General features: G+C 35.9%; 6 protein-coding genes across 8 annotated transcripts; 1 reads left to right on the forward strand and 5 right to left on the reverse strand.

Annotated features, from left to right (window-relative positions):
• Positions 1-3,773: 3,773 nt before the first annotated feature.
• Positions 3,774-36,732, reverse strand: LOC120626933. The gene is made up of 6 exons (XM_039894744.1): positions 36,645-36,732; positions 10,724-10,833; positions 9,157-9,263; positions 8,729-8,868; positions 7,446-8,149; positions 3,774-3,935 (listed from the first exon to the last, which is right to left on the reverse strand). The coding sequence occupies exons 1-6, from the start codon at positions 36,730-36,732 to the stop codon at positions 3,774-3,776; spliced, it is 1,311 nt and encodes a 436-aa protein (XP_039750678.1).
• A 5,162-nt stretch (positions 36,733-41,894) lies between these two features.
• On the forward strand, positions 41,895-116,731 carry LOC120626701 (cadherin-87A). 3 transcript variants are annotated; one of them, XM_039894331.1, is made up of 37 exons: positions 41,895-42,201; positions 74,529-74,594; positions 75,892-76,010; positions 77,805-77,891; positions 85,472-85,603; positions 86,349-86,474; positions 86,864-86,998; positions 87,934-88,126; positions 88,737-88,849; positions 89,278-89,475; positions 90,005-90,157; positions 90,810-90,997; positions 93,265-93,427; positions 95,558-95,707; positions 96,562-96,723; positions 97,427-97,550; positions 97,914-98,105; positions 98,434-98,669; positions 98,944-99,097; positions 99,478-99,675; positions 100,197-100,436; positions 100,731-100,921; positions 101,287-101,473; positions 102,195-102,409; positions 102,859-103,041; positions 103,666-103,825; positions 104,706-104,841; positions 105,523-105,713; positions 106,780-106,956; positions 109,906-110,018; positions 110,451-110,614; positions 111,185-111,342; positions 112,124-112,229; positions 112,595-112,802; positions 113,188-113,301; positions 115,229-115,305; positions 116,325-116,731. In XM_039894331.1, coding segments are annotated over exons 2-37 (5,502 nt in total). In that variant the 5' UTR covers positions 41,895-42,201; positions 74,529-74,536; the 3' UTR covers positions 116,326-116,731. The 3 variants fall into 3 exon arrangements, with proteins under 3 accessions (XP_039750265.1, XP_039750264.1, XP_039750266.1); XM_039894330.1 differs by lacking the exon at positions 116,325-116,731 and having other exon boundaries at positions 115,229-115,309; XM_039894332.1 differs by lacking the exon at positions 116,325-116,731 and having other exon boundaries at positions 112,610-112,802; positions 115,229-115,309.
• Positions 116,732-119,197: 2,466 nt separating this feature from the next.
• Positions 119,198-124,295, reverse strand: LOC120626809. Its single transcript, XM_039894558.1, has 5 exons — positions 124,191-124,295; positions 123,145-123,351; positions 122,205-122,345; positions 120,696-120,794; positions 119,198-120,164 (listed from the first exon to the last, which is right to left on the reverse strand). Exons 1-5 carry the CDS (start codon positions 124,254-124,256, stop codon positions 119,958-119,960), a joined length of 720 nt encoding a protein of 239 aa, XP_039750492.1. The 5' UTR covers positions 124,257-124,295; the 3' UTR covers positions 119,198-119,957.
• Positions 124,296-129,150: 4,855 nt separating this feature from the next.
• LOC120626914 lies at positions 129,151-168,162 on the reverse strand. Its single transcript, XM_039894708.1, has 5 exons — positions 168,080-168,162; positions 152,975-153,226; positions 133,600-133,740; positions 132,454-132,513; positions 129,151-131,178 (listed from the first exon to the last, which is right to left on the reverse strand). The coding sequence occupies exons 1-5, from the start codon at positions 168,146-168,148 to the stop codon at positions 130,972-130,974; spliced, it is 729 nt and encodes a 242-aa protein (XP_039750642.1). The 5' UTR covers positions 168,149-168,162; the 3' UTR covers positions 129,151-130,971.
• An 11,519-nt stretch (positions 168,163-179,681) lies between these two features.
• Positions 179,682-184,562, reverse strand: LOC120627084. Its single transcript, XM_039894930.1, has 5 exons — positions 184,497-184,562; positions 183,443-183,607; positions 182,530-182,651; positions 180,826-180,969; positions 179,682-179,878 (listed from the first exon to the last, which is right to left on the reverse strand). Exons 2-5 carry the CDS (start codon positions 183,560-183,562, stop codon positions 179,683-179,685), a joined length of 582 nt encoding a protein of 193 aa, XP_039750864.1. The 5' UTR covers positions 183,563-183,607; positions 184,497-184,562; the 3' UTR covers position 179,682.
• Positions 184,563-259,523: 74,961 nt separating this feature from the next.
• Positions 259,524-260,000, reverse strand: LOC120627102 (protein atonal-like). The gene has a single exon (XM_039894951.1). The coding sequence runs from the start codon at positions 259,998-260,000 to the stop codon at positions 259,524-259,526; it is 477 nt and encodes a 158-aa protein (XP_039750885.1).
• Positions 260,001-288,358: the final 28,358 nt, after the last annotated feature.

Here is a 288,358-nt window from a genome sequence, read left to right on the forward strand (position 1 = left end):
AGTCACCTATGTATACCTATCTACTTATGATTGTAAGAAAATAAATAAATAAAAAATTAAGAATATACAGAAACCGTGTACACGAATAATATTGAAGCATCAAAAGCCACTCCAGTTTTTTAGTGTATTTAAAACTGGCGGTTAATCACATAAAGCAAAAAGTCAACACAATTTGAATATATATAAATAAATAAATATACTACGAAAATGCACACATCGCCATCTAGCCCCAAAGTAAGCGTAGCGTATTATGGGTACTAAAATGACTGATGAATATTTTTATGAATAATATAAATAAATACTTTTAAAATACATATAAACACCCAAACACTGAAAAACATTAATGCTCATCACGCAAACAGTTCTGGGAATCGAACCCACGACCTTGGACTCAGAAAGCAGGGTCGCTGCCCACTGCGCCACTCGGCCGTCAACAATATTATGCACCCACTATACTACACTAGGCATACATAGTGTGAGTACCAGCGCAATTTTATTTATTTTTAAATTGTTTATTCAACTTTTTTTTTTTTATTAGTTATTTTGTCACTAGGTGGCCATTGACTCTGTAAGAGCAGACTTCGGACTCCGAATGCGTGACCGGGTTTGCCTGGGTTTCGATTGAGTCTGAATTTAGTCTTTAGCCGTCCTTCCCGCCCATTACCAACCACTAACTCCTGGTTATTAGTATCTTGACCTCCGTGGCGTAGTGGGTGAATCTTAGAAGATACACGAAACAACTCCAACACGAAAAACCTTTCATATACCTTTCGCATCTTTGAAAACAAGCTCCGATAGCCCGCATATGTGCTGAATACAACGTAATATCACGATTATTACCTGGCATCGACATATTTCATAATTCTTACCCGGTATTTAAAAAAAAAGCTTATCGGTGAGCCCTCCCTTAAGATAGATATTACATACAAAACACCTATTCCTTCCTATCTTTATGATTATCTTTATTTTTGCTGTGTTTACATGTCATTCTTATTATTACTAATTTTTGTAAATGTCATGGTCACTTGTTATAGAAGTACATACAGGATGTTTGGTGCATCGTGTGCCAAATCGAATCTGATGATTGGAGGGGTCTTTGGCTATCTCTTCAGCCCTCGTAAAAAAATCTTGCTCAAACGGTTTTTTTTATACTGATTTTAAATTGTTTTTTTAAAAATTGTAAAAATTCTACATTTAAATTTTAATAAAAAATAAAGTTGTTAAGTATTAATTAATTTTCTTTTTAATCTTTAATTTGTAACGTTTTACGCTTCTTTTGAAACTAGAATTACACGCCAGCAACATCTAGTTTTTGTTTTACAGCCCCGCAAAGTTTTTTTTACGTAAAAAAATAAGCTTGAACGTCAACTTTCGGTTTTAATAAAAAAAAAACTAAAAGTGATCATGTTCTTCCAATTTTTTTAAAACATCTCTGGACTGTCCCCTTTCTAATGGTGTGCAATATGCCATGAAAAGTAATTAGTAACATCACTAATTTTCAAATTTTCTAAACTTGGTCGCAATTTTCTAATATTCAACAGGTGAAAGAAAAACAAGGGTTTGCGTAAATAAAACTCACAAGCAGGTAAAATTTTTAAATTTCGTAGGTTTTACTTGAAATAAAAATAATACATTGCATTTGAAACATTTATTTCATAATTTTTACAAATTCTGCTCAAATTGTTCACCCCTGTTTCGAATGCAGGCCCGACATCTTTGACGTATTGTTACAGTTGTAGTCCGAAGCCGTATTTCGTTCTTAATTGTACCGAAGGCCGCTTCTATGCGTTGTATTAGTACCTCCCTCGTTGGGACTTCTGTGGCGTATACTAGCTCTTTGGCACGTCCCCAGACATAAAAATCTAACGGAGTTAAGTCTGGGGAACGTGGAGGCCATGCAATAGGCCCATCGCGCCCAATCCACGAATTGGGGAACACATTATCGAGGTATTCCCTCACAGTTAAACGCCAATGCGCGGGACAGCCGTCATTTTGAAATACTATGGGCACATCTTCATTAAACACGGGCACCTCGGCCAATAATTCCGGCAGATCATTTTGCAGGAACTCTAAATAATTATCGCCATTTAAGTTATCAGGCAGGTAGTGCGGTCCAATTACCTTAGAAAATTTGAAAATTAGTGATGTTACTAATTACTTTTCATGGCATATTGCACACCATTAGAAAGGGGACAGTCCAGAGATGTTTTAAAAAAATTGGAAGAACATGATCACTTTTAGTTTTTTTTTTATTAAAACCGAAAGTTGACGTTCAAGCTTATTTTTTTACGTAAAAAAAACTTTGCGGGGCTGTAAAACAAAAACTAGATGTTGCTGGCGTGTAATTCTAGTTTCAAAAGAAGCGTAAAACGTTACAAATTAAAGATTAAAAAGAAAATTAATTAATACTTAACAACTTTATTTTTTATTAAAATTTAAATGTAGAATTTTTACAATTTTTAAAAAAACAATTTAAAATCAGTATAAAAAAAACCGTTTGAGCAAGATTTTTTTACGAGGGCTGAAGAGATAGCCAAAGACCCCTCCAATCATCAGATTCGATTTGGCACACGATGCACCAAACATCCGGTATAAGGGAATGTGTTAAATATTGTACAAGTTTGTTACTGTATATGGTAAATATGTATATTGTTAGTGTCCTTAATAAATAAATAAATAAAGATACTAGTAAATATTTATGATACCCTGGTTTAGAATTGAGGGCTTAGAAATGAGCTTTTGCCAATTCTCTCTTTTCTAGTGTTAGATTCACATATCACATTCCAATTGTCTTTCCTTTCCACCGCTTCGAAAGTTAAATCTTGGTTGCGGTGAGAAAATTAAAGTTGCAGGCAGAATTAAGTAGTAAAACTACTACTGGTTTAACAAAGCTGGTTTTAATAGACACATCAGTGTTGCTAGAATATTATATTTTTGAGATCATGTCATGCTTCTATTCGTTTTCTTTTTAGTTTTTCTAATCCTAAGATTGCCTGGCAGAGATCGCTACTGAGCGATAAGGCCGCCTTTTGTATCCTGCTTCATTCTTCATGTGTTTGTTCTTTTTTTTGTCTCGTTTTTCTAAGTGGTGTACAAATAAAGAGTAAGAATAAAAAATAAATGCTTCGTTTTGTTAAAAATTATGCAGACATAATTTTCGGTCCAAGGTCACGTTTGAGTTCATTTAGTTAAATGCGAGGTAAGAAAGGTAAATATAGAGACTATGAGAGAGCTATCCGTTGTAGCCAAAAATATCAATGAAAATAAATCTCTAAACTACAGTACATTCACTGTATATTTGGCGGGGCACTGGGTTCGATTCCCACAACTTATCTGTATATTATTTGTATTTATGCGTACATTCTTAAAAATATTCAACAGCAGTCTTAGTACCCATAACACAAGCTATGCTTACTTTGGGGCTAGATGGCGATTTATTTATTTTATAACTTTTCCGATATTTTACATAGTTCCGTATATTATATAAAAACAAGTTATAGGCAATGGACTGTAACTAAATTGAGAAGTGTAAAAAAGTGCTATTTTTTCTACTTTTAGACTAATCTTAATTTAGTAACAATAATGCTTAGAGATTATTCTACAGCAGTAGCAGCTTCCGTAAACAGTTATTTTGTTAGCACCCAATAGACAGTTCTTTCACTGTTTCTTTCTAAAACAAAATATAGCGTAAACATGCGTTGAAACAGTTCTTTGTGAATAGCCAAACGATAGTTTTTTCATTATTACTTTCTACAACAAAATAAACACAAATCTCAGCTGGCATAAACATGCGCGTAAATCCACGACACGTAATGCGCCACATTGGTGTACACGTCTGGAACACCCATTCTTGCACAGCCCGAGCCGAAGGACGTCAATCCACGCAGCTCCCAGCGGCCACCGGACCTGCATTGAAGTGGTCCCCCACTATCGCCCTGGAAATACAAAAGTAGGTCAAAAATCTATATATATATATATATATATATATATATATATATCTTTATATATATATTTCTTGTGTGCGTGTGTATGTCACTGAACTCCTCCTAAACGGCTGGACCGATTTGAATGAATCTTTTGGAATGCCTTTAGGGGACACCCTGGATTGGTTTAGATTCACAAATCAGCCCGACAGATGGCGCTGGGGTCCGCTAGTATATATATAAAAGGCAAAGTTAACTGACTGACTGATCTATTAACGCACAGCTCTAACCACTTGACGGATCGGGCTGAAGTTTTGCACACAGATAGTTGTTACAACGAAGGCTTCCGCTAAGAAAAGGATTTTTGAAAATTCCAACCCTAAGAGCGTTAAATAAGGGATGAAAGTTTGTATAAGATCCCTCATTTATCAATTTATTTTTCAAGTTACATTTATGAAACTTTCATTTTAGGTGCTCGATTACAAAAATAAGTATGTTTCACAAATTTAAAAAATTCCAACTACAAAGGCATCAAATAGGGGATGAAAATTTATAGGAAAGTTTCTGATTTTTAAGTACTTTTTTTTCATATTTTTCTTTTAGCAGCAAGACATTTTTTTTAAACCATTGTAGTTAAATTTACCAAATCAAAAATTGAACTTAACGTGAGTGAAGCCGCGGGCAAAAGAATTATATTATATTAGAATATAGAACCTATATTAGAATCGCTATGATTAGAATGAAACGAAAATGCGTTACGATAATAATAATAAAGTACATAAATTTTAAACTCAGTTACTACATACAGTAAATTTTAATAAAAAAAAATCTTTAACTATGTCTAAAACATGCAATGTCTTATTTTTCAGATTAATATTCTATGTTTTGTTTGTTTAGTTGTACTATTATTTTATTTTCTGATGATAATCTAGGTCTCATTGATTTTATTAAACGGCCGATTGGCGCAGTAGCGACCCTGCTTTCTGAGTAAAGGCTTTGGGTTCGATTTCCACCATTGGAAAATGTTTTTGCGATGAACATGCAAATTTTTAGTGTCTGGTTTATCTGTATATTATAGGTATTTATGCATATTATTCTTTAAAATATTCATCAGTAATCTTAGTACCCACAAGTTACGTTTATTTTGGGGCTAGATGTTTGTATTGTCGTATGGTATTTATTTATTTTATTAATCGTAAGTCGTAAGTGGCAATAAGCGTAAGCGTACGCTCAATATTTCGTCATCCTGAAAAAAAGAAACATTTCTTCGTCGCTTTGTACATATTCTAGCTGTCTCAAACGGGATATCACTTTCGGTTACACTTAGTATTACGTAGCCGTTTATCATCCATCACTTTTATTTGTACAATCAAATACTGAGTAACGTTTAATTGACATTTACTATTCGATTCTTTTACCGTGACACCTTGATCTATTGAATCTAAAGGCCAACGCCCATTTGTCAACACCGCAAGTACCGCACGCACCAAATATTCTATTTTCGTTTCACATTTTATTGGATAGAAGCACTTTGCGGAATTCTTTTATATACAATGAAAGTTAAGCTTAATTAGCTATGCTACTGTACTGATGACATTACAATGAATACTTAATTGTTGAGTCTCTTAACATTATTCATCACCTGAGTATGCTCTGGTGTGGGTGCGTAGAGATTACAACGCCGAAGGTCTGTTTGGTTTGGAGTATGAAAATCGAAGAAATTTTAAATTACATTAAACCGATTCTCCTGCTTTTGTTGGAGCATAGCAAATTAAGCTAAATTTGCAATGTCGTATATTTTTCAAGACTACACGCGAGGTACAAATTTTTGATTTAATACACAGATCCTTAATAATCTTAAGAGCAATGACATAAAGTGTAAATTTTGAGTCACAAATTAAAGTTAAGAGTATATAAAAATGTAGGAAAGACAATTACGACCATGTCTAATTGAATCACATTTTGGTCTGGCCTCCAGAACCAAGCTTACACTTTTTTATTTATTATGAACTGGCGGTTGTGCGACTTCTACTCTTGATTCGTTTACTAAAATTTCCGGTACATATTTATCCTTATAGTGTTAGGTATCTGATGCTTTATAATCCCGCGCGACATCGTCCTCTTATGAGTCAACCTTAAAAGATATACATATGCTGTCGTGGACTTTTTTTTGAACTTTTGAAGGGAAATAACTTCGTCTTACATTATATTATCGAAAGTTTAACCGTTTAAGCAGCGCACGCAGTGAAAACTCTCAAAAGAAAAAAAATACGCCCGATTTTTAAACATTCTTACTTCGGTGCGGTCTGGATGGTGCAGGTAAGTATGTATTCATCTTAAAATAATATACTTCAATAATTTAAATGTAGTCGGTTGTTTATCCTAATATTACAAGTATGATTACAGATAAGATAATATATTGATTTGTTTAATTATTTCATTTTAAATATCTTAATTCGAAAGTTACAGATGTGGCAATCAATGTTTTTTAGATATCTGTCGATATAAACATTTCTAGGAAAACGATCGCGTAAGAATCAAAATTATATTATACTGCTTTTATTTCATAATGTATCTTTAACTTTTGATTGTTTAAGTAACTGAAAGAGTAAATACAACATAGCTTCTTCTTTTGGGTTGAGGCGAAATTTCCTGCACAAACACACAACACTACACAAACTGAAAGATCCTTTATAAAAAGTACCCTAAAGACAAGCTGCAGAGGAAGAGTTCTTAAAATGTCTGCTTTCCTTAGATACATTTTGCGCGACTGGTAGAATCTATCCCACAGATAGCACACGACCCCGATGTAAATTTTCGAGTTTTTTTTGTATACAAAATATTTTCATTAGATGAACTTGTAACTATTAAAGTAATTAAATTAACTATGAACCTAAAACAGTGAGGTAAACACCTCACTTTAATATTAAGTTATTAGAGTACAAAATATTGTCATTAGATGAACTTGTAACTATTAAAGTAATTAAATTAACTATGAACCTAAAACAGTGAGGTAAACACCTCACTTTAATATTAAGTTTTCAGTTGTGAAAGCACATATTAATTGCGTTAGTTTAACGTTGAACCAAGTCGGTAACTGGATGTATGTATGACTGTACGGTTTTTTTTCTATATCTTTTCACTGTGAGAATTTTCACAAAATTATAATCAGGGTCTTAGAGATATCCAAGACCCTGATTATAATTTTGAACTGGAATAGTCTGTATGTTACATCAAATCACCAACACGCATTTTTATGCGCCTGTGTTTTTACTCTGATAGTAATATTAGATTTTAATTTTATACCGTCTTTATTTTTTCGTATTTCGTTCTCAATTTATTTATTTTTGTTACAATTGCAATTTTTTAATTTTAGATTTGTAATACCGTCTGATATAATTCTACTGTATTTCAATGTGTTGTGTGTGCCTGTCATATAAATTGTTAAATTTCCTCCGAATTTCGTATAGCTTCATTTAAGGAATAAACCTAAAATATAGATTATTATTATATTAAACTTACCACACATGCGCCAGTACTGCCATCCGTACTCCCAGCACACAAATGCCCATCATTTAGTGGAAGCGTTAACGAATATCTATCCCTGCAAAGTTGCAAAGGTAGTACTGGTACTTCCGCTTCTAATAACACATCTGTTAAAGTCCCATTCGTCTGCTCCCTTCCCCATCCTGTTGCATAACACTCATCTTTGAAATCTATACTGTTATTATCTTCTATAAAAGGATCTATCTCTTCACCAAACATTAGCTTTTTATCACTTCTTTTATTACTTTCTATTTGTTTGTCTCTAGAAAATTTAGTTTTGATAAGTTTAACTACGCTATCCAACGAAGCACTATCGTATACAGCATCTCCATTTTTCTTTTCACTATCTTCCCTACTTGACTCTTCATCGTTTTTTCTTTCTGTCGGTCTGTTAACAGTTGACACTCTAACATTATATCTTGTGTTCTTATGTTTCTTATTTCCCATTCCTGAGAATACAGTTTGGGTTAAATTATTAAGCTTTTCCAAATATTTTGTTGCGCTATTTGGGTTGGGTCTGGGTGGCCTTGGTTTCCTTTTTATTTCGCTTTCTGGTTTCATATAGAATGAAGTGCTTCTCTCTGTATTGTGAATGATGGGTGGTTCATAAGGAGGTAAGCAGATAGCACGGATACGGCTACCGGCACTGAAATCAGCAGCTTTTATCATCTTCATCAGAGCTGTAATATTCAAAGGATCAGTATTCATAATCTATGTATTGAAATATGCGTACTACAACACAGTAGAAGATGTTTATTGCAATACAGTGGACGCACACACTACACATAACGTAAATAATTTTTGGCAATTGTCAAGTTTGCACATGTTTGCACATTTGGTTTAATGAATTAATGAATACACTTTTATAGTGCACCACATAAACATGAAGGGAAAATGTTAATAAAAATGTAGGTCTCTCTCACATAGCGATCTATCGCAGGCAACCAATGACGTAAAACACAGCTCAAGAAGGTGGTGCAGATAAATATACTTATCTCCTTATATACCTATATATAGATACTGATAATTAATAAATACCTAAACAAAAATTAATCTTATATTTAGAGCAATATTTTGCGCTAGACCTCTTTTGCTGCGACTTTCTTTTGATAGCTTGTTGCTGGAGGACGTAAATGTTATTGATCGAGCTATTGAACGAACATCATGATCATGTAGAGGATAGAAGACTGGTTTAAGTTTGTTGAGAACAAGATGTTGAACCAACTTAGTTAGTAAATAATAAGTTGTACGATAATCACCTATATCATGCTGATAATTATGGAAGCGATGATGAAGGACAATCCTCTCTATGGGCACATAAGCCCCGCGCTGTTCAGCTCGATCCCACTCGCCCAGAACTGCTGTCCATAGAGCCGGAACAGGCAAGTTGAACAGCTCACTGAAATGTAACATTTTCGTTTATTAAAATGCTTAGTATTTCAAATTGAGTGTCTAACAACATATTGTTTTAATAAATCCACGTAGTTTTTCTTAATCTTGACGATTCAGTAAAATTTTTTTGTCAGAAAAAAAAAATTGAGTACTTTTAACCGCTTCTCTTTTGAGTATCCCGTGATTTGCCAATTATGGCTACACGCCAACTGAAGATTATACTTAGGTATATAGAGTCAGCAGAAAAACTAATAGAATTAAAAAAATATAATAATAAGAAAAGCTTTGACTTTACTTGTGTATGCAATGTGCAGTCGTCAAAAGCCATTGAGGGTGGACGAGCACTCCACCGCACCAATGACCGATCAGTCCATAGTTGGGGTGGAGCAGCTGAAGAGATACCTGGAACATGGGAATAGAGTAGATTATATTCAGATTCTCAGTTGGTCCAGTAAATTTAATCTTTGAAATATTTCATGTGTACATCCTACTATCCTACAATTTTTTTTTTTTTTAAATATAAATACAAGTGCTTGACTGCAATCGCACCTGATAGTAAGTGATGCAGCCTAAGATGGAGCGCGCTTGCCTAGAAGATGCCTATTCACTCTTGATTTAAAGGTACCCAGATTATATCTGTATCTGCGAAGACGGAAGATGGGAGGGCATTCCAGGCCTTTGCGGTGCGCATCAGAAAGGAAGAAGCAAAACGCTTCGTACGTGTTGATGATATTTCAACAACGTAACTGTGCATATACTTTCGGTACCTGGCAGTTCGATGGTAGAAAGGAGATGGTTTAACCAAATCGAATAGCTCCTTAGCACACTCTTAATATTATAAATGTGAAAGTGTGGATGTTTGTTACTCAATCACGTCACAAGGATTGAACTGATTTGGCTGAAATTTGTTACAGAGATAGATTGTTATCTGGAATAGCTTATAGGCTACTTTTTGTCCCGGGAAATAAGAGAGTTCCCGCGAGAATAAAAAACCTTAATCCACGCGAACTTAGTCGTGGGTAGTCGCTAGTAATGTTATAAAAGACTACAGACGGAGGCCATACCGAGGCCCGACGAAGCCATCTATATACAGTACACAGAGTAACCGTGCAGTGAATGCTGAGTTTAAAAAGGACTTGACGCAATAGCAAGGGATCTACGATTATAATATAACCTCTGTACACCGTCGTGACATCGTGCTGCGCTGTCGGCATTAACGACGAGATCAAAGGTGCAAAGCTACCTACGTCTTTTAAAACTTTTCAGTGTGTTATAATACACACACAATACACACAAACACACACAAACACACACAGACACACTTACACATACATGCACGTTCACATAACATACTCGTACTCCAACTGCATGTTTATTTGCATGTAAGAAAAAAAAATGTATTATATAAAAAAATATAATTTACGACATTTTATCTTTTGATTAACTACGTTCTAAGATGTAATGAAATTATAAAAACTTTTGTGATTTACTCAAACAACCTTACGTTTACTAAAAATCCTACAAAACCCTGCACTCATTAATCACGAGGTTTTACGATCCCTTCAGTTTTATAGCATAATTTACGTGATTTACAATACAGTACCTTCAAATAAATAATAAAATTAATTGCAAAATTACACAATTAGGCCCTAAAAATAAAAGTATAAGTGAAAGTTTTATCTCCAGACATGGGTACTGACAAAGTGCAATTCGAATCAGTTATTCGATTAACTCTCGGCCTTTTTCATCGTTTTCGTATATTACCGATAATCATCCTTTTCTCTCGTAGAACAGAGTTTTAAATAGTGGAATTTTGACTATGAGAAGGTAACACTAGCTTCAGTAGAATTATATGAACTAACCTGCCACGGCCAGGCACCCCTTTTCGACTCCCGTCCCTTTATAATGCGAAGTTGTCCCACCGATCTCTCACGGGGCTGCCTCGTGTGTCTCCGTAATGGAACTCCACATTCTATAACAAGAAATTATATAAATTGATTTCAAGTAGCTTATGGCAAACCAAAACCATATGTGCAATAATTACTCAAATATACTGTATACTCATTGAGAGTCAACGCGCAAGCAAATTCTTGCCGACCTATCGCAGGCGTCGCAGAACCCGGACTCCTCCATACCACGAAGAGGAGGCTTAAAAGAGTGTCATGCCGATTCTCGTGACGGCATACGATTTGTTTTCACTTCCGAGTTTTCCAAAAGTTACTTGTTTTAAACCAAAAAGTGTAATGTCATAAGAGACATCTTACAGCACTGACGTAATGTTCCCTGTTTATCGATTTTGCTATAAGACATACTTTTGCGAGTGTGCTCAGGAAAATAACAATCTTTTCCCTCCGGCACCATTCTACCACAGCAAAGGATCTATCTCTTCACCAGTATACGTAGACTGCTAATGTTTATAACGCTCTTCCGACATCGGTGTTAACAATAGAAAAAAAGTATTTAATAAATTGAAAGTTTTATTATAACGTATTATCTAGTTACCTATCTCATTATCGGATAACCAAGATTTACTCAACATTAACATTTTTGTATTGAATCACCAAAATTAGCCCGCTGACTTTAACATTGTAAGACTTGTAAGAGTATACTGTCAAACCTTTTTTTGAAGAACTATAATGTTTACTATAGCTAACTTATGGGTGTCGGTTTTACGTGACGGTGTGCGTGCGCATCGTTAAAAATTTAGCCGCAGCATTGTTCCCTAACGCGCCAAAAGAAGTATAACTTCAAAAAATTATTAAAAAAATAACCCGACCGAAGTTACCAAATTTGGCTCGCTTTTAGATTTATTTTTATGTTCGTTCCCATTCAATTTCTGTTTGCCACTGCGATAATAAATAGGAAGAATAAACACATGTTAATCACTGTGATATAACTTACACCTTAATCAGTCACAATTACTATAAATAGTATTCATCGTATTACTTACGGAACCGGGCATACACGCAAAGTCACGCTCTGCGGTTGTTATGTTGTATTAATGGCCTCCGTTTAGTATAATTTATTTCCTAATCCACAAATTTTTACGTTTAATAATGAAATATTAAATCGTAGCCAAACCTATACACGACCAGACTTTCAAGAAAGACATTTCCAGGAAATTTCCGGTTTGGATGATATTCTTTAACTGATTTCCAAAAAGCGGATGTTATTAATTAATCGCAAATATATAACATATTCGCATAAGCATATAAATTACTTTTTATACATACTACGGTACCTATACGCGGATGCAGCTGTGGGTACAACTAGTGAGTATTAATGTAACGGAAAAATTATATCAAACACAGAGAAAGTCGTAAGGCATTACTTAGCTAATAAAGTATATAAACTAAACTACATTATATGATGCAGGACTTTAAACTCAGGGCATCTATACACATTTCCGAAAATCAATTAAAAACTTGACTAAGCATCTATGTCTGGCACATTGTCTACGGAAATTTTATGGCCAAGCTAAGTGAGGCCTGAGTTTTTACTTTTTCGATATCTTTATTTGTATGTCTGTCAATCTGTCGAATACCTCCCAGGCGCAACGGTTTTATTAGTATTATGGACGGACGGATGACATCAAGCGAGTCGCAGTAAGCCGCTGCACCCTATATAGCTATATTAATTAGTCTATGTAATTTGATGTAATAGGTATAACTATATCAAGGTACCATTTAAAAGTCCTTTTTTATATATATCTTTTTCGCTTTAGAATACTGTTTTTACGAGCTATTTGTGAACTCGCTATCCTTACATAAACTGTTTCGTTTCTAAGGATGGCGTAGTGTATAAGTTTTGTGGTAAACTATTATTTTGGTCAATATAAGGAAAAAAAATCCAAGCGGCACCATACCACGCACCACCTATGTCCAGCAGTGAACGTAAATTCTTTGGCATGACGATGATTCGTATTATGAATAAAGTTATGAAAACGACTGTACGTTTTGACTCGATTATGTGTGAAGTTACCCTAACACGCTAAGCTTCCCGTGTTCGCGTTATACACACGGGAAGTAACGCCGTGTGGTGACGTCAAAACTAATATGTCGCTGTCATCGGATAGGTTTCACTTTCTTCGCGAAATATTTACTAATGCCGGTAAGGCTACTGGCAGTTTGAATTTAGTTACTTGTTTAGCTTTTATAAATTATATTTTTCATGATATAAGAACCTAGTTTGGTTTCCTCTCGTGGGGACGGAGTTAAATCTCGGTTCGCACGCACCTCTAAACTTTACGACTAATGCTTGTTTTACATATCACGTTGATGGAATATATACTGCCTTCCGAACCGGTGGTAGAGTCACTAAAACCAGACTGACTTGACGTTTCAAAAGTGCTTATAAACTGGGCCTACTTAAAATAAATTCATTTTGAATTTGATTACACACACCGCCATCTTGCCCCAAAGTAAGCGCAGCTTGTGTTATGGGTACTAAGATAACTGATGAATATTTTTATGAATAATATGTCCATAAATATTTAGGTATATTATACAGATAAATATCCATACACTGCAAAACATTCATGTTCATATGTGTCAAATACTTTCCAGTGAAAAGAAACCCACGGTCTGGACTCAGAAAGCATGGTCGCTGCCCTCTGCGCCAGTCGCCGTACAAAAGACCTATCCAGCAGACTTCAATCGTTTTAAGTGATGACGAATTACTTGTTTATAAGAACTTTTAAGACGTCAGTTCTGACGGCAAAGGAGCAATGCTGTCGCCATGTTCTTTTTTTTTTTTATTTGGTTTACCAACAGTTTTACATTTCAAAAAAACCATTTAAACTAGCATATACTGTTTGAAGACAAAATGTAAATCTACTTACAGGTAAATACCGCATGCAATAAATAGCGTTAAACTAGCTTACAACTACACAAACAAGATGAAAGTGTATAAGGGTAGGAAGGAAAAAAAAAATTAAATTATTATACTTTGCTTAAAGCTAATTCCATTGATCTCCGGAATTCGGCCAGAGAACCACAATGTATGGTTCTGTAATGTGTTAAGAGGGTTTTAATAGGGTACCTCGGATATTTCATGGGAACTTTGTAACTAAAGCTCTGTAATAGAGAAGAACAATGAATTTTATTATGAAGAATCTTGAATAAAAAAACGAGATCTAGTTTACTTCTACGTATATCCAATGATTCCATATTAAAAAACTTTAGACGATCTTTGTAACTTTTCAGTCTTCGGGCCTTGCCAGTCCCAAAAGTAACATGCCAAAGAAAGCGCTTTTGAACCCGCTCAATCCTAAGCATATGCGTCGAATAATGTGGTCGCCAAACGGTACTGCAATACTCCAAGATACTAAGTACTAGTGATTTATACAACAATATTTTTGTATTGGTTAAAACAACTTAACACTTGAGCCTCAGAATTATGGACACAGGGCAACTCTGCAGGATGTGCTCCTAGCATACCCGGCTAATATGATCATGTATCTGAATTTAGACTAAAGCTTAAGTGGCTCCCTATTCGTCGTCGCCGGGATCTGCACGTTCTGTCGCTTCTGTACTGTGTGTTATTTAACCCAAAAACTCCCTCTTACCTAATGGAGAAATTTAATCTTCTTGGAGTGCAGTCAGATTTACGTTCTTGTCGTACGCTGACTTTGAGTATGCCGTTTCATAAAACTAAGTTTTATAAGCATTCATTCATTGTTCAAGCTACTGAATGCACTCCCAATAAGCATACGACAGCCAAGGTCACTAGACATATTCAAAAATGCCGTTAAAGCCCATTATCTTGAGCAATAAAGACGACAGTGATTAACTCTTACTCATATTTAAGTATGTTTTAGTATATATTAGTTTATTATTTTTAATTTTTATTATTATTAGTATTTTATGTTTGTAATCTTGATAAGTATTAGTGTGTAATTGTTCGTAAGTATGTATATAATAATAATACACCCCACCAATCGGTTTACCTTGGTTTTCCTAATCCTAAGGTTGCCTGGAAGAGATCGCTACTAAGCAATAAGGCCGCCCTTTGTATCCTACTTTATAAGTTTATTTTTTTTGTGTCCATTGTTTTTTTTCCTAAGTGTTACCCGTTTATAGGTAAGACTTCCACTCACTTATGGGTAGACTGTCTGCTTGCTTCCATTATTATTAAGTGTAAAAAAATTAAGCAGTGATAGCCTGTGTGTGGGACTTCACTTTCGGGGGGACGAGTTCGAATCCCAGTACGCACCTCTAACTTTTCTAGGTTATCTTCGTTTTAATTAATTAAAATATCACTTGCTTCAACGGTGAAGGAAAACATCTTGAGGAAACCTGTATGCCTGAGAGTTCTCCATAATGTTTTCAAAGGTGTGAAGTCCACCAATTCGCACTGGGCCAGCGTTGTGGAATACGGCCTTAACCCCTTCTCACTGTGGGAGGAGACCCGTGCCCTGTAGTGGGCCTGTAATGGGTCTATATGATGATGATGATGATGATAAAAAAAAAATTTAAAAATGTGGTTTAAGAATGCTCCAACATTTCGCGCGCTCTCGTTTTTTAATAATATGATTGCTCACCACCAACAAATTGACATATTTAATATAAGTTTAGCTAAGCTCCTAAATTATATTCAGACAAATGAACTAATAGTTTTGTAATGTACATCTGTAACTGACTTAGTATACGTTTTGGCTAGCTGTAAGTATACTAAGGATATTCATAAATAAATAAATAAATAAGCAAAAAGTAAGTCCGTAGTTTTAGTACACCTCGTTATACGGTAATTGGGTAATTGCGAGGCATGAATAATTTATGACGCGTTACGTCATCAGCGTAACGAGTGTCACTGTGGCATAATGCGCGTGCGCAGCGCCATACTTGATGTTTGCCTTTGTTTTACGCATATGCTAAGACGTGCCACTAAGTTGTATCTATGTATATGTTAGCTACATTTTAATGTCGTGTAATATGCCAGAGATGGCAGCACTTGGGGAATCACATGTTGCTGTTGTTTTAGTATTAAAATAAAAGTTAGCTCTTGACAGCAATCTCTATTAGTGGTAAGCAGTGGCGTGCACCGGGTTTCTTACCAGGGTATGCATACACTAGGAAAATTCCATAAAACGTCACAAATTCTCCTTCTATACGAGTTATATATCAATGTTTATCAATGTTAGGGTATGCAGTGCTTTTGTGCTTGTATGGAGTGCACGCCACTGGTGGTAAGTGACAATGCAGCCTAAGATGGTAACGGGCTAATGTGTTAGGGGACATAGCAGCTATACTCCTAATCGATTTCTAAGCGGCATTGTACCGGTACGCTAAGTCACCAGGCGGCTCGACCTTGGCTGTTTGGAAATAGTGTGAAGGGTTAGGTCACTTCGGCGACATATGTTTAGTGACCGTTTCCGTTTCACACGAGAATCGTCTTGAATTTAGAAAGTTAGTCTCGTATTTTTTAGTTATAATTTCTACAGTATTTCTGTTAACTAACGACTTAACTAACTGACAGCCTTAACCGAGAGCATGTTTTTAGTAATATTTAAATTTGTATACTTTAATACTTTTTTGCTATTTAAACAGATGTCCTTGTATAAGAAATATTTATTTAATTCTACCTACATTCCCTACATCAATAATGCTGAATAAGTCCGATAGGAATTAAAATAATAAAATATGACAGGTATCTAAGACAAAACCAGCATTGTCATGTGTTGATTTTGCAAACGCAGTTGCTGAGCGTTTTCAAGAGTACTCTGCGCCGTGGTACTTCGAATAGTCTGTAGCTATATTAGCAACGTGCAGTGGCATGCACTTCATATATGCACAAAGGCACTGCCTACAAAAAAAGTTATAAAACTCGTTGCGATGTAGGATTTTGTAGTGGAATAATAAAAACGTAAAGAGAAAAAAGTAAAAAAAATTCAATAATAGTTTGACGATAATAAATCATTTGTTTTTGTAATTCTTTTCTACATAAACATAATAATTAGTCAATAATGTACCTACTATATAATGATTTAACAATTAATCAGTTCTAATAATTTATAATTATAGATATTTCGACGGCCGATTGGCGCAGTGGGCAAGGCTTGCCTGCTATATGAGTCCAAGGCCGTCGGTTCGATTTCCACAACTGGAAAATGTTTGTGTGATGAACATGAATGTTTTTCAGGTTCTGGGTGTTTATCTGTATCCTAAAAGTACCCATTACACAAGCTACGCTTATTTTGGGACTAGATGGCGATGTGTGCATTGTCGTAGTATATTTATTATATTTATTTTAATATGTATTATAGAAATCGCAGTTTAAAAAATGCATATTATTTACTAAATAAACTTTTTGACTGCTCAACATTAACCTTACTGCTATGACAGAAAGTTGGTGACGCGAAATTACAAGATTATAACCATCCAAAAAAGTAATCGACGCATATTATAAATATGAATATATTAAACAATGTATTTTTGACTATAAGAGACTACATGTACACAGGCCGCTATACTAAATGCGTAGCTAGCGCAATACGTTACGAGCATGTCGAGGGCATCCGTGACGCGAGTTTTTCCCGCAACAAAAACGGTCCAATTTTCACTTCGAAAAAAATATAACTACAAGACCGTAGCGTATAGTATTCCATAATAAAACCCAGTTGGTGTAGTTGTCATGATGACGCAATCTAAGTTAGAACACTCCAATGTAAAACAATCGAAAAAAGAGAAGACCCCATAATACCCCGATAGTTAATGGTGTTTGACCACGGTGTCACGATTTATGGTTTTTGTCGAAGAAAGTTTAGCGCAATAATAGCTTTTACAAAAAAGTAGAAATGACAAAAAGGTAAAGTGCCTTGTTTTTATATTCTTATGCAGTTTCTCTGTTTGTTGGTATCTAAGGTTACCGCGTATTTGACCCGAGCCCTTATTCAGTACTACCTGTTCATCCGCGTTTTGTTCGTTTTTTCTTAATTCCATGGGATCCGCTACCCGGGCTACAATGCTTTTTCTATTAAAAATTCGCCAAAATGTAAAACCGTACCAAAGGGTACAAAGCAATATATTAAAATAGTGTTATGACAACAAAAAGCTGGTGAAAATGCTTGCTGCAAAAAGTTGCAAATAAGTCCTTAATCTGATTCAGAATTAGCGGTAATCCGGAACCGGATGTAATAGTTCACGTTTACGCTGATTACAGTTTCGGCTGTAATAATAAAGTTACGTAATTTTGACCGCGAAATGATAAGTTAACCAGATCATTTGCAGTGACGAATGATAATGGCTTGCACTCATTGTAAGCGGTTACAAATCTACTTAAAAAGTGTCGGAATAATGAACTAAGTTGTAATAACTTAGTTCATTAATCCGACACTTTTTTGGTCGTGGTTTATATTAGCAGTATAGTAGAATATGGTTTTTTATAGGATATTTATACGTATGGTTTAGTCGTATACGGACAAAGAAGCGGGGAACCGCTAGTATATCAATGAAAAGCTTTTAAAAATATCTATTTTGTGGTATTACGGTAATTTCTTGACAAATTCTAAGTATAATTACGGCCACCGTGATTGCATAAGGCAAAGAATGGTGCAGTGAAAGTAAACATTACCGTTGATGGGAGGCTGATGAGGTGATAATGCTTTGAATCTTGCCGACTAACTGTCGAGGAAGTCTATACCTTTGGAAAAAAGTATACTAAGGATGGCGTGAAGCGGTAATAGCCTATTGGTTAGGACTTCGGCTTTACTTTCGGAGGCCGAGTTCGAATCCCAAAATCTCTAACTTTTCTCAGTTATGTGTGTTTCAAGTAATTAAAGTATAAATTGCTTCAACGGTCAAGGAAAACATCGCGAGGAAACCTGCATGCCTGAGAGTTCTCCATAATGTTCTCGATGGCGTGGAAAGTCCACCAATCCGCCTTGAGCTAGCGTGGTGGACTACGGCTTAAACCATTTTCATTTTGGGAGGAGATCCGTGCCTTGGCTGGTAAAGAGTTGATATATATTTGAAATTATAAATAAATAAATACATATACTACGACAATATCGACATCTAGCCTCAAAGTAATCGTAGCTTGTGTTATGGGTGCTAAGATGAGTGTTCAATACTTTATTAATAACTTACATAAATACTTATAAAATACACATTAGCGCCCGGACACTGAAAAACATTCATGGTCATAGACATTTTCAAGTTGTGTGGGAATCGAATCCACGGCCTTGGACTCAGAAAGCTGCGTCGCTGCCTACTGCGCCAATCGGCAGTCAAAATTGAATACTTAGTTGATAAAGTAACAGGACAAATTAAATAACATGATAGTAATTACAGTAAATTGTTTACTTTATTTACTATCTTACATTTCGTATTTACGACCTAAGAAAATAACTATATCTACTTTTCAATTAATTGACGAAACGAAATGAGATTTTATTTTCCTCGGGTGAAATTGCAGTTTGAATTTCTGAATATCAGACCGTCTTTCACCAAGCTTGTAGGTTACAAAAATAACCAAAAACATTATAATGATTGTTCTTTACAGGGCCGTCTTCTGCACGTAAGCTTTTCGCTTGTGTATGTCAAACTTACATAATATAAAGCGTAGGTATGATTGAATACCCTGATAAATAATTATTAAAATAAATAACCAAAACTACGACAATACACACCTCGTCAATCACGGAACAAATTCTGGACATAGATCTTTTGTAAGGAGTTTCGAATTCCATATTACTTACTTTCAGAGCATTATGTCATATGGAATTTTACTTTGGGGTAATGCTGCTGATATTGGCACTATTTTCGTGCTGCAGAAGAGGGCTCTTCGTGCGATCTATAAAATGGGTCCGAAAGAGTCATAGAGAGAAAAATTTAAAAATGTTAAGATAATGACAGATTTAACAAATAAATATTGAAAATTTTAATGTATGTTCACAAAAATATATTTAAATTTAAGATTTCTTTAATAGTTTTATGTCAATGTGAGATGGTGATAACAAAAAATAAAAACAGCCGGCTAAGTTTGTTGTTGGCTTCTTCTTAGACCAGGGGCGTTTGGAACCCTCGTAGCTTTAGTTTTAAGTAGAATAATTTAGTTATCGCCATCAACTAACTTCTATGTCATATTTCACATGTAATGTACGCATCAAAAGTGCCATCTATCCGTCAGCCTATTTGAATAAAGAAATATTTGACTTTGAGATAATCCTGGACCGCCTGGCCGATCTTTCCATCTCGTTGGTGGCCGTCCAACGCTGCTTTTACACCGGCCGGTTTGCCATTCCAGCACCTTGAGGCTCCAACATCCATCGGTTTTCCGAGCAATATGCCCTGCCCATTACAACTTTAGCTACGCCACTCGTTGTGCTACGAGTATGTCGGTAACTCTAGTTCTTTTACTGATCTCCTCGTTTCGGATTTTGGTGGTGGTGGTGGCTGAATTTTATCACCATCACCCGCTGGTGATGGTGATAAAATCAGTCAGAAGTCGCTCGGCGGAGCGACTTCCCTTCTTATGCGGCCCATAGTAAGCGGCCACGTTTCAGATCCTTAAGTCAGTGATACTTGAACTGACTATTCTATAAGTATTAATATTATATGCCAAGTCTATATCCGAAATCAAGACTACTCAACATTCTCAGGTTTAAATGAAAATATAGAATAACACCAATTTGAAATTGTCCATTTGTCTGCATTAATTTCGATTGCTCAACGAATTCCGTCTTGACGGATAAACGGACAGACGGATTGGACGGCCAATTAAGATGTCGCCGATAACAATTACTTATAACTGATTGACGCATCGATAAATCATTTTCGGTGGTATTGAGAATTGCCGATGCGGTTGTATATTTTTTTCCTTATTAATTACCATTTATTATTTTTCAATCTTGGTTGCTAACTATGGGCGTCATAAAAAGGCTTAGAGTCACTCAGCGGGCGATGGAGAGAGCTATGCTGTGAGTATCTCTACGTGATCAAATCAGAAATGTGGAGAACCGTAGAAGAACCGACATAGCTCAACGAGTCGCGAAGCTGAAGTTGCAATGGGCGGGGCACATAGTTCGGAGAAGGTATGGACGTTGGGGTCTCAAGGTGCTGGAATGGCAGCCCCGCACTGGTAAGCGCAGCGTTGGTCGACCGCGAAGAGGTGTACGGACGACATTTTAATTACTTAAAAAAAAAAATAACATAATCCTATCAAGAACATAATTTATTTAAATTTGAGAGCCAAGTTATAAAGAGAAAAAATAATTTAGATCTAAACGGGTGCCAAGTTCTGTAGATAATCCTGATTTATTGATAAGAACATAACACATTCTTAAAAATTTTAATTCAAAACCTAATATTTTGTTCTCTCTGCTACAACAATGTTTTTCCTTTTTTGATATAGGTTTTCGTCATATAACTTGGCTATTTATTTAAACGCCATATGTACCGAGGTTGACGACTGAAATTAATTTAAATTTAAGTCTGGTCTGGTTTTGGGGCTTTGGCCGTGGCTAGTTTCCACCCTACCGACAAAGACGTGCCGCTAAGCGATTTAGCGTTCCAGTACTATGTTGCGCAGAAACCGATTAGGTGTATGGGTCAAATATAACTGCCATACTTTTCAACAGGTTACTACCATCTTAGACTGTACCAGCTTACCACCAGGTGTGATTGCAGTAAAGGCCTTACTTGAATGAATGAATGAATATACTTTTATTGCACACCACAAAAAATACATAAAAAAGAAAAGTATAACGAAACAGCGTATACAATTCAGCGCCATAGCGGTGATAGCGCAGCGGGTAGGAGATCGACTTCGCTTTCGGGTGGCCGAGTTCGAATCCCAGCACGCACCTTTAACTTTTCTAAGCTACGTTTTAACTAATTAAAAATATTCGCTTCAACGGTGAAGGAAAACATCTTGAGGAAACCTGCATGCTTGAGAGTTCTAATTAACGTTCTGAAAGGTATGTGGAGTCCACCAATCCGCACTGGGCCATCGTGTTTGACTACGGCCTTAACCCCTTCTCATTGTGGGAGCAGACCCGTGCCCTGTAGTGAGGCTGGTGATGGGTCGAATATGATGATGATGATCGCTTCATAGCAACCAATGGGGAACAAAACACATACACAAAACAAGTAGCTTGTATAATAATTAAAAAAAAAAAAATTGTGTGTACTTATGTACACGCGTTAGAAGTTATACTACTTTGGCGTAACAAGATAAAAATCTTTTCAAAAATGTTATCTTTCGCTTTATTCTACGTTTGTATAAAAAACGATACACTAACAATAGAAAAAGGTATTGTTCAAGAATCATTGATAGTCAAACTGTCAAACTTTTTTTTGGAAAAACTAAAATGTTGAGCATAGCTAACTTCATGGTGTCGGTTTTTTCTGACGGTGTGCGCATCGTAAAAATGTACTCTTACCATTTTTCCCTAACGCGCCAAAAGAAGTATAACTTCAAAATAAAAGCAGAAATTAAATATTCCCAAATCGCCCGTACTAACAGGGCTGGCTACTACGCCAGGGACAAACACGTATCGGAATCCCAGCTATCTCGTCCACATTCCACACAAATTCCTCGAGTGGTCAAGATACGATGACTTTATTATTTCGTAGATTCATATCGCAACAGTAGCGCGTACTTCCGTTCGCCTAATTGAGCTCCTGATACGATTGTCGATACCATCTCGATATGCCGCGAGAAAGTTTCTAGTTCTTCACTAATACGTAGGTATAACTAGAAGCATTTTTGAAGCTATACTTCTTTTGGCACGTTAAGAAAAAATTATGAGAGTAAATTTTCACAATGCACATCGTCACAAAAAACCGACACCCTGAAGTCCAGAGTGGTGATTATGGGGAATCCCCCCGTTGGCAGAGGCCTTTAGTCCAGAAGAAGAAGAAGAAACACTTTATTACACTTAAACATACATATAGGAAAATAAACATTAATGAAACAATGTAGACATGCAAAGGCGGCCTTATTGCTGCAAGCAATCTCTTACAGGCAACCTTTGTAGAGAGGACTTAGAGCAAGAGAACGGGATAGTGCCCAGAGTGTTGTAATATATACATAAATACCAAAATGTATCTAGATATTAAAACATAGATAATTTAAATAAATATACGTTATATATAAATATTAAATATACATAATATATATAAATAGTAGTCCAGGGGTGGACTGTAGGTTTTTGTCTCTCAATAAATTCAAAGTTTATATAAAATGTAAACTTAGAGAAAAATCCTATTATAATATTAAGGATTACTTAAACGATAAAAAAGCTTAGGCGTGAATTGCTCTAGCTTCATAGCTTAATCTAAATTTACTGTGAGATGGTAATAACAAAAAAAAAATGTACCCGGCCAAGTCTGTTGTGGGCTCTTCTTAGACCAGGGCGCGTTTGGAACCCTCGTAGCTTCAGGTTTAAGTTGGCTAACGAAGTTATCACCATCCCCTTACATTTATGTAAACATATATGTATGAACGCTTCATAAGTGCCTGTGATAGGCCTACATGAGTAAAGATATAGTCTAAATCATTTCCTATCATTAAGTACACGATTCACAATAACGTTAAATTCATTCAAAGCTAACATCAATAGGCAGGCAATCAAGTATTCTATCCATGGAATGTGACGCAACCCTGTAAGTACCATAGGCAACATAATAAGTCCACCACAAACTGCTGACGATGTGATGCAATTACCGTTTGGTGCAAAATATAAGTGACAGACAGTATGGTCAAAATATCATCAAATTCAAATTCAAATAGTTGGAATATCTAAAAATGCACGCCTCATAACCTCATTCATTACAATAAAATTGAGATTATTTGTAAATAATAATTAAACTACATCTTTTTATACCGTGAAAAGTAAAAGTTCTATTCGTCAAAATACTGAAGCCTATAAAAAAAACCAACCCGATAAGATCCCCGCTCTATAATCGCCCCGGTCTAAGAAGAGCCCACAACAAACTGAGCCAGGTTTGTTTTTTAACACCATCTCACAGTGAATTAATATTAAGCTATGAAGTTAGAGCAATTTACACCCAAGCTTTTTTATCGTTTAAATAATCCTAAATATTATAATAGGACTTTTCTATAAGCTTACGTTTTATATAAACTTTGAACTTATTGCGAGACATTTCAAGGATTTCATCTGGTAATTTGTTATAAAATGATATACTGTAAAAACTTAAATGAATTACTTATACGCAGCCTATTAAACTGCACTACAAGTTTATTTTCACTTCTAATACTAACATTGTTACAGTCCATTTGCTTTAAATTTTGCTAAATTTTTAGCTAATTGATCCGAATTTGTACTCGTATGGCTTGAAAAACGCCTTGTAAGTTTTGTTGGTAATACCGTAGTTATTTATTATGATTTTCTAATTTGTTTTATTTTTGATGAACTATTCGTAGTTCCCGCTTTTTACGATATAGTGTAAGAGTGTGCACTTAAAGTTGACTGCCTCCATTAAACTTAAGTTTACTTTACAAAACTTACAACTTTATACAAAAGCTATTAAGAAAACGGTCAATTAATAAATAAGCAATAAATAAAGCTGAATCAATCAATAAATAAAGCCAAATATTTATTTATTCAAATCGGCCCATAAGTGACACTTTCATGCTTGCGTTTCATTATTATTTATTATTTAACTCTTTATTTGAAAACCACTGTGAAGTAAGGGAAATAAAAGCAAAATAAATAAATAAATGATTGATATATTAAGACAACATATCGCCATCTAGCCCCAAAGTAAGCGTAGCTTGTGTTATGGGTACTGAGATGACTGATGAATATTTTTTATGAATAATAAACATAAATACTTATTATATACATATAAACACCAAGACACTGAAAAACATTCAAGCTCAACACACAAACATTTTCCAGTTGTGGGAATCGAACCCACGGCCTTGGATTCAGAAAGCAGGGTCGCTGCTAACTGCGCCATTCGGCTGTCAGAATAGAAAAACAAAGACGGAAGCACAATACAAAACGCGGCCTTATCGCTTAAGAAAGCTTTAAGCGTGTGTACATGGTGGTGAGGTTATAACTACATTCGTAAACTCCTTACTAAAAAAATAATAACAGAGTCCTAAAAACGCTACCACCTATGGGTTAACCCGCATAATTAAGGCAGTGAAATGCATTCCGCGCTACTCCACGTGTACGGAACCTGTGCTTTCCTATAATGTTTACGTAACCCGCTCTCGGTAGGAATACACATCAAACCTCAAGCTCACGTAGTTATATTATGGCTGTTGAAATGTCATTGTACAAGCAAAGCCTTCATTGTGAACGGAAACCCTATAACGGATTACTCTCACGACCCATTAGACGACACGGGTCTCTTCACAGAATGAGAAGGGTGTAGACCATAGTCCATCACGCAGGCTTTGCATACAGAAATAGAAAAAAAAAGAAACTGTATATGTCCTTAAATGTGGAAAATCGACCATTTGACGGCCGACTGGCGCAGTGGGCAACGACTTTGCTTTCTGAGGTCTAGGCCGTGGGTTCGATTTCCACAACTGGAAAATGTTTTTAAGTGGGTGTCTATCTGTATATTATAAGTGTTTATGCATATTATTCATGAAAATATTCATCAGTCATCTTCGTACCCATAACACAAGCTACACTTACTTTGGGGCCAGATGGCGATGTGTTTATTATCGTAGTATATTTATTTATTTTTTAACTTACAAGAAATCAGGCTAAGTAGTATCACAAAAGAGGAGTTTTACGATTTTACGGTTATTATAAATGATAACAACCACTGCTTATATGCTTATATTGCACTCCTTGTCATAGTAATAGAACACTTATTTCCTTACTCCGGTCTGGTACTAAGAAATTCTTGACCGAACAACCCTTGTCTAAAATATCTGGTCCCTAGGGTACGGGACAGCCAATACATCGAACGAATGGTTGCAGTCCCATCTCTCATATTATAACACACAATCTGATATTGGCGAATGTTTTGGCTTTATGTAGTGTGGGGCTCGACTTCACTTTTAACGGCCGATCTTGAATCCCAGCACCTTTAACTTTTCTAAGTTATGTGCGTTTTTAAGTAATTAAAATATCACTTGCTTTAACGGTGAAGTAAAACATCGTGAAGAAATGCATGCCTGAGAGTTAACATAATGTTCTCAAAGGTGTGTGGACTCCACCAATCCGCACTGGGTCAGCGTGGTGGACTACGGTCTTAACCCCTGCTCATTGTAGGAGGAGACCCGTGCTCTGTAATGGGCCGATAATGGGTTGATGGTGACAATATACATATAATAGTTATGCATATAAAAAACTTTTAATCCTTGTGTTTGTATTATTTTTATGATTTCGGCGTGTATTTCTTTTTAGATTAAGTCACTTAAAAGTTAAAAATGGGTGGAAGGAATGGCCAACGTATCGAACAGTCCATCCCTTTATAATACAGCGTGTAACCGGATTACGGAATACTGTTGAGGGAAAAATATTAAATCAAAATAAGCATATTTATTTTTCCATACAAACTAAATGAAATATTCCAAGTGTTTACTTATGCCAACCCTATTGATGATAAAAGACCAACACGCGCATAGCATCTACGCTACGCGATGCGTAGCTAATAAATTATAATAATAATAATAATTTTTGATTGTTCAATAAAACATAGGTAAAAGTTACATTACATCTGCCCAATAGGTATAACTTATATTATTGTTATATTTACACGGATATACAGAAATCAACTGTCCCTGAGCTAGGTATAAAACTGTGTTATAGGCGACAGTGCTTTCCTTATAAAAATGGCTCGTATAAAACAAAAAAAATGGAAGATATGAATTCGCATTTATACATATCAGTGTGTGTGTGCTTGCGTGCGTGCGTCCGTGTGTGTTTGTGTGTGTGTGCGCGCGTACGTGGTTTTGTGTGTATATTACCGAACTAAACTAAAACTTCAAGCAACTTTTCAGTTTCTGCATATGTTTGTGTGAGCAACCACTCTTTGACACGATTTTTACATTTATTTCCAAATTGACAGGAGTCACTTCATTTTAATTTTGCATGTGATGTTAGGGCTGTATCTGATATCTTTCATTAAAAACAATGGCAGTGGTTTACTCAAAAACTATTAGCATTTCGATTTCGCAGATAATTCTTAGAGACAGTAAATAATGTACCTCTAAAGCCTGTAAAGTAATATTTCGGTTTTCATTTACACGTATTGGATTGAATTATATTATAAAAATAAAACTGTTCTAAAAGTTAATAAAAAACGAACAAACATGTCAGGCCCAACCTGAGAATCGAACCCTAATTAACTAGAATATGCTAACCACTTGAAAACAAGACATTTATCACTAAAACCTGATTAAATTCCTTAAGAAACTATTTCTTAACTACTAAACCGCGATAAAACCGCTCGCGATAATTCTGATTTTGTACAAGTGAATTAAATTGAAACTGAATGATCTACTTTAGAAAGTGAATATGTGAATTATTATTGCATTTGCAAATGTCTATATTAATCCGGTTCCGATAGGGCTTGAGTTAATGTTTAATAGGGCGAGTCAGGACATCCGGTTTACTGTACCGAACTAAAATTATCGATATTAGCACGACATTAGTACAGTAACATTAGTATCGATATTAGTACAGTAACAGTATTAGTAGCAGTGGCGTGCATAGAGGTTATGCACAGGGTATGCAGATGATATTAAATGAAGAAAATCTACAGTATGAGTCATAAATACTTAAGGGTAGACTTTTAATAACTCTTACAATGTCTATCCTTAAGTTTTTTATGACTCTGACAGGAGATATTCTTCATTTTTTTTATTTTTTTTTATTGGTCAACTTAAGAGTAAAACAATTTACGACAACTATCACTCACTCTAGTCACTCACCTCATCTCAAACCACACAGAGTTTATGTGACAAGGTATAAAAGGTATATATTATCTGCATACCCTCTATGCACGCCACTGAGTAGTAGTACACATTTTTGGGACAGATCTCGTCCGGGGACGTACCACACTGCTTATTTCTGCTGCTTAGCAGCATTGTCGCAATGCAGTGTTGCAGTCTGAAGCGTGTGGTTGGCGGTTTAGTTACAGCCACATGAGGCTTAACACCTACACCTTAAATCGATGGACACATGGCAACACTTTGCTGGATGTGTTTCTTGCATGCCCTGAGAAGTGTTGCACAACTGGAAAATGTTTGTGTGATGAACATGAATGTTTTTCAGTGTCTGGGTGTTTAAATAATAAATAAATAAATAAATAAATATACTACGACAATACACACATCGCCATCTAGCCCCAAAGTAAGCGTAGCTTGTGTTATGGGTACTGAGATAGCTTATATGTTTAATGTTTACTAAAGTACCGCATACGTTTATATAATTTACTCGTATAAAGATATGATTCATTCGAACGAAAGAAACCGCAGAATAAATTGTTATTTGTTACTCAAAGATATAGAAACAACGAATGGTCTAAGGGTGTATTTACACTTGATTTAGACCGCCTTTTATTAATTCTTAATCTGAGTAATTTCGACCATTTACCATTATTATTATTTAGACCATTTTTATCTAAGTATTTTCTTTATCCTCAAAACAGATATTGCAAAATATACTCTTTACGCTCGTTTCACTCCGACACTGGGGCATGTTTACTTTGCATGTCAAAATATGTACGCTGATTCTGAAAATCATTCATTTGTTTGCTTATAGCAGAAAAAGGGTAATGTAAAAAAAAATGAATATTAGGAACACCCGTGTAATCTAAAATATAGGAATTATGAAGTTGTACGAAATTCACCGGGCAATTTAGTAATAAATAATAACTGAGTACTGGTAGTAAGAATTTCTTGGCAAATAAATGAAAACCTACCCAACAAACATAAATCGTACCATTTCTAAGCTGTACTAAATATACTTATTATTAATATACCTAATCCAAAAAATCGAACATTTTATGATGCCTTCTATATGCAAGAGAATGTTTTGTTTTTCATAAAATTTTCTAGGCCATTGGCAACCTTTCAACTAGCAAATGTAAATGGCACCTTATTTGCCGGATTGGATTGGATTGAACAGTCACCGCTATCGCTTCATCTTGGCAGGCATCGAACCCGCGACCCTAGAGAGTGAAAGCCATCTAGAGTTACCGGGTGAGCGGACGGCATTAAATTGATATCTTGTCTTCCGTAACATCAATCTTGTGATATAAACAGTTTTCCTTCCTGGACTATGACGTGAGAGGTGCTTCCCTAACTGTCGTACGCAAATCGTAGGCGTTACGGTTTGAACGCACATATCCGCGCTATAGTTATAAAGTGGCAAATTTGACATATATTGCGAAGCTTGTATTTGCAATGATTTGTGGGGTTTATCGGTAATTGTGATGAGAGCTTCAGCCTCTCTTCAGGGGGGACAAGCGCTTCAAACTTTTAGTTTTGTAGGTATTTTTTTATTTAAATTACCCAGGCATTACTTATAAGGCATAAAATAATTCTGCACGTACCTTTAACTAAAACTAAGAACAGATTTAATTATTGTGTAGTTTGTGTTTCTAATTCTGTTTATAATGGCCACGAAATTTATGGATTTTTTTTTATGGTAATATGAATAGTGTACGTCGCCACCTATTAGATAAACTGTTGCATGTTAGGTAAACTTAATTTTTAGGTATAGTTTACAGCGTTTTTGGTGGGTTCTACCAGCTAGCCTTGTTTATATAGAACTTATCTGTGAAAACTTGTTATTAGTTTTAAGGAAACAAATTTTTTAACAATTTCCAATTAAAGATAAATAAATAAATAAATATCCCTTGCTTTAACAATGAAGAAAAACATCTTGACGAAACCAGCAGAAAGCGTAGTGGATAAACTATGGCCCAAACTCTTCTCATTCAGAGAGTGAGAAAATGATGAAAAAAATAAAAATGGTAATGATCATTGCAGCTGAATTACATATCAGTTATCCTCAACCAATTTCGATGAAATTTAGAATACACGTTTAGCTTGGTTGAGTATTAACAATTATGCTAAACTAAACTAAATTGACGGATCTAAAAATAGTGCCTCACTTATCAGTAAGTATACGGTTGCGCAGAATCTATGTAATACGTAATATTTCGGTTGAAAAATTAAACAAAAAAAGGGGCTAGCTCGATATTTATATTATGTTTTGATTTTTAAATTAAAACTGTTTTCTAAAGTGTAAATTTGTGCGCCACAAATTGTTGCGAATGTTTCAATTGTTGCAATTACAGACAAAGTAAAGAATGTGTTTTATACAATAAATCATAGCTATTATCACATAACTTTCAATAGCTTCGTTATCAATGCAATGAATATTCAGTTACGCGCATCTTTACGGAAATCGTTAACAATTGATTCACATACATTTTCACTGCACGCGTTATTTCAGCTGATTGCGGCGACAAAAAAGATTATAGTCGCAGAGGCAGTCGAAAGATTTTAAAAGACAAATGTAAAAAAAAAATGCCAGTAATTATTATTAGTATAGTAATGGTGACGATTAAAATTAATTTAAAGGTCTGATGTAGTAGTATTTTTTTTACACTGTGACTTCTGTAAAACGAAAGCACTATTTTTAGACAAGTCAATTAAGGGTTTATTTACATTTTAGCACTACCTAATTTTCACTAGAAAATTACATAAAATATCTGAACATAATACATAAGATCTAAATATTTACGTGAAGAACATTGTACAAGTTTCTTTCTGGCAGCATATCAAGCCCATAAGTAGAAAGAGTACCAAATATTTTTTGCATTTCATTGATATTTTAATGCTGTTTCTATGTATATTAGAAACAGTGGTGCCAAATTAACGGCCGAATTACGTTCCAATACACACCAAGTAAAACTTCTTGTTAATGCAATATGAGTAGGTTTTTTTTTTTCGCAATAAGTAAGTCCTTGCCTGTAATCTCATCTCAGTAACTGATGATGCAGTCTAATAAGGTTGCGGGCTAACCTGTTAGGGAGTATGGTAGTGATACCCCTAATCTGTTTCTACGCGTGCGCACCGGAACACTAAATCGCTTAGCGGCATGTCTTTGTCGGTAGGGTGGTATCTGGCCACGGCCAAAGCCTCCCAGACCAGACCAGAGAAAATTCTAAAATTTTTAATTCCCAAATTACCCCTGCCGGAAATCTAGTTAACTACTAACGGTACGATAATGCTTTTCCAGGTGATGAAATCAACAACCCATTACCTTTTATCTACCAATATAAAAAATGCGAGTCTTTGTGGGCCATGTAAGCTGTATGCTGTATCGTACAGCCTTTTAGTTCATAGACGATAACTTGCAGAACGAAAGTTTGACAGAAAAAAAATGTGAAAAAAATATCTGAGATCTAACAGTCTGTTACGCATTAAATTGATTGAAATCACGACACCTGTCCCTCACACTACAAGAGAAAGGTGTTATTGTAGCATAGTATGTAATAATATTACGAACAATAATCAGATAAATCAACGAAATTGGTTATTGAATTCATGTACATCCATTTGTTATAGGCCATTGTTGAAGATTACTGGCATTGTCTTGCCAATAATCTTCAGCGGCTCCGAGTAAGAGCGGCTACAGACGTTAGACCTACGCTACTTCGTTGACGACGCGACGGTGCAACCCGGGTGAATAGTGTGCGATTTTCCACCTCCGTTTAATTATTCGTATTCTATTATAGAGTAAAAAACGTCATATAGTAGTACTGCAACAGTAATGTCACTAGGTGGCGCTCTTTATATTTCATACAAATACTTGCTACTTCGATGATGACGCGACGTTGCAACCCGGGTGCCAAGTGGGCGATTTCCTACCTCCGTTTAACTATCCGATAGAGTAACAAACGTCATATAGTAGTACCGACAATAGTGATGTCACTAGGCTATTTAGATTTCATACAAATAGTAGTTTAGGTACTTCCGCGCGATCGATTTAGTATACTTAGGTAGGTACAGTGGCGTGCATAGAGGGTATGTAAGAGTTATAAAAAACTTAAAGATAGGCATTGTAAGAGTTATAAAAGGCCTACCCTTAAGAATTCATAACTCGTACTGGAGATTTTCTTCACTTTATATCATCTGCATACCCTGTGCATGCCCTCTAAACACGCCAATGGGTAGGTAGAAGTAATGTTGTGGGCGACAGAAACATACCTTAACAATCTTTAAACTGACGACCGACGAGTACCTAAAACTTATTGTAAATACATACGATAAAAAATCTATAGCATAATTATTATCATGTTATAGTTTAACGTTTAACATGTGATCTAGATAATACATACTACAACATTTCACTACAAAATGGAAGCCTAGAGGGTTAGGCTTCAGATTCCCGTAGTCTTTTTGTGACAGAGCTCGTGCGGGGAAGTACTACCGTCATGTTTATTTCTGCAGCAAACAGTATTGCTGTGTTCTGATCTGAAGAGCGTGATTTATGGCTTTGTGAATGGACGATAGTTTTTCAAATACCTTAGCTTGGTCTGTCAAATTATTATTATAGAACAATACCGTGGTCCTATCATCACAGTATCGTAAACGCGACGCCACGCATTCGACGCGACGCAACGTGGCGTACAGTTCGCTCTGATAACAACGCCTGCCGTAGCGTCTGTAAGCGCCTTTATCGTCTGTATGTTCAATACTGTAATCAATAACAATTATAGTCGTTTTTAATAGTAAGGTTAATCCGATGTCAGAGTACGTTTAATGTGTTAATTAAGATTTCTACGTCTACTGTACTGAGCCCGGCATCATAGATTTTTTGCTTTAACAGGCTCAGTAAAAAGGTTTTCGTTTTATTTCATTTCAATTTTCAATCTATCCGTAATTTATAGATTTGATTGAATGAATGAATGAATACACTTTTATTGTACACCAAAGAAAAAAGGTAGTTACAGAGATATAAATACACAGCAAGAGAATACAATTTGGTGGCCTTATCGCTATATAGCGATTTCTACCAGGCAACCAAAGGCGTAAAAGGAAAAAACATAGAAAAGAGGTACGTTACAGATAGATTGAATATAGAAAACGGACGTTAGGATAGTGCGGAATACCTTTGTGACACTGAGTATATGCTTTTATAACATGATACCGAAAGTAATATTAGATTAACCATTACATAAGTTAAATAATAATGTACAAAAACAAATTTAATACATCGAGGTTACTATACTATTGATGAATTTCTTAATAACAAGGATGCCTAGAAGCAAGCCGTTCCGCTTTTATCTAACACAAGATGTTAAATTGATTGTTAAAATGTAAAATAATGTTGGAAAAGAGCAACTGCTGAGTTTCTTGCCGGCTTCTTCTCGGTAGAATCTGCTTTCCGAACCGGTGGTAGAGTCACAAACAAACATTCTTGACGTTTCAAAAGTGCTTATATAGGCCTACTTGAAATAAATTAATTTTGAGAGAAGCAAGTGTCATTTTATTCCTTGAAATGCACTTAACTCCGAAGTTCGTGCTGGGGTAGGCCCAAGTCTCACTAGACTATATTAAGGCTATAATCGCTTTTTATACTCTCTATACTTCCAAACTAATATCATAAAATTGGATGTGTCTATCTTTGCTACCTACGTACAGATCAACCGCTACTGGCCTTCTTCTTGAAATTTCGTACATATTTTACATTATATATTTTTAAAGAAATAGATAAGATGAGATAGATAGAAGAAAACGTAGATAAATTAATTATTTATACCTTTATATTTAGGTAAGATTATGCTTAGATAAAACTATTTAGAAAAATTCATAGTAGAATTATATTCTATCGATTACTTTAGTTTGGAGATACAGCCGGTTAGAGGTATAACTTGCATTTTGAAAACGGACATAGAATATTTTTTATCCCGGAACTGTCACAAGGAGCTATTTACGCTGGATACAAAAAAAAACAAAACATTGATTCCTATAGGTACACAATTTAAAAGTGCTGTACCTAATTAAAAGTCTCCTTATTTATTGTTAAATATGGCAACATTTGTACAGATGTGTAGTCTTTTTTGACAGCATTTTTCTATAGATTTAAAATACAAAGATAATTTATATTTTTAATTACTAAAAAAAATTTATGGAAAACAGAAATAGAACACTTCTACGTCAGGAAAAACCAACAGTCCTGGTGTTTTTGAAAACCGAAATAAAAGGGGTCCAGTATTAAGTCTACCTAATGTGTGTTCGTTTTTATGGTAACCATACTATACATTTTTTTATCGAATTTAGAAAATGTGACGTCATTGATCATTGTGGTTTTTGCAGCAAGCTTTCATCGGCGCTCGGTAGTGATCTCTCGTAATAGACGTAATGCAACCATAACTCTTACGGATCATTATTTAGATACTTACTTTACTTTTTTTGATCTCATTGGCGGTCAGTTATGCAGATAATCTAACGAAAACATACAAAAAACGGATTTAACGCTAGCTACCTACTTCGCGGCTTAGTCGGTTTTTTGCGCATTGCATCACGTTTTTCTTAGTTCTTAACATTTTGGTTTTTAGTGTGTTTTTAACTCACTTATTTAAATCAGTTTATCTTGTATTTCCGGAGCACTATTTGGCACAAATTAATTTATAATTTCGCTGCTTGCGTTCTTGACGACGTATAAACATAAATTATTATTTATTTATTTCTTGAAACAAAATTATAACATATTTTGTAGGTTCTTCAATAAAATTTTGACAAAACTATTTAGAACGGTATGAATAAAAAAAAATGATTTTACATTCCTTTAGCATTAAATTTAGCGAAAAATTAAAAAAGACATTCTATGATAATATGTATATTTCTTGTGTGTGTATGTCACTGAACTCCTCCTAAACGGCTGGACCGATTTGAATGAATTTTTTGGTATGCGTTTGGGTGGCACCCTGGATGGTTTAGATTCACAAATCAGCCCGACAGATGGCGGTCTGCTAGTGATAATACAAAAACATGGATTACAATGAATGTTTGTAGTCTCATCATCTTACTACCATGTACACATGTTTTATGTAACGTCGCGTACGCCCAACAAGCGCCATCTATGGGCCTTCATTTGAATGAAGAAATATTTGACTTTGAAGAATATTGAAGCATCAATAACCACTCCACTGTAGTAGTGTTTGTCCAAAATGCGTCGCTTCATTCCATTTAGCAGCTGACAGTAATTATTTTACCTCTAATGTTCTAAACGTTTATCATATTATAACGGGGAAAATGGGAAAAGTTTGTGAGCTAGCAACAAACCGCGGATGTGAAGTGAGGTGTGCTCGGGGCTTTTTACTAATTTTTAGACACAATGCACTGCATGCAGTAATGGCTGAATGAGGGTTCTGTGTGTTACTAATTCTGTGATTGACTTCATTCATGTAGGCCTATCACAGACATCTATGCAGTGCCCTTAACTATAAAATTCGGTAATTTAAACTAAAGGGTTCCAAGCACAACCTGGTCTAAGATGAAGACCACAGCATACTTAGTTTAAAAAATTAACCTATCTATACCTGCATTCGAGAGTTTTATATTTTTCTGTTATATAGTCTTGTATAAAAACACAGGATTAAACACGAAAATGACTTTATCTTATAATACTTCCAATGGTTATAAAAAAATTATCAATTTAGTATTCTATTATCGAAGAATATAATCACCATCAGCATGTCAACCCATTAACCGGCCCATTACATGGCCCGGGTCTCCTCGCACACCGACAAGGGTTTAAAGCCGTAGTTCACGCTGGCCCAGTGAGGATTGGTGGACTCCACTCACCTTTGAGAACATTATGGAGAACTCTCAGGCATGCAGGTTACCTCACGATATTTTCCTTCACCATAGAAGCAAGTGATATTTTAATTACTTAATATACGACGAATAATAATATTATATATTTTGAAACCTTTTTAAAGTGGTGCCTATTGCTAAGCTAAGTATATAAGTTTTGAACTGTGGAAAGCAGCTTGGCCGATAGTCAACATTATCTACAATAAATCCGCCACTGCAGGTGTTGAACTTGATGTAATAACGGGATTTCACTCGCTTTATAACAATGTTAAGTAGGTACGCCAATTTCTAAATATTATTTGCTTTATGCCAGACTAACCTTTAGTTCACAAAATCAAAGTTATTTCAAACTCATTCTCACAGATTATACCTCTGAGGAGAATCACCCAGCTCTGAAGAAATAGCTCTTACAAAATTCATTTTATTTAGTCAAGGAACTTTTAGTGCACAAATATATTTGACTAGATATATATACCTAATTACCTATAGGTACTGACATTATACTTTTTAATTTACCTCAATATTTGGACGTCGATGAGAACGACAAAATATGCGTGAATCACTAAATGATAACATCAGATATAAGTGTTTAGTAATTGCCATATTTTTTTCCAAATAAAGAATTTGAATTTGAATTTGGATGATAGCTATACTAAATTAAATTAAATTAGGAAGATTGATTATTTTCGGGCGTAAATCAATTACGAATTTTCAACAGGAAGAACATCATTCTACACGGTTAAAAGAATCGTTAAAGGACGTCAATCATATAGAAAAATGAACTTTTTGAAAAAATATTGCGTTATTTTAAAACTATTGGAAGGTGGAGTACAAAAAATTAAATTCGGCTGATTCAGTATTGTTTTTTTTTCGGAAAATTATTTTCTTAGCGTTCCTGGAAAACAAGCAACACCTTGGTATCAAAAATCAGTACTCTCGCAGTAATTAACAATGTGAGTTGCGTGGTAAATAAATTAAAGGGTAAATAAATAAAATAAGTAACCTTACCTCTGGGACTGTAAGCTTCACAAATAGCAGCATACAACAAGAAAATAAAGACACTGTTCCATAAAACAGAATTCCACAACACTGCCATGGTTTCGGAGCACCAGCAATAATTGTTTTTTATAACATATCACACAGTTTTTAGAATGAAATTAATAAAGTTCTCAAACGCTTCGTTCTTAATACTATACCGTAGTCAATTTTGTAGCGTTGAATATTTTTTGCGGACTTTTTTTTATACACTCGTGTTTCTTAAACTACAATATTTACTTTTCTCATCGGATGATTATGCAATAGTTCTCCCAAAAAATGTCTATTTCGCGTATTGAAGTTCGTTATATTTATTTAAAATCTTGGTATAAAAAATTCTTGTTTAGCGGTAAAGGACACTTTACACTTGCTTATTTCCTTAAAATATATTAATATTTGTAATGTCACATTACATAAATTGTTACTGGATTTGTATACTCTGTTGTTTCTTTTATAGCGCTATTTTAATTTGATGTTAATGTTTTTTTTAATTCGACTGCTTTTATTATTTTAACGCGTTTTTTTTACTAGTGACGCCCGCAATGTCCGGTGTCCGAATGAGAAATGGCAGGAAAAAAGGCGCGCGCGCACCATTGTTGTTATTGGCTAACGAGTTTGTTTTTACTTTTTTCCGCGACGCCGGCGCCTGTATCCCCACTGGGAAATCTGGTCGCGCTCGGAGGCAGATGGTGATGGCAACCTTCGGCACTGAAAACAATATCAATTTACGAGTATCTCTGTCTCTACTAGTCTGTTTCGTTGCTTGATATCACGTAAGTAACAATCAATCGAAATCAATTGAAATAAAATCTTTTTCAGTATCATTAACATTTACAGCAAAAAAAACTGATAACTTTACTTATAGACGTCTACTGCTATATATATGCCTGATGCATATATGCCGAAGTTGACGTCGAGCAGGTAAGTAATTATAAGGATTTCCACACTACGTTTTTGTAACGCGGCAGGTTGCTCTTTTTGATTCCCTATGTCCATCAAGTCCAACTTCCAGCGATATGACAAAGACAACCTGTTTACACACAACTTTGTGACATCTGGTGACACACACACAGTTTTTACAGCTGTACACAGGTAAAGCTGTAAAAACTGTGTGTGTTAATTAGGAGATAGTTAATTTGTCCAGGTTCACATCCAGTCTTGTTATATGTAGAACCATTGAAATTTTACAGCTTGCTGGTTTTAAAACCCTGGTTAAAATATATTAAACAGTCGCTATATGAATGCTAAAAGAACAAACGACAGAAGATGTCTGAGCTGACTGACATAATCGTATCAAATTTAATTTAAAAAGAAATATTTCGTAACCGTAAATGTATGCGAAAATAAAATTAGATTTAAATTTGGTTCGTCTCAAAACTTTATCAGCATCACAAAAAAAACTGATAACAATATATATGTTATGATTTTATTCAAACAAATATTCCATCAATGAATTAGTAAAACCAAATAATGCGATAAGGTAAGCAGTTTGCTATTTCATAATTATGAAAATGTTGCCAACGCCTGCCCAAAGAGAGTGAAATGATTACGGGCGCGTGGCGAGTGTATAATGTATTGCAGTTGTTACGAGGCTGCGTTCTGGTAAACATCTCAAGGTCGTTAGTCATAATTATAATCTTTTACTAATATTGCCCTAAACCAGGTTGATTTATATAAAGTAGTTTTTTTCATCTTTCCGCCACTCACGTTTATAAACCCTTATGATAAACTACAAGACACATAACCACAATATATATACATTTCTCTTTTGATCTTTCTTTACCAAATACTTAATTATAATATGAATAGTTTTTATCAGAAGGCATATAAGACCCCTGACCCATACACACCTTGATAATTTCAGACAGAAATATGAAATTATAAAATTAATATATATATATATAAACTAGCTGTTGCCCGCGACTTCGTCTGCGTTTCATTTTGTTTTTTATGTGGCATTAAATTTAGTTAAAGTATTCAGTATCGCTAAGCCTTAAATGAGGGGTTTGCTGATGTCCGCTGAGGAGTTCTGTCCTCTATCTCCAAACACAGTATGGGCAAAATTAAACACATATTATAACCTCTATAGTACAAAAATAATCATTTAAATCGGTTTTAATTGGTCGGAGTTATGGTGTAAAATCGTCAAAAATTCATCCCCTCTCCCAAAGGAACCGAGCTTAATGTCGGAATAAAAAGTAACCTATATTACTTCTAACACTTCCAAAAATATGAATACAAAGTTTCATGAAGATGGGTTTAGTAGTTTTTGCGTGAAACCGTACAAACAAACTTACATTCACATTTATAATATAAGCAGGGATGTAACAATATAAATGGTATATATACTATACTATATACTTATAGAAACAAACATACATTTTACTGTTTACAGATAACTGAAATGTTTAAATAAAAACATTCAAGATATCTTTGTACTCATAATGTTAAAAATATTTTTTTACTCTTATAGAACAGCATCGCAAAAATTGACAACGATAAAAACAAAATAAATACGTTGATTACAAGTCGTTATATGCTAGATGTTGCCCGTAACTTTGTCTACGTTAGTACAGTTCTTTGCCAAACCTCTATAAATATCTAAGTGACTCTATAAATATTTAGGACTCTATCAATATTGAGGACGTTGATATTTAGGAAGGTAGAAGTTTTTACGTGCATCTCTGTTGATCGGATACATTACTTCACACTAGCAGTAAGTGCTCCAGCCTTATCCCTACTAAAATTATAAATGTCAATGTAAGTTTGTCTGTTACACTTTCACGCAAAAACTACTTAACCGATCCTCATGAAACTTTGTACACATATTCTTAAAAGTGTCAGAAGTAATAATCAGCGGACAGCAGCAGCAGCAAACCTCTCATTTAAGGCTTAGCGATACTGAATACTTTAATTTTTTTTAGGTCTACAACAAAATTTAATGCCACATCAAAAAACAAAATCAAACGCAGACGAACGACGTAGTCTAAAATAAAATAAGTAAAAGATCAAAAAGAACACCCGGCTAAGTTTGTGGTGGGCTTCTTCTTAGACCAGGGCGCGTTTGGAACCCTCGTAGCTTTAGTTTTAAGTTTACGATTGTAGTTATCGCCATCACTACTCACTGCTATGTACACATTTTGTATATAATCAACGCATCAAAAGTGCCATCTATGTGCCTATTTGAATAAAGAAATATTTGACTTGACTTGACTAAATATCACTTGCTATAAACGGTGAAGGAAAACATTGTGGGGAAACCTGCATGCCTAGGAGTTTTCCATAATGTTCTCAACAATTTAGAAGAAGAAGAAGAAAAACTTTATTGCACGTATAACATACAGGAAAAGACACATTAAGGAGTAAACAGTAAACAATTTAGACAGGCAAAGGCGGCCTTATTGCTGCAAGCAATCTCTTACAGGCAACCTTTGTACAAAGGACTTGTAATTTATAAGTTGGCTTTTTGTATTCTTTACGTTTTCAGGGAGTGTGCTCAGGAACTGTTGGATCTCGTTCCCATTTCACCATTTAGCCATCGCACCGCAAGATACCGGGTGGATATTCGTATGTTGTAAATATCCCGAAAACTCGCAGTAAGCGATTTGCGTCTTCTTTTCTTATACGCGTGGCTAGGATTTGGAACGCCCTCCCAGTTGTGTTTCCTAACTCTTACAATCATGTTAAATATATAACAAGAGTGAATAGACATCTTTTAGACAACCATGTCTCATTGTATGCCATACTTGCACTTTCTATTAGGTAAGATTGTGGTCAAACGCTGGTCTATTAACAATAAAAATATTACAAAATACAAAAAAAAGGATAAATGAAAGGGACTCTGGGATAAAGGTTTGCAACACCTGTTTATAGAGAGTGAATCGATTTAACAGCTGTGTACTTATGTTAAGGTCTAACGGGGACGCACTTAAGTAAATATCTATCAAATTGTCTCGATCCAGCGAGGTCTTCTAAGCTTTTTAACAAAAGAAAGTTTGCCTTCTGGGGATAAAAGGGAAACGAATTCAATCCTGAATATATAATATACTATACCTAAATAAAGTAGCTTATAAAGGTACCAAAAACTACTTACCTAAATTTACCTTACAATAATACAAACAATTATTAAGTAAATAAATAAATAAATATACTACGACAATACACACATCGCCATCTAGCTCCAAAGTAAGCGTAGCTTGTGTTTTGGGAACTAAATGACTAATGAATATTTTTATGAATAATACACATAAATACTTTGAATGTAAATATAAACACCCAGACACTGAAAAACATTGCAACATTGTGTGATGAGCATTAAACATTTTCCAGTAGTGGTGTTCGATTACCACTACTGGAAAATGTTTGGCACGGCTTTGTGCTCAGAAAGCAGGGTCGCTGCAAACTGCGCCAATCGGCCGTCAACTGCAATAATGAATTTTTTCTAGTCCGGTATGGTGGGTGACTTCGGTGGTGGCTAGTTACAACCCTAACGACAAATACGTGTCGTTAAGTTATTTAGCGTTTTGGTACGGTTCCGCTTAGAAACGGAATAGGGGTATGTGTTTAATACAACTGCCATACTTAACAGGTTTGGCTAATACCATCTTAGACTGCATCGTCACTTACTAGGTGAGTTCGCATTCAAAGGCTAACTTATAGTGGAATAAAAGAAAACATAATACTTTTTTGCTTGTATACGTCTATACTACAGTAGTACTACAGTAACTCAAAATACCTTTCTAAGTTGTATTTTCAAGTCCGTGAAATAAATTTTAATAGAGCTAGTTTTTATCCAGCTTGCATTATACAGCCTCTTAAGTGCTATATAGCCTCTTTTTATAAAAAGTATTCACTTTATTAAATTTCGTAATTTATAGACGGATAATATTTTTATGGTCATACACAATTGTTCTACAATTGACTCTACATATACTAGCGACATCTGTAGGACTCAAGTACACCGCAACAACGCCATCTAGCGTGTACTCGGCTTACTTTATCATGGCTAACGGATGGGTCAATACTTAACTGTCATGTTAGTTCCTCTTACCACCGCTAGTACTCGTACACCCCTATTGTTGCACTTACATACAATTGTCTATCTCTTTCTAGCGCTTATTAATAATCGACGAGTGAGTGCGATGGAGCATATCGATGGGCTCAATGCAACTTGAGGTGAACTTGTTATGATGTCAGATATCTCACGTCAGTTGCAAACGAAATAGCACCGTGGCGAGTTATTTAAGTCGAATATTTCGCAATTTTACAAAGTTTACGCGTGTTACATTCACGTAAAATAGTTTTAAAAGTGTCAATATTGTTCTAGTAGTGATGTGGGTGATAGTTTTAGTTGCTTTCCGATAGTTGTTGAAGTGTTTTGTAGTGATGTTGTGATCCTATAGTTAACGGTATTCCGGTTCTGAACTTTTGTCTGAATTTTGAGTCGAGACACACCTAGATGTAGGCTGTAACGCGGAAGGAGCCGGATGTCAAGCCATGCGTAAATTTTGATTATTTACTTTACTTAACGGTAAGTTATATTGACTTTTACACTTTACTTTTTTACTTAGCCCATTTATTATACATACTTATATGTCTTACAGCTTTTATAAATAGGTATATAGCTATTAGCTAGGCTTATGTGGAACAGTAGTTTCAGTTGTATTGTAAATAATTATAATAAATTTATAGATCTTAATTTAAATAGCATGTAGGGTAAAGTTGCATAGGTATTTATTTTCTTTACTTCGTATAAAATATCAAGGTTAGTTTTAAGCTTTTTTGTTTGAGACTACTAACTATAACTTTATAATTACTGGAGTTTTTTGAACTTTTATACCAAACTTTATTAGTAAGTATATATAAATAAAATGTATAAAAAAAGCAGACTTTTACTCGAAGTTATACCTAGTTGCTCCTGCCTACATTCAGGTAAATACCTATGTAATGAGTAAGTGAGCGAATAGGTATTTAAAATACCGCAGCATTTATGTAAGGCTTAGAATACTAGAAGACTTCGTGATCTGACTTTTATAGTTATCACGGTAAGTTACTTTTTTATAGTTACGTCGTGTTATGTAAAAATAACACTTAAGGCCTTATTGTGGTGTTATACATTTTTTTTATTTTAGGTAGTTAGTTCCATAAGATCATATGACCCTTATTGTTTAACTTTGTGGTAATTTTTTTTTTTTGGCTTGGTCGTAAAGCTTTATAGCTTCCTCCGACGGAGGGGACGTGGGACTCCGTCCTAGGGAGTATACCCAATCTAAAAACCACCACGGCATATTCTTCTTTGCTTTTTAGACGCCCGGTGAACCCGTTATATAATTCCCGGACGTCCATCAAATATCCCAAACCTGACCTAAAACCTGACGAGGAGACGATCAGGTCAGCTCGAACCCCCCCTGTATAGTGTTAGCTATACGTGCTAGTGAAGGTTAGCTAACCCAAAAAAGCCCAAGAAGCTGGTGAGCGGCAATTTGCCGAGGTCTCCTCCCCGACTACACCGGAGCGGATGTGTGTCTGAAGTCTCTTCACACATCCACTCCGCAATCTTGAATCTCACTTACTTAAAATGGCAAAATCAAGAGAGTCAAATGGAGTCGCTGCAATTTAGTTTAGGCACAGGACGGTGGAGTGTGGAAGTTCATACAAAAGACCTACCTACCTATATGCAGCAGTGGACGTCCATCGGTAGAAATTATTACGATAATGAGAAACTTGTGTTTATTGCACTAAATATTTATTTGCTAGTGCCATTTCTGTTTCAAGTCTCTGAACTTAACTAAGCTGACAGTTCGAAATAAGATGCAGTCCGTCTCACAATGTATTCCGTGGGACAAGCAATCACTAGATATTCTTGGAACAATCAGATTAGTTCAAGAGATTATAGATTCAGAACAAAGTTTTTTGATATAGGTAATTAAAGTTGTAATTTGAAATGCAGATTTTAATTTTACAAAATTCATCAGTGTCACGAGCTGCGTGATATTTTAATTAAAATTACATACCTATTCGTTTTTTAACTAGTATGTAAGGTCCAATGTTTAATCTTACGAATTCGTAATACAACAAAACAATTCCTAAATAGTAAGTAACGCACTGATCTAATGCGATTCCCCGTCCACCAATAGTTTAACTAAGAGATGTTGTAACGTTTTTTGTTATAGACATCGCCTTAATCGATTACGGCCTAGGTTTAGTGTAATCGGAAATAAGTTCTTGTAATCTTAAGATTACTTTAGCACTATACTTTTTACTACACTATAACTCCTTATAAGTCTTCTTTTACCAATATCCGTATTGTCCAGGAGCTGGCTGACCTCGATGTTTACGTGACTATGTTCAAGGGCGGCAAATTTTAACAGCTTTACTTACGAAGTCCATTCGCAGATAAATGCAGACTGACTTGAAAACGTGTCATAACGTCAAATCGATGCGAGGTCGATTGGGCAAAACAAGCGAACCGATATAAACATAAAGAGCTGTTTAAGCATCAAGACACATTCGTTCTCACGCGGCAAGGCTTTAGCGGTGGCTATGACATGTAGCAACAAATGTTTCTTGACATAATGTTTGGGCAAGTAGGTACCTACGTTTAGTGTTTGACGACCTTCCTGGCGCAACGGTGTGCGCCGTGAATTTAAGCAGGAGGTCGCGGGTCCGATTCCCGGCAGGGGATTTTGGGAATTTATAATTTCTCAATTTTCTCTGGTCTGGTCTGGTGGGAGGCTCTGGCCGTGGCTAGTTACCACAGTTACCACCCTACCGATAAAGGAATACTCAACAGGTTAACCCGCTACTATTTAGACTGCATTATCACTTAACTTTTAGTGGAATTAAAAAAAAAACCTGCGTTTAGTTTTATTATATTTCGATGTTCGATTGGCGCAGTGGGCAGCGACCCTACTTTCTGACTGCAAGAAACACATCCTGCAAAGTGTTATGTGTCCATCAACCTTCTCTCACAATCCGATGGAATTGGGCTGTTGTCTACCACGCTGGCCACACGCATTTTGAGAACTTTGTAGAGAACGCTCAGGCATGCAGATTTCCTGACAATGTTTTCCTTAAATTAAAAATACTTTAAATAAATAGCTTTGAAATGTTAGGGGTGCGTGCTTGAACTCAGTCCCCTCGAAGGGGGTAGTAGTTTCAATTGTTGTCATATATGACGAATCTTTTATCCGTGTATGCTGCAGAACTAAGTATTTTCGTTTTAGGTCTGCAGCATGTGGGGCGTGTGCCCTATTGAAGTTTAGCATCTAACGTTATTCCTAAAACGATTATAGTACCCAACAAATTCATTCCCTCATTATTGTACAATGGTTTTTACTTGTTTGTCATTCGTTAACGGGAATTTAATACTCTTCTTCTTTAAGACCTAAGTTATTAGCCTCAAACCATTGAAGTACTTTAGTGAGACATGTTTACATAGTCAAGATTTGTTTCACGTCGTTTAATTTCGAAAATCAATGATGTTGTTATCAGCAAACAATACTATCCCGTGCTTGTCGCTAGCAAGGTAAGGAAGGTCATTCATGTAAATGAGGAACCGAAAAGGCCCTGATATAGATCCCTGGGGGACACCTTTTTTCACAAAAGTGGTACAGTTATAGGCTGATGATGAGGCTTGATGATGATTACTTAGAATTACTAAAGATAGAATATTTATATATATATGATAGCTTTTTAATTGAAAGATTCGCTTAGCGGATGAGATTTGAATCTAAAGTCTTTAGATAGCAGTCAGTACTAATATTCTTCAACTTTTACCTGTAATTATGGATATCACTACTGAATCCATACAACTTGTTTGATTACATTAACTTTGGGTGTATGTTGCTTTTAGGTAAATATGGATTCGCCGATTGAGACCTTCACGGAATAATCAGGGGCCAGTGATGAGTCATTTTGTTCTCCTAATTTCTGAATTAAATTCTTCAAATTACTACACGCTAACAACGTCATTATGCCTTTAATTAGTACAGGTAGTATTGCGGTTGAAATAACTTAAACTATTAATAATCTACGTAATTTTTCACAGCGATACGTTATTCTTGACCAGATTTCAGACTAAATGGTCGTCCGCTTTAGGTACCCCAGTAGAACTACCATGCGCTACGAGATAATTATCTTTACCCGTTGCTCGATTTTTTTCTATGGAAATAGATGAGATAATGGGTAAAGATAAAACTCTCGTGGCGCGCAGGATAGCACTACATATGGGTACAATTTTCACAATAAAAAATAATTACAAAGTTACCGGTAACGTACATTTGAAGTAGGTACTTCCTTTTCTATTAATATTTTGGGATAAAATAAAAATAACAATAGTCGTGGGTCGATTACCGAGTATTTTGATTGTTCAAACTTGTATTTATTTCATTTTAACATGTCACATTGAACTTGTAGATATGCTTAAAATTTAGGACTACAATAATTTCATTATTTTAACAATATATTAATGTTTATGTACAATATTGAACAATTATATAAAATAATATTATATATTCTGAGATTATTGTTACATCTAATAGTAGTAATTTTTATGGGAATTTAAACTATTTCTTTTATTATATATTAGCCTTAGTTGTGTTCAAATGTACTCGTGAAAATTACATGTGTAAAATTGTACGCCAGAAATGGCTGAATGCATTTATTATTTTTTGTGTACGGAACAAATATATAACAACATAAATAATCCGGGATCGACGACTCCTCGCAACCCATCTTATATTTGGTTAAGAAAAACGTTTCCTAGCCAACACAAACGGTAAACATGCGCGTTTACAACAAAGACGCACTACGTTAACCTAAAGAGTTATTTAAAACCAATATGCAAGACACCACGCGCTGGTAACTGTTTAACGACCAATGCGCAGTAAGATCTTCGGTGTTCTTTTTACGTGACATGACTTATACTTTAAACTTGGGTGAAAAATGTCCATGCCCGATGAATTTGGAATTATTTGAATTGCTAACGATAGCGGTACTAAGAGTAGCGAGCGATCAGTTTCTGAAAGGCTGAATTTGATCTGATTAGTGAACCCCCGTTTTAATCGTTGATCTTTCAAATTAGATATAACAGGTTATTTGATTAAATTAAGATTAAAGTCGTCTAATGGGTAAAAGAAAAATCTCTTCAAATCACTAATTATATATAATAATAAATAACTTAATAAATTAAAAAAAATCGTTACAAAATTACCACGAAAATAAGAAGGAAACAATGATTTTATTGCATAGTTTTCTAAAGTAAAACTTAATAGTAATCACTTATAAAAAAAATCATAAACATAGTTATAAATCTAAGGCAATAAATAAACCATCGTAACTCGTACTCAGGGCGTAGAAGGAATTAATGGAAAATAATTTAGTAATGTTTTAATTATTTGCTTAATGACATACCTTGCTATATTGATATTATGATGCTATTTTTTACATCTCTAACTAAATTATTACTTGTCAACTTTGACAGCAGTAAACATAATTATGATAATAGATCGTCGATTTGATCAGTCTTTCAAAAGCTGGGTTAAGTAACCTACTTCGCTAAGGCTATTTATTAGTCATATACAGCCTTCCGCTTGCAAACGTGATCATTGAAATTCTTTCGTCGTTGACGTCCTATAAGCTAAAATACATAAATCTACTGACCTAGTTTCCTCGAAAGCTCAAAATCTGTCACTATAACATTTCAAAAACCGCACTCCCACACATATAGTTTCGAAAGTCACAACCAAAAACACTCGACACAAATTTAAAAAAAAATAAAAAACGATTATTATTTTTTTATAACTATTATTTTTTTTGAACTATTTTTTACTTACAATCTAAACAATATTATTATAATTTTTTTGTGTAAAATATATTCAAAACCAAAAACAAATTCAGAAAGTAAACTTTTTTAATGTATTAATAATTAATACGATTTATTTAAATAAATAATAGGGTAAAAAAACTAAATTTTAAATTACACAATTACACTTATAAAAACTTTATAAGTGTAATTTAATTGTTGTAATTTGCTTACAGATAAAATACACAATTTTTACCTAGCCTATGAAAAGTGGCGTGCATAGAGGGTATGAAGAATATCTCCAGTACGAGTTATAATTACTTAAGGGTAATGAAATGAAATGAAATGAAATGAAATTTATTCGCTGAATATGAGCTTACATAGGGTCTTATTATAATATAACATTCCTCCATATTCTACTATTAAGCATGCGAAATGTAAAATGCACAACAAGAACAATCATTACACATGTCTGCATAATCTTGTTGAGCAAGCATTGAAAAGTTATTTATTTATATCAATGTTATCATAATAATGTCAAAATAATATCATTTTTAATTCGAAGTCAGAAGTTCGGTAGTTCGAAGTTCGGTAGAATTTTAATAACTCTTACAATGTCTATCCTTAAGTTTTTTATAACTCGTACCGGAGATGTTCTTAATTTTATATCATCTGCATAATAATAATAAATAATAAAAATAATTTATTAAATAGTGGCTGAAATCATAGCTTAGTACTGTTTGGTTGAATCTATGATACCTAAACTGAGTAAAAACTCGTACAATAGATATCAGTGGTCTCCCCTATATAATTATTTTTGATACAAAAACATAAGACTATGACAAGTATATTTTATTTTGAGTATGGATTCCTGAGCATGCCCTGTGCATGCCCTCTATGCACGCCACCGCCTATGAATGAATCACTACTTATTTCGAGAATAGTTTCTAATAGCCTTTATACTCTTCAAGGATTATGAAGGCAGGTATAATAGTGGTGAAAGCAGACGACCTTGTGACTCGCGCGGAGGTCTGCGTTGACATTCAAAGACTGACTAGCTATGCCGGCTTGTATTACCATTCTCTGCATGAGTGTAATGAGATTCGATCATCACTGCAAAAAAAAAACCATAAAAGAACCTACTTTATAAAACAACTAAAAACCAAGAATCATATATTTTCTACATTAATTCGGTGCCAAGAAAAATTTCATGCCTAGGCCTATGCATATAGGAAGGAAATTCTGAAAACGAATCTGCAAATAAACGATTTGAATTTGAATTTAAAAAGAAAAAGGAACATTCTGACGTTTGAAAAGTGCTTCAGACTACAATCTCACCAGGTGGTAAATGATGATGTAGTCTAAGATGGTAGCGGGCTAACCTGTTAGGGAGTATGGCAGTTAATATAAGTCCATACCCATAATCAGTTTCTATGCGACATAGTTCCGAAACGCTAAATCGTTTAGCGGCACGTCTTTGTTGGAAGGGTGGTAACTAGAAGCCTACCGCAGGACCAGACCAGGGAAAATTGGCCCTGCCAGGAATCGGAATTGGAAGAAAGAAATTTTTTGTAGTGTGACATAACACATGAGCATGTTTTTTCCGAGGTTTTGCCACATTTATTAATAAGATACATATATTTAAGAATAGAATTTGATAGGGACTTCGCAATCAATAATCATTAAATAATCTTAAAAGTTGGGAATTGCAATAGTCACTGTGATGATGACTCATCATTAGAAATTAAAACATAAATCTGTCTGGTAAAGCATTTTTGCAACTATAGTATATTAGTCAGACATCGTTACAATACACAAATCCAAGCGTTTCAAATGTCTAATCCAGAACGTTGATTTGTTCTTGAACTTTTATTGGTAGTCATAATAAAATCTTTAATTCACTTACGACCAAAGCTATAAACGTTGATAGCTATGCAGCCAGAAATTACTTTATCGTAAAATATGTTGTATAAGGAAAAAACAACAAAACATCGCATTGTGAATTGCATTCCAATGAACGATATATTATTTTTTTGTTGATAACCAGACAGTAAAGCTTAAGAAATTATAAATAGAACATGTCAACTGATACATTCCTTGTTTATTTACAAGTACAATTTTATGTGGAACGGGTATTCAATCAGTGTTTCACAAGGCGTTGTTTTAGGTCCTATTCTTCTAATTATGTATATTGAGGATGTTATCTGAAATATAGTATTAAGTTACCACGGAAATGATATAAGATTAAATTCTGATACCAATTACTGTGTCACTAAAACAGTTAAAGTAATTAAAATACAATAGATATTATACAAAAATGTAATCTTTAATAAACCTACTCTTAATAATCAATATGTAGAGTTTGAAATACGGTAAAATAATATTAAAATTTCTAAGAAACCTGTTGTAATGTTAAGTCTCTTTGGAGATAATGACTGTAAGTCTTATATATAAAGTTTGTCATTCATTGTAAAATAACGTTGAAAAGATAAGTATTCAAATAACAGGTAAAGATTACGTAGATTGAAAAAAAACATGTTCCGATTTCCAATATTCGAATAACAAAAGGAGAGCCATAATTATTATGATTAGAATAACAAAAAGACAAGTAACCAACAATGCGAGTCCAGATTTCTATTACCTACTCTCTTCAGTTGAAACTCGTCATACGACACCTCACTGTCCGTTCATTAAAAACAATACGAGTTTCACTTTCATTTTAAATGTCAAACGGAAAACAATATGAGAAATGTACACCTCACCCTTCCACTAATAATAAATACACAAAAGGATTAGCTACCTTACCGCGAAAGCAATAAAGACTCAATTTGTTAAATTTAAAGGAATAATTGGTATTGTGTTGCTAACTGTTAATAACAAAGCCGTAGTGTATCCGAAAAGCAGTTACGCATTACCAAAGTGTCTTACGGCTCATTAAAATGCCTATTAGTACTCAAAGACTTGAATTATAATTAATATTACGTCGGAGAAGCCATTTAATGTCAGCGTCATTATTATCCTCAGTTTATTTAATGTCTCACTGCTGCACCAAAGCTTCCTCTTTCTTATGGGAGGGAGTGATTGATTATCCAATTCCCTCATCATTTAGGTAATTTGGTTTACGTATCCATACCTTTGCACTTCCAGTATGTAAATATCAATCCAAGCAGTGTTTATAGCGCAAGGGCTCTGAGGTCTTAAAAGTGGTCGGTTCCGGACTCGATCCCTGGTACAGCAATTTCAGATAGTCTGGTCTGGTGGCTTCAGCTGTGGCTAGTTCCCACCTTACAGACAAAAACATGTGGCCAAGCGGTTACGCGTTTGAGTAAGATGCCGCTTAGTAGCCGATAAGGAATAGGTAATATAACTGTCAAACCTTTAACAGGTAAGCCCGCTATCATCTCAGACTACCTCATAAACTACACTAGGTAAGATGATAAACAAGGGCTAATTTGAAGAAATAAAAATAAAATTTTAAAAAGAGTTGTACCTTGACGTTCTTAAAATAAAGATTAGAATTCTGAAACAATAGAGACAATAATATTAAAATAATACTGCTCCAAGGGATGATATATAAAGGGCCCAGACTGGTTACGCTGTTTATGTGGGAACACGATCAGTAAATAAATATACCACGACAAAACACTCATCGCCGTCTAGCCCCAAAGTAAGCGTAGCTTTTGTTATGGGTACTTAGATGGCTGATGATAATTTTTATTAATAATTTTATATATCCATACCCAATATATGGGCCTCATGAGAAGGTTCAGAATTACTCGGCAGGCGTTGGAGAAAGCTATGCTCGGAGTATCTCTACGTAATCAAATGAGGAGATCCGTAAAAGAACCAGTGTTAACGACTTAGCATAAAGAGTAGAGAACCTGAAGTGGCAATGGGCACATAGCTCAGAGAATGGATGGACGTAGGGGACCCAAGGTACTGGAATGGCAGCCCCGCACTGGTAAGCGCAGCGCGTTTGTCGACCCCCACCGAGGTGGACAGACGACATCAAGCGCATCGCAGGGAGCCGGTGGACGCAAGCGGAATAGCTATTTCCAGCAGTAGACGTCTATCGGTTGATATGATTATGATGACAGACATTTTCCAACTATAGGAATCCAACCTACAGGAGTCAGAAAGCGGGGTCGCTGCCACTGCGCCAATCGACCGTCCAAAACAAGTACGATGAAAGCACACAAGTTGTCACAGTACTTGTGTACAGCAATGGACACCAAAGACATTGAAGTATTCTCACGCATCGCAAGATATCCGTGCACTCTTTTAAATCGGATCTGGTATCAATCCTAACAAATTACTTCTAAGAATTTCTGTGACGTAACTAACTAGAAAGGCATACATTTTCTTAAATAATATCCTAGTGCGGTAGTGCCTCAGTAATTTATGTTTATAAATTTGAATTGAATTTGAATTAAATTTTTGATAAAGGTAGATAAAGATAGAAAAATATCATAAAAATATGTAGAGAGGTACGTAATATTCCATCTACATTTAAGTTTTTACCTATTCTGATACCGGGTGATAAATTATTGGATAAGTACACTCATATTTTGTTAAATAGTAAATATTAATGTTGAAAGAAGCACTTTTTGATTTTCATGCCGGCTTCTTCTGGGTACGAACTGCCTTCTCAAACGGCGGTAGAGCCAGTACAAACAAACATAATACATTTTCAAAAGTGCTTATTTATATATATAAAAAGTAAAAAAGGTTAGGAAATATGAAATCAACTGTCAAACCTTTTTTAGAAAAACTAAAATATTGAATGTAGCTAACTTCATAGTGTCAGTTTTTAGTGACTGTGTGCGAGCGCATCGTAAGAATTTACTCTCACCTTTTTTCGTTAAAGCGCCAAAAGAAGTAAAACTTCAATAAGGCTTATTTCTGCTGTGTTCCGGTCTGAAAGGCGTGGTTGCCGGTGTAATTACAGTCACTTGAGGCTTAACAATTACGCCTCAAATTGAGTGACACAGGGCGGCTTCTTGCAGGACGTGATCCTTGCATGCCCTTTGTTTATAGGCCATGATTTTTTACTTACCATCAGGTGGGCCATAGGCTTGGTCAGTCAATTATTACTAGAAAAAAATGAATTAACTTAGATTTTTTATTTTATTTTATTGAAAACTCTCCAACTCAATGAGATATTTAAGAATCTAGGCTACCTAATGATAAATCGTGGGTTGCGACGAGAAAGTAATGTGAACTCTAAGTTTAATTAGCATAGGTACGTAACTATTATAATAGTTTAAATTTGCATTAAGAGGTGATTTTAAATATGATTTTATCTAAATCTATACGTATACATAACTTCCTCTTTCATAGCTGTATGGCAATGATGAGTATTCTGAAATGAGGATCAAACAACATGTGTATTATGAAAGAATTATTAAATCTATGAAGTTCTTTAGCCACAGCGAAAAAAGATATGTTTTTCTGGACCATAATATTAGTGACTACATTTTTATTCTCTGTAGACGTCAGAAACTATTATTAACGTTTTTTAATTGTTAAATTTCTACACAAATAGTATCATTACTATGTAAGCATGAACAATCTACTAAATTTTACATTTTATATATTTATATATAAATGTGTGTTTTTTTCTTCTCTATAATTAATAGCTTATGTCAATATATATTTAATGTTTTTATTTTTATTTCATATATATATTTTTTTGAATTTGTGTAAATTTGTTTATGTATTCGTATGTAGTTATTTGAATGTAGGTTTATAATAATTTTACACCACCTATTTGCCTGGCAGAGATCGCTTCTAAGCGATAAGGTCGGTTTTTGTATTCCACTCCAGTCTTTATGTTTCTCTCTATTCGTCTCTTATATTCCTAACTGTGTAGTGGTGTACAAATAAAGAGTTTAAAGAAATAAATATATTGTATTGTACTATATTGTATGAACAAGGTCATGGGTTCGTTTCCCACAGCTGCAAAATGTGTCTGTGATGAAAATGAATGTAGTTCAGTGTCTGTCTATTTTATAAGTTATGTATATTATTCATAAAATTATTAATCAGTCATTTTAGTACCCAAAACACAAGCTACGCTCACTGTGGGGTTAGATGGCGATGTGTGTATGGTCGCAGTACCTATATTTATTTATTAATTTACAATCACTACATATAATAGTATTCCTAAGGGGCAGAAACCTTGACTATTAATTTTGCAAGCACATTGTTTTTAGTAGCCAGCATTTTTTTACGTTTCAATTCGTTTTCCGTTTTTTTTTACGAACCCATTCGTCCATCTGTCACAATATTAAAATATTAAGATTGTTAACGCCAATGACAGCCGATTAAGCTGATAGTGTGGACTTACTATGTTTGTTAATATAGATACTGTACTATAGATAGTGTGTAAATGCCTAATTCTATAATTTTATATTGTTAACTAGATGTACCCTGCCACACTTCGCTGTGGCACATTGTGATTGAATGGATGAAATGAGAAACCAAATTAAGAAAACATTTCATATAAGTTTAATTTTGCAATACTTCTTCCACTGTCTGCTATGTGACTGATGCAAAAAAAGGATAAAAACAATGCTTGATGCATATTATATATCATGCTAAAATTTCAGCTCGATCGGTGCAGTACTTTTTGAGTTCTAGAAGCGTACACAAACCAACATAACATTTTTATATATATAAATGATCGAGAGTTTAAATACCAACATTTGAATTAAATTCGTTTACTCCGCTGCAAGATTTGGTCGTCTATTCTTCTTCCTAGTACCTGTTATTTTTGAGGACCTGCCGATTGGGTTCTCGTGTGCTGGTTGAAATAACCAACAAAGATAATTGGAAGCGATTGGAATGAAGACAGATAGAAAATAATAACATTACAAAAAAGAGTCCATACTTGAAAATAAGTTGTAATATTGTTGTGTGTTTGTTATTATATTAATTCAGCTATAACTGGTACGTGAGCAGTGATAGCGTAATGGTACGACTTCGGCCTTACTCTCAGTGGGACTATGTTCGATACCACACACTGAGAGCTGTCAAAGGCGTTTGAATCCAACCAATACGCGGTCAGCGTGGTTGACGGTGTGAGGCCTAAACCATTCTCATTCTGAGAAGGGTTTAGGCCTATATCTGCACTGTAGTGGGCAGGTAATTTTTTTTTTTTTTTTTAATGTTTATAGACGAGCGCTTGACTGCAATCACACCTGATGGTAAGCGATGATGCAGCCTAAGGTGGAGCGCGCTTGCCTAGAAGATGCCTATCCACTCATATTGTAGAAACTGGGGAAAATGGAAGCTGGAAGAGCATTCCAGATCCTAGCGGTGCGGATCAGAAACGAAGATGCGAATCCGCGGTATATCGACCAAGTAGGGATGCAGATAATTACGGTGCCTCGCGGTTCTATGGTAAAAAGGCGAGAGGGGAACTAGATCAAATAGTTCTTGAGCCCACTCTCCGAAATATATCCTATTACCGAAAGGCAGGCAACCTTGCGACGAGTTTCCAAACTCTTAAGTTTTTAATGAAGTAATGACGTACCAACAATGAAATATTAAACATTGCATTGAAGTATTTACCAGTAAAACTTCAAAATCGAAGTATTAGGTACCTACACTATGAAATATAATGAAAGTCACGTAACCGCCAGATGGTAGGCAGGTATAAGGAACAATGTAATCCATTTCTAAATCGATCGCGCAACAAATCGCTCTCAGTTTTGCTTCTATTGCTTAACGCGTACTGTTGAATGTTGATGTAATTAGATTACATGCATTTCAACTGAAGCGATAAGTGTGAGACTACCTCTAGTAAGCTGTACGTTTTGTAAGCTGTATTGTCGAACTATTTGTTTGATAACGACCAAAGACTAAGAATTTAGTTGTGCTCTAAGTTGCCACATTTACACGTATAGTAATAGCCTCGTGGCAAGGACTGCGGCAACTTTGGAAAGTTTTTCATTCATTTATTTTCCGTCCAGCACGGCTAGCATGAGCAGAAGACAATTATAAAAATTTAGCTTCTCCCACAGCTTTATCAACTTTCAGATCTCTGGCGCACAAGTGGAAATAATATCCAAATAATATGTGTGTAATAATAAACAGGGGTAAACTTCTCCCATTCCATGTTCCCGTTTTTTGGCAGGTGAAACTAGTACGTTAATTAGTCAGATATATAAACTTGACAGCATATATCATCATCATCATGTCAACCAATCGAAGTCCACTGCTGGACATAGGTCTTTTGTAGGGAGTTTCACAATACACGGTCCTGGGCCGCTTGCCTCCAGCGGCTGCCAACGACTCGCCTGATGTCATTCGTCCACCACGTTGGGGGCCGACCCACGCTGCGTTTACCGGTGCGGGGTCGCCACTCCAGCACCTTAAGACCCCAACGAACGATGGGTTCTCCGAGCTATGTCCCTGCCCTGCCCATTGCCACTTCAGCTTCGCGACTCGCTGAGCTATGTCTGTAACTCTAGTTCTTCTACGGATCTCCTCATTTCTGACTTGATCACGTAGATACATATATAATCGTGGGTTATAATTTTTATCTCCTACCCGTGGTAGCCCTGCAGAGGCTAACGTTCCAAAACGTATATTATCTCAGGTGAAGTATTATTTTAAAATAAGTATGATATGGTCACAGAAATCGGATGACATACATACCTACTTCAGTTCATCGATTAGTTGCAAATTAAAAAAAAATTAGAGATATATATATGAGATTTTTTCATATGGAGATCACGTCATTCTTTGAAAACTTTGCTGTACTCCGCGAAAAGCAGTAGAATCTGTAAGGTGTATTCTATAATTTCTTCTTTACAATTAATAATTCTAACAATTATTTATTGTAAAGTTACCATCTCTGGAGGATGGTCCGGTTTCGGAGCGAAACTTGCGTAGAGGGTATATTGCCAAAGATCTGTTTGGTGTGGAGTATAAGAATTGAAGGATTAAGGATTGAGTATAAGGATTATAAATTTCACCATACAGATTCTACGGAGCAATAATTATAGCAAATTAAGCTTAATTTTCATAGTATATCATGGAATTCCGCAAAGTAACGCCTGCTTCTATACAATAATCATTCTTTGAAACTCCGCTTAAACAAACAAACACAAGAGAGTATTCTATATGTTTATAATTTCCTTACTTATGTTACAATATTGGTTAGAATATAATATCCGAAGCTTACGTAGATTCGGTATTTATCTGTAGTTTGCTTTTTAAAGACGGGTGTGGAAACTGCGGAAAAATTTCTTAAATTCGCAATAATTGGAAATGATTCACAGAAAATGCGCAACTAGCGGTAGCCTTATCTTTATAAAATTTAAAGACACTAGTTCTTTTAAATTTGATTTGTTTGTAAATTTCTATTAATTCATACTCTTTATTTGCACAGTATTAGACGCAAACATATTATTTATGTTAGGTTTTAATCTACATGTAGGATCGGGCGGATTTTAACTTGATCTGTCCGACATCGTGTGGGCAATTTTCAGGTATCGTGCTATAAGAACACTTTTAAATTTGACTCGCTTTGTTCGAACACTGAATTTAACTTCTTACACTGAATTTAACTAATATCGTAATAGCAAACTTTAAAAATAATAACCACTTAGAGAAACGTAGGTCGAAGTATACTGTCGAAGCGCGCCAAAACTGTTGATGCGTGCTAGCCGCTAGCTGGCGCGTTTGCGTTTCGTTTTAGTGTCCGTACTCATTTCCGGCTGCGACATACATATCTTATGGAGATGTGGCGTTTGTCTGTAGCTTTCTTTCTAAAGACTGGCGTAGAAATATGGCTGAAACATTTCTTAATTGCGCAGGGAATAGGATTATGAAAAATTAAGCTTAATTTGAGAATGAAGAAATGAGAATCTGTATGGTGTAATTTATAATTTCTTCAATCCTTATACTCCACACCAAACTGATCTACATACCATAAAGGGTCTCCTGCTTTTCGCGGAGTAGGTATAGCAAATTAAGTTTAATTTTCGTGATATATCATGGATTTCCGCAAAGTAACGCTTGCTTCCATCCAATATTAGGAAATAGGAATTGATACGCGGATAAAAGATGCGCAACTAGTGTGTTTTAAGATTCAACAAGAAGGTAAGTAGGCAGTATTTCAATACGTACGTATCAAGTAATTACCAACGCGTAAGATTAGTACGCGACAGCAGCATGTTTACAAATGGGTAGCCCGCTTCTCAGCATTGTTCGCATTGCTAGGAATTAAGATGCGTAATAGAATCTAGATTTTGATGTTAAGAGCCATACAAGCTGTAACTAGGGCCCTGATATTATATTAACTAAACTCTAAAGATACACTAACTTTGTACATTGGGTAAATAATTAAACTTTCAATAACTAATTTGATAAGTGCCAGATCTATTTTATGGTTTTAGTTGTTATTGATATTCTTGTCATATAATTTTTCATTTCAGCAATGATGTCACCGATGACGTCATGTCAGCGCTAAGCCTGAAGATATTTCATCAAATTAATTATTTTAACGAATATGCAAATAATTCAATTATAGTTATAAATTAAATTAATTAATATTATCAAGAATTAAATAAAATTACGAATTCTGAAGCGGTGATAGCGCCTTCCTTTTCGGGGGGCCGAGTTCGAATCCCAGCACGCACCTCTAACTTTTCTAAGTTATGTGCGTTTTAAGTAATTAAAAAATTAATTGGTGAATGAAAACATCTTTAGGAAACCTGCATGCCTGAGAGTTCTACATAATGTTCTCAAGGGCTGGTGGACTCCACACGAGTCCACCAATCCGCACTAGGCCAGCGTGGTGGACTACAGCCTTAACTCCTCTCTCATTCATAATCACCCGGTGAGATTGCAGACAGGAAATAAAAAAAATGCGAAGCAATCTTTGAGGAATTGAAAAAATAATACATGAGGCTATGAAGCGATAAGGCCGCCAAATTGTATACGTTGTTTTGTTATACTTTTCTTTTTTTAATGAATGAATGAATGAATGAATGAATGAATACACTTTTATTGTACACCACAGAGAAAATTTACAGAGATACAAATACAACAGCACAATAAGGTAGAACGTACAATTTGGCGGCCTTATCGCTAAATAGCGATCTCTTCCAGGCAACCAAAGGCATACAAGAAAATGTTATAAGAAATAAGTAGGTGGTACAACAAACAAAATTAAATATTAGGACTTAAAACTAAATTAACATAAAAAAATAAATAATAAAAAAAAAAAAACATAAAACATAGTATTATTTTTTAAGTACTTTTTGTGGTGTGAAATAGAAGTATATCCATTCATTCATACATGTACATTGTACATATATAAATGAATAAATATAATAATGCGAGGGCCGATTGGGGCAGTTTGCAGCGACCCTGCTTTCTGAGTCCGAGGCCGTGAGTTCGATTCCCACTACTGGAGAATATTTTTGTGATGAGCATGAATGTTTTTCAGTGTCTGGGTACTTATATGTATATTCTAAGTATTTATGTATATTATTTATAAAAAATATTCATCAGTCATCTTAGTACCCATAACACAAGTTACGCTTAAATTAGGGCTAGATGGCGATGTGTGTATTGTCGTAGTATATATAAAAAAAAATACACATATCGCAATCTAGACAAGCTTCGCTTAATTTGGGGCTGTTTACATGGCTGATAAATTTTTATGAATAAATATACATAAATACTTATTATGTACTTTTAAACGCCCATGGAAAACATTCATGTTCATCACACAAATATTTTGCTGTATATAGCTAGTAAGGAGTGGATGACACGAGCTTCACGCTTTTTCTTCACCCAAATAGTACTTACATACTTATAAACATTATAATTAATATAACTCATGGAAAGCGTTCGGTGACGATGACGCGAGTTCTATGATTTTTGTTTAATCAAAAAGTGCCGAACGCTTCTAATAAAGTTTTCACCTCAAAAACTTCAGTAGTTTTTCCTACATCTAATGAATTTTGAAATTAGAATCTAACATAGCAGGTACAAGACAGGCATAGTGATTCCTCACATAAATACCATAGCGTGCAGAACTGGATCCGTTACGCAATGCTGCCACGGTTGTACGGGCGGTGGACGGCGAGGCAAGTTTTTACGCTTCAATCATGGGTTTATGAGTAAACGTGACATTACTGTGGCTAAAGCTGCTCGCAGACTGTCTTGCGTAACATAAGCGCTGCCGCACACTGCGATGGCGGCAGTGACTAGTTAATGCCACAAGTTGGCTTTGCACCGTTGCGTTGTAGAGAAAATGCCTCCGGTATTGCAGAAAAAGTACGCACCCTTTGCTGCAATACCGGAGAGCGTATTTTCGGGGATATATCGAGCCCTTACCGCCGACGTAGCGTAATCCACAAAAAACCTAATATCTCGATACTGCATGTGAAATCGGTGCGTAATTAGGTATATTTATCGTATCGCACATATTAATTAAGTTAAGTTAAATCACATCATTAAAATGAATATTGCAAATTTCTTATTTAGGATTTAAGAGGATAGTTAGGAATCGATAAAGCCAGTTAAGGTACAATGCTTTATCCGCCTTCATATTATAAATAATCCATGCCTGTGAAGACTAAGACTAGAAGCGGTAGTGGGTACGGCTTCGACTTCACTTTCGGGGGGGCTGAGTTCGAATCCCAGCATGCACTTTATGTGCGTTCTAAGTAATTAAAATATATTAAACGCCACAAACCTTCGAGAATATAATGGAGAACTCTCAGGTATGCAGGTTTCCTCACGATGTTTTCCCTAACCGTTGAAGCAGTGGCGTGCACTTCATACATGCACAAAAGCACTGCCTACCCTCAAATTTTTATATAACTCGTATAAGAGGAGGATTTTTGCCGTTTTATGCAATTTTCCTGCTGTATCCATACCCTGGTTAAAAAACCAGTGCACGCCACTGCGTTGAGCAAGTGAAGTTTTAATTGCTTAAAACGCACATTAACTCAAAAAAGTCAATGGGTTTCGTACTCGACCCCCTAAAAGTAAAGGCGGAAGTCCGACCAAAATAATGATAGGTGTATAGTAATAGCTTAAATAAATTAAATGTTAAATAAATAGTTAAAATGTGTTTTGCTTTTTTTTAAGGTATCTGTATCTCACAACTAGTAGGTAGGTAATTTATTTAAAACAGAATTACTCAATCAGACGCTACGTAGATTACAGTTAAGTCATTTAAGTAGATAATAATGACAATTTAAGTACAAACTACTTACCTATTACTTAATGAGCTTCGCCTATAAGCCTAGTGGTCAAGACTCGGCCACCCCTTCGGGGTACCCGGTTAGCATCTCTAACTTTCGGAGTTATATTGTTTCTCTAAGGGTTTTAGGGTCAAGGAAAACGTCGTAAGAATCTGTATACCTGAAATTCTTCATAAAATTATCAAAGTACCAACTCATAATTACAAGTTTCATAATTTGTGACGAAGTTTATTCATCATAATCATCACCTCAACCGATTGAAGTCCAGTGCTGGACATAGGTCTTTTGCGGGAGTTCCAAAATCCACGGTCCGCTTGTTTCCAGCGGCTCCCAGCGACTCGTTCGATGTCGTCTGTCACCCCAACGAGGTGGTCGTTGGGGGCCGACCAACGTTTCACATGAACGCACATTACTTAGAAAAATTTGAGGCGCGTGCCGGGATTCGAACTCGGCCCCCGGAAGTGAAGTGGAGCTTTCAGTCGCGTCATAAATTGACTATTTCTAGCTAAAAAGAAGCTAAAAATATCTTTAATGGGGTACCGTACATTTGGATGGCAGGTGCACTGGCAGGCAGTGCTTTTCTTTATGGGTAATTTAGAAACCCTCGACTTCTGATATAGAATAATGTAAACACGTTGAAAAAAAGTAACTCATAATTTTGTTGCAGCGGCCATCTTGGTTTTCAAATATATCATAGTGTTGTATTGTGTGTATTGTATTCTACTACTCAAGTCCTTTTCATTTGACACCAATATTGAGGAGTTGTGCCTGGTATACTCATAGCCAGGACTCCCGACTTAAAAGTGAATTCACTTTTAAAACCAAAAAAATAAAACAAAATGAAAATCGGTTTACCCGTTCGGAAACTACTACGCCACAGACAGACACACCGACACGTCAAACTTATAACACTCCGTCGTTTTTGCGTCGGAGTTTAAAAAAAAAACATAATTTGTCAGTGCTATACTTTACCACAGCTTTAGACAGTCGCAGTAACATTGCTACTATGTAATTAGAGCAATTGCTAATGGTAGGCATAGATTCGCGATTCTGAACTAGAGTGACCGTGGTTTTGTAGGTCATTAGTGGGACAGTCCTGTTTATACTATGAACAAAAACGTGTTCTACCGGTTACTTTATTTGTATGGTGATGATTGATAAAAGCAAATGGCTGATTTGATGTTGAGTAGAAAAACAACGCATATAAACAAAGCAACACTACTCAGGGCAGAAAACAAAAAGTGTGTGCGTGAAACCTTTACACGCGATTGAAGTAAATCTTTTATTATTATTTATTGATGAAAGAGTAAAATGCTCCTGGGACTCCGCTATTTCATTTAATATTCACTATGTCATTTTATATTCTATTTAAAATTCAATAATATCACTTTCATATTTTATAAATATTTTCATTTCTAAATAGAATAATTGAGAGTAGAAAATTGAAGGTTAGATCAGCACATGTCAATATAACCTTTTCATTGAATATTATAGAATGTAGCAATCGTCAGAAATTTATTAATAATTTATTTATTACTTTTGTAATTAATCATATTTAGATATTTAGATTTTCGAAAAAAAATTGCAATTTAATTTTTTTTTAAACTGTTGAATTTTTATTTACTTCGATCCGTTTTAAAATATTGGAAATAAATAATCTTTAATAATTTATTATGATATTTGCCACTAGCTCGCGTATAAGTCAAGAAGCGTGGAGTATATGACATATACTTACGACCAATCCAAATTATTATTTTTAAATAGCGGAAACTGCACAGTAGCCTGATGTAAGCGTTATTTTCGTCAGAAAAAAATCTGAGTTACTCCCTAGGCACGCCTAAAGAAGTTTTAGTTCAAAAACGTGTTCTAACGGTTACTTACGGGTATGGTGATAATAATTGATGGAAGCAATGGCCGATTTGATGTTGAGTGAAAATCATCGCATATAAACAAAGCAACACTTCTGAGGGCAGAAAAAATACACGTAATACAAAAACGTAGTGCTGCTTTGTTATTAACAACATTAGGGGAAGGTTTAAAGTCTCAAGTGCATGTAATAAAACATGCAACCACGCCCTTTAGACCGGAACGCAGCTATGTTGCTTTGCAGCAGAAATAACCTAATCAAATTTTGAATTTTATCAACCTCCCTAATGCAACGGTGAGCGATGAGAACGATTCCCAGCGAGGCCACTGTGGGAATCAATAATTTCTAAATTTTCTCTGGTCTTGTCTGGTGGGAGGATTTGGTCGTGGCTAGTTACCACCCTATCGACAAAGACGTGCCGCTTAGCGATTTAGTTTTCCGGTGCGACGTCGGGTAGATACCGATTAGGGGTATGACTACCATACTCCCTAACAGGTTAGCCCCCTTTAGTGGAATAAACTATTAAAAAATCGTGGCGGTTGTACTTCCCCGGACTAGCTCTGTCACAAAAAGCTCTATTACTGTTAGGCTGTGAAACAGTTAAACCTTAATTCCTTAACTGTGACACCGTTAACATTTTCGCATTGTATTGTTATACTCTTTATTACAACGTGCATTGTTGGGATTTTGAATGAAAAAAATAAATTGTAAATAAACTGGAAAATTAATATTTTCACACGCTGGTCACCCCAGTGTGAACACTGAGCTCAGGAGGTCATTTGCGCGTAACTGTAAGATAATGGCGGACTCTAACGGTGTGGGGTCAGCGACAATAATGCACGCTGGCAGGTATCGTCGGCGTCACCAATTTGCTACTCTACACCGTGATACCCTTCGGAGGATAGATAGATAAGATAGAGGGTGATAGCCCAGAGCTTCGGCTTCGCTTTCGGGAGGACTTAGTTCGATTCCCGGCACGCACCTCAAAATTTATAGAGTTACCACCATAGCTCCCATAGCCTAATTTGCTATATGTCTGGGTTTAATGTAACTTCTATACTTCATCATCACTTACCACCAGATGAGAATGCAGTCAAGGGCTAGCTTGTAGTGGAATCTAAGAAAAAAGACAGGGTTTTCAACGAAGCGGCAATAACCTCTGTTATGATATTGACCCTAAAAGATAAATGAATCATAATGTGAAATTAATAATGGAGCTACATAAAACGACATCGAAACCTCAATAGTGCAGTGGTTAAAGCTGTGAATTGATAAGTTAGAGGTCCTGGCCTCAATTTCCAGCTGGACCAACTTGGGTGTTAGTGATTTCGGAAAACTGTGATAGCTTAGTGGCTAATGCTTCGGCTTTACTTGTGGGAAGACAGAGTTCGAGCCCCGGAACGGCACCTTTAACTTTAAAAATATTTGTAAATAAATATAACTTGCTTTCATCGTAAGGTAACGTACATACCCGAGAGTTCTCCATAATGTTCTCAAGGTCGTGTGAAGTGTACCAATCCGTACTTGACCAGCATCATGGACTAAGTCTAAAAAAATGGCTAATAAATGGCTGGCTTTTTTTTTTCTAAGCATCTTCCAGCAACAAATTAGCAACAAATTGACCCTTATTTGCTCGACTGATCAATCAGTCGACATTCAGTGATTCCCACGCTATCTTAATGTAAAGTTAGCGTTATTGCCGATTTTATGCGATCGGTTAGAGCAACAAAATTAATATTTTAGCAACTAATAAGTAACAAAAAAGCAACAAATATCGGTGTTTTTTTTTCAATTTCGCTAATTTTACGTCGCCATTTTGTTAGACGTTCATGGACTACGGCCTAAACCCTTCTCATTCTGAGCGGAGACCCGTGCCCTGTAGTGGGCCAGTAATAAGTTAGGACTTTTATTTTTAAAGTCAAATATTTCTTTATTTGAATACTAGCGTACCCAGCCCGCTTCGCCGGGCTAGATTTTGCTTTATTATATATAAACAATAAACTTACATCATTAAATATTTAATTCGAGTCCCATAATATATTAAATCATTTATTTCTCTACGTATTCATTCTCTTCTATTCTATTCTCGAGCGGGTGAAGATCATTATCTACACCCATGTACACACAGCAATAGAATATCATCAGAGTAAATAAAAGCTGTATTTGACAGTTTGACAGTTCAATAATAGGAGTGCGCCGATCGTCACCAAACTTTACAGGATTACTCGCCAGGTCAATTCGGAGTTTCCCTGAAAGTTTCATTGAAATCGGTCCAGCCGTTTCGGAGCCTATACGGAACATATCCACACACTTTCTTTTTAATATATATAGATAGATACATAGATAGATGGCACATAGATGGCACATAGATGGCACATAGATGGCACATAGATGCACTTTTGATGCGTACATAACATGCAAAATATGACACAGAACGATGAAACGATAGAAATATAATGATGATAGTTTCGGAATTTAATATCCGAATCTAAATATAATCTTGTCTGCCTGGACAGAGACGTGTACAAGCCGAGGATGGGTTTACGTCAGTGGCGTGCACTTCATACATGCACAAAAGCACTGCCTACCCTAAAATGAGGATTTTTGCCGTTTTATGCAATATTATTGCTGTATGCATACCCTGGTAAGAAAACCAGTGCACGTCACTGGTGTACGTTAAATGTTTTACCCCCAACAGTTTAGCCCGCTATTATCTTAGACTGCATTATGACTTACCGTCAGGCCAAATTCCGGTCCCCGGCCAACTTGCATAACATCGCTATAGTTATGTGAAGTACTTAGACAAAAAAAAAGCAATTAAACACGCATATAATTCAGAGCGTCCTCCTTTTTAAAATAAATAGGTATATTGCGTAACACATTATAATGAACAATATGATTTAAAAAATTTAACTTACTTTTATCTGTTACGTGAATATACAGAATTAAGAATGTAGAGAACCCTCATAAAGCCATTATTACATGCAGAACATAGCAATGCGGTTGGCGGCAGAAATAAGAAATAAGAGTACTTCCCCAGACGAGCCATCAAAAAAACCTTAACTACTAGTAAAAACCGATATTAAAAACCTAACCCTTTTTAATTTTTAGTCCACTACAAGTTAGACCTTAACTGCTATCTCACCGTGATGATGCAGGATGGTAGCGGTATTGGATATTGGATAGAAGCAGGCGTTACTTTGCGGAAATCCATGATAATATATGAAAATTAAGCCTAATTTGCAGAAAACAAATCCTGAAGATGCTCTGGTTTCGGAGCGAAACGTGCGTAGAGGGTACATTGCCGAAGATCTGAGTATAAGGATTGAAGAAATTATAAATTACACCATACAGATTCTCCTGCTTTTCGCGGAGTATAGCAAATTAGGCTTAATTTTCATGGGATGGTAGCGGGCTAAACTGTAAGGGACTATGGCAGTTATATTAAACCATTCGGTTTCTATGCAACATTGTACCGAAACGCAAAATCGCTTAGCGGCACGTCTTTGTCAGCAGGATGGTAACTAGCCAATGCCGAAGCCTCCCACTTGACCTGACTAGAAATATTTTCTATGTTCATGTAACTACATGTCCCAATGTTCCCAAATTGCCCCCAAAACACTTGGTATTCTTAATAAAGTCAAGCGATACTTCACGACCCAACAAATGATTACTCTATATCAGGCTCAAGTTCGGTCGTGCATGGAGTACTGCAGTTCCGTTTAGTACCAGTTGGCCACTTTGGATGCTGTGGATCGCCGAGTCAGGAGACTTATAGGCGAGGATTCACCACTTTTGGCTAAACTCCAAAGTCTTGATCATCGCCGTAAGGTAGCAAGTATGTCGGTGTTTTATAGGATATACTTTGGAGAGTGTGCTCAGGAACTATTCGATCTCGTCCACTCCTCACCATTCTACCATCGCACTGCAAGGCACCGGGTGGATTTTACCCCTATGTTGTTAATATCCCAAAAACCCGCACGAAGCGATTTGCATCTTCTTTTCTTATACGCATGGCTATGGTTTGGAACACCCTTCCGAGTTCAGTGTTCCCTAATTCTTACAATCTGGGTATCTTTAAAGCAAGAGTGAATAGGCATCTTCTAGGCAAACGCATCCCATCTTATGCCACATCTACACTTTCCTTTAGGTGAGATTGTGGTCAAGCGCTAGTCTATTACAGTTAAAAAAAAAAAAATTAGGTGGCTTTTGCGCACGGGCCTCTGGAAAACGCAAATAAATATAGTGTGGATTTTCTCAGGCGACCGCTGGCCTCACAGTATTCAATGGTTGCGTTTAGATCCAAATCTAATAGACGTGGTTGCACAACGTAACTTATTGTTCGCGGTTGATCTGGTTTCGGAGCTGCAAGGTTTTTTTGCTGGCAGCGATATTACACTTCTGTAAGCAAATGAGATGGTGTGGCGTTATTGCGAAAAGGCGAAACAAAAACGTTGATTCCAGACAGTAAATAGGTACATATAAATCAAAAATTTAAGGAAAACTACCGTTTTGTGTGCAGACGAAAGCGGAGCTGCTTGCCTGCTTGCAGTTTTATACATTTTGTACCAAAGCAATTTACTTGAATGAATGAATGAATGAAATTTATTTATTTGCCCACAAAATCGCTTACAATTATAATACAAAAATATATCTTACAAAAAGCATGTGGACAAATAGGGTTCCACCTCAGCACGAAGCCGCAGCGAGCTGCAGCGCTGGTTTTCAGGGGGACCCTGTGTGCTCACAGACGTGTTTGCGACCGCATCATCCATGCCACAGTCTATACATAATAAAAATAAAATTAAAAATAAAACATGGTGCTTCATTCTTTAACCGCTGAACGTTTTAAAAGTAGTCTTCACATTGACCACTTTTAACACGTTAGCACACATGAAAGGTCACAACATTAACATCAACACGTTTTATTTTAAGTTAAGTAATTCTGCATATGGCCAATACTATTGCCTATTTGCGGGGAAGTATTGAAGAGTTAAATCTATATATATAAAAGAGAAAGTGTGTGGGTATGTTCCATATAGGCTTCGAAACGGCTGGACCGATTTTAATGAAACTTTCAGGGAATCTCCGGATTGACCTGGCGAGTAATCATGTAAAGTTTGGTGACGATCGGAGCACTCCTATTTTTGAACTGTCAAATACAGCTTTTATTAAAAATTTAATGATGTAATTTTATTGTTTAAATAAAATAAAGCAAAATCTAGCCCGGCGAAGCGGGCTGGGTACGACAGTCAAATATAATTTTAACTGTTTCTTGAAAACTATCTATTAATCTATTTAATAAAATATCTGGCAAATATGAACTTACAAAAAGTAAACTTATAAAAAGTTTAATTATTTACCCACTTTATAAATTAACTGTAACACTTACTATCGGAGCTTTGTGCGTATTTAATTTAAGCAATTACAATATCCCTTGCTTTCAACGGCGAAGGAAAACATCGTGTGGAAACCTGCATGCTTGAGAGTTCTCCATAACGTTCTCAAAGGCGTGTAAAGTCTACCAACCCCACTTGGCCAGCGTGGTGGACTACGGCCTCAACCCTTCTCATTCTGCGAGGGGACCCTTGCCCTGTAGTGGGCCAGTAATGGTTGGATGATGATGCGTGCAGAAAAATGAGATAAACAAACCCGCCCGGAGCCCGGAAGCGTTATTAGGGTATAAAGTCTAGTCTCATTTATATACTTTAATACTAAGTGATAATAATCTTAAAGCGTTGAATATGAATACCTAATATGACGCTAAACATGCAAATAATATCACAATTTTAACGCTTTGTTCACGCAACAGCCGAACTGTGTCGTGGGATAATGTTTTGAAACCGATTAAATGCTGCCATCAGACGTACCGACTCGAATGCATCTGCTGATGCTACTATGATTAGTTAGGTTAGGTAATTTAGGTGAAACAAATACTATAAATCATCGACTTTCATTATATAATAACAACTATTAACGTAAACCATTAGTTATTATTATTTAACTAATTAAAATCACCAATCATTATCAACATGCTCATTATATTAATATTTTAATTCTGGGCTTCATCCCTATGCCTACTAATATTACAAATGTGAATGTAAGTTTGTTTGTCGCTTTCACGCGAAAGCTACTGAACCGATCTTCATGAAACTTTTTATGCATATTCTTGGAGGTATTAGAAATAATATAGTATACTTTTTATTCAAAAAAAATAATTACGTAAAATAAAAAAATGTTGGTGAAGAAATCTCAAAATCTCATATACTATAGGTGTAGACTATGTAGCAGTATGCTGCCTCCCAAAATTACACGGACGAAGCCGAAGGCCACATCTATTCTCTCATAAATTGTAGTGATCAGGGCGTCTGCGATCCGATGTAATGCAGCCTTTGCGCGTATTGCACTAACGAGGAAATTAACATCAAAGTATTTGTAATAATCACTACTAACATAATAAGTAAATCTGCTTGTTTGTTTGCTGCCTATGTTCGGTTAAACCGCTGCAACGTTCTTGATGAAATTTAGTACAAAGATAACTTGCATCTTTGCGACGGAGGTCTCGTGGAAAAAATAGGGTCCTTGCGCGATTTAAAAAAACATAAAGTTTGTTACTTATGTACGGCACAGCAGCAAAACCGATTGGACAAAACTACACGAAGATAGTGCCTATCCTGGATAAAGATACGGAAAAAGATAGTTTCTAGAGCGGGACAATAAACGTACCCCGCAGGATTAAAAAAAAAACGAATCTGCATGTTAAATGATTATAGAAAGTCATGACATTTTAGAACGTTTATAATCTTGATAGAATGGTTGGCAGCAATTAAGTTGGCCCGTCTGTTGCAGCGTTAAGCCGGTTTGGTGTAAATTACCGTTTCCAACGCCACTTTAGCTTACTTCGTTGAAATTTTTTTTTAATTTTAAATAATTTTATTACTTTTATATTTACGATTCGCTAGCACGACGCGGAGATAAACTGTGTTGCAATTTACGAATTATGCAAAATTGTATGTATACCTCCTAATAAACCTCTGAATTACGTGACGTAGAGGCAAGCGCTTCAGTTTTTTTAATCTTCTGCCAACGCTCCTTCCGGTAAAGCTGTCCAACTATAAATCCATAAAATGATTAAAATAGAGAATAATGCGTGTATGTGCGAAATACATGGTAGTTTGTGTTATGTTTTTTTTATTGATCAAATGAATCTTTAAAAATTTTTTGCTTCACATATTAATATTTAAATAAATATAAACGACATTCCTACATTTACGCTATCTAGCCCAAGTAAGCGAAGATGACTGATGGATATTTTCATGAATACTACACAGAAATACTTATAATATACATAAACCACCCAGACACTGAAAAACATTCATGTTCATCGCAAAAACATTTTCCAGTTGTGGGAATCGAACCCACGGCTTTGACTCAGAAAGCAGGGTCGCTGCCCACTGCGCCAATCGGCCGTCTAATATCCCTATCCCTACCCCTATCCCTACTAATATTATAAATGTGAATGTATGTTTGTTTGTTACGCTTTCACGCGATAACTACTTAACCGATCCTCATGAAACTTTGTACACATATTCTTGGAAGTGTTAGAAGTATTATAGGATACTTTTTATTCTGACATTAAGCTCGGTTCCTTTGGTAGAGGGGATGAAAGTGTTTGACGATTTTACACTATAACTCCGACAAATTATAACTGATTGAAATAATTATTTTTGTACTATAGAGTTTATAATATGTGTTTAATTTTGCCCAAACTTTGAGTAGATCTGATGAATGTGGTTGGAGATAGAGATAGAGGACAGAACTCCTCAGCGAACAGTAGAAAACCCCTCCTTTAAGGCTTAGCTGTACTGAATACTTAGCGGTATCGAATGCAACATCAAAAAACAAAATCAAACGCAGACGAAGTCGCGGGCAATAGCTATATATATACAAACATAAATAAATTACTGGCGTTGTTAATAAATTAAAATTTATACATTAAATTAGCATGTATAAATTTGCTAACCAATAAACTAATTAATCAAGACATAACCCATTATATTGTAATTAGAGGCAAAATCTAATGTTACCGGACCTTGCGTTAATTGAACCCAGCAATTGAAAGGTCTGGCTCGGGTCACATTATCTCATTACCTTCCGTGCTGATGCCGGACTAAGATTTGCTAAAAACGTTCTTTATTTAAAGTTTTATCGTTTATTTTTTTAGTATTTGCATAACCTATGACCTTTGTGTACAATTATCTGAGTCGAGTTCATAGACACTTTATGTTCGTCAGTACAATTGGCGTTAGTGTCCCGAACAGTTAAAAATATAGTAAACGACATATTAAATGTGAGTACGACTACATTATTTTCAATTGCATTGTTCTATTTTTAAATGTATTTATAATAAACGTTAACCATAATTTATAGGTAATACTTTGTGCTACGAATATAAATCACACTGGCAGGCTTTATAAAGTTATGAAAATTGCGGCAAAGTGCGGGTTTAATGCGAAGACTTTACACACCTTTTATTATGGAAAACTCTGAGGCATGGATGTTGGTGGATGTTTTCCTTTCACCGTTAAATTTAATTATATTTAATATTATCATCGCTTCAAAAACACTACCTACATATTTTATGTGTACGTATCTAGAGTTAACCATTTATCCATTCTTGAGGAAATGTTTTGGTACCTTTTAAAAAACTATGTTACCCAGTAGAATTAAGAATGCTTCGTCAAAATGCATATTATAATATGCAGTGAGGTAAAAACTGAAATTAATCGGGATATCTATCTATCATAAAACACAAGTATGGTAAACACGCGTGTTTTGTATCTTGGATTATATCAGTCTTTAAGCGATGTAATAAGGTCCAAGTCCAAGCAAGAGTGATGAAAAAATATATTTTTAAAGCTAATCCTGGCTTCGAATGGGCCCGCGTATATCGTAGTATGAAGCCGGATTTTATAACCGGTACGGTTATAAAATTTAATATTGAAATTCTTCATCCATCTCCAGGATGGAATCGTGTACAAAACAAATGTTATATCTATGCTATGATGAGAGTTTGAATTCATGAATAGCTATCTCTCTGCCTAATTTCAGTGCTGCGGTTGTGCCAAACGAACAAAGAGGCACTTTCTCATTAGGTTAGATACAAGATACAAGCATATGTTACTTTTTAAATTCATAAATTCCTAAGATTGTTCTGGTGTCGAAGCGAATCGTGCGTAGAGAATAGAGACTATATTGCCGAATATCTGTTTGGCGTGGAGTATAAGATCTAAGAAGTTATAAATTACACCGTACCCTGCTTTTCGTAGTGTAGCAAATTAGGCTTCATGTTTATTGAAGTTTTAACTCGTTTACGTGTATACACTTACGGATTCGCATATTTTTACTATATCAGTAACCGAATGCAGTTAAATTGAATTTCCGGGTTCGTAAATTGTAGTTGGTCCCTATCTACGATCTGCACGCCCTTGAAGCAATTGAGAACTGAATTGACGCCCGTATCTTTCGTTGTTTACAATCATCAGGCAATCTTTGTGTAGGTAGATACCGTAGAATAATGTCCAGAACTGGGACATTATTATTTATTTAGCACCATATATAATTTAACATTTATAATATTTGAAAGATTATGCATTTAAATTACGATTAAAAATAAAAAGCTGTAATTCATAAAGTCAGTACATTTCGAATTATATTAGTTACTAGCTGACCCGTGCAACTTCGTCTGCACCAAATCGGTTATTACCGGAAAACACGAATAAAATGACATTTTCTAAAAATGAATCCTAGCTAGATCGATTTATCGCCCCCGAAACCCCCTGTATACTAAATTTCATGAAAATCGTTGGAGCCGATTCCGAGATTCCAATTATAAATATACAAGAATTGCTCGTTTAAAGATATAAGATTAGATATTAAAGGAATGTGCAACGTACAAACAAATACAGTTAAGTGAGCCAGGATACAAAGAATCCTAAATTTTAGTTTTAAGTATAATAAAATAAATAAATCAGTAGAATATTGACCCTTTTGATTGTACTGACTTTATATATGTTCACTTACTAGCTCGACGACGATGCCCGTGTCGTTGGTCCGCGGTTATTACGGTTTCTTACAAATCCCTTGGGAATCGTAAGATTTTCTGGCGAACAAAGTAACCTAACTTAGGTTATTACTGTTCGTTCTTTCAACTAACTCTACGTCAAAAATCTAGTAGATTGGTTGCTTAGTTAGGGTGGGAAGGAAAGGACAAATAAACAAACAAACACGCATAATTTATAATATTGGATAGAAGCGGGCGTTACTTAGCGGAAATCCATAATATATTATGAAAATTAAGCTTAATTTAACTAAAATTTTCGGGGTTATTAACATTTCTTAATTATAGTCGAACGGGTACTATACCACGATAATATTTTGGATTTGTCGATATTTCGACCCAGTTGCATGGATACTATCACACATACGATATAATCGTGGTATGTACCCGTTGAACTATACTTAAGCTTCATTTGCTATACATCGCGAACAGAACACTCTACTCTGTTGGCGAAGTACAGCAAATTAAGCTTAATTTTCATAATAATTTATAAAATAATAATAATCTTTAAAATCTGCCAAATGCTAACGATGCTTTAAAATTCCCTTTCCTATGAGAGATAATGTGGCCAGCTGTGGGTCAATAATAGGATGATGATAAACATGGTGATAAAAAAAGAAATATATAAATATATATATATAGCATTCTTAGAACTTTATTAAAATCGACATATAAATAACTGCCTCGTTCGTCTAGTAGTTAGCATGTTTAAGTACGGATCACGAGGTCTTAGGTTTTTGTATAAAATAATTCTCAGTACGTACCAGCCGGAGTAAGAAAATCGGCGGTGTTAACCCCCGTGTCTCGCAGAGCACGTGAAGCGGCATAATTTTATTACAAATCACGGTTTATTACAAATCCCCTGGGAACCGTCAGTTTTCCCGGAGATAATTGGAGGTACTAAAGCTATTACGAAAAGTGTGTTATGTGACATCAATAGTTTTCTTAGCGCACATTGGATTTTATAGGCAAATTTTGACACTTTAGGTTACATATTCATAAGAAAAAAAATTAAAAAAAAAATTATAGTGTATGTCACCTCTTAATAATTTATCTTTCTGTTAGTAAATAATTAAATAGTTCAAACAAACTAAAAAAACACGCTTGGTATAAAAAACTAAACTAATTTCTTTCTTTTAGTTTATTCATAATAGCGATTTTTTTTAGTTTTTCTTGATCTATTATTTTTATTAGAGCAAAATTAATCGGTAACCCATCCACCATTAAAGAGATAAAATATTTTTTTTTTATTCAGTGCCCGTCTCTCGAAATGCAAGTTATAATTATTATTTAAAACAGGCCATTAAAAAGTAATAGCTAACGCCCTCTACCATCTAGTAGCTTAATGTTTTCTGTGGAATTTGTTAAGTACGCGAACGCTATAGGTTTTTTACATTTGGGTCTAGATGGCGCTGTAGTAATTAGTAAAAAATCTTATTTTTTATAGTGAAAATTGGAATAATCTTTTCAGATTAATGTATTGTCATCGGTCCTCGATATGTCTACAAAGTTTGAAAGAAATCTGACCGTTTAAAGTGGGTCAAAATCGCGCCCAAAGAAGTCGGTTACAAACAAACATACAAGTGAAGCTAATATAAAGCGTGTAAAAATAGTTAAAATCGGTCCAGTAGTCCAGAGCCTATATTAAATACAAAAAAAACTTTCCTCTCCATATTATGTATAAAAGTATTCGTATAAGCTTTAGGTATTCCAGAGTAACTTTTGATCGCAAGACTCGACGCACCTAATTTTTTCGCTACACGTTAGGTATCCTAGGTAATATATATATTTTTGAATATTTTATTTCAAAATTATTTTTTCTTTTTTCCAGGACGCATCATGGCGTCAAGATGGCTCCTATTGGCGGTCTGTTGCACAGTCTCCAGTTTTCAACATGGTGAGTTGTATTGAATTTGAACAATTAAATTATAGAGGAAAACTAAAAACACTATTAAAAATGTAAACAAACTTCCGCCTGCGATGCTTTTGAGTACCCAAGCAACCAAGCAAGAGTGAGGTACTCCCTCACAATACATGCCGTTTCAAAAATTAAGGCCTTCTGTATATGACCCTTGATCCAATTACCAAGCGGAAGCTTCTTAAAATGTTGGTCGAAGCTTTTCGCGAAAAGACCATTCTCCTTTACTATCTTTCTAAAAATAAAAACAGAGTTGTGTTTTTTTTTTAATTTAAACGCTCGGCTGCAATCACAGCTGATGAGTGATGACATGGGGCGCGCTTGCCTAGAATGAACTTATATACCTAGATATCTATTCTTTTGGCTATTGATTTGACGGTATCCAGATTATAGGTATCGGGGAAGACGGAAGATGGAAAGGCGTTCCAGACCTTTGCGGTGCGTATTAGAAAGTAAGAAACAAAGTGCTTCGCACGTGTTGATGGTATCGCAGTTCACTGGAAGAGATGGTTTAACCAAATCGAATAGCTCTTTAGCACACTCTACGAAAAATTAATATTGTTATTTTTTTTAGAAGAGTTTTAGATTATTTTCTGAGAACGTTGGCAACAATTAGCAGTTATACTAACGGGATGAGATACTTAAAAGTAAAAGGTGCTAAATTGTGATTCATGAGATAGAACAAAGAGCTTATTGAACAGTAAACTCACACAGTAAGCTAGTACTTTACTTGCACAGACCCAAAGCCCAAAGCAATAAATGAAGACGCACAGTGGTCTACGCTATCATTCGTCTTTTGAAAAGATTCATTTATTTCAAGTAGGCTTAATATAAGCACTTTTGAAACGACAAGTATGGCTGTTTGTAGTGACCAACTTGTAAAATGATTTCGAATTTGAACCACTGGTTCGAAAGATTCTAACAAGAAGAAGCCGGCAAGAAACTCAGTAGTTGCTCTTTTCCAACATCATTTTACAATTTAACAATCATTGTTCTATCTTGTGTGTGATGAAAGCGGAGCGGCTTGCTACCAGACAACCTTGTCATTATGAAATTCATCAATATTATAGTAACCTCGATGTATTAAATGTGTTTTTATATATTCTTTAAACTTATGTTACGGTAAATCTAATATTACCTTCTAAACTATAACTGGGTACAGCATTGAGAACTGGGGAAAAACACCTGTTAAATATTTTTATATTGCTTTAAAATGTTTCCTAACCATCTGCCAATCACTTGCTAGCATTTCGTTTCATTAGTTATATTTTTTCAGGTTCAGCCAACCAGTTGCCAGTGTTCACTCAGGACATGGATAACCTGCCACTGTCGGAGAGCAAGCCAGTTGGTCAGATCGTGTACACCCTACAAGGCACGGACCCAGAGGGATTGCCAGTTAGTACAAATTCTATACAATTTTAGTAGTAAATAAAAATATATATATATACTAAGACAATACACACATCGCCATCTAGCCCCAAAGTAAGCGTAGCTTGTGTTATGGGTACTAAACTAAGATAGCTGATAAATATTTTTTTATGAATATAATACATACGAATACTTAGAAGATACAGATAAACACAGTCACTGAAAAACATTCATGCTCATCACACAAACATTTTCCAGTTGTGGGAATCGAACCCACGACCTTGGCTCAGAAAGCAGGGCCGCTGCCCACTGCGCATGTATTCATGTATTCATTAATATATTTAGTATTTGATAAATTACATAGAACTAATTATTATTACACTTATTATAATTATTAATTATTATTACAGTTCATTATTATTAATTAAGTGTTCGACGGCCGATTGGCGCAGTTTGCAGCGATCCTGCTTTCTGAGTCCAAGGCCGTGGGTTCGATTTCCACAACTGGAAAATGTGCATGAATGTTTTTCAGTGTCTGGGTGTTTATATGTATATTCTGAGTATTTATGTATATTATTTATAAAAAATATTCAACAGTTATCTTAGTACCCATAACATAAGCTACGCTTACTTTGGGGCTAGATAGCGATGTGTGTATTGTCGTAATATATTTATTTATTTTATTTATAATTATTAATTTATACTAATGCATCCAATGAAACTATATCTCATAAACTATCTAGATATAAAGGTTAAGCAAAAGGCTTGCTTATGTATATTTAATTTTGTTACACCATGCATGAATGAATAAAATTTCATTGTTCACAAAACATTTGTTTATTTTTATTGGTATACATACAAATACAGTAAAACTGTACATAGAACTGTGATACTAACGTGTAATTAGAGTACTCGGTTTCCCCCTCTCACCCCTATTCAGGATATTTGAGATTTGTCAACAACACAAGACTCGAGTCTACTCATTTACTATCTTTCTTTAAAATAATAACAGAGTTGTTACTTTTTTTTTTTCTTTTAATTTTAAGAGATGATTCGCTGGGCGGATATGTATTTTTGTAGTGTTATATTACGTATAAATACATACAGTACTAATACTTCATACAGCAGTAGCCAGGACAGAGAGGAATTGTTATTGTCTCTTTTCGATACCAATCCCAACCAATCGCAACAGTTTTCTCGCTGTCATTGAATGTGGGTAGGCCAGCACACTGTTAAAATATCCAAAGTATATTTTAGAATTAGCTTATAAAAGTGCTGTCGTCGGTAATCTTCGTTCCGGGCACATTCCATTAGAATACGGACAACGTCTTCGACCACATTGCAGACACTACAATTGGGTGTATTAACTTTTTTCATCATGTAAGCAAATTTATTTAATGGAACATGCCCGGAGCGAAGGCGCATCATAAGTGTTACGTATGGTCTATTAAAGGAGCTATTGTAAATCCACGGCTGTGAGAGGGTTCTGGTTGGATGGTTTTATACCTTATACCCTTCTCTTTTGATCTTTTATCAAAATACTCCTTCCGGAAGTCATAGCACATTTTTTTTGATAAAATAAATGTTGTCAGTATAGAATGGGCGTAAAAATACACTAATTCCATCTGAGTTTTAGTATATTTTTTGAGAACGTTGGCAACAATGAATAAACATTCAGAAAAGATAGCAAAACACAGTAAATACATTTGGTATACACAAAATACGGTGTTATAAGGTAAAACGTCAAAGAAAAACTAATTGCACGACATTTCAGACGAATTACTTAAGTCTAATTAAACATATATATGTATTCTGTTTCAGTTAAGGTACGGATTGGTGGGAACAGACAAGTTTTCTGTCAATCCGACAACCGGAGAAGTTACCCTAGTGCAGCCTTTAGATAGAGAGGTGTGTTTTATATTATTTAACTCCTAAGTATACTATAAGGCCTAGATAGACTATAGACCATTAAATTGTTAAGATAAATGACCAAGATATACCTATGTTAATTAACCAATAGGCAATCTTTAAGCACAAAAAAAGGTGCGCTTAATTAAATAATAACAAGTAAAATGTAATTATTTTCTATTTGAACATTTTTGAAACGCGCTATAATGTAAAGTTCAGTGGCGGGCACTTCATACATGCACAAAAGCACTGCATATCCTAAAATTGAAATATAGCCCGTATAAGAGGAGGATTTTTTCCATTTTATGCAATTTTCCTGGTGCATACCCTGGTAAGAAACCCAGTGCACGCCACTGGTAAAGTTCATAAGGTTACATAATCAGACAGAAAAATTTGTATATTATATATGTCGGAGATTAAAATTAAAGTGATTATTATTTAGAACGCCATCTGTTATAAAATAATTGTACTACACAAAATTGTGAAGCGCCGTCTATGTGCGAACTCAGGTATTGTTTGTTCTAGTTTATTTAATCACTCAATTGACTTCAATCGTTCGGTTGAGTTTGACATTCAAACCTGGGTGGGGTTGGTGTGGCGGGGGTTGACGATTTGTTTAGAGTAGGGCTGGTGCCCGGTGGACAGTGGTTGTTGAGAGCTTAGTGGAGCATGGTCTCTAGTCACACCGCCGCGCCAAACCCATCGTTCGCTACATAGTGCTATTTACCTAGTTATTTACAAAGTGTTTAAAAGTGATATCTGTGTGAACTACAGTGTGTTAATTATTATTCGAAGTGGAAATATTGTGTGCAATAAATCATGTGATTAGCTTCTCGCGTTTATTTGCCCGAGTACCCACAATTATGCAATCGGATCAAGAAGAAGAACTCGCCCACGATAATGAGGTGCCTCCGCGGCCTCCGTTATCAGAAGTGGGATCGGCTCGGGCTCCGGAGAAGCCTGATGACTTATTGAGTGCATTACTGGACTTACAAAACCAAAATATGAAGCAGTTAATCGAGGCAATTAAACTACCCTCATCGCCGAAATTATCGCTGCCTGATTTCAACCCTGAACATCACGATACGGATCCACGGGCATGGTGCTCCACTGTAGACCTCTGTTTGTCTGAGAAGCCTCTCCAGGGTGGTGCGCTTGTGATTGCTTTGAGTAAGGCATTGAAAGGAACTGCATCTACGTGGCTTTCGCAAGTTTCTTACGCCGGTATTACTTGGGACCAGTTTAAGGACATTTTTCTAGCGAGATTCGACAGTAATGAAACCAAAGCTGCAACCTTAATTAATTTGAATAATAGTCGTCCGAAAGAAAACGAGTGTCTAGCTGCGTACGGAAGTCGTCTTATGTCTACGATTATGACAGCGTGGAAAGATCTTAAGACTGAGGAGATAGCGGTGTCTTACGTGCACGCACATTTAGCACAATTTGATAATCGCTTGCAGAGACTAGCCTACACTACCGATATTACCAGTCGTAACAAGTTGCAACAGGAATTAAAGGCGTTTTCTATTCTAAAACGAAAACAAAACAACGATAATGAACTACCCTCATGTTCTGAGAATAAGCGATTCAAACCTACAGGGTCGAATGATTTCCGCTGCAAATTTTGTGGAATCCGGGGCCACAAGGCAACATTTTGTAGAAAAAGGAAATATCAAGAAAATCTTACAAAGAAATTTCAACCCAACTCTGACAAGACTTCCCAATCAAGCAAATCGGTGGTTTGTTTCCGATGTGGTGAAAGAGGCCATATTTCCACTCAGTGTGCTTCATCGAGCGGCAGCGGTGGCGCTGGCAAAGCCGGCAGCAGCGCGCGTAGCGCCGCGGGCGGCGGCAGCGCTCTTGTAGCGTCTGAGCGGCGACGCGTGGATACATGTGAGATTCGTCCAGTCACCGGTCGATTAAATCAATCAGGTCAGTCGTTTTCATTTTGTTATGATTCTGGTGCCGAATGCTCTCTTATTAAAGAAAGTTTTGCAAATAGGTTATCAGGTGTGCGTTATAATAAACTCGTTAATATTACCGGTGTTGGAAATTCAAGTGTTGATAGTAAATCGCAAATTTTAAGTACAGTTACGATTGACGGTCACAGTTTAGAAATTTTGTTTCACGTTATATCTGATGAGTTTTTACATTACGAAATTATGATAGGTCGTGATATTTTAAAGCTTGGTTTTTCAATTACGATAACTGCGGATACTTTTTCTATTTCAAAGTGTAAGATTGTTCATGAATGTAGTATTTCTAATTCGGATGTTGATTTTACGAATATTGATACGGATATACCAGCTAAGGATAAACCGCGGCTATTGACATTGCTTAAAGAATATTCAGATGCTTTTATTAACGGTTTACCACGTTCAAGGGTCACAACCGGAGAACTAAAGATTCGTTTAGTAGATCCTAATAAAACGGTTCAACGTCGTCCTTACCGTCTTTCGCCTGATGAACGACAGTTAGTTCGTGATAAAATTAATGAAATGTTAGATGCGGGTATTATCCAACCTAGTTGTTCACCTTTTTCGAGTCCCATAATATTAGTTAAAAAACGAGACGGTACAGAGCGATTATGTGTGGATTATAGAGAACTAAACAGCAACACGGTTCCTGATCGCTTTCCTTTACCTATTATTTCGGATCAAATTGCGCGTTTATGTGGGGCTAATTATTATACGTGTCTAGACTGTGCCAGTGGGTTTAACCAAATTAAAGTACATCCGGATAGCGTTGAGCTTACTGCATTTGTAACCCCGGACGGTCAATTTGAATATCTTACAATGCCGTTTGGATTACGCAATGCACCTAGCGTTTTTCAACGTTCAGTCACTCAAGCTCTTGGCGACTTAGTACATTCGTATGTTATTATTTACATCGACGATGTTATGATACCATCACAAGACATCGATCAGGGTCTCGAAGGACTACGTGTGGTTCTTGACACTTTAACCAAATGTGGATTTTCTCTAAAACTTTCAAAGTGTTCTTTTCTCAAACGTAAAGTCGAGTATCTTGGTTATGAAATATCTGCAGGACAAGTAAAGCCCAATCCTGCTAAAATTAAAGCGCTTACACAGCTACCTCCCCCTGAAACTATCCAACAATTAAAGCAATTTATTGGACTTGCCTCTTATTTCCGTGAATTTATTCCAAACTTTTCTAAAGTAATGAAACCACTTTTCTCTTTGACTACTGATAACGGTAAGCTTAACTGGAAACCAGAACATGAAAATATTCGGCAACAAATTATCGCGATTTTAAGTGACAAACCGGTACTGATGATTTTCAACCCTGACTATCCCATAGAGTTGCACACGGACGCCAGCGCTGATGGCTACGGTGCTATTCTCTTTCAAAAAGTGGACTGTGTGTTACGCGTAGTAGAGTACTTTAGTAAACGTACCACTAGTCCAGAGTCTAGATACCACTCCTATGAGCTGGAGACCCTAGCAGTGGTTAATGCTATAAAACATTTTAGACATTATTTGCAAGGTCGTAAATTCACCGTACTCACAGATTGTCAATCCTTAAAAATGTCTCGTAACAAGATAGATTTAACCCCCGAGTCCACAGGTGGTGGGCTTTCTTATAGGCTTTTGAGTTCTCTATTATTTATAGAGAAGGTAAAAGGATGAATCACGTAGATTTTCTGTCTAGAAATCACCTTCACGAGCCTTCTGCTCCAGTTAGGCCAGTTACAGTAAATAATGTAGAACAGAAACGTGTAGACATAGCAACTCTATCCGATAATTGGTTACTTGCAGAGCAGGAACGCGATTCCGAAATTCTAGAGCTCGTTAATAAGATTAAAGCTGAAGAACTACCTACAGAGATAGCTAAAACTTACGAATTACGTTCAGGTGTTTTGTTTCGTAAAGTACAAAGAAATGGTCGTACTCGTTGTTTGCCGATAGTACCTAGGGCGTTCCGCTGGTCTGTTGTTAATCAGGTACACGAGTCTATCGTACACTTAGGTTGGGAGAAGACCCTTGAGAAAGTCTTTGAACACTATTGGTTTGAAAAGATGTCTAAATTTGTCCGTAAATTTGTTGAAAATTGTATGACGTGTACTTTCCAAAACTAGTTCTGGAAAAGTACAGGCAGAGTTACACCCTATACCAAAAATAAGTGTTCCGTGGCACACAGTCCACGTGGACATCACAGGTAAATTAAGCGGTAAAAGTGATCGAAAGGAGTATGTGATAGTGCACATTGATGCGTTTACTAAATTCGTTCTTTTAAACCATACCACGCGTATAGATGCTAAAAATGCTATCGAAGCTCTTAAAGCAAGTGTTTCTTTGTTTGGGACGCCGGTTCGTGTCATTGCGGACCAAGGTCGTTGTTTTTCTAGTAAAGAGTACAGAGAGTTTTTCGATTCTCACAATATTAAATTACACCTCATAGCAACTGGCTCCAGTAGAGCCAATGGCCAAGTAGAGCGTGTGATGAGTACATTGAAAGGGATGCTTACTGCGGTAGAGACAAGCGAGCGTTCATGGCAAGACGCACTTGGTGAAGTACAACTTGCTATCAATTGTACGATCAGTCGCGTGACAAAATCGAGTCCTTTAGAACTTTTAATAGGGCGTGTAGCGAGACCGTTATCATTATTGAGTCCTGATAATAACGAGGTCGAAATCGATCTTTCTGATGTAAGAGAGCAGGCAGTCCAGAACATAACTAAAAACTCTAATTATGATAAAGCTAGGTTTGATGCAACTAAGGCTAAAATCTTAAAATTTAATGTTAATGATTATGTTTTGTTAAAAAATGAAGAACGCAACCAGACTAAACTTGATCCTAAGTTTAAGGGACCTTTTAAGGTCATTGAAATTCTTGATGGTGACAGATACCTTCTGAAATCTTTAACTGGTAATCGTACTTACAAGTACGCTCACGACAGGCTCCGAAGGTTGCCTGAATGTGAAGTTCCCTTAGAATTGGATGACGATAGTGACGAACATGTTGATGAGGATGCTTAAACGTACACATTGGCTAGGCGTAGCTACAGACATCGGACGTGTCGCTTCCAAACTATGTATTGGTGTAATGAGCGTCCGACTATGCGGTGAAACCTGGGTCTCAGTGGAGACTACGTTTGGCAACTTGGAGTTGCTTTGGGTCTCAGTGGAGACTACGTTTGGCAACTTGGTGTTGCTTTGGGTCTCAGTGGAGACTACGTTTGGCAACTTGGTGTTGCTTTGGGTCTCAGTGGAGACTACGTTTGGCAACTTGGTGTTGCTTTGGGTCTCAGTGGAGACTACGATCGGCAACTTGGTGTTGCTTGGGTCTCGTGGAGACTACTGTGTTGGCCTATGTGGCAGTTGGGCTAAATGTTGTACGATTAAGCAATTATTGTTTCTTTGATGTATGGCTATGTGGCTGTTATTTTGATCAACTTTGATTTGTGGAACTTTTCATTCAGACAAATGATTTTGATTACAATTAATTGTGTACAGATGAATTACGTTGCCTCATTTTGATTAACATGTCAGGTAGGCCGAACCTTGTAACTAAGGTGCCTCAAATGTTTCTTTTTTTTGTCGACAGATACACTGCCACACGAGGACGTGTGATTGTCAGTTCTGGCCGTGTCGGAGATTAAAATTAAAGTGATTATTATTTAGAACGCCATCTGTTATAAAATAATTGTACTACACAAAATTGTGAAGCGCCGTCTATGTGCGAACTCAGGTATTGTTTGTTCTAGTTTATTTAATCACTCAATTGACTTCAATCGTTCGGTTGAGTTTGACATTCAAACCTGGGTGGGGTTGGTGTGGCGGGGGTTGACGATTTGTTTAGAGTAGGGCTGGTGCCCGGTGGACAGTGGTTGTTGAGAGCTTAGTGGAGCATGGTCTCTAGTCACACCGCCGCGCCAAACCCATCGTTCGCTACATAGTGCTATTTACCTAGTTATTTACAAAGTGTTTAAAAGTGATATCTGTGTGAACTACAGTGTGTTAATTATTATTCGAAGTGGAAATATTGTGTGCAATAAATCATGTGATTAGCTTCTCGCGTTTATTTGCCCGAGTACCCACAATTATGCAATCGGATCAAGAAGAAGAACTCGCCCACGATAATGAGGTGCCTCCGCGGCCTCCGTTATATATATTATTAATTATATATTTATAAATCATCCTTACCATTTAGGTGAAGCGGTGATAGCCCAGTGGGTAGGTTCTCGACTAATCTATCGGGGGGCTGAGTTCGAATCCCAGCCTGTAACTTTTCTAAGTTGCTTTTTAAGTAATTAAATTTTACTTGCTTCAACGGTGAAGGAAAACATCGTGAGGAAACCTACATGCCTGAGAGTTCTGCATAATATTCTCAAAAGTGTGCGGAGTCCACCAAACCGCACTAAGCCAGCCTGGTGGACCACGGCCTTAACCCCTTATCATTGTGGTAGGAGACCCGTGCTCTGCTGTGGGCCTGTAATGGGTTCATGCAGTGGCGTGCGTACAGGGTATGCACAGGGTATGCACAGGGTATGCACAGGGTATGCACAGGGTATGCAGATGATATAGAATGAAGAAAATCACCTGTACGAGTTATAATAAACACAAGGATAGGCATTGTGAGAGTTATAAAAATACTACCCTCAAGTATTTATAACTCGTACTGGATATTTCATTCAATTTTATATCATCTGCATACCCTGTGCATACCCTCTATGCACGCCACTGGGTTCATGTGATGATTGTAATGATGATAAAGTATCACAGCTGGGCTGGATTAAATACCTCTCCCAACAGATGTTTTTTTTTTTATTACACTACACGTTAGCCCTTGATTGCAATCTCACCTGGTGGTAAGTGATGGCTCAGTCTAAGATGTTAGCAAACAGTGGCGTGCACAGGGTTTTTGAACAGGGTATGCATAATTAAGGAAATTGGCATAAAGTGGAAAAATCCTTTCTCTTTATGAGTAATACAAAATTTTTAGGGTATGCAGTGCTTTTCTGCATGTATGAAGTGCACGCCACTAGTAGCAAGCCAACCTGATAGGCAGTATGGAAGTTATATTTAACCAATACAATTAATCGGTTTCTAAGTGACATCGTACCGGAACGCTCAATCGCTTAGTGGCACGTCTTTGTCGGTAGGGTGGTAACTAGCCACGGCTGAATTTGCCAGTAATGACCATGCTGGGTAGAAAGGTTGGTCACATTAGATGTTAGTGGGACCACAGGTGGATCACAATAGATGGTAGTAGGACCACATGTATATAATGTTCTTTAAAGATCATTGGCGGCGATAGCTCAGTGGTTAGGACTTCCGCTTCACCTTAAGAGCACGTCTAACTTTTTAAAGTTATGTGCGTTTTAAGCAATTAAAATTGCACTTGCTTCACCGGTGAAATGACATTGTGAGAAAACCTCAAGCCTGAGAGTTTTGAAGTCCACCACACAGCACCGGGGCAGCGCGGTGGACTACCTAATCTTTTCTCATTGTGATAGACACGTGTAGTCGCCCAGTAATAGGTTGATAGTGATGATGAAAGATCATGTACCCTAAAATGTCGGGTCACATATGAAAAAAAAAATTATTATTTTACAGAAAGAAGACACCATAAAATTTCTAGTCTCAATAGAAAGCGTCCACGCAGACGAGTCGAATAATTTGCTACAAACTCAACCTGTCACGGTCATCGTTTTAGATGAAAATGACAACCCGCCTATTTTTAAGAATGTAAGTAACATAATGGACGTTGGACGTTGGAGTCTTAAGTGCTGGAATGGCTATCCCGTACCGGTAAACGCAGCGTAGGTCGGCCCCCAACGAGGTGGACAGATGACATCAGACGAGTAGCTGGGAGCCGCCGGAGGCACGCGGCCCAGGACCGTGCATTGTGGAACTCCCTACAAAAGACCTATGTCCAGCAGTGGACGTCAATTGGTCGAGATGATGACGATGATGATGATGAAGTAACATAATATAAGCACTTTTGAAGCGTCAAGTATGTATATTTGTAGTGACTCTACCACCGTTTCGGAAGTTGCTCTTTTCCAACATCATTTTACAATTTCACAGTCATCTTCTGTGAGCTTAAAACGGAGAGTCTTTCTTCAAAGCAACCTCGTCATTAGAAAAATCATCAATAGTATAAGTAACCTCAATATATTAGATGTGTTTTTATTCATTCTTTTAAACTTATGTAAATGGAAATTAAATATAACCTTTCGTATCTATCATGTTACGCGTATAAAGGCTCAGGTACTCAGTCCCACAAAGGTTTCCTTCACTTTTCTAATGATATCACCAATTTATTTCCGTGTCTAGACGCAATGTAACAACTCCTTTTATGCCTTAAATTAAGGAGAATATATTATTCGAAAGGAGAAATCACACTTCTGAGAACTTTGTTCCATATATTACTAGCGCCAACTCCAGTGAATGCCGTAAATAAATATGTGTTCAAAATGATTTATTTCAGAGTCCTTACGAAGTAGATGTACCAGAAGACGAGGAGATTGGCAAAACAATTTTGAGCACCATTGAAGTTGAAGACAAAGACTCTGTCGGAGATAGCTTAGAAGTTGGATGCGTTCCTAACGACCAAGTAATTACAAAAAAATTAAATAAATTTCTTTATTTAAGAAGTTCAGGCAAAATGAAGCAACCATAGACATTTTTTCCATAATTGATCGGTATATTCATGAACTTAAAACTAGTGTTATAAGGTTTTTTGGGAGTTAATTACTATTTAATTAGTATGTATATAAAAGTATTCAAGGTATGTTTTGGACTAATATTTTTTTAGATAAAACCATGTTCGGCAGAGAGTCTTGCGACAGGCGTACCTAAATCTTGCAATATTTGCTGTCAAAGGTCACTTTATATTTTTTCGTATGCAAAAGTAACGTAAGATCGCGAGATTTACCACTGTCGGAAGCCTCTTGTAGGATATGTAATCACCCAGCTGATTATTGTTTTTATTTTTATTTGCAGTGGCCAGAAGCATGTGATATCTTTGAGGTGGTGAGCCTGCAGTCTACCGCTAACCAATATAGCGGTGCACTGGTACTCAGAAAGAAGCTTGATTACAACGACAAACAGTTCTACCAATTTCAAGTTTATGCCACGGTAATTTTGTATTAATAATGTACTTGCATAATTAGTTTAAGTCCTAAATTGGGTAAAACGATGACACACCTGAAGGTATAAGACTAGAATGCAAAAAAGCGTTAGACCTTCTCATTGTAATGAGTCTGATATGAAGAGGAACTTCTCTGAAATGTTTCGCAATAATTATATCACGTGGGTGCCCGGGAGACAGACTGACTTTGCGACTTAATGGGGATTACATCCTTATGGGGACCGATGGGCGTTAGGGTCCCAAGCCGCTCCATAGGGGACACCACAAAAGCAAAACACTAGATTCCGAGAAGGTTGTAACGAATCTACCCTACTTGCTAAATAAACAATATTTTGGGGGGACTCACAATCGACTTGTTTCTAGTCCGAGATCAGGTAGGAGTCCACCGTTGCGATGCGTGAGTTGGGGCTCGCAACTACCATTAATTCAATATGATAGATATTGATGGTACCATAAAGACTTCTTCATGTACTAAGAGGAAGGAGTGATTCATAGTGAATCCACTATGCCGTTTAACGGAGATATGAATGCCTGGAGTAGGGAGATGAAGTTCAATATGCTATGAAGTTTAAATTATGAGGAGATGGAGACATTATGTTGATAACGGGATCTAGTGGTTATCTAGGTCCTATTTTTATGCCATTTAAGGTGATCTAGTTTTGTGAACTCGTTGCTTCTGACGCTCTAAAAGTCTTGAGGTATTATGGGACAACAAGGTTGGGGTCCTAGCCTCTGGATGATCATGTGCCAGTATTATTTAAGAAATTATGAAACCTTACGGAGAGATCTTTGTTAGGAACGACTTGGTTTAGTTACAAGGTGGACAAACGTCATCCAGCGAATCAAAGGTTACAATGATGCTAATGATGACCAAGTCTTATACAAGAACTACCCATGTTCTATCAACATTTTCTGTTTCCAGGATGGTAAGCTGAACTCTACAGCCCACGTAGAAGTCAAAGTAGTGGATGTACAGAATACACCGCCTGTATTTAGCGGGTCGCTAAGTGGCTCTCTGTCGGAAGACGCACCGGTTGGTACCGTGGCCCTCATCATAAAAGCCCGTGACGCCGACCGCGCCCAACCCAGAGACGTGAAACTGGAACTCATCACTAGTATGTATTATTTTACACTCGCTAGAGCCCGCAACTTTGCCCGCCTTTGGCCTATGTCTCCAGCAGAGCTACCATAGGCAGGAGACAACAATTATATCCCCCGATTATATCCCCTGGCAGGGGATTATTAACGTGTCCTTCTACTAAAGCACGCGTACATAGAATAGGAGAAGTTTATTATAACATATAAATTATTTGGATATTATTTCACTTGCTCTTGCTATTAATGCTCAGAGAGTTGATAAAGTTGTGGGGGAAGATACATTTTTATCCCTTCCACGGGTGATAATTGTCTCCTGCCCATGCTAGCCATGCTGGATTCAACTATTATATAATATAAAACACAAATTGACACTTGTAAGCAATTTTTTATATTTTGTAGATACCGTTCCAAGTATTCTAAAATTTTTCTGTTTTGCTGCCTGTTTTACCGCGGCGATAAAAAATGGAATTCCAAGCTTATAATATCTGAGACGTCAAGGTCAAAGCATTTTCTGAACTAGGCTAGTATAGACTTGTTTTCCAGAAAATTATGGAGCCACCCAATTTTTAGCCAGGACTTTGGAATTGACACCGAAACCATTGTATTGACTTATACTTTCGTACACAGATCCCCTCGACTTTTTCTGGTTGGACAGTAACTCGGGTGAACTGAAAACTGCAAAGCCCTTGGACAGGGAAGCTCTTGCCGACCCATCATCACCCCTTAACCTCACAGTTAGGGTAAGTTGTTCTGCTTATAATTTTAATCTCTTTCAAAAAGCACTATATTTAAGAAATTAATTTTTTTTTTTTTGGAAAAAAGCGCTTCTCTCAAATTTCAATAAAATATATCACTTAAAAAAGATCGCCTCAACTATAAGATGAAATATTTTTTTATATAATTTACGTGTTATTTAGTAACCAATAATCTAAGTGCATGAAATTCGCGTATTTCTGTAACCGCAACCATCCATAGTCCTTTTTTGTCATGCAAAAAATGCGATTATACAATACATACGAACGTACGCAATTAACATGCTGCAAGATTAGGTTTGTGTGCGCGCTGGTCCTTCCAATGAGTATAGTACTTAAAATCACATATGCTAGATTTTTCGATTTTAATTATAGTGATTGGTAGATTTTAAATTAAGTCTCTTTTATGTTTAAAGGCGAGTGAAATCGTAAACGGTGTACCAGTAATCTCCAACCTTACATCAACACTAGCTACTGTCACAATCACCATAAAGGACGTGAATGATGAGCCACCTCGATTCAACAGACGCGAGTATAGTGTAGAGCTACCAGAGAGTCTGCCTTTTGGCACGCCACTACCCAACCTGGATATGGTCGTGACTGATACTGATGTGGTTCGTTTAAATTTTATTTCCTCGCATTTTTTCAGCTACAGCTTCTGATTAGTGTAGTGTTTCTTTGTCTCGTTGACTTGGGTGATACGTTGTATATATTTACTTAACAATATACCACGTCAATGTTGTGCCAACTAAATCTGGGGCCCTGATTTTAAGTGGGTTTAATGAACATCCTTTTACAGTAAGTTTCAACGCAATAGCATTTCTGCCATCAGCTGCTCTCATCGGAGCAATATCGGATCAAATTCGAATTAGGTATCTATCGAACGAGTAATATGGTTGATAACGTCTAAAATACTCTTTAAACTTTTATGTTACTGTAGCATCAATCAGTGATGCGAATTCGTACTCTACGAACTCTATTGGTAATAGAGAAAAGGTCGGACTAACGAGCGTTGTTTGCTTTATGTCGAGTTACTACGAATATATATATTTTTGGGCATATAATTCATGAAGCTTTATTATTCAAATTCACAAGTCATCTTAAAGTTTGCAATTTCTTAATGTAGTATAATGTCGATTTCAGGGCCTAAACTCCGTATTCTCTCTTCGTTTATCGGATGAGATGGGTGCGTTCATTGTTGAACCTTCTACAGCAACAGGTAGTGCTACTGTTACTCTGCGACTTAATTCAAGCTTGGATTATGAAGATCCGAACCAGAGGAAATTTATTTTAGAGGTAAAGTAAACTAAAAATATTTTGTTAGGCTAATATAACTTATCAATCATAACATTAACATTAAAATATCAATTAAAGAAATATGGTGCCAAAGCCCCTTGTCGTATACCAGTTCGAATAAAATGATTAAAAATACCTAAACTGAATTATTAAATATATATCTAATACATATTCGTGTAATTTACAAACACACGTATAATAATGTATATTATACATAATATACAGATTTTATTATACATAATAGAAAATCTGGAACGCAAATTTCATATGATAATCTGTATCAAAAGCCTTCGTAAAATCACCCACAAATAACGGAGTTGCTCTTGTCACAAAAATGTATTGTAATAATATTAGTATACTTTGACGGCCGATTGGCGCAGTGGGCAACGACTCTGCTTTCTGAGTCCAAGGCCGTGGGTTCGATTCCCAAAACTGGAAAATGTTTGTGTGATTTTCATGAACGGTTTTTAAATGGTGTTTTTCGGTACATTATAAGTATTTATGTATATCTATTATTAGATATTCATCAGTCATCTTAGTACCCATTACACAAGCTACGCTTACTTTGGGGCTAGATGGCGATGTGTGTACTGTTTTATTATATTTATTTATATATTTATATAACATAAACTTTAGAATAAACTCCTTTTAGGTAATTGCCGAAGAACTTCACACATCACCGCGTCTATCCTCGAAAGCAAGTGTAACAGTATCGTTAACGGACGTGAATGATAACGCTCCTCAATTTGCTGATGGACCATATTCTACATCAGTGGCCGAAGCAGCACCTGCTGGCACCAGGGTTGCTGCTATCAGAGCGACTGACAGGGATACTGGAAGGTAATTTTACCCTTACAATAGACTTCCTTATTTCTTAAATATTGTCAAGTGTTTTATAAATATTGTCAATTTCTTTAATAGTGTTTATCAACGGGTAAATACAACGGGGACTAAGAGTCCCGTCAAAGTCAAAGTCAAAAATATCTTTATTCAAGTAACCATAGTTAGCACTTTTGATGCGTACATGATAATGACACGGTAGTGAGATGATGGCGATAACCATATTCGTAAACATACAACTAAAGCTACGAGGTTTCCAAACGCGTCCTGGTCTAAGAAGCCCACAACAAAAGTCATAGCCACGGTCCATACAACTGGGTAGACAAATCCAAAAATATTATCGTGGTATGTACCCGTTGAACTATATTTAAGAAATGTTGATTAACCACGAAAATCTTAGTTTAAAAATGTCCTTATTTTTTTTTTATTTTAGATTAGATATAGATTGTGGAAAATATCGATAGTATACATCGGATTTAATGGACTTCATAGCTCGTAGGAAAACCGATCCTTATTTAACAGTTTTCACTAAAATCGCTAGATGCTAGATGTATGCAAGATTTAAACCATGTAGTTTTAGTTTACATACATATTTGCAGGATTGTCGTGCATCACAGCAGTTTATTTAGCTTGTTTCATATATTAAAGAAAAGAAAATGATCCATTTAAAGTTTGGTCGGTTTGTATTTGCTCATCTTAAGATTATAATTGGCTGCACTGTTAAAACCAGTAAGCAACGGACTGACTTGATTTTTGACAATAAGTTATTTGAAAGAAGAAGAGTAACATAGGCTACTTTTTATCGAGGATGCTCTTCTAATAATTTTCTTCTTAGAAGTTCGGAAGCGTTTGGAACCCCTTAGCTTTAGTTTTAAGTTAACGAGTTAACGATCTAAATAATATGTACACATTTTTCAAGTAATGTACGCATCCTTAGTGCCATCTACTATGGACCTTCTTGAATAAAGATATTTTTGAATATTGAATGGAAACAGGCGTCACTTTGCGGAAATCCATGATATATTATAAAAATTAAGCTTAATTTGCTATACTCTGCGAAAAGCAGGAGAAACTGTATGGTGTAATTTATAATTTCTTCAAAACTTCACAACAAACAGATCTTCGGCAATGTACCCTCTACGCACGTTTCGCCCCGAAACCAGAGCATCCCGAAAAGATGTTGACTTTACAATGAATAATTGTTAAGTCAAAGATATTTTTGACTTTGACTTTGATATCGTAATAAGTGCCGATTTTTTTTTTTATATCAACAGAAGTACCAATATATCAACACATTACCGGCTCACAAGGCACGGGTGACCAGTGAGAATGGGTTAAGTCCACAGTCCACGCTGGCCCAGTGCGGATTGGTGCACGGTACGGAAATAGTCATCTGTGATCAATATGACTTTTGCCGTACTAATAGTAATGGGGTTTGCATAAATGATGCAAAGTCTCAGGGTTCAAATACCTCAATGGGTACAAGTCGCGGCAAGTAAGTCTAGCGCTGAACGAAACGTGGAGGGGATAGCTGCGCATGGGTACTGTCGCGCAGGCAATACAATCATTACTTTAACTAATAAAGTAATGATTATTATCCAATGAAAATGATATTATTTAATTGTAATGTGTGTGTCTGTGTGTAGTGTAAATGCATGTTTGAGTGTGAGTATATGTGTTTGTCATTTTAGAGTTTCAAGTTCCAAAGATTTCTTGTTATCTAGGCTATAATTTTTAACAAGTTTATGGGGAATAGAAAAATAAAAACATTCATTAAAACAACAACAGAAATTAACAGTAATAACAATACGCGAATACGAAGTGCGCGGGGTGTCGTATCGGTACGGGAGACGGAATACGACTGAAGAGCCAATAAGCGCCTGCGAACGATACGCACATCCTCCCCTCGACCCTCTGATTCCCCATGATACCTTATTTTAGACTTCTGCGCAATAACGGTCGCCGCTAGAGTTTCGTGCCGCTACTTATACCTCAATGAATTTCTTAAAGACATTGCTTGGAAGCATCCGGCTCCGCTTTCATCTCTCACAAGATAGAAAAATGAATGTTAAAATTTAAAATGTATTGTTGATGTTGGAAAAGAGCAACTGCTGAGTTTCTTGCCGGCTTCTTCTCGGTAGAATCTGCCTTCCGAACCGGTGGTGTGGCTTATATTAGGCCTACTTGAAATAAATGAATTTTGATTTTTTATTTGAATACTTCAATCAAGGTTTTTACCGGTTTGTGATGTTTAAATATTGTTTTAGATTTGGCACAGAAGGCATCGTTTACCAGCTATCTGGCAATGGTGCTGACCTTTTCAACGTGGACAATCGGAGCGGTGTTATCACAGTAGCACCTTGCCCCAGGCCCGGACAAGCGCCGTGCCTTGACTATGAGACAAGAAAAGATTACTTCTTGCAATATAAAGTAAATATTTGTAATATATTTGACGGCCGCTTGGCGCAGAGGGCAGCGACCCTGCTTTCTGAGTCCAAGGCCTTGGTACGATTCCCAGAACTGGAAAATGTATGTGATGGACATGTATGATTTTCAATGTCTGGGTTTTTATGTAAATTAGTAGTATTTATGTATATTATTCATCAGTCATCTGAGTACCCATAACACAAGCTAACGCTTACTTTGGGGCTGGATTGCGATGTGTCGTAGCATATTTATTTATTTACTAGCTGTCGCCCGCGATTTCGTCTGCGTTTGATTTTGTTTTTCGATGTGGCATTCAATTGGCATTTAAGTATTCAGTATGGCTAAGCCTTAAATGAGGGGTTTGCTGCAGTCCACTGAGGAGTTCTGTCCTCTATCTCCAAATACATTCATCAGATCTGCACAAAGTTTTGGCAAAATTAAAAACATTTTATAACCTCTACAGTACAAAAATAATTATTTAAATCGGTTATAATTTGTTGGAGTTATGGTGTAAAGTCGTCAAACACTTTCATCCCCTCTCCAAAAGGAACCGAGCTTAATGTCGCGATAAAAAGTATCCTATATTACTTCTAACACTTCCAAGAATATGGGTACAAAGTTTTATGAGTAGTTTTTGCGTGAAAGCGTAACAAACAAACTTACATTGACATTTATACTCCTCATTTGTACACTACATCAAGTTCAGAAAAACAAAAAAAAAAGGAAAAAAGTCAAGTATCTAGTAGGATACAAAAGGCGGCCTTATCGCCAAGTAGCGATCTATGCTAGGCAACCTTAGGATTAGGAAAACTAAAAAACGAAGAGGTGGGGTAAGCTGTTTACAACATACATATGAATAACTACAGATGGCACTAATACAACAATTCTATTGAAAAATATAAAAAAAATATATTCGTTATTATAATATGATTGGACAACCCCAGCGGTTAGCACTGTGGATATAAGGAAAAGGTCCCAGGTTAGATTCCCAGCAGAGGCTATATGGAAATTTATATTTCCTAAAGTTTCTCGGGTGGGCTTCGGCCGTGGCTTGTTACCACCCTACCCTAAGACGTGCCGCTAAGCGTTTTAGCATTCCGCTACGATGTCGCTTAAAAACTTATTATAAGGGGGATTCGTTTAATATGGATAAAGATCTATATTCATGTTAAGAAAACATTAAACTTAAAACTTAAAATATAATGATAACATATAACTCTCATATCCCTAACAGGTTAGCACGTTATTATCTTAGACTACATCATCACTTACCATCAGATGAGATTGCAGTAAAGAGCTAACTTTTAGCGGCATAAAAAAATAATAAGAAGAGAGCGGTTTATAGTTAGACCTAGATCACTCAAAATATCCATTCTATTAAAGAGAAATTTTGAAACGCAAAATTATTTATCGGCATCGTAATAATCAGTTGAGAGATACTATATACGCCTAACATTGTAAGAAAACATAGCATTCTCTAAACATAATAATGTTTCCTTTCCTTTCACAACCCTAAACTACAAAATTGATAAATAAATAAATATACTACGACAATACACACATCACCATCTAGCCACAAAGTAAACGGATCTTGTGTTATGGGTACTGGGATGTCTGATGAATATTTTTATAAATAATATACATGAATGCTTACATTATACAGATAAACATCCAGACATTGAAAAATATTCATGTTCAACACACAAATATTTTCCATTTGTGGAAATCGAACCCACGGCGTCGGGCTCAGAAAGCAGGGTCGCTGCCAACATCACCAATTGACCTTCACACTAATTATGGGGCGTCCATAAATGACCCCCCCCCCCCCCCCCGTTAGATGTCGTGAGATTTAATTCAACCCCCTCCCCCATCCCTCAATCTCACGTGAGAATTTTCAAAACTTGGGTTTCTTGGTTAACGCGTTGGACTGTTAATTGTAAAAGGACCAATGGACCAAAATAGTATAATTCTTTTTTGTTGCAATCAGAAAAAAAATTGCGTGATATTCGCCCTCTCTCCAACGTAAGATTAGATGAGATTTGCCTCGACCCCCTCGCCCCCTTGCATATCTCACGTATTGAATGAACGCCCCCTTAGATCAGCTGAAGATCCTAACATATATATTGTTTCTAGGCTACAGATGACGATGGAGCAGGACAAATGACAGTGGTCTCCCTCCAGATATCACTCACTGATTCCAACGACAACCCGCCTATTTTTATTACGCCAGTCTACAGGGCGTCCATTGATGAAGATGCTGTGAAGTTTGAACCAGAGTTATTGGTAACTAATATTAAGAAGTGATATCGTAATAGCGGTGATAGTCCAGCTCGAGTCCCAGCACGCACCTATAACTCTAAGTTCTGTGCGTTTTATGCAATTAAAATATCACTTGCTTCAACAACGTGAGGAAACCTATATGCCTAAGAGTTATCTGTAATGTTCTCAAACGTGTGTGGAGTCCACCAATCCGCATCAGGCCAGCGGCCTTAACACTTTGTGGGAGAAGACTCGCGACCTATAGTGGGCCGGTAAATATGATGCAATACTGAACTAGAGCTACCGACATTGCTCAGCGAGCCGCAAAGCTCTACTTTTTCTCAGTTCCGTGCATTTTAAGCAATTAAAACATCTCCGGCTTCAACTTTGAACGAAAACATCGTGAGGAAACCTACATGCCTGAGAGTTATCCGTAATGTTCTCAAAGGTGTGTGGAGTCCACCAATCCCGATCGGGCCAGCGCGTTGTACTACGGCCTTAACCCTTTGTGGAAGGAGACCCGTGCCCTGTAGTGGGCCGGTGATGGGTTTATATGATGATGAGGCCACTTATTTAGTCATTATAACATGCAGGGTATTGTCTCTCAAATTAGTGAAATCACCCCGCGCACTTATGACTTCAATACCACGGAATGCCCACAAAAAAATCCCACTTACACTGTTTTATGGTAAACGTTTTACATTTTATATGATGCAATACTGAACCGACATTGCTCAGCGAGTCGTAAATTTAAAGTGGATGTTGGGATCCTAAGGATCCTAAACTCCCTACAAAAGACTCCCTATACTCAGCAATGGAAGCTAATCGGTTGAATTGATGATGATGATGATTTTAATACTTTTGTTCATTTTACACAGGTTCAAGCCCGCGATGTAGATACAACTTCAGATATTCGCTATTCAATTGCTTATCCCCCGGATTCTCCATTCTGGATCGAACCGATAACTGGCAGAATTTCCGTCAGAGGCGGCGCCATTTTGAATTCCACAAATGAAAATCGAATCGTGCTTACTATAGTGGTGAGTATTGTAAACAGCAACATTATTTCATGCTATACGTCTTCGCAAATTTTATGTTCAACTTTATACTATAAAACTGTTAATATGTTTCTTGATAAAATACTGGCCGAATTAAAAAAAATATTGGACTGTTTCTAATGATATAAAAGATTACTTAAAAGGTGCTAATATTATTACTTAACCCATGTTTAACAACAAATTGGACTGTTATTAAAGCTATATAAAAGGTGCTAATTTTATTACACAATGCAGCAATTGTTTTAAATCCATATTTAACCATGACGAACCTGATTCATGGGAGTAGCGGGTAGCTTATTATAGAAATGGTGACAAAAATTAATACGCTTATTAAAATTTTAAAACTATAATCTAATAGTTAGCAGTGAGAGCCCAGTGGCTTCACTTGCGAAATTCGAAGCCCAGGACGCACCTGTATCTTTTCTTAGTTATATGCGTTTGAAGTTATTAAAATATCACTTGCTCCAACGGTGAAGGAAGACATCGTGAGGAAACCTGCATGCTTGAGAGTTTTCAATTATGTTCTCAAAGCGGTGTGAAGTTCACCAATTCGCACTAGGCCAGCTGGTGGACAACGGCCTAATCTGTTCTCATTGTGGTTGGAGACCCGTGCCCTATGATGGGCTCGTAATTAGTTGATATTATGAATCACACTCAATTTGTTATTATTTTCTTATATTTAAAGGCCACTGACGGTGTCCACAATGCAACCTGCAAAGTGGAGATCACAATCCGAGACGTAAACAATCACGCCCCAGCTTTTGACACTGATAAATACGACGCTAGTATTGCAGAAGATGCAGCGATTGGTATGTATTAATTTTGTTTAATTTTTGATTGAAATTGAATTTGATTTTAATTTATATTAATCAGGAATTTTATGGATTTATTGTGTTGGCACTGATATTACGAAAACAGCCGACAACGGCCGACACGGTCCGCAAAGAACGCAGCGCTACCAGTGCAGTGGCAAGTGACAACAAATAGACATTAATTACGAGAAAGAAAAAAAACACTTATGTTAAGAAATTCATCATAGTTTCATCAAACATCCAACATATTGCATGCACGCGGTACAAAGTGTACAACATACAGACAATGCAATCACATCGCCAAATTTCAGTTCGAAACTGTAACCGAAGTTACTGAGAAACCAACAATTTTACCAACAGGTACTGAGGTGTCAGCAGTAAGAGCAACGGATCTTGACAGTGGTATAAACGCAGAAATGAAATATGGTATACAAAAAGGGGCTTTGGATTCCTTTATCATTGATAACGTGACTGGAGTAGTTACTGTGGCATCTAAGCTTGACTTTGACAGACGCAATACATATCGGATACAGATCGTCGCTACTGATATGGGTAAGGGAAATCAAGAAAGCACCTTTCATACAAATTATCACCAGAAAAAGGAAATAAATTAAATTATTGACTGGAAAAATTCTAGAAATATTGCGCATTAATGTCAAATAAAACTGATCAAATTGATATTTTAACTACCGAACTTTATAAATAAATTTGATTAATTTGACATCTTCTAGGTCTGTTATATCTTTTCTCGAAAAGCAAAATCGGAACCCTTGCTGTTGGGCAACCAATGCAATTGCATCTAGTCTTAAAATTACAATATTAATTCCTAAATTTACAAAAGTCCTAAAATTACAAAACTAATATTAATGACTTATTTTAGGTATACCAAGTTTAACTGGTACAACAGAACTAACTGTACATGTAATAAACGTTAACGACAAGAAACCTAACTTCACTCCGAGCGTTCAGAGAGCTGAAGTTTCCGCCGATGCTGATGTTGGGACCGTGTTACATAATCTCATAGCTGTAGACCCAGATATAACGGACAATGGACAGTTGAAGTACGAATTAGCCACGGATAGAATTATTAACGCTGTGGATAAGAACGGGAAAGAGGTACGATAAGAAGAAAACCTAGTTATGTTTAATATTATTCTAAAGATAAAAACACATAGATTATAGCTGTGGAAAGTAATGTTACTCCACCTAATTTTAATTGCAAATAACAGATAATTGATACGTTAGTAAACTAAATTGTACAATTGACTTTAAAAACCTTGTCCGATTTTTGGTATCTTATCTAGAGATCAAAGTTTAAGAACTCACCGTTGAATAAGCCTTCGTTTTTCGCTAGTCTGTAAATAAGTACTCGGCCATCTTCTGTCAACAGGTATCTCAAGAAGGTATATTTGGTTCATGGTTCAGCGTATCACAAAATGGCAGCGTATATGTATCACAACATTTGGACAGAAACCGAGCAGCCGTGATCACTCTACCTGTAGCAGTTACGGATGCTTCAGCTCCAACGTTACAGAAAACTGATGGTAAAATTCTATAATTCGTTTGTAAACATTATAATTTGAAAATGCAGCCAGCAATGCTGAAATCTCGAAAGTGTAATATCGAAGTTTCTTAAGGATCCAGATTAAAATGTTTCAATGCGGCATAATTTCAGGAAGCCAACATTCGAGCCATTTCACTTAAGGTTTAATTGTACTCTTTCCTCAGTACAATATTTTGTTCATCAAATACCTACCAAAATAAAAAATCGACTTATAAATTGTTACAGACTGTTTTTTATTATACGTAGATGTGCCAAATTAGTGGTTCGCTCAAATCTACCATCTGTTACGTCATTCTTCGAGAATTTTAATTTAATAATAAATCTGAGATTCCACGTAGATAAAGATAGTGTATTTTTCAGGTGAACTTATTATAAACATCGTAGATGTAAATCGCCATGCTCCAGTATTTGGCCAACCAGCATACGTAGAGAAAATACTCGAAGAACAACCAATTGGTACCATTCTCAACACATACACAGTGACAGATAAGGAAACACCCATAGCGGCGATTGTGATTTATCCACCCAGCCCCTACTTCGACATTGACAATGTCACAGGTAAGTTAGCTTTACCTTGCCTTTTCTAACATTCGGAGGATGTTTTGCTCGTAAACTAAAACGGTAAAAGACTGACTGAATGAAATCTACACTCCTAATTGGGGAGTACTTAGTGCTGACTAAAAAAATATGGCAAAACATTCTAGCCACATATGTGCTTAATCCCATTAAAAACCCAATACATGACACGGGTCTCTATTCAGAATGAAATGGGTTTAGGTCTTAGTCCACCACCAAGAGCAGATTGTTAGAGGACACACACCTTTGAAAACATTATAGAGAAATCTCAGGCAATGTTACTCAACTAGAAAAATCACTATCATTCATGATACCTACAGCTATTGGAGTCAAAATTCTCGTTTTGTACTTGTAGTTTACATTTTGAATCCGTAGTCAAATCATTAAAGATTCCAAAGAGTTTGTGAAAGATATTTGATGATAAAAAGACAAAAAGTAGGAACTCATGAAATTTTAATCTCATGAAATATTGATCTCATGTTATATATATATTTCTTTTATAGGCGTACTAAAAACAATTCAACGCATAGACTACGAGAAAGTCCACTCGATAAACTTCACCCTGGTAGCTTACGACTCTGGGGTGCCACAGCTGTCATCATCAGCGGGTGTGTTCGTGGAGGTGGTGAATGTGAACGATGAGGAGCCCAAGTTCCTTGCTCTTGAATACACAGCTGTATTGGTGGAGCACACTGAGCCACACACCATAGTCCTGAATGTTACAGCTACTGATAATGATGAAGGTAAGATCTAGCCAGGCCAGTAAAACGTTCAAAGTGCTAAGAATAGCTTTCAACTAAAGATAGCAGCATTAGCGTAAATACGTATTTTCAAATGGCCGATTAGGCGCAATGGTTCAACAAGTCAAACATGCATAAATACAGTATTACGGCCACGTTATTTGGGCAAAGCGTAACAAAGCAGATTTTCGACACACAAACACTGCACTTGCAGTGTGCTTTAACCGAACTAATCTAAACAAAGCTATGAATTGTTTTTCCGCCAAGTTAAACTTAATGAACATTATATTTTTTTAGGAAAATTTGGTGATGTTACCTACAGTCTATCGGGCGAACAATCATCCCTGTTCAATATAGACCCTGTATCTGGTGTTATAACAGTGGCCGAAAACTCGATCATAGATCGTGAGTTAACCACAGACCTTAGATTCCGTGTTGTAGCAACTGATAACGCTCCTGATAATTTGAAGAAATCTGCTAGCGTGCCTGTAAGTATTCAAATAACGTAACATATAAATAATTGGCTCGATATTCGCGAAAGCTTAGTGATAAAAATGGACTAACTGCGCAGGTGGGCTTTTGGAAAAACTACCCTTAACCTTGTGCCACAGGGAATTTGGAAAAACCTACAAGACCTAAAACTAGCAGGGGACTTCTATCAGTTGAGATGATGATAATAAAAGCACGCTCAAGTTTATATAACACATAAATGCCTGACGGCAACGCGATGGTTATATTTTCGAAGAATGAAAAAGGGATGAACTTATTCCTAAAAATGCTGAGAATGCTGCGGTATTCACTTAATATCGAATCAGGCCTCGTTTTGCTATATATGTTACCTTTGTTTCCATAGGTCCACATAAAAATCCAAGACCTAAATGACAACGCACCGATCTTCACCCAGAAAGTATATAAGAGCACGATAGCTGAAAACCTCCAACTAAACCCGCCCGCTGCGATACTTCAAGTTCTGGCTGAGGATGAGGATGAAGGGGTTAACGGGAAGATTATGTACAGCATACTGGAACAGAGTAAGCCTGGTAAGAATTTCTGCACCTATATTATTTACTCTTATAATGGCGGAGTGTTGAACCATTTAGATTTTAATTTGTCCCTTGATAAATTTACGCGTACTTTCTTCCATATTTCACTAGCTGTTGCTCGCTAATCTAGATCGCTAATCCAGGGAACAAGCTATTCTTGTATGAATATTTTTCAGTGTCTGCGTGTTTATCTATATATAATAAGTATTTATGTATATTATTCATATTATAATTATTCATCAGTCATATTCTTGTTACCCATAACACAAGCTATGCTTACTTTGGGGCTAGATGGCGATGTGTGTATTATCGTAGTATATTTATTTATTTATTTAGTATATTTATTCTTTTACTTCATTTTACAAGCTGTTGTGCAGTAGCAGTAAAATATTTCCGTCGCTAAACTAGATCTGTCTTCAGTATGCAAGCTATAATTCTGTAAAAATTTCAATAAGAACGTTGAAGGTTTACAAGAAATCTATCAGCACAACGTTCCATTATATTCGTAAAAATAATTGTTGGCTAATACCTCGCCCTAAAAAGAAAGTACCTGCCATATACCTGGTCTGTAGTTTTAACAGATTTCGTCTCAGGCAGTAAGTGTTATATTACTTTTGTTTTTGAAAAATGTTTGACTAATAGTAGTTTATTTCAGGCAATCTTCTGCACCATAATAAAATAGTCATACCTTTTCAACTTCACTATTTTTTGTGAACAGGAACATTCTCAGTGGACCCGAACAGCGGTATCATATATCCAGCTAAACCAGTCACTGGTGACACTATCTACCAGTTAACAGTGGCGGCGAGAGACGAGGCTGGCAAGGGTCATCAAGACATAGCCAAAGTGGACATATCAGTGCTGAGCGTCAATAAGCACAGCCCTGTATTTGTGCTACCGCCACCCGACCAAAGGCAAATCGAGATACCTGCGGTAGGTAACGCTAAGTAAAAAGAAAAGTTTACCTACAAAGTAAACGGTTTTGCCTCAAATTTTCTCGTCCAAAATTTTGTAATGTCCTAATTTTTGAATTTATACTTTTGGCGATTTGTTGAACATCACTGTTTTAATAATATGTGCCTTAAATACTCAAAAACATTATATATCATGCATTGATGAAAACACTTTGTATTTGTGTTTGATGTTGTCTATAATTATTAAACTTAATTTTTTTATTTAAATGCTCAAACTAAACTATTTCAGAAATAAAACTTCTTCACATACAAATAAAGATACGAGTATTGCTGCCAGAATACAAGTACACAAATTATTACGTTTTGAATTAAAATATTATAAACGCAAAACCTGAAATAAAGTGTGAACCAAATATTCATGCGAGCAAAGCCAAAACAATTTGATTTAGTATAAATTTATTTTACCAGAGTGCAGCAGTTCCTGACTACTTAATAACTACAATACAAGCAACAGATGAAGACTCTGGTGAAAATGGACGGGTTTCGTATCACTTGGATGACAAAAATGAGGCGCAATTCAGTATCCATCCCAGTACTGGAGAGCTTAGAACCAAAACTTTCCTGGATTATGAGCAACAGGCTGAATATCAGGTATGTTTACAATTTTCTATACATATATGCGGTTCCCCATGATTTTAGCCGCGTACAACTTCTGCGTAGGAAATTTTTTCCATACATTTTCATTCGCACGCAATATTCTCCCAACCCTCACATCGTATCGTCAGTTCGCGTAAAGTTTTTTCTCACTTTATTTATTTTTGCTCTGCTTCTTAGGGCCTGTGATATTAAATAGCCTTGACTTTATACTTCACTTATACTTTATACTTAAAATTATACTTTTTAATTTACTTCAATATTTGGACGACGATGTGAACGACAAAATATGCGTGTAACACAAAATGATAATATCTATATATAAGTGTACTTAGTACCTACCGTATGTTTTCCAAATAAAGAATTTGAATTTGAGAATTTGACTAACAAACGCAAAAACATTTTACAAATTCCCGTGGCAGTTCGAGAAACTAGCACGTCCAAAATAACCATCAAACAAAAACAAACTCTTACGCTTTTTTGGTATATGAATGTTGTTTCATGAATTAAGACAAAATGATCATCATCCTGCATTAGACAACTTGTACAAGGAAAATGTACATGAGCTAATCTATATCTGCACCTCCTATTACTGTAACGACGTGACGTTTATGTTTCTAGCTAGCAATTGTGGCGGCAGACAATGGAACTCCGGCGCAGTTTGAAACACTACGGTTATTGACGATAGTACTAGTTGATAACAAGGACAATGCACCAAGATTCCTTCAGAGGCATCACCAATTTACTGTGCGGGAAAATTTGTCACCAGGAATCATCGTTGGTAAGAAAAAAATCATAAGAGTTAGAACTTTCTTGTAAATTACCTCTCAGTTAGTTGCTTCAGGGTTACTTACCACATTATTTCTGTATTAACCTTTCTACTACCGGTTTATTCTCGTCTTGTCGACCGATGTCCTGACAGATTCTTACTGATCAAGGCACATCGAGTGCAAGTCGTAGAGTAATTTGACAAAACGAGTCTTTAAAAAACCCACGAGGATTACAATGGGACTGATAATTGGAAACGAGATTTCGAGAGCAAGAGTTCGTACCTAGTTTTTGAGCTTAGGGGGCATAGATGAGCTTGTTACGATCGTAATATATTAAATCAATAACATAGATATAGAGAGAGCAGACATGAATAAAAGTTCATAGATATCATATCATTTTTAAAAATATTACCTTGATTGTGCAATTGGATTGGATGTCTTTAATTGCGGACCAAAGGAATTTCAAGCATATCATTCCAGGCGATTGGTCCATTTACTGTCATCCCTCGCTTCTAATATCACGCTTTCTCCTTCTTACCAGTAGCGGAATATAAGAAGCCAGAATCATCTTGAGCAACATAGTGATTTCTCAACCTGTTTTCCTATATAAGAACATGCGAGGTTACGATGGAAACAGCTATCTACTCACTGATCAGCAATTAAGCTTTAGCTAGGAATATTATTACTCAATTATGTATTTGAAACTAAACTACAAAAGTCAAACACTAAACTACCCGCAACTCATACTAATATTTTAATTTTTGTAATATCTTTACTCTTCTTCTTCTTCTCTTCTTTGGGTTAATGGCTTTTTGTCATGCCTGCACGGATCTTTACTCTTAAGAAGTTCAAATTATTCTGAAGTAATAACAATTCTTATTCCCATTACAGGAAGTGTCAAGGCCATAGACAAAGATTCCGGTGATAATGGTAAAGTTTACTATCATATTCTCGAAGGGAATCAAGAAGGGGCATTCGTACTCGACAGGACTCAAGGCATTATTAGATCTAATGTGACATTTGACAGGTGAGAAAGTATAATTTTTTTTAATTTAATTACTTCTTTTATATTTAAGGGAACTTTTTAACTTTTAAAAAGCACCAACAGTGTACTGACGTAAAATGCGAATGGATTGGTTTCTTATATCCCAAAATAAAAAAAAAACGCAGGTTTTATGCAGGTTTCCATCACTTACGCATCTTTAACCCTTTATGTAAATATTTTTTAAAAATAACAAACTAATGAAACTAACAGAATGTACGTTACGGAGGTTTACTTGTCGGCTTAAGGAATATTACACATCACAAACTGACTTGGTTAATTACGTTTAAATTCAAATTTAAATATTCTTTATTCATGTAGGCCTATCACAGGCACTTATGAAGCTTTCATACAATTATATTTACATAAGTGACGTGTAATGCTGACAACTACGTTCGACAGCTTTAACCAAAAGCTAGGAGGGTTCCAAACGCGCCCTGGTCTAAGAAGAGCCCACAAGAAACTTAGCCGGGTTTTTTTTTTTGATATGACCCTTTCACAGTCAATTCATATTTTTATCGTTTAAGTAATAAGCTTTTTGTCCAAGGCTGCCCCACCAGTGTTCAAGTTAAGCCATTTTTTAATTTTATGTTAGCATATAAAATTTAGGCTTAACATTTCAGTAAAGTACAAGTTGTTTTAAGGGAAGTAACTAATTGTTTTTAGGGAAGTTCAAGACGAATATACGATGACTATTTACGCGAGTAACAACCCTTTGCTCGAACACGCGGCGGCCATTTTGAATTCCATAGACAACAGCACAGATAGCCAGGACATCAGCGTTACCACGGTTAAGATAAACATTTTGGACGAAAACGACAACGCACCGACGTTCCGACAAACGATATATTACGCAGGTAACTATTTACATTTGAACGAGTAACAGAAAATATTTTTAATTTAATATGCCCAACATCATTTCATCACAGTCCTAAGTGGGCCGTGGCGTGGTCAGCTTGCTTCCAACTCCGATCACTCTAAACCATCCTGCGCCTCTACTCATTAACTCCGGTAACCACTAGGTCCTTCTGTGCCTTTTACGCCCCTCCAATCTTTCCTCTATCAATTTCTTGAGCGCTCTCGTACCGTCAAAGGGCACGAGTCTAAAAAGTGTCGTCTAAACTATGGCACTAAGGTACTTATGTGTTATGTCATCAAGAATGTGGTCGGGTTCAGGAAGGAGAGTCATATGTTTAAAAACAAAGAGTATAACAATGTCTACTAAAAAAATTGTACAGTGAAAGTCACACATACGCCAATGAGCGTATAGACTCAGTATGTGCTGTTATCTTCTATATATACGAAAAACCAAAGATGACTGACTGACTGATCTATTAACGTACAGCTCTAACCACATGACGGATCGGGCTGAAGTTTTGCACACAAATAGTTATTACATTGTAGGAATACGCTAAGAAAGGATTTTTGAAAATCCCAACCCTAATGTGGGATAAAAGTTTGTATAAACACCTTTTACCACCACCACCAATGAAACTTTGATTTTAGGTTTTCTATAAATAAAGAAATACGTGTGTTTCACATATTTTAAAAGTTCCAACTACAAAGGCATCAAAAAGGGGATGAAAATTCATATGAAAGTTTCTGATTTTTTAAGTAACTTATACGTTCAATTTTTTCTATTAGCAGCAAGATATTTTTTTAAACCTTTGTAGTTAAATCAAAAATTTAACTTAAATTGAGCGACGCCGCGGGCAAAAGCTAGTTAAAATTATAACGATACAATACACCATCTTTTCTAACTACCTCGACGGGTCAAATTATGGTATGGATTTAATACTACTGCCATTTCAATACCAGGTATTATCACTGAGGTGAGACTGCCAAAGCCGGTCAGTTGACCGTTATAAGGAATCTTTCTCGCATGACAAATTAATAATATTTATTTTTGTTTTCTAAACTTAGGTATAAAGCACACAGCCCGCGTGAACGAGCCCATAATATCCATTGTGGCGGACGATCCGGACCTCGACGTGAACGGGACCTTAGTGTATATGGTAGCTGCTTCCAACCTGTACAAGTTTGGCGATTCCAAGTCCAGCGGCAGCGTTGTTCCATCGCCGTTTAACATCACTCAGGATGGTGAGTTGCTATAATCTTCTTCTGATCCTGGGCCTTTTCCGCACTTGGTTGGTCTGGGACCGTCCGTTGTACGTATGGCCACTGATGCGGCTCCCCGCTGGATCACTCCAGCCAGCCGAGCTCGCTCCAGAAACTTAGCATGCGGTCCAGGTCGCCGAGTGCATCATGGAGTGTTGCTGAGGAGCCAAGGAGTGCTGCGCGTTGTTCTGCTACTCCATTGCATTGGAGCATTACGTGTATCGGTGTTTCTTCCGTCTCCATGCTTGCTCTGCAGAGAGGGCTGTCAGTTACACCTAAAATGGAGAGGTGTTTGTTTAGTGGGCAGTTGCTATAATATCACAGAGGCTAGTCTTAGAGACGAAGGGCAATGCTACAGAGATAGGGCGAGGTAAATACTTCCACTCGTCCAGAGGCCGATGGCGGCATTTACCACGAGATAAAAGCGTAGAATCTACCGAATCTCTTATTTATAATATTACTTGTTGTTGCCCGCGAATTCGTCTGCGTTTGATTTTGTTTTTTGATGTGGCGTTCAATTTAGCTGTAGTTTTAAAAAAAATTAAAGTATTCAGTATCGCCAAGCCTTAAATTAGGGGTTTGCTGCTGTCCGCTGAGGAGTTTTGTCCACTATCTCCAACCACAGTTTGGGCAAAATTAAACACATATTATAACCTCTATAGTACAAAAATAATTATTTAAATCTGTTATAATTTGTCGGAGTTATGGTGTAAAATCGTCAAATCCCCTCTCCCAAAGGAACCGAGCTTAATGTCGGGATAAAAAGTATCCTATATTACTTCTAACACTTCCAAGAATATGTGTACAAAGTTTCATGAGGATCGGTTAAGTAGTTTTTGCGTGAAAGCGTAACAAACAAACTTTCATTCACATTTATAATATTAGTAGGGACAATATAATATAAGCTCATATGTTATGTTACCTTAAACTACCTCCTGAGATCAAACTCATTCAGACAAATAAATTTAATCATAATCATATCGACTCATTACCGGCCCACTACATAACACAGGTCTCCTCCCACAATGGGAGGGGTTAAAGCCGTAGTCCACCACGCCGGCCCAGTGCGGATTGGTGGACCCCACATACCTTTGAGAACATAACGTAGAACTCTCAGGCATAAAGGTTTTCTCACGAGGTTTTTCCTTCACCGTCGAAGCAAGTGATATTTTTAATATCTTAAAAAGCGCATAACTTAGAAAAGTTAGAGGTGCTTGCTGGGATTCGAACTCGGTCTCCGAAAGTGAAGTCGAGCCTACCCCCTGGGCTACCATCGCTTCTATAATTTTAATGTATTTAAAAATAAATTGAAAAAGCATCTTCTGAATCAATGTTATGATTTAAGTGAATATTTAGGTTAATCTTAAAAAATTAAATAACATCAGGAAGAGTAACAGTAAATCGTAACTTGACTAAACATTTTGGTATTGGCTGACAATTGAGATCATGTTTTTATAATTTGTTATTTAATTTAGTTATTACTTTATTAACCAAATTAAATTGAAATTTATTGCATTATCATAAATAACATCGTAATATTATAATAATGATAAAGTAATAATAGTTATTAATAATAATATGTAAATTTTTGCACGCCAATCGTGGCAGGATATGTAGATCATGAATTACGCTTGACATCTATGTTTTTGTATCATGTTCAAGCAAAACCAAAAAAAAAAAAAATAATAAATAGTTACGTGTCAGCCAAAAAGTGTATGTTATTATAGTCGTAAAAATGTAATAGGCCCGTTTTGACATTTGTCATCGCGACGTAACTAGTTATGGAACCATAAGACTCTGTACTCGATACTCACGATAAATCAATTCGTTTGTTTCAGTACTTGATTGATATTATTATGTATTGTAAAGTGTTCGTTCGTTCAAAGTATTCCTTTAACTTCACAACCAATACGCGTGACTGGCTGTTGATTATACGTCCACTTTTCAACATGTTGAAACAGAGTTAGTACTATATAACAACAAACACAAAAATCGAGTCAAATCACTATGTTTAAATTAATGTCCAAATTAGAAGAGCCATAGTTAACGTAATAGTAAACAATATATATCAAACTTAAACGAGCGCACAGTCAACTTTACAAGATATGGAACGAAAAATTGCGCAGTGCGCGCGGGGACGCTTCAATCATGTGCCGCTTGGTCAGATACATCATCTCAGACTCATTATTTAGAACCCATTTTGAGAACCAAGCTTATTCTTTGCAGTAAAGATAACTACACAATATTTAATTTCGATATTCAGTAAAAAAAAATGGTTACAGCTCTAGTATAAAAAAAAAAAGACTGAGAACGTAACTGTTTTCGAAACGTTTCGCAACAATTATAAATTGCATGCTACTATGAAGTAAGCGCAAAAAGAATACTCGCGATATATTCTTTCATATTATTTAACGTCCCAAAAAAATTTACGTATTTTTTAAAACACTGTATGTAATTGATTTTTATTTTTTTGTTTCTTTCAGTTTCCTTCCAAGTTACATTCTATGGTCTTGCACAAATGTCAAAACGGGCTTATTACATTTTTCCGACTATAGGTTTTATATTTTGGTATCTCGGAGAACACGTTTAGCTCTCAGCCCTGAAGCCTGAAAACCAGCAATGGAGTAGTGTAGTGGATCTATGCTCTGAAACCAAATCAAAAGTGTTTAACCGCTTATGCTATTGTGTGTTTCAAAGTCTCCCAATTTGTCATCATCATTTTCAACCCATCACCAACCCACTACAGGGTACGGGTCTCTTTTAAAAGCCCGCAACATTGTAGAGTTTAAATTGTTTGAAATGCACATTACTCCGAAAAGTTAGAGGTACCTGATCGGGTTTGAAATCCACTCGTCCATTGACGCCCGTATGTAGTACCAGCAGTATCAGAAGTTTTAAATTTGTATTAAAAATTTGAAATAATTTTCTCAGGTATCCTTACAACTGCGAACTATATGTCGGAATACAATCAAGACCGGTTTGTTCTTGACGTCATCGCGCAGGAAGTAGCTGCACCATACAGACAAGCGAAAGCGCAGGTTTATGTAAGTAATGTCCAAACCTAGTCGCCAACTACAGGTATAATACACGTTGTCATCATCAATAGCCTATATCAATCCAACGCTGGACTAAAGGTCTATGACCCAACGGTAGGTTTTGTCCATAATATCCACCGTTGGCTGACGGCTGGTTATCCCAGTAGTAACAGAGTACAGAGGCCGCTCTTGCTCACTGCATTCTGATCTGACGTCACCTGATTATAGATTACAAATGTTAGTGTTTTGTCACGCTCTTACATTTGAAAGATTCTCTTAGTTGAAGTGTGGCAAAACACTGAACTCCAACTTTATTTTACGTTTAATTTTGTAAGTCTTTACAGTGGCGTGGTAATCTTTTAGAAGAGTCGACAGACATGTTTTCTTCAAACTTGAAGACAGATTTGTTGTTTGACTAAACTAAAACATCCTTTCTTTCAGCTTTGGATCATAGATCGCTCATCACTCATGCGTATGGTAGTATCACGAAGTTGTTCAACTCCGGTGGATGGTGTCCAGGCTAAATTGGCTGATGTGGGGCAGGCTCTGCTCATTGCGGGTCGCAAACTGCCCTTAGTGCAAGCGGATAGACGGTATGATGACTGGTGAGTTAGTTGGCTATGATTAGCATAAATTTTTATATCATTTAAACCAAAAGCTCCAAGAGATACATAAAATATAACATAATATAAAGATCAAGGTCGTCTCTTTCCAAAATATACTTACGCTGTTATTCAAGACATACTTTTTTTCAAGAAGCTCAACAAGTGAAATTTAGTTCCTCTCTAAGATTTTAACGTAGAATTTGTCGCGTTTTTAATTATCAGTGTATAGATAAGAAATGATCTTCCGACTTCGGTGTTCCTCTGGGCCACTGCACGGCGTTTAACCTGCGTCTTTACCCGCATTCCAATTTGCGTTTTAAGTAATTTGAAATATCACATGCTTCAACGGTTAAGGAAAAATGGTGAAGAAACCTGCATGCCTGAGAGTGGACTACGTCCTGAACCCTACTCTTTCTGAAGTGGGTCTGGAATGGGTTAAAAATGATGATATACTAACGCCGGTACATGCCTACCTACGTAACATAGCACACACATAACAGACACACACATGGACAGCTCTCGTTTTCCTAAATCTTGCAACTCTACGAATCCATTGTTTGACTTTCACAGGTGCGAGATACATCTACACGCGGTAGATCCCAAAACGTACCAAGTTTTGCCGGTTGACAAAGTACTGGAGACGATAGATTCCAAATATGATCAGCTCAAGGACGTGTACCAGCAATATGGAGTGGAGACTCTCATCGCTGCTAGTGCTACTTCTAAAGGTGAGATTGTAAAAATTTTCTTACAATTTGATTCCCGTTGTAGAATAGTGTCTGTTAGATAAGTTTTGTGACACTGGAAAAGGATTAAATGACCACTTAGCAAGCCGTTATCTTAACAGCTCAATTCTCTACAAATACCATCCGCAACTTTTGCAATAGCAGTAATATACTGGCTCTAAAGATGTTTATCTTTGATGATTATTATATTTTTTATAAATAGACCATTTGATATAATATAAGAAACTGAATTTAACGTAGAAACAAAAAAAGAATATTCCATATACAGGGAACGAAAAAATGTACAAATAAATATTATATAAACAAAGGCCGAAAGTCCCCTTGAGTTGAGACCTATTTAAGTTGCTAGACATGTAAGCCATCCCAAAATAGAATCATATTGAAGTTAAGTCAAAAATTATGCCCATTTTCACTAACGACGTACAACTCATTTAACTTAACTTGTCTACGGTTCGTGACACAAGGTATGGTACTTTGTTTTTGTATCATAACAAACGTATGGATTTCAGGTTATTAAAAAAAAACGCTTTTTCATCTGTCAAGGGTCAGTTTATGAGTCCCGTAAACTTCACGATCCGCAGAATAGGTGTCGTAACTTTAGACGCGTGAAACTATTTTTCTCTAGGAGTCATTTAAATCCGAGGCATCCGATTAAGGCAATTCCTGGGTTTAATGCAAACGGGCATAAGCTACTTCATTTGTTCTGAAAGTGGTATATGATGCTGACGTTCGAAGCTGGTTGAAAATAAAAGCTTTGTTTCAGCTCCGGATAGTTTCGATCCAGCACTTGCAGCGTTAATAGCACTCCTCATCGTTCTCTTTACTGGCATTGTCACTTTCGTGGTGGTCTGCGCCTGCCTCAAACATTGGTAAGTTAAACCCATGATGGACCCTTATTATGAACCCTTATTATTAGTAACTATCGATATATAAATTGCTAAGAAACAGATTTTGAAGAATTCTCTCAGTAAATAAGAACAATGAAATGGGTGGTCAAAAGTTTATTTGAATACTTTACAGCTTATTGTAGAAAGTACAAAACAAAGATCCTAAGGCGTTTAGGCATGCATGTATTCAAGTTCTTGTTCCTAAGATATGCAGATTGTTTATTTTGTTTCGTGTTGAATTCAGTGTATGTTTTAAATTTGCTCGCTCACCAAATCTTTATATATTTTGTAGACAAGCAATTTTAAATGTATGATTAAAAAACTGAAGATAACTTTTGAATTTATAGGGCGCCTTATTCCAGGGTGATACCCCCACCGTCTCTTCAGTCCAGCAAGGGGGACAGTCTCGCCAGAAGGCGGATTCTCGAGGAGCTGAGTACCACGGAAAACCCTCTATGGTTGGAGACCAAGCTCCGACCATATGAGGAACAGGAGCTTACTATGAATGTCTTCGGAGACCAAAATGAGCAAAATGCTGAACAGCCTCCTGTGATGGTAAGATTTTATAATGTACTATAATTTTTAAGACGAATGTAGTCAACCCCGTTATATCGTTGAGTCTGCATTGGGGGTACATGTACAACGTATGGACAGTACCAGATCCCGGTATAGGTCAGTGGAGTGATTGAATAGAGAGGGATTAAAATTGATTATAGCTCAGAGTTGGAAGAAAGCTGATCAAGCGAAGGCCTATCTAGGTCTGTAGAGGTTTGGTGATGATGAGAACTTTAAGCACTATGCGAGCCATAACTAATCTGCAATATATTTTATACGATGAACCAATATATCGCACGATGGATCGACTACTAATCCCACTCACAATAAAGTTCAAGGCCATACGCGTGCCTTTTCTTAGTTAAGAGATTAATGTCGTTTTCAGCCCGATAACACCTACGCCACTATTCAAGGCAGTCGAGCGACGGAGAGGTTTGGCGACTACGCCACTTTAGCCGGTGACTCGCCAACCCCCCTTGAGGCAGCCCTTGGTTTTCAGGTATTTGCAAATATATATATCAATAAACATTGAGCGGCGGTACAAAGACGTGCGGCTAAGTGATTTATTGTACGATGTCGCATAGACACCGATTGGAGGTATGGGTTTAAAATAACTGCCATACCCCTGGCTAGCCCGTTACCATCTTAGTGTTGCCGAAAATACGCGACCGAAATTCCGTGGCTGATTTAGCGTTCCGACGCATTCAGCTGTATATAAGCCACGATAAGAGCCGAATTTACGCGGCAGAAATTCAGTTGCGTAACTTTGTTGTTATTCAGTGTCTCGTGCGTTGTTGTGGCGTCGTGCCGTGTTACGAGTATCTACACAGTACGCAAAACAAAGTGTTCTTGATTCCGTTGTTACTTTTGAGGTGCGAAACCCGAAAAATGGTCTATTTTACACTAAAAGCAATTGCCGAGGCTTGAGAACAAGACAAATACAGAAATGAAGGTGCACCCATTGAATTCCAGGACCACATCCCCGGATCTTCGTCGACAATCGAACCGAACTTCGGTCGCGTATAATATGTTGTTATACAAAACATTGCCGCCGAATCGCTGATGAGTTAACGCGACGTAATTTCGGTTTGGTGTTTCATCAGTAATAAAATACACTGCAGACGCGGGCACGCCGAACTTCGGTCGAGTATTTTCGTTATAGTGTGTTTAAACACTAGACTGCATCATAACTTACCAGCAGGTGTGATTGCAGTCAAGGGCTTTAATTAATTGGGACTGAGTTAGATCCTGGGCAAGCAACACTAATATTTTTAGTTTGACGAACCAAGCAGATGGCCCACCTGACAGTAAGTGGTATACCATCGCCTTTAAACTGGGCAACACTGAGCAGTGAATACAAGGAACACGTCTTGCAACCTGCGGCACGTTGTCTGTCCTGTCAACCTGACGCCTAGCAGTGGCGTGCACTGTGTTTATTACCAAGGTATGCATACGGCAGGAAGAAATTGCATAAAAAGACAAAAATCATCCTATACGAGCTATATATCTATTTTAGAGTAGGCAGTTGTTTTATGCATGTATGAAGTGCACGCCACTGAAGCCTAGGAGTTAAGTCTCATGTGGAATAACACCAGCAACCACGCTCTTTAGACCGTAACAGCGTACTGCAACAATGCAGTTCTGTCACAAAGAACTGTACTACAACTAGACTGCATTTTGAATATATATTACACAAAACTTCTAAAATTTACATGGATAAAACTAGGTCCCACGAAAGTGATTCTTATAGTCCTAACCACAAGACTCACAAGTAGTTTAACTGTATGTTTAAATGGAGAAGGAGGTGAACCGCCGAATCCAACTCGGATGGGCAGCGTTCGGGAAGCTTCGTGACAGATGTCACGAAGTTTCGTCAAAAATCCCTCAGTGCCTGAAGACCAAAGTCTTCAAACAGTGCGTGTTGCCAGTGATGGCTCCGAAACATGGTCGCTAACTATGGGCCTCATAAGAAGGCTCAGAGCCACTCAGCGGGCGATGGAGAGAATATCTGTACGTGATAAAATCAGAAATGTGGAGATCCGTAGAAGAACCAGAGTTACCGACATAGCTCAACAAGTCGCGAAGCTGAAATGGCAATGGGCGGGGCACATAGATCAGAGGAGGTATGGACGTTGGGTTCCCAAGGTGCTGGAATGGCAGCCCCGCACTGGTAAACGCAGCGTTGGTCGACCCCCGACGAGGTGGACGGACGACATTAGGTGCGTCGCAGGTAGCCGCTGGATTCAAACTGCACAAACCTGTGGAATTTGGAACTCCCTACAAAAGGCCTATGTCCAGCAGTAGACGTCTATCGGTTGATATGATGATGATGTTTAAATAGTACATACGGACCAACTACTCGTGAGATGGTTTTTCGGAGTGTATGTGTTATAAATGTAGAGAGTAAAAACTTGTGATTTTTACAGGGCAGTACGTTCAAGCCTCCATCGCCGGATACGCCGGAACCTCCGCCTAGGCCGGCTGGCATGGGACCACTATCATGGTAAGATAATAATTCACATCCAAGTAGAAGGTTTAGTATGAGAGGTAACAATGAACCTTTTCTAGGAATTCCATAAAGAAATAATATGAGCAATGTTCTGAAACAAGCAAAGTAACCGTCAGTTTATTATAGTTGTATACTTTATTTACTAACTGTATTTTATAAAAGATAAAAAGCAGTCCATACTGTTAGGACCAAATAGATGATTTGGATAAGTTTAAAGTTCTTTCCAGATACTTAAATACCCGAAAAGGTTTTTTTTTGTTCCACTACAAATTAGCTCTTCACAGAAATCAAACCTCATAAGGTGAGTTACTTACCATAGTAAGTGCATCACTTACTATGGTAAGTAACTCTCTCTCTCTTAATCTCATCAGATTTCAGGGTTAGATGATAGCAGCCTTACCTGGTAGGTAGTTTATAAGCCATACTCCTACTCGGCTTCCACGCGACATCGCACCTCGCAAATATGGGGGCACGTCTTCGTCGGTAGGGTGGTAACTAGCCCCCACAAAACCAAACCAGAGAAAATTAAAAAATTATAAATTCCCAAAATTACCCCCGCTGAGGATCCGAGACTTCACACTTTTAAGACCAAAGCTATCACAAATGCGCCGGGGAGGTCGTCTAAAAGGTCCCACAACACAAGTCTAAAATGTTCAGCTTTTACCAAAGAACTTCTTGAAACTCCAGGGAAAGCAAATATAATTTATCAAAATTCATTTATTTCAAGTAGGCCTAATATAAGCACTTTTGAAACATCAAGTCTGTCTGTTTGTTGTGACTCTACCCCACCACCACCACGGAAGGCAGGTTCTATTGAGAAGAAACCGGCAAGAAACTCAGCAGTTGCTCTTTTCCAACATCAACAATTTTACATTTTACATTTTAACATTCATTTTTCTATCTTGTAAGAAATGAAAGCGGAGCCGGATGCTTCCAAGCAACCATGTTACTTAGAAATTCATCAATTGTATAGTAACCTCGCTGTAATAAATGTATCTTCTTTATTGTTTCAGATTGGAGGTTTTTCATGGAAGATATTGTATATAGTTTTATGTAGAAACTTAGACAATGCACATGTTGACGACGTATTACTTAATAAATGCCCCATCGATGTTATATAATCTTCACCTCTTTACGTAACATAAATCTGTTACGTAAAAATAGCGGGAACGACCCGCTATTTTTACGTAACAGATTTTAATACAGTTTTCAGCAGTAGTTAAGAGTGATTTAAGAGAAAGGTTTATGTGTTGTAAAAATATATGTTTTAGTTCAGAAAAGTCATGAAATGAATCAATATGATGTCGTGACAAACCTATTTTTGTACTCTTACATTGCAAACATTTGGATAGAAGCAGGCGTTACTTTGCGGAAATCCATAATATATTATGAAAATTAAGCTTAATTTGCTATACTCCGGGAACAGCAGGAGAATCTGTATGGTGTAATTTATAATTTAAAATTTTAACTTAACAATTATTCGTTGTAAAGTCAACATCTCCTGAGGATGCTCCGGTTTCGGAGCGAAACGTGCGTAGAGGGTATTTTTTTGCCGAGGATCTGTTTGGTGTGGAGTATACGGATTGAAAAAATTATAAATTACACAATATAGATTCTCCTGCTGTTGGCGGAGTATAGCAAATTAAGCTTAATTTTCATAATTGCAAACATTGTTTAAACTTGGTATACTACGGAATTTTATCACTATATATTAATCAGTCCAAGATCCCCACATAAGTATTTACATTGCGTCTGTACAAAGCGAGGGCTCGCTGGAATTATATAAATGGCCGACCAAGGGTCTTGATTTTATTATTCCCGATATCCTGCATCGATAATAGTTCCACATGACCTAATGTGACCTCGTCGGAGTATGCCGTTGGAACGGTTGTCCGTAGTTTCCATACTGCTTTAATACTGAGAACCGTTTGCCATAAAGCATTGATAATTTTAGTAGCAAACTGTCGGGCATTCTAACATGAAAATTAGTGCACTACCTAAAGGAGAACTTTGCCGATAATAATTGTATTTATTTAGATAACATTTAACTTTCCAATTTATCTCGCTTTAACAAAAAAAAAATATATATTAATTTAGATTAAAATTAGCTCCATTATTGTTTTATAAACTTTTTTAATATGTATACCTAGATGATAATTCAAATAGTAATACGTCACCAACGTCTGCAACATTATAGTTGCATTATTATATTTTCATAATTAGGTAATAATAAATAATTAATTATAAAATATTCAGTTAATTAATGTTATATTTGTAAATATTGTCTGCACTATAGAAAACAAAATATTTTTTGATTATTATTTATTGGTATTTACATCACAATTTGAGGAAATGTACGTGCCAAATTTTTTAAGTAGAAAAATATTTCTTATTTATTTTTAATATTTTCTGTCTTACACTATCATTTGTAAATATTAATAAAAAAAATCTTTATATATACAGAAACTTAGCCAATAAATAGTAAGTCATAATAATAAGATAAAAGTGAAATAAAAGTGCTAAAAATAACCGCACTTTTTCAGAGGCTGATCAAATGAAATAAGTGTTAGAATCAACATACCTTCTTAAAGTGTTGATCGGGTTTCAGAAACGTCAATAATCGTAATATTAAGTACCTCACAGTACTACCCTTTATATAATTTATATTGATAATATATAAGCGAGAGCGCAGAACGTAGTTTCCTACATCGACTGAATGCGATGGTGAAAACCTTTGAAATACTGCCCTTTTGGCGTTTATATGCGAAATAATACAACAATATTGGGTAAATATGTTTTACACACTAATATTACGCGTTCTTATTGGCTAAAATATTTTAACACTGTAAAAAAATTTGCGTACCTCGATGTAAATTGTTACTATATATATAGACGTAGATCACTTGTATGTAGACACATCACATTTTAATTTAAAAAACTAATTGTATGTTCTTAACGAATCAAATGTTCGGACGTCCTTATTGTATTCGCTAATTTGATCATTCGTTGATTAGCGTTTCATAAACTAGGAGATAAAAATCAGGGTATATTCTATTATTTCTCAAATTATGTTTTTTGTAGAAATGCGCGTCTTTATTTACGTTACTCTGACGTAATATTGTGTTCTCTAGTATAATAATTATAATTAATTCTGCCAATAAAGTGCAACGCTATGTCATTTTATAGTTATTTTTTATTGCTATACCATTAAGTATTGCCATAGTATAGAATTTTTTGTACAAATTAGTAATTGTTTTACCTAATAATATGAACTAGATGATGTAAACTTTTTTGCGTTTTATTGTAAATACTCGCTTTATTTTAACAAGTATTTTGAATTAAATACTATTTACAACGAATGAGGTATTAATAAAAATTGTATTTCATACATAGTTTTATTACTTCTGCCTTATTTATTGGAATTAATTTATATTGATTAATGAAACTAAAACAGGGGTGATTTCAAGCAGGTGTTTATTCAAAATAATGTCTCTCAGAATAGAAAATATAAAGTCACGCTCACCACTGTGCCATGGATGCCGACAAAGAAGATACTCTTAGACAACAGAATGTGTATGCCAGTTCCTTCGAAGTCGGATGCGTACACACGAGAAGCCACGCAATTATTGTGAGACATGGTCATTGATTATTTATTTATTTATTAATTAGTAAGCACAAATCCACCTTCACTAATTAACAATTAAATTATTATTCTACATTAAATTTATGAACTACACAAACAATATGTATGTATTTAAAATTAAGGTACATAAATAGAAAAGAGAGAAATACTAATTATAATAACAACTACAATAATTACTACAATAAAAATAAAACAAACAAAATATATAATTATATAATAAAAATAAATAATTATATATTACCATAACCCAAAAATTTAAAATTTATAACCATTTAAAAGAACTGTTATCCTCAATATAGGTGTCGTAGTTGCCAGCATCACCTTTCAATTTTGGTATCATAATATGTATGGCCGATTCATTAGTGCCTTTGACATGTCTACATGAAACAATCATTACCGAAATTTTACCTACTACCTTAATAAAATAAACTAAATCTATTATTTATATCTCTGTGAATTTTCTCTGTGGTGTACAATGAAAGTGTATTCATTCATTTTGAGCTTTTGTAACTCAATCATCAGTAGAAATGAATTTAAGGAAAGAGTTTGAGCTAAAATAGTTTTGATAGGAATTCACCGCCGGACACAAGCGGCACTAGACCATGGAATATGGAAACAAAAGAAGTATATCCAACTAACAGATAAAAAGTTATGTGATAATGATGTTTCCTATTAGATCCTGTCGAGAAGTCTGAAAATACTCGTATATGAGACCTTCCTCCGGCCAATACTTACTTACATATGGAGCAGAGAGTTGGGTCTTAAACAAGAAAGACGAAAACAGTCTGCTTATTTTCAAACCCCAAAATGCTTGATGGAGGGCAAATTGGAGGGGCATAGCGGCCGAGGACCTAGGGGTCGATGGAGTGATGGAGTTGAGAGGGTTGAGGGTTTTGGGAGCTCGGAGCTGGTGGGAATCAGCTTCTGATCGCCTCAAATGGTGAAATGTGCCTGACCAAGCCAAGGCGCACCCACAGCTTCGATGATGATGATGGTAAAGATATTATTCGGATAAAGTTCTTATATTGTAACAGTGGTTCAAATTGCCCATAACCAGTCTAACATTGCTTAGATATCGCGACAAAACAGTCTTCAAACACACTTCTAGCGTTCCAAGTGAAGCCAGTATTTGATTGTAAAGCGACGACATGGATTCCAGCTTTAGAAGTATCAACCTTTGGAATGTGATGTGGTATTTGTCTTTTTGCATCTGGAAATTAAAGTTGGTTTCATTAGACAACAAGGAAGTGGTCCACTGCGGCATCGGAATAATTAAATGAGCATTCTGCAATGTAAATTTTGGCATATCTAATTCAAGCTGTTTAATTCATGAAACTAAACCGTCGGGTTTCCGAAGCTCTGTGGCATTGTATGAATGATTGAATACGTATTTATTGTTTGCCGTGTGCGAAGCGGTGATAGCGCATTGGGTAGGTGCTCGGCTTTACTTTCGGGGGGCCGAGTTCGTATCCCAGATATTTTAATTGTTTAAATTAAAAACGCATATAACTCCGAAATGCTTCATAAAAGCGCACGGCGTGCACAAGGACAACACAATTGACTAGAATATTTGACTTGGAAGCCGGGAGTCGTTGCATAATTTTTTTATACCTAACCAAAAAATACCTCCCAATAGATCGGCTCTCAATATCGAGTCGCATCAAGCTAACTAGGTTTTAGCAGTTACATCAACGTACAGTACGTAAGTAAGTATAGGTATAGGTAAATAGTAAATACTTACATATTCAACTAAGCATTTCCCGGCCGCTTCGTCCTCGCTCGGGTGATTTTTATTACATTGGTTTGACAGGTACCTGTAACTTTTACGCCATTTTCTGATCTGAAACAAACAGTTTATTGTGGGCTTCTTCTTAGAACAGGCCGTTTGAACACATGCTCGTTTCAAGTTTTTTTTTTTTTTTTTTGCCCTTACTTTTAGAACACCTCCGACATGATGGTCGGAGACTGTTTTAGGTCTTACTATTTCGCTCAGTTATTGTATTTGACCTTTTTTGTGTATTCTCATTTACATTGAGGTGTAGCACGGCTTGCATGGGCAGGAGACAATTATATCTATCTTATATCAAAGCTAGTTTCAAATTTACCAACATTTTTATCAACTGATTGCACAACAATGTAAAAAGTAGATAAAAAGAAATGATCTGCAAGGCTATTCTGAATAATGCCAGCTCGATATCGAAGCTCACTTAAGTGAGAAAGATCACTTCGAAAGCGATCTCAAATGACCTTGAAATTATATTCTCAAAAAAATAACTCATTTTTACTTAAATGTATTCTATTCTAATACACTTAAAATATTTAAATTCACACGATCGCTCTTGATTACCTTTTTGTTTGACAACTTGACACGAGCTTCGAAGGGGAGTAATTTGACAATCGAGGCAAATACCTTACCGAATACCAAACATCACCGCAATGTCAAATTATCCCGAACATGCAGTTTACCTCTCCGCCGCATCTGACAGTGCGGCGCCACCTTTACTATCGAGTTAGCCGTCGAGTTACAAAAACGTCCTTCCAGAATAGCCCTGCAGAAAGCCTTCGATACGGATACGAATAAAGGAAGAATTGATTTGTTTAGATAATAATGTGTTTTCTACAAACAAAAAAAAAATTTGAGATGAAGAGTTTCCTAAAATACGCGATAAATAAATAAAAATTACAATTTATCATTATCAACAAATTACCGGAGGTTAAGGCCGTAGTCCACCATTCTGGCCCAGTGCAGATTGGTGCATTCCACACACCTTTGAGAACATTATGGAAAAATTTCAGGCATGCCGGTTTCCTCTCAATGTTTTCCTTCACACTTGAAGCAAGTGATATTTTAATTGCTTAAAACGCACATAACTTAGAAAAGTTAGAAAGCTGGGATTCGACCTCGGCACCCCGAAGGTTAAATCAAAGTCCTACCGGCTGGAATGAGTTTAAATATAAATAAATAAATATCCTACGACAATACACACATCGCCACTTAGCCCCAAAGTAAGCGTAGCTTGTGTTCTGGGTACTGAGACAGCTGATGAATATTTTATTATGAATATAATACACATTAATACTTATAATATACAGATAAACACCCAGACACTGAAAAACATTCATGTTCATCACACAAACATTTTCCAGTTGTGGAAATCGAACCCACGACCTTAGACTCAGAAAGCAGGGTCGCTGCCCACTGCGCCAGTCGGCCGACAAATTTAAATGCTTGTTAATCTAAGTTCCTTACCTCTTTTTCAATTTGAACCACAGATTGCTTTTTCTGATCCCCCTCCTCGTTGGCAGTCTTCACACATTTGCTCTCCTCGTCATAGTAAGCCATTTCTGCTTTGTTAACCTCGTTCTGATGTAAATTCATGCATTCTTTCCACTGTTAATATTAAAACGATTTTGTAAACATCGGCTCTACTATGCTGAAGTGTCGTCCTATAAAACAGCTGAGCAGTGAATACTCAGGTAAAATTATTCCTATAATAATGGTAGGAATCGTTTTACCTTAATATTCCTTTACCTTATACCTAATTATTTCATTAGTAATTGGTTTTTATACGAAATATGGAGAATTACTGTTGTCCGCAAATATGCGACCAAAACTTAGCTACTATATTTTTAAATAAATATACAGAGTGTAACAGAATTACGAAATAATATTGAAGGATGCATAAGTATATTTCATAAGGAATCACCCTGTAAAAGTTTAAAATCAAAAGAAGCATATTTATTTTTTCATACAAACGAATCCAAAACATTCTAAGTGTTTACTAACAACCCTATTAAAGATGAAAGGCTGACACGCGCATAGTACCTACCTACGCTAAGCGACGCGTAACTTATAAAGTGACAGGAGTCGCAGTTTACATTTTCATGTGATGTTAGGGCTGTATATGATTTCTTTCAGTAAAAACTATGGCAATGAAAACATTATTATGGTTTCAGTTTCAAAGAGAAGTCTCACATATAGTAAATAATGTACCTCTAAAGCATGTGAAGTATATTATTTAGTATTTCGGTGTTCATGTACTCGTTGTATAATTGTATACATTGTGTAAACTATTTATTTACAATTTTTCTGCTTGGTACAAAGAGTAAACAAACATCAAATTCAGACCTTAAATATCCCTAAAGCATTTACGTACTTGAGCCTAAGTTGCTTAACCGGCGCAACCTACCTTAGGATTGGCTTTAATACTCATAAAGTTACGCTCTTTATGCCTTGACATGTCAAGCCTGTAATGCGAAGTAATGTTGACCATCTGCAGCAGGAAGTCGGACGTCCACACCTTCATCATCATCCGGTCGCTCTTGTCCAAGTCGTGAGAGGCATTGATGTAGTTTCTATATGTTTCTAGCAATTTCGCTGTGTTTTCTGTGGTGCTCTGAAATTTTGAGGACCTTAATCATTATGATCCATTGCTGGCCCACTACAGAGTCTTCGCTCAGAATAAGAAGGGTTAAGCCGAAATTAAGTTTTGCCTATAACCATCATGCTGTGTTGGTGATCGCAGTAGATTGTAGTAGTAGCACGAAGGATGCTTATGTCCGTCATATTATCACCAGTCGCCTCGTTCGACACCCGCAGTAAGAAGACAACTGTAGGTATTCCGGTCTGTCTACCACAAGGCACACCCCATATGGTGAAAAGAGAGGAATGTGTGACATGTTCAGCACGACTAGTATGGGAGGGAGAAAATTATATCCGCGGGGAAAGGATCAAAATGTACTGTATGTATAATGTATGTATGTATTTTCTACCACAGCTTTATCCACTGAAAGAGCATTGGAAATATTACCAAATAATATATGTGTAATAATAAAGTGGTCAAAACGGCGCGTATTGTGAGGAGGTTCCCCCGCAAGCCGAGGGTTTGTTTTTTTTTTTAATAGTGTTTTTTTAATTTTTGTAAGCATTGTTAAGAATTTAAAAAAAAAGGAAAATCAATAAATGATAGAAAAAAGTGGTTAACTTCTCCTTTTGCATTTTCCGGTATCCCTTGTCAGGAGATATAATCGGGGGATATAATTTTTGTCTCCTACCTGTGCTAGCCCTGCAGTAGGTAGGTATGTAGGTTCCTTACAGACGGGGCATTTTTAGTTCACAAATTTACTTAGTAGTCACTATCACCGCACTTTAATGGAAAAAATATGTAGGTGTCTCAAATGCCGTCTATGTATATTTGAATAAAGATTTTTGTCTTTTTGACTTTGAATTACTTACCTCACAATTATATGAACTTGAAAATAAAACCGTAAGATACAGAAAACAATAATAAATAATCCTCATGTTATTGAAATTACTTATAAAGTTTATTCTAGCCTCATAATAAATACTGATCAATAATGAATTAAAAGCCATAATCGGTATAAGACTTAAAGTCAAGACTGAAGTAGGTAACGACGGCAAAAAAAAACTAAGTGATTATTAATTTATATTATTTGGATTTGGATCGAGTATGAAAATATAAATCTAGTCTCTTTCTCAGTATCTGACCAAATATTATGTAGTAATATAATATATTAAGATACATACAAACAAATCACTACGGAACTTAGATCTTTTATAAAATAAAATACCTTGAAGATTTAAATAATTAAATTAAAAAAAAATCGATAGTTAAAGCATCGTAAATACCGTATTGCAGAATAACTAATTGTAAACCTTAATTATTATAACCTAACTTATATAAATATAATTGTTTCCTTTTCATTCATTCCCGGCCTTTTTTTCTACCCCATCCCGTAGCTTTGCAAATCTCTTTCTGGGCCTCATACACCGGATGATTCGATACCAACTCGTACAAATATTCCTTTTTTTACATTAAATGGCTTTATCAATTCAGATTACTGTCATTTTGTATTCCCACTCGAAAATAAATCGATGAAAGAAGATAACTTAGGAATTCCTGCCTAATTTAAAAAAAAAACGTACGGGCAAAGGCAGTTTTTCTAACATAAGTAACAAATTCTTCCGTCTTTAGTTACATTTACGGTACTTTATTTGAAGATTATGTTAGCGTTATGTATTTTTTCTTTCTGTTGTTCTTTATGTCTTTTATTTTCAGATCTTTATTTGCTGACGATTGCGTTGCATTGAATGATAAACTTTGACACTGCAATAGATATAATGAAAACATTGAATGAAAAACCAAATATTATATCTATCACTTATCTGCAGTAGTACATTGAGCATTTCAATATTTTAAACAAATTGTTATTTCAATTATTTTATATATAAATAAATAGAATTCTAAAACAAAAATGTACTTGGCCAAAACGAGCAGAATATGTTCAATAATTTCAGTAAAAAATTTAACCTTAAGAACCCTTGCATTTAAACAATATTATATAACATAACAAATAACAATGTTATAAAGAAATTAATTCATTATATTTATTATATTCTTTACTAGCTATTCGTGACTTCGTCCGCATTTGAGTCGGTTTATAAAAATCAAGCGGGATTATTTGCTAGTTTCACACAAGATATTTAGAAAAAATATCAACTTTATCATATCAAGCCATTTACGGCCCACTGTAGGGCACGGGTCTCCACCCCCAATGAGAAGGGGTTAAGGCCGTAGTCCACCAAGCTGGCCCAGTGCGAATTGGTGGACAGAACGTTATGGAAAACTCTTTGGCTTGTAAGTTTCCTCCGGAAGTTTTCATTCACCAGTAAAGCAAGTTAAATTTAATTGCTCGAAACGCACATAACTCCAAAAATTTGGGTGACGGGAATTAAGTAATATGTGCGTGACGAGGAGGGTACCTTCATAGTACGTAGACCTACTATTGTTATTTATAAAGACAATATCGTTATTGAGTAATATTTTGCCAAGTTTAAGACAAAAACCTCATTACAAAAGAAAGCGATTTCTACAAATTAACCTAAAGGGTCCCGACAATGTTTAAACAAATAGCTTGTTCGCATAATTTTTCGCAAACAGGAGAACATTTGAATTTGAATTTTACATTTTTCAAGGTGGCCATGAAATGGCGAATTACAAATTAATTTATTTTCACAAGTCCCTCAATGTGTTTATCAATAACCAGTCAAATACTATGTATAGGTACAGTATGAAAATAAAAAATCTAAAACCTCTTCGAAACCACCGCCGCGAGGTACAGTTCGTAAGATGCTGGCAGCATTGCCCCTTTGGATGGCCAAACTAATTCGTTGGCTGAGGTAACTGCCCGCTCTAGGAATTATTAAATATAATATGACATAAACTAAACTGATCATACAACTTTTCCAAGACAAAAAAGATTTGTCAAAATCTGATATCTTTAGGACACTCTAATTGTTTTTCGGGATTAAAAACAGCCTTAAGTCTAACTCAGAGTGTCAACTATAATTTGGATTTGAATCGTTTTTGTGTGATGCGCTAACAGACCGACAGCCATATATAAATTTAAAAAGAAAATTGTTTTTTGTTCTATATTTTTAACAAAACTTCCGCCAATTTAAATTTTAAATTTATTTCATGTCTGTCTGTCTGGAATCATCCAGTTACAGTCTTATTATATGTATAGATTTGAACACAAAAAAACAAATAAAAAAGTAATAGAATCACCAAAGACATTATCGCTTGGTAAAAATCTCTAGTAATAGAAATAAACGATTTTATCTAATATGCAACAGTTAAAGTGTTAGACGTGACGATAAAAATAAAATATCAGTTTTAATTTAGTTAAAAGTTTATTAAAAATATTCATTTGGTTAAACTTATAAATATTAACAACAATAATCGGATAAATTAAAAACTTTAATTGTTTAATGTAATCCCAATTAAATTTAATCTAAAGATTATTGGATTAAATAAATTAATTTATTACGACTATCACAGTGAGACTAAGTACGAATACTATTTTTGCTAAATGAACACAAAATATTTATAAGAAGGGGTTAGACACACTGAGACATTATTATTATTGTAAGAGAAGGTACATATTTACTAAAAGTTTTCGGCCATTTCTTCAAGGATAGTACTCGTAGTACATAAGATATTAAACTTTATTTCTGAGCTTTCTTTCAATACTGAACGTAAAAATACGTGCTATTTTTTACGTTCAGTACTTCATTTTTTAAACACTTTTCCAAATATGTATGTTATTCTGTCGTGAGCTTTTTGACTAATAATTTGTTAAAAGTTAAAAAGGTCAAGATCTTTTATCCCAGTGTGAATTCACCCCATATATCAATAATAATAAAAAAAAACAGTAATTAGTGGCCAGTAAATAGTTATGTAACAAGTAGAGTTAACAAAAAAGTTTTAAAATCATGAGTACCTAATTATATAAAATTTAGTTCTACAAGTTTTTTACTTATTTTAAAAATCAATAGGAACTAACAAATAATAATTTTGTTACATTTATAATATAACTTGGATTTTCACTCCTTTTTTTCCTTAGAAGTGGTGGGAAAGTCGCAAATAATTTCGAATTATTTTGAACATGGAACTTTAAACTAACACATACTTTAAACTATTATTATTCGTATGTAGCTATTCAATATCCATCCATTTAGACAGAGCTCGTTGGACTTCTTTAGCTAGTGTACATTCTGTAAATGTTTTCCAACAACTCCCTTTAGTAAAATTTTTTGGTATTTTACTAAAAGTAAACAATCTTGAGATACTTTCGCAATGTATGTGAATATTACAATCAATATTCAGAAACCGTATTCGTATAGGTATTTAAATTTTTTAGTTTCACAAGATTAAAATTCATGTCTAGATTTAAAAGTTTTGTTAACGTCACAATAGTTATGCAGTGTTTTGTCACACTTCACCTCGCAGCACCTTTCCATGTGACAAAACACTGCTTAATTTCTTCAACTAAATAAGGGCGATATAGTATAGCTATAATATACAGTGCCACGCCGCGCCGCTAGACTTGTAATATACAACGTGTAATATAATTACGAAATAATGTCGAAGGTTGCATAAGTATATTTCATAAGGAATCACCCCGTAAAAATATTAAATCAAAAGAACCATATTTATTTTTCCATACAAACGAATTTAATACATTCTTAGTTACTTACTTATGATAACCTTATTGAAGATAAAAGACCTACTAATAAAATGAGAGGAGTCAAATGATTTTAATTTTGCGTGTGATGCTAGGGCTGTATCTGTTTTCTTTCAGTAAAAACTATGGCAGTGGTTTACTCGAAAGCTATTAGGTTTTCTGGTTTCACGGAAAAGTCTTAGAGACAGAACTTAACGTGCCTCTAAAGCCGGTGAAGTATTATTTCGGTTTTCATTTACACGTTGTACCTATATTTTAGTTAAAATGTTGTGCTCGATTCATGTAAACCAAAAACATAAATTGTTAACAATGCCACTTTTTTAATAGAAAATAATTATTTTATTAATTATAATTCATTTTCTATAAAAAAAAATCACCTTTGAAAATATTTTATACATTTTTTGTCGTTTGTACTTTACTGTATATTAAGTGTATTAAATCGGAAAGAACTGTTTTTGCATTGTAACTTCTTTAATTAAAATTAATACACATCTAATTGTACAAAATAAGAATTACGACAGTCGAATCGATTCGTATTTTTTTTATTATTTGACATTGGAGTTCTTTGGACCATTTTTTTCGTTCGCTGTTAACTTCACACAGATTTTTTTATTCACTCGTCATGACCTAATTTTAAAATACCAATAAAACTAACTTTATAAGTAATAGTAGTGCATTTTTTTTGTCATATGGCACTTAAAATTTTACTACAAGTAAGTATATAATATAACTATATTTTATATATTTATTTACATTTTAGTCTGGGTCCTTATTTAGGTAATATAACATTAAAATCATAAACATTCCAATTAGTGACGTAGAAACTATTACGAAAAGGTGTCAAAATGTAATTCATGGATAGTAATACCAAAGTCATAGAGAATCTGGTCCTTGGAAATAACATTTGTATGATAATTGGTCTCAGTAGTGCAACTAGATCGCTCTCCACTCTCCTGAGTACAAGGCCGTGGGTTCGATTCCCACAACTGGAAAATGTTTGTGTGAAGAACATGAATGTTGTTCAGTGTTTGAGTGTTTATATATATATTATATTTATAAGTATTTATATATATTATTCATAAAAATATTCATCAGTTATCTTAGTACTCATAACACAAGCTACGCTTACTTTGGGACTAGATGGCGGTGTGTGTATTGTCGTCGTATATTTATTTATTTATTTATCATATCGACTCATTACCGGTCCACTGCAGGGCACGGGTCTCCTCCCACAATGAGAAGGGATTAAGGCCGTACTCCACCACGCTGGCCCCATGCGGTTTGGTTGGCTCTATGTACTGCACTCTCAGGCATGCTGGTTTCCTCGCAATGTTCTACTTCACCGTCGAAGCAAGTGATATTTTAAAATACTTAAAATGCACATAACTTAGAAAAGTTAGATGTGCGTGCTGAAATTAGGATTCGGGCCCCCGAAAGTGAAGTCGAGCTACTACCCACTGCGCCTATCACAGCTTAGTTAAATAACAGTTATAAATGTAGCTAAGAAAACATAAATACGTGAAAAACTTACTTGAAAAGATACGCCAGCAACGGATTGCTGTTATTAAGTACGCTGGCGAATGGCGATCTAGTATGAGCGCAACTGAGACCAATCATTAATGTAAGGGTTTCATTTGGCTTCTTATATTTGAACACATTTTAAAACTAAGAGTGATATATATCTCCGGTTTCATCTCTCACAAGTTAGAAAAATGAATTTTAAAATGTAAAATGTAAATTGTTGATGTTGGAAAAGAGCAACTGCTGAGTTTCTTGCCGGCTTCTTCTCGGTAGAACCTGCCTTCCGAACCGGTAGAGTCACTACACACAGACAGACTTGACTTTTTCAAAGTGCTTATGTTAGGCCTACTTGAAATAAATGAATTTTGAATAAGAATTTGAATATACATTTTTGAACGTATGAATATACTAATTATCCTAACATTTAGGTGGACAATGGACTATCCGACTGACTATTTTATAAGCCTAATAAACTGAGTCCCTTTTTGAAGCTCTAAATGTGACATGCGAATGTAGGAACTACATAATGGAGCTTTTAATAATATAAATTAGTTCCTTGTTAAATACTTTAGTTCCTTGTACATTCGTATTACAGCGCCGAAATGGCGTCAATCTTCAATCAAAATGCAGACAACTTCAAAGTGGCAGTAGGTCCATTGGTAATAATAGAAGTCAGAAATCTTCCAAAACATTCGAGTAACAATTTTCCACAGCTTCCTGCATTCTCTTTAAAGTTTGTTTACTCTGCTTACTTACAATGTTAAATATTTATTATAAAAATAAATAGCAATATTTCAGAACCGGTGGGATTTAAATCCGCATCTGAGTGTTTGTGTATGTATCATCTTTCATTTAAAGAAAGACAGAGTTTTTGTAAATAGGTTGGAACTATAATACTTCTTTCTAGATGTGCCAACTAAAAACTGCCAACAGTCGCTTAAACTTATTATGCATATCCGATTTTCAGAAGAGCCGTGTCTTAGTTATTAAGCGTTTGAACATAAAGATATGCATTAAAACGGTACTTTTTCATATATTACAATTTTCATCATACTCATCATCGTCATATCAACCTATTCTTGGCCTACTGCAGGGCACGGGTCTCCCCCACAATGAGAAAGATTTAACGAAACGACTTTATTTATTTCAATTTACATTCTTTGTAACTCCAATTTTATTATGCAAATGGCAAAAAAGTAAAAAAATATTTTTCAAAAACTTTTCCCTTTAATTAAGTAAACAGTATGATGAGTTATCATGACAAAAACTATGCTCAGACTCAAACTCAAAAAAAAAATGTTGAAACCGGAAATGCGTCAGACTCAAATCAAAGTTGTCTGTAAAGATCACAGGTCGTAAAAGCCAGAGAGATGCGGATTCAAATCCCGCCGGTTCTGAATTATATTTTGAAAATAATAATTTTAATTTAATTTACGCCACACTTAACACTAGCAGGTGGTATTCTTGACACATTGCTCTACAGCTACGATAGCAGATTTAGTCCGCAACTCCGCTTCTTGCCTCAAGTGCTTCAGTTTCCGGCGAGAATGTACAAGCAGGTCCTTGTATGAGCGGCGAGAGTGTTGGATGTCATCTTTCACGCGGTTTATTTCGAGGAGAGCCAGTCGCCTCCAGCGTATCATCCTTGGTGTGGTCTGGATTTAGAAATGGAGTATTTATTGCGCAAATTCGCATTCATATGGAATTGACGGACCTATCAGACAACAAGAAACACTTCCTAGAAAGGGCCGCCCTATGTCCATCAATTTAAGGCCTCATCTCTCATCGACAACCACGCTCTTAGACCGGCAGGGTGATTACGTATCTCGCGACAGCAATGCGACTGGTGTAAATCTTGCAAACACTGCTGTCAAACGTCACTTTTGTTTATTTATGGTATGGAAAAGTGACGTTTGACCGCAGTGATTGCAAGATTTACACCTGTCGCATTGCTGTCGCGAGATACGTAATCACCCTGCCACTGACTACCACCGAACGCCCTCGTGACCGTGGCAAGGGTCCACGTCCGGATGACGTCAGAAATCGGTGGTCAGCGCCGGCGAAGACGCTGTATAGGCTGTGCGTGTGTGTGTGTTCTTGGGACTCATTGTCGTTAGTTATTTGATCATCTTGGTCCTCAAGGACATGCTTCGGCCGTCTCCGCCTGAGCTCGACATCGGGGACGGGGGTATAAGTGGACGCATAGGGCTTTTGACCAGGGAAATAAAGCAGGCAGATCGCATTAACTTGAAAAATCCTTCCCCTTTATGAGTTACACCAAAAATTTAGGGTATGCAGTGCTTTTGTGCATGTAAGAAGTGCACGCCACTGAGTGGACGCCTCGACCACTAGGGGGTTTTGGTTTTGGAATGCATTTCCAATGTAGGCCTATGATAACGTTTTCATGTACCGGGTTATGACAGCCGTGTGTCAAAAATGCACCCATATTTATAACGAAATATCTACCGGCACAATGTCTTTAACATTGGCTATGAATCAAATATAATTTTAACTATTTCGTGGACACTATTAAATAAGAGTTAACAGCACATTTGGTAAAATGCTAATAAATTTAATAAAATATCTGGCATAACTCAAATTATTGTTATCCAAAGTTTAATTACTTACTCACTTTATAAAATTACTGTCATATTGGCCCCTACCCAGTTACAGTCCCGTCAAAATTGGTTCAGTGTTCAGAAGATGAATGTGGACAAATAGTTAAATATTAACTATTATAGACAACACACAAATTGCGGAATTCCTTATAGTTTACCAACCTTAAAGTTTTGTACTTATTAAAAATATACTTTTTTTCTTTTTTTTCTTTTCATTCTCTTTCTATATAGATAAAAAGATAAAGGCTATTTATAAATGTTAAGCTTCGGAATTAGATTAGGGTTTCGGTTTAAATAATAAAGTATACTAACTTCACAGGGGGTACCACATGATCTGTTGATTTTCTGACACCTCTGCACATAGTCTTGACTCTGAAAAGTAAGAAATGTGTAATGTGAATATCTATATCTCAATATTTCTTACTCGTTGGTATGGTTATTATGCCCAGGATCACGAGGTCCCGGCTGATTCTCAAATTATGGGAGTATTGGCAGTGCGCCAGCGGTACTGCCATAAAAGCCAAAAAGCCGGTTTTGCCTTATAAATATCTCTGGTCAACTATTACAAAATGCAATTCATACTTGATAGCAATGAGATAATACACTTTTTGTAACCTTTTCTCAGTAGTGTATAGACAATGAGTATACAAGCACTACGGCTGTAGGTGTGATACCTAAGTCATATTTTTTGCGCATGTATCCGAACGCAGCGCGCCGAGTGTGCGTATAATAACTTATATCCTATGCATATCCGAATTTCGGAAACGCAGTGATGGAATGCCTTCGTCTCGCTCACACGCATTGGGCTTATATGGCGCTTTTTTTTACTGCTTTCACTCATAGAAATGTAAATGTATTTAGCTAGACAATATAAATTATCGAATAATTTAGTATGGATAAAAAAGCAAAATTACGGTGTGAAATTCGTGCGATTCACCAGCAAATTGAAACAACTGAGCTTAACAACTTCACGCCGATTGATTGTATATTATTTTTGTTGTTTATTACTGTTTGCTGGATTTCGAATTTTGCTTTATTTTATTTAAACAATAAACTTACATCATTATATTTTTAATTTAAGTCTCATAATATATTAAATCATTTATTTCTCTCCGTATTCATTCTCTTCTATTCTCTTCTCGAGCGGGTGAAGATCATTATCTACACCCATGTACACCCAACAATAGAATATCATCATAGTAAATAAAAGCCGTATTTGACAGTTCAAAAATAAGAGTGCTCCGATCGTCACCAAACTTTACAGGATTACTCACCCGGTCAATCCGGAGATTCCTTGAGAGTTTCATTGAAATCGGTCCAGCCGTTTCGGAGCCTATACGGAACATACCCACACACTTTCTCTTTTATATATATAGATTTTACTATATGTTTATGTGGTGTACAATAAATGTATATTCATTCATTCATTCATTCAAAGACTGATTCTCTGAGTCTTACCTTGTTCAGGTGCATTCTAAACACGATCATGTGCCCGAGGAGGTACTTGTGATGGTTTTCCACGCAGAACAAGGCGGCTCGCTGTGCGTCTGTCTCTATCTTCCTTATATTTTTCTCGAACTCATCGCGACAAGGTCGATTCTAGAAGGTAAGAGAGAAAAAGAAGTAAAAATGAGAAGCTTGGGCATCTATTGCCAGTACTAGATTTTGAATAAGTAATATGGTTATTACAAAATGCAAGTTTTCATCAGCATATCACTTACACCCGTTACTGGCCCACCCGTTACTGGCCACCACAGTGCTCGGGTCTCTTCTCACAATGAGAAGGTTAAGGCCGTTGTCCACCACCCTAGTCCAGTCCAGATTGGTGGACTCCACCCACTGACAACATTATGGAGAACTCTCAGGTATGCGGGTTTCCTCACGATGTTTTACTTCGCCGTTGAAGCAAGTGATATTTTAAGTGATTAAAAAGCACATAACTTAGAAAAGTTAGGTGCGTGCTGGGATTCGAACTCGGACCCCCGAAAGTGAAGTGTCTCTTACCCACTAGACTATCACCGTTTCCCAAAAAGCGAGATCTTATATTAAGATGATTAAAAATGAGGCTGCAATAATTTGAACATTAGAAGCAAAAATAAACATGCATTGCAATATACTAGACTACATAAAATGAGTAATTCATTTAAAAGAAATTGTATACAGATTTACAATAAACTACCAGTTGATATCTTGGAGATGTCTCTTAAAAAGTTCAAAGTTTGTATTAGACGTAAGCTTATAGAAAAGTTCTATTATAGTATTAAGGACTACGTCAACGATAAAAATGCTTGGGTGTAAATTATTGCTCTAACCAGGTTGCTTCTCTAATAGTTTAAAATGACAGTGTGAGATGGTGATAACAAAAATAACAACCTGCTTTGTTGTGGGCTTCTTCGTACACAAGGGCGCGTTTGGAACCCATAGCTTGAATTTGAAGAATTTAGTTTTCGCCATCAACCCCCTTCTATCATATTTAACATGTAATTTACGCATCTGCGTGCCTATTTGAAAAAAGACATATTTGACTTTGACTATGACTTTACAAGAATACCCGATTTACTTTGTTGTTAGCTTTTTCTAAAACTAGTTTTTCTTTTTAATTTCATTTAGGAAGTGTTTATTCTTATGCCTGCCTTAAAAACAAAGAAAGATATCTTGAAACTATAGTGGTAAGCTAAAAAATAATGCTATTCTACCGCAAGCTTAATTTTTTTTTAAGTGGTGGAAAAGCCCAGTAGTCAGATCCCACCAGCCTTCTTAACTAATGAAGTACAAATGTACTTTCTACAAATATTTATTAACCAGTATACCATTATATTTTAGCACCTGGATATTTCTTTTTATCAACCAGCCACTGGCGGCTAAACCTTTTTTTTAATTTAGCAAACTCACCTAGTAGTAGTCACCTACTAGACGGCCAACTGGCCCAGTGGGCAGCGACCCTACTTTGTGTCCTAGGCCGTGGGTTCGGTTCCCACGACTGGAAAATGTTTGTGTGATGAACATGATTGTTTTTCAATGTCTGGGTGTTTATCTGTATATTATAGTCGTAAAAATATTCAACAGCTATCTTAGTACCCATAACACAAGCTACGCTTACTTTGGGGCTAGATGGCGCAGTGTGTATTGTCGTATATTTATTTATTAAAAAAAACAAACCAAAAAAAAAACTGATGGTGCAGTCCATCTGTTAAGCAGTTATAAAACCCTAATCGATCTCAACGCGCAATCGTACCGGAATCGCTTAGCTGCACGTCTTTTTTGAAAGCTTGGTAACTAGCTACTGCCGAAGCCTTTCACTAAAGCAGACAAGAGAAAATTCAAAAATTATAAATTCAAAATTATCCCTGCCGGGCTCGAACTTGGGACCTCCCACATATTGACCGCATTTGACGACCGCACTTATAGTCGTCATAATCCTGTAATAAAAAAATGAATAAAAAGTACAGTAAAGTACTACATTCGTATGTAGATATGTTTTAACAGTGTAAACCACCTTTTCGTTTTCCTAATCCAAAGGTTGCCTGGCAGAGATCGCTTTTTAGCGATAAGGCCGCCTTTTGTATCCTACTACGTACTTAAAGTGTCTGTTATTTTTTTTTTTGTTTGTCTGTACTTGATGTGGTGTACAATTGAAGAGTATAAATAAGTAAATAAAACTGATAACACAATTATTGGAACTGCCTTTGTTATGGATCGTGGGTCAAGTCAATCAAGTGAAAGCGATTATAATTTGCAACGTGTTGGGTTTTCGCTCCAAATCAATTTTCCACTGAACAGTGGAAAATTATATGTCATACGAACCACTGAATAATGGGAAATTCTTAAATGGAAAACCCGTACCAATATAGTACTAAGTAAACTGTATGTATTCTTTAGAGTCTAAAGTTTAGACCTTAGTGTATCTAGAATAATTACTATTATTCTAGATACACTAAGGTTATGTATCTGTGGTTTCAAGTGGTCCCGGGTTCCATACCCGGCAGAGGATCTGGCAATTTAATTCATTTCTGAATTTACTGTGATCTAGTGGGAGTCTTCGGCCGTGGCTAGTTACCGCCCTACCAACAAACCGCCACCAAGCGATTTACCTAATTATATGTATGGTTTAATAACTGTCATACCCCTAACAGGTTAGCCCGTTACCATCTAAGCTTGCATCATCACTTACTAAATAAAGAAAAAGAAACTCCTGCAATCTATTGTCCTATATGATGCATATGGGAGCAACCGAATAGTATAGTTTATTATGTATAGACGTTAAAAATAAACAAAACCATACCAACGGTGATTTAATGTTATTATATGTCAATGTCAGATCACCATCTCCAAAGTGGGGCCACAAAGTTGGCGGGTGTATTTGTTATATAATATCAAAGTCTATATCGTCTGGGAGTCATAAGATGACGGGCAACGGGTTTTGAACTTGTACTCGTAGGTTTGCAAAAATGTTTATTTTTTTAAGGACGTGCTTAAAGCTTCACATTTAAGACTGTTGTACCCGTTTTCACTAAACCTAGGAAACGCTTAAATCGGATGCCGAATAATTTAGGTGATACCTAGAAAAAAAAACGTTTAAACAACTCTTAGAACATAAATGACGACCTTAGTCGCTATCTTAAGTTACGACACCAATTCAGCGGTGCGTAATATTTAGGGAGCTCGAAAACTGACACTTGACAAATGTTAAAAATAAAAATCCTTTTTAATAACCTTAAATTCATACGAAAAATGTAAAATTTGATAATACAAACACAAAATACCACACCTTATGAAGAACGAAAAATAGAAAATTAATAACTTTTAGGTTATATGAGTTGCCTAGTGAAAATCGATTGGTGAAAGGTAAATGTTTGCCGAGGAATATACTTTTACTAGATGTTACTTACGTAGACATTGCTTGTTCGTAGTGAAAACGGGCATTAGTGTAAGAAGATATTGATGTAGATATATTATTATATATATATATATATATAATACATATTATTATTATTATATATATATATATATATAATACATATTATTATTATTATATATATATATATATATACATATATATACATATATATATATATATAGTATTTATGTCTGGTCTTGAGCAGTGTTTTACACCATCGGTTGCCTAGAAGAGATCGCTAAATACGATAAGGCCGCTTAATTGTATACTTCGTGTAAACTACACTTTTTTATAATCTTTCCTGTATTTTTATGTGGTGTATAATAAAAGTGTATTTAATCATTCATTCATTCATATATATATTTAATTTTCTGTTATTTTAACTACTTTAAAGTACTAATGCTATTATAAAATGCTTTATTTAAATAAAGCGTATAAATAAGTAAATAAAAGTGATAACACAATAATTGAAACTGCCTTTGTTATGGATCGTGGGTCAAGTCAATAAAGTGAAAGCGATAATCATTTGAAACGTGTTGGGTTTTTGCTCCGCTTTGTGGAATTGGGCATATAAGTAAAGAAAATATTGACATTATATATATATCTATATATTGAATTTACTGTTATTTTAACTACTTAAAACAATTGTAATCGCTTTTGTTGTAGCCTCGCTATATCGCCACTGTCAAGGTTCAAGATTACGCGCGTTAAATAATAACCTGTGCATAATACGTGAATGTTTACGGTTTACAGATTTAGTCGTGTGCGATTACTCCGGTTTCAGGCCTTCGTAAACAAAGGCTGGCACAGATTTAAACGAGGTTCAGCGAATGACCTTAGTGGATTCGTTACAGAACTAGCCGTTATAGGCTAGTCAAAGATATTTGATTAATAACGAGAGATTCCATAGGATTATACCAGTACTGCGTGCGCAGCGACATTGCTTTCTGAGTCCAACGCTGTGGGTTCTATTTCTTTTATAATATAATATGATTTCTAAGGTGATTTTGGACCTGCCAATGCATAAGTTTAAAGAATTTGTTAAAACACATTTATAACAGCGAGGTTACTATACAATTGATGAATTTCTTAATGACAAGGTTGCTTGGAAGCATCCGGCTCCGCCTTCAGCTCTCACAAGATAGAAAAATGTATGTTAAAATGTAAAATGTAAATTGTTGATGTTGGAAAAGAGCAACTGCTGAGTTTCTTGCCGGCTTCTTCTCGGTAGAATCTGCCTTCCGAACCAGTGGTAGAGTCACTACAAACAGACAGACTTGACGTTTTAAAATTCGCTATTAATCAAACATACTTTTTATTGAAATATTTCTTGAAAAGTACCAACTTAATAAATGAAATAAAAATTATAAGCACATTTGTAAAAAATCTTATAGATATATTGTCAGGGCATATATGAAGTTATAGTTATCGAAAGTTTAGTAATTATTCACCTACCCTACAAAATTACTGTAATTTATTACCATACGTCTTTGTCCGTAGTAACTATGTAGGTGCAGTGGCGTGCACCTCATACATGCACAAAAGCACTGCCTATCCTAAAATTGTAAGTTTTTGTGCCATGTTATACGAATTTCCTGCTGTATGTATCACCCTGGTATTCAATGGAAATCAGAAATTATAAAATCCTGATTGCCCTCGCCGGGGCTTGACCCCGGGACGTCCCACTTATATAAAACCAGACCGCACACCGCTGCGCCAAGGAGGCCGTCAAAATGTGTTTTAATACATTGTTTAAACTTATGCAGACTTTACATACAAACATACAATTTTTGTTCCATTAGACATTAGTCTCAGTTACTTTAAAGACCATGCTAATAGGAAGTCGGCCATCCACATTCTTAGCGTTTAGTACCTACGTGCAAGCACGGTAAATCCTAAAAAGCACAAGTCAATTATATTCTCGACCTTATATCCACGTGCTATGATATATTTTTAATGATTTTGTGGTCGTTGTATTGGGTGTACCAATAATAACTTGGAGACATATACGGTAACATCTAATTGCATCAATTAATTTCCAATCGTAACTTTTTTCGCATTGAATAACGTAATGTTACGTAATTGTGGATACGTGTCTATGACGCAGGAATCAAAAGTAAGAGAATATTGCTTTTTCAAATGTCATTGCGTTATTAATCTAGATTTTGGTTTTTTTTTTACACTGTTTATAAGCGATGCTTTTTCAGGCAGGCCTTCTGCTTGGTCCCTCAACATTCACTAGGTATACAAAAAAATATTAAAATTCATCAGATTAGATATGGGGTTCATTACATCAACCATGTACCGGCCCACTACATGGCACGGGTCTCTTCCCACAATGAAAAGAGTTAAGCATAGCCCACTACGCTGGCCCAGTGCGGATTGGTGGACTCCACACACCTTTGAGAACATTATCAAGAACTCTCAGGTATGCAGGTTTCCTCACCATTAAAGCAAGTAATATTTTTATTACTTAACATTAGTAATAATAAACAAAAAGTCGATATAAACAGTCGACTAACAAGAAACGGACATAAATTAGCGATATCTGCATATCGTCTGATAAAACTACAGAAATCCTTTGTGGGGATGGGTATAATTAATAATAGAAGGTAATATTAGATCTACCTTTACCTAAGTTTAAACAATATATTAAAACACATTTAACGAACCGTGGTTACTACACGATTGATGAATTCCTTAACGACAAGGCTGCTTGGAAGTAGGCCACTCCGCTCTCATCTCTCACAAAACAGAAAAAATCTAAAGATCGTTAAACTTTAAAATGATATTGGAAAAGAGCAATCTGCTGAGTTTCTTGCCGGCTCTTCTCAGTGGAATCTGCCGTCTGAACCGGTGGTACAGTCACTACAAACAGACTGACTTGACGTTTCAAAAGCTTATTAATTCGGCCTACTTGAAATAAATGAATTTTGAATTTGATTTAAAAAGTACATAACTTAGAAAAGTCAGAGGTGCGTGCTGGGATTCGACCTCAGCCCCCCGCAAGTGAAGCAAAAGTCCTAACAACCAGTGGGCTATCACCGCTAGTACTATTAAACCCACACACCTTAGTCTACAATTAACCTCGTAAAGATGAATTTCCTAATGACAAGGTTTCTTGAAAGCATCCGGCTCCGCTTTCATCTCTCACAAGATAGAGCAATGAATGTGTAAATTGTTGATGTTGCCTGCCTTCTGCCTTCCAACCCATGAGAAAATGAATTTTGAATTTTAAAAAGAACGGAACTAGGTATCGCGTAGCTCTTGCTCGCGACGAGGTCCTCTTTTGTTTTAAAAAATTAAAAGGATTCAATCATCTAAACATTTCATAAAAAATATTAATTATTTATTGTATTACTATACTACTATACTATATTATATAACATACACATAAATATAAGAATTAATAATATAGTATATTTATTTATTATTTAAATATATAATGTCTGTTTATTGCTATTGTAGTTTTTTGCATTTACAATATTAGAAGACCTTTAGGTCTTTTAATATTGTAAATGCTATTGTATGCTATTGTAATGCTAGTAAATATTATCCAATTCAATTCAATTCAATTTATTTATTCAGCACAATCCAATTCAATTCCAATTCAAATTCAAAAGTTATAAATTATGATACTATAATAATTATATAATGTGACGTATGAATACCCGCATGAATTTCTAGACATATCCATTCTGTGCTTAGATGCATAATGAATATAATGCTAAATGCCTGCTACTACAATATATGCACTGCGTCACATATTTTACGAGATAATAAACGTACTGTTCGCAATAAGAGCTTTTTTTTTCTGTGTGTTTTAGTGCTCCACTCGACCTCGGTTCGCTACAGTGTATCTTTTGATTTTAAAAACGATAAAGATTCATTTATTATTGCGAGATGAACACGTGCTAAAAACTATATTACTTTCAGGTTTCCAGTTTTTTTAGCTACAGAAACTTCTATTAAAATTGCACTTAAACTAGCAGATCCCTGCGACTTTGTCTGCGTCGTCCCTACCTGCCATCGTGCGCAACGTACTCTATGAAAACCGTCATGTTTTAGCGAAAGAACGTCGTCGATAACTAAAAGTTATTTACCTATATGGTCTAATTACAAAGACAGTCTCCGTACTTTAAATATATTATTACTAAGAAGGAAAGGTAGAATCAAATATCAGCCCGGATGTTATTGTTAGAACAAAACCTTTAGAGCTTACTTTTTTTTCGACATTTCCTTCATATTATTAGTAGAATCATAATTAAAGATTTAGAGTTCAGCAATAAGTAAAATTATGAATGAATAGTTTGTATACCTGTTTTTCTCTCTTCTCGTTTTAGGAGTCTTATTTCGCAACTTTTATATTAGAATCTAGCTTGCTATCTTTTTACCTCTCTATACTCCAGGAATTTTCCTTCAAACACTAATAAATTAAGAAAATATTAAACTTAATCATAGTAGTTTTTCTTGTAATTTGTTACATCCAAAAGCTTTTTAAGAATTCACCACTCTTGGGGAAGGAATTTTATTAATTGTTTTTGATCAAAACAAGGTTCATACATATTTTTTTGACGACCTCCCTGTTGCAGCGGCGAGTGCTTTAGTTTTAAGTTGGAGGACCCAGGTTCGAATCCCGGCAGGGGCCAATTGGAATTCTTAGTTTCTGAATTTTCTCTTATCTGGTCATGTCTTAAACCGTTCTGAATAGATTAAACGAGTGATTGCAAAGTATACAAACATTTTGTAGTACCAATAAACATGACTAATTAGTTTTCAATTTATTCTTCCTACATTTAATCATTTGTCTAATTCATGTTCATCAGGCAATTCTGCACTTTTAAAAGGGTCAATTTTATATCCGTTTGTTTACGTAATGCCTTTGACTATATTTGTACTCACTTACTCGTAGTTACGATTACCTACTTACGATCCCTCCAGGGTAGAGAGTTAAGAGCTCGTTACATCTAAGTAAATCAGTTCAATGACAATTATAAATTGGATAGAAGCAGGCGTTACTTTGCGGAAATCCATTAAATCTTATGAAAATTTAGCTTAATTTGCTATAGTTGGCGAAAAGCAGGAGAATCTGTATTGTGTCATTTATAATTTATTCAATCCTATCTACATCTACGCACACTACGCACGTTTCGCACCGAAACCGGAGCATCCTCAGGAGATGTTGACTTAACAATGAATAATTGTTAAATCAACATCGTGACTTAACAATAGTTCATTGTAAGGATTGATGAAATTGCAAATTAAGTTAAATTTTCATAATTATAAATGGCTCTAGCCTTTAGCTTTCTTCTTTGACAGCCGATTGGCGCAGTGGGCAGCGATCTTGCTATCCGAGTCCAAGGCCGTAGGATCGATTTCCACAACTGGAAAATGTTTGTGTGATGAACATGAATGTTTTTAAGAGTCTGGGTGTTTATCTGTATGTTATAAAAATGTATGTATATTATTCATAAAAATATTCATCAGTCATCAGTACCCATGACACAAGCTAAACTTACTTTGGGGCTAGATGGCGATGTGTGTATTTTCGTAGTATATTTATTTATTTATTCTTCGACAAATGGGCTATCCAACACTGAAATAATTTTTATAATCGGACTAGAAGTTCCTGAGATCATCGCGTTCAAGTTAACAAACAAACTCTTCAGCTTTAAATATTAGTATAAGATTTACATTTGAACGTTACAACAAGCCAAACAAATATTATTTTCTGTAGTAGATACGTAATTGTCATTGCATATAATGTTTAGAACTGTTGATCCGATTTTAGCAGACTTCTAGATATCCATGAATCCAAGGAGTTATCTAGACTTTTCAACAGAATAAATAAGCAAAATTTAAATTTGTAGATGAAAGGTTACAGGTGTAGATTGATAATGTTGAAATAAAACGTATCAAAATTAAAAAAAAATTTGAAATTTGAAATTCATTTATTTCAAGAAGGCCTAATTTATACTTTATAAGCACTTTTGAAACGTTAAGTCAGTGTGTTTGTAGTGACTCTACCACCGGTTCGGAAGGCAGATTCCACTGAGAGGCGCCGGCAAGAAATTCAGCAGATTGCTCTTTTCCAACATCATTTTAAAGTTTAACAATCTTTAGAATTTTTCTGTTTTGTGAGAGATGAGAGCGGAGTGGCCTGGTTCCAAGCAGCCTTGTCGTTAAGGAACTCATCAATCGTGTATTAAACACGATTGGTTAAATGTGTTTTAATATATGGTTTAAACTTAGGTAAAGGTAGATCTTTAGTAGACCTTTACAGTATTTAGTATTACCATACTAATTACTGTAAAGGTCATGCCCGCCAAGAATGCTGGCTGCATTTCCGAGCTGAACAGCCAGGCTGATTCTTTGCGTAAAAAATGAGCCGGCCCTTCAAATCAAAGTAGACCACTATAGTCTTTACATTATATAGACAATTCTTCCGTTAACCTAGTTGAATACTTAAGTTTCGAACTTTATCTTTATCGGTGACATAGCTCGCCCCGTTTGTGTGTGTGTTTACCGTAAATATTGTGTGTTGTTAGCGCACTTGGAGTCGAAACGGAAATGAGTTTAATCGGTTCATTGGCTTGGCTTATTGGCATGAATGCCTGATTTATGTAGTAATTGATTCATGCTATAATAACACGAATCATTTATACATAAAATGCATGCGTGCATATACAACACTCAATAAAACTTACTCAGAATAGACAGGTGGATTCTGTTAGGGGTATGGAAACACCCATTGGCACACAGGTCTCTTATCTCATAGAAGAAAGTGTAAAACATTGACCCACAACGCTGAATCAACGTGGGTTTGTAGTTACGAAGGCAGTGGCGATCCTAGGGTTTTGAAGTTGGGCAAGCCCTAACAAATTATTCAATACAGCCGATTTATAAAGACCCTGCTTTCTATGCCCAAGGACGTGGGTTCGATTCCCACTACTGGAAAATGTTTGTGTGATGAGCATGAATGTTAATAATATTGTAAATAATAATTTATTATCAATAGTTTTCTAAACGCACCCAAAATTTACCACGCCCAGACAGACAGATGCGGCCGGTGACTTGTTTTATAATATGTAGTGATAGTGGTATGAACGTTTAGATTTAAAGATCCGCTGAATGAGTTTTTATCCCGGAAAATTATCCACGGACAAAATCACGTGCAGATATTGGTTCATTGATATAAATTGGCAGCGTGCCGAAGATTGAATAAAATCCCGATTGAAAGTGACGAAGTATGACATATTATGTCAGCTATGTCGTAGAAATGATAATAACTGTCACTCGTTGGCAGTTATATCACTAGCAGATGTGCGTTTGCGCAGAGTAAGGCAATCCTTCGTAACGTTATAATGACTGCAATCATACTTGATGGTAACTGGTGCATCGGCTTATGGTGCTTGTCTAGGAGATCATCAAGACAAAAAATATTCTTAAATGCTTATGTTGTAAAAGAGCAACTGCTGAGTTCCTTGCTGGCTTCTTTTCGGGGTAGTCAACCTTCCGAACCGGTGATACTCATTACAAACATATAGACTTGTCGGTTAAAAACTTCGTATACAATGTTTAACAGAATTACGAAATAATATTGAAGGATGCGTAAACGTATATTTCATGAGGAATGACCCTGTTAAAATATTAAATCGAAAGAAACAAATTCAAAACATTCTAAGTGTTTACTTATGACAACCCTATTCAAGATAAAAGGCCGTCACGCGCATATTACCAACGCTACATGACGCGTTCCTAATAAAGTGACTGTAGCCACACGATTTTAATTTTGCATGTGATGCTAGGGCTGTCTCTGATTATAGATATATATCTTTCAGTAAAAATATTGCAGTGTAACTCAAAAATGATTAGGTTTCGGTTCCACAGATAAGTCTCAGAGACAGTACATAATGTACCTCTAAAGCCTGTGAACTATTATTTCGGTATTCAGTTACACGTTGTATAAGGCAACTTGATATTAAATGAATTATGTTTTTTTTACACTACAACTAAGTAAACAACGCCAAATTCTCAATCACCATCATCATCATCATCACATTAACCCATTACCGTCCTACAACAGAGCTCGGGTCTCCTCACACAATGAGAAAGGGTTATATTTAGGGCCGTAGTCCACCACGCTGGCCCAGTGCGGATTGGAAGACTCCACACACCTTTATTTATTTATTTATTTATTTAGAATACTTTATTGCACAAACTTAGAAACAATACAAGAAACACACAAGAAAACAAAAAAAAAATAAGTAATATTAAAAACAATTAAAAAAAAAAAAAAAACCTTTGAGAACATTATGAAGATCTCTCAAGCATGCAGACCTCACGATGTTTCCTTCACCGTTGAAGCAAATGATATTTTAATTACTTAAAGCGCACATTACTTAGAAAAGTTAGAGGTGCGTGCTCGGATTCGAACTCGGCCGAAAGTGAAGTCGAGGTCCTACACAATGCGCTATCACCGCTTATTCCCAACACCTAAAAATTCTGGCCAGATTCCGGAATGAAACACAAGACATTCCACAAACGATCTTGCAAACCACTGACTATAACAATGCGGTAGATCACGTAAGTGATAAAACAATCCCTATCCCTATCCCTACTAATATTATAAATGTCAATGTAAGTTTGTTTGTTACGCTTTCACGCAAAAACCGATCCTCATGAAACTTTGTACACATATTCTTGGAAGTGTTTGAAGTAATATTGAATACTTTTTATCCCGACATTAAGCTCGGTTCCTTTGGGAGAGGGGATGAAAATGTTTGAAGATTTAACACCATAACTCGGACAAATTATAACCGATTTAAATAATTATTTTTGTACTATAGAAGTTATAATATGTGTTTAATTTTGCCCAAACTTTGTGTAGATCTGATGAATGTGGTTGGAGATAGATGTCAGAAGTCCTCAGCGGACCGCAGCAAACCCCTCATTTAAGGTTTAGCGATACAGAATACTTTAATTTTTTTTTAACAAAATCAAACGCAGACGATTTCGCGGGCAATAGCTAGTAACTTATAATTTTAGTACATATAGTATGTTGTCAATATATTTCACAAACAAATAGTACTTTATGACTCAGTTGTAGTTCCTATGCACCGACAAGTTTATTGATATGCTAATAAATCCATCGACAATAGTACTAATGCCAGAGAAAGATGTGTCACTGTATACAAACAGCAGCTGACTGCTGATGCAATGGCAAACCGTGGGCAAATGAAATTTTTGCTAATTATAGCGATCGGATAATACATGATAAATAGATAGGTGATAAAAGGAATAACTGGTTTATATCCTTAACCATACTCATATATAATTTTTAATACACGTTCATATACACGTATGTCTCTAAATTGTATTATAGGTATATAACTATATATATATATATTATATATATATATATATTTATATAGGTATATATTATATAGGTCGTTGTATTTATATATATATCTCTTTTCTATGTTTTTTCCTTTTACGCCATTGGTTGCCTGGAAGAAATCGCTATTTAGCGATAAGGCCACCAAATTGTATTCTCTTGATATGTATTTATATCTCTGTAACTACTTTTTGTCTTTCGTGTACAATAAAAGTATATTTATTCATTCATACATATAAATTTTTATATTTTTTTTATATATATTATATATTATATATATATACGATGTCCTCCCTGGCGCAGACGGTGAGCGCTGTGAATTTAAGTAGGAAGTCCCGGGTACGATTCCCAACAAGGGCATTTTGGGAATTTATAATTTCTGAATTTTCTCTGGTCTGGTCTAGTGGGAGGCTTTGGCCGTGGCTAGTTACCACCCTACCGACAAAGACGTGCCGCTAAGCGATTTAGTGTTCTGGTGCTATGTCGCGTAGAAACCTATTTGGGGTATGGCTAGGTACCACACTCCATAACAGGTTAGCCCGCTGCCATCTTAGACTGCATCATCACTTACAACCAGGTGAGATTGCGGTCAAGGGCAGTTATAAATTTCTAAGTTGCCACTGAATGTAATTGAACGAACGTAACGAAATTGTATACCTACCTACCTCAGACTGACGGATCTCCTTTCAGAATGAGAAGATTTTAGACCTTATTTCAGGGCGATGCTGGCCGTAATGGTATGAATGTGAAACTATCGATGTTTATTTACGCCTCCACGCCACAATGACTCAATCGATTTGGCTGAAATTATGAATGAATGAATGAATAAATAACACCACAAAAAGTACATAAATAAAGAAGAGTTTAACAAAACAACGTATACATTTTGGCAGCCTTATCGCTGCATAGCTTAGCGATTTATTCCAGTAAAGTTATTCAAGAAATAGTAAATGTCACTGTGCAGATTTGTCTGTTTTTCGCGGATGAATAAGATTAATGTACTTTGTATAACGAAGCCACGTAACAATAAAAAAAAAATGTTAGATCGCTTTTAAAGAGCCTGTATACATACGTAATGTTATATAAATTTGAATAAAGAAAGTTTGAATTGAATTGAATGCAAAGCGCACCACAATAAAGAGTATAAAGCTAAAAGGATACCTAACTCTCTTTGTTAAAGTTAAATACCCGACTGGCTTTGTTGTAAAATCAATTTGGTTCAATAAAAACTTTACATTGATACATTATCTAAATTTAACGTAATAATTTGTTCGCTGGACCCGAAGTCGAAGCCAGGAAGGGCCTTGTAAGTAAATAATAAATAATAATATTATAATAAAATAATAATAACATTTTAAGTTTAAGGAAAAGTTAGAGGTGCGTGCTGGGATTCGAACTGAGCCCCCGGAAAGTAAAGTCGAAGCCACTGGGCCTTCACCACTTCTAATAATATTTAGGATTTATAATATTAGCAATAATATTTAGTATTACCAATACTGAGCTATCAAATGCGGGGTAGCCATTCCATCTCGCAGGGACCCCAACGTCCATCGGTTCTCCGAGCTGCCATTGCCACTTTAATTTCGCCACTTATTGGGCTAGATCGGTATCTCATGTCACGCATACAAATATAGATATTAAAAGTACGTAGATACGTATGTTTGCCTCGCCATGAAGAGCACTTTACCTATCGATCCGTCCATCTATCTGTTAATCTATCTGACATCATCAAAATAAACAGCAATACAATAGACGATGCAAAATTTATGTTTGTAAAAGCAATATTATGTGTTCATATATTGCTGGAGTAATCTCTTATGACTTCGACCAAAAATATACTAGATCAATACAACTACTAGAAAAGAAATGGTTTTTCACTGTTAATAATTATCCGTTGAGTGCAGCGATCGAAAATTCTTTCGCTTTTCTTTTGAGTTTAAAAAAATATTTATATTGTCACGAAAACATTGCAATTTCTCCTCGTAAGACTGGGTAATTTTTTTTGTATAGCCGCATCAAACGTTATCGGGGTTAAAACTTAAGATCTGGATGTCACATTATTATTTAAATCGCCCACGTTCTCTATAAATCCCTCGAAGTTCGAATCCCAGAACGCACCTCTAACTTTTCAAAGTTATGAATGAATGAATGAATACACTTTTATTGTACACTACCCACTTTTGCTAACGCTAATGGCACCTAGAGTTTAGATACGATTGCATAGGATTTCGTTCGTGCTACTTATGCATTCCTGGTATTTATTTTCGTGAATTGTGTAATTTTCTTTTCATTTCTGATTGATTTTGGTGGAAGATCGAAGTATTTATTTGGTATTCAAAAGCCCCGCAAACGGAGGGTGTAGGTTTTTTTTTATAAATTTTTAATAGTGTTTTTTAATTTATTTTTAAGCATTGTTAATAATTTAAAAAAAAAAAAAGAAAAATAATAAATGATAGAATAGTATTAGTAAGACAACATATAAGTCTTTATAAACAAAAACTGAATATAAACAGTCGACTTACAAGAAATGGTCATAAATTAATGACATCTGCATGTCGTCTGCGAAAGGCACAGGGATCATTTGTGGGATTGAGTATACGCTTTTATAATATGATTCCTAAGGTAATTTTGGTCCAACCAATGCATAAATTTAAAGAATATGTTAAAACACATTTATTACAGCGAGGTTACTATACAATTGATGAATTTCTTAATGACAAGGTTGCTTGGAAGCATCTGGCTCCGCTTTCATCTCTCACAATAGAGAAAAATGAATGTTAAAATGTAAAATGTAAATTGTTGATGTTGGAAAAGAGCAACTGCTGAGTTTCTTGCCGGCTTCTCCTCGGTAGAATCTTCTTTCTGAACCGGTGGTAGAGTCACTACAAACAGACAGACTTGACGTCTCAATAGACGGCCTACTTGAAATAAATGAATTTTGAATTTGAATTTTGATTAAACGTTGGAAGATATGAATATGGGGTTTCTTTTACTTGCTTCAACGGTGAATGAAAAACTCGTGAGGAAACCTGCATGCTTGGGCCGCCGCCAATATGCACTGAGCCAGCATGTAATGGGTTAATATGATGATGTTCTCCATAAAAGCAAGATATATTCAATAGTTTTTATAATTTATTCATATCATACCATAAATGCTCGCCTACTCTAGTCGGCACCCTACGCACGCCCATTGCCGGATTTCTTCATCTACGCCTTGTTAAGTTTAATGAAGAACAGGCTATGACTAGGTTCTAATTAAAAACCACTACAATCATTATTCTAAAGGCAATGTGCATTATATTTTATTCATGAACTGACCGCACCAGAGCAGATGTTCCTTGTTATCGAAGCGAATTACTCGGATCAAATGCTTGCACGATGGAATCCTAAGCGTAATCTAACCCACTTTTGCTAACGCTAATGGCACCTAGAGTTTAGATACGATTGCATAGGATTTCGTTCGTGCTACTTATGCATTCCTGGTATTTATTTTCGTGAATTGTGTAATTTTCTTTTCATTTCTGATTGATTTTGGTGGAAGATCATCATTATCATCCGTAGCCTACTAACGTCCTAATGCTACGCAGAAGCCTCCAGTCTTATGAGACTAGAGTTTGGATAAGATTGCATAGGATTTCGTTCGTGCTACTTATGCATTCCTGGTATTTATTTTCGTGAATTGTGTAATTTTCTTTTCATTTCTGATTGATTTTGGTGGAAGATCATCATTATCATCCGTAGCCTACTAACGTCCCAATGCTACGCAGAAGCCTCCAGTCTTATGAGACTAGAGTTTGGATAAGATTGCATAGGATTTCGTTCGTGCTACTTATGCATTCCTGGTATTTATTTTCGTGAATTGTGTAATTTTCTTTTCATTTCTGATTGATTTTGGTGGAAGATCATCATCATCATCCGTAGCCTACTAACGTCCCAATGCTACGCAGAAGCCTCCAGTCTTATGAGACTAGAGTTTGGATTAGATTGTATAGGATTTCGTTCGTGCTACTTATGTATTCCTGGTATTTATTTTCGTGAATTGTGTAATTTTCTTTTTATTTCTGATTGATTTTGGTGTAAGATTACATCATCATATCCATCCATCGTCTTCATAATATTAACGTCCCACAGATGGACAAAAGCCTCCGGTGTCATAGCAGACACGTGGGTTCATAATCCAATGCGGATTGGTGGGCTTTAACGAATATTATGACAGGTTAGGTGTCATAGTGATCAAAACCGACGGGTTAACAAGCTCTCCAGGCGCACAGGTTGGCACAGCCCATTCCCTAATTTCAGACTGGTACTGAATTCTTTAACAGAGGAAACACAACACCTACCAAATTTCGGCCCGACCCGGGATTCGAACCCTGGACCACGCGATACGGAGTTGGTCATGCTAACCACTAGAACAATGAGGCAATTAATTCCCAAATTGTACCTGCCAGTGACCAAAGCGCTTACAACTCCGCCAGGGATCTTCGTGGCGTTTCAGATTTTGGACCCACCACGCCACTCCAATGCAGGTAAGTGGGCTTCGTTGATTTTAACTACAATTACAAGCGCTTAAATCAAATACAAAATGTACTCTTTTTCTATCAACATCAAGGCTATAATTATGAATATACTGTAAATCGCTGATGGGAATTGTAATTTAGAGTCTATAGAATACAAACGTGCTTAATCGTGTAAATTCTATGCAAAATATATGAGATTAGAATATTAAACGGACCCTGGGAACTTGTTAAGCCGAAGAGAATACAAATCCATGATATTAACAAGAATTCAGAGCAGATCCTGGTTAAGGATACATCTAAAGTATTTGTATCTGACAATAATAACCCTATAAAGTCGAAATATCGTATAACCAGTGATATGGTAGTGGTTACAGCATCAGCCTCCATTTCGTATGACCCGAATTCGATACCGGCACAAATGTATATATTTTCTGAGTTATGTGCGTTTTTCATTTAAGCAATTAAAATATAACTTGCTTTAAGCGCGAAGGCAAATATAAGGAAACCTGTATGACTGAGTTTTATCTAGTAGCTGTTGATTTTGTTTTTTGATGTGGCATTAAATTTAGTTGTAGTTGTTAAAAAAATTAAAGTATTCAGTATCGCTAAGCCTTAAATAAGGGGTCTGCTGAGGAGTTCTGTCCTCTATCTCCAACCACATTCATCAGATCAACACAAAGTTTAGACAAAATTAAACACATATTATATCCTCTATGTACAAAAATAGTTATTTAAATCGGTTATAATTTGTCGGAGTTACGGTGTTAAATCGTCAAACACTTTTATCCCCTCTCCCGAAGGAACCGAGCTTAATCTCGGAATTAAAAATTAATCCTATATTACTTCTAACACTTCCAAGAATATGTGTACAAAGTTTCATGAGGATCGGTTAAGTAGTTTTTGCGTGAAAGTGTAACAAACAAACTTACATTGACATTTATAATATTAGTAGGGATAGGGATAGGGAAGTAGGGATAGGGATGTTCTCAAACGTGAATTCCACCAATCCGCACTTGGACAGCATTGTGGACTACGGCTTATATACCTTTCTCATTGTAGTTTTGCTCTGTTTATAGTAGGTTTACCACTACTTTCAGTTTACGGATTACCGAAAAACGTTTAAATACCCGTGCACTCAAATAGAATCATGCAATTAAACGTTAGAAGCACAGCGATGTACTTACTGCTAAAATTAAATTCAACTATCTATTGGGGATTCCAACTAAGTCAAGGTTTATTGGTCTAAACATTCTGATGGACAGACGGATAACCTACGTTTGATTAGAGAAATGTAAAGCTCTTGCGGTTGCAGTCGAATGCATTTTATAATTACTGCAATGAGCTATGTGATTCACTCGGAAAGCTTTGTATACACTGGGCAAAATAAAGCGTACGTTATTATACTAGTCAAACCTTTAATTTGATACCCATATTGAGGGAAATAAAATCACCATTTTGTAGGGACGACCACGTTGGTTTTAAAATTTGACATAGTTATAGTATATTCTGCTAGTCAAGTTTTTTAATTAGATACTAACATAACTAAGAACACTCTTGACTTTTTTTTTTTTAAAGACGCGCGCTTGACTGCAATCACCCGTTAGTAAGCGATGATGCAGCCTAAGGTGGAGCGCGCTTGCCTAGAAGATGCCTATTCACTCTTGATTTGAAGGTACTCATATTGTATTGTAAACTAATTTACCTTTCCAGCAAGAAAATGAAAATCCCGTCATTTTTGCGTCGGGGCTTAAAATATATATTGTTTTTAAATCCCTGTACTAAATTGGCTCAGCAGCTTAGCCAAAATGTAAAATGAAGAATAGAATAAGATTCCCCGCACATAAAACTGTTCTCAATAACAATAGTTTTTATATTATGGCGATAAAAATATAAAATGAATTACGTGACAAAATGAAGCCACTAATAAATGAGATAAAATTTTGAAAATATAAAAAAACAAAAATTATAATTCGTGTGTGGGCTGGAGATGACGATCATGAGAAGAATGGTAAGATAACTTACAGCACGATCTAGCACTCTGCTCTCCATAGTCCTTATAGTATCCTGGAGCAGCGAGGATACATTGTGTATGAACGCCTTCATATCGGTGGAAGCTGCTGAAGTGTACTCCGTGTAAAGGAGTAGAGCATTTTCCTTTGTGGCTTTGAGCTCCTCCGCAATCTCTGGCGTGTACCTCTTCTCCACATCGTCGCTTGCGAAGACACTGGCCGGTCTGGCTCTCGTTCTTGATGATATGTATATTCGTGCTGATGGCTGGAATACATAATAAAATATGATTTAAACTTGCTATTGTCTCTGTGAGGTCGACCGTAAGAGCAACACTGTGGAAAAGCCAACAAGGCAAAAGATCCAGAGGGAGAACATTGACACGGTGGGAGGATGAGATAAAAAAAATAGCCGGCCCAGACGGGTCTCAAATAGCTAAAGACAGGGAAAAATGGACATCGTCAGATGGAGGCCTTTACCCAATCTGGGGTTTTTGTAATAAGCTAACATTTGTAACCATAAATTTAAGTAAACGAAAACTAAAAAACTAATATTAAACTTGCTAGTATGTAAATGTGAGTTACAAGAAAAAAAAGGCTTTTTATTTATTTTTTATCTTATTGTCTGTCTGAACTAGTTTATGCTTCTAGCTATTTCTATGCAAAGTTTTCTCATAATGCCAAAAAAATGTCCCAAAAAGAGTTTCGCTATCCCGATATCTCTGGTTCCTCTATGGAGCTCCATATTTGTAATTTGGGCACGTAGAGATAGTCCAAGCGACCACCCATGAGTGAATCTGAGGTGAGTATCAGGCACATTTACCAACCATGTTTAGAGCAATCTAGAGCCATAAGTCATACTGGCGTAATCCGCTGATCTTCAGGCACCTATTAACGCTTACATGGCTTTAATAAAACACCACGACAAGCTTCACTACTTCGGCTTCCCTTTTGGGGTACTGAGTTTGAACCAAGGTAAGTTTTCGAAGTTATGTGCTTTTTTAATTCAAGCAACTAAGTATCGCTTGCTTTAACCGCGTAGAATAACATCGTGAGGAAACCTGTGTCAAATTCAAATTCAAAAATAGTTTTATTAATGTAGACCTATCACAGGCATTGTATGAAGGGTTCATACATAGTATGTTACCATTAATGTTAGATAAGGTAATAACTTAAAACTTAAGCTAGAAGGGTTCCAAACGCGCCGGTCTAAGAAGAGCCTACAACAAACTTAGCTGGGGTTTTTTTGTTATCACCATCTCACAGTTTAATTATATTAAGCTATGAAGCTAGAGCAATTCACACCTAAGCTTTTTTTTCATTCGTGTAATCCTTAATATTATAATATGATTTTTATATAAGCTTACTTTTTATATAAACTTCGAACTTATTGATTTGAACTGGTAATCTATGCATATAAAAATGTTATGTTGGTTTGTGTACGCTTCAAAAACTCAATAAGTTCTGCACCGATCGAGCTGAAATTTTAGCATGATATAAATAATCCGCATCAAGGATTGTTTTTATCTATTTTTGCATCAGTCACATATCCGCGACCGCGAAACTACAGTTTTTTTAACGATCGATGTACCAGTGACCGTGCTATATGCCGAAAGCGAGAAAAACACTCACTGACATATTATGTAATGTATTCTTTGTTTTGTTTCTCATTTCTCAACCATTCCATAAAAATGTGCAACCATGTACAGAGTACAACTATGTACTTTGTTATAAAATGATATAAATTTCCCTTGAATGAAACACTAATAAAATTGTATGCAGACTAGTAAACTGCACTACAAGTTCATTTTTACTTTTAATATTAATATTGCATTCAACTTTTTTATATATTTTTTTAATTTTGTGAACATAATTCAAGTGTCCTATAGAAATGCTTGCGAGTTTAATGTTCTCAAAGACGTGTGAAGTATAACAAAATCTGCACTTGACCAGCGTGGTTGACTCGGGCCAGAATAGAGACTCTAGGAGATTTCATCCTTCGGGAACCCTATACGGGTTTTAGATCTCTAGTGCGCCGTAATGTTCAATACAATACTTAATCTGCTAGTTAGACATAATAAAACAATAATAAAATAAAGTTTATTTCAGATAAAATTCCATAGCATGTGATTATAGAAAGATCAATAATACATGTGCATCTATCTTTACTTCAGTTATAAAATGAAGTACCTTGACTGACTGACTTATGAATCCTAACCGGCCTCGAAAACTGTTGATGAGATCGTTAAATCAAGTGTATTATGAACTATATGAAGTTCCAGAAAGAAATGACTGTAACCTTGTACCTGTAATATTTTTGTTTTATTAGTTGTAAACTTTGATTGAAGTCTTCAAACACAACACACAAAAAAGCTAAAATTCATATCCACAGAAAATGCTCTCAAGTAATCATTTTTTTCTATCACTGTCATCAAGTTTAGTACACAACATGTAACGGAATTACGAAATTATGTTAAAGGGTGCATAAGTATATTTCATTAGAAATCGCCCTGTAAAAATAATAAATCAAAACAAGCATATTTATTTTTCCATACAAACTAATTCAAACATCAAGTGTTTACTTATGACAACCCTATTGAAGGTAAAAGACCGACACGTGCAAAGTTACTACGCCACACGACGCGTACCTAGTAAAGTGACACTGGATTTTACTTTTGCATGTGAAGTCATGGCTGTATCTGATTTATTTCAGTAAAAACTGATGCAATGGTTTATTTAAAAGCTATTAGGTTTTCGGATTTAAAATTCATTACTTTGCGTGCTCTGAGAATACTATTGTGTGGTACCCAACAGATCGCACTGTAGTAGAGAAACCGGAGGCCTTTCCCAGCCGTGGGTAGTTAATAGCCTGTTACTCTGCGAGCCGGAAAGCAGTTATTTATTATTTTACGTAATAAATTTTATGTTTCCTTTGTGACATCATGAAATAATAATTTTAGTGAATACACAATTTTATGGCCGCCATTGCTCGCCGAGGTCGCTATGGAAGATTGGAAACTGTTTGAATCTAGTTTTATTATTCTTGACAGCGGTGTTAATTTGGTCTAAAATCTAGAATAATGGTTTTTGAAGTTTCAAAGACCACAACGCTTCTTAAAACCACCGAATAGGTACTAGACAAAAATTCGAGTATTACGAGTACGTACGCGGTAAGAACACGTTGAATCCTTACCAGGTTTATTTGTTTGTTTGTCCTTCATTCACACCCTAACTATTGGCAATGAGTTAGTAGGAAGGATGGAGAGTAACATTGGCTATTTTTTATTCCAGAAAAACAAACGATTCCCACAGTATTTTTAATAAACACGGACCAAGAAAGCGGGCAGAAAACTAACAAAACGGTTATTTCGTTTTTTTATCATCTCAAATGCTATTAAGGCATAAGGGGCTATTTAAAAGCTCATAATATATTTATTTTGCCAAAATTTTCAGTAGATATTTTAAATAATACTTGATTAATAAATAAATTTAAATTTATAGAAATTCCGCGAAAACGACGGACTTTGGGTCAGGTTACAGCAATGAGCAAGTTTAAAAAAAATTAAAATGTGATCGTAAACTGTAGCTTTTTTAAATTGTAACTGTAGCGTCGTTAAAATGTAGGATTAAATAAATATAAATAAATAAATATACTACGACAATACACACATCGCCATCTAAGCCCTCATCGCCCAAGGTAAGCGTTAGCTTGTGTTATGGGTACTAAGATGTCTGATGAATATTTTTATGAATAATATACATAAATACTAAGAATATACATATAAACACCCAGACCCTGAAAAACATTCATGCACATCACACAAACATTTTCCAGTAGTGGGAATCGAACCCACGGCCTTGGACTAAGAAAGCAGGGTCGCTGTCCACTGCGCCTCTGTTGTGGTATACATTAATGAGTTAAATAAATAAAGGCATGCGTAAAATCGGTCGGTAACATTAAAGGAGTTTCACAAGCATATCATCTTTATGTAGATTTCCCCGCGTAATATGTAGATCAAGAGCAAGCGGCGATATTACCTACAATCAACATACCTACTCGTTTATCATATTCATTGTTTGTGCTGTACATACCGCACATTCCTTCAGTACATAATGTACATAATACACACAGGGTTTAGCTAACACAGGCGTTTGGTCACGATTCACGATCTAATATTTTATGTACAGGCGAGTACAGAATTCTTTTACAGATCTCTTCCAGCACATCTGAATGCCAGAATTGCATATTTGCAGATCGCAATTCTAAATAATAAATATATCACGACAGTACACAATCCGCCATATAGCTCCAAAAAAAAAAGTAAAGTAAGGGTAGCTTGTGTTATGGGTACTAATATGATTGATGAATAATTATCTGTACCGGCGAGCTTCGTACCTCGGATCATTTTTTTTTTATGAATGTTATATTTTAATACTTATTATCCGACTCCGGTCTAAGAGAAATCCCAAAAATCATATATCATAAAAATTGGTTTAGCTGTTCTTGAGTTACAAATGGTGTAACTAACACAACATTCTTTTATATATATAGATATACATAAATACTTATAATACACAGATAAACACCCAGCCACTAATGTTCATCACACAAACCTTGGACTCAGAAAGCAGGGATGTTCTGGAAAACTGACTGAAAACTGGAAATCAGCAGTGAAGGAGTCAGAATGTTTTTTTTTTTAATATTCATAATTGAGGGACCAAGCAGATGGCCCACGGAAGGCGATGAGTTGAAACCATCGCCTATAAACAAAGCATGTAAGGAACACGTCCTGCAACGTGCCAGTCTGTGAATTAATGAATTAATGAATACACTTTTATTGTACACCAAAGAAAAAAAGTAGTTACAGAGATATAAATACATATCAAGAGAGTACAACTTGGTGGCCTTATCGCTACATAGCGATTTCTTCCAGGCAACCAATGGCGTAAAAGGAAAAAACATAGAGATGAGGTAGGTGATGCAATCAATAAAAATTAAAATTATACAAATATATAAATAATATATATATATATAAATATAACTATAATATATAAATATATATAACATATAACATCCTCAATTTATATGAAATTCATAAATAATTAAAAAAGTTGTCTGTCTGTGTCTATCAACCTGAGGAGAGAGGCGTAGGTGTTAAACTTCATGTGCCTGTAATTACACCTGCACCTACGCCCTTCAGAGACACAAAATTCACATTCGGAACACAGCATTTTTGAACTGCTTGCGGCAGAAATAAGCATGGTACTTCCCCGAACGAGCTGTTCAAAAAGCGATACATTTAATAAGTAAACCATCCTTAGTTTATTTTCCAGGAACGCTGAGACGGCGCTGGACGCACCGGTACTGGACTAGACTAGGACTGGACGCACTGAGGGTGGTGATTAAAGTGGATTTAAGTGGATTTGTTCCGTCTTATTGTGTTAAATTACTCCACTTGGCTTATGGGAAGATAGAAGCCTGATGTTTCATAACCTACCGTACCTTTCAGCGAAGAAGAGTTTGCGAAATCGTTTACCCAGGGACGAGCCTAAAGGACGTCGTGCAACGGAAAAAAACAGTGCGCTTTTTGGATATCCCTGAACCACAATCTTGCTAGATGTTAATTTTAGATGTGGTGTTAGATGCTCAACGCCTAAATCATTAGGCATTCAAATTAGGTAGGTGAAAACGGGCATTAGTACGAAATATCTCTGAAGGCGTAGATAATGAAGTATCTTTTGCCAGTTGCTAAGCGGATACACGGACAAGCGGAGGTCGGATATATACGCGGATACATGGACAGAATCCATCTGTAAATACGTCTGTTACAACACAATCGTTGAGATCATAAGTATTTGTAGTTCAAGGTTAGTGTCACTAAATGCATTGACTGACGTCGCGTCGGGTGCATTTATGTAGTGTAAGAGCCCATGATCTAACAATATTAGCCACGTAACTTTAGTGATTGTCGTTGACAGGCCAAGAATTATGATTTATTATATTTAATCCAGCTTGTGCTCAGAAATCCCAATCAAGTATACAGCTGTTAAAAAGACAAGTTATCTGATCATTTATTTCTAACTCCACAATTGTGGTGTGGATTATTATTCGTAGTTCAAGCATTCGGGTGCATTCACATAGTAAAGCGTCCACGTGCCGACAATACCAATCCAGTAACTTTACTGGCAGTTTCTAATTGTCTGAAGTTTAGGACAGTGTCTGAAACATTCAACCCGTAATATCTTGCTTTGAAATGGAGCACACAGCTGTTGCAGAGAGGTCGGAATCGGATATATAAGCTGAAAAGGGCAAGCCATTTGATAATAAGTTTCTTGTTTCACAATTGTGGCTTAGGATCACTAGTATTTTGGTTCAAGGCTGGTGTCACTAAATGCATTGAGTGACGTCGTGTAGCGTAAGAGCCGTGTGATGAGCATTAAGTGTTTTTCAGTGTCTGGGTGTTTATATGTATTTTCTAAGTATTTATGTATATATAATTCATAAAAATATTCATCAGTCATCTTAGTACCCATAACACAAGCTACGCTTACTTGGTGGCTAGGTGGCGATGTGTGTATTGTCGTAGTATATTTATTTTATTTTTTTTATTTTTTTTATCTGTAAATATATTTGTTACAACACAAACGTTGAGATCATTAGTATTTGTAGTTCAAGGTGAGTGTCACTAAATGCATTGAGCGACGTCGGGTGCACTCATGTAGCGTAAGAACCCACGAGCACGTAAATATTAGCCCACTTACTTGACTTACTTTATTGACAATTGTTAATAGACAGAGTTATGATATTTGATATATTGCTCAGAAATCCCATAAAGCATACAATTGCAAAGAGAGCGTACTCATAAGCCGAAAAGACATAATGTCAGATAAAACGTTTCCTGCTTTACAATTGTGGCTTAAGATTATTATTATTTGTTGTCTTAATAGTCTGATATAACTGATGTCGCGTGCATTCATGTAGCGTAAGAGCCCACGAGGCTAAAATAACAGCCTTTACTACTAATTCGTATAAGGCTCAGATGTATGAACAATCATTACCATTTACCATACATCTGAGTACCAAGCATAGAACCTGTTATCTCTTGGTCAGAATGCCCGGACACACAGCTGTTCCTGAGAGCTCGGTTACAAAATATAATCGGAAACGCGGGGACAATCCATCTGCAAATACTTGGTTACTACACAATTACCGCGTGAGATTATTAGTATTTGTGGTTCAAGGTCGGTGTCACTAAATGCATTGAGTGACGCCGGATTCATTCATGTAGTGTAAGAGCCCCTTGAGCTAATATTATCAGCGCATTTTTCAGATTGCTCACGTGACGACATTTTATCTGATAAAAATTGCCATAATTTATTATTAGAAATGGAAACAAAAGGTCTTTTTTACGCTGAGTAGCTCAATAGATCATCATGAATAAAAATTATTAGACAATTTAGATTAGAAACTACATATCGTGCGAAATGTCAAAGCCTGTATATTTTAAATTTAAAAAATGGGGCTGTACGGTGCTATATTGTGATATTGCCGTGTTTTTAAAAACGTACCTTTAAAACAAACATATTTTTATACCTATTTTTAATTACTACTACTGTTAATTTTATTCAAGCATATTTTTTATCCAAGTAACCCCTCGGCTCGGCAATTTTATTTTATAATTTATCTGCACAGACACTTTAAATCCCTGTTATTCCCATTGAAATAAAAAATAACGACGTATTTTACTTACTTTAACCAAAAACGTATTATAACCAAAAAATGATAAAGAAAGCGTTTTCATTATTTTTTTTCTATCTGTCCATTAAAATAATTGTTGGCCAGCCAAGGTAGTAGGTTTCATTAAGATTTTATTTAATAATTTTTGCGGTAGGTAATTTTCATGTATTACAAGGAGGGCTAAAACGAAAAGCAGAGTCGTATGGCCATTTACTGTTAATTTGAATGTTTAATCAATTTATTATTTTGAATAGTTATGTTTTTGTTGGTGAATATTTTTAATCTTATTTAGCTCATCGTCTCTTCGACTATATGCATGCATTCGACGTCATCCTTGTATTATGACGTGTTGGAGTGGCCTTGATCCACAAATACATGTGTTTTCAGCCAAAATTGTATATCAACAGAAATATTACTCTCGGAGTGATGTGTTTAGATCCCATTTGGAATTGGCTGACTGACAACTTTACGATAGCATTTGAAAGTGAATTGCACTGCCTAACTAATCTCTTATTACTGTAATGTCTTATTTTCGTAGGTCTTTTTTAATAGTGCTTTCCTTTTTCTTGTCGATAAGGATGTCTGTACTTATATATCAGTATATAGACAGTAGGTAGTAGAGTGTTTTGTGACAGAGCTCAGCGGGGAAATATTACGGCCATGCTTATTTCTGACCCAAAGAAGCATCGTTGCAATGCTGTGGTCATGTCTGTCATTTTGTTTTTTTTTTTTTTGACTGGTTGATGCAGGGCGGGATTTTGTAGGACGTGTATCTTGCATGCCCTACAAAGTGTTGCTGTCAATTGTTATCATATCAACTAATTAGGTCCCGGCCAACTACAAGGCACGGGTGACCTCCCAGAATATGAAGGGGTAATGGCGGTAGTCCACCACGCTGGCTCCGTGTGGATTGGTGGACTCCACACACCTTTGAGAAAATTATGGAGAACTCGCAAGCATGCAGGTTTCCTCACGATGTTTTCCTTCACCGTTGGAGCAAGTGATATTATGAAAATTAAACTCAATTTGCTATACTCCGCGAAAAGCAGTAGACGGTTCTCCTGCTTTAAAATACCAGCACATATGTGCAAGTTGTATTTTAATTGCTTATAAACGCACATAACTTTGAAAAGTTAGAGTTGCTTGCTGGCTTTCGAACTCGGCCTCTCGAAAGTGAACTCGAAGTCCTACCCACTCGACTATCACCGCTTCCAAACTGCTCACGTTCTGCTGTGGTTATTGGCAATTACTACATATCAGTTAATTATCGCAAATAAAAGAAAAGCAATGAACCGATGAACATGTCAGTAGTAAAACGCTACACGTATTTTCGTCATCATCATTTACAACTTATTACCCAATTGAGCACGGGTCTCCTCACATAACGAAAAGGGATAAGACCTTAGTTAACCACGCTGGCCAACTGCAGATAGGTGGACTTCACATGCCTTTGAGAAATCGTGCAAATTTGCCTAACTATTTGTATTTCACTGTTAAAGAAGCTTAGCCTATTTAATTGAGATAACAAATATTTCTTTTTATTTTTTTTCGTTTTCAAAGAAGAGATTTTTTATTGCTGAAGACGCACATAACTTCGAAAAGTTAGAGGTGCGTGTTGGGGATCGAACTCGGTCTCCTGAGAAGTAATACCGAAGTCTGACCATCTCTTCATGACATACATACATAAAAAAACAACCGACTAAGTATGGGGCTTCTTCTTAGACCAGGGCGCAGTTTGATCTCGCGTTTTAAGTTTTAGGTTTACGAATCTAGTTATCGACGTCATCTCACATATAAAATATGTACATAATATTTTTATGAAATGTACAAAGTACCGTCGGTGTGCCTATTTGAAAAGAGTTTTACTTAGTAATATTTCATTCAAAATTCACTTATTTCAAGTAGGCCTAGTTTATAAACACTTTTGAAACGTCAAGTCAGTCTGTTTGTAGTGACTCTACCACTGGTTCTGAAGGCAGATTCTACCGAGAAGAGCCGGAAATTGCTCAATTTCAACATCATGTTAGCTGAGGGTCCGGCTTACAGGCAGCCTTATTGACTATGCTTTGGGCAGTAGGCAGTAATATATTTAATCAGTTACTGTTTAAAATGTTACTACTTACTGCCTAAAGCAAGGCTATTTACTACGTTGACCTTAAGTATCAGTATCATACATATTATAATCACACCCAGATGGTACATCCCGGTATAGGTATTTATAGTTTGACGCGTGTATGTATTATCTTATTTATCCAATCAAAATACGTACGCAAGGTACCTTGCCAAACTAAATTACAGGTGATTTTAATGGTTCACGTTAAATTACATTTTGTTTATTGCAATAATTGACGGAAACCATCGCATCGCATATAAACAGAGCAATACTTCGTAGGGCTAGCACGTCCTGTTCCTGCGTCTGTGTACGTCAACCTGAGGCGTAGGCGTTAAGCCTCATGTGCAAACATCATCATCAACAGCCCACAAGCGTCCACTGCTGAACAAAGACCTTTCCAAGAGCGCGCCACCACATACAGTCATCCGGCTTTCTCATCCAGCCGCTTCCAGCCACCTTTTCAAGGTCATCTCTCCAGCAGGAGGTCGTCCCACACTGCGCTTACCGATTCGCGGTCTCTACTCCAGAACACGTCTGCCCCAACGGCCATCGGTGCTACGTCAGACATGACCCGCCCACTGCCATTTCAACTTGCTTATTCTTTGAGCTATGTCGGTGACCTTGGTTCTTCTACGGATTTCGTCGTTGCGAATTTTATCCCGAAGAGAGACTTCCAACATAGTTTGCTCCATAGCGCGTTGCGCGGCTTTAAATTTGTGGATCAGGTCGACTGTCAGGGTCCACGTCTCCGCTGCATATGTCATTACAGGCAGGACACACTCGTTGAAGACTTTCGTCCTTAGGCTACAATAAGCAAATGTTATACTCATTTGCTGCATGCGGTACGTTACGTAAAAAACGTATTGATGCTTGTGAGATGATTGCGGTAACTACATTCGTAAATTTAAAACTAAAGCTGCGAGGGTTCAAAATGCGCCCTGGTCTAAGAAAAAGCCTACAACAAACTTAGCCAGCTTTCATTTCCACATTATGAAGTTTCACTTCCAGTCCAGGGTATTTTTTTTTATTTTTTTTTTTAAGCTGCAATAAAAATGCACATTCAACTGTTAGTGTGCTAAGAGTGAGATTGAGATAAGTGAGCTAATAGCGATTTTTATTAAGAACTTCTATAATGAAGGGCCGTAACTTCACTCTTTTCTTCTGATTTATACCCGTGAGAAGCCGGGCCGGGACACCAGTTATTTATATCCAATCGTAACCGAACCTTTTGGTAGCGAGATGGGCAATCGATACTCTATACCTACTAATATTACAAAACTGAAAAGTTTGTTTTATTGAACGCGCTAATCAGGAACTTCTGGTTTGAATTGGAAGAATCAGTTTGTGTCAAAAAGTTTATTTGTCGTGGAAGGCTAAGGCTTTATTACATCGCGCTACAGCCAATATGATGAGTTCATAAATGAAAAATGTTATAAAAGCGGGAAAACATTTGATATGAGAGCTTTCGACGCATACAGCGGTTAAAGTTATAAAAAAATATATATTGCCTTGTTCCCATTTATAAGTTCTAAGAAAGTCCGCGACAGCATTATGTGTATCTTAATTATTTTTATACGGGTTAACTAACTGGAAGCGGTGATAGCGCATTGGATACGAGCTCGACATCACTTTCGGGGGGCCGAGTTCGAATCCCAGCTCGCACCTCAAAGTTATGTGCGTTTTAAGTAATTGAAATATCACTTGCTTCAACGCTGAAGGAAAACATTGTGAGGAAACCTGCATGCCTGAGAGTTCTACACAATGTTGTCAAAGTTGTGTGGAGTCCACCAATCCGTACTGGGCCCGCCTGGTGGACTACGACCTTAACCCTTCTCATTGTTGGGGGAGACCCGTGCTCTGTAGTGGGCCGGTAATAGATCAATGTGATGAATATGAGGACTAATGCCCGTTTTACTAAACCTAGGAATCGCCTAAATCGAATGCTTAATGATACGTTTCACAAACTCTTAGGCGATAACTATTGGTGACAAGTTGATGTATGCCTAGGAACCTAGATTAGGCGTTACTTATAAGTTATTGACTTATTTGTCGTTAGTGAAAACTGGTGTAAGACGCGTGTTACTAGGAGATAAGCATACGCGTACATATGAAACAAGACATCAAAAGCAGGATGTATACGAAAAAGTAATATGAATACGTTGTTATCAAAACTGTATGTCAGCGGGATGGCGGGCGTCCCACGGGTGCCCAGGGCAAACACATCGCAGCTCTGTGTGCCGTAACACGAGACGTGGAGTCTCCAATGTCAAGCCACATTCATGTTATTTTTAGTGACATCTGCATATCGTCTGCGAAAGGTATAGAAGTAATTTGTGGGATTGAGTATACACTTTTATAATATGATAGGTAAGGTAATTTTGGACCTACCAATGCATAAATTTAAAGAATATGTTAAAACACATTTATTACAGCGTTGTAATGACAAGGTTGCTTGGAAGCATCCGGCTCCGCTTTCATCTCCCACAAGATAGAAAAATGAATGTTAAAATGTAAATTGTTTATGTTGGAAAAGAGCAACAGAGTTTCGTGCCGGCTTATTCTCGGTAGAATCTGCCTTCCGAACCGGCGGTAGAGTCACTACAAACAGACAGACTTGACGTTTCAAATGTGCTTATATTAGGCCTACTAGAAATAAATGAAATTTGAATTTGATATTTTATTCGTATTAGCAGAGTAGGTGTTAATACTTTGACTGTATACAATGTATCGTCGATAGCCTAGCGCGCAGGACTTCAGATTCATTTTCAGGAGGCAGAATCGAATCCCCGCACGCACCCTTAACTTTTCGGAGTTATGTGCGTTTTTTATTTAAATATATTTTAGGCAATTTAAATATCACATGCTTTAAGCGATCTAGGGCCGGTAATGAGTTGAATAGGTGATGATGAATATCCAGACAGCTGTATAATTTATATATCCACTCATCTCAGTAGCTAAGCGGTTCAGTGGATGGATTGAGATCCGAAAGACAGTAGATTCAACCCCATATCATTGGCATACACGTAGCACAACATTTCCGCTATATACAAATAGGAAATGGTAATATTTACGATGCCTAACAAAAAAAAACAATTTGAGCATTCAATCAACACTAGTTGCTTGCCGCGACATTGTTCTCGTGGTAATTTCGATGTGTGCCTATATTGATACCTGGACACTACAAAAAAGATCTCGGTGTACTTAACTATCGAAACTAAAATAATATATGCAGTTGGAATCGTACACTTTTTTTTAGGAAAAAATGTAGAATTTGTGCTATCCCGGACTAAACTTAATCTATCTCTAGATTAGCCTATAAATTTCGTCAAGTTAGGATGACTAGGCCTTCCAAATAATTCTTTAAAAAGTTTTTCGCAGCAAAAAAGTCTTACAGACCGACCGCATGCGTTCCCGACCTTTGTCAGTTGGTCATATATAACAGTACCTACCTAATAAAAAAAATTAAGCAAAATATAGTTTTTTCAATAAATTTAGAACAAAATTATAAAAAAACCCTGGGACGCTATAATTGACATGTTTTTAAGGATAATAATCATTCGTTAGGCCAATAAACATTAAAAATACTTTAATCATGTAGCCTCTTCAAAGTTACAATATCCAGCAACGACATGTCAGTAACGCATTGTTTAAAAGGTTAAACAATGTTGCCTGTATCAAATTCAGAATTTGAGGTCTTTGGTTGCCAAGCACAAAATAAGGAACGAGATTCAGATCAGGACCCAGGTACATTCCTTCCAGGTACCATGGACCCCAACAAATTATAAGTTAATAGTACTAGGCAAACATAAATTGAATGTAGATTATTTAGTCAGCTGGCTAAGTGAACTTATCCATGATAATTTTATGTCTAGTGCAATTAGCGTAATGTAAAAAGAGGTAGAGAGCCTTTTGGAGTAGAGACTTTGGGACCGTTGGGTCCGGAGGCACGAGCTCTTTTCAAAGAACTATCGAAAAGGGTTATCGAGTCTACCGTTGATCCTAGAGCGGGCAGTTACCTTGGCCATCGAATTACTTTGGCTATCAAAAGGGGCAATGCTGCCAGCATCAGAACTGTACCTCGCGGCGGTGGTTTCAAAGACGTTTTAGATTTAATTTAGTTTTAAATAGTTTATTATTATATTTATAAAACAATTATTTTAAAAGAGGTTAATTAAATTTGCGTATGGGAAATTTAATTTCAGACCGAAATTACAAGATTGCGATTTTACATAAGTTAATCGTAAGGGACTCTCGTAATTTTTGTTTTTTTTATAATTTTTTATCTATCAAAAGATGCACAAATGTAACATAAAAAAAACCAAACTGGTTAAACAGAATTGACTTACGTCAGTAAAACTTACAGATGTAATACCAGGTTTATACGTGAACGTACGTATAAGTGCACATTGCGGGATCGGATATAACAAAAATTATGTAATATCCTTATGAATGGGAACTAATCCATTTTATGAAAAGATAATAAATGACTGAATGCAATTTTAATAGACAGAAAAAATATTTTCTAAATTTTTAACATTATAGATGGAATGCTAATTTTTGTTACGATCTGACTTTCAAATGTGCGGTAGAGTCACTACTAACGGATAGACTGTACGTTTCAAAAGTGATTTTATAGTAGGTACTAGAAATAAATGGTTATGGCTCTTTGGTTTGAAAATTTATTTTCCCAATCCATGAATTTTCTTGGGATTACTTTCATAAGACTTACCACGGAATTTATTTGCTGAATACATACGTGTTTCATAAAAGATAGTATAATGGATAACGTACTTATTTAAAATAGAGGTCAAATCCCAGAACACTTTTACTTGGGTCAAATTCTTGAAAGTTTATAAGTATGTATATTAATTTTCAGGGTGCTCTAAGCATTTGTGATTTTAACCAAATAAAATATGATAAAGTAATCAATATTACTTACTACCGAGATCTTCTACGTCTTAATACTTAAAACAAAAACGAAAAATTAAAAAGCATTTTGAAGAAACTTTTTAATTTTGACGACAACTTCCAAGGGAAATATTAATAAAATCTAAAGTACCTTTGAAAAACCACTCAGCTTTAAATTGATAATTTTTAAAGTTATTATTTTCTTTATATTTTTTTCTTTTATTAAAGATTTTTTGAATGCAATTTAAATAACCAAGTATCGCATAGTCATTTAATATATTCTACAAAAAAATATATTTAATTTTTTCTACATTCAAAATATTTTTTAATTTTATCTACATTCACTAATTTAAAAAACCAACCTCAACTGCGCGCGAAGTTGTGATCGCGCAAGCGCAAAGCGCGATAAACGCGAGGGAACGCGCAGCCATACTGCAAGCGCGGATTGCACTGGCCGCTGCACGCGCCTGCACCAAGCAGGTACAACATTTTGTAAATATTATGACGCGCCATGCGCGATAGATAGATAGCGCTTGATACGCTAGATTATGTCTAGAGGATTCGCGTTCTAACTTCTGATTTCAAAATTTTAGATCGATCTCTTCCAAACTTTTTTTTTTTGCTTCATCTATCCCGTAGGGAAAAGGGCAAAGGTATATCACCGTACAGCTATGTCTTCAGTTTCATATTCATATCTAATTAGATTGTAAGGTAGCCATGTCTTTGAGGTCCCGGGTTAGATCCTCGGTAGGGGCAATTTGGGAATTTATTATTTCAAAATTACGTCTGGCTGATCAAATGGAAGGCTTAAGCGGTGGCTAGTACAAAGCTATAACGCCAAGCGAGCAAGCGAAACTGACTTGGGGTTATGGGCTTAATATAACTGCCATATCTCAAACAGGATAACATAGCTACTAACCAGTTACTATAGTTACCACCAGGGGAGTAAAGGGCTTTCTTGTAGTGGAATGAAAAAAGAAATATATGACTAGGTTTTTTTTTTCGTTGATTCTCTGTTAAAAACAGTGAAATCAGTTGTGTCATTATCGACTATTTTTTAAATAGATAACTTATTTTGCGTATACGTTTTGTAACAGCCAATAGGAACAATTAATGGCAGCCAAAAACTTTAGATCAAAGAGTTGATAGAGATATGACTTACAGTCATTATTGTCAACAGAAAACATTAAAAATAGAATAATTCAAATTTTTTTTTCGATCAGAAGATTTTGGGCCTTAAGGTAGTTACTGCGACATATTATTTTATTTGTTATAAACTTTATGAAGGATTATTCCTTAGAACATAGGTAGATGACGACTTAACCAAGAATGTTATAATGTTATGCTTTCCACAGCACAATATGGTTATTTTAAAAATAACTCAATATCCTAATTGGTTGAATTCAGTTATTATAATTTATTAATAAGAACTTGTTATAGGTACCCTGTTGAGGGGACTTAAGATAGTAATTATAAAACAAGCATTTATAGGCATCTCTTGACTTTGAAGTGTAAGTATGTAAATAACGTTCAACAGTTAGAAGTATATAAATACTAGCTGTTGAACGCGAATTTTTCTGCGTTTGTTTCGATTTTTCAAATAATTGCGAATTCACGTTCTTTTTCCCGGTATTAGTAAGAATTTTAACAACCTACATGCAAAATTTAATTATAATCGGTTTAACACCATAGCCGTACTTACTTGGGAGAACAAGGCCTTTTATTCAAAACCCTTGGGAACATTTCTGGCTTAAAATATCCTTAAGCTATCTCCAGGGTGCAAGTAGATAGCTTTACAAGTTAAATAAAGATATATAGCTGTCAAGGACGTTGAGCCAAGGTAACAAACAAAGACACAAACAAAAAAACTGACATACTTTAACATATACAATATCAGTAGGTACGGATAGGTAGGATATGCATTTATTAATCAATATTAACAATGTCATACTGAATTGCTAGTGTTATCAAAGCAGGAAGGAAAGGTTAACTTAGAGAGATCCACTTAAAACCGCCACTACTTTGTACCTATTCTGCTTATTTTAAGTCGGTTAGACTTTAAAAAGGAGGAGGTTCTCAATTCGTCGTATTCTTTTTATTTTATGTATGTTACACAAGGCGCCTGAACCGATTTAAAAAAATTTTGTAAAATTGTTTTAAAAACCAGTTACCACCTGAAAAGCCCGCTTTTCAGGTGGTAACTACCCATGCAAATTTTATCGAAATCGGTCGAGCTGTTATTAAAAAATCAACAATAATGTAACCCAAAGTAGCAGATTTGTTTTTCTTTTTAGTTCCTGGGCGTATGCGTATGAAGTCGGTTTTTTTTAATTTAAAATTATATTATGTAGATTAATTATTTACTCGTGTGTCACGCCGGGCAGGGTTGGTGGTCTTAGTAGATCGTAGTAAGAGATGAAGAGAGAAATAGAGAGCACAGAGGAAGCCTGCCCGTTCTACGTTATATTCCCTTGGTCGGCTCGTAAGACACGGGGTTGTGACAACTACGAATGAATGAATGAATACACTTTTATTGTACACCAAAGAAAAAAAGTAGTTACAGAGATATAAATACATAGCAAGAGAGTACAAATCGGTGGCCTTATCGCTACATAGCGATTGGCAGGCAACCAATGCGTAAAAGGAAAAAACATAGAAAAGAGGTAGGTGGTGCAATAAATAACATTTCAAAATTGTACAAATATATAAATAATATATATATATATATATATATTATTTATATATTTGTACAATTTTGAATATATATATATATATTATTTATATATTTGTACAATTTTGCTACTAATATTATAAATGTGAATGTAAGTTTGTTTGTTACGCTTTCACGCAAAAACTACTAAACCAATACTCATGAAACTTTGTACACATATTTTTGGAAGTTTTAGAAGTAATATAGGATACTTTTTATCCCGACCAGCTAAGCTCGGATCCTTTGGGAGAGGTGATGAAAGTGTTTGACGATTTAACACCATAACTAAGACAAATTATAACCGATTTAAATAATAATTATTGTACTATAGAGGTTATAATATGTGTTTAATTTTGCCCAAACTTTGTGTAGATCTGATGAATGTGGTTGGAGATAGAGGACAGAACTCCTTAGCGGACAGCACCAAACTTCTCATTTAAGACTTAGCGATACTGAATACTATTTTTTTTTCTAGAACTACAAATAAATTGAATGCCACATCAAAAAACAAAATCAAACGCAGACGAAGTCGCGGGCAACAGCTAGTATATATATATTACTTATATATATATATATTACAACTATATTCTGATCTGCCGCACCTCATCATCATCATCCATTACCGGCCCACTACAGGGCATGGATCTCGTCTCAGAATGAGAAGGGTTTAGGCCGTAACCCACCAAGCTGGCCAAGTGCGGATTGGTAGAGTTCACACGCCTTCGAGAACGTTATGGAGAACTCTCAGGCATGCACAGTATCTCAAGATGTTTTCCTTCAACGTTTAAAGCAAGTGATATTTGAATAGCTTAAATTAAAAACGCACATAACTCTGAAAGTAAGTCAAATTCAAATTCAAAATTAATTTATTTCAAGTAGGCCTAATTAAACGTCAAGTCAGTATGTTTGTAGTGACTGTACCACCGGTTCGGAAGGCAGATTCCACTGAGAAGAGCCGGCGAGAAACTCAGCAGATTGCTCTTTTCCAACATCATTTTAAAGTTAACCAATCTTTAGTTTTTTTCTGTTTTGGGCGAGATGAGAGCGGAGTTGAGTTGAGCAAAGATGCTTCCAAGCAGCTTTGTCGTTAAGGAATTCATCAATCGTGTAATAACCACGATTTAGGTAAGGTAAAGGTAGATCTAATATTACCTTCGGTATCACGTTATAAAAGCATATACCCAAGGAAAGTAAGTGGTGCGTGCCAGGACTGGAACTCGGTCTCCAAGAAAGTAAAGCCGAAGCCTTACCCACTAGGCTATCACCGCTTTTTTTTATCTATAATAATGATTATAATAGTAAAAGTTTTTATTTGCTTAAAAGTACAATGTTTTTTCTAAAATTACTCTGGACCCCCAAACTAGGATATCCCGTGTCTTGAAGGTCAGATATAAGTATAGTCTATGTATCTTTTATAAGTATGTTCATTCATTCATAAGAGATAAGTAATATGCGGGGTGGAAATAATATACGTGTAAAAAACACAGCAATTTGAAATATTAAATCTTCTAAATCGACTATTATTCTTTTTTATGAGTGGTCCCCACGTTTTAAGTAAGTAAGTAGCTTTGTTAAAACTTTCAATAAAAAGAAATCAGTTCAGTGGTTAGTACTGAGTAAGAACAGCGTGGGAGTTCTAAGTGGGAATAGTTTGACTTAACCTCCTCACACATCTCATTACGATTTATTCACCCAAGAAAAAAAAACAATCAAAATCGGTTGTCAATTAGCTCTGGTTGTTTATTCGCCGTGGTTGGCTTTATGTTTACTTTTTTAAGAAAAATTATGCAAATATAATAATTCTTCTAAATCGAAATAGGTACGTTTACCGGTGCGGGGTCGCCCTTCCAGCACCTTAAGACCCCAACGTCCATCGGTTCGCCGAGCTATGTGCCCCGCCCATTGCTACTTCAGCTTTGTGACTCGCTGAGCTATGTCGGTAACTCTAGTTCTTCTGCGGATCTCCTCATTTCTGATTTGATCACGTAGAGATACTCCTAACATAGCTCTCCCCATCGCCCGCAGAGTGACTCTGAGCGTTCTTATGAGGCCCATAGTTAGCGACCATGTCTTAGATCCATAAGTCATCACTGGCAACACGCAGTCAGCCTCCCAAAATGCCAAAATGCCAATCGACTATTGGTTACTTTTTATTATCTGTGCCGTAGGTATTTACTTTCTAGCTCGCTTTGAATAAAACCCACCCGGTGTCTTTACACGTTTTCTTGCATAGCTTTTAAATCTATGAATGAGCTAACTGCATTTATCATTGTTTTTAAATAGTGTTTGTTATGAATTAAAACGAACGTGTCGGAACTCGGAACGTGAGCTTTCTATCAAAATCATTCTGCAGTAAACTCAATGACGACATTCCGCGTGGGTGACGCTCTCTAAACAACGGGGAGTGTTTGAAAACAATACAACAATGTTCCCGAATTCATTTTACATTATAAGAGAGTGTTAAGATTAGATTTTGTGAGTGTTTAGATAAATATCCATTACGACACAATTCCATATATCGATGAAAATAAAATGAATAAAATAAAATCAAAACCTTTACTATTTATGTATTTAAAAGAACTCTTTCTGATATCTGAGTTAATACGTAATTTATCTCGATCAATAATTTTAAGTGCTTATAAACTGGGCCTACTTGAACTAAATGAATTTTGAATTTCACTACAGGGCATGGTCCTCCTATCAGAACTAATATTATTCATTGGTTTAAGGCTTTAAGCAAAGTGCTGATTGTTAGACTTCACACGCCTTTGAGAACATTATGTAGAACTCTCAGGCATGCAGGTTTCCTCAAGATGTTTTCCTACAACGTCGTCAACATTAGATGCCATCTTCATATTGAAGTTCGGAGGTCAGCCGGTGGAAAATCGAACGATAATGTGCCATCTACTTCAATTCTTTCAACGTTGAAGCAGTTATTGCAATTACTTAAAACACACATAACTTGGAAAATTTACAATGAATAACTGTTAAGTCAAACAATGAAGAATGAACAAGATGGACATTTTTTGAAGAAATTATAAATAATACCATTCTGCTGTTCGCGGAGTATAGCAAATTAAGCTTCATTTTCATAATATATTATGGATTTCCGCAAAGTAACGCCTGCTTCTATCCAATATTAGTAAGTAGGTACGGATATAAATATATAAATAAATATACTACGACAATACACACATCGCCATCTAGCCCCAAAGTAAGCATAGCTTGTGTTATAGGTACTAAGATAGCTGTTGAATATTTTTATGAATATAATACAAATAAATACTTATAATCATGTTCAAAAAAAATCATGTTCATCACACAAACTTTTTCCAGTTGAGGGAATCGAACCGACGGCCTAGGACTCAGAAAGCAGGGTCGCTGCCCACTGCGCCAGTCGGCCGTCAAATATTCGTGTTTGCACTGGATAATAACATGTGGCTTGTTTTTTTCAGTATAACACATTGCAGATGATTCAATAACGCACGAGTCTCGATCGAATACTTTCAGGCATTCCTTCAGTTATGAAGCCAGAAGGTTAAGTTACTCACTCTTATGTAAACTATTATTCACCATCCAAAATATGTGTAATATGTTGACACAATCCTCCATTGATATGCTATTTACGTATCACAACTAGCACAAACACGTCGTTGATTTATGACCAAACTAGCTGTTGCCCGCGACTTAGTCTGCGTTTGTTTTTTGATGTGGCATTAAATTTAGTTGTAGTTCTAAAGAAAATTAAAGTATTCAGTATCGCTAAGCCTTAAATGGGGGGTTTGCTGCGGTTCGCTGAGGAGAGAGTTCCCTCTATAGTCTATATCTAACCACAGTTTAGGCAAAGTTAACCTCTATAGTACAATAATAATTATTTAAATCGGTTATAATTTGTCCGAGTTATGGTGTAAAATCGTCAAACACTTTTATCCCCTCTCCCAAAGGAACCTAGCTTAATGTCGGGATAAAAAGTATCCTATATTACTTCCAACACTTCCACGAATATGTGTACAAAGTTTCATGAGGATCGGTTAAGTAGTTTTTGCGTGAAAGAATAACAAACAAACTTACATTGAAATTTATAATATTAGTAGGGATAGTAGGGATAGGGATATATATAATTCTATAATTTAATATTTTAAAAAGTAACCTCGACTTCATTTTAACATTGTAACATCGGCTACTTTTTATGTAGAAAAATCAACGGATCCTATGGTATTTGTAAAAAACACAGACATGGAATGCGGTAATAGCTAATGGTACTAAAAAAAACGTAGACGATAGAAGCTTAACCCTGCCATTTAGGTGTGTAAAGGCGTTCTTATCGCTATGGTTAGCTAAGCTAAATTCTAAATTTTTACATTGTTCTATACTGCACCCCCTTAAAAAGTAACGTCGACTTCATTTTTGGCATAGAGGAGACATTTATAATATTAGTAGGGATATATTAGTAGGGATAGGGATATATATAATTCTATAATTTAATATTTTAAAATGTAACCTCGACTTCATTTTTGGCATAGAGTTATTTGAAAGGACGGGGACATATGCTACTTTTTTTCCAGAAAAACCAACAGTTTCTATGGATTTTTAAAAAAACGGCAAAAAACACAGACGCGGGAAATGTTATGGTATGGTATATGCTATGCTAATGGTACTATAAAAACGTACCGATACCGGTACCGTACGTAAACGGTAGAAGCTTAACCCTGACATTTAAGTGTGTAAAGGCGTTCTTATCGCTAAGGTAATCTGCTAGCTGAGCAAAATACATGAGATGATGATGAACCAGATTCCTTGACAGTTTAATAAAACCTCGTTCAACTGCTTTGGAATTGGGTTCATCGTCACTACAGGGCACGAGTATCCTCCCACAATGAGAAGGGGTTAAGACCGTAGTTGACCACGCTGGCCCAGTCCGGTTTAGTGGACACACACCTTCGAGAACATTATGGACTCTCAGATCTGCAAGTTTCCTCACGATGTTTTACTTCACCGTCAAAGCAAATGATATTATTAATTCCGTAGATTAAAAATGCGCGTTTTGCGTTCTAGAGATCTTACTCTGTGGAGTTATACCTATAGATGATTACATGAGATAACAAACCGTGGTATATCGATTAGGATATACAAATGCATTTGACAAACACGTTGAGTTAGATAACAGACAGACTTGACGTTTCAAAAGTGCCTACTTGAAATAAATGACTTATGAATTTTTGAATTTTGAATTTAACAAATAAAATATTCTTATATCCAGTCAACACTAGAACTGTAGTCTTAGTTTAAGTGCAATGGAATATTACACCCTCTCTTAATATTTTTTTCCTTCTCATACTCTTAAACTCGTACTTAAGCTATGTGTAAGCGGACTAAAACTCAATTTTATGCACTTGTGCATAAAAGTATAAAACTATAATGGAGTTACTGGCTCTAGTACTACTATTGTTGATCATATTTAGTTGAGTTGAGGATATATATATATTATTGATGCGAAGACCAAAGAGCATATAAACACTTCGTCGTTTGTTACTTTATTAATATACATTTTTTGTACTTTTTATAATGTTTTCGTCCTTTTCTTACCAGTTTGCTAGTCCTTACCGATGTTATGTATATTTCCCTTTGAACTAAGTATTGAAAATTATGATGTAAATTCTTGGTAAATGACTATGATAGAATATAAAAGTTGATTAATCTTAAATGAACTTAAATATTTCAGGAAACAATTTTCTTTATAAAAATTTCCTGTGCCTGTAATTACTCCGGAAACCACGTTCCTATATATCTTAATATATATAAATCTCCTGTCACGATGTTTGTCCGCGATGGACTCCTAAACTACTTAACCGATTTTAAATTAAATTGGCACACCGTGAGCAGTCTGGTCCAACTTAAGAGATAGGATAGCTTAGATCTTTAATTATAGTCGCAATTTTATTTTATTGCAAATTATTTGTCTATAATTAATTGACAGTCACATGTTATATATATATATACTACAATACTCATTTAAGGCTTAGCGATACTGAATACTTTAAAAACAAAATCAAACGCAGACGAAGTCGCGGGCAACAGCTAGTATCTTAATATATATAAATCTCTTGTCACGATGTTTGTCCGCGATGGACTCCTAAACTACTTAACCGATTTTAAATTATATTGGCACACCGTGAGCAGTCTGTTCCAACTTAAGAGATAGGATAGTTTAGATTTTTAATTATAGTCGCAATTTTATTTTATTGCAAATTATTTGTCTATAATTAATTGACAGTCACATGTTATATATATATAATACTACGTTACTAATTTAAGGCTTAGCGATACTGAATGCTTTAAAAACAAAATCAAACGCAGACGAAGTCGCGGGCAACAGCTAGTATATTATATATATACATTTCTTGTGTGCGTGTGTATGTCACTGAACTCCTCATAAACGGCGGGACCGATTTGAATGAATTTTTTGGTATGCGTTTGGGTGGCACCCTGGATGGTTTCGATTCACAAATCAGCCCGACAGATGGCACTGGAGTCCACTAGTACACTAGTATATTAGTATATTAGTATTAGTAGTAGTTAGTATATATATGTGTATATATATATATATATATATATATATATATATATATATATATACTAACTAAATAAACATGGTGGCAGTACTTTCCCGTACAAGCTGCCTCAAAAACCTCTACTACTAGATATTAAAACTTTGAATAGCTCAGTTGAACACACAGGAAGTAACAGTTTTTTGGACCAAATTAGGCCCTCGGTAGCTATCATTTTAAGTAGCCCAAGATTCTACAACGTGGAATCTAGTAGAGGCGCAGGCATTTTAAGATTTTATCATTTTATCAAGGTTTTATTAATTTTGTAATGAATAAACGAAAGATATTAGATAATCGTTGCCCGCGGCAATACGAGTTGTTTACGTTACGCCCTTTATGTTATCACCGCAATCGCCGTATATAAAACAGTATAATTTCGTTGTGATATATGATTATCCAATTTGCAGACTGTATATTTTACTTATGTGATTATTGATTGATTTATTGTGTCATTATTTATTCATAGGTTACCTGGCTGCTTACGACACACCTTAGACTGGAACCGCCCAAAGGATACTTATAAGATAATAGTCGACCGATTGACGTCCACTGCTGGACATGGGTTCCAAAGTCCACGGTCCTGGGCCGCTACCGGACATAAAATAGTGATATCTGCATATCGTCTGCGAAAGGTGCAGAACTCCTTTTTGGGGTTGAGTATACGCTTTTACAACATGATTCCTAATTTCCTAAGGTAATTGTTGACCTACCAATACATACATTAAAAAAATGTGTAAAAACACATCTAATACAGCGAGGTTACTATACATTCGATCAATTCCTCAATGACAAGGTAGATTGGAAGCAGCCAGCCTCGCTTTCATCTCCCGCAAGATAGAAAAATGATTGTAAATGTTGATGTTGGAAAAGAGCAACTACTGAGTTTCTTGCCGGCTCTTCTAGGTAGAATCTGCTTTCCGAACCGGTGGTAGAGACACTACAAACATACATACTTGACATTTCAAAAGTGCTTATAAAGTAGGCCTTCTTGAAATAAATGAATTTTAATTTTAATTTACAATCCAACGGCTCTATATCAGGGCAGGGCACTTTGACTTTGATGTCGTCTGTCCAACTAGTCGGAGGCCGACCAACACAGCGTTCACCGGTTGCGGGGTCGCCATTCCAGCACCTCGTGACCCCAGTCCATCGGTTCTTCGAGCTATGTGCCTCGCTCATTACCAGTTTAGCTTCGCCAATCGTCTGGTTTCCGCTGTCAAAATGGACCTTGGAACTATGTCACGGAATTCCTTAAATTCTTATGCGAGTGCTCATACAAATTCTTTCATGAATAATATCAAAATGAATGTTGTGAAATTCAAAATGAACAGCACTTGTGTTTATGTATTGTATCATGAACTATGAGTTTAGTAGAAAATTACTGAGTAATTTCCTGTTCGGAATGAGACAGATCTTAAACGTGTACGTAACGTATAAAAATAGGTAATATATCCTGTGAGCTAATCAACATTGTTATTGTTAGTACCTTCCAAACATTTTGCTCGAATACTTCATAATCTTGTTCGTCCGGCACTATCCTACCACAGAACAGCGAGACGTCATGAACGGTGGCATCCATATGTGGTTGATATTCAGCCAACACGTAGCTCTTTTTATCACGTTTCTCATTCATGCCTGTAGATAAGGTTGGGAACGATCTTCGGCAGCGGTATTTCCTGCCACATACAAGTGCAACCAAAATTGCTTCGAGACAAGAGTGAATAAGCATTTTATAGGCAAACGCGCTCCAACTTAGACCTTATCATTTCTTTCCAGCAGGCTTGATAGTCTTCAAACTCAGCCTTACTTGATTAAAAAAAAATCTAAGCAGACAACTCCGGCAATTCTATTGCACACAAATCAATAACTAAACTTATTCGGCATTTCTTAAAATAGTGCTGGCCTTTTCCACAAAGAACATAGCGAAAAGCATGGCACTACAGTTTTAGACCTGCTAGACATCTTACAGTAGTAACATAAAAGCATTGCCTAATTATATTTAAGTGTATCCAAAGTACAATATTAATAGTCTTGATACGTAAGTAGCTCAGGTTGTCTGTCACCTTAACCATACTAAACCGTTGAAATGATTTCGAGAAAATCTTGCAAAAATATAAATTTTATCATGTCGAAAGACAAGTAGTAAAGACGGGGTTTAAATATGTGATGAAAGTTTGTATAGGAGAATTATTATTTCTCAAATCAGAAATATGAAAACTCATTTGGCTTTTGATAAGAAATAAGGATTAACATGTTCCAGTGTTTTTGATAAGTCATAGCTGAAGATAAATTAAATAGGGAAGATTTCGAAATAGGCTACCAGTATTAAAATTTCTTCTTGTTAAAAAAAAACCTCTGAAAGGGTAAATTTACTCAAAAAATTTAATTTTTTACATTCCTGTTCATCACACAAACATTTTCCAGTTGTGGGATTCGAATCCACGGCCGTTGACTCAGATAGCAGGGTCTCTGCCCACTGCGCCAATCGGCCGTCAAAATGCTTCTTGATTTAAATTTTAATAAAATAAAACAAGTCATAATTTTTAGACAAACTGATTAATTCCAAAAAAAATGTAAAAAAAATTAACTGCAGACGAAAGTACTTTTTATCATTTAAAAAATTTAAAGTTATTGTATTTTATAAAATTCAAGCAAACATGGCAGCTTGATAAACAGAAATGATAAGAAACCCTATTGCGTAAACAACAAGGATCACGTCCATGGCAGATGCGAATATTTCTCTTGTGATCCGGTTTTGAGCAAGACGTCTGATATGACACTGCACCCGGTTGCAGGCTGTGTTCATGTGAGCCAACATCAACTCCATAACGTTCAGTATAGCACTAAAACAACAATAAATAACAATTACTATATTTAGGAAATAATGTCATTTCAAATATATCATGTATATTTGAAATGACATTATTTAGCGCCATCTATAACAAAAAGGTTGTACTTTTAACGAAAGCGCCATCTAGTTAAAGGGGTGTGTACTTTTATGATATTTGCCTTGCTATCTCAATGCCATGGGTGCCATCAGCCCGGGCTATGGGAAAAATATTCGTAAAACGAAGTTTACAGTGTTTTCACTAGATGTCATTACCACCATGATTCGAGCTTTACTTTAACAAAGCTTAGTATTACATTTCAGGAATTATAATAAGTTATCTATCTTGTAATAGCGATGCGTGATATTTGGGTGGGCCTTGGGTGACAGGTACTAAGTTCCTACTTAGTACCTGTCACAAAAATATAAAATAAGTGACATCTTTGACTGTGATCTTTATATAGGCTAATAAAATATTACAATCTTTTGTTTCTACTCTGTTTTATTTATAATTTTTAGGATCGTCGATTAAATCACTGACCATTTACACATAACTTGTGGTCCTTAATTTTTTTTATTGATTCGCGAAAGATATTTAGAGTTAACCAAAAAACTGGATAGGAAAGTATTTTCTTTTTACTAACGAAACTTTATTTTGTAATAAGTACAATCTTTCACCAATTAGCTCAGTTCAAGAATTCCCAAAACATAACGCACCGCCAAATCGGTGTCGTAACTTTAGATGGCGCCTGACATATAGCCATAATTTATGAATTGGTGAAACGTTTATTTTTCTCTAGGCAACTGATTTAAGCTTGTTTAGATTTAGTTAAACGGCCATAAGTCTAAACTAGGATCAAAACCCAAAACGTAACAGCTAAAAATCGAAAAAAAATGCATGAGAATGGTTGGGAATACTTTCAATATATGTTGTGGGTAATTTCTACGTAAATAAATTCTTACTTCGGCGAACATCTCCAATGGTCTGCGTGCGCGATGTTGACGATGGGCATAACTGTCAGAGCCAGCATGTACCATATGCTGCTGCCGGGGAATGACGTCGTCTCCACGTCAGTTGCCAGAGTAGACCGCTGCACCACCGTTGGTCTGAACAAAGTCATCATCTTTTTAACCCATTACCGACCCACTACAAGGCACAGACTGGGTTCCTCTCTCAGACTGGGGTATAGATCGTAGTCCACCACGCTGCGGATTTTCTACACGTTTCCTACACTGTTAAAGCAAGTGTTATTTAAATTAGAAACGCACATAACTCCGAAAGTTTGAGGTGCGTGCAGGAGAACGAACTCCCTACGAAATGGGTGTGGAGTGCTAACTCCAGGGCTAGCACCACTGAACAATATATACAGCAATACTGTTAATATAAATTAATTAATTAATTAATAATTTTCTGTATATTCTTAGCATTTATGTATAATATCTATATAATCAATTTCGGTCTCGTCTCAAGTGGTTACCAATCCGACTTCGCCGGAATTAGCATATTCTTTCTATTCTGTACTGTATATTGTTCCATCCTTCTACTCCTGTTTATCTCAAAGAGAAATTTGTATTCACAGGGCCTCCTTTGGTTCCTCGCTCTACGAGGAGGTTTATCCTGAAGGTGCCTGGTCATAAGTCCTCTTTTTTCCACAAATCCTTTATGGTTCAGACCGTTACACTTTGGAACGCCCTGCCGTTAGAGATTCGTGAGGCGCAAACGATCGGCATTTTTAAGAAACAAGTGAAGGATCGGCCGGGCATTGATGGGAATGATCACTGTATTCTATTTTGTTTATTTCGTTTTCTACATATTTTTGAGGGTTCTTTTATTTTATTAATTTTTTTATTTTTTATTTTTTTTTTAATTAAGTATTTATAGTAGCGTATTTGTATGTTTATATGTTTGTATATATGTATGGAATATATTTTATATTTTTGTACATATCTTTTATATGTTATGTATATATATTTAGTATATACTATGTTTTATGTTTTTTTTTATGTTAATTTAGTTTTAAGTCCTAATATTTAATTATGTTTGTTGTACCACCTACTTATTTCTTATAACATTTTCTTGTATGCCTTTGGTTGCCTGGAAGAGATCGCTATTTAGCGATAAGGCCGCCAAATTGTACGTTCTATTTTATTGTGCTGTTGTATTTGTATCTCTGTAATTTTTTTCTAATAAAAGTGTATTCATTCATTCATTCATTCATTCAAGGGTACACACCCTTCAAAAACTCAAAAGGTTCTGCACCGATCGAGCTGAAATTTTAGCATGATATATAATCCGGATCAAGGATTGTTTATATCTATTTTTTGCATTCAGTCACATATCCGCGACCGCGAAACTACAGATTTTTTAACGATCAAAGTACCAGTGACCGCGCCATCTGCCGAAATCGAGAAAAACACTCGCTGACATATGTAATGTTATTCCTTGTTTTGTTTCTCATTTCTCAACCATTCTACAAAAATGTGCCACAGCGAAGCGTGGCAGGGCACAACTAGTTATTCATAAAATATTCATCAGTCAAAGTCATCTTAGTACCCATAAAGCAAGCTACACTTACTTAGGGGCTAGATGGCGATGTGTGTATTGCCAATATATATTTATTTACTTTATTTAATGATGATCATACTAGGGCCTGTTCCCACGATTACCTGCTTCCTTGCACGCCCGTGGTCTCCGTAGTAATGCTGGCTCCCATCCACCGGTCGACATCCTGACTCATCAGACTCTGGTCACATGCGAGAGTATAGTAGGACGACCTTTGCTCACTGGCCTGTATTGGATATAGGCGTTACCAATTTATCAAATACATTCCATGATATACCATGAAAATCACAAATGTGGAGATCCGTAGCAGAACCAGAGTTACCGACATAGCTAAACGAGTCTCGAAGATGAAGTGGCAATGGGCGGGGCACAAAGCTCTGAGAAAGTTTGGTCGTTGGGGTCCCAAGGTGCTGGAATGGCAGTTCCGCACTGGTAAGCGCAGCTGGACGAGGTGGACAGACGACATTAAGCGTTTCGCAGGTAGTCGCTGGACCCAAGTGGCACAAAACCGTGGAATTTGGAACTGTTGATATGATGATGATGATGTTGACGACTATAGAAATGCTATTTATACTCCCCGAATAGCAGGAGAATCTGTACGGTGTAATTTATAGTTTCTTACATTTTTATACTCCACGCCAAACATATCTTCGGCTATAGACTCTCTACGCACCTTTTGAATAAGCTTAACAATTTCAATGTAAAAAAACAAGAGATTTCCGATGTCGGAGCGAACCGCGCCTAGAGAGTACATTGCCGAAGATCTGTTTGGTGTGGAGTTAACATTAAAGAAATTATAAATTACACCGTAAAAATTCTCCTGCTTTTCGCGGAGCATAGCATATTAAGCCTATACTACACTAGCCTGTATGCGAAGTCGACATCAAAACTTTCTTTAATCAAACGATTTTAGTGCGAATCTTAACTTCTTGGAGTGGTCTTCAAGAATCGTAATAGTAATCGCATTATATAATTTCACTTTCATTTTATGATGATTAAAAAGAAGGAATTGAAAACCTGTTTGGGAATGACCGCTGCGCCATGCATTTCATGGTCGGTTGTTCTTTGATCGATTGGGATGTCCCCCGGTGAAGAAGTGAAGGCATTCAGTCTAACATCCCTCGCTACAGCTTCCATTGTTCCAATAACGTGTGACGATACATTGATTGCACAATTTAAATGCTAATGAAAAAAAAAATTGTGATGACTTATGACTTATTGTCTATGCCTGATTAAATAATTTTAATAATCTGTCTGGCGGGAAGCTTCGCCCGTGGCTAGTTACCGATAAAGACATGCGGCTAAGCGATTGAGTGCTCTGGTACGATGTAGAAACCTCAGGGTGATTACGTATCTCGCGACAGGCTTGCGACAGACGTAAATCTTGCAATCACTGCTGTCAAACGTCACTTTTCCATACAATAAATAAACAAAAGTGACGTTTGACAGCAGTGATTGCAAGATTTACGTCTGTCGCAAGCCTGTCGCGAGATACGTAACACACTGCCGATCAGAGTTATGGGTGCAATATAACTACCTCTAACAGGTTAGCGCGTTACCATCTTAGACTGCATCTTCACTTACCAGAAGGTGAGATAGTCAAGGGCTTAACTGTAGTGAAAAACAGAAATAGGCCAACTATTTTCGATCTCTTATTAAGGCCTAGAGCCATGTCTTAAGTCCTAAATATTCATATCCTATACTGGCTACCTTATCGATGACCAACAGTTTTTTGACTTTGATCGGAATTGGTAAATCGTCTACATTTAGTTTTAGTTTTACTCTGTGTACGAGCGAACTTAAGTGATTTTTTATCGTCACTGACTTCTATACTGTTCTATTTTATCCAATCGATTCGATACAAAGATTTTCTCTGTCCTTTCAACTAACTCTATGCCAAAAATAAAGTTGATCGATTGGTTAGTTAGGGCGTCAAGCAAGGACAAATAAACAAACACTCTTTTGCATTAATAATGTTGGAAAAAATTACTTATTCAATTATATAATTATCACTGATTATATACTGATAAATAGTAGATACTTAAAGTTAGAAGGTCTTTTAAATTCATACCTGTTTTTATTTACTCTTACGCATGCAGAAGAAAACCCATGGCTTTATGAAATTAAATCATTATTTTCGTTAATCACTCTATAAATTTTTGTTTAAGACATTACTATCTAATGACTTTGATAGCACTGAAAGACATCAAAGTTGTCTTGATTTAAGATTTTTTTTTAAATAAGCTAATTTATTAATATAGGTCAGCTTTAAAGTAGATGTATTAAAAGCACTGACATCTAAAAAACCTCAGATGAATGTTACCAAAATGAAGCTTGCTTCCGATACATTTTATTCTATTACTTAATTACTACAATTGACGAGAGTTAATGCAATCATCAAATTCATTTTAAATAGATCAGTAGTATTAGCCACACTTGACTGACCAATTAAATTAAATTATCAAAACGTATCCACAAACATTATTAATTTGTTAATTCGGTAGCCCGTGGAGGAATGTCCGCAATACAAAAGTTATTTTTTTTTTAACCGCTTTATTCTATTCTTTATGTCATTCTTTGTGTGGTCTGTGTAGAAAGGCGCGAACCGCTGGGCGCCATTGTTCGAATACGATTTGAATTTAGAACGCGGACGTCCCGCCGTTTCATTATTCGCGGGTGCCGATGTGAAAAAAGTTTTTTATTGTCAAATTGATTTGGAACTTTTTTGCTGCTTTATATACAAGTTTGAGTGGATTACCTAATTGTTTAAATTCCTAAGGTGCTAAATATTAAAAAGGTGGTTTTCCCTATTAATACTTTGTTTAAAAAGTTTTAAGCTTAGATAGTCCATACTTTCCTGAAAATGGATATAGGACATTTTTATCCTGGAGTAGCAGGTATTTTTCCCCTAGGAATTAAAAAAAACTTTTGTTCTTCATCCACGGCTAAATGTTAAATACCAATCTTAACAAAATTTTGATTTTGTTGACATTTTATGATACATCCTAACCTACTCTGAAATTATCCTATTGAAAGCTAACAGAAAAACCTACTTTAGCGTACTTATACGTACTTGCCGCTCCAGGAATTGAACGTGTTCCACAGTATGTGCGGACTTTTGGACCTAGGGTATCGTGTAAACCGGTAAACCGTCACTTTGGGAGCTTTGTTTTGTATCTATTTTATGTAATTTGTTTTTTTTTTTTTTTTTATTTTAATAGCGGGCAAAAGAGCAATTGGTTAACCTGATGTTTAGAATCACCGCCGCCGATGCGTTGCAAGCTTTTAAGGAATTTATTTCTACGGCGTGAGGTTCGGTCGGAGAACAGGGAACACTCTCCATTATAGAGTCGATAGAACACATAAAGGAGCTAACATCTCTTCGTTGCCCCAGGTACTCCCAAACTGCAAGTCAACTGGAATTGTCAAGTCGAACAGCCCTCTATCCGACCAAATGGAAGGAGTTGGTAAAGAGGTACCCCAGCCCAAACCCCCACCCCAGCTGGAGTCTATGCTTTGGCGTTTTGCTCTGTTAAGCACACCGTGCTTTTTGGAAGCTAGTATAGCTTTACCTTCCAAGTGAGCGCGTAATTGGACATCGTTCGAGATGTGGACACAACATAATTTCAAAAGTTAGACGTTCCGCGATTCGAAATCGGTCCCTCAAAAGTGTCAATAAAGTCCTAACCACTAGGAATCACCGCTTCAGTATAATAATTTACATGATATGCTTCTTAATGTGGGAATGTACGAAGCCGCATATAAAAATGCACGTGATTACGATGAAATTATGGTTGTGTTGATTATCATCGTGATCATGGATCTGGTTATTGGCACTAACACGACCGCAGGATGTCCTGATTATGTCATCAAGTGTGGTGACAAGCATGATGATGATAGCCTACTTGCTACCGTATTATATTCAGATTTAACCAGTCAATTCCAAATATAACTAAGAAAAATTGACGTAACGAAGAGAGAGTAGAATTTTCTTTGCTGGAATTGCACTTCGATCGGCTATCCAAAATCTAAATTTCAATTAGAAATTTCTTTATTCAAGACCCTTATAAAGTGTGTACCCTTTTTTTTTTGATACCTAAATTCGATAACTTCAACTGAAACTACGAGGGTTCCACGTTCACCCTACTGTAGGATAGGCCGGATAATAACTGTAAGGATAATATCACAAACAAAAAAAAAATAACAAACCGTTTATAACAAAGAAATTCGAAGAGCTTAGTATTATAAACACTACGCGTGAAAGAATGGTCGAAATATAGTATCTGTGGCCTAATACATGCTGGATGGGTTGGCTTACTAACCTTATTTATATCTGTGAAATAAGAAACTTGTCTTATTTTATGCCACAGATCTAAATTATATTCACAATTGCACAATAATTGTTTCTAGCCTACAATGTACTCGCAAAAGTCAAATCAGAATCAGTTTTCTGAGGAAGTATAGTATAGAATGCAGACACGGCTGTACGGTGATATACCTTTGCCTTTTCATTGCGGGAAAGTACATAGAAAAAATGGTAGTAAAGTAGCCAGTAGTGGTAAATGTAGTTTTCACACACATTACTTAAACGGTATAGGAATATCGGAAATGATGTAAAATAATTTCAAATCTCAATCATTTTTGGCCTCGGGATAAAATATATATAAAAACAGCGATTTCGTTAGTCTAAATCGTCCTATGTCAGTCTTCGTCAACTTTTTTTTGCGCGTATCGAGTAGGCGTGAAATTTAAAGTGCATCGAAAGTTGTATTTTTTTCCCTCAAATCGATCACTTTTGATCACGAAGGAATCCTGAGCCTTGACCACGCATGCCGACGAAGGTCACCGCGGGGTGTCGCTACTGGATGAAAATTGATGGAATTTGCTACTTTTTTTTGTTTTCACTTTCGCACTCCGAACATCAAATCTGTCAATGCCAAGTTGAAATTTAAATTAATTATGTTTAGGCCACTGAGCTTACAAACATATGGAATCAATGGCATAGGCAAGGTTTCGGCTTCCATTCCTGGGGGACCGAGTTCGAATTCGGAGTTTTTGGGAGGATCAAAGTCGCTGTTTTGGTCCTAGGTTTATTGTTTTTACGTGATTAATATTTACTTTTCTCCTTTCCATCATTATCATCATATCAACCCATTACCGGCCAACTACAGAGCACGGGTCTCCTCACACAGTGAGAAGGGGTTATGGCCGTGGTCCACCACGCTGGCCCAGTGCGGATTTGTGGATTCCACACACCTTTGAGAACATTATGGAGAACTCTTAGGCATGCAGTTTTCAAGAGCAGCAGCAAGAGATATTTGAATTAAAACGCACATAACTTAGAAAAGTTAGAGATGGGTGCTCAGATTTGAACTCCACACCCCCCAGTGAAGTCGAGCTTCTACCCTTTGGGCTATCACCGCTACAAAGCATCCCATAGGAACAGTTTATTAAGGAGATGTGGGGCATTAAATTAACTTGTCGTTCTACAGATATTTTCAAGTTTAAAATCTGGTTTATAAATTAACTTTTTCACATAAGTGTATTTCTAAAAATAACTCTTTTGTTGTTTAGTCCTTAATTTTTTAAAACTCATAATAACTTCTTTATTAAATGTCTAATTGGAATTAATTAAAAACTACCTTCCTGCTATATAAATACCCTTGATGATAAATTTTTACTATTATATTTTTTAAGAAATTCATTTATTTCAAGTAGGCCTAAATATAATTCCAATTAGAAAACACATAATAATAATTACAAAATAACATAATTATTTACATATTTATGTATATATAAATTTCGAAAATATACATTCCCAAATTGCCTCTGCACCTCGAACCCGCAACCTCCTACTTAAATTCTCACCGTTGCGCCAGGTCGTAATTTTGTTACTTTGGGTTACATAATTGCAATTTTTTAAAGTATCTCCATTTTTTTTTAATTCAATTATAGCCTATGTTATTTTATGATAGTTTAACGTCCGTTTGGCGAAAGAATTGTTAAAATTAGGCTAGAACTATCTGAGCCTATTGGGTAATCGTCTTTTTAATATCAGTACAGTACCTTGTCTTATTATGTAAACGGTCTTTAAAAAAACAATTATGATAATTTTATTTTTATATAAACAAAAACAAAATAAAAAATACAACCGAATCGCAAACCCATCTCGTTTGTTTTTGGTCGGTTAAAAAGAGATAACCTTTATGCAATGTACTTATGCTTTTATGGTTTTCTTATATTTTCATAACGATCTTTATAATAAAAAAAAAATATACATAGAAATACATATTGTAAGCAAAAATGGAAACGGATCACGGTACTACCATGGCGCGTTTCCATTTTTTTAAGTTTAAATCTAAGAACCTCGGAACTTTTCTAAGCCATTGAGCTATTGGGGTCACAGAGCCATCCTTATTGACAACAGATTTAGCCTATCATCCCATTTAACAAAGTAAACAGCCAAATATTTGACCAAATAAAAAAACTCCCATATGTTAGCTTAATAAATTCACAGTCAACCCTTTATTTGCCGGCGAGGTATCGTTTAGACCCTTATTATAATATTAATGCTAAACAAACATGGAATTTTGGCCCCGAAATGACTTCATCGAGTTTTGGCCCCGTAATCTGTTTAGATTAAAAAAAGAAACGTTTTTGATAATGGGCTCCGTAGATTTTTAAAGGAATAATGTCACTGCGTATTAACACAGTAAGTAAAGACTGTGTGGTGTGAACACATCAGCAGACAGTAATATTATATGCAGCAGTGGATGACCAAGGGCTGATATAATGATCCGGACACCCTCCAGACCATAATCTTACCTTAAAGAAAGTGATGACGCTAAACATAAAACGCGCTTGCATAGGACATGGCTTTTCAGGCTTCCTTGTTTATTTTCTAGTATTAAGTCCTTCGCTCTAGTTTATTTTACCCTCATAACGTAAATTATGCCTGCTTTTTTACAGCCAGGCAGGTTAAAAAGGGTTAACTATTTACTATCGTTTAGTCCTCTATACTTACTTCGCGCTTCGATTTATGGAAATTAACTTTTAAACCGGAGCGTTTGATCTTTGATCGCGTCATTTGGACTTTTTTGCCCCACTTTGGTGAAATTGTGACTTTGATTCTGGGAAATTAAATGATTGTTTCGGGTTTGATGATGTTTTAATTTATGGGAAAACGAGAGCGTACTTAATGACTTTGCCGTGTGGCGACGGCAGATTGGAATACAGTTGTCACCACCCCTCTTCTTCCCGCGAGGCGAACAAAACCCGTGGTGGTTATGGGCAAATCTTCCAGTTGGGAGAGGCCGTTAGACCAGCAGTGAACTGTAATAGGCTGTTGATGTTGATGATGGCTTAATGACTAGTAGGTACGTCCAATTTTGTCTTAGTAAGAGTAGCTTCAGTGAAAGAGGTGCCACATTACATAATCTATCTATATATAAGTATATAAAAGAGAAAGTGTGCGGGTATGACCGATTTCAATGAAACTTTCAGGGAATCTCCGGATTGACCTGGCGAGTAGTCCTGGAAAGTTTGGTGACGATCGGAGCACTCCTATTTTTGAACAGTCAAACTGTAAAATACAGCTTTTATTTAAAATTTAATGATGTAAGTTTATTGTTTAAATATAATAAAGCAAAATCTAGCCCGTCGAAGCGGGTACGCTACGCTACGGTACGCTAGTAGATAATCAATTAAAAAGAGTCGTCATATGACAGATATAGAAACCTCTTGGCTTATGTGTCACAGCATTATGTCCTACGGCATTTTTTAATGCGGAAATGCTGCTGATGTTTATTCTAATTTTGTACCGCAGAAGAGAACTGTTCGAGCAATAAATAAAATGGATCCAAGAAGGTCATTAAGGGATAAATTTATAAGAGTTAAAATAGTAACGATTCATACATGTTTGAAAATTTAATGTATTTCCATAAAAATATCAAATTCGAAATTTAAAAATAAAATGACGCTTAATACCAGTACCAGTGAATAAAGAATTGGAATTTAATAGTAGGTACCTACCTAATATATAATGCGAAAGATTGGATGGATAGTTGTTACTCAATCTCGCCAGGACAGGTTGAACGTATGTGGATGAAATTTAGCACACAGATAGTTTTACGTCTGGAACAGAAGCTAATTTTTATCCCGGAAAAATGAACCGTTCTCGTAGGATACAATGGTTTCGTGGGATAGATCGACATGACAAGAGATGATCTTTTTTGCATAGTGGGGTAATTCAAGCGTCCAAGAATAACATACGTATACACACGTACCTATATATAGTATGTCTTTAGATATTAGTTGGACAAATCGCGTGTTCACAAAAAAGCTAGGATGATTGCAATAGAGCGTAAAACGGGAATAAAAAACCGCGGACGACATTGAGGGCAGAAGCTGGTAAGATATACACAAAAAAAACGTGTGTGTACTCTTGTAAACGCGTTAGAAGTTATATAAACACTTATTTTATGTAACAAGAAAATCTTTTCAAAAATTTTATCTTTCGCCTATTCTACGTTTGCAGAAAAATTACGCTAACAATAGAAAAAAGGAATTGTTTGAATTATTGTAAGCCAACTGTCATACCTTTTTTTAGAAAAACTAAAAATGTTGACTATGGCTAACTTCATGGTGTTGGTTATTTTGGATTATTGGAGTGCGCGCGCATCGTAAAAATTTACTCTCACTTTCCCTTTCTCATTTTTCCCTATCACGCTAAAAGAAGTATAACTTCAAAAACGCACAGAGCCTGCGGGATTCGAACCGGCGACCCTTTGTTAAACGCAGCCGGAGTTCTTTCCCAATTCAGCAATTATAGTTGCCCCATAGGTACATACTAAAACTTCAGAATGGATTTAATATCAGCGATTTATTAAATTTTCCAGAAATCTATTGAAATCAATCGATAATGCGTTTCAACGTATAATATATTTGTTCTACCATCACAATTTCCTGCAATAAACGCACCAAAACGTAAAACTAAATCCACCATAATCCATATGTTATACATGAAAAAAACCCCTATACGTTTCCAATATCCGGTGCGAACTGACAAAATTTCGAATTACCTTCGCCTGAGCGTCAAAGCCTACCACGTGCTTGCGCACGCGCACAAACAATGGTTCTTTTTTTTTTGCAATACAACATTCAAATAATAGTACTACCGACTAATGAGTGTTTGTCTCCCTTTCTCGGGAACGAATTTGTGTATTCGGATGAGAGGGATGGGACGTACGACAGTTGGTTTGGCGTCTGCCACTACCATATGTTATTGAGGTTTCCAGAATTACGGTTGAAAGATGGCGATTTTCTATATTCGTGTCTCGTTTGGTCTATTCATTTTGATGGCAATTTTGTATATTAATTTGTACTATCGGTTACGCGTGACTTTTTTTGCGCTTAGAATCTGATTTCCTATGATATATAAGGATAATAAACAGAACTTTCCTAAATTTTTCACCCATTCAGGTGTATATTTCTGGAATAAAAATTAGTTTAAGCACTAGAGTCAAGGTATAGAGACACGACACACAATAACTAATTTCTTAAATTTAAAACTAAAGCTATTAGGATTACAAACTTAGCTTAGCCGCGATGGTACTGAATAGACGTACGATGTCTTTAAGTTTGATTCGTGATTAGTGATGTCAGCAATTCGTCCTAGAAAAGTAAAGAAATCCTTTGTGGGGCTGAATATGTGCTTTTATTACATGATACCGAAAGTAATATTAGATTTACCATTACATAGGTTTAAAAAATGTATAAACAAATGTATAAACACATTTAATACGTAGAGGTTACTATACTATTGATGAATTTCTTAATGACAAGGTTGCCTCGAAACGAGCCGCTCCGCTTTCATTGCACACAGGATAGAACAAAGATTGTTAAATTATAAAACGACTAGCTGTTGACCGCGACTTCGTCTGCGTTTGATTTAGTTTTTTGATGGGGCATTAAATTTAGTTGTAGTTCTAAAAGACTTTAAAGTATTCAGTATCACTAAGCCTTAAATGAGGGGTTTGCTGTTGTCCGCTGAGGAGCTCTGTCCTCTATCTCCAATCACAGTTTGGGCAAAATTAAACACATATTATAACCTCTATAGTACAAAAATAATTATTTAAATCGGTTATAATTTGTCGGAGTTATGTTGTAAAATCGTCAAACACTTGCATCCCCTCTCCCAAAGGAACCGAACATAATGTCGGGATAAAAAGTATCCCATATTACTTCTAACACTTCCAAGAATATGTGTACAAAGTTTCATGAGGATCGGTTACGTAGTTTTTGCGTGAAAGCGTAACAAATAAACTTACATTGACATTTATAATATTAGTAAGGATGTTGGAAAAGAGCAACTGCTGAGTTTCTTGCCTGCTTCTTCTCGGTAGAATCTGCCTTCCGAACCGGTGTTAGAGTCACTACAAACAGACATAATTTTACGTTTCTAAAGTGCTTATATTAGGCCTACTTGAAATAAATGAATTTTGAATTTGAATTTGATTCTTGTACTGATATTATAGCTGCTCCAGGATCGGATTGAAGTAGATACATGCTACAGAAAGCCACCTTCTAACTCCACATTTTAAAACTTGTTTAAAGGCGTCACATACTTTCACTTTCATAGGTTTAAAAAAACATACACATTGAATTGATGATGTAAAATATAGATCTTTCTTAAAAAAAGCTTCCGAATTTCTTGCTTGCTTCTTATGGGTCGGATCTACCTTCAAAACTAGACGAGGAGAGTATGGTATGGTTTGACAAGTGTCTGTAAAATAGGTACCTACTCTTTTTTTACATTATTAGGCATGTATGGGTAGTTTAATGCCGGCCTACATAACCTTGCTAAGTTTTGGATTAAAAAAAAACCCCAGCTCCCTCAGGTGCGAGGGCTGTCGGGACGTCAAAGGGATGCGCACGAGTCGAATGCGGCCATATGTCGTTCGCCCTTCTGGATGCTCCACCCCTCCATATCGTTTGTTGTAGACACAGACCATTTAAAAGTAACTGAGGCACGTAAGTATATTGCTTATTTACGAAAACGAATAAAGAGACTTTTAAAAGTTTAAATATCGGTTTCGCAAACAGAAATATTACAAAAGTAACTAAGTATAAATTAACGCAGAGATTTTTGAAAAAAAAGATCGTGTTGATGTGTTGTTGTGTGTTGTGTGAAGTTTGTAGCCTTCATAGATGTTTGTTATTTATAGGCCTAAATGAAATTTTAAATTTGCATGGAATTTAAAATAACATATGTTTAGTTAAATATGGCATAAAGTCTTGTTTTATCAGAAAAAATGTTTGCATTATTTTTGACAAAAAAGTGCTTATTGTGTCAAAAATAATAAACAAAATAAATATGATGAAATGCTAGTTTTTATGTTTTCGATCTAATGAATGTTTCTTCAGTTAACATATTCATAATGCTATTACATAATATGATACCACACGCACCATTCATGAAATCATATAGCTTTCAATTGCATAACAAAGCTACCAAAACTATAAACACACAACTCGAGTGAGTATTTTGGCAAAACTATACAATTGAATTAAATTTAGTTCAGATTATACAGCAGGCATGTAGCAATAATTCAAAATTTAGCAAACTAATACATTTTCACATAATAGTCGTGCACTTTCTATAGTTGGGGAAAACAGACTCGAATAAATTAACAGCACAAAATCGTGTAAAACTTACTGTAACGACATTTTGGGGAAGCGGAACCGTTTTGATTTTTTGTGCCAAAATTTTATGGGTTATTAAAACAAATTAGTGTTAATGTTTGTGTGAAAAAAGCTGTACAATTTATTAGTTTCCTAAGCAATAAAATTAGCTACTATCTACTGATCTAAATGGTTGGTAGCGAAATACTGACGGAGGGAGGCGATGTCGTAAAGATTAACAGTTTCAATTGTAAAGATAAAGATTGCATTATGACTTCCACTATTGGAGACTGTAGTACGAATGTTTGGTAAAAAATGCATTCCAAAAACTCTGAATAATTTTTTGATATACTTAGTATCAGATCTTAGTATCCATGAATTAAGTATTTTCTTAATTAAAAAAAAAAAATTAAGTGTGTTGGATTCCATATTACCATATTCATTATGCGTCAACCACTGATGGGTGTATGCTGCGAAAAAACTGTCCATGCACTTAGACACGAGACCATACTATGTATGGTGCCCGATTTTTTTTTTTTGTTAATACAAGGAGTATTATCTGTACGCCAGTTGTTAACAAATTAAGAAGATTGAAAGGAAAAGTATAAACTTAAAAAAATCTCATGATGAAAAAATCTATGTGTAAATTTAATTATACTCCTTAGTTATATATTATTATGTTTAGGTTTTTTTTTATTATGGTCCTATCATTAAACCACTGACTTTTTTGAACCATCAATATTCAAATATTTCATCCCAAATTAGAACCTGGGTCTTCACGCTCAACAATATTATCACTTTCTACGTACATTATCTAAAACTTATCAGTTCGAAGAAACAATAACTTTACACCTTAACGTGTCAATAAGTAGCGGACATGGTTGTAAAGTTATCTATTTGATTTATGAACAAAGGACTTTATTTACGATTCAATAAAGATCAAACTTCTTTGACCTTGACTTTTAAGAGCACACTAAACTATATTGAATGATAATGCAATTTACCATCCTAGATTTAAGATTCATATTCTAATGATGAAAGGCTTTTTAAAATATGGAGAACTATTGTCAAATAAGATTACCCGTTTTGTAAAGCGTTTATCGATGCGTGGACACAATAAATTGTGTTTTATTGCCTACTTCAGCGTCGAACTATCGATGGTCAAGCTTGTGACTACTTTATTTGGCACCCAAATTTTATGGTGATGCGTAGGAGTCAAATAAAACAAAAAAAATAGGAGAAAGGCATGTCGCGCCGATGTCATTATTAGATTTGCTTCAGACATGTTTTTCAATATTAAGATCGCAGAGGAAATATCTCTTCTTGTTGCGTTAGATCTGGTACTTTGAACTTTGTAAGGAGCTCAATATTAAAAAAAATACTAAGCGACATTGAACTAGGCAAGAAGTCAGGGTATAGGGAATTTTCGGTAAGACCCAAGGTCTGTTATATATATGTTTAAACTTAAATTGCTACACCAACTTGTTCCTTTGTTTTTTTTTCCTAACGTCAAAGGTTGTCTGGAAGAGATAATTTTAGTGATAAGACCACCTTTGCACGCACTATGTTATTTTCTAAGTTTCTTCTGTATTTGTGTTTAATTTGTATAAAATGTTTGTGTGCAATAAAGACTTAAACAAACAAGGGTTTTTTCTATCTTGTTATGACCGATGAACGATGACCATGAAGAGAAAATAGATAATTTAAAATCTGCACTTGAAATGCCAAAATTAGAAAAAAATCGAAACACTAAAAATTATAAGTTTCGTAATATAATATACAATCAAGTTCGCGTGCAGAAACAAGTTTTTAACATGACTCCGAATGATTGATTGACAGACTGACACAATATTAGTGGTCTGCATTCAATATTAAACAGTAGGTACCCTCTTAAATGGTAAGCATTAGTGGAAGCTAGCAATTTCTATTTCGACACGGACTGTACATAAAATCGTTTACTCCATATTACTTAAACAGTTACATTTCTGATTAACACCAAAATGAGCTTTGTGTTTATAAAAATTAGGTTGACACTTTGCTTGTAGCTGCGTTAAGTGTAAAAAAAGTATAATCGATGAGTCTATTGATCTTTCTCACTGAATACGCTTTTAATTGCTGGTTTTCTCCGCAACCGGGCATTAAGTGGTTGCGGAATATCAAAATATCTTTTTTTTTTATGAAAATAGGTTTTTGGAAAAGGGCGGGCTAGAACCTCCCCGAGCGGATAAGTTGAAAGATCTATTTCATTTTCAAATTCTTTCCTAATGGGTGGCATTTAAATTATATCTAAGGATTTTGTAAGTAAAACAGATATCAATACAGTAAAAATTCTTCAAAATTTCATTTATGAATAAAACAAATTCATCAAATCACAAGTTTGCTCTTAGATCATGACGCAACGGTGAGCGCTGTGAATTTAAGTAGGAGGTCCCAGGTTCCTACCAACAAAGAGGTGCCGCTAAGCGATGTAGTATTCCGGTGCGACGCGATGTCGCGTAGAAACCGATTAGGGGTATGACTAACATTCTCCCTAAAAGGTCAGCCCGCTACCTCCTAGACTAAGGCTAACTTTTAGTGCAATAAAATTAAAAAAAAAAAATCTAGTGTTATTTATAATTTCTATACCGTACAGATTCTACTGCTCTTAGCGGTGTATAGAAAATTAATCTTAAATTTTATAACATACTAGCTGTTGCCCGCGACTTTATCTGCGTTTGGTTTTGTTTTTTGATGTGGCATTCAATTGGCATGCAAGTATTCAGTATCGCTAAGCCTTAAATGAAGGGTTGGTTGTCCGCTGAGGAGTTCTGTCCTCTATCTCCAACCACATTGATCAGATCTGCACAAAGTTTGGGCAAAGTTAAACACATATTATAACCTCTATAGTACAAAAATAATTATTTAAATCGGTTATAATTTGTTGGAGTTATGGTGTAAAATCGTCAAACACTTTCATCCCCTCTCTCAAAGGAACCAAACTTAATGTTGGGATAAAAAGTATCCTATATTACTTCTAACACTTTCAAAAATATATGTACAAAGTTTCAGGAGGATCAGTTAAGTAGTTTTTGCGTGAAAGCGTAACAAACAAATTCACACCCAAACCTTATCACAGGCATCTAAGCAACGTTCATACATTTAACTAGTAACACTAAAGTTAGTGATGGGTACCAAAGACGCCTTTGTCTAAGAAGAGCGCACAACAAACTTAGCCAGGTTAAATGAATGATTTTAATATCACCAAAAATTTTCATTTCAAAATATTTAGTTGGCAGGTAGGTAGGTACTAACTAACAACAAGTAGTTATCTTAAATTCTAAACCTAAATAGCGTTGCATGCATCATATTATAAAGTTACGGAAATTTGACCATTTCACGTAAGATCAGAAAAAATACAAGGGTTTGACCCAATCGATTAAGTTTTTGCCACCAGCGCGCTTCCAAATAAAATCATAAATTTCAACATGGCGGAAGGTAGCAAAAAATCACACGTTATGATATAGGTATGCGCTTCGGGCGTGGTTGCCCCGATTTATGACTATATCGTATGGTCATTTCTGACCGTAAGTAGGTAATTCACAATGTTATGGATTTTTTACGCTGAACAATATGTAGTTTACAAAGTTACGACGTTTTTTATCTCAGCAAAAACTGAAGATTATAATCTCAAGCCATTATTTAAATAAATGAATATACTACGACAATACACACATCGCCATCTAGCTCCAAAGTAAGCTTAGCTTGTGTAATGGGTGCTAAGATGACTGATGAATATTTTTTTTATGATGGTATACATAAATACATATAAACACCGAGACACTGAAAAACAATCGTGTTCATCACACAAACATTTTCGAACCCACGGCCTTGGACTCAGAAAGCAGGGTCGCTGCCCACTGCGCCAATCGGCCAATTTAAATACATTTAAACTGTGCGTGCATAGAGTGTATGCAGATTACATAAAATGATAAAAATCTCCAGTACGAGTTATATAAAAAATAAGGATAGGCATTGTAGGAGTTATAAAAACCTACCCTTAAGTTTTTATAACTCATACTGGATTAATATAACTCATTTTATATCATCTGCATACCCTCTATCCACGCCACTGATAAAAATTATGTCAATAATACAATTTTATTTATTCAGCACAATACATAATGCTACATAATACATAATGCTACATAATACATAATGCTACACAATATATAATACGGTATTTAAATATAATGTAATGTTTGGGCACAGACATTTTTTTAAATTAAATAATTTTATGAATTTCAAAACCTGAGTAAGACATCGACATCGTAGGGAGACCGATTTTATAAGGGATGCTAAAAATAATAATAAAAAAACATTTAGGGAATCATTGTAAAGCTGAATGAGGTATTTTTTGAATATTTTTTTAATTAATTCTCAGTGTTTCTTATAAAATCTGGCAGATGGTTAAATATTTTTATAGACATTGCGTATGAATTTTGCTTGTGGAGTGCTAATAGGGGGCATTTAATTTTTTTAGTCTTTTCGGAAAGACATTTTTCTGCATTATTAGCGGACCCGGCAGACGCCATCCTGCCCGGAAAAAACAACGACATTATTATCCGTAATATTCCGACAATAACGCCACTTAACTAATCAATGGTAAAAACACTTAGGTTTTGGAAAAGCTATTTATGGCGCAATATGAAAAAAAACTGAAAACAAATATGTGTCAAAAAACATTGAAAAAAAATTTTGATCTGGATAATCCATCTTCAAGGTCAAAGACACTTCTTTATTCAAATAGCCCTTAAGATCTTATTTGTGATACGTTTTATAGTATTTAGAGGTTTAGGTTCTAGTTAAAGTGTTGTTAAAATGAAAACCTTTCCTTAACTAGTCTACACAATTTCCATTAATCAGCGAGATCGTCGCTTACCCTTGAAGAAAAAATTGGCTATAGATATTAACTCTGTCAAATTACCAGAAAGTTTTATTGCACAATGATTTATCCCTCATTAGGTGAACTAAATTGTAGGTTACTAATTCCATTAGGAAATTCGGAACTTCCAAAAAAATATAGAATTTCGTCAAGTTTATCATTTGACACGACGCATGGCCTAACCAAAACCAAATTAGCTACCTTAGCGAAGTGCGAAGCGAATTTCATCGTTATTCCTTTCCATAGTTATTTAATTAGCCATTTTGCAAGAAGACAAGAATATATATCTTTTTGCTATGATCGACGTACGGGTACACGGGTCTCCTCCAACAATGAGTAGAGGTTAAGGCCGTAGTCCACCACGCTAGCCCGGTGTGGATTGGTGGACTCCACACACCTTTGAGAACGTTATGTAGAACTCTCAGGCATGCAGGTTTCCACACGGTGGTAGAATCACTACAAAAAGACAGACTTGACGTTTCAAAAGTGCTTATATTAGGCCTACTTGAAATAAATGAATTTTGAATTTTGAATTTTTGAATTTTGATGTTTTCCTGCACCATTGAAGCAAGTGATATTTTAATTACTTAAAACGCACATAACTTAGAAAAGTTAGAGGTGCGTGCTGGGATTCGAACTCGGCCTCCCGAAAGTGAAGTCGAAGTCCTACCCACTTCCTATCACCGCTTCTCGATCGACGTACAACATTACCTATTAATAGTTTAAGTTCTTTCAATACTATTTAGCAGCACTCGGCAACTTGATGAGACTAGAGAGCCAAATTCTCGCTAGCGTACGTCTTTCGATAAAAATAGTCGTCGGCTAAACCACATCTAATTCAATTACAGATTCGCAAGCATTAGGACGGTTCGGCGCGGCGGTGCCGTAAAGTCGAAAATTATACCTTGTTAGTTGAAACCATGCTCTCACCATAATGGCGAACTAATTTGACATAATACATGCGCCATTCCTTGATGCCAGTTATTAGTGTCATGGCAGCCATGTGACGAAAAGGCCGGCTAATAGAATAAAGCGTTATAAAAAGGAGAGACAAAAAGTAAAAGAACATTGGCCCGATATTGCTTCACGTCGTCTAAAAACTATCGCCACTTAGCTAAAACTTCCTACCGTGTAAGTGAAATAACCGAGGTTTACAAGAGAAACAAAAAAACACACCATTTCATACAGAAAGCAAACAGGTAGATAATACAGATGTTCCATCAACCCCGTGACTTATCCTCGTTAACGGAGGCAGTGGAATTTGTATGAAATGATTAAAAAAAATCCTAACGCCCGTGTGACAGTTCAATAAAATAATTAACGAATAGTTCCAACGCAGTGGAATTTGTAGAAAATGATTAAAAATAGCCCCAGCGTCCCCATTATCTATCCTTGCTAAAGGGGACAATGGGATTTGAATAAAAATAGTACATAGAAGTCCCCGTTATCTATATCATTTTAAAAGGCGACCTAAAAGCTTAAGGCTGACCTCTTATAGAATATATGACCTTTTATAAATATCCTCTTATAAGTGTATTTTATATTTTGACTTTAGACTTTTTGACGTAACTTTTTTATATTTTGTCATAAAGGCTTATGACAAAATATAAAAAAGTTGTAAATTTTTAACGAATGCAAATTCATTGAGAAATAAAAAAACTTTCAATCTATTTATCAGATATTTAAATATGTACACGAGCACCTTATCAATATTGCTAAGAAAAATAATTATTTTTGGCATTATAGAAAGCAAACATCCGATTTTTGTAATAAAGTATACGACAGCTTTTTTATTGTATCCCTTAAAAAAAAAACTATATTAATTCGACTTAAATTTAAATAAAGAAAAACTTTTTCTACGATTTCATCTCAAATACTTCCCTCGTTGGGTAAAAATATAAATAAAAATCGAGAATAATATAAAAAGAAGCCATTAACTCGACTTTCATTTTGCAGAACAAATCGAATGGGTGAATTTTATATTCATAGAAATTCGGTCGCACATTAAAATTAAATTAGGTTAGCTCGGAGCAAATCTTGTGATCGACCGTGTAAGGTTTATGACTTCATTTCTATAAATTTTAAAAGCGCCTGAAGCGATACCCAAGGCGCTAACTCAAACTAATTTTGTCATGTTTTACAGTAATTCTGTAAAAAAGTAAACTTTTTAAGCAATTTTGCATTTTTTCTTGCAACTTGTAACCGTCTTAATAAAATTCATCATGAATTCCTATGTACTGTCTAGAATTTTTTATTTTATCCTATCTATATCTTCTATATACATATATAAAAGAGAAAGACCGATTTCAATGAAACTTTCAGGGAATCTCCGGATTGACCTGGCGAGTAATCCTGTAAAGTTTGGTGACGATCGGAGCACTCCTGTTTTTGAACTGTCAAATACAGCTTTTATTTACTATGATGATATTCTACTGTTGGGTGTAAATAATGATCTTCACCCGCTAGAGAAGAGAATAGAAGAGAATGAATACAGAGAGAAATAAATGATTTAATATATTATGAGACTTAAATTAAAAATTTAATGATGTAAGTTTATTGTTTAAATAAAATAAAGCAAAATGTAGCCCGGCGAAGCGGGCTGGGTACGCTAGTATTAAATAAATAAATAAATATACTACGACAATACACACACCGCCATCTAGTCCCAAAGTAAGCGTAGCTTGTGTTATGGGTACTAAGATAACCGAAGAATATTTTTATGAATAGTATACATAAATACTTATAATATACATATAAACACCCATACACTGAAAAACATTCATGTTCATCACACAAACATTTTCCAGTTGTGGGAATCGAACCCACGGCCTTGGACTCAGAAAGCAGGGTCGCTGCCCACTGCGCCAATCGGCCGTCATATTCTCAGCTCAATCTCGGTCATTAGGGTCATAGATTTAGTTTTGATTGCTTTGGTTATCGTTACACAAAATGTTGTGTGTCTCAAAATGTAATTAAAAGGTGGACATTTTTTTATTGCATATATTACTTTACTGCCTCATAGGTCTAGTGGTGAGCCTGTTCGAGTGAAGATCACTAGGTCCTGGGTTCTATCTCCGCCTAGACAATTAATTTTATTGGGTTTTCCCATCAAGAAATTCTTAGTACTAGCCTGTAGTTTGGGTATTCCCTGTGCCTCTAACTGACTGTTTAGCTACGGTTTTAAGCCTGATCTCTTTCCGGTCGGAGCTGCCGTTTTATCGGGCTATGAGAGAGGGAATAGAGAGTGCAACCTGTGTTTGCGTTTACACTTGTGCGCTATAATATCTCCCGCATAGTTGGAAAATCTCTTAGGAAATTACCTAATGTGTCCGAAATTAGCCACGGAAAAAAACTGCTATGGTAGTACAGTGGAGTTAACATGAGCATCTAATAAGACATAAATTAGTAGATAGTTAACTTATATTTTCTAAGCAAATATTGGAAGTCGATGAAATTTTCCATTCACTTTTGAGTTAGGTACCACCATTCGTTCAATTCTAATCCTCACGCCTTACAAGTTAAAGATTAATATCGCTTGTTATAGTTTATGGTCAATTTATAATTACGGTTAGTTCCGACAGTGTACGGCTCATTGGCGCGTGCAAAATGTCATAACGTGGAAGTCCAGAGATGTGACCATGGGCCTGCTTCCGCAGATAAGTTTTGATACTTGAATTTCTAACAATTCTTGTATATTTACAAAAATAGAGTTACGGTTTAGTTGCCCGTTGTCATTAACTTCGGAAACGCTTAAATCGGATGCCTAATGATTTGGGTGATACGTAGAGAAACAAAACTCTTAGACTCAGCTGACTCAGAAGGCAATGTAGAGAGCTGCGCTCGGAATATATATCTCTACGCGACTAAATAGCAACATTGGTAGACTGGTTGTTCATATTGGAACAAGTTCACCGATATGTGCCGAACGATATAACGATGATTTTAATCATTTTAAATGGCAATGTGAGATGGTGATAACAAAAAAAAACACCCGGTTAAGTTTGTCGTGGGCTTCTTCTTAGACCAGGACGGGTTTGGAACCCTCGTAGCTTAAATTTAAGTTTACCAATATGGTTATCGCTATCATCTCACTACTCTTTAATTCTCATGTAATGCACGAATCAAAAGCGCCACCTATACTTGAATAAATATACTTTTGACTTTGACTTTGACTTTGACCATATATTGTGCAAGCTGATGTGATTATGGAAACTGCGAAATGAAGATTTGCCTTCCTTCTTTCCTCTGGTTGCCTGTTTTTTTCCAAGTATGTTTTATATTTTGATGTAAAACAAAAAAAAATACAAAACATCAAGACCCTTCAATCGCTCTATACAGTGACAATATTGGCTATTAAACGGAACTGCGATATCTTACAAATTCTGCTTACTTCCGTTGAAACCTTTTCGGGAATTATGGGAAGTGTCGATTCTGTACGCCCTTTGGAAATCATCCCTTATTTACCCTCCAAAGTTACACCCTCGAGTTCACAGAAAAGAAGACATAGCCCGGTAATTAGGTATCAATTTGATACACCTGAGTCAGCGTTGTATCTTTGAAGGAATATGAGGTGCTAATCGTGCTTGTGGTGACGACAGGTCAGAATACAGTTGTCAGTACCTGATCTCTTCCCGCGGGTGTCGTACGAGCCGACTAAGGGAATATAACGGAAAACTACAACTACCATCTACTGCGATCACCAATCCGTCCGTCCAGCGTTGTTGGCGAATCCGCCCCTTGGGGGATTCGCCTTTAGTCTAACTCTGGACTGGGATATAAATGACAATATGAGTCAAACTGATTGAGATCTTAAGTACAAATGGCTAAAACAGTTTGTTATAGTTTAGGAGTTGGAAAGATAGGAACATCTCTATCAAGACAAAGCCTTCTTTACCCCGCATAAATTTTTGTTATAAGTCATTATTGCAACTGAAATGTGAACTAAAAAAAAGATAATCGATTGGTCCAAAAGTCCACCGAAATCTGAAACGTCGAGCCAAGGTCCGAGTTCTCGCAGGGCCCTCGAGTCGACTTCCCCTCTGCCCCTTTGTCGTAGCTAAGGCTGTTCTCATGACAAGATTGCCCTATTACAACCTTCAAGGTTATTATCAGTACGAAAAATGAAAAATGTTTTGTCAATCAATCAATTTTTTATTTTGCTTGAATATGTAAACATGCAACATGTTTACATAGGTGTTAATTAAATTTTAGAAGTGTCACATATCCTGCCGAGATTGGCGTGCAAAAATTATTCGTTAATGATTATATAAATTTTCTACATTAAATAACAAGTCACAGTTAAATAAATTAATTAAAAGTAAAAACACGAAAAAAAAAGAAAATGAAAATATCAGATTAAATAAAAAATTAATACTTCTATCTATCTATCTATATATTTAAAAGAGAAAGTGTGTGTTTATGTTCCGTATAGGCTCCGAAACGGCTGGACCGATTTCAATGAAACTTTCAGGGAATCTCCGTATTGACCTGGCAAGTAATCCTGCAAAGTTTGGTGACGATCGGAGCACTCCTATTTTTGAACTGTCAAATACAGCTTTTATTTACTATGATGATATTCTATTGCTGGGTGTACATGGGGTGTAGATAATGATTTTCACCCGCTCGAGAAGAGAATAGAAGAGAATGAATACGGAGAGAAATCAATGATTTAATATATTATGAGACTTAAATTAAAAATTTTATGACGTAAGTTTATTGTTTAAATAAAACAAAGCAAAATCTAGCCCGGCGAAGCGGGCTGGGTACGCTAGTAATAAATAAAATGAATTAAGATTAAAGATGATAGAAGATTAATGATTTAAGATGTGGTGTTATATAAGAATGCTGTGGACGGCCCACAAAACCGACACGACACATCCATTTGGTAGCAGCTTAAAGTCAGAAAAAGGCTATCAACCTGACATCTTTCTGTATTGGTAGAGTCACTACAAACAAACAGACTTAACGTTTCAAAAGTGCTTATATTACGCCTACTTGAAATAAATGAAATTTGAATTTGTTTCTTGAGTAGGTACTTAGGTCACGTTACCAGAAGAGACAGTCCAAGTTGATGAAGATAGTGACCATTGGCGATATTCACGAAAGAGAACGCGAGGATACAGCCCGATGCGTTGGTCTGATCCAATCCGTACTGCTCTCAAAATCAAAATGCACGGAGTTTTATGTGCAAAAAGCCGACTCACATGGCACGCTAGCATCCGGAACATTACAGCTGGATGTAGGTACACTGAGCAATGCGGGCCAATATGCAAAGAGTGACAGAGAGACTTGCATAATGTTACTTATATATCTTCTGTGGAGTTTGGAGGTGTGTAGCCTTGGTTCATCTTTTTAAGTACTTTTAAGTATCTCATATTTATTTATTTATTTATGAACATCCTTAGTATAGTTACAGCTAGCCAAAACGTATACTAAGTCAGTTACAGATGTACATTACAAAAATTAGTTCATTTGTCTGAATATAGTTTAGGAACTTAGCTAAACTTATATTAAATATATCAATTTGTTTGTGCTGAGCAATCATATTATTAAAAAACGAGAGCGCGCGAAATGTTGGAGTATTTCGAGCATAGTGCGCGTTCTAGTTTAATGTACTTAAATCTGTCATTGTATCATGTACCATGACCTTCATGAAATGAAAATTCCATAAAGACATATGAATTTGACAGATTTACTTTAGTACTTAAAGTAAATCTGTCAAGTTACTCGTAACTAGAGTTAAGTTACACGGAAGTTTGATAATGATTAGAGGTCAGCTCAGTGGGCAGGAGCTCGACTTCTGTTTTGTTAAACCGAGTTCGAATACCAGCACGCCCAACTTCTCAAGTTAAGTGCGTTTTAAGTAATAAAAATATCACTTGATTCAACGGTGAAGAAAAACATCGTGAGGAAACCTGCATCCGTAATAGTTCCCGATAATGTTCTCAAAGGTGTTTGGAGTCCACGAATCCGCTCTGGGCCAGCGTGGGGGACTACGGCCTTAACCCCTTCACACTGTGGGAGGAGACCCGTGACCTGTACTGTTCATATATTTATTTATTTATTTAGGTTCACAAACAACAACACAGTATCACATTACACAATGGTATACATAGTACAAATAATTACTCACTGCGGCGTCTACTGCGTAAACCACATATTACAAGATATACTCGTATTTGTTAAAGATTATTCAAAACCTAATAAAACATTATTGTTGCAACAATTTCAACAAAAATAAAAACAAAGAGAAAATATAAGAAGGAGATCTTTAATTATTTATCAATACCTTGTGATCGCAAAACTTTGTCTGTAACAGTAATTGATTATCACCCGGAATACTAGTATAATGGATTGATATGACGTGATTGGTATGGCGTGGGTGGTAAGGTTAAAGGACACTGGGCGGCACGTTACAAGCCGTCCTTGTATGTCCTGCGTAGTGTTGCTCTGTTTATCGGCTATGGTTTTCGCTTACCATCGGGTATGCAATCTTTTAGGTTTGCCATATAATAAGGTATTAAAAAAATTTGCTAAGCTATTGCAAATGAACGTGGATTAACGTCGTACATTAATTCGGTGTTTAACTCCCTCTGACATTTAAAATGTGCTTTTAAGATAAATCCTTTTCATTACGTTCAAGTCCCAGTTGAAGTGTACAAAACACTACATAACTTTTATTTAAAAGACTCTTTAATGCCCGTTTTCACTAAACTTAGGCACCGCTTAAATCGAATGCTTAACGATTTAGTCGATGGCTATAGAAAAAAAAATGTTTCCCCAACTCTTTGGTGATAACTATAGGTGAACGGTGGATGTATGATTAGGAATCTCCTTAGATTATTAGTTACTAATTTAGGCATTGCCTTGTTTATCGTTAGTGAAAACGGGCATAACACAGAACACTTATGTGTGTATATCCTTTATTATTTATAGCCCAGTGCCAGCTACATGCCAGCCTACATGCCTACTGTTGACGAAAAAAAGTGTTCTTTCAGCCAATTGTAGAACATCTGGTGGCGCATGCGCAAACATGGCGCGAAGCCTCTCAAACGCCATTGCGGTCGATTCGTAACAACTGTCACGTTTCGCGCCTTTTTCTTATTTCTCGAAAACACCTCAAAACAGATGGCCATTTTTTTCATGAAATCTCGGCAAGTAGGTAATTAACCGATTAATTGGGCGAGTAATTAGCGAGGGAATGTTAAAAATTCGTGTGAATATGTGACAGATGTAGGTTAGTGTGAGAATCTGTGACAGTTATTTTTCGCAGGGTGCTTTGGCACTTTGACTTACTTTTGTTTTATTTTCCTTAAGCTCTTTCAACTCTAAGTACCTACTATTTTTTATAAATGATTTTAGGAATATATGCCTTTTTTGTTTTTTTTGGTATTTAGGTTGTGTGTAAATTGCACATCGCACCCAGGTTGTTTAATCTTTATGTGAACCGATAGATTGAGAGGCTTAGCAGAGCAGGTGTCGAATGCTGAATTGATGGAGTGCTGATGAATAATTTCAGCCACGCGTTTCTGTTGAGTCCCTCAGTTTGCGGGCTTAGAAAGTTGTTACGTGAGGAATATGCCGAAAAACTGGACTCAGCTAGAGCTCTATAAACAGTGAATAAGTTTATACCATCCATACACCTGTGTGGGACTTTTCTGAAACGTCTGTGTTTAAGTATCTCGGACAAAGTCAAAGTCAAAAATATCTTTATTTTTTTTTATCTTTCTTCATTTTTGATGCGTAGATTACATGAGAATTACACGATAGTGAGATGATGGCGATAACCATTTTCGTAAACTTAAAACTAAAGCTGCGAGGGTTCCAAACGCGGCCTGGTCTAAGAAGAGTCCACAACAAACGTAGCCGGGTAATTTTTTTGGTATCACCATCTCACAGTGTCCCTTGCGAAATAACAACGAGGCAACGAGGTAATGGACTCGGAGCCCTCACACCAGATCAGACCTGATCGGTCTAACTATCCTAAACCTGAGCTGGGTACTATATTTTGTATATACATAAACACCCAATACATAGTTTTACGACCTATTGTAGGACCAATATTTCAAATCGGGTCAGTAGTTTCAGGAAAATGATTACAGACAGAGGTTGTACTTCTGCTCATACACTACTTTGTATTCAAATAAAATACCATTTCCATTCAGCACGGCTAGCATGAGCACGACAAAATTATATCCCCGGGAAAGGATAAAAATGTATCTTCTTCCACAGCTTTATCAACTCTCAGAGCACTGGCGCACAAGTGGAAATAAAACGGGGGTAAACTTCTCCTATTCCATGTTCCCGTGCAGGTGGTCACGTTAATAACATCCCCTAGGGGATATAATCGAGGGGATATAATTTTTGTCTCCTACCTGTACTGGCCCTGCTGTCATGATAGCTTCGTAAAACTATGTAACTACGCATACGTATTATGTTTGATTATCGATAGTACAAGTTATAAGCATACTTAGTATAATTTATTTGAATAAATGTGAATAATGTGCTTGCGTTCGGAAGCAGCACGTTTATTTAAGGTAAAAAATATAATATTACGTTTATATTTGCGTAGGTGATAAGGTTAAGTTTTAGTTATTGTATATTTATTTACTCATTGTATATGTTTAAAAAGGTGTGTTAGCCTGAACAACAAAAAATATTAGTTTACGTTAGCAATAATATCTATTGTTTAACACTTGTTACATTTTATTGACAAAATAAAGAAAATTTCAAACAATAACATGCTTTAACGATGAAAGAAAATATCGTGAGAAAACCGATATGCTTGAGAATTCTCCATAATGTTCTCATAGACGTTCGAAGTCTACAAAAAAATTCTTAATTTCTCATTCTGAGAGTAAACAGGTATCCTGTCGTTGATAATGATAATATGGATATGAAAACCTAGGTATACCATCGCACAAGTAAAACCAGTAGGCTCACTACACACTGCGGCAGTAGGCCAGTGGGTGACCGCATAAGGCTTCGCGCGCACGGACCCATCACACGCCTCGTTGACTCGATGCACCTTTGTTTTGATTTACAAGCAGATTGCAGTTTTTTAAATCGACCTCATAAACGGCGAAGGTTCTTAATGCGATGCTTTTGCTTAAAGTCAAAGTCAAAGTCAAAAATATATTTATTCAAGTAGGCCCATATGTGGCACATGAGAATTACACGGTAGTGAGATGATTGCGATAACAATATTCGTAAACTTAAAACTAAAGCTACGAGGGTTCCAAACGCGTCCTGGTCTAAGAAGAAGCCCACAACAAATCTAGCTGGAACTAAGCTTTAGTTTTAGGTCACGCTTTGAAGTGTGACAGTAATTTCCAAAAAAATTGTAGAGTGGAGTTTTTTGTATTGACGTCCACCGCTGTTAAAGTATTTTGTAGGAAGTTCTGAAGTCCACGATTTCAGGCTGCTTATTTCCAGTGCCTCCAAGCAAGGGGGTTCATCAATAAATTCAAATTCAAAAATTCATTATTCTTTATTTAATAAAAATATAGTAATTCTCAAACTCATAATTTAATTCCTTAGACACTCGTAAAACATCGACGCACACACAGCGCCAGAGTGACGTCAATCAGGTGAAGACCAACACAAATTGACAGCGGTCTACCCAGTGGTAATAATAGGTCAGTATTCCTTTTACCACAGGCACTTATGAAGCGTTCATACATACAAGTTTACATAATTGTAAAGGGATGCTGATAACTTAAGTCTAAAGCAGCGAAGGTTCCAAACGCGCCCCGGTCTAAGAAAAGCCCAGAATAAACTTAGCCTGGTATTTTTTTTGTTATCACCATCTCACAGTAAATTAATATTAAGGTATGAAGTTAGAGCAATTGAGCTTTTATGTTTTTTATGTAATCCTTAACATTATAATAGGATTTTTCGGTAAGCAACCTTTCGTTTACTAAACAGCACCTAAGTTTTCTACACACCACCAAGGTACCAAGATACAAGTAGATATATACGTTGAGGTAGGGTATAATAAAATAAATAAATAAATAAAAATACTACGACAATACACACATAAACTGAAAAACAATCATTTTTATTACACAAACATTTTCCAGTGTGCATCGAACCCACGGCCTAGGACTCAGAAAGCAGGGTCGCTGCCCACTGTGCCAGTCGGCCGTCAAATGTATATAATAAATAAATATATATTAATATGTATATGTTCGGAGAGAGCTATGCACGAAGTATCTCTACGCGATAAAATCAGAAATGTGGAGATTCGTAGAAGAACCAGAGTTACCGACATGGCTCAACGAGTCGCGAAGCTGAAGTGGCAATGGGCGGGGAACATAGTTGGGAGTAAGGATGGACGTTGGGGTCCCAAGGTGCTGGAATGGCAGCCCCGAACTGGTAAGCGCAGCGTTGGTCGGCCCCCGACGATGTGAACAGACGACGTTAAGCGCGTTGCAGGTAGCCGCTGGATCCAAGCGGCACAGAACCGTGGAATATGGAACTCCCTACAAAATACCTATGTCCAGCAGTGGACGGTCTATCGGTTGATATGATGATGTTAATGTATATGTATATATATATATATATATATATATATTTCTTGTGTGCGTGTGTATGTCACTGAACTCCTCCTAAACGGCTGGACCGATTTGAATAAATCTTTTGGAATGCCTTTGGGGGACACCCTGGATGGTTTAGATTCACAAATCAGCCCGACAGATGGCGCTGGGGTCCGCTAGTATATATATATATATATATATACATCATCATACATACATTTTTTTCGTATAAATGAAAAAAGAATTAAAAAAAATATATTAGTATTTTGTAAAGGGTAAGTAAACTATTTATAACATATTTGGCATATGCATTTAGAACTTGGGACTACCTTACCAGCCGAGTATTAGCACCGCTGTGCCAGAACGGTTATTTTTTCTATTGATACGAAATAAAAGAGACAAATTACGCGCCCCATAGATCCATCCCGTGACTCTCACAGTGTGTGGGAAAGATTTTTTTTATTAAATAAAAAAGAAACACTTGTAATGATTATAATATGTAGAGGAACGGAAGAGTTCCGTGCGGGCATCCGGTGTTTAAGCTTGTGGTACACAGAGTTTTATTTTTAAAACTTCAAAAAATTGTTTATTTTTCCAAATTATTTTTTTACTTTACTAATACGTGATATAATTTTAAAGTAATAATAATACGTGATTATTATAGAGATTTAATAATACGTGAATGTAATTTTAAAGGGCTTTAAGGCATACTAAAGTTATAACGTTATTTTCGCAGTCCTTTATTATAAACATTTACGTATTCTAATGTATAGTAAGTTATAAGCATAAAAATTTACGAAAATACAACTTACTTTTCTTTAAGAATACATATTATATAAGCCGGCGGAGCCGCCAAGACATAGGAACACCGGTTTTCATGATATTTTAAATATGGATATCATAAAAAGTACGTATAATCTACTACTTTAAATAACTTATATTTCCACGAGAATTAAATTAAAGTTTTCATGGCCTATCTAGATTGATGTCCTATCTTATTGACGTTATTTATAATAATAATATAATAATAAATGTAATAAATATACTACGACAATACACACATCGCCACCTAGCCTCAAAGTAAGCATAGCTTGTGTTATGGGTACTAAGATGACTGATGAATATTTTAATGAATTATATATACATAAATACTTAGAAAATACATATAAACACCCAGACACTGGAAAATGTTTGTGTGATGAGCATTAAGTGTTTTTCAGTGTCTGGGTGTTGGACACGGCCTTGGACTCAGAAAGCATGGTCGCTGCCCACTGCGCCAGTCGGCCGTCAAATTATGTTATAATTATGTTATATATTTATAATTATGTTATATATTTATGTTAATGGTATGGTGAATAGATATTTATATAACATAGTAATAATTTACTATAAACAGTTTTTAAAAACCAATTGAATTTATTCGATGACAATGTTTTTTATTATTTATATTTACATAAAAGCAAGGTTTTCTATGACCCCCAAATATTTGAATACATTAAGGTAAAAAGTCCTAATTTGGCCATGGTGTAGGTGAGTATATGACGCCTAACTAGTTAAAACTGTATTTAGGATATCACTTATCCTTAATACAGTTATAACTTGCATGTTTGTGTATCTAACGTCTATGAGAGTTGGGCTCGGTGTATCTCCCACCTAACGCGATTACCTGTTCATAATGACCTGTATCCAAATTAAGGATTAATATCATCCGCTGTATCTTCTCAGAAGGTTGCTACCGATAATAGTTTTACTTACTATATTAAGATACTTTCTAAAAATTGTCCCTCTATATTAAAATCGATTCGATACTTTCCAATAAAAGGGGTGATAAATAGCCAAGTGGGTAAGAGTTCGTTCCCGAGCATGCACCTTTGACTATTGTCGGCCGACTGGCGCAGTGGGCAGCGACCCTGCTTTCTAAGTCCAGGGCCGTGGGTTCGATTCCCACAACTGGATAAAACATGAATGTTTCTCAGTGTCTGGGTGTTTATGTGTATATTATAAATATTTAGGTATATCTATCTATCTATATATATAAAAGAGAATGTGTGTGGGTATGTTCCGTATAGGCTCCGAAACGGCTGGACCGATTTCAATCAAACTTTCAGGGAATCTCCGGATTGACCTGGCGAGTAATCCTGTAAAGTTTGGTGACGATCGGAGCACTCCTATTTTTGAACTGTCAAATACAGCTTTTATTTACTATGATGATATTCTATTGTTGGGTGTACATGGGTGTAGATAATGATCTTCACCCGCTCGAGAAGAGAATGAATACGGAGAGAAATAAATGATTTATTATATCATGAGACTTAAATTAAAAATTTAATAATGTAAGTTTATTGTTTAAATAACATAAAGCAAAATGTAGCCCGGCGAAGCTGGGTGGTTATCCTAGTCATTCATAAAAATATTCGTCAGTCATCTTAGTACCCATAACACAAGCTACGCTTACTTTGGGGCTAGATGGCGATGTGTGTATTGTCGTAGTATATTTATTTATTCATTTTTTTTACGCCTTAAAGTTAGCCCTCAACGGCAAGCCTATGTGATGCAGTCTAACAAGGTAACGGGCTAATCTGTTAGGGGTATGGCAGTTATACTAAACCAATAACCCTGATCGGTTCCAACGCAACATCTTACCGCAGCGCTTAATTGCTTAGCGGCACGTGTTTTGTCGGCATGGTGGTAACTAGCCACGGCCGAAGCCTCCTACCAGACCACACCAGAGAAAATTCAGAAATAATCAATTCCCACATTGCCCCTGTCTGGGATCGAACTCGAGTCCTTCCATTTCAAAATCACAGCACAGCAGTGATGTGCGTTATCAGTAATAAAACGACACTTTCTTCATACTTTGACTAAGTATTCATCGATCATATTTCTAAATAAATAATTATCCCACAACATCACGTCTGTTTAACACAAAAAAAAGTAGCGGATTTTCCTTTAACGGAAGTAAGCTTTCCCTAGGTATTTTTTAATGCTTACTGATATTGTAAAAAAAACTGTATATACTAAGATTTTTTTTTAAATGTGTTTATTAATTTAAGTCTTTTATCATGTACTCATACTGTATGGATAACGGATTTTTTTTATTGTTATGTTTTATTAAATTCAATGCTAGCAACTAAATTTTGAAAATGGAGCATGGAGCGACGAGCGGGTTATAGGTCGGTCGAAATCGTCAGGTCGCAATATTTTTTTTTTTTTCGCTATAATACATTGCCTACGCTGGAGATACTTATATCTTGTTTGTATGGATGTAATCTAGTTTAACACTATTTATAGCATGCGGTGTTTACCTGTAACTAGTTGAACATTTTCTCTTCATACTATATAAGCTAGTTCAAATTGTTTTTTTTGAAATGCAAAGCTGTAGCTAAACCAAATACGGGAGAAAAAAAAAAGACCAAGAAGATGGCCGACCTTTTGGTTAGTGGTAAAGTAAGGAAAGTAACATGTCGTATACGCGTACGTCGACGATGCGTAAGTGTTAAAACTCATGTGCCTGTAATTGACGGCCGATTGGCGCAGTTAGCAGCGACCCTGCTTTCTGGGCAAGGCCGTGGGATCGATTCTCACAACTGGAAAATGTTTGTGTGATGAGCATGGACGTTTTTCAGTGTCTGGGTGTTTATATGTATATCTATATATATAAAAGAAAGTTGTTGAAGTCTTTATTGCACACACACATTTTTTTTTATTGCACACACACACGGCCAATTTTTATGATTTTTGATTTTTTGGATTCCTCCTAGACCGGAATAGGATAATAAATATTAAAATAAAACATTCATCAAAAAAAAAAACATCCGCGTTACGAAGTTCGCTGGGACAGCTAGTTTAAAGTATTTATCTATATTATTCATAAAAATACTCATCAGTCATCTTGGTACCCGTAACTTCGCTTACTTTAGGGCTAGATGGTGATGTATTAAATTTGTCGCAGATTAAAAAAAAAAAATTACACCGGCAATGACGCCAGACCGAAACGAAGCATTGCGACAATGTTGCTTAGCGGCAGGACAGATTTGCAGAGAACAAAGCATACATAAATATGGTGGTAGTACATTCCCGGACGAGCTCTTTCCCAAAAAGCTCTACTAACTACTACATGATAATAAATTTCTCTATCTGAAAGGTATTTGCTACGGTAGAAAGACAAAGCGTGAGAAGTACTGGTTTCTTGACCACTAAATTAAAGTATCTAAAATTTCAAAAAAAGAATTCCAGAATTTTGCTCATAAAAAAAAGTTCAAAAAGTGCGATTTTCGGCGCCATATAGCCACTTCAAGATGTCACGGTCATTTCAGAATTTTAGAAAAAAAAAACACCTAACACTTTAACACCCGTTCGATGTTAAAAATAATTGAAAATTATTAAGTTATGACCGAATTTTGACGCATCGTAAAACCTATAAATAACTGCATCCCTTTCTATAATGTTAAGAAGGGAGGAGATAGACATATTCGCGGTTCAAATTAAAATGTGCACAGTGACGGCCACCCAAATTTATAAAAAAAGAACAATATTGAACTCAATAGTTCCCTGGTGGTTCCGTAGATTATTCTACACTATTTTTTGCAAGACATGGAACTTCTCTCTATGGAATATAGTATATTAGTTTAAAGCAATTTGTTGCATCATTTGAAAAGTGAAGTCTTGTAGAAAACGTAATTTTCGGGTCTACACTTTTTTTTACACATATATCGTACAGATATATCGCTTTAAACACGAGTGATTGAAATTCAGTTAAGCGACGGGCTGATAAAATAAATGGAATAAATCCGTTTTTATATTCAGTCCACAACTCGTTAGCCCTTGACTACAATCTCACCTAGTGGTAAGTAATAAAATAATAAAAAAAACAAAATTATACTCCATATAAGTAAGTTATTTTCATAATACAATATGTAAAATTATCCAAGATAAAAAAAAAACGGGGCGGCTTGTGACTAAAATAATTATAATAAAAAACTTTATTTTGGTTTGCAGCTAGATTTTAATCCGAAAACTTTATTTTAAGGAATCCCAAATCTCCCAAAGGAAGGAAGCTTCTTTATCGAGTGCCGACGCTGACTTGCAATCATGGTTCGATAAAAAGTTCTCAGGGAGTGTCGACATAAAAAAGACCTCACGATGACTCGCTGAAAAGTTCGCTAAAAAACTGTGACACCTAACAAGACTACCTGATGTATCAATCTGGATGATTTCTTTATTAAATTTATTAAAATAACTGTGTATTTATCGTATCTATATACGAGAATGTAATTTAAAGCCAGGCCTTAAAACTTTTACTTTGATTACAAATGGTTAATTCTGAAAATTTATTTATGTATTTGGTATCTAAGAGTATATTCTGCACAAACATGACAAGCATAAATCACAGTGATATTATGCATTCTGCATTCTGAATTTTATTTTTCCCGGTATAGTAACCTGTTTTTACAGGATTTGAGAAAAAAAATCCTTACAATGAAGAGTATGTGGACTTCATTTGGCAAAGATATTGCTTGCGTCCTTAAAACTAGCCAATTATCATTTTTAACTCAAAAACAATAATCGAGAATGTTGTCTACATTTTTCTCGTCCTGTGATATAAGACGTGATAAAGAGTAGAAATAATTCTTTTATATAGCGTATTCTAGCCCTACCAGGTCGAATACCTTGATCATGCAAGTAGGAAGGATGCCATAAAAAGTTGTTTTCATCAAATATTTGAAGTGTATGCCGCGCAGACGGGGTGATATCCCAGAAACTCAGTAGCAAAACTAAACACTTGACTCGAGTGTTTATGCGCATCAGTTTTTTTTTAAATTAATCACCAAGAAATGTGTTAGAAAAATATACAGAAATTAGATCTTGAAAATATTTTAAGAGGCTTACACAGTTATGTATCAGTTTGGTTTGTATTCGCATTTTGATGGGATCACGAAAAGGAATCTAAGGAAATTTCTATCCCACCGAACTACTTTAGTACTGTATGTCATCTACTCGTATGTATAGATTGTTATCATAAACTTGACATGCGGGTAGGTTTGTGATTACAATTTTTTAAATTGCAAGCGGTCCCTCGCGACTTCGGTCGCGTATAAAGCAACCTTAAAATATAGACATTCTGTCGCAGACGTTATTTCAGAACTTTTAGAGGGGACAAACTGTATCATATAAGATTTTATTAAAACTTAACCGTTTATGCACCAACGGACTCTCAAAGGTAGAAAGACCCCCGATTTTGAAACATTCTTCATTGGTGCCTTCCTCGATAAATGGGCTGTCCAAGTAGTTCCTGAGATCATGGCGTTCAAGTAAACATACAAACAAACAAACTCTTCAGCTTTATATATTAATGGGATATCCATAATGCCTCGTCACTTAAACCCTGGGTTGGTCAAGACGAGGTAAGTTGACAAGCTGAACTTAGTTGTTTTCCTCTAAGTCCATCAATAGAAAAAATAAAAAAATAAAGAAGGTACCTCCGTAGTGTCTTGTTCAGTTTTTGAGTTAAGCTAACTCTTTGCTAATTAACTTCGTACTGTGATTTTGAGAACTTCAGATTATTAAGAAAATGTTTTCCCATCCCATGGGAACTTTCAAACCCGGCATAATGGATCGTATGCTAATCTCCGAGCTAAGTCTATGCAAAATTGTGTGATAGGTTTTGGTGACAAGTTTATTCTTTTCCCTTATCCCGCGAGGACGTTACCCGGTTGCTTTTCCAGAATAAATGTCAGTTTATTCCAGATTTCGATAAAAACCGGTTGAGCCAAACATTGGTAAAAAACAGACATACTTTCGAATATATAATATTAGTAAAGATATGGTGACGTATTTTTTTTTCCATCTTTGCGAGTGTAACGGCACGAACATTTGCACTCCCTTTGTGAACACAACTGTTGCATTGGATAAATGAATTCTAAACAATAACAACACCATTCTATACCATAAAAAAAACTCTATTTTAGTTTTGATATCGCAAAAGGTAGATACAATAGCGTTTATCTAACTCTATTGTTGATCTAATTGTGAAATTAATCATTTGGGAACCGTTAAAACCGTAAAATCGGCTCAAATCGAGACCGATTCAAAATTAAAATTCACAATGAAATTAATTCGCTCATTTGACAAAGGGGTATCAAACTAAAAGGCTAAAACACAAAACCGCCTTATACCGCTTTGGGTTAAATGATTAGTTTTTTAAGGATTTTGAGCTCTATTATTAAAAGGATAAGACACCTTTATACAGATTACTTTATTAATTTTTTAAAGCAAACCTCTTGCGTTCCCGCTGTGACAAACAAGTGCAACTCAAAAATTCACTTTTTGTTTCCGCGTTGGTGATGATGCGCGGTCTTTTTATTTTTTAATTTTTGATTTATGGGTCTCCGCTTCATACTTTTTTAGTCTTCCGGTTTGACAAACAATGCGTTTGGAAAATATTACAAGTGTATGGAAATAAGGCACAAGCTATTGCCGGCAACTTCTTCTTCAAGCGGTAATAGCCAAGTAGCTAAAGCTTTAACCTCCCTCGCAGGTGCCTGAGTTTGATCCGGCTTTTGAAGTTATGTGCGTTTTTAAAAAACCTATAGAAAAATTTTTTTTGGCTGTTTTCATGAGGTTTAAAATTATAAAATTTTCTGTTTATTCCGGCTATTCTGTTTTTTTACATTTACGTCATTATTCAGCGAAATGCGTATAAAAAATATCTAAACCACATATCATTGTTCTGTAAGCAGTAATGGCTTCCTAAGAATTTATCTTTACAAAAGTGTAATCTATAGAAGCTAAAGTCTAAAAGAAGTTTAAAAAAAAACTCAAAGAATGCGAGGATAATGGCGACAAAAACCTTTATCTTTATGAAAAACCTTAACGGTGAAGGAACCATCGCGAAGAACTCTCAAGCATGAAGTTGCCCCTTTATGCTTAAGAGTTCTCCATAGCTTCTCAAAGGCGTGTGAAGTTTAGGGCCAGCTTGGTAGACCCGTGCTCTTTAGTGGGCCGGAAATGGGTGGGTAAGTGATGATGCAGTCTAAGATGGTTGCGGGCTAACCTGTTAGGGAGTATGGTAGTCATACCCCTAATTGGTTTCTGCGCGACATCGCACCGGAACACTAAATCGCTTAGCAGCACGTCTTTTTCGGTAAGTTTTTAACGGTGGTGAGTGTTAAGTGTGTGTTTTTTTTGTTGACGGAGGGGATATCTTCTGATTACGAGATACCCGAATTCGAAGGCATTTTCTTGTATGCCTTTGGTTGCCTGGAAGAGATCGCTATTTAGCGATAAGGCCGCCAAATTGTACGTTCTACCTTATTGTGCTGTTGTGCATTCATTCATTCATTCATTCTAAAGAATTGGCTTATGTGGGATTTCTACCAACTAAATCCCACTTCGCACATGAAGGGAGTCTCCGGGATCTGTGAGTGTTATACCTACGTATCCCTATCCCTATCCCTATCCCTATCCCTATCCCTACTAATATTATAAATGTGAATGTAAGTTTGTTTGTTACGCTTTCACGCAAAAACTACTAAACCGATCAGCATGAAACTTTGTACACATATTTCTGAAGGTATTAGAACACATATTTCTGAAGGTATTAGAATTAATATAGGATGCTTTTTATCCCGAAATTACGCTCAGTTCTTTTGGGAGAGAGGTAGAAGGTGTTTGACGATTCTACACCATAACGACGTCAAATGATAACCGATTTAAATAATTACTTTTGAACTATAGAGGTTATAATGTCTGTTTAATTTTGCTCAAATTTCGTGTAGATCTGATGAATGTGATTGGAGATAGAGGACACAACTCCTCAGCGGACGGCAGCCAACCCGTCATTTAAGGCTTAGCTATCCTAAATACATAAAATGCGTAGAATAACACCTGAATCAAATGCCACATGTCTTTCGAAAAACAAAAACCAACGCAGACGAAGTCGCGGGCAACAGCTAGTATAACATAAAAAAACTCTCTGCAAAAAACAGCGCAATCAAATAAAACGGTTCAACTCTTCCCACACATATCAAAAGTCTCCCCCGCTGGGGGAGGGCCATTGTGAACAGTTTTACAGCTTTGATTTTACACTAAAGGATCGTTTATTGCCAGTTTGCATAAATTCACCGCTCAAAATTGATATGTATTTGTAATATGTTCACCTTTTTTACGATTTTAACGATTATTATGTCTCTCTCTTTGCCTTTGGGGGGTCCAGGAACATTTGTCTTAGTAATTTTTTGAAATTATTAATTAGGGCAGTACTACTATGAACTAGGTATATTTTGCCTTATAACATACGACCTTAACTTCACGTGAATTTGTTTTCACAGATTAAAAAGTTGTCGTTGTCACCAGTAACGTGAATAGAGGGTATGCACAGGGTATGCAGATGATATAAAATGAAGTAAATCTACAGTACGAGCTATAAATACTTAGGGGTAGGCACACACACACACACACACACACACACACACACACACACACACACACACACACACACACATACACCCATACACAAATACACACACACACACACACACATTCTCGCTTACAGTGAGTCTCATAAGAAGGCTCAGAGTTAATCAGCGGGCGATAGAGAGAGAGATATGTTAGAAGTATCTCTACACGATCTAAATCTGAAATGAGGAGCTCCGTAGAAGAACTAGAATTACCGATGTTATATTGCCACTACTATTAAAACGTGTTTAGCAAGGCGATATTGCTATTTTGTTTATTTTTATATTATATCTAATAACAGATCATTACACGGAAACATATTTTGTGCTTGTGTATTTTTGTGAATTACTAACGTAGAGGTATATAATACCACTTGTTAATAAATATTGTAAAAAGTTTATATTATGGCAAAGAAAGTGTCACCAGTTTAACCACAAGTAATAATAATTATCTCTATAGCCTTACTTTCCTCCTGTTCCTATAATGAGACACTAGCGGCAAACAAAAATAATATCGTAACACGTGCTACGCCGACGACATATGGGGCAGCCATCTTGGAGAAAAAATGGCGTCATATGGCGGGAAAAAACATTGTAAATGATAGAGGAAGTGATTTTACGCGTATATATTTAACATTTCTTTATATAAAAAGGATGTTAGTATTAATTTATGTAATTGTTCAACCCTTTCGGATGTTTACCATATGTTTATGGTTCTGATTAACCCTTATTGTGGGGCGGTTTCCGTTTAATTTCGAATTTGTTTTGATTGCTTCGCTATCTGGATTATTCCGGCGCGGTACATCCGTTTTGGGAAGATTTTAACTGAAGGTAGGTAAATGAATAAGCACTCTTTATGTTGGATTTATTACCTGACATTTTGCTGTGGTTGGTTTATTTACAGTTTTATGTCACAGTTTTTGAGTTTACAAAGGTTATAATCTCCATCGTATATTGTGTGGATGATGATGATGAATACATCATCATCCACACAAGCGTCCACGGCTTATCATAGGCCTTTCCAAGAGCGCGCTTCCACAGTCCTTTGCTTCTCTCACCCAGCCGCTTCCGGCCATCTTTTTAAAGCCATCTGCCCTGTAGACCCAGTCTACTGTTCACTCGGTTATCCTACACTGTCATCACTCCTACGACAGCCACTCTCATTTGCTCATGTTTGAGGTATGTCGGTAGCTTTGGTTCTCCTACGGATTTCCATGTTGAGAATTATAATCAAGCATCTCATAACCATGTACAAATTTTGTCTATAGGCCCGTCCGGGTTTTACGGGTTTATTTTATACAAACTCGTGGGAACCAATTATTTGCATGCGATAGGTAATATTACTCTCCGTCCTTTCAATGAACTCTGTGCCATAAACCAAGTTGATTGGATGCTAAGTTAGGGCAGAGAATTAAGAATATACAGAAACCATGTACCTACACGACAAATATTGATCCTTGGTATCAAATGGAATATTGACTCTATTTTGATAGTGTTTCTCGAATAGGCGGTTAGTTACTTAACTCCATTTAGCAGTTGTCAGTACGTAATTATTTTACCTCTAATATTCTAAAGGTTTACCATATAATGGGGAAAATGGGAAAAGTTTGAGATAACTAAATTACGTGGCTGTGAAGTGAGACGTGCGTTTTCACTGTTTTTGGACACAATGCACTGCATGCGTAATGGCTGAATGAGGGTTCTATATATTCTTAATTCTGTGGTTAGGGCGTAAAGGAAAGGCAGACAAACATACACACTTTCGTATGTATAATATAAGTTAGAATAGTAAGCATATTTGAAAGGACTTACAATTTAAATTTAAGAAGCAGCTTACATTCTTTCAGTCGTATTTCGCCTGCTGGCATAACTTCGATTGGAATTTTCGTTATAAAATCCCGAAATACTCAGAAAATGCGGTTCCCGAGAAACGCCTAAATTTGCGAAGTGTCATAAGTGTATTTGGGTGCACGCACGCCGCGAGCAGTTCCCTACCCATTTGTCTTTGCTAAATGAAATTATCACAGTAACACTGGCCATTATAGCAGCCCCACATCTGTCATTATGACGGTTGTCGCCTTAAAGGACGTTTAACAAAATTAACGTATTTCGACACCTCAGAGTGAAGGAATTTTAATGCAACAAAGTTAAATAATTCCTCTCGGGTATTTCAATGATTTTAAATAGCATCGTGGTTGCCTTTAAGGTGTTATGCGTATTGAACCAATTTAGATAATGCATTCGTGGACTTTGACGATGCAACTCCGCAAAAACGGTATAACACATTGGTCTTTTTTAGTTCCCAAAAATACAGCCTTCGGTGACTTCGTAGGTCAAAGAGAGGTCCTTAATAATTGTAGCAGGCTGAGCAGGGAACATCTTCTTCTTCTTTATGTCTTTAATCACCTGGTAGTAGATAGATCTTTTTGTTTTGACGCTGGGAAATGCGTTTAGGCATCCAGCGCAGCCAGAACTCAGCAGCCTCGAGCAGTTTAATCAGGACTTGCTGGCTGGTAAATCATCATCAGAACTCCCGCGTGCGACTATAACACCGCGATACCATCTTGAACTAAAGACTTAAGCGTGGTCCAGGATAAATCAGTTGCTTTCTAACTACTTACTTCAAGAGATCGCTTCTGAGTTGTATTTGGCTGGCCACGCTTTTGCTGGATCCCCGGTCCAAACGATTCTTGCAGAAAACCTGAAGAACTTTAAGTCCTCCATCTATGAGGAGCTTCAAATCTAAATCTTCCGTTTTGTGGTTGACCTTCCAGCACTTTGATTCTCCAGCATCCACCAGTAGTAATCCGGACTATATGGCCAACTAAGTGTCATTTTTGAACCAGGTGAGCTACGTATGTACGAGTACGTACGTAACTCCCGGGCGATGGATAAGGCGATTCTGTCGCCCATCGCAAGTGCTCGAGTTGAACGTCACACCCCGTGTTCCTGGTGTGCCTTCGATGGTGTTTAGGGATATTAATGTGGTTCCAGAGAAAGGTTTGTCTAAGTGGGTGCGGCTGGGTTGCAATTGTGTGCGCAAGCGTTCTCGTGACCCAGTCATCAGGCGACGAGGTGGAGCACCGCGGGGTTTCAGTCTCTAGGAGTCCGACATAATCACTGCACCTCCCCGTGGTGCAGTGGTATCCATGAGTATTTTTTTTTATTCCACTACAGGTTTGCCCTTGACTGTAATCTCACCTGGTGGTGAAGAAAATCCACAAATAATAAACTCCCCTATGAAAAAAAAGGGTATCCCAATTGCTGTGGTTGTATTACAAACGTCAATCATGTATATATATAAAAGAGAAAGTGTGTGGGTATGTTCCGTATAGGCTCCGAAACGGCTGGACCGATTTCAATGAAACTTTCAGAAAATCTCCGGATTGACCTGGCGAGTAATCTTGTAAAGTTTGGTGACGATCGAAGCACTCCTATTTTTAAATTGTCAAATACAGCCTTTTATTAAAAATTTTATGATGTAAGTTTATTGTTTAAATAAAATAAAGTCAAAGTCAAAAATATCTTTATTCAAGTAGGCCCATAGGTGGCACTTTTGATGCGTACATAAGAATTACACGGTAGTGAGATGATGGCGATAACCACATTCGTAAACTTAAAACTAAAGCTACGAGGGTTCCAAACGCATTCTGGTCTAAGAAGAAGCCCACAACAAACTTAGCCGGGTGTTTTTTTTTTTTTTTTTGTTATCACCATCTCACAATGTCATTTTAAATTATTAGAAGAGCAACCTGGTTAGAGCAATAATTTACACCCAAGCTTTTTTATCGTTTACGTAGTCCTTTATACTATAATAGGACTTTTCTATAAGCTTACGTTTAATACTAACTTTGAACTTTTTGAGAGACATCTCCAAGATTTCAATTGGTAGTTTATTGTAGAATTAGCAAAGAAAAAGCAAAATCTAGCGCGGCGAAGCGGGCTGGGTACGCTAGTTACTTATGACTGTCATAGTGTGTTTGTTTATAATAAACTGTTATAAACACCTACGAAGAAAGCAAGCTAAATAAAGAAATTATTTGCTTGTATCTGAGATTTTTCTGTGAAACCGAATCGCTAACAGTTCTTGGGAAAAACACTGCAAAACAAAATCACTGAAAGAAATCAAATACACAACATAACATGCAAAATTAAAATCAAGAGAGGAGCCACTTGATTTTAATTTTGGAGGAGTCACTTTATTAGAAACGCGTGTCCGTCTTTTATCTTCGATAGGGTTGTCATAAGTAAACCTTTAGAATGTTTTGAATAAGTTTGTATGGAAAAATTAATATTCTTCTTTTGATATAATATTTTAAATGCACCCTTCAACGGTATTTCGTAATTCCGTTTCACGTTGTATATACCAGTATGTCACACTCCTTGAAGCACTTGGCGTCATTGGCGGCCTGCTACGCTTCTGGAGTGAGCTCGGCTAGGTAGAGTGATCCAGTGCAGCGGGCAGACACATCAGCGGCCCTATACTACTACCGCCCGTCTCAGTACGGAGACATGAGAAAGAAAGAAAAAAAAGATATAATGATGTAGACAGTGCTCCGAGCCTGGTTTGCTCCATTGCTGTCTGAGAGTTCTGAGTTTTCTTGAAACACCCATAATAACACGTTAAAAAAATAAAAGTACCTAATCGCGTGCCGTAAAACACAAAGTTTTCCAAATCTCCCTTATGATTGCCATTTAATTATTTAACTTTTCGGCACTCGCAAATTATGACTTCACTTCACACCACTGAGTATGGTGTTTTAAAAGAATATTTCGCACCTTTAATTGTTTTAAATTTGGACGGAGGTTGGACACTTCGTCCAGTTCTGTCGGGAATCGAACCTGAACCTGTGGTTATGGCAGCACGCGACTTCCGCACTCGTGCGCAATTATACGTGGTGTGAAGCGTAAGAGATCATGCCGACTGTTTTGGCAGTGATTTGCTAATTTGCGTACAGGGTGATTTTTATAGCAAGCTTAGTTGATACGTTTAATTATTCTAATCTGTTCTTCGTTCGTATGCTTTAATTCCCAGCGTGTAAAGGTGAGTCGGTAAATATGCATTTAACGAATTTGAAGTAAGGTGGTAATAAATAAGTATACTACCACAATCCCTATCCCTACTAGTTATAAATGTCAATGTAAGTTTGTTTGTTATGCTTTCACGCGAAAACTACTTAACCGATCCTCATAAAACTTTTTACACACATTCTTGGAAGTGTTAGAAGTAATTTAGGATACTTTTTATCCCGACCATAAGCTCGGTTCCTTTGGGAGAGGGAATGTGTTTGACGATTTTACACCATAACTCCATAAAAATTTATACTCAAAATATAACCGATTTAAAAAAAAAAATTTGTACTATAGGGGTTATAATATGTGTTTAATTTTCCCCAAATTTTGTGTAGATCGGAATGTGGTTGGAGATAGAGGACAGAACTCCTCATTTAAGGCTTAGCAATACATTAATTTTTTTTTAGAACTAAAACTACATTGTATGCCACATCAAAATACAAATCAAACGCAACGAAGTAACGGCCAACAGCTAGTACATATAAATATCGCCATCTGGTCCCAAATTAATCGTAGCTGGTGTTATGGGTACTTAGAAGACTGATGAGTATTTTTACTAATAATATACATAAATACCTATAATATACAGATAAACACCCAGACACTGAAAAACATTCGTGTTCAACACACAATCATTTTCCAGTTGTGGGAATCGAACCCACGGTACAGAAAGCAGGGTAAACTCACTGCCCAATGAGCCAGTCGGCCGTCAATCTTGCCATTAAAGATAGTATTTAGTAGAAGAATCAAGGGCTAACTTGTAATAGAATAAAAAAAGTGTTTACTTATGTACGCGTTAGAAGTTATACTTCTTTGGCGTAACAAGATAAAATCTTTTCAAAATTTTTATCTTTCGCCTTATTCTACGTTTGTAGAAAAAAACGACGAAAAACCAACAATAGATAAAAGTTATTTACCGAAAATGTTTACTATAGCTAACTTCAGGGTATCGGTTTTTTGTGGCAGTGTGCGCGCGCATCGTATAAATTTACTCTCATCTTTTTTGCGCCAAAAGAAGTGTAACTTCAAAAAAAGATACCTGTAGATTTCATCTTTGCAAAAGTACACCTTGTATACAAAATATTGTAGCTCGTTAGCGTGTTGACTTTGCAAGCCGATGTGTGGACGCGTCATAAGTGCGCGTAATGACAGCGGGTGCGATGCTGCGTCACACGTGATTGTGTGTTTGTTCGCTTTACCGGGAACTTTGGCGGGAAACACAACCAAATAAATGCGGGGTAAATTTAACGTCCAAATTGAGATATATGTTATAGATAAAACTGCCAGCGAGTGTAAACACACAAAGGATGCCATGAGAGACTTTTGGACAATGTACCCGATACCACCCTGGGACTGGTGGTCACCCCCCAGGTAGTAGAACAAGGTGCCGGATTCCAGGATTATCGAGTCCTGCCCCTCTTGACGGACTTCAGAAAATGCTGTAATATCCCAGCGCAACTTGCTCATCACTTCTTCCAGCTCAATCACCTTTCCATCGGTACTCAACGTGCACGCGTTGTATATGGACAGGACAAGTCGTCGCGGTTGGCAGCGGAATCTATGCCGGAGATTCTCAACACCTCTTACCCCGCCGTTACCATAACCGCTGCCAGAACCAGGAATGACACTGAAAAACTTTTATATTCATCACACAAACATTTTCCAGCTGTGGGAATCGAACCCACGGCCTTGGACTGAGAAAACAGGATCGCTACAAACAACGCCAATCGGCCGTCAAATATAGCCCCGTCCCGTATATAGGCCGTCTATGGATGAATAAGTTTCATAACACAAATGTCTGATTTTCTAATGTCGACTCCGATGTGGGTCAACAAAGGTTGAAAAATTCATGATCTCGTCACAAAGCCTTGTTGGCTGAACTGATGACGTTAGCGCGGAGCGGGGATCACGAGTATCTCACTGTTTGCTCGAACGCCCGCGTCATATGGTAAGGGGAAGCGCTATCAAACTCAAATGGCATAAAAATGGTAGATACCTCTTTATTTCAACAATTAATAATCTCGGTAGAATCTGCTTTCCGAACTGGTGGTGGAGTCACTGCAAACAGACATACTTGACGTTACAAAAGTGCTTATAAAGCAAGCTTACTTGAAATAAATAAATTTGTATTGAAGTTATACTTCTTTTGACGCGTTAGGGAAAAATGGTGAGAGTGAATCTTCACGATGCGCGCGCACCGTCACAAAAACCATGAAGTTAGCTACAGTCAACATTTTAGTTATCCTGAAAAAGGTTTGACAGTTAATTTTCAATAATTCAAATAATACCTTTCTTCTATTGTTAGTGTAATTTTTACTGCAAACGTAGAATAAGGCGAAGTATAAAATTTTTAAATAGACTTTTATCTTGTCACGCCAAATAAGTATAACTTCTAGCGCGTGTACTTATGTACACACACGGTTTTTTCCAAAAAGAACCGACGAATCAAATGCAGAAAATATATATATTTATTTCTTGCTTGTTAGTTTTTTAACAGTCTGTTTTTTTTGTTAATTTTTTTTTTCTTACCTGTCTTATATTGCAAACAATCTTTTTGTTAGTGTATTTTTTTTTTCAAGTGCATAGCAACATAATAGAAAACACTAAAAAAGACGTAGCCCTTAACGCATGTGTTTATATTTTCAGCGGGACCGGACCTTGTTTGTCTAGCGGCGCTCTGTTTGGTGCAGCTCGCGACCGGGAGCGCAAACATTCAGATTTGTTGGCTGAAATATTAGGCACTTGTATTACTTATTTAGAAAATAATAGTTGCTCTTGAGATGTGGTGCTGGAGGAGAATGTTGGGAGTGACCTGGAACATGTTCCGTACTAATCATCAATTCTTGACGAACTCGCATCAAACAGCGCCTTTCTTCTGCAGTTCAAGTGCGAATTCTTAGTTTCTTCGGTCACGTGTCCAGGCGTAATGACGTGTCCATTGAGCGACTTGTGGTTCAAGGTAAAGTAGAAGGTACCAGAGCACGCGGAAGATCACCGTTGAGATGGACGGACCAAGTGAAGGCTACAATCGAGGCTCCTCTACATGAATGCGCAAGAAAGGCAACCGTTAGAGAAGAGTGGCGAAGTATTGTCAAGCGAGCCACAACACCGAGATGACGACCACGACCAGTCTGTCAAGACTGAAACGACTAAGAAGAAGAAGGTGGAATTTTGTTATAAAAAAATACGCCATTGCCCATAAATGACTCGCTAACTTTCTTTAGCCTAAAGCCTTTTCATTAGCTTTAACCTCTGTGTTGACATTTTATTTAATAACGTGTGTTAACATTATTACGTTCATAATTCGTTTTTAATTATTCTTTTATCTATTATCTAGTATTCTTTTGTCTATTACCGATTAGGAGTATGGGTTTAATATAACTGCTATACTCCCGAACAGGATAGCCCGCCCCAGGTTATATTTTTATGTTTTAAGTTGACATGTTCTTATATTTTTATAAGCTTTAAGTTGACATACGCTAATATTTAAATCAATTGCAATAATAATAATTTAATTTTAACATTATAATTTAGATTCGGAAAAGGAATAAAAATAATTTCGACAAATTTTATTGCAATGCCTCGACGGGGCGTCATGTCATCTCTTATGTATGTGCATGAAGCAATTAATAAACAATAATTTATTTAATATTGTTAAGTTTATTATTCTCTAATGTCTACTTCACTTTTGTAAGACGGGAAAAAACTTGTATTACACGTAGAAACATTTCCTACTGCTTTTAAGTCGTCATGTTTATTGTAAAGCTAAACTCACATCTCCTAATTAGCCCACGTGCGTCCAATATCATTACGTAGTCACGCGAGGGGTGGCCGTGCTAATAATATTTGTGATTAGGTACCCTCATCTGGCGACTGGCGTGTGCCATCCCTGCTTTTGTTGAGAGCCAATTTGTGTATTATTGTTTATTGATACGCGTTTAGGATGTACACAAGGGTGGAATGAAGCCGGTATCGCTTTCTAACCTTATTATAAATACTCAGATGATATTCCAATTATTTTTCTCATTATAACTAGAAGGAATAATGTAGATAGATAGATAAGAAACAGTTAGCAAGCGGTGATAGCCCAGAGTTCAATTCCCGGCACGCACCTCTAACTTTTCTGAGTTATGTGCGTTTTTAATTTAAGGAATCTTGCTTTAACGAAGAAGGAAAACGTGCATGCCTGGGAGTTTACCATAATGGCCTCAAAGTACTGTGAAGGTCACCAATCCGAACTTGGCCAGCGTTTTGGACAACGGCTTAAACCCTTTCTTTTCTGCGAGGGGACCCGTATCCTGTAGTGAACTGGTTATGAGTTCATAATGTATATAACAAGACAACCTCAGCCTTTTAATATCCCTCCGCTGGGAACAAGTTTTGTCTCAAAGGGGAGAAGTTGTAGAGCAAAGACCCAACAAGCTCTAGTGTGGGTTTGTTGGCTTTAACGAGTATTGTGTCACTTAGTGATGGTTTGGTAATGGTATGGGCCTTATAAGAAGTCTCAGAGTCACTAGGCGAGCGATGGAAAGAGCTATGTTAGGAGTATATCTACATGATCAAATCAGAAATGTGGAGATCTGTAGAAGATTTACGGACATAGCTCAACGAGGCTTGAAGCTGAAGTGGCAATGGGCTGGGCACATACGAGTAGCTCGGAGAACCGATTGATATTGGGGTTCCAAGGTATTGCAATGGCAGCCCCGCACCGGTAAAAGCAGCGTTGGACGACCCCTAACCAGGCGGACAGACGACATCAAAAGAGTCACGGGGAGCCGCTGGAAACAAGCGGCAAAGAATCGTGGAGTTTGGAACGCCCGACAAACGACCGAGGTCCAACAGTGGACGATTCGATGAAGATGAAAATTCTAAGTGTTAAGGAGGTAACAGCTTAAACTGATAACGAACTCTTGAAATTTAGTTCTAAATTTTTCTTCTAGTGACATCTCCTATCAGAGGTTGGCAACCATTTTGAATTTATTAACAGTTGCTCTAAACAGTGACTTTTTACTCATGTTAAACCACTGGCGTAGATGTTTCAGCCAGGAAATTCGCCTTCGACCAGGCCTATGTTAATCATTTATCTTGCCTTGTATAATAAATTGGAACAGGTCGTACTTTGGATTGCGCATTATATACCCAGATAACCGAGCTTTCTCCTTTATAATAACAATTGATTTATTGATTTATACTCTTTATTTGCACACCACTCAGAAAAACGAGAAAAAAAGAACAAACACATGAAGAATGAAACAGGATACAAAAGGCGGCCTTATCGCTAAGTAGCGATCTCTGCCAGAAATCCTTAGGATTAGGAAAACTAAAAAGTAAAACGAATAGGTGGGGTACACTATTTAAATTAATTACAACATACTAATACATAAACCAGACTACACAAATACAACAATATTATTGATAAATATAAAAATAAATACTTAAATATTAATTAGAGTAGATAAATAAATAATAAAAGTCGTCTTTATTGAGCGAGATAGTGAGCCTTAGCAGCATTTTTAAATATGCCCAGTGACCTCGACTGTCTTATGTTCAAACAATAATATTATCTTTATATAATCAAAAAAAAGGATATATTTCATTAGTGTGAAGACGTCTCCTGCAGTAGTTTAAACTGTGTTACAGGAGGCAGTGCCTTCCGTATATGTATGGTCGTATCATTGACAAATTAACAGGCAAAATTATACAACGTGCAACAGAATTAAGAAATACTGTTGAAGGATGCGTAAGTATATTTCATAAGGAATCACCCTGTAAAAATATTAAATCAAAAGAAGCATATTTATTTTTCCATACAAGCTAATTCAAAACATTCTAGATGTTTACTTTTGACAACCCTATTGAAGATAAAAGACCGATACGCAAATAGTGCCTACGCTACGCTACGCGACACGTACCTAATAAAGGAAAGGATATCTCCTCTCCTTCCTTGATTTGAATTTTGCATGTAATGTTTGCGCTGTATCTGGTTTATTTCAGTAGAAACTGTGGAACCTAGTGGTTTACTCAAAAACTATTAGCGCCTTGGTTTCACAAATAGTTCTCAGAGTATTATTTCATTTAGACGTTGTATTAAAAGAAAAAAGAAATTTAAAAAAATAATTAAATAAATGGTTAATAATGGTGTATATTTCGTTGGTGTGTGCGTGTGTTTGTATGCGTGTGTGCGTGTGTGTTTGTATATGTATGTAAAGACGCTTTGCACGCTTTCTATGAGCTTGCTGGGTTGGCTTCTACTCTATGTAACAATACAGAGAGTGTATAATTCGCGTACAAATGGATATTTGAATTTCGAAAATTAAATTCTAAATTGGAATTCCAAAACTTTTTTCTTATTAACATTGTTAACAGTAACGGTGACCCCCAGTGCAATATGGTCGACAATTAATTTCAAATGAAGGGGATGCGACCCCATAGGTCACGGAGCGTATCGTTTATGAGGCTATGTACACACTGCGCAGCCAATGAGCCGACACTAATGTCCGCACGCCCTTACAACTCGTCACGATGATTATTGATTTTATTTATGTCCATCGTATTAACGACGTAGCTGGACGAGTTGCGAAACTAAAGTAAGTGAGGTGATAAGTCATAATGCCGTCTAAGAGGGTTAGGGGCTAACCTGTTAGGGATATGGCGGCCATATTGGTTTCTATGTTCAGTTTTACGACACTAGATTACGATAAAACGGAAAAGCTATTAAGAATTACAACAATTTAACAATATCAATATTTAAACCTATCCTTACACACGATTGCAACACACACACACACATACACACAAACACACACACACACACCTACACACACCCAGTACGCCACTTTTATTAAATAATCTAAGTATATATTATACCTCAATTCTCCTCACTCAAATAAAAAATTAAATTGATTAAAAAATATTTACAGTATGTAATTTTCAAAAAAAATTATATTATTTGAAATTGTAACACTTTATAGCTATAAATTATCGGTTGTAGTTTGTCGGAGTTATGGTGTAAAATCGTCAAACACTCCTTCCCTCCCAAAGGAACTATATTACTTCTATCACTTCCAAGAATATTTGTACAAAGTTTCATGAGGATCGGTTAAGTAATTTTTGCGTGATAGCGTAGGGATGGAATTTTACTGTGGGGTAATGCTGCTGATATTTGACAGAAGATGTCTGTTCATGCGATCTATAAAATGGGTCCGCGAGAGATACTCCTTAAGATGTTAAAATAATGACAGTCTTTAGCCAATGCGTGCTTAATAATTTAATATAGGTGTGTTCACAAAATTATGTCTAAATTTGAGACAAAATGTGACTGCAATAATTTGAACATTAAAAGCAAAATTAAACTTGCAGTGGAATATTCTAGATTACATAAAACAAGTAGATAATTCCTTTAAAGGAAATTGTATACAATTTTACAATAAACTACCAGTTGATATCTTGGAGATGTCTCTTAAAAAGTTCAAAGTTTGTATTAAAAGTAAGCATATAACTGTTGTAAAATATGCAAAAACATTGAAATCTTTTCTTCCCATCACCAAATACTAATTGTATATCGATGGTCAGTCCACTGTGAGACGGTGGATCGTAAATCAATAAAAAAAAAACTATTCAATGTAAATTTCAACGCATCGGCGTTCAAATACAACGGTCACCAACAACCGTGAATTAGTTCTAAATAATTAACCTCTTAACGGCGCGTGCGCAGGCGAAAACGACCCTCGCCCTTCCCAAATAAAATAAAGAAAAATAAAATAAAATCGGTCATGAGGCTGCCGGGTTTCATGGAAAGAAGGGTTCTGCAGTATTGGGTTATGGATTTTTAGTATTAGTAGAACTTTATGTGACCGAGTTTAACAGTATCAATCAACGTACGTTCACTGCTGGACATGAGTATTTTGTTTCTATTTCAACGGTCTTGTGCACCACATGCGTCCAACGGTTCTTGCAACTCGTTTGATATCGTCTGTCCAACTAGTCGGAAGTCTACCAACGCTATGCTAAATGGTAATTCCAACACCTCTAGAGTCGGGATCCAGCGGCTATCGATTCTCCAAGCTTTGTGCCCCGCCCACACAGGTTTGTGAATTGTTAAGATATTTCGGTAAGACTGGCTTATCAACGTATTACTTCATTTATGATGTCCACAAGGATCTCCTAGCTTGATCCCCGAGGGCATCGTCTTTTCATCAGAATTTCCTTTAAATAAATTTAAGTAGCATAATTTTTCACCTATATTATGAAAATTAAGCTTAATTTTGCTACTTATCTTCACAATGATTAATTGTTAAGTATTACCAATTATTCATTGTGAAGTCTACATCTCCTGAAGATGCTCCGGTTTCGGAGCGAAACGTGCGCAGAGGGTAAATTGCCGAAGATCTGTTTGGTGTGTAGTATAAGGATTGAAGAAATTATAAATTACACCATACAGATTCTCCTGCTGTTCGCGGAGTATAGCAAAATAAGCTTAATTTTCACAATATACTATGGATTTCCGAAAAGTAACGCCTGCTTCTTTCCAATGAATATTCCCCATTTATTGCGATCACCAGTCTGTTGGTTCGGTAATTTAGACAGCTGATTGGCGCAGTGGGCAGCGACCCTGTTTTCTGAGTCCAAGGCCGTAGGTTCGATTCCCACAACTGGAAAATATTTGTGTGATGAACATGATTGATTTTCAGTGTTTGGGTGTTTATTTGTATATAATAAGTATTTATGTGTATTACATTGACCATAATATTCTTCCATCTTAGTACTCATAACACAAGCTACGCTTACTTTGGGGCTAAGTGGCTTTTATGTATTGTCATAGAATAAAAAAAAAGTTATTGGCAAACCCTCCCAATGGGAGAGACCTTTATTTTTTTATTAAGTCGTCGTCGTTCTTTCGTCGCTAAAGATGAAAAAATTATTTACTATTCTGAGCGACTCTGAGCCTTCTTATAATGCCTAAAGTAAGCAACCGGGTTAAGGAGTCTTTAGTTATTAAGAGTAGCAGACAGAGTAGTTCCATATATAGATGAAGATCTGGATTCGTTGGGAACATGCTAAGCTAATATGCTATAGATGCTATAATACTATAGGTTTCCTCATTCACTGCGGAATCTTAAAAAACGCACCCCGTATTCAAATTAACAAAGCAGTACTGTGTGTTCCGAAACAATTATTTTATTCTTAACTAAAAAAATACACCCTATTTTGTTTAAAATTAACGACACGATCAATTTAATTTCAACCTTAACTCAATAACATATGGTTGAAGTATGCGTGCAGCGTAAATAGGTCGGTCGGTTGTAAAAGTGATGTACGTGTAATCGAAGAAAAAAGGTGGCACGCGTTCTGTCGTACGCGCAAGTACGGGGTATCTTCCCTTGCGATCGTAGGGTTACTTAGTGGTGGTATTATGTAGTTATCGATACTATTTATTTTATCGATTTTTATTTATTTCTCGCAAATTCTGACTATTTTGTGAATTCCAATTTAGAATTGAATTTTCAATATTCAAAAATCCATTCGCATGCAAATTATAGCCAGCCAGCCCAGCAAGCTCATAGAAAGCGTGCAAAGTCTCTACAAACAATCACACATTCACACACACACACACACACACACACACACATAAACACACACACCCACACATACATACATACATACATACATACATACATACATACATACATACATACATACATACATACAACATACAAACACACACACACATACACACACACACACACACACACACACACACACACACACACACATACAGTCACATATAAACAGGCGTACACACGCCAACCAAATATACCTGCGTACCTTAAAAATAAGAGTTTATATAAATATACTACGACATTTTAAATAAATATACTACGACAATACACACATCGCCATCTAGCCCCACAGTAAGCGTAGCTTGTGTTATGGGTACTGAGATAGCAGATGAATATTTTTTTATGAATAATAAATAACACATAAATACTTATAATTTATAGATAAACACCCAGACACTGAAAAACATTCATGTTCATCACACAAACATTGTCCAGATGTGGGAATCGAACCCACGGCCTTGGCTCAGAGAGCAGGGTCGCTGCCCACTGCACCAATCGGCCGTCGTTTTATCTACTCCCATGCTTTAAATTCAGTTAGCTTACAGAAACAGTTAGCTTATTGCCAACAAAAACACCCAATGTCATAATAACCATTATAACAATCTTCAACAGGAGATATATACTCGTAGACTCGTGAGATATATCCACTCATGTGATATTATTATCACCCATAAACCCACATTCGTGCTTTAATACCCCTTATTATATAACAGTTGCATAAATAACTATTAAAGATTACAAATGCTTAAAACATCCACAAAGGGATTATATAGTTAGAATTTATGTATATATATTATAGGTCTATCCACCTCCCTCTCTTCTTGAACTGTGTTTTACGCCATTGATTGCCTCGAAGAGATCGCTATGTAGCGATAAGGCCGCCAAATTGTACACATTGTGGAAGACTTTTTATGTACAATTTTTCTGTATTTTATATGGTGTACGACAAAAGTGTATTCATTCAAAGGTCACCGTTAATAATTTGTTTAATAACTCGATAGTTCGACTCCCCGCGTTTGCGCCAGCGCATCCCTAGGCCGCGGCGGCGGCGCGTGCGCAGGTGCCGGTTCCGCTCCGCTCGCCGCTTATCGCTCACACCTGGGAGATGGCAGATTAGGCTTTGTGCTAATCTACACTACCTATCCCACCCTATATCTTAAAGTGTATGCAATCTGCGTCTAGGCTATCTGCTTTTTGCGTTTTTTTAATTTTACTAGATTATAAAAGCGGTTAACTAGTGGTTAGGATCTCTGCCTTACTTTCGGGTACACTGAGTTTGATTCCCAGCGGGAGTCTTTTCGGAGCCCCTTTAGTAAGTGATTTTAATACCTTAAACGTAGGTACGTAAGTTTTAAGCAATTGCTTCAACGGTGAAGGGAAATATCGTACGTGTTGGGGAATTCTCCATAAAGCTCCCAAAGGCGAGCGAAATTAAGTAACCCAATCCTCACTTGGCCAGCGTGGTGAACTACGGTCTAAGGCCTTCCCATTCTAATTAATAACAAAGAGGTGTAAGTAGTGGGTGACTGTTAATATGATAAGAAAAAAGTGTAGTTGGTGGCCACCATAGTGGTGATTTTTCAGTGGCTTTCATTCAGCGAAGGCAACTATAAAAACCTATATCCCTAATCGGTTTCTACGCGACATCGCATTGCTCAATCGTCGGTCCAATCGTCCGTTCGGTTCGGCCGAAGCCTCCCAACAGACCGAGCCGAACCAGATGAGAAATACTTCAGACGAGAAATACTTTAGAGAAATTTTCTCTTAAATAAAGAAACGAAACTTCCTTTATTTAAGAGAAAATTGCATGAGTGGCTATTATTTCATTGCTTTTTTTATTTTACTTAATGTTATTATTTCGACAAATTTTGTATGTATTATGTTTTTTTTTATCAACAATATATGGATAATAATTATGGATATTATTTAAGGATGACTTTTTTAATTTCATTAAAATCTTCTTGTATTTTGACTTAATTGCTTATTTTCATTTCATTAAATCATTTTAATTATCGATATAATAATTTATATATTATGTTCTAACGTTCTGGTTATGGTTGTTATTTCTTTTTTAAAGTTTTTTCTTGTTTTTATTTCATATGATATGATTGTGAGTTGCACGCCAAATAAATAAATAAATAAATATATTACGACAATACACACATCGCCATCTAGCCCCAAAGTAAGCGTAGCTTGTGTTATGGGTACTAAGATGACTGATGACTATTTTTATGCATGATATACATAAATACTCAGAATATACATAATGGTAATACACTGTTTCAATAAAAAAAGCTAAATTGTAACATCTGATTATGTACGTGTATTTATGCAATAAATCGAATTATTATTATTATTATTAAAATTCTCTGGAATCGGGGACCTCCCACATATTAAAATACCCCAGCGCTTACCAATGCGCCAGGGAGGTCGACGAACCAAAATAATACAGCTTTTTCATTCATATTAAGTAACTAGGTACCTGCAGTCAGTCACGCATCATCATAAAAGCGTACAGTTTTTACCTCGCTTGCAACAAAATCTCAAAAAACCATGTTCCCTGTATCCTCAATTGATATAATACTCGTGTTGCATCCGGCGGTCAAACAATAACTAATTGGGTTACGACTTACATGCAATACATGCTTCATAATCGATTGCCAACAAAGGAGCATCTTTGGGACTTAAGGCTTGTGATCTCGCCAATGACCTTCGGCGTTCACCCTGTACTGATTTTATGACGTAGTCCGAATTCGGTTAAGTGATATTCTTAATTATCATCATATAAACCATTTACGTCCCATTTAAATCCCTTCGTTCCAAATTTAAAGAAATAGGTATACTTACAGTAGCCTCGCAATATATTTATAATAATATTATCTTTATTAAACAAAACATAAGTAAGTAAAAAGTCGATATAAACAGTCGACTAACTAGAAACGGACATAAATTAGTGATATCTGCATATCGTCTGTTAAAAGTACAGAAATCCTTTACATGCTTTTATAACATGATACCGAAGGTAATATTAGATCTACCTTTACCTAAGTTTAAACAATATATTAAAACACATTTAACAAATCGTGGTTACTACACGATTGTTGATTCTTAACGACAAGCTGCTTGGAAGCAGGCCACTCCGCTCTCATCTCTTACAAAACAGAAAAATTCTAAAGATTGTTAAACTTTAAAATGATGTTGGAAAAGAGCAATCTGCTTAGTTTCTTACCAGCTCTTCTCAGTGGAATCTGCCTTCCGAACCGGTGGTAGAGTCACTACAAACAGAATAACTTGACGTTTCATAAGTGCTTATTAATTAGGCCTACTTGAAATAAATGAATTTTAAATTTGAATTTTTTGAACGGCCCACTACAGTATACGGGTCTCCTCCCACAATGAGAAAGGGTTAGGGCCCCACGCTGGCCCTGTGCTGTTTGATGGACTACCCACACCTTTGAGAACATTATGTAGAACTCATAGGCATGCAGGTTTCCACACGATGTTTTCCTTCACCGTTGAAGCAAGGGATATTTTAATTACTTTAAACGCAAGTAACTTAGAAAAGTTAGAGTTGCCTGCTGGGATTCGAACTCGGCCCCCCGAAAGTGAAGTCGAACTACCCACTGGGCTATATCCGATTCCAATAATATTCTTGATGTAAATTAAATAGATCACAGTTAATAAAACTATTAACAATCTTAAATATTCTACTGCTGGACTAAAGGCCTATCCCAAGATGAGAGTTTGGCTATAATCACTAAACTGGGTGGACACGGTGGCGTGCACTTCATGCATGCACAAAAGCACTGCATACCCTAAAATCTATATAGAACTCGTATGAGAGGAGGATTTTTGCTAGACTGGGTTGACGGATGGGTGATCACATTAGATGGTAGTAGCAGAGGAGAAATAAATAAATAAATATACTACGATTATTTGTCACCGCGAGAAAAAAATCGCGTTTTTTTTATGTATACGTGACTACGATAAATCATAAAAGAGCCAGTCTGTATTATAAAGTGCATTACCGTGTAAGTACAGTGTAGTAAGAAGTTAGGAGGGCGGGCGATTACCTTTTACAGCTGATTAAGTATATTATCATTTAAGAGATAAATGTCTAATTTAATTCCCGGTACAAAATACCAATAATCCAACATCTGGTTCATCATTTCACGGATTGGCGTGATAAGGGCGGCGCCGGGGGCCTAACTCATGCAGACGCGTGTCGATTGACTACTTAGTACACACAGAGTAGCCTGTAACAGAGCTTACACTACAGCATTATCAGAGATAGATCAAAATACAGATTTTAAACTCAAAATTTATTTATTTCAAGTAGGCCCAGTTTATAAGCACTTTCGAAACGTCAAGTCAGTCTGTTTGTAGTGACTCTACCACTTCGGAAGGCAGATTCCACGGAGAAGAGCCGGCAAGAAACTCAGCAGATTGCTCTTTTTCAACATAAATTTACAGTTTAAAATAAAATAATGTATATACAGTCAAACCTGGGTAAGTGAGAACTGGATAAGTGAGAAAACTCTATGAGTGAGAGTAATAGCCAGGACCCGTCATTTTAAGCTCCCGAAACCTCTATTAGCGAGAAACAGAAACCTTTGTAAGAGAATCGTTTTTCCCTCACGGATCTCCGTAAGTGAGACTGCTACTTATCTATACCTCTATAAGCGACAGTCGAGCAAGCAATATTCGACAAAATTTATGAGTTAGAGAAAAACATTCAAAATACAAAAACAGAAACCCAAACGAAATTGACGGATTTTTTAAATGTAAATAAGTTCTAAATAAAATTAAATTACATAGTGCATGAATATATGTCTTGTTATTGCTGCGTACCTCTATAAGAGAGAAACGCTACCCATGTACCTGCATTAGCGAGAAACTCGGGAAACCTTTATAAGCGAGAATGAGATTGTGCTTCCTTGAACTCTCGCTTATCCAGGTTTGACTGTATATGGTAATTTTTAACTTGTGAGAGATGAGAGCGGAGCCTGCTTCCAAGCAGCTTTGTCGTCAAGAAATTCATCAACCACGTGTTTTAACACATTGTTGAAACTTATGCATTGGCAGGTCAAAAATTACCTTGGGATTATAAAAGCATATACTCCACTGCTACCCTTCCCCGGGTGTCGTGTCGTTTTCTGTGCTTTACTACTTTTTTCTGCGATCAGCAACTCAGCTGTCCAAAGTCTTAATACTGGGGCAACCCTCCTTTTAGGAAAATGCCTTGAGTCCAACAGTTTTACAGGCTATTGATGATTGACGATGTATTTACACAGTATATATGTTATACTTTAGCATCATCTTTGTCATTTAATTAAACATTGCATAAAAATAGTTTTTTTTGGTGGGAGGCTTTGGGTGTGGCTAGTTACCACCCCACCGACAAACACGTGCCGCTAAGCGATTTAGTGTTACGGTGTGATTAGGGGTATGACTGCATACTCCCTAACAGGTTAGCCCGCTACCATCTTAGACTGCATTATCTCCTACCACCAGGTGATATTGCAGTCAACGGCTAACTTGTAGTGGAAAAAAAAATTCGGAAATGGAAAAGTACAAAGAACGGCCATGTATAGTTTTAGGTCGCGTTTTAGTTTGCAACAGACTCGAATTGAATCCTGGTCATGTCACGCATTATATTATAAATGTGAATCCATTCGTCTTTGTAACAGAATTCTAAGACGATTTGAGAACATGTCCTATATGGTAATATGGTATGGTAGATATTTTTAACTCTTTTTGAGCTCTCACCAAGTCGTGTAGATAATACGATATTAAGCATGATTATTAAATACCATTTTTATTACTCTGTGCAATAAAAATATATTCTATAGCGACAAGGTAACTTTGCAAAATTAAAACCACCTCTTTACTTGTACAAAATACAGCTAAGGAACTGTATTTTTAAATCGACAGGGTTATGATACATTAGAAGGCTAAATAAAGTCGGCATCCTTTGTGATGCGGTTGGTAGCTAATTTGATTGATTTCGTGTTCCCTCTTAACTCAGCAATTTGTGCTAAATAGATATTATATAGTGATTTCAGACAGATTAGCTAATGATCCGAATTTATGTAAGTTGGTACCTACTTAGATACGAAAATATTTTTATTGGTACTGCCGTGCTTGCACCCAATTATGTTTATTTGGTACGGAGATCTAAGTTTTAATAGTAATCATCATCATAATCATCCTCTCAACACATCACCAGCCCACTACAGTCTACAGGGCACGGGTCTCCGCCCACAATGACTAGGGGTTAAGGCAGTAGTCCACCACGCTGGCCCAATGCGGATTGATGGACTCCACACACCTTCGAGAACATTTATATATTTACTAGCTGACCCGCGCAACTTCGTCTGCACCTAGAAAAAAACCTAGAAACTAATTACAGCGCTACCTACCAGGTGGACCTGTTTTATTTCCAAACTATGTTATTCGCAACTTCCAAGCGATAGGTTAAATTGGAATATTTTAAAAGTGAATTTGTAGGTATATAATCAAACTTAATATTTATATTACTTTATTTCTTTCGCATTTATAATATTAGTATTTTGTAGGATGATACGCATGCATTCGATCGTTGTCAGTGTCGATTATAAAGCACCCCCGGTGAACATTTTCTAAATATATTAAATATACAGAAATCTTTCAGTTACAGTTTTATTATAAGTATAGATTTATTTATTATTTATGTGCCATAAATTGTGATTGCGAACATAAGATACATGAGGTGTACAAAGGATAGCTTATCTCTATAAGAGATCTCTTCCAGCTATCCCAGGATGTGAGTAAGATGCTTTAATTGTGGTATAGGTCAAATAAAGGTACAATATACTATATTATAACTACTAAGGATATGCAATATATCTAAATATTAACAAAATTCTACATACTAATACAATAAAATTTTAAGATACTATATTATATACAAAATACATAAAAATAATATTTCACTATCATTATCCATTTTTTTTCTATCATTTATTCTTTTTAATTTCTTTTTTTTTAATTCTTAACAAAAATTTATAAAAAAACATCCACCCTCCGCTTGCGGGGCTTTTAAATTCCCAAGCAACCGGCGCTCAGGGCTCCAGAGTGAGGAACCTCCTCAAATTACGCGCCGTTTCAAGGACTACTGCCTTCTGTATCCGACCCTTGATCCCACAACCAAGCGAAAGCTTCTTAAGATGTTGGTTGGAAGCTTTTCGCGAGAAGACTATTGACTGAAATGACGATCGGAACAATACCGGTCGACTCAACATTCCACATGTCTGGTATTTCCATTATCATTATAGGTTTCCTCACGATGTTTTCCTTCGCCGTTGAACCAAGTTATATTTTAATTGCTTAAAAAAACAGCTTCTACCTATAGGTAACTACATATATCTAAGTATTATGTCCATGCTCCTATGCCCAGCTGTGGGACATTAACAAGTGGGGAAGATATTTTAAAATCGGCTATTTCATAAATAGCTTTCGTTGCTTATATTTCACTTTATCATGTATATTAAGAAAGTTATAATGAGGCTTTAACTTGACAGTTAAATATTCCATCCTTATCCCTTAGTATAATACCCTATAGGACATGATACTCTGGAATCGCGCAACAAAAGCCACTATAACTCATTGCAAATCAGAATAGGGTTACCACATAGGAGGTTTTATATCAGGACATGTGAAAGACAAAGTCATAAACTTCCTAATTAAAATATCACATATTTAGCGGAACACAAAAAAAAAGTCAATAATTAAAAAATTATGGATTTATTTTAAAATCTACTTACTACACTTCTTTTGTTATTTAAAGTTTCATTTGTTTTACTTTAAATGAGATGACTTTAAGTACAGATTTTGAAAAACAGTATTTCTATGAAATTTAAAATCAAACTCAGAAGGAAGAAATAGTCGAAGTTCGCTCCAGATAACGTGTATTTGAATAAAATTAAAACAATTGCATAAAATGTCATGTTGAGTTGTTTTCTTATTTTTAATTTATTTCTTTTTAAATTTAATGACGTATAAACCAGCCAGCAACCTTATATGATACTGATATCAAACCTTTTTTTTGTGTTCCGCTAAATATGCCGGTGTGTGTATAATTCAGTAAACTCAATCCTATTTCATAAGGCAATTTTGACATAGGTACTGTATTTGCACTGCTGTGAGATAACAGTAATACATACTATGTTCGTTAAACTAAACCTATAAGGCTATGAGTATACCAAAGCGCCCGGACTATAAGTAAAAGCACAGGAAAAATGGGGCTGTTACTCTCATGGCCATATTTAGGTGTAAGTTCAATAGCTGATTGAAAAGTATTAAAAATGATAAAATCAATGTGACTTAAAATAAATATTACTTACGTTCGATTTTAAATTTAAGTCACATTAGCACTTTTCTGAGTCATAGATCTAACTTGATGGTAATTAGTAATGATCAGAGTGCGTAGAACACTCGTAGCTTTAGTTTTAAGTTTACGAATGTAGTTATCGCTATTATCTCACTATTATGTAGATATTTTATTTTTGTATTTAATGTAGGTAGGCAGAAGTATCAGCTATGAGCCTATTTGAATAAAGACATAATTTCGATAAAATCTAAAAACATCTTTTCCATCAAGTATTTAGCAGTTGCTGCAGCCTCTTTAGGTCGAAACAGACTAGATTTAAATCAATTTATTGCGTAGCTGGATCTGAGACATTCCATATTTAAAAACGTCCTTAAATAAAACCGCTTTATTTTTATTAGACCTGAAGTCTACTTAAGAATGTTCATGATCCTTTTGCTCTGCTAGGATCATGAACATTCTTAAGTAGACCTAGACTAAAGTAGGGCCTTCCATTTTTAAATTTCCAAAGATAAACAGCTGTTTGTTTTTATTGGACCTGCAGTCTATTTAAGATAATTTTGTCCTGCGTTAGTCCGTAAATATGGACACCCCATACCGGACGCATCCTCACGGTGGATCAGGAGGGATCGGAGCAGGTTTATATTAAAGCGGAAGTTGTCAGATAGATGGGCGTGAGCCGACAAATTGGGCTTCCGGGCAAATTTCCCACTGCCGAGAGAAATTCACAAAATATACACAACGCACATAAACCCATGCATATAGGTAACAGATATCTATCTTAAATCTACAATAAGGGAAGCTTTAGTCTTAAAGTACATAAAAACGGCATGTATCTTTCTATAATCCAGTGCAGTGGCGTGCACTTCATACTTGTGCAAAAGCACTGCCCTCCCTATGTTTTTCATACAACTTGTGCAATATGGTGTAAATCCTCTTCCTATACAGAAGAGGATTTTTCTTCTGTACACCATCTTCTTGCTTTATGCCTGCCCTGCTCGAAACCATTGTGCACGCCACTGCTGCAATGGTCAGAATGTGCCGCCTTTATAACAAGTTCGTTTCCCCCTGTGATCTTAACATCTATCTTTAATCATAAATTTATTCGTTTATTAAATCTATGCTTGCGTGGCATATGTAAAATATATTTTTTCATAATTTCACTTTATAATTTATCCTCTTACACTTTATGCTTTTGTACCTACATAATAACTTAAAAAAAAAATTACAGTCTTTCATACAAACTTTAAATCTCGATATAAAGTTTGTATGAAATATTTGTGTGGATTTTCAAAGAATCCTTTCTTAGTGCGCGGTTACGTCGTAAAAGAAACTGTTAACATTTCAAATTTCTAACCCCAGCGGTTGAGGTTTATATCTCAGTCAGTATTTTGCATTTGATAAAAGATATATGACTTGTTTTTTTTTGAAAAATATAGTAATTCGTAAGTTCTTAACATTTATTAATAAAAAATAATATAAAGTTAAAATAAAAATAATTTGATATCGCATTATTTATTGTATACGTTGTTTTGTTATACTTTTCTTTTTTTTATGTACTTTTTGTGGTGTGCAATAAAAGTATATTCATTCATTGATTCATTCAGTCATACTTAAAAAGACCTATAAGCTATGTTGGTACCTATGCTATATGCGAAATCATTGGTTATTGACTGCATTTGTATACGCATGTTTATGTGTTTCTCTTATGTCATGATCTTGTGCCCGTTATAAGTTAAAAAAAAAAATTGTATTTAATAACAGTGCTTCGCAGTTATAGCGCAAAGCGTGGTACAAAATATTTTTTAGGAAAACTGAAGAGATGATGATATTGCGGGAAAATGATAGTCATTTCATAAATGGGAGACACCTGTTGGTTATTAATACTTAATGAATCGCCGCTACACTATCAAAGATCAATATAAAGGACGAACCCGCTCAGAAATGCCATCCCGATATCTGTTAAATACAGATAACATATCCTAAATACTTAATTTATTGCTTTTTAATACTCAAAGTCCCTAAAAAAGGCTCAAAAATCCGGGAGTCAATAAAGGTTCCCGTAAAAGGGGTAAGCATTATTTCATATTTAAGTATCCGCCATTTGTCAGGCATAACGAAATTGATATTGACGACATAATTATGCTAATATTGTGTATAATAAAAGGTCATTACAATATTTTATCAGTTATTTAAAAACGTGTTGCCTTTCGTACGAGGAACTTCAGGAATTCTGAAATCATTAAACTCGATGTCAATGTGATCTGAACCGGGTATCGTACTCAGGCCTCTGCAATCAATAATTAAACAGATACTGACTTTTTTGCATTAGTTGGGCATTTTCGTCCGGCAATGTGCCGCCCTGTGACCTAAGACGGAGGTACTTCCACAATTGAGCGCGTTGTAAAAAATAAACTTTTATCCCTTTTTAGCTTTTTTAATGACAAGGTTGCTTGGAAGCATCCGGCTCCACTTTCAGCTTTCACAAGATAGAAAATGAATGTTAAAATGTAAAATGTAAATTGTTGATGTTGGAAAAGAGCAACTGCTGAGTTTCTTGCCGGCTTCTTCTCGGTAGAATCTGCCTTCCGAACCGGTGGTAGAGTCACTACAAACAGACCGACTTGACGTTTCAAAAGTGCTTATATTAGGCCTACTTGAAATAAATGAATTTTGAATTTTGAATTTTTGAATTACATTTGCTCTCGTACCAGGCAAGAAGTTCAGGAATTGTGAAATCATTAAACTCAATGACGATGTAATGATGTGATGTGAAACGGGTATTGTAGTCAGGCCCCTGCAATCGATAATTAAAAATGTATAACTAATGCAATAAAGCTTGCGAAATGTTTTTTTATACCATACAACTTTACCGTAATCACAACCTTAATTTGAATGTAGATAGATCTCACACTTTCTTTGATATTTGCTTTCTTAACTTTTAGGAGTGCAAAAATTATATAAATTATCTACTCTCATATCGCAAAATTCAAATTATAAGCTTCAAAACGAGTCTTTTTCAAATTGCACACTACAAAATTACATAAAAAAAGAAAAGTGAGTATAACAAAACAACGCTAACAATTGTATACAATTTAGCTTCCTGGCAACAAATGGCGCAGATAAAAAATACAGAAAATAGTTAGGTGGTACATAAACTAGTCGGGCAATATCCGACGAAAATTCACATAAGTTTAGCGCAGCCATCTATTAAACAGCAAACAAGGTTTATACTAACAGTTTGTGTTTTGTATTCAGTTGGATAAATATATAAAAAAGGAGAGTCAAAGTCAAAGTCAAATATTTCTTTATTCAAATAGGCACATAGATGGCACTTTTGATGCGTACATTTCATGTAAAATATGACATAGGAGTGAGTTGATGGCGATAAATAAATTCGTCAACTTAAAACTAAAGCTACGAGGATTCCAAACGCACCCTGGTCTAAGAAGAAGCCCACAACAAACTTAGGCGGTTTTTTTTTTGTTATCACCATCTCACATTGTCCTTTAAAAACGAATAGGAGAAGCAACCTGGTTAGAGCAATAATTTACACCCAAGCATTTTTATCGTTGACGTAGTCCTTAATACTATAATAGGACTTTTCCATAAGCTTACGTTTAATATGAATAACACATGAAAAATCACAGAAAACAAAAGTGCGAAAGTATAACAAAACAACATTGTTCCGTGTGAACGAGATAATGATCGAGTACCGTCAGATTTATGAGCGTAGTGGTGGTGTGGACTTGCCGCTCAGCGTCCCTTATATCAAGATTATAAGACGTGCTTACAGATGCGGCAGGACATAAACTCTACATAACGTGTTTTAGTCTACCATCCGTATGCTTACGTTTGTGCCTTGGTCTCGCACTATTTAAAATAGGAAAATTTTAATAAAATAGCTTAGAATTATTGTTGGAAAAGGGGATTATTTTCAATCTCAAATATGGTAGAATTTTTCGTTTATTGTAATTTATTGACTTAACTCTCAAAAATAATAAATAAATATCCTACGACAATACGTACATCGCCATCTAGCCCTAAAGTAAGGGCTTTTGTTATGGGTACTAAAATGAGTAATGAATATTTTAATGAATAATATACATATAAATACCCAGCCACTGAAAATACATCTATGTTCATCACACAAACATTTTTCAGCTGTAGAAATCGAACCCAATGTTTTTTTTCTGTTCTACAGCCTATTTAAGTTCTGCGAAATTTAAGGTACACCCAGTAGGTACATGGCTGTCTTTTGTCACGGAATCAGATGGTCTCCACTGTTGGGTTTATGCGAGAGGAATAAAGAGCTCAGAGCCACTACGCTGTTTATTTTTTTATTGCCAAAAGTGTTGACACAACATGAAAAGATGTGGACAAGGAAACGCTTATCTCTATAAGATATAGTTACCAGCAGTAACAAGCAATGGGAGATTTGGGAGATGGAAAATAAGAACCACAATAGAAAAAAAGTAGGAAATGTATAAATGTTAAAAATAAGATCATGCTCTTCGAAGCACATGGGTGAATCACGAAGGCTAGCAAACAAAGGCTTTTCTTTTCCTTACATATATTATAAATGGGAAAGCGTGATTGTTTGTCCTTCCCTCACGCTTTAACTAGGTGACCAATCAACTATAATAATAATCATATATAAATCAGCAGTAACATAGACAAAGTAACATTTTTATCCCAGGAAAACAAACGATTCCCAACCGTAATAAACGCGGACGAAGAACGCGAACAGCAGCTAGTCTAATAATAATCATAATACTCATGCACAAGGACACGGTTACTGTGGCATACTTAAACGCCGCGGCGCATCTGCCACGCGCAGCCCGCTCACTCTATGACCATATTATCTCGTCCTATCGTCACTGCATTATTTTCGTATAAATCACGCGTTTTCTCCGCGAGTATATCAAACGACAAATATAAAACTGTCAACCGTAACCGCTGAATAAAGGATGTCGATATTTAAAAAGCCGTTTGAATCATTTCGTATAAAATATACCTCGGTTTTCAAATTCGGAATAAATTTCGTGTCACCTGCGCCGGCGCATCCGGAAGAAGTGCGCTGTTCTGTCTCTGTCTTCCTGTATTGCTCTGTCCCTTTCCCTGGCGAGCCTTCTTATGTTTTATTGTTTGTTTCGTATCGGTCAGCGAGATTTATATAAAAGGTAGAGCAGCTTTTGAAAACCTTTTCATGTGGAAATATTGATTAATCATAAAAACCACTATAGTACACTACAATAATATAATGTCTTTTATCATTTTTAAATATAATATTTTATTTATTTGTTTTATCAATTATGTAGTTCCATCTAGTAAGTGTAAGTAGCCCTGCCGTACTAACAAGATTTAAAAATAAATAAAGCGGTTTTAATTGTACTTGACATTAAATCTCGAAATTTACAGGTGTTTTAGAAATGACGCTGACAATTGTAAAGGCGCTTGAGAGAGCTGAAAAATTATAGCGGAACGTTAGTACAAGGCTAAGGATAAACAGAAAATGTTACAGAATGGGCTAAACGAAATAATGAAAAAACCTCGGGTAAAAGGATTTGGATGGTAAGTATCTTATCAAGGAACACCATTTCTGTTTTCGATAACAGTTATTGTTTTTTTATAACCGCATATCTAGTTTTCTAATCATCATAAGAAATGCTAGAAAATACTGCCAACCCCTTCTCCCCGCAGTTTCCAAAATCTGAAGAAAAATTGAGATTTGTGCTCTTATAGTTACTATACAGATAAAAAATAAAATCATGTCGCTTACTTGCACGTGAATTTAAAACCAGGAAGGTTTAGGAACTTCAACCTAAAGTCCCTCATCATACAGTTGGTACTACTTAGTTCGCATTAGTTACACTGGCGAGCTTGCCGTAATAAGGTCTATTACGCGCATTTCTGCTTTCACACAGTAATTTCAAACTCGAAAATTACTACTAACTAAAAATGTCCCAATCCAATAGCAAAGTGGCTTTTAGTTAGTGTAAAGGTAACTTTGCATTCAAGTGTTTATCTCTCATCAAAAAGGATCTCACGAACTTTGTCGCTTTGTCCTATCTATCACGAAAATAAAGTTTCGCAATCTTTTGTTTCGGCTCCCGATGGAGATTTGTGTGAAGATAATTTTGGTGGTGGTTTTAAATGCTATAAATTACCGTACGATATGTTTTCATAGATCAGTCGTTTGATAGCGGATGACAATTTGTACGGGCCGCGCTGACAGGTGATCTAGGCCATAAGCAAGAATAGCAAAGTCCAGCTGGTAGCTAAAGTAGATATACTTGAAAATTTATGCTTTTTAGAATTTCGGAATATTTTTCATATTTAAATCGTTTGTACATGTAATACTACCATTAATGTTAGGTGATAGATTCGTTAGCTTAAAAATCAAACTAGAAGTTTTTCTGACGCGGTATGGTTTTTAGAAGAGTCCACAACAAACTTAGCCGAAGTTTTATTTTGTTATCACTTACCTCACACTTCAACGTGTAAACAAGAACCTAAATAATAATACTTCACAGGCTTTAGAGGTACATTATGTACTGTCTCTGAGACTTATCTGTGACAACCGAATAGTTTTTAAGTAAACCACTGCCACAGTTTTTACTGAAAGAATTCAGATACAGCCCTAAAATGTCATGTAAAATTAAAATTATGTGACGCCTTTGACTTTATTAGGTACGCGTCGCGTAGCGTATTTACTATGCGCGGGTCGGTCTTTAATCTTCAATAGGTGTTGTAAACACTTAGAATGCTTTGAATTCGTGTGTATGGAAAAACAAAAATGCTTCTAGATTTAATATTTTTACTATTTAGGGTGCTTCCTTATGAAATAATACGACAATACACTCATCGCCATCTAGCCCCAAAGTAAGCGTACCTTGTGTTATGGGTACTAAGATGCCTGATGAATATTTTTATGACTTATAAAGATACATACATAGAATATACATATAAACACCCAGACGATGAAAAACATACATGCTCATCACACAAACATTTTCCAGTCGTGGGAATGTGATTGTGTTTATGTGATATATATATATAATCTTTAATATTATAATATGAAAGTCTCATCTCTCTCTCAATCTCAAAATATCATCAAACCCAGCCTATTAACACATCGCACTGCTGGGAACAGGCCTCGCCTGTAATAGAAAAGATAGTTTTGAAGTATTTACCCACAACGCTGCTCCAATGCGGTTTAATGGGCTTTAATAATTATGAACACAAGCGAGTGATAACAACCGGGACCGGCAGGGTGATTACGTATCTCGCGACAGCAATGCGACAGGCGTAAATCTTGCAATCACTGCTGTCAAACGTCATCATATAAAGTGATAAAAATCTCCCTGTACGAGTTATAAAAAACTTAAGGGTAGGCATTGTAAGAGTTACAAAAAGCGTACCCTTAAGTTTTTATAACTCGTACTGGAGATTTTCTTCATTTTATATCATCTGAATACCCTCTGCATACCCTAACAGGTTAGCCCGCTATCATCTGCATCGCTTCCCACCAAGGGCTAACTTGTAGTGGAATAAAAAAAATTGCCACTTCGGCTTCGCGACTCGATGAGCTACGTCCGTAACTCTGATTCTTCCACGTATCTCCTCATTTCTGATCACGTAGAGATACTCCGAGCATAGCTCTCTCCACCGCCCGCTGAGTGACTCTGAGCCTAAAGCTAACTTGCAGTGAGAAAAAAAACAGAGAGCGCGAATTAGTAAGTCGAATTTATACGCAAGAGGGGCCCGGGATTGAACAATTACACGCGTCGAAGGTCAATCAAAATTGAAGTTAATCTGGAATCGGATTCACGAGTTACGAGTGCACAGACGCACAGACAGGATGCGTCGCAATTACGCTGTCGGCTAAACTAAAGCAAGTAAAAGTTGAATTTAGAACCAATTTGTTCGGGAGTTATTTTTGTATCGGTTACCTACACGTGATGTGAAAATGGGTTTACGCGACGTAACGTACCTACCTACTGACTTTTGGATTAGCAGTAATTAAGAACGCAACAAAAAAGGGAGTGAAACCGTGGTAGCAACTTGGAATCGAAATTTGCTTCCCTGTCGGGGGGATCGAGTTTGATTCCTTTCGCAACTTTTCGAAGAGTTTGCAGTCAAGGTTACTAAAATAACCCCCTGAACATTTTGGCGTTTTTAAAAATCCTTCTTTTTCTTTCAGTCCTTGAGTATTTTCTGCCTAGAAACCATCAGTATCACCTTGTATTTAGTGACAAACTTGGTTACTTTGTTATGTGACAAATTTCCTTTTTTGCTTGACTTGGAACGCAATTTATCGAACGCAATTTATGTCGTAAATTTTTTTATATTTTATTTAATAAATATACTTAATACGACAATAAACTCATCGCCATCTACCCCCACAGTAAGCGTAGCTTATGTAATATTATATATATTATTAATTATATTATGGGTTGGTATATAAGATGACTGATGATTTTTATAAATAATATACACAAATACTTATAATATACATATAAACAACCCAGATACTGAAAAACATTCATTTTCATTACACAAACATTTTCCAGATGTGGGAATCGAACCCACGGCCTTGGACTCAGAAAGCAGATTCGCTACCCACTGCGCCAATCGGCCGTCAATCGTTATTCGAATTTGGTCAGTACTAGGCAAACGAATCAATAAGGCCGTAAAAATACAACCCTGGTGGTAAATTGTAAAAAGTGGATCAATTAAAAAAATAAATAATGACCTCTAAGCAACACCCATTCGGTAGTCGGAATGAGTTATAACAACATTATTACAAATATACCGCAGGCGTGGCTAAGATCATCAATTGAATAAGAACAAAGCGTTAGTTTTTTTCGCAAAAAATCTGCCTTTTTTTAAATTTTATACACGTGAAAACCTCTTCCGGGTAAGAAACGTAATTGTTCTTTAAGGGTTCCGTATACCTATAAAAACTTATGTTATATTTCATACTATAGATATTTTTGAAGCTTTTTCATAGGTATTATTACCCTAATTATAAGAGACAAAACTAGCCTGCTTATTTTGGAACGAAAAGTCTTCAGACGATTATTCAGTGCGGTTCAGGATTTGTTTTCTAATTGCTGGATGGATTTTAAATACTTTTTTTTATTCCACTACAAGTTCGCCCTTGACTGCAATCTCACCTGGTGGTTATGATGCATTCTATTCTATATGATTGGTAACGGGCTAACCTGTTAGGGAGCCATACCCCTAATCGGTTTCTACGCGACATCGTACCGGAACACTAAATCGTTTAAAATATTGTAATTTACAAATGCAAATAAGTATAATTTAAAAAAAACCCGAGTTCGCAAACTGGGTATGTTTATTTACTTAAGTATTTAGTTAGGCCTCTATACCTATTTAATTTAGAATCACATGATTACATATGAAGCATCATAATCAACTTAATTATAAATGTTCCAAAGACCCGCATCGGCTAGACATACCTAAGACTCACGTAATATTAAAGAGTGAATCTTCACTTGCGGTCAAAAGGATAGTTATTAAGTAGATAGGTACGGCAGCGGTATTTATTACGTATCTCGCGACAGGCTTGCGACCGACGTAAATCTTGCAATCACTGCTGCCAAACGTCACTTTTGTTTATTTGCTGTATGGAAAAGTGACGTTTAACAGCAGTGATTGCAATATTTACGCCTGTCGCAAGATAGGAAATAACCCTGCGGATCCCTAAATCCTGTCTTTGGCAAAAAGATCAAAAACAGATTACGATAGAAACGACTCAATTAATTTGAGAAATGATTTCCTTGATACAATTGTTATAAACTGCCGTTTTTAATATTGTATTATTTTTCTTGATTAATCAACGAAAAATTTATGAGGATTATTTATTTAACTTAGTCCAAATTACAGGGCCTGCGCGTGATTGGCTATACAAAAATACCCACATCAATGGTTCGAATTTCTACGTCCACGTAAGTAGCTGTTTGTCCATCAATCAGGCCAAATTTTTTTACAGTAATTATTGTACATGATTAGGTTTTTGGAATATTATTTCTGTAATATAATAATAAGTTATTATACTTGAACATGTATTATTCAAATACTTACTTATATGTACCAAACTTCATTAAAATCCATACAGTCAGGTCAGTCATTATATAAACCTATTACCAGCCCACTACAGGGCCCGTGTGTCCCCTCAAAATGAGAAAAGCTTAGGACGTAGTTCACCACCACGCTGACCCAGTGCGGATTGGTGGACTCCAAACACCTTTGAGAATATGATAGAGAACTATCAAGAATGCAGGTTTCTTCACGATGTTTTCCTCCACCGTTAAAGCAACTGATATTTTGTTTGCTTAAAACGCACATAACTTAGAAAAGTTCAAGGTGCTTGCTAGGATTCGAACTCGGCCCCCCGAAAGAAGAAGCTGAAGTCCTAACCACTGATCTATCACCACAACGTCAGGTATAAAGCGATGATATCAAAATCATACTTTTGATCTAATCTACAAAAACCGTGAGTTTTTGCTGGATACAAAGTATGCCTTGCACATATGCCAGTAAACTGTAAGAAATCTCGTCGAAATCCTTTTTAATTCTTTTACAAGTTTGTCATTAAATGAAGTCTCACCTAGTGGGAGGTGATGATGCAGTCTATTATAGTAGCGAGCGAACTGGTTAGGAATACCTATAGCGGTTATACAACGTATAAATGGAAACCGAAATAATACGTTAGAAGCTATAAAGCTACATTATTTACCGTCTCTGAGATTTATCTATGAAACCGAAACGCTAATAGTTTTTGAGTTAACCATTGCCATAGTTTTTATTGAAAGAAATCAGATACAGCCCTAACAACACATGCATAAGTAAAATCATGTGACTCCTGTCACTTTGTTAGGTACGCATCGCGTAGCGTAGGTTGCGTAACTATGCACGTGTCGGTCTTTTATCTTCAATAGGGTTGTCAAAAGTAAACATCTAGAATGTTTTGAATTAGTTTCTATGGAATAATAAATATGCTTATTTTGATTTATAATTTTTAAAGGGTGATTCCTTATGAAATATACTTACGCATCCTTCAACAGTATTTGGTTATACCCTTACACGTTGTATAAAAACCGTTCCTCCTTAGATGGCGTAATATGTATTTTTCGGTATGTTGGTTACTAGTAACGGCCGAAGCTTCCCACCATACTGAACCAGAGAAAATTCAGCAATTATAAACGCTAAAACGTCCCTGTCGGTGTCGAATTCGGTCCCCGTGAAAAGAAAACCAGCCTTATACACTATTGACCTAATAAACTGCCATACCCCATCTAAGTTTACGCTCTTTCGTTCCCAGCTGATATCCGAAAGTTCATCCACGCATTCAAGCCCCACCGTTGTAGAGATGTGCTTATTGTATGTACATCTAATAGGTAGCATTACCTATGTACGCGTGCGCTATGCCTCCCCGCCCATTGGCCGGGGTTCCACCAATCCGGTACTCACGTGGGCACTCGTACTTGATAGTAACGCATGCGCAATGAATAGTGACTGTTTGTTCTTTTTTTGTGAACCGCGCTTGTGGGAACTCTATCGGTTTTGTTATTTTTTTGAGGTAATGGCACCAAATTTTGTATAAGGGATCTTTTTCAAGTTCGATTATTTTTTTGGGTTCGATTCCCACAGCTAGAAAATGTTTTTGTGGTGAACATGAAGGTTTTTCAGTGTCTGGGTGTTTATCTGTATTTTATAAGTATTTATGTATTCATAAAATTATTCATCAGTTATCTTAGTACCCATAACACAAGCTACGCTTAGTTTGGGGCTAGATGGCGATGTATTTATTGTCGTAGTATATTTATTTATTTAATATTTATTTTTAGAGTTTTTATATACCATACCCAAACTACCCCAATAGTTTGGGTATGCTAGTTTCTATTTTCCACCATAACTTCAAAATGCTTTAACAGACTTGGATTGACTAAGAAATGACGTCTCAATCGAGATTTTCAATCTCAATCGAAATTACTCTGACATTAATATAGTTAACTGCCCAAGAAATAATTAAAAAACATAAAAATTGAAAAATAATTAACCAGTTGCTAGTTAGACTATAACACAATGCGTACTTATTATAATTCAAAGTCAGTTAAAAAATTCTTAACTGCATTGCCACTACACCGCTAACAAGGCAAGTTAAATTCACACAAGAAAGCGCATGTCACGCAAAAAAATCCACATTTACAATGCAAAATACAATAATAACGCCCTAATAGCATGCTATCACATTCCCAAACGAATCGCGTATGACTCGTCGTGAATTTGACAGCTGTCAAAAGTGACAGATCCCGCGTATTAAGACGCGTCGGATGTACGGAACCAGTGATTATACCCACTCATCGCGCTTTAATTATACAGCGAGAAGGAAAAATGTGTTAATAACTGCATTTCAATATTGATATGATAGGTGTGATGTCTAAAAATTTTTGGGCTTTTTTAGAATTTTTTTTCGAAAGTAGAAGAAAGTTTTTTTGGTTTAATTTTTTTTGTCAAAAAATGGATTAAGTTATAAGTGTTGTAATTACAAGTAATTTTGAAGGTTGTAATTAAAATGTAGCGGTATAACAAAAGGATTTTTGATTGCCTTTGTGTTTAGGTAGATTGGAAACTAAAAATGGTCAAAATTCCAAAGATTTAAATATGAAGATGCAATTCATATCAAACCCACAGAATTAAAAACATACAGAAACCGTGTTATCAACCCATTACCGGCCCACCTCATGGCATGGGTCTACTCCTACAATGAGCAGGGACGAAGTCCACCACGGTGGCCCAGTGCGTATTGGTGGGCTCCACACACCTTTGAGAATATTATGGAGAACGCTAAGCAAGTGGTATTTTAATTGACTAATACTCACATAACTTAGAAAAGTAAGAGGTGCGTGCTGGGATTCGAACTCGGCCCTCCGAAGGTGAAGTCGAAGGTGTACGAGGCGGGCTATTGTGTACGAGGTAATATTGTGTATATTTTGACCTTTATGATCAAACAACAAAGCTAGAAGTTGACGCTCTACATAATTAAGGAGCGAGTGGCGCAGTGGGCAGCGACCCTGCTTTCTGAATCTACGGCTGTGAGTTCGATTCCAACATCTGGAAAATGTTTTTGCGACGAACAAGAATGTTTTTCGTGGTCTGGGTGTTTATATATATAAGTATATCATACGTATATCTATATATATATAAACAAAAAAAAAAACACCAGGCTAAGTTTGTTGTGGGCTTCTTCATAGACCAGGACGCGTTTGGAACCCTCGTAGCTTTAGTTTTAAGTTAACGAATGTGGTTATCGCCATCATCTCACTACCGTGTAATTCTTATGTACGCATCAAAAGTGCCACCTATGGGCCTACTTGAATAAAGATATTTTTGACTTTGACTTTGACTATAAATGTTATGTTGGTTCGTGTACGCTTCAAAAACTCATAGTCCTGCACCGATCGTGCTGAAATTTAAACATGATATGCATCAAGGATTGTTTTTATCTATTTTTCTCAACCATTCAATCACAATCTGCCACAGCGAAGCGTGGCAGGGTACAGTTAGTTATTCATAAAAATATTCATCAGTCATCTTAGTACCCATAACACAAGCTACGCTTACTTTAGGGCTAGATGGCGGTGTGTGTATTGTCGTAGTATATATTTTATAAAAGTATGCACGAAAAATGCAGCTTTTACATTTTTAGTAATAAAATTTAAATTGATTTGATCTACTTTTAAGGGGGTAAGGTAAGTTTAAAGGAGGGTGCGGACATCTGCAAAATTAGCATACCTGACTGATTGTCCTGTCACTCCAAGTGATATGTGATCCGGCGGTTTGGTTTGCTGTAGGTAAAAAATTATGGTTAAAACGCTCTGATTGTCTAGCAGTTGCTTTATCTAGAGACTTGTAATAGTTTTATTGCTTTTGACTTCAAAATTCAAATGCAAAATTTCTTTATTCATAGAGGCCTATCACAGGCACTTATGAAGCGTTCATACTCATATATGTTTACATAATTGTAAGGGGATGGTGTTAACTTCGTTCGCCAACATAAACCTAAAGAAACGAGGGTTCCAAACGCGCCCTGGCCTAAGAAGAGCCCACAACATTTTTAGCCGGATAATTTTTTTTTTGTTTTTCTATATTTCTTAGCCCTTGCAATCTCACATGGTGGTAAGTTATGATGCGGTCTAAGATGGTAGCGGGCTAATCTGTTAGGAAGCACAGTTATATTAAACCTATAGCCCTAATCGGTATCTACGCAACATCGTACCGGAACGCTTAATCGCTTACTTTGATGGCACGTCTTTGATTACTATCAACTGTGGTAACTTCTTCTTAAATTTCCCCTGCCGGGTATTGAACCTAGGACATACACTCATAACACCACAGCGCTCAAAAATGTGCCAAGGATATAATCATCGTCCATTTTAGCCTATTACAATCCCACTGCACGCTCAAGCCTCTTTTCTCATTAGACGAGAGGGTTTTGGAGCAAAGACCCACCACGGTGCTTCAATGCGTGCTATTCGGCTTCAACGGCTTTCATCATTAGTTATATTAACCGGTACCGAAGGCTTAGCGTACTCTCCGAAGCACGGGGGTTGACACCGCCAATACCTAAATCCTTTTCAAGAATATACTAATGTAATTACTAGATACTTACGTCACAGAAAACGCACAAAACGTACTCACGTAGACAGACGAATTGGGCTGTACAGCCACAGGAGAAAATGCCCCCGAGACAATATTTGAATCGTCTTACATTGAGCCCTGAATGTATTATAAATATTCAAATAGAGTATGACTTTAATTTTAATGTGCCGATGAAAAATAAGTTCTCCATGGTTATCTCTGGAGCTTATGGCTTTTATTTTCACATTCGTAACCGGCAGAACAATACAGGAGAATGTTTATTTAAATACTTCTACAGATAATGAGCTGTTACATTAAAATTTGAATACGATAATTAAACAAAATGTGTCCTCAATTTCATCAGTTCATTGATCTGCAAAAGTCAAAACTAAAAACGAAGAACTTCTTTTTTCGTCGTTTGTGCTACCTATAAGCGGTATTAATTGTTCACATAGAAAAAAACAATAAAAGGTAAACCATTTTCTGTTGTTTGTCTATGATACATTAAAAACCAAAATGATTGACTTTGACATCATAATATTCCATTAAAAAATTAACTTTGGTTCTAATAGGACAGCTAAAAAAAAGTTTACTTAATGGATTTTAAACACATAAATGTTACATTGTGTTAAAGTATAAGAAAATAATTCTGGTCTTACAAAAGCGTGTTTTGGTCAGTCTATGACCGACTCGTTTTACGAGTGAGGAAGCCGAATTATTCTTTGAACTATACCTTCATATATTATAATGAGCTATAGAGTTTGCTTGTATATTTGAAAGTTCGGAAACATGAGATGAGTGAGTAAACATGAGTTCGGATGAGAAACATTTATCTCGGAAAGTCCCTTTAAAAATAAAAGTGCGAATAAACCGTTTACTGAGGTAGAGGTAAGGCACGTTAAATTACAAGGAAATATCTTCTTCAATAAATGCTTTATGAACTTTTTTTTTAAATTGACTTTCATTTCCTTAGAGTATGTTCAAATATACAAAAACTTTTAGTTTTATGATATTAGAAGGTATAGATCGTGGGGATAGTTTAATAGCATGTGGAGAATAGGGTATTAAAAAACATATTTCTTTTAGCAAAACAGACTTTTTATTTACAAAACATCATAATACAAATATTAACAATCTACTATCTAATAGTCGCTAACTTTACATTAATAATTAAACTAATAATTCTCGTGGAATGTAAATTTACAAATCATAATACTTGGGCGGCAAGATGTTAATTATACCTATTATTTTAACATAATACCAACAATTAAATAGCAAAAAAGGTAGTATTATGTTGAAAAAATAGATAAAACACTGTTTATTCTATCTAAACTAAACAAAATAAGAAATAATATCACTAATCACTCAATAAATAAATCGGTAGGACGGATTGCATTCACTAATACTTTTGTAACCTAAAACGAACCAATTACAAATAAAAAAAAATTCTAAGCGTAAAATTTTCTACGAAGTTATATACAGCTTTTAACCGAAGTTAATCCAATTTCGTATCTAACGAACAAAAAGGATTTAAAACATAAACCCTAAATGGTAACGAGTATTATGGTACCTAATTAGTTAATCTATAGATAATAAATATCCCTGTAACTAAATACTAACAGATAAAAAATTTGGCAATATTCTCTTTTAAGTTTCAACATCGAATCTCGTAATTAACACTACTATAGACAATAATTAATAAATAATTCGTCACATTTTCGTGATATCCTACTATTTTTATATTATTATAGAACACTAAACGTACCGGGCTATTGTAAAAGTTCGTATAAAGCTGCTATGTAAGTTTGCGCCATTTGTAGGGTTTCGTATTTGGACAATTGGCGATCAGCTCCAAGCGAAGGTAAGTGTCCACGGAGTCTGTCGAAGGCTTTGTTTAGATTCTGCATCCTTCTTCTTTCCCTGGCATTTGCTGCCAAGCGCCTTCGTTTTAATACAGCTGCACTGGTTGATCTGCCTCTTCTTTTTCCAGAACCTTCTAAATCCACGTCTTCCGAGCTATCTTCTAGCACTAAATCGTTTGGTAATCCTCTATAAGCTATATGGTTTGGTGATTCTTGGTTGCTGCCATCCATGGATGGGGTAGGCTCCAAACTAGACCGGCCGGAGTCAGGCGACCTTGGCCACGCCAAATAACACTCTTCAGTCGAGTATTCCATCATGACATCAGTTGGGAAAATGTCTTTTTCGGTGTACAAAAGTCGATGTCCGTAAGTTTCGGCGGCCATTTTGAAATTTCACTACACAGGTGTTCACGCTACGAAATTCCGTAGGGTTCTGGCGCTCCCGTTTACCTGTTCCCCTTATATATTTTCCAGGTTTGCGGGAAAGGGTGAGGCGTAGTTTTTTACACGGGTGCGTAAGGGATGGATTAAGGCTTCGAGAGGGTAATTTGAGGCCAATCATCATTAATTATTTCTTCCCCGGGGCAGTGCGTGTGCCGCCTTTACGGTATTGTATGTTGCATTTTAATTCCGTAACTATTTTGGCCTTTTGTAATAGTTATATAATAACATATTTTTTAATATTGAGGGCATGTTAAAATGTGGTACAATGTACCACAATGTATTATTTCTTGGAGGTTACGCAAAATAATTATACAAAGAAGCGTATTGTACAAAAAAACTTTTGCTCACCAGTCCGCCTAACTGGTACCCCATATAACCTACTTTAAAGTAAGGAAGTTTTTGTGTAAATAATTCGATCGATATACAAAAGTTTCATTCAAGGCTATCTCAATAAAAAATTCTTTAACCACAAACGTTCTATTTGGGTAAAGGAAAAAGATAAAACGGTTGTGTACGATTGACGCTAAAATCTAGTTATAAATGACACAAGTAGCTTTAATAAAGGAAATACCTGGGTTGAGTTTTCTGCGGCCTTCTTCTCAAACTAGGGCGCGTTTGGAACTTTCATCATCTTTTTCAATAAATATACTACGACAATACACACACACATCGCCATCTAGCCTCAAAGTAACCGTCGCTTGTGTTAAGGGTACTGAGTTTACTAATGAATATTTTTATGAAAAAATAATGTTATTTATTAACAGTTTTCAGGTTTTACTATGAAATTGACTAGTATAATAAATAAAAAATAAATTAAAGATATATAAGTATACTATGACACACACACATTCGACTCGACTATCTAGGATAGCTCGAGGATGCTCCGGTTTCGGAGCAAAACGTGCGTAGAGAGTTCATAGCCGAATATCTGTTTGGTGTGGAGTATAAAGATTAAGGAAATTATAAATTACACGTTCCGACTAAACCGACGGCCGACTGGCGCAGTGGGCAGCGAACCTGCTTTCTGAGTCGTGGCCGTGGGTTCCATTCCCACAACTGGAAAATGTTTGTGTGATGAACATGAATGTTTTTCAGTATCTGGGTGTTTATCTGTATATTATAAGTAATTATGTGTATTATATTCATAAAAAATATTCAACAGTTATCTTAGTACCCATAACACAAGCTACGCTTACTTTGGGGCTAGATGGCGATGTGTGTAATGTCGTAGTATATTTATTATTTATTTAACCATAATTAGTTAAAAGTCCACGCTGATGTCGTAGAGCCCTGGGGCTCATCTCATGGCGAGCTTTCGCGCTCCCCCCTCTCCCCCAGTGACGCCGTAGCAACCCTCAGAGGGTTATCGGTCCTGTGTCCTTCCGAAAAAAACAAATGACACCGTACAGATTCTCCTGCTTTTTGCGGAGTATAGCAAATAAAGCTGAAATTTCATAATATATCATGGAATTACGCAAAGTAACGCCTGCTTCTATCCAATATTACCAACCACTACATCAACAAGGCAGGAAACATGCAAGAAAAGTTCGATTTTTAAGGTTATTGGAAGGAGATGTTTTTAATTATTTATTTGTTACTATGTAGCTGTTGCCCGCGATTTTGTCTGCTTTTGATTTTGTTTTTTGGCGTGGCATTCAATTTAGTTGTAGTTCTAAAAATAATTTACGTATTCAGTAAAGCTAAGCCTTAAATGAGGGTTTGCTGCTGTCCGCTGAGGAGTTCTGTCCTCTATCTCCAACCACATTCATCAGAACTACACAAAGTTTAAGCACAATTAAACACATATTATAACCTCCATGTACAAAAACAATTATTTAAATCGGTTATAATTTGTCGGAATATTTACAATAAATATAAGCCATCTAACTGTTCACTTATACCCATGGTATCCAAAATGCTGGCGCTATTGCCCCTTTGAATTGCTATGTTAAGGAGATTAAGACCGACGTCAAACCCACTAACCCCCGGAATTGTTTTGACAATCGGAAGTTGACCCGGAACGGGATAGCGGTCCAACCCTTGCTGAACGTGTACTGTTACAATCAGTCTGTTTTGTTAGTTTTTTTTTTTAATTTTTTGTGGTCCGATTATTTCAGTCGACTTATTTTATTGTATCCCGTTACTTGCGGAAAAAAGATTTCGAAATTTTTGTTTCCTATTAATATGTAATGAGACATTTTGTAAAAATAAAAGCTATCTACCCGGCGCCACATCTCACAGTTTTAATAGTTAATAATTGAGGAAAATACTAAAGTATCCTATTTTTTTTTTGTGTATAATGGTAGTTTAACTATATTTTGAGTGGACCTTTGAGCGTTTCGGAAATTTGTATGTGATTCTCTCAAACTGACGTAGTTTCAGCCTTCAGTGTATTTAGCGTAGCGTTATAACGATGAGGCTGACGCGGACGTGTGGGTTACCTCCTAAAGTCTAATAAATAGAGTTAAAAAAAATGTGCTAGTTCTCCGGACGGCCTTCTTAGCGCAGTGGTGGCGCTGTAGTCGTATAAGTGAGAGGACACGTGTCGATTCTAGGCGTGGAAAATTTGGGAATACCTTTACAATTTTATATTATTTCTAATGCTTTAGCTTTTTACGGCTTTAGCCGTGATCCGTGGTTGTTTTCTGGTCAGAGTGGGAGGCTTCGGCGGTGGCTAGTTACCACACTAACAAAAAACACGTCACGCCAAGCCATTTAGCGTACTAATACGATGCCTCATCCATACCAATAACAAAATAGTATGCATTTCATATTTTAGCATACCCTTTACAGGCTTACCTGCGGAACCTGTGGAAGTTAAGAATTTAAAAAAAACCTGTTCACGTATCTTTGGACTATGAAAATTCTGACTTAAAAATAAACTAAGTCACACTTCTAGTAGGGTATTGATATTATACTCTGTAGCAACTAGGCCACACAAATCTTAAAACAACATGTCTACAAATATATTTTTTTATATAATCGTGTACAGTTCGACCACAGAAACAGGTCCTTTAGACCGCGCACGTTTTTTGTGTTGGCGCGAAACCCGAGCCGCGTTGAAGAGTTAATGGGGCGTAAAACGATGCTAAAACAGTCAACCAGCCAACTTGACGACTTCGCTCGAAATATTTAGACGCATGACAGTTTCGTGTCAAAATAAGATCGGTTTCCTTGTCTATCGAAGATGCCCGCCATTGCTAAAATATCTTCAAAAACAACCACTTAAAATGTATATTAGTAAATAATTGTCATCTGCATATCGTCTACGAAAGTAACATAAGTTATTTGGGACTGAGTAGGTACATCCTACTCCGACTATTAAATACTAGCGGACCCCCGCGACTTCGTCAGCGTACGAGTCAATCGAGAAGCTACAATATGTCTAATGCTAACATCATAATTATCGTGGGTTTTACTAACTATGTACCTACTATTATTTTAGTTGATACATCCATCCATACATCCATCCTCACAATCTTTCGCATTTATAATATTAGTAGGATGGTATGCATGCATTCGATCGTTATCCCATACGGGTTGCCTGATGAATATTTTTATGAATTATATACATAAATACATAGAATATACATACATTTAAACACCCAGACACTGGAAAACATTCATGCTCATCACACAACGACGACCGACTGGCGCAGTGGGCAGCGACCCTGCTTTCTGAGTCCAAGGCCGTGGGTTCGATTCCCACAACTGGAAAATGTTTGTGTGATGAACATAAATGTTTTTCAGTGTCTGGGTGTTTATCTGTATTATAAGTATTTATTTATATTATTCATAAAAATATTCATCAGTCATCTTAGTACCAGTAACACAAGCTACGCTTACTTTGGGGCTAGGTGGCGATGTTTGTATTGTCGTAGTATATTTATTTATTTAACAAAGAAAAAAATTTAACAAACATTTTCCAATAGTGGGAATCGAACCCACGGCCTTTGTAACTTTGTATTATATCTATGTAAGCGGTGATAAAAAAGGCGAAAGATTTATATGTTTTGAAGGGGAACCAGAGTTCAAGCGAGTCGCTGGGAGTCGCTGAAAACAAGCGGCCCAGGACCGTGGATTTTGGAACTCTCTACAAAAGACCTATGTCCAGCTGTGGACTTCAATCGGTTGATGTGATGATGATGAGTGATGAAGCGGTGATAGCCTAGTGGTTAACCACTAGGCTATCACCGCTTCGGATTCGGCTTCGGATTTCCTTTCGTGAAGACCAAGTTCGAGCCCCAGCACCACTGACTCTTCGGAGTTATGTTCGTTTTTATTTAAGCAGTTTAAATATCACTTGCTTTACCGGTGAAGGAAAACATCGTGAGGAAACCTGCATGCTTGAGAGTTCTCCATAATTAAAATCAAATTCAAATTTCAAATATTTTTTTCAAATTAAAAATAAAATCGTTTATTTGCAGATTGGTTTACATTGTTGGTACACAAAATATAGGAACAAACAATCCGCCTTAGATGGCATGCAAAAAATATATATGTTCGTACACTAATTCCTACTTACTATAATAATACTATTCTAAGTCAATCGACATTATTAAAATAAGAATACAATTTAAAACTGATATCAAAATTACAAATATCTAATCAATTATTATTCATGTCAAATTATAATCACAGTAGATGTCAAACCTATAATATTGTGTCTGTTAAATATTCTTGGATGGTATAATAACATTTCCCAATAAGTAATTTTTTTATCTTATCTTTAAAATCTACAAGATTTATGTTTCTGTTGGCTAGTGACGCTGGCAATTTATTGTCACAATATCACTTGCTTTACCGGTAAAGGATAACATCGTTAGGAAACCTGTATGCCTAAGAGTTCTCCGTAACGTTCGCGAGGGCGTGTGACGTCTACCAATCCGCATTTGGCCAGCGTGGTAGACTACGACCTAAACCCTTCTCATTCTGAGAGGAGAAACGTGCTCTGTAGTGAGCCATTAATGGCTTTAAGTTCTTCTTTATCTCGGCGTCAGTCGGCGGACGCTTGACTCCGTCATCTGCAGGCGCGTCAGACTCATCGCTGTCTTTATCGTCATCTTCTTCCTCCTCGCTTCCCTCGTCGGAGTTGGGCGGCGGTGTTGGCGCTTATATATTGGACGGCGTGGCCTCAGCCACAACTCTTTCGTGGCGCATGACCACCGAACTGGACACCGCCTCATCGCCCCTGGACATCTGCTCATAGTACTCCTTTACATCGCTAGCAAACTCTACGCCTTCGCTTTCACTCTCCGAGTTCACAATCTCAACTTCGTTCTCCAAATGTGCTTTTTGTCCGCTTCCTGATGCAACAACTTCGACCTCTTGCTCTTGCGCTCTGCCTCCCCTGAAAAATATATACGGTTAATGCTTATTCTTCAACATTATCACTAACCATTACAAACCTATTGCAATTACCACACACTCATTCGCTGGAGACAACTCCAAGGAATGAACCATTCTCGAGTGCTAATAAGACCATTCAACAAAAGGGCCGCCTCTGAGGCATTAGTACTCAACAGAAAAAACCTATGCATCCTAGTGCGAGCGCTTACGGGGCACTGTGGGCTTAACAGACACATGTTCAACCTAAAGCTGCAGGACACAGATCTATGTAGACTCTGTAAGGAGGCTGCGGAGACGTCGCTGCATTTGATCTGTTCCTGCCCCGCGCTGATGCATAAACGCAGCACTCTTTTGGGGAAGCACATAATGCAACCCGGATGCTAAACTTCTTCCAGCAAGGAAAGTGCTGCTTTTCCTGAAGGCGACCAACGCTTGCTGGGAGATCTAGACAGTGGCGTCACAATAGATCGTAGCCGGTTGACGTGACACCAGGGACCAGACGAACCTGAGCCGCAAGCAGAAGAAGAAGAAGAAGAAGAAGAAGAACCTTTGCCGTTATGTTAGATGATGATGAGGATATCTATGTAACAGAATCTTTGAACGAGATTTTCACTGTCATCCAAACGTAGGATTGATTTGAAACTTTGCATACATATAAAAGACCGAAGAAGATGAAAATATTAACACGCTTTGAATATTTAAGTTGTCTGTACCATTAACGAGTGTGTTTTTTTTCATGCAGTTTAATTGTCTATAAGTTTTTTTATACTTCCCACGTAAAAAAGGCTTTAGTTTTCTGTACCGTTAACGCGTGTTTTTTTTTTAAAAAATTTATGCAGTTTAATTGTCTATAAGTTTTTTTATACTTCCCACGTAAAAAAATGCTTTAGTTTTCTGTACCGTTAACGAGTGCTTTCATTTTTATTTTTTTTTATCCAGTTTAATTGTCTATAAGTTTTTTTATACTTCCCACGTAAAAAAGGCTTTAGTTTTCTGTACCGTTAACGCGTGTTTTTTTTTAAAAAAATTTATGCAGTTTAATTGTCTATAAGTTTTTTTATACTTCCCACGTAAAAAAATGCTTTAGTTTTCTGTACCGTTAACGAGTGCTTTCATATTTATTTATTTTTATCCAGTTTAATTGTCTATAAGTTTTTTTATACTTCCCACGTAAAAAAATGCTTTAGTTTTCTGTACCGTTAAAGCGTGTTTTTTTTAAATTTTTATGCAGTTTAATTATTGTCTATAAGTTTTTTTATACTTCCCACGTAAAAAAGGCTTTAGTTTTCTGTACCGTTAACGCGTGTTTTTTTTTTTATTTTTATGCAGTTTAATTGTCTATAAGTTTTTTTATACTTCCCACGTAAAAAATGCTTTAGTTTTCTGTACCAGTAACGCGTGTTTTTTTTTTAATTTTATGCAGTTTAATTGTCTAAAGGTTTTTTATACATCCCACGTAAACAAATGCTTTAGTTTTCTGTACCATTAATGAGTGTTTTTTTTTTATTTTTTATGTCTAGAAAATTTTTTATACTTCCCAGGTATAAAATGCGAACATTTAATTACTTAGTCTTTGAGCATTCGAAGCTAATCCAATTAATAATACCTACTTTAACAAAAATCCGTGATTTCGCGTTCATGTGAACGAACTTCTGAAAAATATCAGACCACCTGGGGAAGGAAGATGCACTGCGCGGAGCCACGCAACCGGCGGAATGAATGGATGCGGTATTTAGCTTCATCGTTCAAAAATCTGAATGTTGTTTGTTACGTCAAACATCAATAACTGTTTTTTAATTAAAAAGTTACAAATTAAATACATACGCTATTATTATACAACACGCAGAAGTAAAGTGATGATGTAAAACAAGATATGGCGTTATAAAATACCAAAATATATTATGAATTTATATTACAAGTAACAAATGGCGCAAGAATCCAGCTACAGCTATTAAGATCATTAACTATTGTCCATAATATCAGTAACCACTTTCCTACAATCTAAGGACAGGATAGCTCTATAGCTAGATTATACCCTATTTGACCTAGTTTGTGATACGTAATAGTGTACTCATTAAAAATTTCTTCTTCTAATAACCTTAGCCAATATTTTGTGAACATGAAAATATTATTAAATTAATAAATATACTACGACAATACACACTTCGCCATCTAGACCCAAAGTAAGCATAGCTTGTGTTATGGGTACTAAGATGACTGAAAAATATTTTTATGAATAATATAAATAAATACTAATACTATACTATAAACACCCAGACACTGAAAAACATTTATGTTCATCACACTAGGATTTTTAGTTGTGGGAATCGAACCCAAGGCCTTGGACTCAGAAAGCAGGGTCGCTGTTTACTGCATCTTAAAAAGTTATTCATCCAAAGCTTACAAAAAGAAGTTGATATCAACGATCAAAGACTTTGGATGGAAGATTAAATTGTTTATGCTGTTGCTTAGCTAACATAAATGTGTACAACAAGTTCTACCTGCAGCTTTGCCTGCGAATACCCACTGTATTCTTTACACCCACATAATGTGCAATTACATTAAAAAACCAATTAGCCATTAGAGAGAAAATATTATCAGAATGTATATACTATACGTACTGTAAGCGCTTAAAAACACGTCAAACAGTCGCTCTGTTGATTTACGATTTAAGGATAAACCATTACTTTCCCGTTTGTAATATTCATAAACATCAACCGTCGCGTAGAAACCGTCGCGTCGGTTTCGACGCGACGTCGTACCGGAACACTAAATCGCTTAGCGGCACGTCTTTGTCAGTAGGGCGGTAACTAACCACGGCACGGCCTTCCATCAGACCAGGCCAGGGAAAAATCAAAAATTATAAATTGCCAAATTCCCCTGCCGGGAATCGAACCTGGGACCTCCTACTTAAATTCACAGCGCCCACCGATGCGCCAGGGAGGTCGTCAAGTACTAGATTGTTTATAATATGTCATTGCTTATAATAACAAAGTCAAAGTCAAAGTCAAAGTCAAAAATATCTTTATTCAAGTAGGCCTACAGGTGGCACTTTTGATGCGTACATAAGAATTACACGGTAGTGAGATGATGGCGATAACCACATTCGTAAACTTAAAACCAAAGCTACGAGGGTTCCAAACGCGTACCGGTCTAAGAAGAAGCCCACAACAAACTTAGCCGGGTGTTTTTTTTTTTTTTTTTTCGTTATCACCATCTCACAATGCCATTTTAAATTATTAGAAGAGCAACCTGGTTAGAGCAATAATTTACACCCAAGCTTTTAATATTTATTGCGATTAGTAATACCGCTTCCAATGTTACTACGTGCCGGTTCCAAAGGGCCACCTACATTCGCGTATACAGTTACACCCACCTCTGGGAGCAGTGAGAACTGTATCAGTGGGTTCTATTCCCGGGTCACTCGGTGTCGTATGCAGACGGGTTTGCGAGGAGAAAAAAACTTCACTTCATGTTTTATATATCGAGTACACTTAAATATTATTTAAATATTACTTAAATATTATGTGGTAATTACGGAACACAGACTAAGCCATTTTACTTTATAAAAAACTATACTTTATAATACTCGTTTATTATTGGAATAAAATGTAGAGAGATCGACATATTTTATTGCATAGTTTTAGGGTTTAGATAATAACAATTATTTATTTATTTATATACTTACAAAATAACAAAACTTAAATACTAAATTTCCACTTAAACGAAGTCGCGGACTACAACTAGTATTATTGTTTCCATAATTCTTGTTGATAAATTTACGTAAACTTAGAAAACCCTTAGGTACTTATTGGTATTAATTTTATTTTTTTTTGCTCTTGACTGCAATCACACCTGATGGTAAGTGATGATGCAGTCTAAGTTGGAGCGTACTTGCCTAGAAGATGTAAATTATAGAAATATTTAATTTTAATATTAACATTTAATTTGATATAAAAAATATTTAGTTTAATAGTCATTTAAATTTGATTTAGTTAAAAGAAAGAAAGCGGTTAGTAATTAAAATATTGAATGCATAAAAAAATGATATGCATAATAAAATTATAGATTGTTTTATCTTTACCGTATTTTCTGTTAAAATTTTTGTCATATTGGTATTTGCCCTAAAATTAAACATTCATATATTCTGTATGAATATATTCTTTTTTTTCTATATTATTATATTTTATTATATATATATTTTATATTTCTATTTCTATTCTACATGCCTTTATATTCATATATATTTTTTTTTTTAATTCATACATTCTTTTAATAGGCCCGGGGAGACGAATTGGGCAACTATTATGTCTTCACGGGCTGCTTTGCTAAATAAATAAATAATTACTTTATTATTTATTATGATATTACTCTACCCAATTCCTTTACCTATTATCTAAATCTTATTAAGTCGACTAACCTATTTAAATAACGTTAGTTTCCCCAATAAAAAAAAACTAAATCTTTATTAAGTAATCTTTGCTGGAATGAAAAATTGCATGCCATAAAATATATGTAATAAATACCCCCATAATCACTCAATTTGTAAACAAAAATTATACATTGTTTGAAAACAATAGCTTAATGACTTATAAATATTCATATTTCAATAAAAAAAATGCCTCCCGATTACCTTCATAATGTTATCAAATCGAAGAGATTCACCTCAATGGCAGAGCGACTAAACAGAAAAGTTGCGCACATTTCAGCGTCTAAAATGTAAGACTGCCGATTGGCGCAGTCTTATTTAATATCTGAGTGTTGTATATCTGTATATTATTAATTTTTATGTATATTATTAATGCAAATATTCATCAGTCATCTCAGTACCCATAACACAAGCTACGCTTACTTTGCGCCCAGTTACGATGTGTGTATTGTCTTATTACCTATATTTATTTATTTATTTATTCAAGTAACTTTTTTGATAAACGAAGCTTGTAACTGATGTTGAAAATGTAAAGATTTATCTAGTGTCATGATTTTAAATATATTATTAAGTTTGTCTGGTTTAAATTATAGATGTTATTGTAATTATAAAATAATTAACTAAGTAGTTTGATTAAAAATATTTGTATATTGTCTTTTAAAAATAAAAGGATTTCATCTGAGTTCGCGTGGTCTGTTCGGTATTCATTCGGGTCAGTGCTGGGGAGGGGATTTGAGAGACCGAGCGGAGAACGCGATGTTCGAAGCGGCTTCCTTATTTTTAAAACACTTTGATTGGAACTTCGGAACCGAGAGGTGGTGTTAAAGAGTTGTATATTAATTCAGCTTGTCTGTAAAGTGAACTAAAATATATATTATTTACTGGTATTGGATAAGGTGTTTTCATTTTACTAGCAACTGTATATACATAAATGTATGTCAAATCAAAGCATAAGATTTTATATTTTTGTACATATCTTTAATATGTTATGTTTAGTATATACTATGTTTTATGTTTTTTTTTTTATTATTTTTTTTTTTATGTTAATTTAGTTTTAAGTCCTAATATTTAATTTTGTTTGTTGTACCACCTACTTATTTCTTATAACATTTTCTTGTATGCCTTTGGTTGCCTGGAAGAGATCGCTATTTAGCGATAAGGCCGCCAAATTGTACGTTCTACCTTATTGTGCTGTTGTATTTGTATCTCTGTAAATTTTCTCTGTGGTGTACAATAAAAGTGTATTCATTCATTCATTCATAAGATAGAAGGAGGTGCTACTTTGCGGAAATCTATGATATACCTAGTATGAAAATTAAGCTTAATTTGCTATACTCCGCGAAAAGCAGGAGAATCTATGTGTAATTTAAGTATTTCTTCAATCCTTATACTCCACACCAAACAGATCCTCGGCAAAGCAAATCTACTGATGAATAATTGGTGTCATTGGAGTATAGAAAATTAAACTTAATTTTCATAATCAAATCAAAGCATTAGGAACCCCAGCTCGGCGATTTAATATCTGCAGGTTATTTTTATTCCACTAAAAGTTATTCTTAGACTGTGGTATGTGGAGGGAGTAGGTAAGCAGTTATATGAACCCTATATCCGTAATCGGTTTTACGCGGCTTAGTACCGGGATAGTATATCCCCTGTCGGCACGCCATTCAGGCCAGACTAGAGAAAAATCAGTATCTAAAAAAACTAAAAATTATTATCTGACTAACATACTTTTCCATTACTACTTAAACAAAAATGAATTTTCATCTCCTTTCCATAATAGGGTACATTAGTATCCGGAACATTAAGCTGAGTCAGAACCTTTTTATTGGCCCGACACAAATCTTAGACTTAAGCTATTATTAAATAAGTACTACCTAAATGTTTAAGTTACTCCGTATGTAAGTCTGTTTGTGTGGTTCTGATAAATAAACAAATTCTATTCTATTCTATCACTATCGTGCTCTAGTGAGCACGTTAGTCAGCAACGTCCTATCCCATCCCAAATTCGAAAGCTTTTCAGCAACACGTATTTAGTAAGACAGGGTTTGACGTATAAATGATTACTATTATTTTATAATCTGGATAATTATTAGTGTGTCATAATTCGTAAGTATGTATGTAATAATAATACATCCCACCAATCAGATTGTCTGGGCTTTCCTAATCCTAAGGTTGCCAGGAAGAAATCGCTACCGTTTGTAACCTAGTATTTAAGTTTCCTCTTGTACTGTCTATTTTTCCTTTTTGTGGTGTATATACAAATAAAATAAGTTAAACTAGGTATGAACTATTTGTCATAAAAGCCACGAACTAGTCGCCCTGATCCGACATTGGAATAGAATACAGGACCTCGGGTCTGTAGGTAAACACAACAACCAATACCGATAAGACATACAAAGATTTTACGCAAAGATTCTTGCTCGCGGCTCGGTGCGTAAATTTTTATTTGACAAAACCACTCTTTATAGAGACCAATGTCCTATCTTTAGCTAAACGATTAGCTGTCGTTGCCAGAGAAAAATTTGTAACAATTCATATTATTATGTTAATTTAATACGAGGAGGACCGCACACTGAGAGGATGTTGTGCGGATGTTAAACGATTTACAAGCTATCAAATTATTTGCTACTTACTACTGCCTCCCAGGCAAAAAGGTTACCAATGAGTAGGTCTTGCGACGAGTTGGTTGTCAGCGCGAACTTTGGAAGACCGTCAAAAAGAAAAAAGTTGCTTATCTAGGGCATGTGCATGACAGATACAGGCTACTGCAACTGATAAAAATGGGCGAAGATGGGCTGTTGCTGGAAAGAGACGCATCGGTTGCAAGAGGAAGTCTTTGTTGCGCAACATTGGAGAGTGGACTGGGATCGCGAGTGCCGCCCAGCTGTTTAGCCTCGCGAGAGAAAAGGAAAATGATCAAAAACTGACGGCCAACCTTCACTAGTTGGAGAGGCACCTAAAGATGAAGATAAGTTCTAATTGTGTTTTTACATACACCTGGAGGAAATATCTATTTTATAAATTTAAACTTTTCGGAGCCGACAGGATAAACCAGGAAAAAGCAGTTAAATTCCATTATATTGTCGACGACTATTAATAGCATGTAATCAATCTCACGTAAATATCTATTGTATGTTAAAGTATTTAAATATTTCTGTGTTCTTATTAAGTAGTTACATGTGTTTGTTTATTTCTTTACATATTAATTATATTATGTTTGATGTATTTATTACTTTTATATATTAGTATGTAGTTATTCGCATGTATGTAGTTTAAAAATGTGTACCACCAGCAGTATTCTCCTCTTCTTTTTTCCTAATTCAAAGGTTGCCTGGCAGAGATCGCTATTAAGCGATAAGGCCGCCTCTTTTACTTCTTTCCTCATGTTTCTGTGTTTAACTTTTTTTTTGTTTTGGTAGAGGAAGAAGATTCTTTAGCAATGCAATGCTATCCCTACTCGTGATATAAATGCGGCAATGAGTTTGTTAGGAAATAGTTTTTGAAGTTTTTAGTTGGGTGTACCGAAGCATCCTACATCGAGTGCGGTGGTGCGACGCGGTGCGGTGGCGGTGTCCATTGAATCAATTGCGAACATCATCATGCTACAGAAAAAAATATTCGAATATAATTATTATCTATACTTATAATAAAACTTTAACTGGAAGATTTCTGTACATTTAATATTTTTTGAAAATTTTGACCGGGGGATGCTTTATAATCGATACTGAGTCCAAAGCAGATTTTTATTTAATTTTTGTCTGTCTGTCTGTCTGTCAGTCCGGGCATCACGTGAAAACTACTGAACGGATTTAATTAAAATTTGATATAGTGGTCTACTTTTTATCCCGATAAACAATAAGCTTGTCCCGGGAAATGAGATGAAAATTTTTATCAATTTTACTTCATATCTCCGTTAAATTCGAACCGATTTTAATAATTCTTTTTTTATTTGAAAGTGTATACTATCAAGCATGTATTGTGTAATTTTAATGAAGATCGGATAAATATTATCGGAGATAAAGGACATAACTATTCACAGATAACAGCGAGTCGCAAAGCATATGTGACAGCGATCGAATGCATGCGTACCATCCTACTTATATTATAAATGCGAAAGTTTGTGAGTAAGGATGTATGGATGTATGGATGGATGGATTGACATGTTTAAAGTAATCATTATTACCTACAAAAAAGTCCGGGAGGCTAAATGTCTAACTGTTAAGACACAATAACCACTTTTTGTTATAATTTGTCAATCAAAACACGGGTACAATCTTAAGATGGTGACGTTCCTATCAGATCCTTATCCAAATAAACAGTTTAATAGTTAAAATTGATTATGTACCTGCGAATTCCTCTTTAAATTATTCAAATTGTACATATCGTATAGACGATACGACGGGTATAGAAATGCTAAAAGATATTAAATCCGATAATAACCGATTTGATGCAGACGAAGTTGCGCGGGTCAGCTAGTAATATAATGTAAATAAAATCCGAAATATCCTTTCTAACTATCGATTCTTCGAAGTGTGCTTACAAAAAAAATACACGGTGTATAAATGAGAGTTTTCTTTTAAATTAAATAAGTTAATATCTACTATTAAAAAAAGCAACTTATGGTACCTACCTTCTACTATTTTGTCTATCTTTTTATGCAATTTGTGTCTAGAAAATTTAGATTCTCGACCTTCATCATTTAGTAATACCTTCTTCGTGTTTAATAGAGATAGGGATAATTATTTGTGTCAAAATGTCTCAATATGATGTATCGTTCAGCGAAATTACAGGGCGGTGGTCGGGAGCTGTTAGATTTGACACCTTACAACCTGGGAGGTTCATGAGATACGACGGAAATTATAGCTATCAGTAGATGACTGCTCTGTTCAGGTATTTAATATAGTTTTTTGGGGATCATAAAAATACATTATGGTTTCCTAACGGATCTTGGAACAGTATGGTTTGTCGACTTATGGCGGCGATACGTGGTTAAGAATGGGCTTGATAAGAAAAGTCGAAGTCACTACAAAGACAAAATAAATATAAATACACTACGACAATACACACAACGCCATCTAGCCCCAAAGTAAGCGTAGCTTGTGTTATGGGTACAAAGATAGCTGTTGAATATTTTTATGAATATTATACACATACATACATAATAGAAAAACAATCATGTTTATCACACAAATATTTTACAGTTGTTGGAATCGAACTCACGGCCTAGGACTCAGAAAGCAGGGTCGCTGCCCACTGCGCCAGTCGGCTATCAGAAATGTAATCCAAATTCCATATAATTGACCAAGCAGATGGCCCACCTGATAAATAGATGAAAACCATCGCTTTTATACAGATAAAAACTTCACAGGGCATGCAAGGAGCACGTCCTGCAAAATTCCGCATTTTGTCCATTCATTTGAGGCGTGTTTAGCCTCATGAGCCTGTCAACAGCCGATTGGTGCAGTTTGCAGCGACCCTGCTTTCTGAGCCCAAGGCCGTGGGTTCGAAGTCAAAGTCAAAGTCAAAAATATCTTTATTCAAGTAGGTGGCAGTTTTGATGCGTACATAAGAATTACACGGTAGTGAGATGATGGCGATAACCACATTCGTAAACTTAAAACTAAAGCTACGATGGTTCCAAACGCGTCCTGGTCTAAGAAGAAGCCCACACAAACTTAGCTGGGTGTTTTTCTTTTGTTATCACCATCTTACAATGTTATTTAAGATTCAATTTGTATTAAACGTAAGTTTATAGAAAAGTCCTATTTTAGGATTAAGAACTACGTCAACGATAAAAATGCTTGGGTGTAAATTATTGCTCTAACCAGGTTACTCCTTTAATAGTTTTTAAATGACAATGTGAGATGGTGATAACAAAAAAAAAATAACTACCGGCTAAGTTTGTTGTGGGCTTCTTCTTAGACCAGGGCGCGTTTGGAACCCTTGTAGCCTTTAGTTTTAAGTTGACGAATTTATTTATCGCCATCTACTCACCCCTATGTCATATTTTACATGTAATGTAAGCATCAAAAGTGCCATCTATGTGCCTATTTGAATAAAGAAATATTTGACTTTGATTTGACTTTAAACTAATTCCTTCATAAAAGTACATGTATGACCAACGAATACAATTTAAGATTGTTTTGTTATAGGTACGCTTCTGAGATGTCAGCGTACCTATGGACAATGGAGCGCAAAGCGAAATTATATAACGTAATTTCGCTATCCACAATGTCACAAGACTCGCGCTGAGCCCACCGGTCACGGATAGCTAATTTAAAGTGCGTGGTGGGCGCAATTGCCCAGGAATGTCATTCAGCGATTTTTCTGCTCGCTTAAAACGGGATCCGATTATCAGGAACCGCTCAACGGATATTAAGTTTATAAAATAGCCTGTTTCCGTGACTTCATAATAGCTGCCTCGCTGGTCTAGTGGTTAGCTTGATCACAATGTCTTCGGTTCGATTTAAAAATTTTTTAGAGATAGGTTTTCTGTCAAGCAATTATCAGTAGTAATTATTAAGATCTGTCCTTTTTTATAGTTATTACTATATACTTTTTCCTTTATATTTTTTCTAGTTATACTGTTAATTTTAATGGACCGAGCACATGACCTACCTGATGGTAAGTGGAAAATAAAGCTTTTCCTGAAGCCGGGGAAAGCAATATTTTGTAGTTTTTGTAGTATGTGGGTGTATAGGAGGACTTAGGTGACAAACACACGTGTAGATGAATTATATCAATAATAGGAATTAAAATTAACTTCCCAGATTACAGTAGCCTTGCTTTCATACAGTTTGTCGAATTCCCGGATGATAATAAATAAATATACTACGACAATACACACATCGCCATCTAGCCCCAAAGTAAGCGTAGCTTGTGTACTAAGATGACTGATGAATATTTTTATGAATATAATACACATAAATACTTATACTATACAGATAAACACCCAGACACTGAAAAACATTCATGTTCATCACACAAACATTTTTCCAGTAGTGGAAATCGAACCCACAGCCTTGGACGTGGAAAGCAGGGTCACTGCTTTCCACGCCACTCGGATGTAACGACGTAATGATCTTCAGTTGATGGCAACAATGTATAGAAATATTATGTTAAATCTTAGAAAAAAAATAGTTTCAGGCAATTTCATACCATAAACGCTTTTTTTTATTCCTCTACAAGTTAGCCCTTGACTGCAATCTCACCTGGTGGTAAGTGAAGATGCAGTCCAAGATGGTAGCGGGCTAGTCTGTTAGGGAGTATGGTAGTAATACCCCTAATCAGTTTCTACGCGACATCGCACCGGACACTAAATCGCTTAGCGGCACGTCTATGTCGGTAGGGTGGTAACTAGCCACGGCCAAAGCCTCCCACCAGACAAACCCTTGCCATTGAGTTTAAAAAAAGTTAATGGGGGGTAACTTTTTAAAAGTCTGAGCACAATCACTACCGCGGTGTTGGCGTGTTCTGCGTGCGCGCTCGTGCGCATGATCACTTACCATTAAGTGTGATCGAGATAAACCAAATAAAATTAGACATCTAATCTCCGGCCCTTATTGAACTATCGGTTAGACTCGTAAGCTAATGCCAGTGTGCCACAGGGCTTTTGTTTTCCTTATTTCATTTCGTTTAAAGAAGTCCGCACACAAAAGCCGTCGTGTCGCTGTCACGCTCCGGCGACTAGGTGTTGATAGGATAAGCGGACGACGTGACGTCACATTTCAGTATTAGGTCTCGGCTGTGGGTAGCCACCATCCTCGCAAAAAAACCGTGCCAATAAGCAATTTACTTAGTTCATGTACGATGCCGCGTAGAAACCGACTTTATATCTTATACTACTATATAAAGCTGAAGAGTTTGTTTTATTGACTTGAACGTGACGATCTCAGGAACTACTGGTCCGATTTAAAAAAATATTTTTGTGTTGGATAGCCCATTTATCTAGAAATACTTACTTTATATCTTTCAATAATTTAGTCTTCATTAATCGCGCCATACCATATCCGGACTAGCGTGGGGACCCCCCCCCCCCCCCCCCCCCTTCTATTGTGCGAGGAGACCCTTGTCTCTCGTGGAGGAAATGGGTTGATATGACAATGATGGTAATGATGAATCGCGCCAAAAAAGTATAATATCTATCGTCAAATTCAAGTTAATTTATTTAAAGAAGGCTCAGTTTATAAACATTTTTGAAACGTCTTGTTTGTAGACTCCACCAAACCTCCCTAAACCTTCAGCCTCTTTAAAAAAACAAAGCAAACTATCAATCAGTAGGTTTTAAAAGGTAAAACACATAAACGATAAACATCGCTGTGCCTTTAAGGTTAAATCTGTAGATTTGTGGTACCTAAATCCGTGATGTACTTAATATAAATCATAAAATTTTTGCTAAATATCCAATTCCAGCTGGGCCAGCGTGGTAGAAGATGGCCTCCCTCCCTCCCTGACGGAAAACCCTTGACATTCTGAGAGGAACCCGTGCCCTGTGTGTCGGTAGTGGGCCGGCAATGAATTCATTATGATGAGCTAAATATCAGTAGATTATTGGATAGAAGCAGGCGTTACTTTGCGGAAATCCATGATATATTATCAAAATTAAGCTTAATTTGCTATACTCCGCGAAAAGCAGGAGAATCTGTATGGTGTAATTTATAATTTCTTCAATCCTTATACTCCACACCAAATAGATCTTCGGCAATATACTCTCTACGCACGTTTCGCTCCGAAACCGGAGCATCCTCAGGAGATGTTGTCTCAACAAACATGGTGTGGAGTAGATTCTCCTGCTTTTCGCGGAGTATAGCAAATTAAGCTTAATTTTGATAATCAGTAGATTAATCATCATACCTAATACCGGTCCACTACAGCGCACGGGTCACCTACCATGATGGGTAGGGGTTAAGGCCGTAGTCCACCACGCTGGCCCAATGCAGATTGGTGGACTCCACACACCTTTGAGAACATTACCTATCTCTATTCTTAACGTAATGAGCAAACTTTTCGAATCAGTTATTTATTCATACATATCCCCAATCATTTCGAGATCTATCCCTTACGAGCAGCATGGCTTCATGAAAAATCGTTCCACTGTTACCAACTTAGCAGTCTTCACGGACTATGTATTGCGAAGCATGGATGAGAGATGCCAGGTGGATGTGATCTACACGGATTTCGAAAAAGCTTTCGACCGTGTGGATCACGTGATCCTACTCCACAAGCTAAGCGTCCTAGGAATAAGCGGGAACTTGCTCCGATGGCTGACTTCATACATCAAAAACCGTATGCAGGCTGTAGTAACGGGCAGTGCTAGGAGCAACTTTGTAACCATACCGTCAGGGGTACCCCAAGGGTCTATCCTTGGTCCCCTCTTATACAACGCCTATCTTTATGATATTGGTAGCTGTTTCAGCCATGCGCAACATTTAATGTTTGCTGACGATATGAAAATTTTCCTTAAAATACGTTTCCTTGAGGATTGTTCTCGGCTGCAAGAAGACTTAAACAACCTGAGTAAGTACTATGCCAGGAATAGAATTATTGTTAACGTTAAAAAATGTCACCACATTACTCTATCCCGTAAAACTAGCTCAATAACTTACGACTATCAAATCAATGGTTCAAACATTGCTAAAGTCCAAACCGTCCGAGACCTGGGTATTAAAATTGACACTAAACTATCGATGAATGACCACGTCGAAGTTGTGGCGGACAAAGCCTACAAACAACTAGGATTTATTAAACGAGTAACACGTAATTTCAGTAATATAGAATGTATAAAAACCTTGTATTTTGCGTATGTTCGTAGTATTCTCGAATATGCATGCAACATTTGGTCACCCTATTATATTATACATACTCATAGGCTTGAATCAATACAAAAACAATTTCTTAAGTACCTGGCCTTCAAAGAATTCAAAAAATTTAACAGTTACAAAGAAGCCTGTACTCATTACAAAATTGACTCCCTGGAACTAAGAAGAAACCAAAGTGACATGCTACTGCTACAAGCTATTTTGACTGGACGAATTGACTGTCCTAGACTGCTGTCTGCATTTTCACTCAATGCTTCCTCCTTTAGGCCTCGAAAACCGCAGCTATTACGTGTACCAAAATCAAATACAATCTACGCTCGAAATTCCGTGCTTTTACGCCTGGCACGTACCTATAATAAAACTTACTCAGATATCGATCTTTTTCACTTATCCAAAATACAATTAAAAACAGAAATATCTAGCCTACATCGGAAACTTAATAACGTGTAAGTTATAATATTTATATTAATATCTATAATAGTACATAAATACATATTATCAATGCATACTCTCTCTCACACACACGCGCACACACACACACACACACACACACACACACACATACATACACACACACACACACACACACACACACACACACACACACTACAAACACACACACACACACTTTTGTAATTATCTTACTACTCTTTTGTATTATTAATATCTTGTTAAATTGTAAAGCTTGTTTAAATTGTTTAGTTTCTTCAAATTTCCAAACCTGTTGTAATCAGTAGTTTAAGTATAGCATTTAAGTAAATTGTCAAGCTAAGGATTGTAATCCTATTTGGCCTTATTTTAGCATTAAGTCTAAATGTAAAATTATATTGTATGCAACGCTGTTGATTACAAATAAATGAATAAAATAAAAAAATAAAATTATGGAGAACTCCACAGTAGGAGAGGTTTCCACACGATGTTTTCCTTCACGCAAGTGATATTTGAATTGCTTTAAACGCACATAAAAGAGAAGATGAATGTCATAGAAAAGTGCATGCAGGTTTCCACACGTTGAAGCAAGTCATATTATATATATTTTGTTAAAAGTATTTGAATAGGTTTAATAACTTAGACAAGTTAGAGATGCGCGCTGGGATTCGACTCGGCCCCCCACTGGGCAATCACCGCTTGTAACTAGATTGTATAGCACAAAATCAGTAAACATTTATAATTACGGAAAAATCGATAGGTCCGAGACCAAGGAACTGTCGATTTATGAAGGAGGTTCCGAAATAACTGTGACATTTGTATTTTATTTTGACATTGAACACGAATTTTCAATTCATGTTTCTGATTGTATTATTGTATTGTATTATTGTATTGAATACAATACAGTAGTTTTTAAATTTATTCTGTGTTAATTGCAATCAAGGGCTTGTAATATTTGCCCGCCAGCTAATGGCAACTTCGCAATTGTTATTGAAATAGCATCTATGTAAACGTGTGTATTATGCAAATAAAGATCTATCTATCTATATACCACTGCTATCCATCGACAAAATGAAATAAAACAAAAAAACGCAAGTGTACAAACACTCTTTACCCTAATTTTACAGTAGGTAAACAATAATTCCAATCAATTATTATAATCACATGAAATTGATTCGAATTAATTCAAATTTGTTTTATGAGTGTTGATTTTAGCCCGCGGCTGCAATTCACACTGTTGTTCACGCGCTGTGTTTGCGTTTCTAACGTGAGGCTATAGAACGGCAGATGGGATGATGTTCATAGGAAATTAATTAATGCCCTCCCTTTGTGCAGTAATAAGGTCAATTGGAGGTCCCAATGGTCTTTATACCGACAGACGAGACAATGACAAATTCTGACATTTTTTTGTATTTACAACCTACTGTCTACTTTATCTACACGAATTATTAACGCAATGTTAAATTGGTAGAAAATGACTCCAGTTTTGCCTATATTACTTTTTTATTTTATTTATTAATATTAAATACACATTTTTTGATTGTTAGGTTATTTTAAGTCATTTCAGGTTAACCTCAGTTTTTGATTGTAAATATCAGTTATAGTAATTTTATTAAAACTAGTAATTATTAATTAAAACGACTATTAATCTGGTAAACATCAATGAAGTGTAATAATAAAATAAAAATAAATGATGTCATACAGAAGTTTCACTTCTTACGTGTGTACACTAATACACAAACACTTTTTTACAACCTACTGCCTAATTTATCGACGCAAACTAATTACGTAATGTTAAACTGGTAGAAAATGCCTCCAGGTACTTTTGCGTATATTTCTTTTTATGTTAATGTGCTATACAGAATAGTATATTATGCAACAAGTGCGATGAGTTGTCGATTTCCCACGAGAGCGACGTTGCTCGAGTGAACAATCAACAACATCGCACGGGTTGCAGATACTATTTTTTATTACAAATGCGGATATATATGTTCGCACAAACTCCCAAGTCCCAACAAACGGATGAAAAGCTTAAAAAAAAGAAACAAATATACTTCAAACAATAAATACAAATTAATTAATATTAATAAAACTATAAACTTTGCAATGTCAACCTCACTTCTTTTATATTGACAGTTAGATTGTGTTTTTTTTTTTTTGTTATTTATTTTTAATTTTAGCAGTTTTTACAGTCATTTTGCGTGCGACAAGGATAGTTTGCGTGTGCTAAGTACAATTTGCGTGCGCCAAGTAAACTTGTCGCACCCAAATAACAGTTTCATTTACGAAAAACTCACGCGTCATTTTAAAATGGGCAAACAGCTCTTTTTCAACCGCAACAGCGAGTACTAAGATACTACTTATCCCGCATGAGTAATAAAAAAACAACTACACGGGTATACTTCTTTATGATTTGTAAAAGTTTTTATTTATTTTGTTTCGTGCTGTTCTGTGTACTATGCTTTTTGTGTTTTTTTTTTTTTTTTTTTCTGCTAAGCTGCTGGCGGATTGGAAACGTGCCTAGGTAATAGGTACCTAGTATTTTAACTTACTTTGGTTGCTAATATATATATATTTTTTTTATATTATATTATATATATTATAATTTATAAATATTTATTATTATCTTTTTATATTTATAAATATTTTAGTTTAATATGTCGTCAAACAGTATAGATAACATTGATAGTGATATTTTTTTGTCTATGTCATCCAGTGATGATAGTTTCCACAGTACATCATTCCTTCCACTTAATGTTTCCCTTGATTCCTATTTCTCAGACTGTCTGAAAACATTTAATGTTATCCATATAAATGCTCAAAGCATTCCGGCTCATTTTCCCGATATGCTTGCGTCTTTTGAGTCCCGTAATTTACACGCTATCCTAGTATCTGAGTCCTGGCTAAAAACTTGTTTACCCTCAACATCTTATTCACTGCCGGGTTTTCGACTTATCCGCAATGACCGCGTTGGTAGGGGAGGTGGTGGAGTAGCGATCTATCTACGATCTTACATTCCTTTCTCTATAGTTAGTTCGTCTGCACAACCTCCACTACCCGATGCGGCTGAACACTTGCTTGTGGAAGTTCTTCTATCCCACACAAAAATTCTTCTTGGTGTATTTTATTGCCCACCCTCTGTTTCTAATTACTTTCATTCTTTTGAAACGTTATTAGAGAAAGTAGTTCCGTTATACAGCCATTCTATTATTATGGGAGATTTTAACACGTGCCTGCTCAAGGATGACTTTCGCAGCAAGAAATTAATAACTGCAGCGGAATCTTGTAGTTTGTCTATCCTGCCCCTTGCAGCTACACATAACTCTCCTGGTTGTACTCCCTCTCTTCTTGACCTGATAATGGTTTCCTCTACGGATTTCGTCTTCAAGCACGGTCAGTGCCCGGCTGATGCCTTTTCATATCATGATTTGATTTTTCTCTGCTATACAATTCGTCCTCCTAAATCAAAATCTAGAATAATTCTGCAACGTAACTTTGGAGGGATTGACAAGAGTCGCCTTTGTGAGGATGCTAGTCGTCTTGATTGGACTGCTGTCACTGATGTCGACTCTATTGATCAAAAGGTAGAGGTTTTTAACACTCTGATTACGCAGCTGTATGACACGCATGCTCCAGTAAGACCTATAAAGGTAAAACACCTGCCGGCACCATGGTTGTCTGATGATTTAAAAGTGTCAATAAATAGAAAGAACGCCGCTAAATATAAATATAAAGTTAATAACTCTGAGAACAACCGTGTCAAATATTGTAAATTACGAAATCGCTGTAATACACTGTGTAGAGATGCTCAACGACGCCACATTCACAAGTCAGTCGAAAATTGTGATACCACTAAAACATGGAAATTTCTTGAGTCCCTCGGAGTTGGTAGATCATCCAACAAAAATTCTATTAATTTTGATATCGATCTCCTGAATCAGCATTTCTCTACTTCTGATACTATCGATAGTGTCAATAAAGTAAATACACTTAGACTTCTTTCTTCTACCTCAACTCCAGACTTTCCTCCCTTTAACTTCGTGCCTTTCACCGAATGTGATGTTAAGAAGAGCATAACATTAATCGCTTCGAATGCTGTCGGTACTGACTGCGTTAGCCGTAATATGATCATTCCTATTCTTGGTGTTATTTCCCCTATCTTAACCCATATTCTAAATTATTCAACTTTCTGTAGCGAATTTCCTGATGCATGGAAAAATGCTCAGATAATTCCTCTTCCTAAAAAGGCAAATCCCGCTTCTCTTTCTGATTTTCGTCCTATATGTATTTTACCTTTTCTGTCAAAAGTTTTGGAAAAATTAGTCTACCAACAACTAAGCCTATTTTTTAATAAACATTCTCTTCTCAATCCTATGCAATCGGGATTTCGCCCTGGTCATAGTACGGTTACAGCTTTAGTGAAAGTCACCGATGACATTCGTCTAGCGATGGATAGTAAGAAGGTTACAGTCTTGACTTTGCTCGATTTTAGTAACGCTTTCAATACTGTTGACCATGATATCTTGCTTAGTCTACTGCGCTCCTTTAACATATCTCCATCGGTGATAGACTGGTTTCGGAGTTACCTCAATGGTCGTCGACAGCGCATTCGGTCTGAAGAGTCTTTGTCTTCTTGGTGTGATGTTACGGCCGGGGTACCTCAGGGTGGCGTGTTATCTCCCTTACTCTTCGCTATATTCATTAATTCGATCACTCAAAATATATCTTCTCTCTACCACATGTATGCAGATGATATACAAATATATCGCCACTCAACCACTGAAAATCTTGATTCTACGGTGTCTGCTATAAATATGGACCTAACTGTTATTTATAATTGGAGCAAGCAATATGGACTGAAGGTTAATCCTGCGAAGTCGAAATCAATCATAATTGGCAGCCCTGGAATGATTTCTAAAGTTGATTGGCGTAACCTTTGCCCTATTCTTTACAACGGTGTAGCTATACCCTTTTGCGCCTCCGTTAAAGACCTTGGCATACATTTGGATCAAGATTTTTCATGGTCCACTCATATTAAAGAGCTAAGTAGGAAAATGTTTGCAACCATGAGCTCACTACGGCGCCTACGTTTTGTTCTCCCGATCCCTACCAAAGTTATGTTGGCACATTCTCTCCTTCTCTCTATTCTAGATTATGCGGACGCAAGCTATCTGAATCTGACTGAGGACCAACTGAACAAACTTGAGCGTCTCCAAAATCTTGCTATTCGGTTCATATTTGGCTTGCGCAAGTATGACCACGTATCTGAATTTCGTCAAAAGCTCAAGTGGCTCCCTATTCGCCGTCGCCGGGATCTGCACGTACTTTCGCTTCTGTACTGTGTGTTATTTAATCCCAAAACACCTCCTTACTTGAAGGATAAGTTTAACTTTGTAGGAGCGGCATCTGACTTAAGATCTTGTCGTATGCTGACTTTGAGCATGCCATTCCACAAGACGAAGTTTTATAAGCTTTCCTTCGCAGTTCAGGCTATCGAATTGTGGAATGCTCTCCCTACGAACATACGACAGGCAAAATCGCTTGATATGTTTAAAAATGCAGTTAAAGCTTATTATCTTGCGCAATAAGACGACTGGTTTTTATTTTTATATCACTATTAATTAATATAGCTTTTCAGAATATATATTAGTTTATTATTTTTAAATTTATTTATAAATATTTTATTTTATGTTTTTATTTGTGTATATTTTGTTTATGTATTCGTATGTAGTTATTGGTATGTAGGTTTATAATAATTTTACACCACCTATTTGTTCTCGCTGTTGTTGTCTCCTAATCTTAAGGTTGCCTGGCAGAGATCGCTTTTTAGCGATAAGGCCGCCTTTTGTATTCTACTCCAGTTTTTTTTTTTTTTTTTTGTGTTTCTCTCTATTCGTCCTTTATTTTCCTAACTGTGTAGTGGTGTACAAATAAAGAGTTTAAATAAAAAAATAAAATAAAAGGAGTGTTGATTTCAACCATCAGCTGCAATTCAGATGGGATGATGTTCATAGGATATTAATTAATTTCCTCACTTGTGCAGTAATAAGGTAAGTTGGACGTACCAACGGTCTTTATACCGATAGACGAGTGGACTGAGATGCCTACTGCTGGACTAAGGCCTTTTCGTTTGCACACCATCTCGGTCTATTGCTGGTTAGCTGCATCCAGTTCTTCCCTACTGCCTTTACAATATCATCTCTCCATCGAGCAGGTGGTCGGCCGAAGGTTCTGTGTCCAGTGCGCGGTTGCCAATCCAGAATCACTCGGCTCCACCGCCCGTCCTCCCTTCGACATATGTGACCCGCCCAGTTCCATTTCAGGGCCGCTGCTCTTTGAACGATGTCAGTGATTCCAGTTCGGTTTCTGATCTCTATGTTGGGAATCCTATCTAACACCGCTCTTTCCATTGCACGCTGAGCCACTTTAAACCGGTGCACCAACTTCTTTGGATAAATATATTAACTCTCATAAATTACCAATATCTATTCTGATTTTTTTTAGTTTTTACAACTAACTACTGTTTATTTTATCTACGCAAATTAATTACGCAATGTTAAACTGGTAGTGAATGCCTCCAGGCATTAAGTTTCGCCTATGTTCCTTTTTATGCTATTGTGCAAAAAAGAAAAACGAACAAATACTACCCGTGTATTTACTACTGCTTTATGATTTGTAAACCGAGAGCCCATGTCAGTTTTTCACGCATTGTGTTTGCGTTTCTAACGTAAGGCTATAGAACGGCAGATGGGATGATGTTCATAGGATATTAATTAATTTTCTACCTTGTGCAGTAATGAGGTAAATTGGAGGTACCAATGATCTTTATAACGATAGACGAGACGATGACAAATTCTGTTTTTTTTTAAGTTTTTACAACCTACTATCTACTTTATCTACACAATGTTTTTACGCAATGTTAAACTGGTAGATAAGTTATTTCAATATTTAAATAGACATTCTTTTTATACTATTGATGAATATTTAAAATGATGTTTGTTAGTAATTATTAATTTATTTGTATGTGCCCATATAAACTTAATTGTAATTTATTATTTTATTGTGTTATTAAAAACATTGTAATTACAAATATCTTAATTGTACCTAGTAGTAACAAATTGAAATTTTAAACACTACCCTGACAACAATTTGCGTGCCAATTTGGCGTGGTACAGTTAAGATCTGCATTTTTTTTTTCGTGTAACACCTATTTACCAGTATCAGCAAATAAATAAAAAATAAAAAATAAAAATAGAAAATGAAAACTAATAAATACACGGGTAGACTGCTTAATGATTTATAAAATGAGAGTTTGTTTCAGCCGACAGTTTTTCACGCGCTGTTAACGTTTCTAACGTGAGGCTAGGACCAGATGTGAGGATATTCATAGGAAGTTAAGAACGGGATAATGAACATAGGTTGACCTTCCTGGCGCAGTGTGATGTAAGAAGGTCCCAAGTTTGTTCCCTGGCAGGAGCAATTTGGGAATTTACGATTTCTGAATTATCTATGGTCTGTAAGGCTATGGACAATTCCACTTACCACCAGGCCATTTGTTAGGTCCTTCAATTATTACTATAAAAAAGCGAGCTCAACCTTTCTCCGCGGACATTCTGTTACAAGCCTTAAGATGAAGAAGAAATATTTTATTGCACACAAACATCAAAATATACATAAAATAAAGAAAAGTGTTTATCAGCTCCGACGCACGACTGGAGTTTACTCTTTAACTACGATTGCCGAAACATACACAAAAAGAGTTTATTTAGCTTAATATTATATACCATAAAAGGGTAAATTAAAAACCCTGTGCAATTTATTCACACACGGCGGAAGTGTAACTTCTTAAAAGTAGCCTACGGGAGATTGAGGTGGATGTAGAGTATCAGAACTATTAGGATAAATGTAATGTTTATTATTTAGTTTCCATGGTAATTAGAATAGGAAAAAAATTAATTAACTTAAATAGGAAAAATAAGTTAATTAAACAAAAGCGACGTTGCATGTTTGCGCATCACAGTTGCCGGGCATGCAACGTCGCAGAGCGAAAACGTAACGAGGTCATTCATCAGTAGATTTTACTCCTCACATTTTTCTCATACCGGGCGCCTTATATATGAAAATCGATTCTTAAGGAGTAAACCTGTGCGCCTCATTTTAAATTGTTAAAAATTTTGACCGTGCCTTGTATATACATACTAGAAACATGCAAATTTGTAAGAAAACATCCAGAATTTTTTTTAAAACTCCAAGACATGCCCCGGCAGGAT

The sequence above is a fragment of the Pararge aegeria genome, chromosome 10 (assembly GCF_905163445.1).
Source record: "Pararge aegeria chromosome 10, ilParAegt1.1, whole genome shotgun sequence".
Lineage (NCBI taxonomy): Eukaryota > Metazoa > Arthropoda > Insecta > Lepidoptera > Nymphalidae > Pararge > Pararge aegeria.

Bases quoted from the DNA above. Each gene is read 5' to 3' on its own strand.
- LOC120626809 (XM_039894558.1), bottom strand. From the start codon at position 124,256: ATGAGGATTATTTATTATTGTTTTCTGTATCTTACGGTTTTATTTTCA. The intron at 123,352-124,190 runs GTAAGTAATTCA...TCAAAATTTCAG, and splicing joins CAAGTTCATATAATTGTGAG to AGCACCACAGAAAACACAGC. The intron at 122,346-123,144 runs GTAGGTTGCGCC...TAATATTAACAG, and splicing joins GTATTAAAGCCAATCCTAAG to TGGAAAGAATGCATGAATTT.
- LOC120626933 (XM_039894744.1), bottom strand. From the start codon at position 36,732: ATGGCAGTGTTGTGGAATTCTGTTTTATGGAACAGTGTCTTTATTTTC. The intron at 10,834-36,644 runs GTAAGGTTACTT...TTCTTGTTATAG, and splicing joins TGAAGCTTACAGTCCCAGAG to AATGTGGAGTTCCATTACGG. The intron at 8,869-9,156 runs GTAAAGTCAAAG...GTTACATTTCAG, and splicing joins ACTGCACATTGCATACACAA to TGAGCTGTTCAACTTGCCTG.
- LOC120627084 (XM_039894930.1), bottom strand. From the start codon at position 183,562: ATGGAAGCTGTAGCGAGGGATGTTAGACTGAATGCCTTCACTTCTTCA. The intron at 182,652-183,442 runs GTTTTCAATTCC...TATCCAATACAG, and splicing joins CAGCGGTCATTCCCAAACAG to GCCAGTGAGCAAAGGTCGTC. The intron at 180,970-182,529 runs GTAATCGTGGGA...GACTTTGTTCAG, and splicing joins ACGGGCGTGCAAGGAAGCAG to ACCAACGGTGGTGCAGCGGT.
- LOC120626701 (XM_039894330.1), top strand. From the start codon at position 74,537: ATGGCGTCAAGATGGCTCCTATTGGCGGTCTGTTGCACAGTCTCCAGT. The intron at 89,476-90,004 runs GTTCGTTTAAAT...TGTCGATTTCAG, and splicing joins TCGTGACTGATACTGATGTG to GGCCTAAACTCCGTATTCTC. The intron at 95,708-96,561 runs GTAACTAATATT...CATTTTACACAG, and splicing joins AGTTTGAACCAGAGTTATTG to GTTCAAGCCCGCGATGTAGA.
- LOC120627102 (XM_039894951.1), bottom strand. From the start codon at position 260,000: ATGGCCGCCGAAACTTACGGACATCGACTTTTGTACACCGAAAAAGAC.
- LOC120626914 (XM_039894708.1), bottom strand. From the start codon at position 168,148: ATGGCTGCGCGTTCCCTCGCGTTTATCGCGCTTTGCGCTTGCGCGATC. The intron at 133,741-152,974 runs GTAAGTTATCTT...CTTACCTTCTAG, and splicing joins GCAGAGTGCTAGATCGTGCT to AATCGACCTTGTCGCGATGA. The intron at 131,179-132,453 runs GTTAGTATACTT...TTCTAAATCCAG, and splicing joins CATGTGGTACCCCCTGTGAA to ACCACACCAAGGATGATACG.